Source organism: Pipistrellus kuhlii, unplaced genomic scaffold (assembly GCF_014108245.1).
Source record: "Pipistrellus kuhlii isolate mPipKuh1 unplaced genomic scaffold, mPipKuh1.p scaffold_m20_p_3, whole genome shotgun sequence".
Lineage (NCBI taxonomy): Eukaryota > Metazoa > Chordata > Mammalia > Chiroptera > Vespertilionidae > Pipistrellus > Pipistrellus kuhlii.
This window is the reverse complement of record NW_023425529.1, coordinates 34024432-34264711: the sequence shown is the minus strand read 5'-3', so window position 1 is coordinate 34264711 and position 240280 is coordinate 34024432. Positions and strand designations below refer to the sequence as shown.

Here is a 240280-nt window from a genome sequence, read left to right as displayed (position 1 = left end):
GGCCCTTTCCCCTCACCTCTATAGATAAATTTTGTGCACTGGGCCTCTAGTTTATAATAATAAAAGTATAATATGCTAATTAGACCAAATGTCCTTCTGGACAACTTCCCAGTGAAGCCAGGGCTGCGAGGGAAGCCAGGGTCCTGGGTGCCAGGAGGAAGCCAGTGCCGGCAGCCAGGGGAAGAAAGGCCTACTCTTGTACAAATTTCATGCATCGGGCCTCTAGTTTCAAAATAAAAAAGTATCATACAAAACACTGTCAGGGAGGCATTGTGTGGAGGATGTCTGGGTTTTGTTGGTGTTACTGACTTATGATATTGGGCTTAAATTAGGTTCACGAAATTAGTTATAACTATTCTTAGAATATATTAAATATACTTTGCCTTCAAGTTGGTTAGAATATATTGATTATCACAATCAGATCACATTACTGAGATTAGGAACTAAACTATTTGTGTAATAAAAAGAAATCTTCAATAGAATTGATATAACTTGTAGATCAATCTGAATTGGTACAGTGAATGTATTAACAATTTTTAGCTGAAAATATTTCTGTGTTCTGTAAAATGTGAATTCATTCTAGTGCATGTAAAGTTAAAGTTAAACCTCATACTGCATTGATTAGAATTTGTGTTTCTATAATTCATTTTATAAAGCCTCACTATTGCTAACTACATGTCAAATTTAGACTCACCTTCTAGTGAGCAAAGGAGAATGAGGTAAAAACAATTCATATTTATAGAACCCCTATTGTGATCAAACATGATGACAGGCACTACCATTTTCTTATTAAATCTATCTAATAACTGACTGAAAGTCAAGTATTATTATTCCCACTTGAAAGATGGGAACATTGATGAAAAGCAACTAAACAATTTTTCAAATGCTTCACAACTAGTGACTATTTCAGATCATAATTTAAACTCAGACCAGCATCTCTCATTGAGCCCTCACTCTACTCCACTGATTTAGCATGGTGTCTGACATTGATGCTAGCTTAGTAATTGCATTTGCCAAGAGAGGCAATAAATCTTTGACTGAACCTGGCCAGTGTGGCTCAGTTGGTTGAGCATCATCCCATGCACCAAGAGATCAGTCCCAAAAGGGTGCTTGTAGGAGACAGCCAATCTCTTCAATGTTTCTCTCCCCACTGTCTCTCTAAAATCAATAAAAACATATTAAAATATATTTGATCTTTCCTAGTCTAGAAAAGTATTCAGTATTTTATTGATCACTTTTCCCCTCTAGTCTTCCTATACTTATGCAGGAGTACTTGGAGAGATTAGGAATAATTTCTACTTTAATTTTTCTTGGGCACTTGTAATATCCTACTGTGTTATACATAAGTGTTCACTCAGTGTTTTGTTTGGCTTGTAAGCACAATCTTTTCCCACCACTTCCACAGAGAAAGGATCTATTTAAAAGATATTGGGTACGTCACAGAATCTTCTAGTGAGTCAGAGAAGCAAAGCAGCCAGAAGCAATGTCCAACCATATTGTAAAGGACTTTTCTAGCTAAAATGTCAGCACCATTGCTGCTTGGTTTCTATTACACTCAGAACTGTATGTTAGAACCTCCAATATCGGTTACTCTGGTTACTCTAACAAACCAGTCTGCATCACACCAGCCAGAATGTAAACTTTTCTGACTGTAATTGCATTTATGTAATGCACATTTCCACAGGCAAGTTTTGTGCAGGTGTGTTTGATTTGTAAAATCTAGAATTCAATGTCTTCATTTTACATAGCTAGAAGGCCAAGTCCACTGGAGGAAGCAGCTTTCAACAAGTGGCAAAAGTACACTTCTTCCTAGTCTTCACTGGAAATATTATAGTCATGTATTAGTGTGACAGTGCCTCGCAGAGGGAGAAATGCCCAGGAATTTCAAAGATAACAGAGCACTGACCCTGAATGGGCATGAATCCAGAATACCTAAAATGTCTTCATGCTCCATCGGTGAGAGCAGGCAGGGACTGTGGAGACCAGCAGGCAAATGGAGTTTTGGCTCAAGTTCCTTTTGAAGTGGACCCCTAGATCTATGATCCTAGAGTTATTCCCCAGGTTTCTGAATTCATAATTGGAATAGATAACTCAGCACTTGCTGAATAACATACTTGTTAGCAGCAAAGATCTGCGCTGACTCTCTGATATGGCACCAATTCCCACGGAATCGTCTGATCATCTTTCTTTTCATTATGGAAAGGGCAGCGATTTGATTTCAATGGACAGACACTAAAAATATGGATTTGTTTTCTCTGCCCACAATATTTTGGCCAGTATTATAATCTAAAGACATAGTAAATGTTTTATTCAACATCATAATATCCAATAACATTGATCTGACCAAAGAACTGCTCAGACAGCAAAATGATATCCATGAAGAAACACAAGTCTTACCACCTACGCTGTCAACAGAAGAAGACATGATAGGACTGTGCAATGATATATTAAAGACTAACTTAGGTTGCATATTTAATAACCAACTATGAGGAATTGATATGCTACTCCAAAAGATATACCAGTATAAGTTTATGGTGCTTTTGTCTCCCATATTCAGAATATATGAATCAGAGAACTAAGGGTGGAAAAGTGGTTGACCCTAAGCAAAAATATAAAATAAAATTGTTTTTTGCTTCTAATACCCTCAAGTCTGAACTTTATTAATTTAGAAGTCTTATATCTGAAGGATGCAACAAAAGGAAGAGAGACACTGTACTGGATAAAGTGAATGGTTCCAATTATCAATGAAAAAGAAAGCTTTTGTCACACAGTGGGGATCAGAGGAAGTGTGGAGCTCAGAGAGTTCTCCTGAGCACCTCTTTTATATTTCTTTGTTTTGTTAATCATCACACAATGTTATTTTTTTCCATGGATTTTAAGAGAGTGGAAGGGAGGTAGGAGGGAGAGAAGTAGAGAGGAAGGGGAAAAGGTAGAGAACCATCCACATGAGAGGGACACATAGATTAGTTGCCTCCTGCAAGGCTGAGGTCCACGCCCTTGATCAGGAATCAAACCTGTGATGCTTAGGTCCATAGGAAATGCTCTAACCACTGAGAATATCAGCCAGGGATGGGGCATCTTTTAATATTTCCTTTTACAGTGATAGAAAAATAGATGGCTACATCTTCCCTTGCAGTTAAGAACACTAATGATTTAGATCTTTCATAAGTAAAGGTTTGGGTAAACAAACAAAACAAACTTGCAACTAATTGAAGAACCTCATAATAAGTATTAGAAGAAGAAAATGAAGAATATCAAAATGGCTTCATGACTGGTTACAGAAATGAGGAGCATATTATCTATGCATATTTTCTTCCTTGCTTTGTTATATATATGTTTGCATATGTTATTTTCCTCTCCAATCTCTCAATTTTATGTAGGATCCGTTAGTGACTTTTTTATTTATTTATTTTTTAATTTTTTTTAATAAGTTTTTATTGTTCATATTATTACAAATGTTCCCTTTTTCCCCCCCACCAATGCTCTCCTCCACCAGGTTCCCACCCCACCCTCTGCCCTTTCCCCTCTCCCCTTGTCCTCATCCATAGGTGCACAGTTTATGTTCAGTCTCTTCCCACGCCCCCCTCTCCCCTTTCCCCCAAGAATCGTCAGTTCACTCCCCTTCCATACCTCTGATTCTATTATATTCAACAGTTAATATTGTTCATCAGATTTTTTTAATTTCCTTGGTTATTAGATTCACTTGTTGATAGTTACGTATTTGTTGTTCATAATTTTTATCTTTGTTTACTTTCTCTTCTGAAAGAACCCCCTTCAGCAATTCATATAATTCTGGTTTGGCGGTGATGAACTCCTTTAGCTTTTTTTTATTAGTGAAGCTCTTTATCTGGCCTTCAATTCTGAGTGATAGCTTTGCTGGGTAGATTATTTTTGGCTGTAGGTTCTCGCTATTCATCACCTTGAATATTTCTTGCCATTCCCTTCTGGCCTGCATGGTTTCTGTTGAGAAGTCAGCTGACAATCGTATAGATGCTCCTTTATAGGTTACTACCTTCTTTGCTCTTGCTTCTTTTAATATTCTCTCTTTGTCTTTTGCTCTTGGAATTTTAATAATGATGTGTCTCGGTGTGGTCCTCTTTGGATTCCTTTTGTTTGGAGTTCTGTGCGCTTCCTGGACTTGTAAGTCTAATTCTTTCACCAGGTGGGGGAAGTTTTCTGTCACTATTTCTTTCAGTATGTTTTCGATATCTTGCTCTCTCTCATCTTCTGGGACCCCCATAATTCTGATGTTGGTTCGCTTGAAGTTGTCCCAGAGGTTTCTTACATTATCTTCAATTTTCTGGATTCTCTTGCCTTCTAGCTTCTGTGGAGGAGTGTCTTCTGGCTCTTTATGTTCCAAATCTTTGACTTGATTCTTACGATCTTCCCTTCTGTTTTTAGGACTCTGTAAAATATTTTTTATTTCAGACAATGTATTCTTTATTTCTTGTTGATCCCTTATCATTTCTTGTTGACTCCTTATTAATTCTAGTTGATCTCTTTTCATATCCTCATAGGCCTTATCCATCTTTTCTAGGAAATTCTTGAAAAACCTTGTAAGTGTATATTTGAACTCTATATCCAGACGCTTTTTGTCCTCCATTTCTTTCGTTTGTGATCTATTTTGTTGTCGCATTTCGCAGTTACAGATGGGGCGGGGTTTCAGGGTGGAGCCTGCAGCTTTGGCTTCCGTCAGCCCCGCCCTATTCGGGTCCTTCAGTGCTCGCTGCCGGCACCTCTGAGAGAAAGGTGCCCTCGATTTTCGCCTGCTGCCAAACAGTCTATGCTCTCCCACAATGAGCCCGGTATTGGGGTTCAGTTCAATTGGAAGTGGAGTTGGAGGTGGCCTTCAGAGCAGTCTGGAGCCCCAGTCTCCTTCCCGTCAGGGCAATCCCACGGCACAGCCGACCGTCCCTTCTCTGCACGCACTGTGCTCTCCTCTGGGACCTCCTTTTGCCTCTCCCGGGGTTCTGCCTTACAGCCCGGCTCCCTATGGCTGAGCCTGGGTCCCCGGGGTCTGGCCTAGAACTGGGGTTCAGAGCAGTCGGGGGCCCAGCACAGTCGGAATTTTGTCTCCTTTCCGCTAGGGAACGCCCGCCAGGCACTCGGGCTCCCTCCTCTCCAGCTCCGTCCTCTCCGCGTGCCGCGTCTCCGTACCTTGGGCTTTTCCAGCTCCTCCGCGCCTCCTTCTGGTTTTCTCCTTGCTTCTCGCTGTAGAATTTCCAGTCAGTCAACCTTCCTGTAGTTCTGGGCAATGTCCGTTTTATATTTTAGTTGTATTTTATTGAAATTGTTGTGTGCGGCTGCGGCTAGTTGTTCACCTGGGCGCAGCCATCTTGGATCCTCCGTTAGTGACTTTTTTAAAAACCCTATTAATTCTTGGAAATGTGCATTTCCTTTGCTATAGGGCTCTGCTTAGATCACACGATGAAAGGCAATTATAAGAAATTCTTAAAAAGAGACAGAAAAACAATTATTCTCTAGCAGCAACCGCAAGCATTCTCGTGGACATCAATGGACAGCAGTATCAGGAGCTGTGGAAATGTACCCTGCTTGCATTAATCTATCCCACCACAGTTTCATAAATGCTGGTGGGAGGCATGAGACCCCTTGGTCAGAGAAAAAGAACTTTATTACTCATGGCATAGCAGACAGCATGTTCACAGCAGCTCCCCTTGAATAAATAAAGAGAAATATAGAGTTCTTAGGTGATATAACTTCATGATTAAATATTTAAGAGCTATCTAAATTATATTAAAATTTAATTACAATGTTTATAAAAATTCCAACAGCATGAACAAAGGCTGAGAACAATGAAGAGGGAAACTATAGGTGAGGAGAACTAAACCATCAAAGCATTCAGGAAGAGAGGAAACCTCGGTCTAAATGCATTAAAGAGGCATCAGAGCAAAGAAAAGCAGATCTCATGATTCAAAGTGCTTTTAGTTCTTCCATTCAAGTCTATTTATTCTAGCATAGTAAAAGTTTGAATTTGTATGCATTTTTAATTACCAAAAAATATTAATGAATACTTTCTTCTCTGATCAACAGAGTTTCTTCTGTTTAATCCTGATATTTTAAATGTAAGGAATTCAAAAGTAGCATGTTAAATGTTCTTTTTATTATATACTAGAGTCCCAGTGCACGAATTCGTGCACGAGTGGGTCCCTCCAGATACCCTGTGGGGATTAGGTCGAAACCTGCAGTCTAACACTGCCTGCAGCTCCTACATGCCACTCCTGCTCATCCCAGCCCCACTGCACCTGCTGTGGGCTTGTGCTAAATCAGTCCCCATCGGGAGAGGCTTGCTCAGCCACCTCAGTGCTTGCTGGCCATGAACCCTGCGTCTGACTCCTTCCCAATCTTGTGGGATCGGCCAAACTTGGCTCTCCAACATCCCTCAAGGGGTCCCAGATTGTGAGAGGTCACAGGCCAGGCAGAGGGACCCCCAACAGTGCACAATCAGGACCAGATAGGGACTGCAGGAAGTCTCCAGAGAGTGTCTGGCCCCATCTCGCCCAATCCCGATCAGGGCCAATTGGGGCCAGCTGGCCAGGGAGGGACACAGAAGCTTGGCTGGTGGGGAGGGACCATGGGAGGGCTCCAGGGTTGTCGATCAGCTGGACCAATCAGCTGGATCCCAGCAGCAAGCCAACCTCCCAGTCGGAGTGTCTAACCCCTGGTGGTCATAGCAAGTGGTTGAGCAGCCTTAGCATATCATTAACATATTACACTTTGGTTGAACACTTGACTGATCACTGGACAGCTGGACACTTAGTATATTGGGCTTTTATTATATAAGATGAATATGATATCACCAGACTAAAGTCATGTTTGGAAGCCTTTCTAATGGGCTGTGGGCTTTGTTACTCGGCATCCACTCCTGGTTTGGTTTCTGGTTACAGTGCTGCTGTTTTCCTTCAGGGAACTACCTCTTCTCCATTCTCATTCCATGTGTTTTGATGCACTGACTCTTCTCAGACCCAGCAGTGTGTCTCTGGGTGTGGGAGTGGGGTGTTGGGTTGGCTAACTAATCAGAGTATCACAGCTCCCCAATCCTGTGACTGAATTGAGATTCTGCATGGGTCCCAACCAGACCTACTGAAATGTAATGAGTTAGCTTTCACCAGTTTTCACCAAGAGAAGCAAGTTTTCTTCTCCAGTGTGACTGTTGGCATTCCTAATGAGAGACTAGAGCTGAATAGGAGTATGATAATGAAGACAACAGAGGGGAAGGGGTGAACAATGAACTCCTGGATCAAACCCTGCTTTTAAAATGTTATTTAAAATACTATTACTAAGATTTTTCAGTTTTTGATTTAATAAATTTTCTTTCTGTTTAAACCAACTGATCGAGTATTGTGTTACTGTAATAAAAAAGATTCACACAACTATTTAAAGGTGAATAGAGTGAATACATTTTTTAGAAAGAAAGTGGAAAGATTTTATATGTTAACTAGAGGCCATGAACCCAGGCCTGACTGCTACCCCAGACCCCCCTGCCCCTTTACCCCCATGCCTGTGTCTGCTCTGGGGCTGCCCGAGCTGGCACGGTGGCTCGGCCAGAATGATACCCCCCTACCCCCCTGCCTGTGTCCACTCCAGGGCTGCCCAAACCAGCGCAATGGCACAGCAGCTTGAACAAGCCACTCTGTCTCTGTCTCCATTTCCACTCCAGGCCTCACGTGCACACACAGCCTCCTCCTGACTGGTTGTGACTGTAACAGCATCCCAGCCTAATTTGCATATTTCCTATTTATATAGACAGACTAGGGGCCCATTTCAGGAAGATTCTTGCAAGTGGCCTCAGCAGCCTTGTGCTCCCATGGCTGCTGCCGCCACTGCCACCCACCCCACCCGCACTTTCCCTCTGGCATTTGCCTTGCTTTCTGCTTTTCCTCCCTCTTCCTTCTTAGCTGTCTTCAGTCTTCACTCCTCCCTCCCTCAGCATATTCAAATTAACTGCCATCTTTATTGGGTCAATTTGCATACTTGCTCTGATTGGCTGCGGGCTTGCGAAGGTATGGTCAATTAGCATTTTTCTCTTTTATTAGTGCAGATGTAATATACAAAATATTTATCTAATACCGACAACTTCAGTGGCAGCAGTGTTTAAAGGCTTTTAAATCTTATCCGCATTATACCCTATAGCTTTATTTTTTAAATAAATCTTTATTGTTCAGATTATTACAGTTGTTTCTCTTTTCTTCCCTGCCAATAGCAGTTCCCACCCCACCTTTACCCCACAATTGTCCTTGTCCATAGGTGTAATATTTTTGTCCAATCTCTTCCCACACCCCCCAGACCCACTTCCCCTCAAGAATTATCAGTCCACACCCTTTAAATGCCCCTGATTCTACTATATTCACCAGTTATTCTGTTCTTCAGATTTTTTATTCACTTGATTTTTAGATTCACTTGTTGATAGATATGTATTTGTTATCACTTTGTTGTTCATAATTTTCATCTTTACCTTTTTCTTCCTCTTCTTAGAGAATACCCTTCAGCATTTTATATAATACTGGTTTGGTGGTGATGAACTCCTTTAGCTTTTTCTTGTCTGTGAAGCTCTTTATCTGACCTTCAATTATGAATGATAACTTTGCTGGGTAGGGTAATCTTGGTTATAGATTCTTGCTATTTATCACTTTGTATATTTCTTTCCACTCCCTTCTTGCCTGCATAGTTTCTGTTGAGAAATCAGCTGACAGTCGTTTGGACATTCCCTTGTAGGTAACTAACTGTTTTTCTCTTTCTGCCTTTAAGATTATCTCTTTGTCTTTTGCATTTGGCATTTTAATTATGAAGTGTCTTGGTGTGATCATCTCTACATTCCTCTTGTTTGGGACTCTCTGTGCTTCATGGTCTTGTAAGTCTATTTCTTTCATTAAGTAGGAGAAGTTTTCTGTCATTATTTCTACAAATAGATTTTCAATATCTTACTCTCTATCTTGTTCTGGCACCTCCATTTTTTTGCATATTGGTATGCTTGAATTTGTCCCAGAGGCTCCTTACACTATCTTCATACTTTTGGATTCTTTTTTCTTTTTTTTTTCTGGTTGGGTGTTTTTTGCTTCTTTGTATTTCAAATAGTTGACATGATTCTTGGGATCCTCTAGTCTGCTATTGGATCTCTGTATATTATTCTTTATTTCAGTTAGTCTATGCTTAATTTCTGATTTTTTTTTTTCATATCCTTGAGGGTCTCACTAAATTTCTCAGAGGTTTCTAGAAGATTCTTGAGCAACCTTATAACTGTGGTTTTGAACTCTATATCCAGTATTTTGCTTTCATCCATTTTTTTCATTTGTGAATGTTTCTTTGTGTCCATATTTTGGCTGCTTCCCTATGTTTGTTTCTATGTACTGGGTAGCTGCTAAGTCTCCTTGGGAATGGCCTTGTGTGGTTGGTGTCCTATAGGGACTGATGTCCCCAGTCACCTGAGGTGGTGCACCCTTTAGTGGGCTGTTTGCACAGTCTTGTTGAAGTTACCCTTGCTTACTGTTGGTATCACTGGGAGGAATTGACCTCCAGGACAATTTACTGTGAGGACCAGCTGTGACTACAGTGGGAGAGCCACTATGCAGGAGACACCCTTATGGAGCAGGATTTGCTTCAGTGGGGCTTTGGTACTCACTGAATCTATCCCTTGAGTGTGTCACTTGTGGATGTGCAGAGTTGTAATTCTATATGATCTCACTCTGAATACTGGGTACACTGGCTCTTGTATCTCTAAGGAGGTGCAAGGTAAGCCACTGTCTGGGGCTGCCCAGCAAGAGCTACAGAGAGATCTGCAGATTCTTCCTCTTTGTATGGGGTTTGAAAGTGCCCAGAGGAGGCCCAGCTATGAAGCAAAGCAGCTGCTGATGCCAGGTAGTGGGTCTTCTTTTAGAATCTCTGGGACTCTCTGAGCCAGCTGCAGTTTGTTTTATGGGAAAGAACAGGCCATTCATATGCAAAAGCCACTGCTCACGGCTTGGGTGTGGTTATATATTATGTGAGGCAGGGTCTCTGGGAATCACCAGGGAGAAGCAAACAGCAATAGCTTCCCTGAAAGGGAGAAGTCCCTGATTCTTCACATCCAGTGCTCCTGCGCAGGAACAATGATCGCTGCAAGCTCCTCTAAGACTAAGCAGCCCTCACATTCCAGTCCCGATGCCAGACAGTCCAGTTTCTCCCTGTCTGTGTCTGGGTCCCCCAGAGTCTTGTCTGGAATTGGAGTTCAGAGCAGTTGGGAACTTGTACCTCCCGCTTTAAAAAGCAGCACATCCAAGTGCAGCACTTTCTGCGCCTCCACGTCTCTTACTGGTCTCAATGAGCTTTCTTCACCTTTCTAGTTATGGAAATAACACTCAGCTGCTTTTCCGCAGTTCTGGGTGGTAGTTTCTGCTGTTTAGTTGTGATTTTGATGTGGTTGTGAGAGGCAGAAAGTATAGGTGATTACCTATGCTTCCATCTTGGTTTCTCAAGATCCCTATAGCTTTTTTTGAGACAAACAGTCCTTTCGAGAGACACTTGCTTTTGTATGTAAATTCCCTTAACAATTAAAAACTCATTTGAAGAGCTCCATTTGAGGATGTGTAATAAATCATACTCAAGATAAATATGTATTTACACTTATTAATTCTGAACAAAGGCCTGACATATTTGTAAGAGGAAAACACAAAGTGGATGAGAGTTGACACAATTTACTGAGCTACCGAACCAATAACACGTCCTATATGATAAAAGGCTAATATGTAAATAGACCAAACAGCAGAACAAGTGAACAACCAGTTGCTATGATGTGCACTGACCACCAGGGGGCGTGCACAGAACATGGTGGGCATCAGAGCAGGCGACAGAGTGTGGAGCATGGTAGGCATTGGTCGCAGCAAGTGAGCAGGGATGCCAGACCAAGGCAGGGCACCAGTTGCTGTCATCAGGGCAAGCCTCTGTGATTACTGAAAATTATTTGCTCTCACATCTTGTGGTTCTACCTGGTGCTCACTGAAAGCACTGGAGCCACCACTGGCACCAGCTGCTGGAACCAGCCTCACTTGCACCCACTGCTGGTACCCAATGCTGGTCCCGATCGCTCAGTGCTGTCAGCAGGTGTGAGCAGGGCCGATGTCATCAGCATGTCAGAGGAGCAGCAAAGGGAGAGGGGCTGCTGCCTGACAGGGGACTGGAGGCCATGGCAGGAAGGGCTGGGTAGGGATGCAGAAAATGGTCTGAGACCTGTCCCTGTGCCCACTGCAGCCTCATGGTCTACAGTTTCTTTTAAGGTGCATGAATTCATGCACTGGGCCCCTAGGGTAGATATAAAACTCTTCTTCCCTTCCCAATTGCTGTCTTTTTATACTAGTAGTTCCCTGTCACTATCCACATGTCTGATCATTTTTTGTCCAGCATGGGGACCTCATCATCACTGTGGTTACCCACCTGAAACCTGGCTGCTCAGTTCCTAATCTTATTTCCTACTTATAATGATATACAATGAACATTTATCAAGATTTTAGTCTTCATTTGCAGTGAACTAGCTGCTCTCAAAGACTGAATGTTCCACTAGAAAAGACTTTAGAATAATAAATAACTTTATAATATGATGGCATGTAATTGAGTGAGGTGAAATGAAATATAAAGATACAGGGAACTCTAGAGTGGCCAAGAGAGGACTCTGGGAACTTCCACTTAAGTAAAGATGTCAATGGGGTGCCCATGTAATATCTAATGGGACAAAAAGAGGGTAGGGAAGCCTGGGGCTTGGTTAGAATGTCTATAAAGAGGATTCTCCAAAAAGTCAGGGGCCTCTGAGGGGATCTTGCTGAAGGTGGTAGCCTCTACCTTGACTTTCCCAAACAAGTCCAATCCCCCAGGTGATAAAAACTCTGTTTAGTCTTTAAAGACCCAATCTTGTAGAAGCATGTATTTTCTCAAGGATACTTACCTTTCTGATTGTATCTAGAGGTTAATTTTAGTGAATTAGTTCAAGCTGTTGCAAAAGCCTGAGAAGGCAGGCGAACAGGACTACCTTTAACTTCTAAAGTGAAAGTCCCTTAGCCCTCTCTTTCACAGAAACCTGTCAATCTGTTTATCTGTCCTTCAGGGTCTGCTGGTCAGCCTGGCACAAGAGTATTGTACCTGAGGCAGAGCTTGGCTATTATGCTGAAGACAGAGAAAGAAGCCTGCTTCTGGAGCAATGGAAAAGAGTGATGGAAAACGAATTTGGAGAAGTAGCCAGAAGCTCAATACACGTGGCCTTATATGTAGAAGCAATTTTGAATTTCATTCTAAAAGCCTTTGGAGAGTTTTGAACCAAAGGAGAAATAAAGTGGTTTACAATGAAAAAGGATTACTGTGGTTGAAGTGCAGAAAATACTAATAGGAGGAATAAGAATGATATGAATGGAAGCAAGAGGCAGTCTTTGGGATTGCCTTAGGCAAGGAGAGAAATGGTGGAGTCTTAGATCAGCATGAAAAAGTGGTGGCATTTGTCACCTGGGTCACACATTCCTGAGGTCACAAACAACCTTGTCATCAATCTTCTACTTAAGAATTCTGCTCTACAACAAAAAGTTCATATCATTTCAGCTGGCTTCATCAGTTTGTCCAATGATGATCTTTCTTTGGCTTTCTTTGTCTCCAGGCCATTAATAACTGTGCTCATTCCTGATCCATCACTCTTCTCCCCTCTGCTATCCACTTAGATTGTATGGTTTCTTATTATCCAGCTTAGATTGTATGGTTTCTTATTAGTTAACATTCCTACTAGCATCTCTAACACCCTGTGTTTTAGTTTTTCCATCTCACCAATATGTTAAAAAGGCAAACCTACATTACCCCATTATGTGCTTTTTCTCTTTATTTTTTGTACCACAACTTTGTACCACCACTCCACACACACAACAGAAAAACCTGGCTATCATTCTTAATATTTCTTCTCCTTTATCTCTGATACCCATTTACAGTAAGTCACCAAGTTTTTTCCATCTACTATCCTCAGTATCTTTACATTTGATTTACTTATCTATTCCTCTTCCTTTTTCTCCTCCTTCCCCTCTTATTTCTACTTCTCTGATTTCTCTCTCTGCCTCTCTCACGTTAATGAGGAAATTGATGCTAGAAGATTTAAGTGACTCATCCAAGACATATTAATTTCCAATCTAGCAATTTCTGGATGGAGATCATTAAATTCATATACTTGCAAGAAATATCTGTGAGATTGTATGTGTGCCCTTATATATTTTTCTCCCTGGAAACAGGTCCTTTCCTTTATTTGGACTCTCAAAAGAATCTGAAATGAAGGCAGATCTCTCTCTTTTTTTAAAAAAATATATATTTTATTGATATTTTACAGAGTGGAAGGGAGAGAGATAGAGAGCTAGAAACATCAATGATGAGAGAGAAACCAGCTGCCTCCTGCACACCCCACACTGGGATGTGCCTGCAATCAATGTACATGCCCTGACCTGAATCGAACCTGGGACCTTTCAGTCCGCAGATAGATGCTCTACCGCTGAGCCAAACCGGTTTCGGCAAAGGCAGATCTCTTTGAGAATAAGTATAGATGCAGAATCTGATGAGGACATAGAATCAATGGTCTTTTTTATTTTTAATTTTCATTAAGTGGTTAATTTTATGCATTTAGATATTTTAATTTGATTAACTATAAACAGTAAAGTATATACCTTCCTCTACCTTTAGTCCTGGCTAAATTGCAGCTGTAAAATAATTAAAAGCTTTCTCTCAGAGCATTTTATAATGAAGAAAGGAAAGTTTTTTTTCCTTTGATACTCAAAAAATAAATGAATACTGATTGTAAACACAAAACAACTCAGTAAATACAAAGAGGTAACAAAGAAATCCTACTTCTCTTTGGAAGTACCCACTCTTTATAGTTTAGTGTGTATCCTTTGAGACTTTTCTATGGATTTCCATCTATAAGCATATTTAATAATATTTATTTTTTTAAAAATACATAAATATAAGCATTCTATGTATGTTTTTCTCATGGCTCACTCCCCCCCCCAATAAAAATATTATCATACAATTCTGTGCAAGTTTGTATTCTATGTAACCACTTTATTTTAATAGTATGAATGCACTATAATTTAATTCTCCTCATTCTGATATAATAAATAAGTAAATTGTTTCCAGTGCTTGTATGGCAAATAGTATTGTGGTGCACATCTTATACATGTAACATTGTAAGATAAGTGCCTGTTTCTGTAGGATGAATTCCAAAAAGGGAAATTACTGGGTCAGTGGTTTTCCTTAAAATTGTATTCAGTACTGCTAAATTGCCCTTTGAAAGGCTATATAGATTACTCACCCACCAGCAGTGAGTTTCAGGGCCCATTTCCCCACATAGATGGTAATAATAGTTATTATGAATCCAATTCACTTTTATGTACAAAAGTATATTTTTCTGATTCCTAGTCAGTTTGAATGTCATTTACAGATCTATGGACCATTTCTACTTCTTTTGTGAAAATTTACCTCCATTCTGTCTATTAAAATAACTTTTTGTAGACATTCTTTATACAAATATTTTTTCTATCATTTTAATTTCAGATAATCTCTTTCAGTTTTTTGCTTGACTTTAATTTGTATTGTATCCTTTGATATAGGGAAGTTTTAATTTTTTGTATTTTTTTCTTTTTTCAATTATATTTATTGGGGTGACATTGGTTAATAAAATAATATAGCTTTCAAGTATATAATTCCATGATACATATATTGCATTATATGTTGTAGTGTTGCTTCTTGCTAAGAAACCTCTTTTATCCATCAAAGTTTAAGAAGTACACATATATTTTGATGTTTTAATGTTTTCTTTTAATAGTATTATAGATTTGTTTTACATATTTTTATTTATAATCTATTTAAAGCATTTTTAATAGACTGAGGCAAGAATTATTTTTTAACATCTTTGTTAAACTTTTAATAGCATTTATTAGATAAACTATCATTTTGCTATTGATTTGAATTGCCAATTTTGTCATAAACTATATTTCCATTAAACCAGAGCTTTTTAAAAATTTATTGATTCTTTTGACAGCATAGTGGTATTTTTTGTTTGTTATAATTAACAGAACCTTTCATATGTTTTAACATATATTATGGTATATATCAAATTTATAATACAAATGTTATAATATAATAATATAAATAATATAAATTTTATGAACAATTTTCAAAGATTAGGTTATTCATGCACATTTCTGTTTCTTTTAAAATTTAGAATCCCAAACCCTGATGGCATTTTACCATAACTGGATTGAATTTTTAGAATAATGTCAGCAATTGGGTTTTAATTTATTGGCAAAAGTAAAATATATCCAGGGAGTTGATATATTTGCCTTGTGATCCAATGTCATAGTTTTATTCTCTGACTATTACACAGTTTTTATCATATTTATTCTAAATCTGGGACAAGAAAATGCATAAGATGAACGTAAAACATCTTTTTATGACACAAAATATGAAGTTCTCAAAGACTGCTAGGCTTTTATCAAAAAAGACTCAGGAACTAAGTTAAATGGACACCCAGGACAAAGATGAGAAAAACTGATAACCAATTTTTCTGCAATGGCTTCTAACAATGGCACTAAAAATGTTCTTGTTAACTTGGGAAATTGCTAAGAAACTCAGTATTTGGAAAACTGGAAAAAAATCAATTACCATGCCTTTGCTATATAAACATTACTTTAAGATAAAGTATCTAAGTAATTAGGGAGGTATTTCTTTTGTAGAAGCATTCCAGATAACAACCAAAGTGTCGTTGCCAGTCTGCAATATCTAATTAATTAAGTGCATCACGATTTTAATAAATGGTTGCTGATATTATATAAGAACAAACAATCATTACGTATATCCTAGCCGAAGTCTACATCATCATTTATCAAGTATTCTAGTCCTGATTTAAAAGGAAACTGATTCTACAGTAGTCACCTCTGTCAGTGTTTTTACTTTCCATGGTTTTAGTTACCTGTGATCAGTCATGGTCTAAAAATATTACACGGAAAATTCTAGAAATTAGCGATTTGTAAGTTTAAATTGCAAACTATTCTGAGTAACATAATGAAATCTCTCTAGTCTTGCTCTGTCTCACGTAGGACATGACTCATCCCTTTGTCCAGAGTCTCTACACAGTGACACCACCCACCTGTTAGTTGCTTAGTAGCTGTTTGAGGTTATCAGATGACTGTCCAGGAATCACAGTGCTTGCATTCAAGTAGTCCCTATTTTACTTAATAATGACCCTAAAGCACAAGAGTGGTGATGCTCTTAATTCAGATATGCTAGATAGGAAGCCATAAAGTGCCTTCTATACACGTAAAGGTGAAAGTTCTTGGCTTAATAAGGAGAGAAAAAATATCATATGCTAAGGTTGCTAAGATACCTAGTAAGAACAAATGTTCTATTTGTGAAATTGTAAAGAAGAAAAAAGAAAGTAAAAGTAGTTTTGTTGCTGCACCTCAAACTGCAAAAATTATGGCCATTGTGCATGATTAATGCTTAGCCAAGATAGAAAAGACATTAGAGCTGTGCTTGGAAGACATGACATCATCATGGATCAATGAACTTCCTTCTGACTACATCACAATGTCCATGTCACTCAACTCACTTTTCTCATCATAGAGGCCTTGTATCACCTCACATTATCATAAAAAAAAGGGTGACTATTGTTCAAAAAGATATTTGAGAGAGATCACATTCACATAATTTTTTTATAGTATCAATATCTTATTATAATTATTCTTTTTTATTTCTATTGTTGTTAATCTCTTACTGTGCCTAATTTATAAATTAAACTTTATCATGGTTATGTGTATGTAGGAAAAAAGTAGTGCATATAGGGTTTGGTACTATCTGCAGTTTTAGAAATCCACTGGGGACTTGGAACATATCCCCCATGTGTAAGAAGAAAGAAAAGATGTGGTCAGCAAAACAAAGACTGACAAACTCCAGCTAATTCTTTAAAATACAGCACCTCTAAAAAATACACACAAAAAATATTGTGGGAAAACTAGAGAATATAACGTAACTAAAATGTATACATGTTTTGATTCCTGATCCAATAAACTAAAGAAAACACTAAAAGACAGTGGTTACATGTGAACTAATCATATATATTATGATATAAGGACATTATGTTTTAAATGATATAATGAAAATGCAGTTGTTTTCAACTACATTCTAGGAAATTACTTCATTGTTCAGCTCAATAATATAATTTTTAGCCACATTTATATAGCAATTAAGCCTACTTGTTGAATTTTTTATATTTTAGTAATTGCTTTGTGCATTTCCACAAAGTCTTTCCTAAAAATTCATTAATGTTTTATTGGATATAATGGCTTTTTTAGTTTCTTTTAAGACATTATTTTAATTCCAATGTGTTTTCATGTATTCTGCTCATTCTGGTTCCCCCCTTTCAGATGTTGGTTGTTTTGTTGACTGAATTCAGTGATTCTCTTATACCATTGTTGATTTTTTCTAAGTTTTTACAACTTTTTTTATTTCTTCACATTTATGAATAAGCGTGATATCTAAGGTAAGACCTGGCACGTAGATGAGAATTACAAGGAGTATAGCAGGAAAAGTGATGAAAGTGAGAGAAAAAAATCAGGACTAGCATGAAAATGCACATTATTTAGTATGGCTGAAATAAACTTGCTAAAGGAGTGTGATTATGATAGCATGGATCAGAGAGGTGTTTTTTTTAAATAAGAAACCAGGAAAGGTTGTATTCTACTATCAATAAAAAGTAATAATAGTGGCTTATCAAAAGTACTTTAAGCCCTAACTGGTTTGGCTTAGTGGATAGAGCATAGGCCTGCAGACTGAAAGGTCCCAGGTTCGATTCTGGTCAGCGGCATGTATCTTGGTTGCAGGCACATCCCCAGTAGGAGATGTGCAGGAGGCAGCTGATTGATGTTTCTCTCTCATCAAAGTTTCTAACTCTATCTATCTCCTTTCCTCTTTGTAAAAAATCAATAAAACATGTTTAAAAACAAACAAAATAAGTATTTTAAGTGATTTTCAAGAAATATGAAGTATTCATTTAAAAGATGAGCTTTGGTGATATAGGATTAGTTTGATAGTTGATTTCACAACTTACATACTTCATGTGTTAGATCAAGTTATATCACCATGCCTTCCTAAACGTCAGGGTCTTTCAAAAGTTGCAGCAAATAATACCCACCTCATGAGTTGTGTAAGAATTTAGTCTTGTGTCGTACTTACCACAGTAATAATAATAAATGCTCAAGCAATAATAGCTATCATATTTATTATTATGCTGGTAATCTTTTTGTCATCTTGAGTTGGAGTTGCTGTAGGTCATTATTAAAAGCCAAGCTATTGATATTTTAATTGGACTGAGAGTCTTAGTATATGCATAATATCCTATCCTTCCTTGTCTCCCTTGCAGTAAGCTTGGGGCCATATAATTATTAGCTCTAGCTACTGAAATCTGTGAAATGATATACTAGTATATGGTTCATACCATAAAGAACTTGTAGGTCATATGTTTCATATGGCATGGCCAAAATATAGAGGTGGGATTCCTGATTTGCACAGATATATGTTATAAAGAAAAAATAAAACTTTGTTAAGTCGCTGAGATTTGAGGGTTTGTTACTGCAGCCTATTTGATCTTACTAACACTCAAATATGACCACAATGATAGATGATAAAATGGAGAAATTAGGGAAATTATTTTAAAGAAATGGAATATAGCCCAAATGTCTTTAAGAGAAAGCTTGCTATTTGTTTATAAATGAAGAGGAAACATTTCTGAGACACTAAGAAGAATAAAACTTAGATCATAGTGAACATATTGAAAGGGCAGATTCCAAGGCACCACCATGGATCTCCTGACTCAGAATTTGTGTAAGTAACTATGCGAATCTTTTACAATTGACTCAGGTGATACTTAACCCATGCTGTGAAGTTTGATAACCCCTGATCTGGAAGAAGGCTTTAAGACATTATCCAAGTAGCTAAAACAGAAGACAGAAGAAATGATAATTATCATGTAAGATGTAAAAGTAAAGTGTTAGAGATCTGAGAATATATTTCTACTCAAGCTGAGAGTGTGTTTTTGTCTAGGTCAATACGAGGGACTGGAGAAGTTATGGATGAGGTTGCATTTAATATGAAACATAAAAGTATGATAACGTTTTAGCAGATGGAGTTAAGCAATTCAGATGAAGAAAATGGTACAAGGAAAAGAGGAAGTAATCAGAGAGCTAATATTTATAGAGGGCTTACAAGCTTAGACACAGGATTCCTAAATACAGATCTCCAGTTTTAACTTCTCAGGATCCTGTCATAACAAATGTTAGAATTTTTGGTTCTATGTATATACTCCCTTACTATAATATGTTAGAGATACATTTTGAAAATGGCAATTGTATGATTAGAAATGTAACATTTTCCTGTTAATATTGTAGGCTGACTTTTGTCATCAATTTAGAATGCTCTAATGGCAAGACTTAAATTTATTAGTTGCTTAGATTTTTTTCTCCCATAAATGGATGGATTACTAACTCTTCTTACCATGACAATTGAATTTTTCTTAGCCTTTTCACCAAATAATAGTTTTTAGGTCTCTCCTTAGATTCTGAGTCATAAAAGATCTCTAAGATGTGTTAATTAATGACTTCCAATGGAAACAAAGCAGGAGGTTGTGGGGGAGTGATTGATACTTGCATCCTGTGGTAGTTGAGTTCAATTATACCATTGAAATCTAGAACAATGCCCTGCTGTAATGACCAACTTCTCGTATTGTAGGTTGCTTACAGGCTGGGGAGGGGAAGGCCTTTATGCTTTTTGGTAGGTGAGAACTCAGCATTTTGAGTCAATTATTTGTGATGATACCTTGTCTTCTACAGCTTCCATTATGGTACTTACGCACTATTTCTCTAACCCCTGTTTAATGTGTTACTATAGAAACAAATGTTCATGTAAAAATGTCTCGTTTGATTTAAAAATTAAATTTGGCTCAATTTCCTCTTCAATTTCCCCTTTGTTAAGTCAATTGCATAGGGTCCTCTGGAGCAAGTGTCATAACATAGAATATAGTAGAAAATATATTTTTCCAAAGACCTATTCTCCATGTAAACCCTTTCCGGCCTTTCAAAATAGAGATAATGGCTTGTGCTATTTTCTAAAATTACTTGGTAGGAACTATATAAAAGTGTAGAGTAAATAAAACTTGTCAAGTCACCATCTTTCAATAAAAGCAAATCTTGGAATAAGGCTCATTATTTTCACCAAATTTTAGGCATGATTATGTGGTGGTACTAATGCCAACAATCAAAGTTGGAAATAAGAAATTGCATTTAATCTTGTAAGGAAGATATGAAGTGGGTTTTCTCTGGATTCAGCATCTTTGGGTCATTTGGCTACCATTTCAGAACACTGGACTTGTTATATCTCCTTTTTCTGCCAAGTAGCCTATATGGGTTATATTTTCTAGTCTAAATTTCAGACTTATTAACAATGAGTGACTTAGGAACTGGGGAGAAAGGGATTCTACTGAATTTTACTTTAATTTTAGAAATAGTCATAATATTCAACTTATTTTTCACTGAGTGTAAATTTTTGTGTGTAAGATAATGGAGTGGGTGGAACTATTCATTACTGTTGATGTTATACAACTAACAGAATCATCCTGCTAAGTGTTACTTCCCCATTTTATTTATTCATTCATTAAACACTTTTGAGTATCTATTCTATGCCAAGAGTACTATCAAAGGTGCTGAGAATAGATAGAGAAGTGATTAAGACATGATCCTTAATTTCCAGAATTTAATATAGTATAGTGAGTGCTAAATATTTTCTTGAGTATGTGAGGAGATTTTTAATGGTTGTTCATTTAAATTTGGTATTGTCAAATATATATATATATGCCTGTTTGGGGGAATTTTATCTGTTAAGAAGATATCATACATTCAACTGCTTATATAGAGAAAGGAAAGTCTTATTCTACAAAGCTCAGTCTCCCAAAACAAATTTATTTTTTCTAAAACCAAACTTACTCTGTCTCAAGTTTCTATTCCAGCCTGTAATGGAAACCTAATCTTGCAAATTTAGGCTAACCTCAATCACTGTATAAGACCCTAGAAATTAAATTAGCAATTAATTTCTATGGTCTTATATATCATCAGGAAAGCCTATGTCCATGATCCAAAAGATTGAATGTCTCTTAGTAATATTAAAACTAGGAATCCATTCATGTCTGATTCCTATTATTGTATCTCTGGCTTCTACTTCATTATTTATTTTTCTGTAATTTAAGTTCCTTGGACAGAAGCATGTTACATGATATTCCATGACAGTAATTAAGGTTTTGGATGTATTTCCCCCCAGTTTTTTAATTAAGGTATTACATGTGTACATATCTTCCCATGTAATATAACATGCAAGGCAGGAATGCTTTCAACTTATCAACACAGTAATGGTTCTGCTGAGTCAGAAGCTGTTACACCCAGTTAGACAGATGCTTCTTACCTGGCTTTTTGAGCCTATTTAGAACACACATATTTGTGGTACAAGGAGGGTTTACCATATACCCTAACACTGAGCAGCAGTTTGTCTTATAAAAAAGGAGAAGACTCAGTTACCATGCCAGCGGGGAAAATAATTCTGGTGAGGCTCTGCTGCTCTTCTACAGGATGGCTTATATGCTCTGAATCCATTGAATGGCACATTTTAGCCTAATTCTCCAAAAGAAACACATTTGCTACTGTATATTGGGGACACAAAGAATGGGTTCTGGTCCATCCATGTCCATTAAATGGAATAAAATGCAATAGAGACAGGATTTCCAGAGTGTGGTTTCTGTGAAATAAAGATTTAGGCCAAAAACTTAGTCAAGGAAATCAACCAGATGAGGTGTTGGCTGAAGAAAAAAGGAATGAGGAAATGGGATAATTAATGAGATGTGAAGGTCATAAATACCAACTATTGCCTTATAACCAGTTGAAGATTCAAAGAGGGATATACCCACATATTTTCCTTGCAGAGTCATGTATATAACACACACTACAAACTAATTTCTATTTTCTTTCCTTCTCCTCCCCTCTATATTTCCCCCTTCTCTATCTACATATTATTTTATTAGCTATTCCATACTTTAAAAATTATTGAAGCAGAATTATGCTTCAGGAAAAGAAAGGGGAATACTCTAGAAATCTTGAAATGGGATGTGGTAACTAATAAATCTTTGTGGAAGGAATGATTGAATATTTAATGTGCAAAGTATACATATGTCTTGTTATATGTAACCATACATGTAGATACATACATTTAGAAATTATAATAAGAGAAGAACCTCACTGGGTATTTCTTGGCTGCTCACTACCATTATCCTGTTCTACGTTTATATTATTCTCAGCTTTGTGAATTTAATTGGGAGATAAATGCAATATCTCCCTAGCATCAAGAAAATGGGCTCTTGCCCTGACCAGTTTGGCTCAGTGGATAAAGTGTCAGCCTGCGGACTAAAGGGTCCCAGGTTTGGTTCCAGTCAAGGGTATGTACCTTGGTTGTGGGTACATCCCCAGTAGGGGGTGTGCAGGAGACAGCTGATTGATGTTTCTCTCTCGTTGATGTTTCTATCCCTCTCCCTTCCTCTCTATAAAAAAAATCAATAAAATATATTTTTAGAAAAAAGAAAATGGGATCTTCCTTCTCTTGGCCTATGTCTCTAAGGAAAAGAAACTGGAATATTCTTTCTTTGCTAGTGCTAGCAGTGGTATCAATGTGTAAGTGGTGATGGCAATGGTGAAAATATGGCAGTGGATGTGGAAGAACTGTTGACAATGGTAGCAAGAAGCAGTTGGGCAGCCCTATCATGTTTCTTACAGGTCAATTTTCCAGGGACAAAAATCAAGTGGTTCTAGGGGCAGTATTGAATAGCTTATGTTATAGCAACAATACCAGGACAATATCTAATACTTGTTTATAGAAGTCATGATATACTCATTAGACTCTTTTAAAGGTGTGATTTATGGGCATTGTTTCTTTTTCTTTATTTCTTCTTTTTAAACCTTTATTGTTGAAGGTATTACATATCTCCCTCTCGCCCCCCCGACTTTTTTCTTTTTCTTTTATTGACCTCTCCTAGTTATGGGCATTGCTTCTAACTTCATTGCCTTTGAGACTGATTCTCTTGAGTTCTTAGAAATTTGGGGGAGCTATTCAATATCCAATTAATTAATTAATTTTCTGCTTCAGTCAACCAGAGTGTTAGTTGCTTGTAATTAAATAACTTAACCAATGAGACCTGTTGATGTAAAACCTTCCTCTGAGAGAGAAAGGTATGTGAATTCAGGGGGAGAGGTTTTGCCAATTCTTCTGATAACAAGGATTTTTTCATTCTTCCCTGATTACATTTCTTTTTTGATTATGAGCCTTGGAATTTCCATCCCACATGTAGATTAAACTTATAAAAACCTGTCTCCTATAACATTTAAAAAATCTTTCATTGGTATTCTAAGTTACTTCTTTACAATGAGATTGGCTTTCCCTATACCAATACAATTCTTCTTATATGTTATTTTGAAAGGTTTCTTATAAGGGGAGTACTTTCAATTTCTTTTTCTGTTCTAAATGGTTTACTAAATCTTATTTTTAATCACGATTTTGGGTCAGTGTGAGAAAGCAAAAAAGTAAAAGACAAAGTACAACTGGCAAAGGACATTTAATTAAATGCTTTGGGCTTGAAAATTCAGAGATGGCTAAATATAACACCAGTCAAATAAAGTTAAACTGCCACATATTTGTTACAGGAAGTATTAATGCCCAAGGTTAGAAAACGTTGAATACTTTATCGTTCTTGAAATTGACTTGGTTCTAAAATAAAATAATTTAGTAAAATATTTTTTTAAAAGCCCAAAGATTTTAGAGGCTCTATCTATGTACAAGAGAGAATAACAAAAAATGTTCAAGTTACTTATATTGATATAAGAATTTACAGAAATTTAAAGAAATTATGTCTACTAATACAGAAGTGGGCAAAAATAGGTTTACAGTTGTGCGTACAAAAACGGTATATTCTTGCATTATTATTTATTGAGTATTGTATTGTTTATTTGTATTACAACTGTAAACCTACGTTTAGTCATGCCTGCCTGTATATATAGTTTATGTTCTCTTTGTCCCAGAGAGATTAATAATAAAAGCTATATGTGTCTCTTTAGGAAAGGCACTTCTCCAAACAATATTTTATACATAATTTTGTAGTATTTATTGACCCCTTAAAAGCCTATCTATTAATTCTTTCTTAGAGTCTTTGGCTAGCATATTAAAAATCTTTGTTCTACTGTAAATAATCTACAAAAAAAAAATCCAACCAACTTTTCTGCCAATTTATTTCTAAATTTACATGATCGCATCATAAATTTAATCACTTCTTTAGAATTTAAAATTAATTTAGTCCAAGCAAATTAACCTTATTATGTGTAACTAGAGTCCCAATGCACGGATTTGTACCCCAGTGGGGTCCTTCTGCCTGGCCTTTGAGATTAGGCCAAAACCAGCTCTCTGACACCCCCTGAGAGGTTGCGGGTGGTTCTCCAATGATGCATCCCAGAATCGGGCTCCCTTCTCCCTGGTTCTAGGTGCACCACCTGAGAACTGCAGCAGCCAAGTCACCACAGTTTTGCAGCACCTGCATTGAGTGTATGCCCCCTGGTGGTCAGTGCACATCATAGCTACCAGTCAGATGGTCAGATGGTCACTTAATCAGGAGCTGCCATGACACACATTGGCCACCACAGACCTGACACCCACAAAGCATCACTTGGCTTCACCCAAGTGGGACACAGGCTCCACCACTATCCTGGAGCAACAGCCCACTAAGTCATAGCCAACATTGCTGAGACCTCATGGCGCAAAATGTGGCCCACTGCCCATGCCAGCTTGAAAATGGTCGCTGTGGGCACCAAGTAATGACATCACATATCAACTCCTGGCTTCCTCTCCCTAGCAACTAGCCTACTTACAGTTTCTTCATCCCAAGAACACGACTTGCTTTATAGCCAGGTGCAAACATTTTACACTTTAACTAAATGTCTGTGAAGCGTTTTCATATGCCTCATCTCATTTGACCCTCACAGAAGTCCTAGAGTAGGTAGATAGGAAACTCAGTGGAATCCTATTTTCTTTTCATTAGCTGGAAAATGGAGATTTAGAAAGCTTAGAAACTTGACCTGACTTAAAAGAAGTAAGAAATGGTAGGTCTTCAAAATGACTTCAGGTTTTCTCACTGCACAGAATATAGTCAAATACTGCTGCAGTTAAATATTTTACCCTGTGTTCTCTCTGTATGATCTACATTAATAATCTGCTTCATGTTGATTTTTACTGCTGTGTTTCTGACAATTACTTGAAAGAGAAGTTGGGGTGGAAAAAGTTTAGTTAAGCCAGAAAGCAGATCTAATTAAGCAAGTTTATCTACATATATTTAAATCTCTTGCTAGCACCAATCACATGTATGTGTTTCCATTTGTCATTGTTGATTGTGAATTTGGTTGACACTTCTATTATAGAGAAAGGGTGAATAGCAATATTAAAATATTTCTTCTAATTAATTTCCTTTGAATGTGCACAAATCTATGCACCAGGACACGAGTTTATAAAATATTTGAGTCTGAACAACAATAAAGTACTATATATCAAAAATGTATAGTATGCAGCTAAAGCAATGCTACAGGAAAATTGATAGCTTTAAATATTTTAATTAAATAATTCATTAATTAAATAATTAAATAATTAATAAAAATATTTTAATTAAATAATTCATAAAACAGCATAATAAAATATAAATTAAGAGAATATTAAATAGATAACATAACACACAAATCATGCAGTATCAGCAGGGCTAAATGACTAAGCAATAACAACCATGAAACCTCAGATGAGGAACAGATTAACTGTGAGGGAAGGGAAAATATTGTGCTACAGTGAGAAGAACCTAGACTTGGAGTTACTTAGTCATTTGACACTTACTCTAGATATTATAAACTAATAAGTTACTTCCTAAACATATTTTTTTAAACTGACAATGCCCATTTTAAATAATACCTATTTCATAAGAATTGGGTGAGAATTAAATGAAGAGTAGCAATTAACATGATTAATATAGTTCAAATGTGGCTTTTACTGCCTAAGTATTGCTCTGATATAATAAATTTTATTTAAGAGTTTGCAATGCTTAACATACATGCTCTAAAATACCCTTCAGAGGCCAATAATAGATATGTACAAAGTGAAACAAAGCATCTTTATAATGAAAATTTAGATCTTGAAAACAATCCCTTAAATGAAAATTATACTGCCTCCTAGTTAACTCTGCCAGTTTTCCCCACATTAAAAAAATATCCCATTTGTAATTCATGCATATCTATTTAAACTATACTTAAAGTGTTCAGTGTGATAAGTTTTTACACATGTATACAACTGTGAAACCATCACTACAATCAAGATTATAAACATACCATCACCTCCCAAATTTTCTTTGTGGCCCTTTGTAATGTCTTCTCACCTCATCCCGCCTACCAGTTCAGGTTTGTAGGCAACCAATTATTGGCTGTATTTCACTATGGATTAGTTTACATTATCTAACATTTTATATAAATGAAATGGAATACAGTATGTATTCCTTTTTGTCTGGCTTATTTCACAAAACATAATCACTCTGATATTCATCCATGTTGTTGCCTGTATCAATAGTTCATTTTTTATTTTTTACTGTGTGTGTGTGTGTGTGTGTGTGTGTGTCTGTGTGTGTATATGTCTGTTTTCATGAAAGACTAACAAACAAAGAAATTCCAGGGGTAATTTCTTAGCTATACTATGTATTGCACAAAAGAAAACATTCTGCCATTGAACAAAATTCCAAACAGACCAAATTTCCAAACAAACAAACAAACAAACCCCCCAAATCCAAAGTATTAAAGTAAAAACAACCTGAAAGAAACAATTTCTACCCTATGAGCAATTTGCAATTAAAACTTCAGAATCATAATAGTGACTCTATAAAATTTTTCAGTAATAAAACTTGTATTACAACAGGTATATATTGTACAATAAAAGTCCTATTGTTCCAGAAACTGTATTATAACCAAAACAGGATAATTATAGAAATAATTAGATGAGAATTGCATGTTCAATAGAACCATTGAAAATCATCCTTTTTGGACCGAATATAAGTTAAACAGGTACAGAAGAACTCTTGAGTAAGATCTGAAATGGGGACAGATGGAGCTGCTCATTCCCTTTTTTGTTGACTAGTATTCCATTGTATGGCTAAAACATAATTTGTTTATTCTCTCATCTTTTATTTCAAATTTTTGGCTATTACAAATAAATCGGTCATGAACATTTACATATACATCTTTGTATGGACATATGCTACATTTATCTTTGGAAAATACCTAGTAGTAGAATGGCTGAGTCATAGGGTTAATATATAGTTAATTTTTAAGAAACTACTAAACTCTTTGTCAAAATGATAATATCATTCCACATTCCTATCAGCAATATATGAGTTCCAGTGCTCCAGACCTTTGTCAACATTTGGTGTGGTCAATTTCTTTAATTTTAGCCAACCTAGTAAGTGAGTTGTTATATTTCATTGTGGTTTTAATTTATAATTTTCTGATGATAATAAATGATATTGAGCATTTTTTCACATACTTGCTATTTGTATATCTTCTTTGGGGAACTTGTTAGCTTTCTTATTGAGTTTTGAGTGTTCTTCATATACTCTGAATACAAGGCCTTGATCAGATGTATGTTTTACAAAATATTTCCTCAGGTGGTGCTTTGTCTTTTTATTTTCATCACAATATCTTTCAAAGAATAGAAAATTACCAAATCCAGCTGGTACTGCAGGTCCTGAAGATTGGGCTAGGAGGCTCAGGAAAAAAAAGAAAAGAAAAAAGAAAAGGACAGGAACAGCGGGGCTTCAGGAGAGCTGGAATGCTCGATGGCACTGCAGCAAGTTTATTAAAGGCGCAAACTCCTTTATACCCTGAAGCCGGGCATTCCTCCAAATGGCCTTCTCTCAGGGCATGATGGCTACGTGCCAGTTCCTTAAGACCTACGCAGGGAGATATCTGCCTGGGAAAGTTCATCCAGCTGTGCTCTGCTATGTTAATTCAAGGACATGTTTGCAGATTCCAATTTTGCATGCACAGCAGAACGAAGGACACTGTTGCTTGCCATGTTCCCAAGTGACCCGACTCCTGGGGGAGAGCAGGCAGGGCTACCTACCCTTGCTCCATCCCCCGATTCTCAGGTCGGCAGGGGACTCGGCTCCCAAGAGAAAATTTTACTTTTGATGAAATCCAATACATCAATTTGTTGTTTTATGCTTTTGGTGTCATATCTATGAAATATTTGCCTAACTCAAGATAAAAAAATCGCCTCCTAGTTTTATAATTTTAGGTTTTACATTGAGGTCTATGATGCATTTGGGATACACTTTTGTATATTGTATAAGGTACATATTAAAGTGCATTCTTTTTCCAAATGAATATCCAAGGAACTATTTCTAACTTTTACATTTCCACCAGCCCTTTATGAGAATGTCTTTCAGTCTCACAAACCCCTATTTACCAGGAAAAATAGTATCTTCGTCTATTGTTACATTTTCTTTTTAAAATTATAAGTGAGTTGAACAACACTTCATATATTTTAGAGCTACTTCCATTTCTTTTCTCTGTGTACTGTCTATTTCTGTCCTTTGCTCATTATCTGTTATTGGGTTGTTGGTCATTTTCCTTCTATTTTAGTAAATTAATTTAAATTTTTTTTTTTTAAAAAAAGATCAGAGTGTAACACATATACACTAAGTTTGTAAAAAAAAAAACACTTTAAGAACTAAAATGATTTGAAAGGAAGAATCAAACCTTTTCATTAGAAAACGATTGCTGAGTTAAATATGGGACTTCAAGAGTCAATCTCCTAATTCGCCAAGTTAATTTTCAATGGCATAACTGGCTAGACCAGCATTTGAAAAGTCCAGAGGCACAGCGAGGCCATGAATGTAGTTACTTTGACTTAAATAGACTAAACGTTTTACTTTTATTTACTTTCTGTATTTGCAAAACAAGATCAACTAATACAAAAACTTGGCTCCAGCCAACAAAATATGTGTGGGTCTTCAATAGCAGGATTTCTGACTGTGACTCTCCTTAACAGCCTTAGTGTTATTCAGCACAAGTATCACTTATGGAGATTTGGTCCCTCAGCATCAGCAGGCAGATTTTATGATGTAAACTTAAAAATAATCGTTGTGTGGGTAGCTCTTCATAGATAAATTTTAAATAAAAAGATCTTAATAAATGCTATGAATTATTCTTTTGTTAAAGCAGAAATGAAACCTCAATACTTTTAGAATAAGTAATTCAAGTCATTCCTTTGAAAGCAGTCACCACTCCAGTGACTGCAAAAACTTTTGCTCAACATCTAAAAACCTAACAAAAACAATTTATTTCTATAAACCATACAATAAGGGACTCACCTTAGAAACACAATAACTAAATGATCTGAACTTGAATAGAAAATATGCCATCTACTGTGATAAATCATGGTAAATTTAACAGCAATTATCATGGTTATGAGAAAAAAATGCTTTTGTAAATTACAAAGTTCTGCCTGAATCTCTTGGACAGTTAGAGAAAGGTCCTACAAAATGTTAGCATTTTTCCATTAAAATAACTATTCTCAAATAAAATGAAATGCGGGCTATCCCAGAAGAATGTCAATTTCACCAAGTTATTAAATAGATGTATATTTTGTGTGTGTGTCTATTTCCAACAAAACTTTTGTTCTTTTGCATGGTTACACATTCTAATTATCCAAGCAGGAAGAAGCCAGAGTAGACTCTGACCACATGCTAAATAGTTAACATGGATTTGCCCTGCTCTAGAAGGGATCTAAATCAAATTTGAAAATTAAGCATTCATTCACCACACATCATGGCCACAACATGCCAGAGGGGTTGTTCCTGTGTGAGCCCCTCAGCATGCAATTTCTTACTGGAGATCTACCCTGTTTCCCCACAAATAAGACAGTGTCTTATATTAATTTTTGCTCCCAAAGATGCGCTACATCTTATTTTCAGGGGATGTCTTATTTTTCCATGCGCTAGGTCTTATTTTCGGAGGATGTCTTATTTTTGGGGAAACACGGTATTTTCTGCACTGAAGACTTCTGGAATAGGATGGCTCAAGGAAGTGAAGCAGGCTGAGAGGTGAGCCAGGGGCAGTTAAGTATAAGAATCTGCAAGACAGATCTGGAATGATAACTGAAACATTTTAGAGGATTCTGTGATATTAGAAACTTCCTGAGAGAGAATTTAGCAATGTACAGTGGCAAGGAAACAAGGCAATAATACAACTTCTGTAGCTTCTGCTGTCAGGATCTTACTGGCCCCCTCTTAAAAGTGCCTTCTTCCTTGTTCTTAGTGTCCCCATCCTGGAGTTTTTCTCCCCTGCTCTTTCAAGTGCTTCTTTCCCATCCATTTCTTCAGCGGAACCCTTGTTTGTCCTCCTCTCCTCAGGGAAGTTACTCATCAGATTTTATTTTTATTCCTCTTTCCTTTTCCCTGGAATATTCAGCAAAATCTTTGGCTTCAACTACCAACTCTGAGCTATTCACTCCAATCTGGACAATCCTGTCCCCTCAGCATAGCCCCAAATGCCTGTTGGACATTCCACTTGTGGGCTCAGCTCTCTCCAGAACTCAATATATCAAAGCAGCTTTCAACAGTTGCTGGCCACACATCACCTGACTCATATCGGTCAATATGCTGGGCACAGGAGAGAACCGATGAAAAAGAGGCTGGTCCTGATGCTCTCGAAGCTCCAAGTCTAGCAGGGGAAATAGATATTAGGCAAGTTGTCACACAATACTTATTCTAATAATACATTTAAAGAAGGAATTCTTATCATTTGCAACAGCAGGGATTGCAACTGAAGAGCATTATGCTTAGTGAAATAAGCCAGTCAGTGAAAGAAAAATACCACATGATCTCACTCATCTATGGATAATAAAAAAACATTATAAACTGATGAACAAAAATAGATACAGAGGCAGAGAAACATCGTACAGACTGTCAACTACAGAGGAAAGGCTGGGGAGGGTTTGTTGTCGGGGGGAGGTAAGAGATCAACTGAAGGGCTTGTATGAATGCATATAAGCATAACCAATGGATGCAAGACACTGGGAAAGGGGTGTGGGCATGTTTCAGGGAGTAGGGGAGACTGGGGAAGGTCAATTGGAGAAAAAAAAAAGGAAACATGTACTACTATTTGTAAAAATTTAAACAATAAAAAAAATAAAGGTAAAAGCTGCTAATTTGGGGCATTTAGGAAGGCCCTTGCAGGAACAAAATATTTAAGACTTCATATCCTACTATAAAAATGTTTTATTTCCTATATTCTTTTGATAAGTTTCAGAATTTTTCAGGCCTGCTCTGTCTGACTTAGTCTTACAGATGGATTTCTTTTGGCAGCCTTGGAAAAGCAAATTCTCTGAATTAGCAGTTTCTACTTGGAAGAAATTTTAGATAAATTTGAAGGCTGAAAACATTCATCTAAAGTAAGAACTGTTCTGTGTTTAGTAACCACAAAAATATATCTTTAAAATTCTTACGTCAGGCCCCTTTTAAAAACACCTGGATTTCAAGATGTACAGCATTTATTCTACAAAAGTTCTTAATATTAACTGGTTATCACTAGATAATCATAGTCAACTGAATGTCTATACCTCTAGATGAAATGTAAACTGCCATTTTCCCTTAATAAATATAAGAACCTTAGAATTTAATCTCTATCTCTTCTCTGCACATAAAGTAACTTGTTCTGTTAGATTAGTTTTGTGACTGAGTTATAGTATATGTCATTTGAGCTTTATAAGTCATTTTAAATTATTACTTGACAGATTGATTGCTCTTCTTATAATGTAACTTTGGGTAGATACATGAGAAAACAGAGCTAGAGAATTTAAACCATCATCACAAAATTATTATTCTCAACGTGTTAACATTACTCTCATTTTAAATGCTGAGCACTCAATGAGTTACATTCATCATCATTAATTTTCACCAACTGTGTGTCATAGATGATAGCATCATTTTAATGATAAGAATATTGAACATCAGAGATATCTGAGAATATTCTGTCCAGGAAGTGGCATCTAACTTGGGACTTGAAGAATAAGTGTTAGTTAAGGAAAGAGGCACAGAGGAATATTCCTGGGAAAGAATGACATGAGTAATTTCAGCAGGAATTTGAGAAGACCAGATAAATGTTTTATAAAGTGCATTCTAGCTGCAGAATGGGAAGCACATCGGAGGAAAGCATGACTGGAAACAGGGAGACAGGTAGGAGAGTGTTGCATACCCCAAGTGAAACATATAAGTAAACTGAACTAAGGGTAGTGGCAGAGGGGAAGTGAAAGGTGAATAGATTTCAGAAATATTAGGAAATAGAATAGATTGTCAGAACTGTCTAATAAATCTCTAGTGCAGAGATCAGCAAACTGCAGCTCAAGAGCCACATGCGGTTCTTTGGCCCCTTGAGTTTTTAGCAAAGGCCAGCTTAGGAGTACCCTAATTAAGTTAATAACAATTTACCTACCTATATAGTTTAAGTTTAAAAAATTTGGCTCTTAAAGAAATTTCAATGGTTGTACTGTTGATATTTGGCTCTGTTGACTAATGAGTTTGCCAACCACTGCTCTAGCGTGTGAAGGAAATATTCTGTAATATGCACCAATCAATAGGGTAGTCACTAGCCATATGTGGCTATTGCGCATTTGACATGTAACTAATGCAATGGAGGAGCTTTGTTTTTAATTTTATTTAATATTAATGTAAACTTAAATAGCCACTTGTGGCTACTCTACTGGATAGAGTAGGTTTGGATAACTTTAGTTTACACTCCTTTTACATGTTTTCTCTCAAATTACGAAGTCTTTTAAGATAACTTCTCTCTATTCAAATTTACATCCTTCCTCTTTGGAGACTTTGGTCTTCTCACTACTGTACAAACATATGAAATACTTATATTTACCTCTATATTTGCTCATATTTCCATACCTATATTGTTCTGTCCTCTCCTTTTACTAATTGAAAATATTAAGTCCAATTTTCCCAGGGATGTTTAAATGATTATTCTTTCTCTTTAATATGCCTTTCCTTGAGCATTAGTCACATCGGTCTATACCACATGATCTCATGACAAGACATAGCTTATTTATTGCTCTATCTTAAACTGATTTTAAGCACATTAAACTGATGCTTAAAAACAGGAAGCATATTCTTCATATTTTCTATTTCTTCCTTCTATGTTTGCATTTAGATAGCAAAGCCATTCTTGAAGACAAATCCTTGCTTACTACTATGATCCTACTCATTACAATGTTTGGTACAAGACTTCTGATTCTTTATATAAAATTTTTCCCTCAAATAGAACCAATTAAAAGTAGTGGAAAAATTAGATCAGGTGTGTGTGTGTATTTTTAAAAAAAATGAGGAACATATAATTATTTTAGCCTTAATTAAATTGACTATTTTTTGTGGGTAGTCCCCAAAGATGACTGCTATCAATTCCTTCCCTTACAATATGTGTATGCTGCTCTATCCTTTTAAGTCAACTCAGCCACCATTCCTGCCCTGATTTAGGCTAGCCTTATACCTTGCTTTGACAAATGAAAACCAGTGGAAGTGACACTGAACTAGTTCCAGGTCTAGCTTTTCAGAGGCTTGGCAGCCTCCACTTTGGCTCTAGGAATGCCAGTCACCAAGATGTGAAGTTCTGGCTAGACAACTGAATGAAGAGAAAAGAGGAAAGCCACATGGACGAAGAGCATTGAGCTGCCAGACATGGTAAAGAAGACTTCTTGGATTTTCCAGGCCAGCCAGCCTCTAGCTGAATAAAAACCATGTTCATGATGCTAATTGACACTACATAAAGCTGAACTGCCTGTCCAAGACCTACCATAATTGCTCCCTCAAAGAATCATGAAAAGGAGTAAAATTATTGTTATTTGAATGATTAATTTTTGGACTGGCTTGTTACACACCAATAGATAACTGAAATACTATCATTAAACAAACAAAAAAGAAGATTTAGTTATAATAAGATAACTCACCTCAGCTTGATCACCTTCCTGATCCACCCCTTCCCCAATCCTCACAAGTTCATGGTGTATCTTTATTGAATATTTAGTGGTTGAGCCAAATGACTCTGTGATAGTGAAAAACTACTAACTATTACCTAAACCAGCCCAAGACTTTCAAAATATAATTAGAAATATATTCTTCTATATGCTTATATATATAAAATTCTGAAACTGAAAGCATTATGTATTCTAAATGGCCTGTTGGATATAAAATTTAATATCAAACAAAGAAAGTGCTTGAGAATAGGCTTACCTACACAACCACCCAAGAGCCCTTAGAAAAGTGTCACTTGATTAAAATATTGGCTTTAATGTTCCTGGACACTTATTCACAACATATCTTAATCTTGCTATTATTTGTAATAATTAAAAAGTGATATTATCCTGACTGCCTCAACCATTGGAAAGATGGTATTCAAATACAGGTAAATAAATAATTTATTTAGTCACAAAGGTAACTTCAAGCTATTTTATTGTCTGAAATTATTGAATTATGTGCTGACTTGATCCACTTTGGGTAAATCATCTCCAAATGGTGAGCAGGTCAGAAAGAAGGTAGGTGCTCAGAGAACATGTTTTGGACACTCATTCAAATGTCCTCTGTCAGCTGCAATTTTCCCCTAATGAAACAGCTAGTCTGTTCTTTGCTACCACATAAGTTTATTTTATGAGCTGTGCCTACATAGAGCAGGTTATGTGGCTAAATTGATATAACCATCCATGGAGGATAAGCAATGTTGCAGCTACCTATTTTCTTCAATTTCCTGAGGACATTTTGAAGGTGAGCATATGGCAATGCTGGTATTTCTGACTTATCTCGGGGCGGAAGTGTTAGGCCCAACTGAGTGAATTTTCCACTGATGTAGCTACCGCCTGAAGAACTGCTCAGCACAATTTGTTTGAGATTTCTGTGCGAGCTGACACAGTACCTGCACGATGAGGTAAATGAACTTTGTCCTTATAAGGATATATGCTCTTTCAGACAAGCTGATTCTTTTTGACCATGCTATTTCATAAATAAATGTTCTGAAAAAATAACAATGACAATTTAGTTTACAATCTGAGGTCTTCTCAAATCTTGTGAAATAATAAAATCTCAGAGATAAAAACTCAAGTGATTCATTCAGTATAATCTCTACCCAGTCATCCATCTGCTTGCCAGCAGGAGCTGTATCTCTCAGGTCTAGCACAGTATCTAAGCACACAGTAAATATTCAAAAATTTTTTACTGAATCACTGACTTGGTGAATAACAGCTGCTAATACATTTTAGTAAATAAAATTCATCTTCAATTTTTAACACATTCCAAATTCATTTATGTTATCTCAATACATTTTAATACATATGAATTTTTATTAAAAATTCTTTAAAATGAAAGCTTAAAGAAATAGACATGTCATGATGCATGGTGTTTATTAAGCTATTAAAAGTTACTTTTTTAAAAATTGCAATTCTTTATGTATTGTGCTAACTACATTTAACAGAGTTTGAATGTACTTTAAAAGTTTTGTCACTTAAAGCTTACTTCAACATGATGAACTTATGAGTGCTGCAAGGCTCAAGAATAATAAAATAATTTGGTAAAACTGAGCAAAAGATTTGAGCTGACACTTCATGAAAGAAGATCTACAGATATCAAATAAGCACATGAAAATATGCCTGCCATTAGTTATTAACCCACAGTGGGACCCATATGACAACATCATTAGTCATTAACCTACTTCTACCTATTAGATTGGCTAAAATTTATTTGCCTAGTTTCCCTTTTATTGAATTTATTGGGGTGACACTGGTTAACAAAATTACACAGATTTCAGGTGCACAATTGAACAGCACATCATCTGTACACTCTTTTGTGTGTTCACCACCCCAAGTCAAGTTTCTTTCATCACCATTTATCCTCCCTTTATCCTCCATTGGCTAAAATGTAAACGAGTAATATGATAAGTGTTGCTAAAACAACTGGAACTCATATAATGTTGTGGAAATGGAAAGTAGTACAACAATTTTGGTGCAATTTAGTAGTTTCTTAAAAAGTTAAATATTCATATTTCATATGACCCACCTATTCCACTCCTAAATATTTACCCAAAAGTAATGAAAGCATATGTCCACATAAAAAAAATCCACATTAATGTTCATAGCTGTTTTATTTGTAGTAGCCCAAACCTGGAAACAACTTAGTGTCCACCAATGCAGGAATGGATAAACAATTCATGGCACATCTATACGTACAACGGAACACTAGTAGGCAATAAAAAGAAATTAACTACTGATGAATGCAACAGCATGGAAGAATCTCAAAAGAATTTTGCTCAAGTTGCCCTCTCACTGCAATAAGACTTGTTTGAGAGGTCTTGTACCCATGGTGTGGGCAAGTGGGTTTTTAATATCCAAGTCCAGCCTAGTAGCAGGAATGCTCAGGCTCTTCTCTAGAAGGCAAATAATCAATTCCACTAATATACACATGGTAAATAAATACACAGCTAATGAAAATAAACGAATATTCTAGAAAAACTGATTGTACTGTACAAAAAGCTGTTCCTAAAGTGTTAACAAAAATTCTTATTGGCAGAGCGTCTCATGGTAAAATTGCTTAACATGTTATGAACCCAAAGCAGTCACAGTTTAGCGCAAATAATTAAAATGTAAAAGCTATCAAGACTACATTATAAAATTTCCAAAAGCCTCCTATTATTTAACTTAAAAAAGGGGGTGACAGTGGAAGAATATCATGTAAGGAAAAATATCCTGCAAGTAAATTACATCTAAAAAATTTGTACTTTAGGAAATTAATATTCATTCAAAACGCTAACAGCAAGATACCCATGAAAATACATGGTTTCAAAACAAGCCAGAGGAAAATCATTTGGGGGGGGGGGGGGAAATGAAAAAGGATCCTAAGTCAAATTTATAGAAATATCCCTTTATTAACTTTTGGTTGAGAATATGTTTGTATATTTTTAGAAAACAAGTCGGAGACCATCTGGATTCCTGTAACAGAGAGGAATAGACAGAAGTGCTCCAGCCATGAAGACAGAAAAGAAACAATTCAGAGACGGAAGATGCTGATGATGCCTCGCCATGCAGGAGACAGCAGCTGCGTGTTGCTGAAGGATGCCCAGGACCAAACCAGAGACGATCAGATCTACATCATCACCATTTGCCCACCAACCAGATCTGAAATAGCATGGCTGGCATGTACACATAAGGAACTCTTTGACAATAAAATTGGGACTCAAAAGAACTGTTGGCCCAGAAAGGAACTCACTACAGAGTGATTCATTTGCCTCTTAGCATAACCATTATGGCTTGTCTCAGTTTCGGTCCTTACAAGGGTATTTCCTGGATCATATGATCCCACACATCTAGAGGAAATAATGAACAACATAAACTGATGAACAAAAACAGATCCAGAGAAAGAGAAGCAGTGATCAGACTCTCAAACCTCAGAGGGGAAGTAAGGGAGGGTGGGGTAAGGGGAAGAGATCAACCAAAGGACTTCTGTGCATGCACATGGGCCTAGCCAGTGGCCATGGACAACAGGGGGGTGGGGGTATATGAGGGGAGGGGTTTGGGATGGGAATGGGGAGATGAAGATAATTATGTGATACCATAATAAATAAATAAAAATAAATAAGAATTTTGCTCAGAAGAAGCTACAAAAAATAGTATAGGTTGTAGGATTCTATATGCAATATACATATATTAAAAAATGCAAACTTATCTACAGTTATATAAAGAATATCAATGGTTGCCTGGAGGGATTTTCAGTGGTAAAGGGGAAACTGATTACAGAAGGAACAAGAGAAAACTTGTAGGCGGATGGGATGGGTTATTATTTTGAGTGAGATGGCTCCACAGAAGAATATAGGCATCAAAATGTATCAAATGGCACAATTGAATTATGGGCAGCTTATTATATATAATAGTACAAATTAATAAAGTGGAAAAACTTAAGAAGTAAAGGTCTTATGAGTTGAATACTATTTTAAAAGTTCTCAACTTTTATTTCTTCAGTAGGCTTCTATAAAATAAAAGTCCGGTTAGCTTAAGAAAATACAGTAGGTCAGGTCTCTTCTCCCAATGTAATTTTGGGCAAAGTAATAGAAATGTTCAGAATTTTAGGACATTTCCAAATAGTAATACACAAAACAGTTTTAATCTGTAATCGGGAAAGAGGAAGAGAGACAGAGAACTTCTGGACTTGACAAGTGGTGGGGCAGGAAGATCAGGAAAGGAAACCAGGAATAAAATCTGGAAGGACACTTGGCCAGGGGCTATGACAGAACTGCCCATCACCTCTGTTCCCCCACGTCTGCCAGTCTAGACTCGCTAAGGCAAGCAGCTCCAAGTGGGTTAACATGTCACAGATGGCAGGTCCTCACTGGGAAAAACTGTGCCTCCCGGAGTTAGTCCCACCAGCTGCACACTGCGTGGCAGGCGCCCTGAGGGCGGACAGGGTCCCCTCCCTCTGCTCTCCTGGTTTGCCTTAGGCTTACGGGGAGCCGCGTTCTCGGTTGCCCAGGCGGCGAGCACCTGGGACCCGCGGGAGGGCGCACCGGCCGAGGCTGGCGGAAAGGTGCAGGCGACACAGGTCCCCGAAATGGAGGTGCGCGCCAGTCCCTCCCAGCGCTTCCCCCGCTCCTGGGAACCCCCTGGCCGCCCCGGAACCCAGTTTCCCACCCGCAGCGCTCCCTCCGGCTCCTCCGCTCCCATCCGTCCGGTGCCATCCAGGTGTGGCCGCAGTGATGGTGGGTGACCTCGGGATTTCAGGACAGAACTTGCACGCCTTTGGAAAGGAGGGGGGCGCAGAAGAGCTCTCTGGCCGCAGAAGAATTGGCATCCTCCGAAGATAGGGGGGAAAGAATTCGGAAAAGAGGTGGTTCTTTCTCTTCGATTCCAAACACCCCTTTGCCCACCTCTCCAGAGTCCAGCCAGCTCCCACCGTGTCCCACATACGATTGCTCTGCCACTAGACCACCTCTCACGGAAGGTTGGCGATCGTCCTCACGTCCCACCGTCTCCCGCCCCCCAAGGGGCAGAGGACCCGATTCCCCTGCAGGGGGCGGCGGGGAGGGCCCCCCCGGACGCTCCGGGGGGCGGGCAGGGCCAGCGCGGGGTGGGGAGGGGCGACTTAGGAGAGACTTAGGGGCCCGCAGAGGCGCCCACACCTCCCGCTCCCAGCGCCGTCCACACCTGATTGACAGGAGGGAGCCGCGGCCCAGGAAGCGGCTGTGGGTGTGTGAGAGGCGGAGACAAACCCGAAACGGCAGGCGCGCGGCGGGCCGGGCCGGGCCGGCACTCCAGGACAGGCTGGGTCTGGGGCCACCGATCCCACCAGGTGCCCGCCCCGGGGCTCCGCGGAGCCCGAACAGGCTTCCGGGGCGCCCCCAGCGAACGGGGGGTTGCTGCCTGCAGGAAGGGGGGCAAGCACGCCGGCAGCCCCGGGCGTCCCCTTAGCCCGCAGCCGGGACTCACTCGCGGTTCCCTCGGGGCAGCGCGCGCGGAGATCCGCCAGCCTCCTCCCTCCGACTCCCAGCCGCTGTCTCCGCCTCCCGCCGCTCCTCCCTCCACCTCCAGCACCTTCTGCCTGGGGCTGAGCTCCGAGACCTCAGTCGGCTGGAGCTCTGGAAGTGGGCGCCGGACAAGTGCAGGGCGCACCCCTCCTCCCCCCAATCTCCCTCCCCAAGATGGACAGCCGCTACACCAGCACCGCGGGCATCGGGGACTTGAACCAGCTGAGCGCGGCCATCCCGGCCACGCGGGTGGAGGTGTCCGTCTCCTGCAGGTGAGCGCGCAGCCTCTCCTCTCCCCTCTCTCCCCCCCCCCCCCCCCGCCCTCCCTGTGCCTTTTGGGGAGCGCTTTGGCAAGCGCCCCGGACGCCCCAGGCTTGGGGCGGAGGAGAAGTTGTGCGATGCGTGGCCACCAGCCCAGTGGAGGGTCTGGAGTCACCCTCCCTCCCCCCCAGGTGGAGCGGGAACTAGAAGCGAGCGGTGGGCTGTGCGGGAACTGGGACTTCTTGTTTCCTTCCTTCCCGAGGAAATGCTGTAAAAGTTGGCTGGACTGTGACTCAGCGGTGAAAACTCTCGCCGCCGCCCACTTTCCCGGCCCTTTTTTACGTCCCAAACCCGAGCGAGCGGTGCGGTCGGGCGATGACGGGAACCCGAGGGGACAGCGGTGCCAAAAGCGCTCGTGACCGCTGCGCGCGGTGGCCCGGGACTCCCCCTGCGAGGCCGGCTGCGCTCAGGCCATGGACACGGCTGGCTCCAGCTTCTGCGGCTTCCTCCCCACCCACTTCCTGGAGCCCTGGGTTCGGCTCTCCCTGCCCCCTTCCCACCTCTTGCACGCACACTTAGCCGGGGCTCTGCGCCTGCCTCTTGCCTGATAGGTAGAGATTTCGGGCTCCAGCCCAGCGATGGCAGAAGAATCTGTGCCTTCCTTTCAAAAGCTGGGAAGTCACGATTTTCCTACCAGCACATAGACACATTGTGCTCAGAAACAATGGACGCCCTTGCCCAAGGTTCTGTCCATTTCAAATTCCCTGGCCTTATGTTCTTTGGGTCAGTTTCCCTGTAAGTAAAGCCAGCCCAGTGGCTCTCTCGCAGATGTTGAGAAATGGGCGGTCCAAGGCTAAACTGGTTTTAGCAAGAGGCGGGGGAGGGCTTGCGAATTATAATTCACTGCCCGGTTGGCACATTTGGATCTCTCTCCTTGGAAAACTCTCTTCTCGCTTGTCACCTTCCGTCCCAAGATTGTTTTCTCACGCCTTGAAATCCTCCCCTTCCTCTCCTTGGTAAAACTTGCCTTGAAGAAATCTAATAAACCTGGGGAATTTCCCATGTAAATAAGCCCTGGAGCGTAAAGTGCTGTTAACCTAGTGGGACTTGATTTTGCATTTTGCCAAGACAAAGTCTAAAGCCAAAGGAATGATTTTTTTTTTTGATTTTTTTTTTTGGCGGGGGAGGGGGGGCGGTTTGGGAAAGCGGTGGAAGAATTTCAAGGTTCTGTAAATTTTAAATTCCTTTGCCTTATGTTCTTTGGATCACTTTCCCTGCAAATAAAGGGCTGAGGTGTTGTGAATCAGCTGTCTCTGAAACTATGTATAATCCCTTGATTGCTTGATTCCTCTTACCAATGACCTTAAAACTGTGGAAACAATAATGCTGATAATGATAGCTAAGCACTAGCTTCTTGTCTTATGGTGTGGCCACAGTTTTAAGCGCTTCCACACATTTCTTGTGTCAACTGAACAGGTGAAACTTTATGGAAAACTCTTTTTAGATATCAATTTGTAGGCCTTTATTTTTCTCTCTGAAGTTGGTTTTAGATGCTAAAGGGAAGTTATTAATATGCAGAGATGATGCATAGTCAAAAGTCCTACATTCCCAGCATTTTCTAGAGTTTTATCCTGGGCTGAACATCCTATAAAATCTGAATGCCATGTGACCTGTACAAGGAATGGATATAAACATATTGTAAATTAAGTCTGAATTTCCCATAAGCTCTTTAGGGTGATTATACCTTTAAAACAATGATACCCCAATTGGTCTTTCTGCCAATAGGATCCATATGTAATCACTCTGGGTTATTATTATTGTGTGTGTTTTCCCCCCTGGATGCTTGTTTGTTGTGAGTGTGCTGGGAATCCTCAAGTCTATTAGCTTTAAGGCAGCTTGTTTCAGCTTGCTACCTCAGACCGTGGAAATGCCTTTGTTCCAGCCCTTTTTTTCAGATTTTAGTGTCTTTTTTTTATTATTTTTCAAATAGAAGAAGAAAAAAAAGTTATGAATGAGACCCAAGTACTAAAATTGTTAAGAATTGAATCTTGTAATCATAGACGGTTTGGGATAAGAAACCTAGTTACAGATTCTGGCATTATGACTTACGTTATTAACTTGGAGCAAGGTCTTACCTAATCTAAGCTTCCTCGTCTCTAAAATGAGGATAAATGATGGTATTTACCTTATGTAGCATGTTGTCAGGAGTTTAATAAGATGATGACTGAAAAGTGCTTATACAATATGACTAAAATGTTAAGTTGTTATTATGATACTGGCAATAGTATCTATTGAGTAAGCGTATTATATGATTCTCACCTGTGGAATTCTGTAAATAGTCCTCTTTTCAAGTTCAATTGGTTAAAGAAGACAAGGATAGAAACAGCCTTGGGATACCTGTCCCTTCTTTTTTTCTTTGTTCTTTGATGTGGGTAAAAAGTATATATCTTAGGATGCTTGTGGGGATGTCAAGGCACAGTTGTAGGCTCCTAGGCCTTACAATGTGTGAGCAGAGCAAAAAATTCCCTTACCTTTTTAATCAGAGCCCTCTGGTGACTTGCTGACACTTAAGCAACTCAATAAAATCCCTTTTGATACCCTCTTTTCACTGTCTCCAATCTAAGACTTTTAAAAACTTTATGATATTTTCATCTCCGTTTTGGGGGAGGTGAGAAAATCAACAATTGAAGCTTGAAGCTAAATAGAATTCCTGGAAATCATTTTGTGTGTTCACTGTCCAAGTATTTGAGTGTCTAGCATTACGCCATGCTCCATGAGATGTGCAAGAGAAGTTCTCTGAAAATGTAAAACCCAATCCAATGGTGAGGTTCACGCAGAGGGAGGGAGCAGGTCATTGTGGAAGGGAGTGTTTGGAACACACTACAATGAGGAGATGGAACTTGAGGGGAGACAAGACAGATGGGCATGGCTTGTTTTAGAGAAGGGAATGTATCCATGGTGGTTTTGTAGGACTACAAAATTGGTGTGTTAGGATGACAAGTGTACCTTTCTTGCTGGTTTTATGTAGAAATAAGCTCCCACACTTTTGACATTCTTTCTACCCATTATTTAGCTCTTGGATTCATTTTTCTTTATGATGTTAATGCATAGATTTTTATGTTAATTGAGTTACCTAATTAAAACGTCTGTAGCTGTAATGATACAACATTAGAAACAGAAAATAACACCTATAATATTCCCCAGGTGAATTAGAATGAGGTAAAGCCGAAGTGAAAAATAATATCTATCTATCTATCTATCTATCTATCTATCTATCTATCTATCTATCTGTCTATCTATCTATCTTCTATCTAAAAGCCCAAGCGACCAGTCAACCAAACGACTGGTCAACTGGTTGCTATGACGTGCACTGACCACCAGGGGAAGATGCTCAATGCAGGAGCTGTCCTGCTGAAGTTCAGTGTGCTCCCACAACGGGAGTACCACTCAGCCAGAAGCTGGCACTGGGGAGCGCAGCTGTGTGTTGCAAGCCTCTCCTGAGCAGCAGCAGCAGCAGCAGGCACAGTAGGACCCAGATGAGTGGGAGTGAGCTCTTCCCCAGCCACCTGCAGCTTCCGGCACTGATACATCCCTCAGGGGATGTTGGACTGTTAGTTTAGGCCTGATCCCCGCAGGGCCTACACCAGCAGTCTGATATCTCCCTAGGGGTCCTGGATTGTGAGAAGGCACAGGCCCGGCCAAAGGACTCCACCAGTGCACGAATTCGTGCACCAGGCCTCTAGTACAGTACTGTTTTCCCTGGGACTTTGTTCGGTTGCACATTTCTAACTCATCCTTTTGGTGATTTTTGGCATGTTCTCTGATTGAGAAGTTAGCAATTATAAAAGCATTGAGAGAATTCTGTATTTGTACGCTTTGTAGGTTAGCTATCCTATGTAAACCCTTTCTCAGCAATAATCCTAGAATGGTGATAAAATTAATTTTAAACATAAATGTCTAAGGAAGGCTATAAAATGGGACTTTATTGAGTACTTATTTTGTGCTAGGCATTTTAAAAAGTCCTTCTTGACCTGGCCATAACTCTTTTTGCTAATCTCACAGCACTCCTCTTATGTATTCTGACTGAACATATAGTCGGAACAAACATGTGTTAAAATGTGTTCCAGTCCTAGCCTGTTTGGCTCAGTGGATAGAGTGTAGACCTGTGGACCTAAGGATCCCATGTTTGATTCCAGGTAAGGGCACATACCACAGTTACAGGCTCCTGCCCGGCCAGCCTAGTAGGGGTGTGTGCAGGAAGCAATCAATTGATGTGTTTCTCTCACATTGATGTTTCCCTCTCTCTTCCACTCTCTCTAAAAATCAATATATATATATTATATATATTATATATATATATTATATATTATATATATATATATATATATATATATATATATATATATATATAATCTCCTTGGGTGAGGATTAAAAAGAAAAATGTGTTCCAGATAAATGTGGCTGCAAAACACAAGTAAGAGGTACAGTCCCAAACATGTGCTGTTATCCTGGTGGGCCAAATTCTTTTGCCTACTTGGCCATGTACATGCTGCTCTCTCAGCCCTGAATGTCCCTGCCTCTCTTCCCCTTCCTTTCTTGATTAGCTTGTGCTCTTTCAAGACTCAGGTCAAACATCATCTTCTCTTATGACTCCCAAGCTGGATTTTGCTGTTTTCCCAAAACAGCTGGTCTATAGCAATATCATAGTGTTGGAGGAAAAATTTCCCTCACCCTTTAAGGTTCTTCTGGCTGGTGTAGGTGGTTTTCAGAGCTTTTCCTAAGAAGCTGCTGTTTCTTAAAATTAACCATCCTAAAATAATCAATATCCCCAACCGGGTGTATCTTGGAGTGGCCAAGTTATCTCTACTGCAGTAGTTGCATCATTATTCTTAGTCTTCGTATTCTTCTTAAGGATGCGTGTTCTCTCTTTTATGTCCATGTTGTTGAGGTGAGAACATCCAAACCTGTAAAGAATTTTTATAAGAATTTATTTGAGCCAAAACAGAGGCGAGGCCTGGAAGCAAGATCTCAACGGAATGAGAAAAATGTCTCTCAGAGTGGCAGTCTGCAGTTTCTTTGATGCATTTGGAATTAAGGAAGGGACATAAGGAAGATTACATGGAAGTGGGAGAAAGCAAGGGGGACTGGATTACAAGATAGCTAAGACTCTGTGCTCTCTTGAGGGTGGTTATATGTCCTCGGGGTCTGAAAAAGGCATTTTAAAGGTGTGTGCGCGCAGAAACAATGGGCAAGATAAACCTTTTGGTAGAGAATTTATATTTATTCCTGGGGTGTGACTACACACCATGACCTACCCAGTTAGGAATTTATGATTGGATTACTCTGTAAGGTTACTTTCTATCACTGGACATGTCGGTTTTATGACAGAACCTGTTTTTCATCCATAATACATATATTCTGAGTTTAGCACAGCATATGTAGTCAATAAGTGCTGAATTCTGTAATCCTCTGGATGAGTCATCTGGCACGGGAAAGGCATTTTGCCTATTAAAATACAGACTCCAAGGCCCCCACACCAGATTTACTGAATCAAAAATCTCTGTGTTCACCATGTACTAGTTATTCACATTAAAATTTTTAATCAAACAGTTTGATGAGCAAATGACTGTAGTCACTTGATGTGGATTAGCAATACCTACCCTATGAAGATATGAGGATGATACTTTTCAGTGGTGTGTTGGTGCTGGTTTAAATGGGGTTGAGACAGGAATCTGTGTCAGCTGTTATATAAAGAAATTATTAAAAATTGAATATGTAAACCTAAAATTAAACATTTTAAAAGATAGTTAAGGCATATGCCAAAGTTCTCCCTTCTAATTATTTTACTATATGTTAGTAGTATCTGTACTCTTTACTATCATCTATGTTCAACCTTTTTCGTCTATGTGGTGAACATATGCAGCTGTATGTTATTGTCCACCTCTTCTCAATCCATGTTCAGTGACATCACATTGGTAGCTTGAAATTGGCCATAGTGGGAATATTTATACCATGGAAGCTGGCCAACACTGCCAATTAGGGCTTGACTATTGTTTTATTATTGTCTGCACTTAAGACATTCCATGGGAATCAATTAGCCCTATGAAATTTGCAGTTATACATGTTATAGATATATTAGTATTATTTGTAAATTGTGTGCTCAGCTACACATACTTTATATCGGTAAAATTTATAATAAATTATCTAAATACACATACATACACCCATTTAGCTTTTTTTTTTTTTTTTGAGAGTCTCTTGTTAAACACATACTTTCACATTGCTGTTTATAGGTCTTTTGTAAAAGATAAAGCATTGTGCAAAGGGAGAAAATTGCTGCTGTTAGACTGTCACTATTAGAAATGATAGTGTCAGATTCAGCACTGTTTCTGATCTTGCTTCTCTACTGAAATAAGTGGGCTATGTGATTTTTCTTTAATCTTTATTCTTGAAAGTATTACAGATGTCCCCTACTTTCTCCCTCTCCCCCGCCCCAAAGACCCTTCTCCTCCCTCACCCCTTCCCCTCCTCAGGCCTTCCCAGCACCAGTATCTGTCCCTGGGCTATGCAACTATGCATAGACATTCATGGGGTAATCTCTTCCTGCTTCCCCCCCTCTTCTCTCTGAAATGCATGGTTTTATAATCCATGAAAGGTTATGACAGCCTGCAAGTGCACTGTTCCCGGAAGTATAGTGCAACAGGAAGACTGAAATTTTGTGTGCTTTTTACTTCCTTCTCCTTTTCACATGGTCCTCTCCACATCTTCTTTATTCTCTTCTAGGACTTTGTTTGTTTCTCCACTCACTGGTGGCATATACCGTGCACATTTAGTTGTCACAGCTCCAGTTACACTGTGAGGAACTGACCACCTGGGAAAGCAAATTCACATTCCAAAGGAGAGAATCTGATGAGCCCTGTGGGAATCGGCCCATTCTGAAGCAGATGCCTCTACTGTTCTGCTTGTCTGTGGTGAATGAGAATCAGTGTTCAAATACAGTTGGGGGCTCCATCCCGAGCCACATTGGTTTACCTCTTAGACACACTTTACCCTTCTTTAGTCAAAGAGTTTGAAGTCAGTGTGCAAATAGGTTTCCAAATTATGTGAGCTGATCAATTCTGTTACAAGTAGTGCTTTCACTCATGTATTATTTAACCTTTAAAACAAATAGGAGAGGCAGAGGCTGCTACCATCCCCACTTTACAGATGAAGAAATGGAGGAACAGAGATTAAGTAACATTCCCAGGTCTCACAGCCAGTAGTAGTAGAGCTGATCCAGTTCAAACTCTTTGACTAAAGAAGGGTAGTGTGAGCTAGGGAAATTAGAATTCTGTTAGCCCATTAATGAGGCAAGTGAGTAGGCAAATTGAGGGTCAAGCTGTGAAGGTAGTTAACATCTGTTCTTAGGGCTCTGCAGGTCCTGAGGTCTTGTTAAAAAATGTAGTCACAGTGCTTTTTGGGGGGCATGTTGTGGTTTTTCTTTTGTAGCTCCCACGTTTTAGGAAAATTGGTTATAGTGATATTTCTGGGCAGTGGTTTTGAACTCTAAGTGTGGGAGTTGCCCAGGTGTATCTTAGGAGAGAAAAGTCTTACTTGTGTTATTTCACCAGTATTTTGGCCTACCTTGCATTTGTTAGCGTTTGGGGCTTGTGGGTGTTCAAAAAATGCCCTGAGATGTGGAGAATGGAGTCTAGAAGCAATTCACAAAGCAAGACCCCGCAGAATAGGGTGTTCACGGTTCTGCTGTCTTAGGTACGTTGTTTGTGGCCTGACAGGCAAAAGCCTGCATTCATTCCCTATTTGAGTTCATCCAAGGCAGGGAAGAAAACCAGTTCCTTTCCTAGGAGTTTTATTCATTTAGTAGCTTAGATTTATAATAGTAACACTCGCTTATTAGAGCCGGCTTTGTTTAGCCTTGAAGAGCATAGGTGTGGAACTAGACCAGCTCTCCTACTACTGGCTGTGACACCTAAGAAAGTTACTTAATTTCTGTTCCTCCACTTCCTCATCCGTAAAGTGGGGATGATAGCAGCCTCTACCTCTTCTATTTGTTTTAAAGGTTAAATAAGTTAATACATGAGTGAAAGCACTATTTGTCACACTAGGTAAGTACTCAGTAATTACAGATGGATATAAACACTAACCAAAAGCCACCCACAATTCCATCATACTATGAGCATTTAGTTCACTTTTCTCTTTTATAGCATCACATTGATCGTCTCTCTCATGTGTGTATATGCTCACATACATTGTATAATGAAATCATACTATATTCTATACAATTTATCTTCTCGTCTTTTCTGTTAATATTATATCATGTAGATGTTGCTGTCATTGGTTCTTGAAAATATAACCTTCCATGACTGTGTAATAGTCCATTATTTGGGTATACTATATTTACTTTCCAAGGTGTATTTCAAAAAGTTAACATTCCAAATGATGCTACAGATTACAGATGAGCACTGTTATTTACCAACACTTGACAACTATGATTTTCCCCATGCCCACCCCAGGATGGTTTTCTAGAGCTAAAGTAATTAATAAGTATCTTTTGAAAGAGATTGAATACCTTGTTTTGGTTATTTTCCCTCTATTCCTCTTTAAGCAGAGCCAAGTCTAAACTACTGGCTGCACCTTTCTAAATACTTTATTTCCTTGAGAAATTTACATGGAAAGATTGATGAGAATGTGGGGCAGCAGAGTGTAGCAGCAAGAAAATGGAATTAGGAGCCAGACAGCTGTCTTTTTTTTTTTTTTTTTAAATATATTTTATTGATTTTATACAGAGAGGAAGGGAGAGAGACAGAGAGTTAGAAACATCGATGAGAGAGAGTCATCGATCAGCTGCCTCCTGCACACCCCCCACTGGGGATATGCCCGCAACCAAGGTACATGCCCTTGACTGGAATCGAACCCGGGACCTTTCAGTCCCCAAGCCGATGCTCTATCTATTGAGCCAAACCGGTCCCGGCCAGACAGCTGTCTTTAAATCCCTTTTTTATTTCTTTTTGGAATATTATTTTGGGTAACTTATCTCAACTTCTGGAATCTCATTTCCTAATCAGTAATATGGAAATGATTAAAAAACACACACAAATTTATAAGATTTTTGGAGAAGTGAATGAAATCAAGTCTATAAAATGCCCCGCACCATGCCTATCACAAGAAAAGCACTTACTAATAGCTGTTATTCTTTTTTGGGGATATATTATTGTGTGGCACATAGCAATACAGAAGAGAGTTACCTGTAGTTTGGACAGAAACATGAACTGCATGTGAAGGACCATATGTCCTAGCCCAGGCAGAATATTATCCAAATGCAGAGGGCATGTAGAATCAAACAGTGGCCAGAGAGTATAGATTTAGAAATGCATGCACAGTTTCTACAGATTCCACCACATGGCTCTCCCACACCAACACACAGATATGTGGCCTCCATGGGATTTGATAGGTAGGAGGTAGTGCTTAACAACAAAGTTTGGAATGAAAGCACTTACTGGCTGATTTTTAGATTGCTCGTTCTGGCTGGACATGTGATAAAACAGTTATCGCAGGAGACGACAACACTGGCCAAAGGAGCAAGAATGTATTGCCGATAATAAAATAAATGTATGTAAAGGATGCCTTGCCGCAATGGTCAGTGTTTCCTGCCTGACACACAGTACCTTAATATTTTTAATTTTATGACAACCATCAAGGTTAATGCCTCTCCAGCCAGGGATGTTAGCTGTCAGTCACTCTTTTTCAAATTGTGAGGTATTTTGTCAAGTTTATTTTATAAAGAATAATACTCCAAACATCCTGAGGAAATTATGAGTTATCTTTTTGAAACACTGAAGAAAAAAAAATCATTGATGTTCGCTGAGGAATATTACTATTTATCAAACAGTAAAGCTACTCAACTATAAAAGCTGACCTGGCCAGCATGGCTCAGTGGTTTAGCATTGACCTATGAAACAGGAGGTCACAGTTCAATTTCACGTCAGTGCACAGGCTGGGTTGTGGACTCGATCCCCAGTGGGGGGCATGTAGGAAGCAACCTATCGATGATTCTCTCGCATCATATATCTCTCCCTTTTTTTCCTTTCCTCTCTGAAATCAATAAAAATATATTTTTAAAGAACTCTCTAAAAGCTGTACTATGTGGCCAAGAAACATGAAAGCTTTGGACATGTGCTATATATTTTATTTAAATTAATGCCAAAGTCTAAATCTATGAAGACTATGTGTAAAATACTTATATGCTCATACACTCATCCTTCCAACAATTCTGTAACTGAGGTGATGTTACAGCCTATTTTGCAGGTGAAAATTTGGGATTCAGAGGGAGTGTAAGTAATGTGGCCTAAGTCTCACATCTAAGAGGAGAAAGATGAGTTCCTAATCCATAAATAGTGCCTAGTTCTAAGATGCATGCTTCTGACAACTGGCCATCACTTCTACAAGTTTTTTATTTTAGGCTCATTTCTATCTGTGTCCATGTGTTGGTGATTGAAGAAAAATTACAAAGCTGGGAGACACAGTTATAATAGATGATATTAATACTATTACTAAGGGGAAATTCTTTTGTGTGTGTGTGTGTGTGTGTGTGTGTGTGTGTGTGTGTGTGTTGGGGGTGGGGGCAGGGGTAGGGAGTTCTGTCCCTAAATGCTAAGAGCTGTGAATAAAACAGTTCAGATGAATGGCATAAATGTTAACCATTTGATGTCTAACTTCCAAGTATTGATTCTATTCTTTTTTCTGCTCCTGAGTTACCTAATGAAGCTGTGGGAAATTAAGTAATGAGAAGACTGTTTCACTATAAATCAGCAGGCAGGATAAGATGAAAGCTAAATGCTAGAGAAAGGTAATGGACCAGGCAAATGGAAAATAGAGGAAAATTAATTGAATTGACTCTGACATTCATATTTGTCGTTAAGAGTTGAGAATTGGCCTCAAGTCCTATTATTTCAATCCACTGTTTTCTTAATAATGAGGAAGTCACCATTTAAACATGCTAGCTTGTTAATAATAAATTCCAAGGTTTCCTTTCAAATATGTTCAAATACATTCAGATGACAAACATGTTCTTCAGAATTCCATGTAAATAAAATAGTTACTTTGGTAGTGAAATATCACTGCAGTACTCTATGTGAATTGTGACATGAATTTGTAAAAGTCAGTATTTTCTACTTTGCTAATTAGCAGCTCTTTTGATCTCTCTATATGTAATAAATGACATTAATTTTATTAAAAATGATCCCAAATGTCAGAGAGTGTAATGGACCAGATATGATTATAATCAACCATAACTAGTTGAAACCCAACACATTTCTCAGCGTTACTTAGCACAGTAGTGCTTTTAAAATAATTTTGAGAAACTTGCTTCTCACTGCCCACAGGTCCTTGTTAGTGCATCATCTCAATGCATATAACTGTGAGCATTTTACAAACCTTTGTTTTTAAACCTAAATGTTTTCCTAAAGGGAGTATCACATTCTTTGTGGTTCTCTCAATTATTAAAAACTCAATCATTCTTCTTTGATGTCTTCAATAGATTTTTCTGTTTCCCAGCTATAAAGCAGACTTAGTGAAGTAAAAGCAAATGAGTGAGATTAAGTGATATCTGAGAACATACAGAATAATAACTTTATTTGCGAATCCATTAAATTACATATTTTATTTTTCCTTTTAAAAATCTTTATTGTTGAAAGTATTGCATATGTCCCTCTTTTTTTCTTCTTCTCTCATTGATCCTTTATAGCCTGCTAAGTTACCTATTTTAGACTCAGCTTACTGTCTGGCTTATCTTGATATCTCAACTTTCAAATTAATTGCAGAAGCAGCAATATTAGAAGTTAGATTGCAGTTGATTTTCATGCAATTGGTTTCATTCAGAGCCTCTTTGTAGGCATCGGGAAAAGGAGACATGTATTAAGTTGTTAGTGAATGTTTGTCTTAAGTGATAATTTTTTTTAATATATTTTATTGATTTTTTTTTTGCCCCCCTCCCTCCCTCCCACACATCCCCTCCCTCCCCAGAGTTTTGTGTCCATTGGTTGTACTTATATGCATGTATAAAAGTCCTTCGGTTGATCTATTATCTCGCCCAGATCTTCCTCCCCTCCCCCCTGTAATTTGACAGTCTACTTGTTGATATACTGTCTCTATATCTATCTTTTGGTTCATCAGTTTATAATGCTCTTTATTATCCACAAATGAGTGAGGTCATGTGGTGTTTCTCTTTCATTGATTGGCTTATTTCACTCAGCATGATGTTCTCCAATTCCATCCAGGTTGCTGCAAATGATGAGAATTCCTTCTTTTTTATGGCAGCATAGTATTCCATTGTGTAGATGTACCATCGTTTTTGGATCCAATCATCTGCTGACGGACGCTTAGGCTGTTTCCAAATTCTGGCTATTGTAGATTGTGCTGCTATGAACATAGGGGTGGATATATCCTTTCTGATTGGTGTTTCTAGTTTCTTGGGATATATTCCTAGAAGTGGGATTACTGGGTCAAATGGGAGTTCCATTTTCAGTTTTTTGAGGAAACTCCACACTGTTCTCCACAGTGGTTGCACCAGTCTGCATTCCCACCAGCAGTGCACGAGGGTTCCTTTTTCTCCGCAACCTCGCCAACACTTGTCATTTGTTGATTTGTTGATGTTGGCCATTCTGACAGGTTTAAGTGATAATTTAAATTAGTGCATTTAAAGACCATTTTTGGAGAGAAGTTTAAATATATTAGCTAAAAGATGATTGATATTTTTTAAACTCAAAAATTTGTCTCATAATTTACATTAAATGGTTTTAACTTCTTTGTTTCACTTAAATCATTTTGTCCTTTGAATGAGAGAGACATTTCAATTGGTTGTATCCCACACTTGCCCTGACCTGGGCAGGGGATCCAACTTGCAACCCTTGACCAGAAATCTAACTGTGACCCTTTGGTGCTGAGGCCAAGGCTCTAACCACTGAGAACACCGTCAGGGCTATATAAAATTTTATTTGAAGAAATGAGAAACAAATAATTTCAAATGCACACATAGTCTTCAAGCACAGCAAGGACAGTCTTAGGTCTGGACACTTAGGATTTTCTTATTACTGAAAATGTGCTTGTTTAATCTTGGATGAATAATATGCAAAAAGAGAATGAAGTAATAGAATTTGTATGTGTGCTATCATAAATAACATTTCTAAATAGGGAAATAAATGAACATATATGTAACTGAAGGAAGATTTTTGTCTTGGGGAAAGATGTTTTTAATAAATTACTTGGTGAGCTGAACTGATAAAGTGCAACAGGACATTATATTTCATTTGGGAATAATCAGATAAGAGCTATTTGGTGGCCTGGACTCCTTAAGAAGCAATAGGTATTTATTTGCTAATGTGCTTTCTCTCTGTATTTGTTTCACCGATTTTAACTTTGAGCCACACAAAGTTAAATTTTAGGAAAGCCGAAATTCAACTAAAAACAAACAAACAAACAAACAAACAAACAGCTGTGGAGAAAGGGAAGATAGAAGAGGAAAGAATGCTTTCTGTAGAAAAAGTGGGGGAGGGGAATCAGAACTTGTTTTCATGCGCACAAGTAAAATAGGAGCATGTTTATTTAAGTCAAGTCACTATCCATCTCACATCACTTCTTACATTTGTCTGGTTATGTTAATTTGTTGGATTGCTGAAATAATTTCCCAAGTGCCTGAAACACAGCTAAGCTACCTCAGTGCTCAGTTGATTATGTTTAACCTAAAATGTCGCCCTGCCTGATTACGTCAGATCTTTCCAGAGACTGACCTCAATAACCGTTTAACAATAAAATGAGGAAAAAAAAAAACACCCAAAATTATAAAAGCAGTTTGTTTCAATGAAGACAATGAATGGACGAATTAGTGCAACACAGGCTGCTGCTAATGATGTTTGATGAGCATTTCCAGCACGCATAGAATAGGCTGTAATTTCAAAAACGAAATGATTATGTGGTTGTGTCACTTTCATTTCAGGAGCATGGTCTACACCAGCCATTCTAAACGAGGATTATCGTCACCTCAGAATTGCATCAGAGATTTTTCATTCCACATGTGGGCACTCCTGCAATTCCACTTTGCTTCCCAGCCAGGGAATAAGGAAGCCCTCTCCATTTTCTCTACCCAAGCAGACTTTCAGCCGGTTAAGTCTCAATCCCTGGTCTCCCACTTTCACTTCTACCTTGTCTCTTCAACGGTAGTCAGCCTCTCTGCTTCTGACTGGGTCCAGGCCTGTCTGACTCTGGCAGAGACCATGGCACATGGTTATTGGACCTTTTAACCTCACACTTGTTCTGGGCAAACCTTCTTCCTGCCAGGAATCCTATATATTGGTCTATCTGTTCAAAAAAGACAAATACTGTCATACTCTCTCTATTTGTAATTTTTTTTTTTTTTAATTTCAGAGAGAAAGGGAGAGGGAGAGATAGAAACACCAATGATGAAAGAGAATCATTGATCGGCTTCCTCCTGCACACCCCCTTCTGAGGATTGAGCCACAACCCAGGGATGTGCCCTTGAACAGAATTGAACCTGGGTTCCTTCAGTCCACAGGTGGATGCTCTATCCACTGAGCCAAACCAGCTAGGGCCAAAAAGGGCAAATGCTGTCATGCTCTTTCTTTACAAATCCTTTTATTTCCTTTGTAATAAGTCTGCGAAAATCTCCCTAACCCTGACGTGGCTTTTCAAGCCTGGTTTCTTTCTTTCTCTCCATGTCATGCCACCCTCTCTCTCCCCACTGTTCTCTGGAAGCTGTGTCCTAAACACTAAGCATTTCCGTCCACCTGCATTTCCTGAGGGAACCATCATGCTCATGCCTTGGTTCTTGTGGGAATAATTTTACTTTACTTTGTTTTCTGCCTCGACAGACTCTACTGATAGTTCAGGCATCACTCTCACTATGATGACTTTCCTGATTCTTCAGATGGAATTGACTTCCTCCTTCTCTGTAATCTGTAATGAATTTATTATACACATTCCCTATTTTGCTGCACACATTTGTTTACAAATCTGTTCTGTTAACAGAATATAAATAATCTGCCGAAGCCAGTTTGGCTCAGTGGTAGAGCGTTGGTCTGCGGACTGAAAGGTCCCAGGTTCGATTCCGGTCAAGGGCATGTACCTTGGTTGTGGGCACATCCTCGGTAGGGGGTGTGCAAGAGGCAGCTGGTCGATGTTTCTCTCTCATTGACGTTTCTAGCTCTCTCTCTCTCTCTCTCTCTCTCTCTCTCTCTCTCTCTCTCTCTCTTTCTCCCTTTCTCTCTGTTAAAAATCAATAAAATATATTTAAAAAAAGAAAAAAAAAGAATATAAATAATCTAAGGCCAGAGCCCATGTGTGTGTATCACAGTCTTCAACACCACATCCTTTTTTTCTGTCACTTAGTAGCTTAGTGCTTGTTGAATAAACATTTGAAAGAGTATTAGACAATTATGAAATTATAAATTCCCATTGGGCAGGACCTGGCTCTTGTTCACCTGTTTCAGCTTTGTGCCTAATCCAATGTTTTGCATATAGGAAGTGCTAAATAATTATTAATTCAATATATATAGTTTAGAAAAGGAAAATCCATGCCAAAACCGATTTGGCTCAGTGGATAGAGTGTCGGCCTGCGGACTGAGGGTTCCATTCCGATCAAGGGCATGTACCTTGGTTGCGGGTACATCCCCAGTGGGGGGTGTGCAGGAGGCAGCTGAACGATATTTCTCTCTCATCGATGTTTTTGGCTCTTTATCCCTCTCTCTTCCTCTCTGTGAAAAATCAATAAAATATATTAAAAAATAAAAATAAAAAAGGAAAGTCCAGCATCTCAGAGAGTTGAACACAACCAAAGGCATCTATTACAGGAAAGAGTGTAATGTCAAATGGCTTGAAAAACACACACAAGTGTGTAAAGGCAGGATGAAGGTGACACGGCTAAACAATTTTATTATTACGTTTTATTTTTGGACCTAGGTGAGTATTTTTGAGTTGGGGACAAATTTCTGGTCTAATCGTTTGTAACCAGGATAGCAGACGCATGTTAGGAAACTGTTGTCAATCTCCCTATCTCAGCTGGTTGGTCATTTGTGGTTGCAAACAAATTTCCTTTTCAGATTGATTCCTTCTCTTTAAAATCTGTTGCTGATCCTGCAAAGCTCAGATGGCTCTTGCAGATATTTGAATTGTTCAGTGGTTAGTGATCTAAAGAAATTACAGAAGGTATTACTTAAGACATGGCGGACAAAACAAAACGAAACTCTGCCTACCTAGCCGTCATAGCCTTACCTTTTAAGGCATAATATTTATCCACCAATACTCAGGGTTAACCTGACTATTGGTGGATAAATCTTAAAGGGAGCTGATTCCAGACAACCCTGCATATAAAGATTTTCTTTACAGATTTTGAGCCTGGAGACTTAGGACTTTCCTCCCATATTGAAGCAATATATTGCTCAACAGCTAGTAGAGAAACAGAAAGCCTCATCATATGATCAACATATTTTGGGAGTGGTGCTGGGAAGAACATCTGAGATGTTGGGCTGAGTGGTCAGTCTTCATTTTTTTTTTTTTTTACTTTGGGGGAGATCCTTCACAGTCATCAGCTCTTGGTTTTTGGTCAGTGATTGTCACCTACAAATACCATGCATTGCCTCTGGGAGAGGAAATAAATCCTGACAGACTGCTAATAGGGCTGATGGTTTAAAATAGGTGCAAGCTCATTGCCCACCTTGCTGTTAGCAAGGGAGCTAAAAGTGGCTTTAGAGTAGGCAGGAGGAGGGACTGAAGAAAATAATGATGCACAGTCCCAAGAGTTGCAACATAATTAGTGTAATGGTGTAATGTATTAAGGAGCAGAGCACAGATTTAGAGATGGAAACATCTGGATTTAGACTGCAGCTCCGTATATTACCAACAATGAGCGTTCAGAGGAGAGTTAATCTCTCTATGCTTTGGTTTATAAAGGAAGATAGAGATTCCTTCTCATCTAGTTGCTATGGGGATTGTATGCTATGATATCATTATAACGTGTGCAGAAAGTTCCTATCACTTAGCAAGGAACTCTTATTTTTATACTAGCATCCAACAGAAATAGTTGAAAAATAACGGACCCACATCCTGAAGATTGTGAAGGCTCTCTAATAAAAATCTTACAATAATTGTTACAAAAGTGCTACATGCTCATTGTAAAAACACACAAAGAAACAAGCCAAACAATGTTGAAAAGGAGAAAGGAGGACATTCAAATCATCCCAAATTCAACCCAGTGATGGATCATACCAATTATTGTAGATATCACTCTGTGCATTTATGTAGGCATATATAAAAAGCATGTATCATTTCTACCCATTTATCCATTGGTATCATTTATATCCATTTTTTGATAACTGGAGAAGATGGACACAGGTTTTTCCAGATATTAATACTGGAACCTGGGTTCCTCTATGCAAGTCTGGTGCCCCCTGTTGGGAGGACAGGAACTGCAGTGCTCCTCTCTGAGCTAATGACCTCAGCTGCCATCCCAGGAAATCCCTCTTCCTCTCTGTTGCCTCCACAGAGCCCTCGCTGCTGTTGTTCAAATGCCAGTGTAGAGTGCTGTTGTTCAAATGCCAGTGTAGAGTGCCACTGGGAAATTGCAGTAATGCCTTTTTGCTACAGGGCCTACCTGCTGGACCTGCTGCCTGCTGCCCTGCAGCCCTGCTCATTGCCTCATGGTGATAAATCTCATTGATTTATCAGGGTTTTGTGGTTCTATTCTTGTTCAGTTCTTCCCATAAGGTCATTTATGTTCCTGCCTCTGGGCTCCATAAAACATCTTCATAGTTTCATCATAAATTTCCTTCTTTTATGTCACCAGAATATTGTGGCATCTGCCTATAGGTGCTGTTCCTGAAAGCCGAGAGCTGGGCTTGATTAAATTTGTAGAGCTTATTGCATGACTACTTCGAGTCCCAGACGGCAGTTTGGTCTGAGACTTGCTTTCGTGACAACATAGGATTGGGGAGTGAGATTATTGTAAGAGAGCTGCATAGCCCTCACATACTTCAGCAATGGAAGACAACAGAAAACTGCCAAGAAGTATGAACTGGCCCTAACCGGTTTGGCTAATGGATAGAGTGTCAGCCTACAGAATCAAAGGTTCCAGGTTTGATTCCGGTCAAGGGCATGTATCTTGGTTGGGGGCACATCCCCAGTAGGGCGTGTGCAGGAGGCAGCTGATTGATGTTTCTAACTCTCTCTCCCTCTTCCTCTCTGTAAAAAATCAATAAAATATATTTTAAAAAAAGAAGTATGAATTGACTAGGACAGTGGTCGGCAAACCATGGCTCTCGAGCCACATATGGCTCGCAAGCCATGGTTTGCCACTCAGTTGACTAATGAGTTTGCTGACCACTGGGCTAGGACAGTTAGTTACTGTTGATACCCCCCCCAGATGATTGAATCTTATATTCATCATTCCACCAATCACTTTACTGAGTTACCATACTAATTTTGAAAGACTTTATTAGTTAAAACTATTATTTTTTTCTAAGCACGAAGTTAAGTCTTCTGCAAGTAAAAATTTTATTTTTCTCTTTACAATGCTCTCATTTTTATTTTATATTTTATTTACCTTCTGAAGTGAAGCTGAAGGATGACGTTATTTGCAACTCATTTCATTTTGTTCTCAATAATATAGACAGTCAACATAACATATACAAAAATAAGAAGTAAAAAGTAAAAATTAAAAGTCAATGAAAACTTTATTACCAACATGCACTGTGACCATTTACTATTCGTGTGTCTTTGGTCACTTTCTTTAATCCCTCTGAATTTTATCACCTCATCAGCAGATGGATTCTGATAACAATTGCTACTAGCAAGGATTGCGTGGGGGTTCGTTCCATGGACTGATTTGTTTAAAGTGCTGAGCCCGGCACCTGGCACCTGGCTCAGCACATAAATAGGAGGTGCAGAATCTGTGACAGAGGCTCCCTTTGGGCATGGAGGGAGTAATCAGTTCTACCAGCCGGGGCACCGCAGTGGGGAGACAGGGAAAGAGGCTCACATGTCCCAGGAGGAATGAGGTTGGTGAGGAAATTTCAGAGTGATTCCTGTGAGTACAGGAATGTGAGGCAATGTTAGTATAAGGCCGTGGTTGGCAAACCGTGGCTCGTGAGTGTGGCTCTTCCACAAAATACCACATGTGGGTGCGCACATACAGTGCGATCGAAGGAGTACCCTAATTAAGTTAATAACAATGTACCTACCTATAAAGTTTAAGTTTAAAAAAATTGGCTCTCACAAGAAATTTTAATCCTTGTACTGTTGATATTTGGCTCTGTTGACTAATGAGTTTGCCAACCACTGGTTTAAGGGACTGCAAAAACTGTGGCATGTCTAGAGCAGAGTTTAGATGATATGGAATACGGATAGAAGTGCAACTGGAGATACAGCCAGGGTGAGAATATGGCAGGTATTTGGTACCGTATTAAAGAATTTGGAGTTTCTGAAGGTAACGGATTTTTATTCAAGGGAGCCATTTGGTCAGGTTTTACTGTAGAAAACTTTTCTCTTGGAGGCATCTTGGTGAGACCCAGGGAGGACCAGCTAAGAGCTCTAGGGTCTGGGAAGTAGTTGGGACTTGGAATCAGATGCATTAGGGGAGAGGGAGATGCATTAGGGGAGAGAGAGAGAGAGAGAGAGAGAGAGAGAGAGAGAGAGAGAGAGAGAGAGAGAGAGAGAGAGAGAGGGAGAGAGAAAGGGAGGATGACTCCGGGGTCTCCCTTGGAGGACAGGTGGGAAGGACAGTGTTGCTGTGTTAGTTTCCTGTGGTGGTTGTAATAAATGATTACAATTTTTTGGCTTAAAACAGCAGAACCTACTCTCTCGCTATGCTGGAAGCCAGGCGCCTGAAACCAAGGTGCTGATAGGGCTGTTCCCCCTCTGGAAGCTCTAGTGGAGAATTCATCCATTCGTTGCCTTTTACAGCTTCTGGTGGCTGCTGGCATACCTTGGCTTGTGGCCACATCACTTCATTCTTCAGGGCAGAGACCTGAAATCTTATTTTGCTCTGTTCACACTGTCTTCTCCTCTGTTTGTGTCAAAGCTCCCTCAGTCTTTTTAAAAGGATATATATTATTGCCTTTAGGGCCGACTCAGATAATCCCAGATAATCTAATTTCTCATGTCTGGATCTGTTATTTAGTCACATCTGCAAAGATTCCTCCTCTAAATAAGGTCATACTTAAAGGTTCGAGGGATTAGAACCTGATATGTGTGGGATGTGGGAACATTATTCTGCCTTCCGAAGTTGCCATTTTACTGAGATAGGAATAAAGGGGCTACAACGTGGAGGAAAAGATAGTAAGGTTAGATTTGTATGTGTGTGACAGGTTTTTAAGGAGACCCACATTCTATTCCAAGTCCCTTTTTATCCTGCCCAATTTTGTTAACATAAATGTGTTTCTCTTTCTCTTCTTCAGCTGAAATCAGGGGCTGGTTCAGTACCTTTTTTTTTTTAATTTAAAAATAATGAAACCAATGGGTTCTTCTATTTATTTTAGCTCAGGCAAACCAGAACTCTGACATGTCAGATTTTGCAAAATACCTGGGTTTCCTTTAAAGCAATTTTCAAGAATATCAATCATAGGTGAAGACCGCAGGAAAATCATAAATATTTTATTTATTAATTATTTTCTTCTCAAATTTTCTTGAGGATCTAAACCAAATTCAACCCATGCCAAGGTTGAAAACTTATTTTTATCACTGACCTTTTTAGCTCACTAGTACTAATTAAGAAGTACTTTAAATAACCTATTTCAGCAAAATCTGAGAATGTCTTAGTGTATTTTATCCTCAGGTTTTTTTTGTGGGGTAATATGTATCATTTCTGGTAAAATTCTATTTGCATGTTCAGGCAATAAGAGAAAGCTGTTGAACTGGATTTTTAGTTTATTTGTACAATATCACATCTGAAAGTCTATTATTTTCTTAAGAGCCAGATAACCCTGTTAAGTACTTTCCAATGACCCCATCCTTCAGAATTTCTTGGTATCTGAGATTGGTAGCTGACTTCGACTCTGCAGTAAGCTTCAGTTTCAAAATACTTCATTCCCCCCTTCTCCCCCACAAGGCTTGATTGTTTTGCCTGTACACAATCTGTTTCCTCTTGTCATACAAACTGTAGTTTCAGGAAAAATATTTTTTCCTTAAATTTGTATGCTAAATTTCCAGAGATAACGTTTATTTAATGAATAAGATCAAGAATGAATACATGAGGGGATTAAGTTTTGCATTCAAACCACTTTCAGATTTGATTATTTTCCTTTCAGTTGGTTAAAAAAAAGTTTTGATGTCATTGTTTTTATTAAAAAAACAAAACACACACATCCCTGAAAATCATTTTGTGTGTATGTGTATTTAAAAATGCATACCCCTCCCTGCCCCCCAAGAACTCCCAAATTCCAATCCATAAAACAATATAAAGCCCAACGAAAAGGGCCCAGGGCAGGTGGCTCGGTGACACGGGGCTTGTTTTCATTCCCAGTAAAGCAGCCACGCTCAGGGATTCTCAGTTAATGGGTTACTTATTAGGGCAAAGGCTCTCAGTGCCACCTTCCTAATCATACCCGTCACTATCTCATGTGTGAAAAGCTGATGCTTTTGCTTGGATTCTGAAGCCCATTCATTCATTCATTCAGTAGGTGCCTGTTGAGCCCTTGCTCATGTGCAAGCCTGTGCTATCAATAGGTTCCATGGTTGCCAAGTGAGACTTGGTCAACACCTTGTGGGTAGTCATTGTCCTGAGACCACCCTGAATACCATGTAAACAAAGCCCCCTAATCATGTCCTAAATTTTGATTTAACCCAGAATCATTTTGCTCATAGATACAGAACAATTTTCAGGGGAAATTGTATGGTGCAGAGGTGTGGTTCTCTGTTCACAAGGGGGACCATTTATGCTGGACAGTGTTTTGTAAAGTGATTTAAGTGTATTTTGATTCTATTTATAGGCTATGTTTTTGCTCCTGTGGAATATTAAATAGGACATTTTTGTGTTTGGCTCTATTTATAACCTATGTCTTTTTTTCTTATTAAAAGAATAAATAGAACTATTCCACCCAGGTGTAGCCATAGGCCCTTTACATGTTGTCTGAGTTTGCTTTCTGGAACTCACTTCATACCTGCAATTTGGGGACTTATTCCCTAAAACAAGTATATTGTAGGTTTTGTTGAATTAGCACTTTAAAAGGTCACAAGTAATAGGATTGCCTTTCATCTGAAATTATTCAGTTTAAGATTCATAATATATACCAAGTATATTTTCTTTTTTAAATTGCATCTGTTAGCATAGTGATATTTGCTTTCTGCTTAAAGCATTTTTAAAAACATCTATACTTAACCACATTATCAAAGAATGATATTTATTAGGCGATGTCATTTGCTAAGTAGGGAGGAGTTAACAGCAGGCCTGAAACTTTAGTTTAACTGACAAATCATGTTTACCTTAATAGACCATGTTGTTATGCTCATTTTATATAAGAATTAGATGTTTTAATTTTCTACCAATAAAGCCTCGTTATATATAAATATAGGAGAAAAGGATATTTGAGCTAGGTCCCTGTTTAAATTATTTTAATCATATAGACATACCCATAAAATGTTTGATCTTGGTTGGAATAAGAGTTAACTATTGTACCAATTTTTTTAAAGTTGTATCTGAATCAATTTGCATTTGTTTTTAAGTTATTGTTCCTTCTTCTCATAATAATCTGTTTTCTTATATACCATCCAGTATTGCTATTTAATTATTTCTGTGAGTTTGTCTTCCTAGTAAAATCTATGTTTCTTGAAATAAGGGACCTTGTCTTTAATATTAATTGTGTCTTCGAAAGTGCTTAGTTAGACCTTAGGCCTAGAGTGTTTGCTTGAAAATTACTTGCAGAATTGCACTGAAGTTTAAAGAGAACTACCAACTTCCAGGTAGAGGAAGACAACCTGAGATATCATTTTAAGAGGCAAACTGGCTGCTCAGTGTGGGTCTTGGAATGCCAGTTGAGAATGAAAATGGAACTGTCAAGACAACTATCATATTCATTGTTGGCCACTTAGCACAGTTCTGTGCTAATAACTATATGAGAAACTCTTTTAAAATTGAAAGGTGACTTGAGCATAAAATCAGAGCAGGAAGGGGATTGGATGAGCTAACTGACTGTTGTCCTCAGGGAGGATGGCGTGGTGCATCGGTCTCTGTCATAAGGACTGAGACCTCTGAGCATTGACAGGAAAGGTGGGACCTCAAGGAAGCCTTTCTCCTGGCTAGTCCTAGAGAGATGTTACTAAATTCTTGCTTATCTACTCCTATTTCAGGCTTCATATAAAACACGCCTTTTCCATTGACAGAGTATTTCTTCATGCAGGTTAGAGTTTAATTGATGGAGCCTTAGCTAGTTCAGTTGAACTTGTTGAAGCCCACAGTCCAGTCATTTTAATTGGAATTGGAGGGTAAGCGGTTATGAGAACAATCCAATTCACAGATCATAGTTTTCAAACTCATACACTGTAAATTTCTTCAGGTAAATCTTCTAACTTGTACACTGTATATATATTTTTCATAATTTCTTTTCAGGAATTTGTTCTCTTCTTTGTTTTGGCTGCATTTAGTTTTATAGCCTAGGAAGACACAGTCAGGATTTTTCACCTAGTGAAGTCTGACATCATGTTATAAAATTATAGGCATAAAGCTATAGGCATCCTAGCTCAAGCAGATGACACCCCACTGGAGGGAAGGAGTAATCTCCCTCTGTAAAAGCTGATAGAGAGAGAGAGTGTGTGTGTGTGTGTGTGTGTGTGTGTGTGTGTGTGTGTATGCATGTGTGCATGCACATGCAAGTGCTATTTTTTTAAAGTGCCTCATATGGAAAACAACAATATTTTTCTATTGAAAACAGGTTTGGCCACCCTTGTTCTTTCTCTTCATTCTGTAGGCAGCCTCTCTCTTCAGATCAATCCATGAACTAGAATGTATTTTATTTTACACTCTAGTAACTCAACCAATAGTTATATTTTGGAATCCTACTATATTTCTGACATTCACAGGAAAATAAGTTGTTTCTTCTGGATTTCTCCAGACTGTGTAGCATTTTGTAAAGAACAGGGCAATTGGATTCAGAAGGCATTGGCTGCATTGGATTATCCCATCCTGGGCTGTGTGCTCTTATTCATTCATTTACTCAGTCTCTGAGCCTCAGCATACTTTGTTTTCTGATGAAACGGTCTTTGCAGCAATACCTAACTCATTTTGCTTAGTGTGAATGTGCTTTGTTTCTAATAGAATTTGGGAAGGTAAAAATCTTATATTCCTTTTATAAATCCAACCTGGATGATATATTTTGACAATCACTGGCATTTTGCACTATATATATATATATATATATATATAATTTAAGAATACTTGTCTTTCCCAAACTTTTCAAATTGTATATGTTTGGGTAAGTAGTCTTTGGAAATTAAATATAGTCAGAGATCCTATTACATTCATATAACTAAAGAATAGATAAAATTTATCAACAGATAACAATGGGAAATTTAAATTGTACATTTCAGGGACTACGTTATGAAGAATTTTATTTCTCTTCATATAAAAGATTTAAGGCTTTTTGTTTCTTTGTTTTTGACTTTACCATTATGTTTTATGGATCATATGTCTGGTAGAAACAATTGACCAGTAAAGTCTCTGATTAAGACTATTTATTTTTTTGTTGCTAGAAAACCATTATTTTATATTTGTGATCAAAATCAAATTATTTTTTTTAAATAAGCATATAAGATGGGTTTTGAGTCCCGACTCTGCCCTGTTTTCCTCTGTCATCTCTCCTTGATATATATGAACTGTAAAAGAAAGCTGAATTACATTTTTTTAAGGATACTTAATTAGCAAAAACTGGAAACACAGGAAGGGCTGGAGAATTTCTCCATAAGTGGAGAACTACTTTTTGTAAATATATCACAGTAATTTCTCAATTGGAAATGTTTTAATTTACTGTTTACCAACCATTGCTGAGTCATGGTGTCTGCTTTTAGGGGACAGAAAGATTATTTTAATTTGATTTCTGACTAGTGATCTTTGAATCTGATTTAATTCCAAATATAGATATGGCTGATATTTTTTTCTAGGAATATAAATAACTAAAAGAATATAAAATTGATATGAAAACAAGGAAACCTTTCAAATACCAAGGACAGACAGATAAATGCACACAAGTAACAGACCTTGTGGAGGAATAAGACAGCTTCAACATGGGATTCTTATAAATATTAAGTATGGAAATATAATTTATGTATTATAAGTTATTACTAATTAATGAAGGTTGAGTATGGAGTACAAATTTAACTTTTATAACCTTCAAGTCATCATTTTGGATGGCCAAGTTTTTTAGACAAGGTTATAGCTTCAAAGGATGACTTTTTAGAAAAAATTAGTTTTAGATTAAAAAAAATAATTATCTGCCTTATTAATCAGAGCATTGTGAACTTAACTTTTTTATATTCTTTATTATAAGCATAGGGGAAAGGGCTAAATTACTAGTCATTGAATTTAAGAGGATATTTCAATACCAGAGAAATCCAGGCATCGACATTTTCTGATTACCCATTTTTATTGTTGTAAAAGTAGAAATATCTGTAAAGAATAGAATAAATACATTCTAGTAATGGCCTTGTCTACCTTTTTAATCATTTCCTCTCCTGAGAAGAATCTTCAAGCAAGTTCTGTGCATATGCATCTTAAATATCCAAACTATTGTATAATAGCAACATGAAGCTCATCAGGCTTGATGGCAGGCATGTCAGTATATGGTGCTTCACTTTTGCCTTCTAATGCCAGGGACTAATGTGATCACATGCTCTGAATCCCAAACACTTCTGCATTAGTAACAACTCACAGTTCAATTCAGGAAACATTTTTGAGTATCTGTGTACTCATTAATGAAGGAATAAAAGGAAATCTAAAAGTTAATTCTGTCAAAGGATTTTCATCTTAGACTGTGGCAAGTCTTGTTATCAGCTAAGTGCAGTGCAAGGCTGAACAAATAAACCCCCCTGGCTTCCCAAACTCCAGTGATGTCTTTTGAATAAATACAGGCAGATCTGTGGCGAGTTTTTATTTGGTTCTGTGTGTGTACTCTATATACATCTATAATATATTACATATAATATATACGCATTATATGTATATGTATATGTATATGTATATGTATATGTATATGTATATGTACATGTATATATTTATACTAGATGCCCGGTGCACGAAATTCGTACATGAGGTTATGTGTGTGTCCTTCAGCCCACCCTGAACCCAATCTGGGACCCCTCGAGGGATGTATGACTGCCTGTTTAGCCCCGATCCTAGACTGCTGGCTCCCAACCACTCACCTGCCTGCCTGCCTAATAGCCCCTAACCGCTTCTGCCTGCCAGCCTGAACAGTCTCTAACTACTCCTCTGACAGCCTGATAGATGCCTAACTGCTCCCCTACTGGCCGAATTGCCCCCGAATGCCCTCCCCTGCTGGTCTGGTCACCCCTAACTGTCCTCCCCTGCCTGCCTTGTTTCCTCTAACTGCTCTCCCCTGTAGGCCTGGTCCCCCCAACTGTCCTCCCCTTCTGGCATGATTCTCTCCAACTGCCCTCCCCTGCAGGCCTGGTTCCTCCCTCCTCAACTGTCGTTCTTGCAGGCCCGAGCCCGCTCAACTGCCATTCCCTGCTGGCCCAGTCACCCCTAATGGCCCTCCCCTGATGGCCTGGTTTCCCCTAACTGCTCTCCCTTGTAGGCCTGGTTTCTCCTAACTGCTCTCCTCTATAGGCCTAGTCCCTTCCAATTGTCCTCCCGTTCTAGCATGATTCCCCCCAACTGACCTCCCCTGCAAGCCTGGTTCCCCCCAACTGTCCTCCCCTTTTGGCATTATTCCCCCCAACTGCCCTCCCCTGCAGGCCTGGGTCCCCCCAAACTGTCCTTCCCTGCAGGCCTCTCCGGCCCCCCCCCCCCCCAAACTGTCCTTGCAAGCCTGGTCCCTCCCAACTGCTATTCCTTGCTGACTCAGTCACCCCTAACTTTTCCTTCCTTGCTGGCCTGGTATCCTTCAAACTGCTCTCCCCTGCATACCTGGGCCCCCCCCCCCCTCCCGCCCCCAAAACAAGTCCTCCCTTGCAGGCCTGGTCCCTCCCAAATGCCCTCCCCTGCAGGCCATCTTGTGGCAGCCATCTTGTGCCACATGGGGCAGCCATCTTTACCACATGGGCATGGCCATCTTGTGTGTTGAAGTGATGGTCAATTTGCATATTACTTTTTTATTAAATAGGATAAATATTTTGGCCTCATATTCACCTAACATTTTTTTTTTATTCAACAGAAATCTTCTTGACAGAGACACATTTTCTAAATCTGATCCAAGTAAGTATCTGTTTACTTGCTTTTGATAGTCTGTCTACTTATTTTACTTTTTGATTTTGCAAAAATTGTATGGAGCTCATCATTTTTGTTTAAATATTTGTTTTAAAGCCTGGAAAGAAAGAAGGGGAATGGACTCAAGCCCTGTGTGTTCATCTCCCTGGGCAGTACTCTACCTAAAGAGGGAGTTGCTCAGCTTTTTGAGAATAGGATGGAAGTGCAGATAACTCCAATGCAGGACAGTTCACCTTTGAATTGCAGTCTCATGCTATGGCCATATGGCAGAAATCATATTTGAAAATAATAATAATCGTATGGGCCATGACTTTAAGTGTTTTAGTCACAGAGTAATAGTCTTTTCTTTTTCTTTTTTTGTAAATGAAAGCATATATAAGGCATATATAACTACATGAAATATATAACATCTTGTATGATCTGAAATTTTTTTATTCCTAAATAGAGATTTTGAATATCAGAGATCATTTGTAAAATAAAATAAAAAATAGTTTGAATTAGAAAACAGCCAAATTAATGTATAAATCAGTTAGTACAAATTGTGGATTATTTAGAAGTTGATATCCAACAGCTCTCCATCTCTACAAAAGCATGAAAAAAAATGTGATTTAATTATAGGATAAAGGTTTTGTCAGATGTTATAAATTCTTAAGGTAGTCATTGGGAAATGGCATTATAATTTGAGGGTATTAAAATTTTCTGTAGCTCATTTGACAAGTAAGTGGGACTTATTTTTTAATCCCTTAATCTTTACCCCAAACTCTAATCTCCTATTTGAAACCTCTCTTTATGGTTGACAGGATTTCTTACCTGTTTACAAATATGGCTTACCTTGGAAATACACGTTGGATGGATGGTTCAGTTTCAGACCACCACAATAAAACGAGTATCTCTATAAAGTCACACAGATTTTTTTTTTGTATCCCAGTGCATATAAAAGGTTATGTTTACACTATGATGTAGTCTATTAAGTGTGCAATAGTATTATGTCTAAAAGTATACACATCTTAATTAAAAAATAATATATTAACAAATGTTAGCCATTATTTGAGCTTTCAGTGAGAAGTAATTTTTTGGCTGCTGGAAGGTCTTGCCTTGAAGTTGATGGCTACTGATTGATCAGGGTGGTGGTTGGTAAAGGTTGGGATGGATGTGGGAATTTCTTAACATAAGACAACAAAGAAGCTTGGCGCATCAGTTGACTCTTCATGAACAATTTCTCTGTAGCATGCAGTACTATTTGATAGCATTTACTCATACTAGGACTTCTTTAAAAATTAAAGTCAACCAAAACAGGTTTGGCTTAGCAGATAGAGCATCAGTCTGCGGACTGGAAGGTCCCAGGTTCGATTCCAGTCAAGGGCATGTACATTGGTTGTGGGGTGTGCAGGAGGCAGCTGGTCGATGTTTCTCTCTCATAGATGTTTCTAGCTCTCTATCCTTCTCTCATCCTCTCTGTGGAAAATCAATAAAATATATTTAAAAAAAATTGAAGTCAATCCTTTCAAGCCTTGATGCTGCTTTATGTACATGTTTATGTAATATTCTAAATCCTGTGTTGCTATTTCACCAGACTTCACTGTATCTTAAGTAGGGGTAAATTCCATTTCCAGAAACCACTTTCTTTGCTCATCCATGAGAAGCAACTCCTCATCTGTTAAAGTTTTATGATGCGATCACAGCAATCAGTCACATCTTCAGACTGCACTTCTGATGCCAGACCTCTGGCTATTTCCACCCCATCTGCAATCACTTCCTCTGCTGAGGTCACGGACTCCTCAGCATCATCCACTGGAGTCAGCTTCTTTCAAACTCCTGTTCATGTTGATATTTTGCTCTTGCCCCATGAATCAGAAAAGTTCTTAATGGCATCTAGATGGTGAATAATTCTCAGGAGTATTTCCATTTGTTTCACCCAGATGCAACAGAGGAATCACTATCTATGGCAGCTCTCGCCTATGAACTATATTTCTTAAATAATAAGACCTGAAAGTTGACATCACTCCTTGATCCGTGGCTGAAAATGACTGTTGTGTTAGCAGGCATGAAAACAAGAACCACTCATCTCATATCTCCAGCAGAGCTCTTGGATGACTACCTGGAGTGTGGATGAGCAGTAATATTTTGAAAGGAATCTTTTCTCGTCTGAGCAGTAGGTCTCAAGAATGGGTTTAAAATATTCAGTAAATCGTGTTGTAACCAGATGTGCTGTCATCTAGGTTTTGTTGTAGACTTAGCATAATTCCTAAGGGCCCTAGGATTTCCCAAATGGTAAATGAGCATTGGCTTTACTTTTAAATCACCTGCTGCTTTAGCCCCTAACGAGAGAACTAGTCTGTCTTTTGAAACCTTAAAGCCAGGCATTCCTTTTCTTTCCTGAAACCTCATGAATCAAGCTCGACTAGCTTCAGACTTTTCTTCTGCAGCTTCCTCATCGCCCTCAGCCCTCAGCGAACTGGAGTGATGAGGCTTTGGCTTAAGGGAACGATGTGGCTGATTTGATCTGACCAAACCACTTCAACTTTCTCCAACTCAGCAATAAGGATGTTTTGCTTTTTTCTCATTTGTGTGTTCACTGGAATAGCACTTTTAATTTTCTTCAATAACTTTTCCTTTTGCATTTACAACTTGGCTAACTGCACAAGAGGCTTAGAGCCTGTCTTGGCTTTTGACAGATCTTCCTCACTCAGCTTAATCATTTTTAGCTTTTGATTAAAGTGAGAGTCATACAACTTTTTCTTTCACTTGAATATTGAGGAGCCATTGCATGGTTACCAATTGGCCTAACTTCACTGTAGTTGTGTCTCAGGAAAGAGGGAGGCCCAAGGAAAGGAAGAAAGGCTGGGAAGGACTGGTAGGCGGAACAGTCAGAACCAACATTTATTAATTAAGTTTGCCTTCTTACATTGGCACCCCAGAACAATTATAATAGTAACAATTATAATAGTATCATCAAAGATCACAGATCACTAAAATCAAATTAACAATAATGAAAATATTTGCAATATTGAGAGAATTACCTAAATGTGACATAGAGGCACTAAGTGAGCAAATGCTGTTGAAGAAATGGTACCAATTGACTCACAGGGTTGTCATAAACCTTTTATTGTAAAAAATAAATATGCAATATCCACAAAGCACAATAAAATAGGTATGACACTATTGAGGATGGGAGTAGCAAAAAATTAAATAGTGTATAATTTGTTCAAGGTTGTCTTTCCTGTGATGGCTTTGAGTACAATAGGTATTTAGGAAAAACTTCTGATTTATGTCTAGTAGTATACTGAAATGTTTTAAATTGTTAAACCATAGTTTCAAAAGTTATCTACATCTTTAGCCAATATAGAGACATTAGTAAATTGCAATTATATTTTTATGTGCCAAGCTCTATATATAATTAAGTTCTAGAGATCTGATATAGTTTTTTCTTTTTTCTTTTTCTTTTTTTTAAATCAGCCATTTAATGATTTATTAGCAATTTTCTGGAAAGAGGAGGGCTGGGAATTAGGAATTAATTTTAGTGTTGTTTTTGGACAGTTGAAACATAAATTATGCATGCATACCTGATTTTTATAAATGACATATATATTTTTTTCATCTTTTGTAGTTTGTGTCTTATATACACAAGGAGTTGGAAACAAAGAATGGAGAGAGGTAAGAATTAAACATTTTTTAAGAGTCTCATGCTCTACCGACTGAGCTAGCCGGGCAGAATTAAACATTTTTTAAAATCACTGTGTTGGAAGACAGGTTATAAGTTACATTTGAGGGTTATACTTTTCTGTTTTTAGTTGTTTTAAATCTTTTTAAACCCAAAGATTGAATTTCTACTTCAGTTTGTGAAAGTAACTGTTGTGTTTTATTTTTAATAATCCTGAATATTTGGCTCATTTATGACTTTCCTGTGTAATATTCTAGTCTTGAAACTTGTATTTTTCTCAGTCTAAAGTAAATTTAATGTTTTACAATACTTATGTTAACTGGTCTCACTTTTATAGGTCAACTGCTGAATTTCTAAAATATCATTTTAAGGGGGGGGGGGTTTAAATGTGCGAGGGTGATATCAACTATCATCTGTTTATTGCCATTTAGTAACTTATTATTTGAAAATAAAGTAGAAACTCAGTTTCCTAATACAAATATACTTTGTTTAGTAGAGCAAAAGCAAGGAAGCAGCATTTCTGTTTTAGTCCATTTGCTTTCTAATGTATGTCTAGGTTCCGATGAAAGCATGGATGCTGGAGGGGAGGGGAGCATGTTCAAATGAAAGGCCTTTCCGTCTGCTTGTAGCTGCTGGTTACCCCAGGAATTTAGTGCGTTGTTTTAATGAGGTTACAGTTTCTGGTGAGATTTCCCTGGTGAGATCCATGCTATTTGTTGCCACAGATTGCTTTGCGGCCAGCCATTTTACCCATGTGTCTCAATCGTGAGAGAGAGGGCAAGCGTAGATCGTTATAATCTATCCTGTTTCCCCGAAAATAAGACAGTGTCTTATATTAATTTTTTCCCCCAAAGTTGCGCTAGGTCTTATTGTCAGGGGATGTCTTATCTTTCCATGCGCTAGGTCTTATTTTTGGAGGATGTCTTATTTTCGGGGAAACACGGTATCCTTGAAAATGAGAGAACAAACCAATTAAAATAAAGTGTCTCTACTGATAATGGGTAGGTGGGATACTGAGCACCAGTTTCTCTTATCTAATTGCTTCTGGTTGTTCAATATTTATGCCAAACTCTGCATATACAAGTGTCAGCTCACCAGGCTTGCTTCTTCTTCCCTCCAAATGTAGCTGATAACATCACCAGCCAAAATATCCAGCTGCAATTTTAGCAGCCATCCTTGACTTCCTTCCTACACCTTCACATTTAATTGGTTATTGAGTGTTATGAATTCTTTTTTATAAAAAAAAAAAAATCTCAGATAAGCCGTCTTCTTTATTTAGACCCATGTTACCTTGGGTTTTCTTACGAGTCTATGTCCCTCTCTTTTTAAAAAAATATATTTTATTGATTTTTTACAGAGAGGAAGGGAGAGAGATAGAGAGCTAGAAACGTCGATGAGAGAGAAACATCGACCAGCTGCCTCTTGCACCCCCCCCCCTGGGGATGTGCCCGCAACCAATGTACATGCCCTTGACTGGAATAGAACCCGGGACCTTTCAGTCCGCAGACCAATGTTCTACCACTGAGCCAAACCGGTTTCGGCTGTCCCTTTCTCTTGTTGCTCTAGTTATTCCTTTGATTATTTTCCTGAGGGATATGCTTTTCTTTTGTGATTTGCTCTGCAGTTCATTTTCTCAAAGGTCTGGGACCATGTGGTGGAACTGCTGACTGACCATAGGTCAGCTTAGATAGGGCTGAGCATTTACCAGGAGTGCTTAGAAAATAGCTTTACTTGAGGGGCCAATAAAGGAGCTGAGATAAGACCCATAGGTTCAGGAATGGGCATCTGGACCAAAGCACATACTTAATGATCTGATGCTTAAACAATGAGATACAGATTTCTAACTTGATTTACAAAGTCTTTTGTGATAATAATGACCGATGTTGTAAGCGCTTTAGATATATTGACTAATTTAATTTGCACAACAGCCCTGAGGGGTAGATATTATTTTCATCCTTATTTTACCCCCAAGGAAACGGAAGCACAGGAAGCTTAGTGATTTGACAAGGATTACCCAGTGCTAAAAGACAGAGAAGAGATTTCCACCCAGGCCATCTGGCTTCAGTGCCTCTGCTATTCAACCACCTTGCTTTCCAGAACCCTTTTCTTATCCCAACCTTTATATTTTGGTTTTATAATGGAAGCACATTCTATAAATTGATCTTTGGAGCTTTATACTTACTCTGTTAGGTTTGACTCTGAAGGAAAGACAATAGGAGAGGAAGGCCTACTATTTAAGGGAAAATGGTTTACTTACAAACAATAGCCTGGTGACTGGTTTGGGGGGAGGTGGAAGAGAGTCTATGGGGGATACATGGTGATGGGACAAAATAAATAAATAAAAGTAAAAACAGGAAACGATATTTTACCTGTTTGTTTTTTCTCTTTGAAGGAATAGAAAGTACTAGTAAGAGGCAATAATACTTAAATGGGGTTATAAAAACAAAATAGAAATTGAGACGGTGACCAGAAATTGGACACAGAATCATATAGAGTGATGGAAGGCAGATGGACAATATGGGGAATACCAGTCAAGAGGCAATTTCAATAGGCAGAATTGCTAAAGAATTAAAATGTTAAGAACTAGAAAATGACCTGCAAGAATGGAAAGGAAATGCCAGGTGCAAGAGACAAGCATTTCGCAGCTACAATCTCTGGCATTTAGCAGGTAATTGAACATGTTCAATAAGGAAAGAGATGGAAAAGTGAAATACGCTATGTATATAATTCAATTATCCCAAACCGCTTGAGGAAGAGAGTTTCCTTATTTTGAGCGCCAGCGTAATAGAACGATTAAGGGAGTGCACCTGTCCTCTCAGTGTCTCTGTTCCCCTCTGTAATGTGGGGAACAAGATAATGATTCTAGCTCGTGTGGTTACTCCGAGGAAGAAATGTGAACCACTCATAATGACTACGTGTCTGGCATATAGTAAGCACTAGATGATTTCGGATCATTGGAACTCTAAGAGTTCAAAAAATTTTCATAAGCATAATAAAACCAGTAAGTGGCAGGTAAGTAAATTCTTGCATTATAAATTCCTTAAAATTCATTGCACAAGTTGATGGGAAAATGACCTAAGGGATTTACTTGGCCTCAAACCTAATATAAAGCTGTGATGTTATACAGCTGCTAAAAAGCTAATGCAATCTGAGGATTCATTGATGGATGTGCAGTCCTTACATCAAGGAAGATAATGCTATTATGTGGAGCTATACGAAATTGTCATTTTTGTAGGTCAAAAATGGTTGTGTTGGCAATTTCGTGTCATTGAATCAAACACGATTGTATTTTGCTTTGGCGGGAGCAGATCTAGAGTGTTCTTTTTCAGCCATTCAAATGCCAAATGTGTATTTAAGAAGGAGGGGTACCATCTTGAAGAAAGGTGTGGAAGCTATGTTATATCAATGAATGAATGTTTAACCTGAAAAATACAAAGACTCTGAATAGAATAGTCATAATAATTACCCTCAAATTTTTATTTTCATTTAGAAATGGGGCTATACTTACTTGACATTGAAACAAACAAACAAAAAGGCAAAGAAAAAATTTGGCCCAAAGGATGGAAGGACAAAGAGGCTTTATGTAGTCCACGGTGAAGAAGACATTTGTAACATTGAGAGTATCCCACAGTAGAATGGGTTTTTAGAATGGTACCCTGGGATTCTGGTGGTTGTCTTGCATTCAGACAGGTGGTAGACTGATTCACCAAGTAAGAAGTTGCACTTGATTAGCTCTAATTTCCTCCCAAGTCTATGACTTTATGGTGGGTACACATCAGCCCACCCAAGTATCTTTTAAGTATTGTATTGTACATTATTTTAGAATATAATAGCAAAAACCAGTACAATAAAGTGTGTGTGTAGGGAAGTGGGTTGGGGGGGACTTTCCTCCACCCTTCTGACTTCTTCTGATTGGTCTAATAATCAAATAGAGAGGAGGCAGATTAACAAAAGAAAACGTTCAAATTTAATTACAGATGTACATATGGGAACACCACATGCATGGGAGAGTTACAGACCCAACATACCAGGGGTTCAGCTACACAAAGGTAAAATGAGATATATGTGGCATTCTGAGCTAAGGATGAGGTAAAGCAACTTAGGGCTTCAGAGGTGAGGAAGGTCATTGCAGGATGATAAGAAACACACCTGGTCAATAATTAAAAGTTTGCCCTAACTGGTTAGGCTCATTGGGTTGAGTATCTGCCTGTGGACTGAAGGGTCCCTGGTTCAATTTCAGTCAAGGGTATGTAACTTGGTTGCAGGCACATCCCCAGTAGGGGTTGTGCAGGAGGTGGCTGATGAATGTTTTTCTCTCATCGATGTTTCTAGCTCTCCATCCCTCTACCTTCTTCTCTGTAAAAAAAATCAGTAAAATATATTAAAATAAAAAGTTTGCCCTGTCCTATAGACAGGTCATAAAAAGTTATTACTGGTGGTAATTCTTTTTATGAATAGGGGCCCTTATTTAAATTCTTTAAGGGAGAGGTTTCTCTTGAGTCCACAAGGTCTCGATTTCTTTCAGCTTAAGATAATTCATATGCCCAAGTGTGGAGGACTGGTTTGAACAGCCTTGATAATTATTCTCAGGATATTTGGAATTAGACAAGTAAAATGATATTATAGAGGCTTGATTAATAATTTTAAATATACCTGCTCATTTATCAATTTAACCTATATTTACTGGGTGGCTCTCAGCTGTAGTGATGTGTAAAATTTTAAAATAGACAATATTTCTACCTCAAGGAGCATGCAATATTGTTGGAGAATTTTATCAGGAACATCAGTATGTTTATGCAATTAAATTACTGACTTAGGTGTCAGCGCTATATCAATAATAGAGATGTGTTTGTATTTGAATTTAAATGTATTCTTGAAAAATATGTTGTAACTAGCCACATGATTTTATGTTCTGGGATGAATTACTTTTAGATATTAAAAAGGAATGAAAAATAAAAAGGAACCTAACATACGTTGAAACAAATACGCCAAATAAAGTGATAGAAATATTATTTTAATTTATTCTATAGCTGAAATCTCCAATTTTAAAATTATCTCTGACACTATTAGAATTATCCACATATCATCAGGAAATTCTACTTAATGATTGTGAATTATCAAAAGCTCTCAAAGTAATGGATCTTTTAAAACAAAAATTATATTTTAGTTCATAGTGATTTTGAAGCTAGAAATAATACTTAAGTGCCATAAATTATGAAAATAGGAAAACCTCTTAGTGGCAAGTGGAAATAGCAAAGTAACATCCCTAAGGATGCACACTTTACTTCGAGAGCTTCTGAAAATGTTGCAATTAACTCCTTTGCATTAAATTTTAGTTATCCATTAGTAAACTATTTTGCAAATTACTTTTAAACATGCAAAACTATGGAGTCGGTTCCAGATTTCCTAAGTTAGTATGTGATGAAAGAAAGAAAGCCGAAGTAAGTTTGTAACCCACAGTGATTGTAGTTTGAAGGCAAATCTACTGCCATGTGCTGATGGTCATAGACCACATGTGTCAAACACAAGGCCCGCGGGCCAAATCCGTCCCGCCAGGCCTTGCAATGTGGCCCGCACCGCGCTGTCATCACTGCACTTCGCTGCGTTTCCATCACAATGACAGTTTATGACTGTTCAGTAAACCATTCGGCCCGCGATTTAGGCTGGATTTTAGATTTTGGCCCCTTCTCTGATTGAGTTCGACACCCCTACCATAGACACTGTCTCTGCTGCATTCCATTGACAGTGAGCTATTGTCACACTCACTCATCTCCATACTGAATAGTCTCTCTATGATATATAAACACCATCTCCCGAAAGGATGAGACCATTCTTCATAGCTCAGTTTAAACGTTACTTTACCTATTGGTCTTTTCTTACCTTTACAACTAGAATTTCCTCCTTGCACCTTTGAAATTCCATAACTTCTGTATCTTCCTTCAGGTCCTTGTCACCTTCTACTGTATATCATTCAACAAACAACATTTTCTTTTACATCTTACCTTCGCTTCTTAACTCAGTGCTCCCGAAAGGTCAAGCTCCGTGCTCCTGCATTTGGGATAGGGCTTTAATCTTAGAAGATGCTCAGTTACTATTTGTTGAAAGGATAAATTTGACGATAGCCTCAAACATGGGCACACACTGCTCATGCTTTCAGAATTTATGAGTTGGAAGAATCCCTTCAGAACCATTTTGGTACAAAGGTCACAGTTTTCATGTGAGGACATTTATGTGGGATGCTAATTAGTTTTGAGAACCAAATGCTTGTGCTGTTTTTTATCCTTTTATTCAGAGAGGGAGAAGGAGAGAGAGAGAGAGAGAGAGAGAGAGAGAGAGAGAGAGAGAGAGAGAGAGAGAGAGAGAGAGAGAGAGAGAGAGAGAGAGAAAGAGAGATAAAAACATTGATGATGAGAAAGTATCATTGATCGGCTGTCTCCTGTACAGCCCTACTGGGGATGGAGCCCTCAACCTGGGCATGCGCCCTGACCAGGAATTGAACCTTGACCTACTGGTTCATAGGTCAATGCTTAACCACTGAGCTCTGCCAGCTGGGCTGTGTTGCTTTTTATCAAAACTTTAACAGCATATTTTGGAATTTGAATTATTGCATCTGTTGAAAACATTCTATTTACTTCTTAGAACTTAGGAATATTCATTTTCTCCTTTTTGTTCTATGGAACCATGATAGTGAAATATCTCAAGTTATTGACATAGAAAAGAGGAAGTGCCCCATAGTCTTTGGGCAGCACTGTGCCAAAGTACTGCGGGTCCTGTTGCAGAACAAGTGAATATTTTTGCTTGGTTAGGTTTTCTTGTCTCTTTTTTAAAACAACATTTAAACCATACTGTGCTGCTGAGCATGTGTTTGCTCTGTATGGATCATATTACATCAGACACTTGAAGAGTTCTCACTGTAGGTAGCATGACTTCTCCACTGTGACTGATTGATGGGGTTGTAGCAGAAGACATTTGATGTTTCCTTGCAAGCACAGTTGGGCAGCATGTGGTTGAAAAAACTTTGTAAAACTAATATATCTTATGGCATGCATAGTCAGTCTTAAGGTGTTACTGTTTTTGCAAAATACATTGTGTGTCCTTAAGGAAATTATTATGCACACTCATTTATATTTCCATGTCAGCCATGTTAGTCTTGGACAAAGTGCTGTAGATTAGTCTTGAAATTTTCATTTTATTTTAGATTTTCCCCCAATTTTATTAAGATATAATTGACAAATTTGTAATAATCACTGAATATTGAATAGCACAAATTAGAGATAAGTTGAGGCTTTGGTTGATTTTATATTTATTCCAGAATGGGTTTACTTTTGTATCTGGCGAGACACTAAGTTAGGACAAATTATAGGAATGATTAATTGGGAGAATTTCTGAGAAATTTATGAAATGTAGTTTTGAATATTTTAAATATATTATTGCCTACTTTTTAATAATTGTCAGTCAACAACCTTTATTGTGTATGTGTGAAGAATTGCTTTTAAATGCTCACCAATAACAGGGTTGGTGTGATATTTGGAAAGTTTGTTTTCAATAGAATTTAAATATCCATCTAAATAAAATAATCTAATTTAAAATAATTGAGCAATCTAATTTAACTTAAAACAATTAAAATAATAATCTGCCCAATTTATTTAAAATATTTTGAATCACATAAATGATAAGCTAACAGATCTGTGATAAAATTAACTTATAATCACCGGTAAGAACCTAATGGATAAATTGAGTCCATTTTCTCCCCCTCACCCTTTTTATTAATGTTAAAACATGTCACTAATCACAGGATTAACAGCAAGCAAAGTCCTGGTAAAAGCAGTACCTTAAAATATTTTAAAAGTATATTTAATGTTAAAATGTTTTAAATAAGGTTTTAACATTAAATAATCTAATTTAAAAAATTGATGAAGTTTAGTCCTTTCTATATTTTATGTATAACAATTACAGTGACATTAAGGTATCTTTTTTTGATGGTTAATAATTCAGGTTCATTCCTAAAAATAGAAGATCCTAAAAAGTGAAAATAATCCCGTATGTGAGATGTTCTGTCTTAACCAAGAACGTTAGAAGGAAGTCACTTCTCATTCTCTCTCCCTCACTCCCTTCCTCCCTTCCTCCCTCCCTCCCTCCTTCTTTCCCTCCCTCCCTGTGTGTGTGTGTATGTACATATACATCTACTTCTATTAGCGACATTGGTCTATAATAGGGGTGTCGAACTCAATCAGAGAAGGGGCCAAAATCTAAAATCCAGCCTAAATCGCGGGCCGAATGGTTTACTGAACAGTCATAAACTGTCATTGTGATGGAAACGCAGCGGAGTGCAGTGATGACAGCGCGGTGCGGGCCACATTGCAAGGCCTGGCGGGACGGATTTGGCCCGCGGGCCTTGTGTTTGACACATGTGGTCTATAATAATGTAAGATCTGGATAAAGCCTTCAGATTTTATACTTGTCTTCTTCCTTTTTTAAAATTTTATTTATTGATTAAGGTATACATATATGTCCTTATCTCCCCCATTGCCCCCCACTCTCCCACTCATGCCCTCACCCCCCTGGTGTCTGTGTCCATTGGTTATGCTTATATGCATGCGCACAAGTCTTTTGGTTGATCTCTCCCCTTTACCCCTGCTTTCCCACTGAGGTTTGAGGGTCTGATCGATGCTTCTCTGTCTCTGGATCTGTTTTTGTTCATCAGTTTATGTTGGTCATTATATTCTACAAATGAGTGAGATCATGTGATATTTATCTTTCTCCAACTGACTTATTTGCTTAGCATAATGCTCTCCAGTTCCAGCCATACTGTTGTAAATGGTAGGAGTTCCTTCCTTTTCATAGCAGAGTAATATTCCATTGTGTAGATGTACCTTAGGTTTTTAATCCACTTATCTTGCTGAAGGGCACTTATGCTGTTTCCAAATCTTAGCTATGATGAACTGTGCTGCTATGAGTACAGGGATGCATATATCCTTTCTAATTGGTGTTTCTACAATAGTTTCTTGGGATATATTCCTAGAAGTGGGACCACTGGGTCAAATGGGAGTTCCATTTTTAGTTTTTTAAGGAAATTCCATACTGTTCTCCATAGTGGCTACACCAGTCTGCATCTTTGCCAGCATTTGCCATTTGTTGATTTGTTGGTGATAGCCATTCTGACAGGTGTGAGATGGTATCTCATTGTCATTTTGATTTGCATCTCTTGGATGATTGTGATTTTGAGCATGTTTTCATATATCTCTTGGCCTTCTGTATGTCCTCTTTCAAAAAATATCTATTTAGGGCCATTGGCCAATTTTTTGATTTGGTGATTTATCTTCCTTTTGTTAAGTTGTATGGAGTTCCCTGTGAATGTTGGAGATTAACTCTTATTGGAGATAACATTGGCCAATATGTTCTTCCATGCAGTGGGCTTTCTTATTGTTTTATTGATGGTTTATTTTGCTGTGCAGAAGCTTTTTATTTTTATGTAGTCTCATTCATTTATTCTCTTTAGTTTCCATTGCCCTAGGAGCTGTATTGGTGAAGATACTGTATTGCTTCGGCATATGCTGAGATTTTGCTGCCTGTGGATTCCTTTAAGATTTTTCTGGTTTCCCGTCTTATGTTTAAGTCCTTTATTTATTTTGAGTTTATTTTTGTGTATGGTGTAAGTTGGTTGTCTAGTTTCATTTTTTTGCAAATATCTGTCCAATTTTCTCAACACCATTTATTGAAGAGACTGTCTTGACTCCATTGTATTTCTCTTGCCTCCTTTGTCAAATATTAATTGAGCATAGTGGTTTGGGTCAATTTCTGGGTTCTCTATTCTATTCCATTGTTCTATATGTGTTCTTGTGCCAGTACAAGGCTGTTTTGAGAACAGTGTCTTTGTAATACAGCTTGATGTCTAGTATTGAGATCCCTTCTACTTTGTTCTTCTTTCTCAGGATCGCTACAGCTATTTGGGGTCATTTGTTTATTTATTTATTTATTTATTTATTTATTTATTCATTTATTTATTTTTATTCCAGATGAATTTTTGGAGAATTCATTCTAGGTCTGTAAAATAATGCTGTTGATATTTTAATGGTGAGTGCATTGAATCTATAGATTGCTTTGGGTAGGATAGGCATTTTAAGGATGTTGATTCTACCAATCCATGAACACGGTATGTTCTTCCATCTGTTTATGTCTTCCTCTATCTCTTTTTTCTGTATCCTGTAGTTTTCCCAGCAATGTCTTTTGCCTCCTTAGTTAAGTTTACTCCTAGATATCTTAATTTTTTTGGTGTACTGGTAAATGGAATTGTTTTTTAATCTCTCTTTCCGTAAATTCACTATTGGTGTATTAAAATGCCATAGATTTCTTGGCATTAATTTTGTATCCTGCTACCTTGCCAAATTCATTTATTAAGTCTAATAATTTTTTGATGGAGTATTTAGGGTTTTGTATGTACAGTATCATATCATTTGTGAATAATGACAACTTTATGTCTTCTTTTCCAGTTTTGATACCTTTTATTTCTTTTTCTTGTCTAATTGCTATAGCTAGCACTTCCAGTACTATGTCAAACAGGAGTGGTAAAAGTGGATATTCCTATCTTGTTCTTCTTAGGGGAAATGGTTTTAATTTTTGTTCATTGAGTATGATGTTGGCTGTAGGTTTGTCATATAAGCCTTTTATGATGATGAGGTATGAACCCTCTAATCCCACTTTGCTGAGGGTTTTTATCAAGAAAGGGTGTTGGATTTTTATCAAATGCTTTTTTTGAATCAATTGATATGACTGATTTTTATGTCTTAATTTGTTTATGTGATGTATAAATTGGTACTTGGGATAAATGCTACTTGGTCATGGTGTATGATCTTAATGCTGGATCCGATTTGCTAGAATTTTGTTGAGGATTTTGGCATTCATGTTCATGAGGGATTTTGACCTGTAATGCTCCTTCTTTGTGTTGTCTTTGGTTTTGGAATTAGGGTAATGCTGGCTTCATAGAATGAGCTTGGGAGTGTTCCTTCCTCTTGAATTCTTATAATTGAATTTAAGATTATTAATTTTTATTCCTCCCCCGCCCCCCCCCCCCCCCAAAAAAAAGTTTGAATAATGAGTTACATGACAAAACTTTATCTCTTTTTCTTAGAAGAAAAGGTCCATGGATTCTCTGGTAATCCCAGTGTTAACATTCAATAGGAATTGTATAAGAATGTAAATCTTCAGTTTTGAGTTTGTGTTCATACACTTGTACCTGTGCTTCCACTTGGTATCTTCTAAGCAGGTTAAATATGGATAGACTTAAACTGAGGTTCTTTTTATTGAATTTATCTTAATAGTATGTCAGCACTACTCAGTTTATCTAATACTCGAGTCTAATCTCTGACAACTGTCCTCTCTATCATCACTATTAAGATTTAATTGTAATATAACAACTGAATTAAAGATGTGTGCTGGTCCAGGTGACATTTTAACTTCATCATTTTTACTTTAGTTGAAAAATGAATATGATACTGGGTGGTTGTTCTGGGCTTTCACAATATATTAAACATTTCTGAACATTTTTCTCAAAACAAGAGTTCATCTGCTTAGTGCCATAAATAGATGAATGTTCTTTCCAGTACTGCTCCTCTGAAACAGACTAACAATTAGTTCATTTACAAATCAGGAATATTTCCATTTCATCATTTTCTGCAAGATTTGTTCTTAAATTGGAAAAGTACGTATTTATCCGATTAGCTCAAGCATAAAACAAAGGAAAACTTTCAAAGTCTTGATTGTGAATTGTTTTTTATTTTATACTCAAAGTTTTAGAAGAAACAATGTTTTGTGTTCTGTCAAAAGTAACAGTTTACATACTTTTGTTTTCAAATGACTGAAAACTTTCACTTTTGGTGAGCAAAAGAACATCTAACAATTTTTTTGAATTGTGTGAGATGATGAAACTTAATACTGTACAATTATGTAAAAGTGCTTGACTGTCCACATATTTGGATAAGGTCGTTGTGCCAAAGATTATTATAATCAGGTTTGTAGGTACTTCTGACAATCCAGTATTATTGATATTCAGAAAAGGCTTTTGAGGATATAAGTTACAATTCTTTCAAATATAGCTGTTTTTAGATGTGTGCCATAATAAATATTATTGATAATTGTCTTTCTTCAAAATTCTAATCCCCCTTGGAACTGCATAGCATTGTATATAACTACATTTTTCTAGCAATTAGAAAAGTTTTATTTAGTAATATAAGGCATTAGCTAAGACAAATTTTATTTCAAGTCATAAAGATTAATCACTTGGTGGGTAGCTAATATAATTACAGCCTCTGGGAAGGAACCAACATATTTCCCATGAGCTGAACTAATCATAATGTATGAGGAACAGAAGTAGTACTTAAAAGGTTTATGTTTCCGATTTTAAAAGTAAAACATATTAATTTTAAGACATTAGGAAAACCCAGAAATACATAATAAAAATAATTAGAAGGTAATATCTATATTTTAGTATACCTTCTCTTTTTTATCTGTAAACATAGCTTACATAATAATAGACAAATATGATAATTGGCCATACTTTTGTGATGCCCACAGCCAATCAGGAGTGAGTATGCAAATTAACCCAAGAAATATGTCAATTTATTTGCATAAGCAGCCGCCACGCTGCCTGGGTTGCTCTGGGCCTCTGAGCAGCATAGGAAGGTGTAAAGGTGGCTCCGGCCAGAGTGAAAGTGGTGCTGACATCCAGGGAAAGGAAGGTCAATTCTGGCACGAATCTTCATGCATCGGGCTTCTAGTAAACATATTTTAATAAAAAATTAATATACAATACATTGATATTTTTTCTCTGAACAATAAGTTGCATATTTTCTTTAGTTAATCATTTGTTCAATATTGTATAGTGTAAGTCAAATATATGTACGTCTTGTGTCTTCATGGAGCTCAATTGTTTGGTGAGGGAAATATAAAACAAGCAAACAAATAAAACTGCAATTCCAAAGTATAAGTTTTATGGAAGAAAAAATGCCAGGTTCCATAAGAGGAATAAGTTTAGAGGTAGGGACCAACTTTAAAGTGGGTGTCATATAGAGGCAGAATGCTGACATCTAAACAGAGGCTTAAAGGATGAAAAAAAAGTCAGCAATGCAAGAGTGGGGTTAAGAGAATCCTAGGAAGAAGAAAGAGCAGGTGCAGAGGCCATAAGATGGAAAGGATTTGGTGTGCAAGGGGACCTAAAGGAAGACCAGCTGGCTGGGGCAAAGAGAAAGAGGGGATACTGGCCAATGATGAAGGTCAAGAGGTAGATGGATCTAGGCTCTGTAGACAAAAGAAAATATTTATTTTAAGTACCATAATATACCAATAAAGACTTTCAGAGTGATGAAATTACATTTCTGTGTTTTCATTTTTTTAGAAGATTACTCTGGATGTTATATGGATGAGTTTGAGAGAGAACAAGAATAAAGAGAGATGTGAGTAAGGAGGCCCTTGAAGTGATCATGGGAAAGATGCAAGCTTGAGTTAATCTAATGACAGGAGCTATGAAGAGAATTGCTTGAAGATGTGTTTTAGAGTTGGAATTGACCATTTCTGAGATAGTGATGAGGAGGCGTTGAGGAGGATGACTCCCATTTATTTGTGGTGTCATTTATTGACAAAGGGTAGATTTGGTAAGAACCAGAATTGGAGTGGTGGTTGTGGTTTAAAATATACATTAAAATTTAGTTGATAATTCTGAAGGGCCTGTACGACAGCTGAATGTGTAAGTTGAGAAGACAGTTGTATGCATAATCCTATATTCATTGAGTCTGGGCTAATGATACACATTTGGAAGTTATCATCACATAGATGGGATTTAAAGTCAGTGGAACAGATAAAATAACTTAATTGCCGATACAGGTTTGGCTAAGTGGATAGAGCGTCCATCAGCCTGCAGACTGAAAGGTCCCAGGTTTGATTCTGGTCAAGAGCATGTACCTTGGTTGCAGGTACACCCTCAGTAGGTAGCTGATTGATATTTCTCTCTCATCGATGTTTCTAACTCTCTCTTTCCTTTCCTCTCTGTAAGAAATCAATAAAATATGTATTTTTTTTAAGTAACCTAATTGAAGAGAAAAGAAAGAGAGATGAAGAAGTCTAAGAACTGTGCTTTGACAAGGAGAGATTGCACTGAGAATCTAAGAGGGGGAAAACAGGGTAGTGTATGTCAAAAAGCCAGAAAAGCTGGCTTCAGAAAGGAAGGAGTGAACAGCTGTGTCAAATGCTGCTTGGCAGTCTAGTGGGAGGAGTTTCCAAAAGTGACCCCTGGATCTAGCCATATGAAGGTTATTTATTGGTGATATCATCAAAAGCAATTTCAGGGCTATGTGAGAAAGGCATATGGTAATAGATGTTAATAATTTATAGGAGATTAGCTAAAAATTTAATTGCTACATATTAATCTTCACTTGAGATAGGAGAACACCCATATTGCTGACAAGCTAATGTTCCCTAAGAAACAGGCTTGTGGAATTGTAATGGTTCCGTGGTCCTTGGGAATCGCTGGCTTGCAATTCAATGGGGTTTACCCTTGGGAACTGTAATCTTCTTACCAGTGGGTGTGGGTATGGGTTGAAATTCACAAGAAGGATTTGGGCACTGGGGAATATGAATGCTGGCTGAGTGTCTCTTTGAGACTATTGTGTACTAGTATTTGCCCATTTGATGCTCTGGAATCCATTTTGCTCTCAGACAGTAGGAAGGCTGGGAGGGCTCAGGCTCTCTTCTGGTTCAGAGTCACAGCCTTGACCTTTGCACTGCCTGCCTGGGGCTGTTAGGTACACGTTCGTTCTTGTTCTCATTCCCTGAAAGTGGGAACCATGAATAAGCTCATTGTGGAAGCTTTTCAGGTAGCCTGTTCTCCTTAGACCTAGAGAGAATGTAGACTTAATAGCCACAGTGACTTAGGCTGGGACCCTCTGCTTGAATTATGTAATCTTTAAAGTGGGACAAGTATTACTCACTATTCAGGGTTATGACAAAAATTTAAAGTAATATGTGAAAAGTGCTTAGAACCAATAAGTACTCAATCAACAGTGGCTGTCATCATTGTTATTGTTCAGAGTAAATCCTCAGTATTTTGGAAATGTTGAATTAGTTACCTTGCTTATGGTTTGTCTATATGATATTTGCCCATGATTTAAAACATTGTCCAGTGCATAAGTCTCTGCAAACTAGTTCTTATTTGGATAATTAGCAATAGCCAGAGCAAATCCTTTGTCCTTGGTATTTTGTACCATCATTTCATTATCAAAATTTATGTAAGCTCATGACCTTCACTTTTTAGTGGATTAGCACTGTTCTTTTATTCCTATTAAAAGGATAGTTTTTCTTTGAACTTGAATAAAAGTTGATTCTCTGATAAGACAGCATGCATAATGCTGTTCAGAACCAGAGGTTCAAATTCCCTCATTAGAATTCCATGACAATAGGAGGGTAAGAATGTGAGCCTTATACAAAAAAGAGATAGAAAATTCATATTTCTGCTTGATCTTAGGATGCTGAACCTGGTGGCCTTCCTTCACATTGAAAGGAAAGGAAGACTAGATGTAGAGTTTTATTTCTTGCTTTCACTTCCCCTAAGTTGGAGAAACTTATTTTTTTCCTGAATAAAAATGCAATGTACTAGTTTAAAATGTGTAAAAAGCATAGATTCTGTGTTGGCTGTCTAGGGTACCATAAGAATAAAAACAAAACAAAGCCAAGTGATTGAAGTGTATAATAGAGTATAAAATATTTTCACTCCAAAACATGGCTAATCACTGTATTATGTAGAACTGTTGCCAGCCAGTGGTCCACAGACCACTAGAGTTCTCTGGGCTCTATCCTGGCTCTATCCTCACCCCCTCTCTCACACCTACATCCTGTTGGCTCTACCTCCAATATAAGAATCCAATCACTTCTCTCCCCCCATTACTGCTCATCAGCCTGGTCTGAGCCCCATCATCTCTGTGAGGTCCGAAGTCTGGCGACCGCTGGTGTAGGGGACTGCTTGGTTATGAATACTTTGATTCCTCCGACTATAAGAATATGTGTTGCTTGGATGAGTTATGCACTTGGTTAGGAAAAATATATCTGATGAATTCAAAATTAAGATAGAAATAACTTTCTTTGATTAGAAAGGGATTTGGTGTTCAGATAGGGAACAAAGGGGAAAAAGTATTACAGCCTTTGATATGAATTTTCAGAAGCTGCTTTTCTAGTAATTTGAATGAACTCAGTGCTCATTTTCTGATTTCCATAAATAAGAGGGAATGATTTAATCTCTGAAAACTTTTTGAAGGGATTTATTTTATCAAATCACTTGGACATTTGTTGTTTATGTTTTTAAGGAATTATATTAATACTAAGTATTAGTATAAAAGTAATGCAAAGTTTGATTTAATCTCTCTCTCCCTCAACAGTTTGGAAGGACTGAAGTAATTGATAATACACTCAATCCGGATTTTGTAAGAAAATTTATTCTGGACTACTTTTTTGAAGAAAGAGAGAATCTTCGTTTTGACTTGTAAGTTCTAATATTTGCATTTAAAAGAATTAATACTTAAAGGCAACTTTATTAACCTAAAGCTGGGTTCTATGATTGCACTGAATACTAGCTTATATTGCAAGGAAACCAGATTAATTTTATTTAGCATGTAAACTGAGCATTGCTATCATGCTGCTTTGCATTTTACAGGTTTTTGGTTATATGTTTGTTGAAATAGTAAGTGAACAATTTAACCATGCAGAATGCTGCACAGTATATATGGACATTCTTTCACACTGTTCCTATGCCTTAATCTTGCAAGTTCTGCCTATACTTCACAGTGATCTCATCTATTCCATGGGGAATGTCTTTCAGATCTTTAAGTTTTTCTTAGCTGCCTCTTTAGATAGTATATGCATGCCTGCCTAATTATAGTTTCTTTTTTATCATGTCATGGACTCATATTCCCAAGGCCTGGGATGCTTGATAATTTTGGTATTTTCACTATTCTTGTGATTTTTGATATTCTAGCAGCCATATTAAAATACTACTGTTAACATCAACTCCCTGGGAACCTGGGGTCAGTCTGCTTATAAGATATTATTATTGAGTTTTTGTTCCACAGAGATAAACTGTGGTGATTATTGAATTTCCTGGATTTTCTTAAGGAAATCTATTGAGAAGGAAAAATATGCCATATTATAATGTATGCTTAAAATATTGAAATAATTAAAGAGAGTTCGTGAATATCACAAGTATTTGAAAAGATTAGTCTGATTTTAAACTAGAGGCCCGATGCATGAAATTCATGCACTGGGGATGAGGGATGTCCCTCAGCCACGCCTGCACCTTCTCCTATCTGAGACCCTCCAGGGGATGTATGACTGCTGGTTTAGGCCCAATCCCACAGGAATGGGGCCTAAACTGAGAGTCGGATATCCCTCTCACAATCTGGGACTGTTGGTTCCTAACCACTCACCTGACTGCCTGCCTAGTTGCCCCTAACCGCTTCTGTCTGCCAGCCAGATCACACCCTAATCACTCCCCTGCCAGCCTGATTGACACCTAACTGGTTCCCTACTATCCTGATCACCCCCACCTGCCTCCCCTGCCAACCCAATCATCCCCAACTGTCCTCCCCTGCCAGCCCTATTGCCCCCAACTGCCCTCCCCTGCTGGCCCAATTGCCTCCATCTGCCTTCCCCTGCTGGCCTGGTCTCCTCCAACTGCCCTTCCTTGTTGATCGGTTGACCCCCAACTGCCCTCCCCTGCAGGCTTCATTGCCCACAACTGTCCTCCCCTACCAGCCATCTTGTGACATCGTGGGGGCGGCCATCTTGTGGCAGCCATCTTGTAACTGTGTGGGGGTGGCCATCTAGTGATTATGTAGGCTGGCCATTTTATGACAATGTGGGGGTGAACATCTTGTGGTGGCCATCTTGTGATGACATGGGGCCAGCCATCTTGTGATGACGTGAAGGTGCAAGGGCCACATAGGCAAATCTTTTCTTAAAGTTTTATTTGAAAAAGTTATAGTTTGCCTCCCTATGTAATAAAAAGGTCTCTACTATTAGTAGTGTTTCTCATTTTCCTCTAAAATATGTCCAGTAAAATAACCTGCAGTGCTTGTTTCAAAACACAGTTTTTTATATCAGCCCCTTTCCTTCAAGACTTTTAGGAGTTCTAAGTATTCATTATATTTATCAAATAAAAAATTTTATGCTCCATTTGGTTTTTATTTCCTTGTAAGTCCCTTTAGAAGTAACATAAATGAGGCTTGTGAGAAAAAAATAATAAATCACATAGTGGAATGTCATGATTTCCTGACCATGTTTATAATGGAGATTGCATATAGTGTTATTGTTTAAAAACATAAATCAGATTGAATGCAGTTTGATTTTCCCATTGTTCAGAGTGTTAACGAAAAATAAAAACACCCATTGGAACCTGTAAATAATTTTTGTGAGTTTATTTGAGCCAAACTGTCTAGATATGCCAGGAAGCAGAACCTCAATAAATTGAGATAATGCTCCGAAGAATGGCAGGTTACATTTCTATTTATACATTCCAATTAAAGGAGGGACGTAGGTGGGTTACATGAAATTCATTGGTGACGGATTAAGGAGGTGGGATAAAGCAAAGTGGTGGGAAACCCCTGGGATTGGATAAAAAGTAAAATGATGGGTATATACTTAGGTGGGTACAGGAACAATTAACATGGTAATAAAGGAATTTGAGGCATCTGTCCTGGTGCCCACCACATTTGGTTGTGCCTCAGGGGCTCCAGAAAAAGGGAAGTTACAAATTACCCAGACATCTCACAGATATGTTATCTTAGAGCAAAATAAGGCAAATGGTCTCAGGAAAGATCTAAGTTGATCTTTGTCAGGGAAAATATCAGCCTAGGAATGACTGCCAACTATAACCTGTTTGTAGTTAAATATTTAATTTTAAAACCATCCTTTGTGGTTATTTTAGGTCTCTGAGTTTGCAAGACTGCCACACAGGCCTCCCTTGAGCTTGTCAGGTTAGCATGTGGCTCCTTTCGACCACAAGAGCTTTCAGATTACTTTTTAAAATCCACCTTCCTTTTTTCTTACATCAGCATGGTACCTTCTTAATTTTTCCCTCTATTTTAGACTAAACTTTATCTGAAAGCCAGCCACTATTTTATGATTCTTTGTTTTCTCTCTTTATTTCCCTTTCTCTTTCTGCTTTCTCACTTATCTGTATTATTTTCTCTCATTTAGAAGTTATACATATTTATTATTAACTTTAAATGATATAGACATTGAAAAAGTGAAAGCTTCTTATTACCGCAATACCAAAAACTTGTTTTAACTTTTCCAATAACTGTCCCAACTCTGTCATTTCCAGTTTTCCCTATTGGTTAAGGGCTCCCTTATTTAATAATCTAAACTCATGACTTTTTTTTTTTTTTTAAATCAGAACCATCTCACTTTGTGAATCATTATGCGCTCTTCACTTTAAAACCTTCATCTCAAACTTAATTTACAATCTCTCTTCTCCATTGGAGCTATTCTCTCAGCTACTAGTAGGAAAGAAGGGAGGTGGAAGAGCAGAAAGAGAGGGGAGTGGGATGTAAAGATGTGGCTCTCTTACCTCCTGAAAAATCTAGACAGTAGAGGGTACCAGCCTCCAGGGACCTGTGTTATGTCCTGCTTGTCTTTCTCATCCTGAGGAGGGACTAAATAGACCATTGTTCCTCAGCTCTCAGCAGGCATTTCCCGGGCATGAACTAACATTCAGTTCAGCTGCAGGGTGGACCTGCAGGAGGTTCAGTCTATAACTGGCCAGGGAACCATATGCTGTCCTCCCCTTCTCAGGAGCAGCCCAGATTTTGGAGCTTCCCTTCCCTTGGCTTTGGGCAGTGAAAGGACCGCCTCCTGTCCTCCCAAGAGACAGGGAATAGGCTGTTACTCTGTGAGCCAGCTTTGTGGAGAAGAGTCTGACTCACCCATTGGCAGCTCTGAGCTAAGCATGGGGATACTTAGCTTCTTTTGTTTTCAGCTTTGGACCTTAGTAGGAATTTTAGAATACAGGAATTATTCCAGTTGACATCTGCTACAGTGTAATAGAAAACCACCCTTAGGATCCATCGAAACCAGGTACTACCAATCAGGTACTCTTAGTAATAGGATTTCAGTAGCTAGATGAAGTTGTTTACAAAATTCCCCTTAGGAAATTTAGGCACAGCGGGGTGCACAGTCCTACTGAGCTTCCTGTTTTGCAATGTATTCTCTCTTAGGCAGAGTATGGCATTCATAATTGTGTGCCCCCCCCCCCCCCACACACACACACTCACACTCACAAATACTCTGTAACTATTAGGATTATTAGGATGTAGTGTTTATGCTCTGGCTTGTGAGGGTGAGGACCCAGTTAGCCTTGATATTTTTAGAAATGTTAGAAGGAAAATTTCATTGGTAGAAAAATCACTGTCATTTTGAATACATTATAATACAACATATTTGAAGCCTTTAGAGATATGCTATAAACTACCCATTTTGGGGATAATAGCATTTAAAAAGCTTACTGAAGACAATGGAAGAGGGTTGTATTTGAAGGTAAATCTTTCTAATGAAAACCTAAACCCTTTTCACTTTGCTTCCTGTAACAGAACGTACCATGTAGTGTCTCCCCAGTCCATACTAAAGCCTTTACAGAAACCAGTTTCAAGGACTGAGTCTTGGGAAGGAGCCAGTACAGTTATGTTTCACCTTTGGTGTTACTACAGTTCCTAATTTCAGTCTTAGCCTTAAAAGAAAAGAAAGTCTTGAATAAGAACAATTTCTTGAGTAAGAAGTATTTTTTTTTGTGTGTGCTAACATCGGCCTTCAGTAGAGTAGATGCTGATGTCAATTTCTAGGTTGCCGCTCTTGAGGGTGCCCAGAACACCCTTTTGGGAGGAGAATAATGTGTAATTCTTCTGAGGCTGGTCTTTGCATCATGTAATTCTAAAGCCAATCTGTGGTAAACAGTCTTGACTAGGGGTTAAGTGCGCCTCTGTCCAGCATCAGTGCGCTCAGTGAGCTCTGATTCTTGGCCTTCATTGATTGAGATGCTTTGTTTCTTTGTGAAAACATTCTTGCTTTGTGAGAGGGAAGACTTTAATTAACCTTAAAAAAAGGCAGTTAATTTTTTGTAGGAAGCTATGCATAAGGGATGTGCAAAGAATATGATTTGGAAGAAAGACTGGAGCGAGTAGAAATATTTTCCTATTTCTAAAAGAAATAGGGAGAAGGAGAGGGAGAGGGAATTAGAATTTCGCAAATTCTGGTTGTTTCAACTGTCAGTGATTTTACCATTTCTACAAATTCTTTAAAAAGAAGGGCCAAAGTGGTAGTGAATGATGTCTTCCTAGTATCTCTTCAAGAAATCATTTATTTCAGTTACCAGCTAGTCTAAAACAGGATATATAGTAATTCTATAGAAACACGTTTTCTTACTATAAATACATGTTTTCTCCAAGTTCTGTGATTGGGGGAAAATAATGTCTTCTTACTTTTGCCAACTTTCCCAGTTAACAACAGCATTTAAGATATTAAATAAGAATTAAAATACATGCAAATGACAGCCTGTGCCATAGCTGGTTTGGCTCAGTGGATAGAGCATCGGACCGTGGAGTGAAGGGTCCTGGGTTTGATTCCTGTCAAGGGCACATGCCCTGGTTTCAGGCTTGATCCTTAGTAGTGGGTGTGCAGGAGGCAGCCAGTCAATGATTCTCTCTCATCTTGATGTTTCTCTCTCTCTCTCCCTCTCCGAATCAATAAAAATATATTTAAATAAATAAAACAAAAAACAAACAAATAAAAACCTCAACAAACAAATGGCAGCCTGTTACCAGCCTCTCTGTTTCTTTTTTAATTATCCATAGAAGAGGAATTGTAGTTTTTGGGGAATATTGAATAGTATTAGAACACTAATTGCTTCCCAGGAAAGAGAAGTTTTGAATTTGTCTTTTCAAGCTGCAGAATTGATGACTGAAATATTAGGACTCCTACTGAGGTTGTAGAAGTAAAAATTTTTCTCCCCACTGATATAATTTTGAATGCTTTCCATGTTATTTATATTTTTTTAAAAATGCTGATATTTATCTCTAGTTGTGTGTTATGGAAATAATTTGAGTTTCCTATTTTAATCTTTTAGGTACGATGTTGATTCAAAGAGCCCCAACTTGTCCAAACATGTAAGTTCATATTTTATGTTTCTTCTGATGATTTAATAACATAAGGCATAATAACATATGCATAGATATTTATGTTGATTTATTAATATTAAACTTACATACCTATAACCTTCCTGTAAGAATTGTCATAGAAAATAAATGACATTTTAAAGAACCCTAGAATAACATTTAGAAGAGCGTTTTACAGAAAGATACGTCAGTAAAATGGATTGGTCTCATTTACTTATTTTTCTTTAAAGAAATGATGTCAGTTTCCTGTACTGTTTGGAGTTGGATGAGTTTAGAGTGATGAAATAGTGAGTCTGTGTCTTTTTCGGAAGCTTCACTTCTGAGAGAATGGAAAGTACGTAGGTGGGCGCAGGCAGAGTGATTTACTGTCCCACTGTCCTTGTAGTTCATTTGTTCAACAATGTTTTCTAAGTACATTCTCCTGCTGTCTCCCAGGCCAGTTTCTGAGGGCACAATATGAGCAACACAGACATAGAGTCTGTCCTCAAGTCACTTACAATCTCTGTTTTCCTGATCTTTCCATTCTTCTGTTGTTAAGAACTGCTCTGCTCACCTGGGGAATTTACAAGTTCAGGGAGCAGGTAAAGAGGCAGAGATGAGAAGGGAAGGAGGAGAATGGGGCTGTCTGGTTAGTCATTGCTGACCCAGATCAGCTTGTTTATTGACTTGTGGGATTGGGATTAGGCCAGACATAACAGGAAGGGCTGAAGTGGGGGGTGGAAAGAGCATCCTGAAAGGGACTTACGAAGTGCCACGTGACATCTGAGTACAGAGAAAGAATTGTCAGCTGCACCAGGCCTGAGAGGCCAGCAGGACCACTGTCCATGCCCAGTGGCTCAGGAGGGTCTGTTTTTCCACTTTTCCATTGCTGTGGGCTGTTACCTAGGCCCGGATGTATATGAGGTATGATTACATGTGTTCTCTGATATATATGATTTCCAGTGCAGTCTGGAGAGGAGGAATTTTTTTTTTTTTAGAGAATTGAGGTGACATAAGGGGTGACCCCAAGCTCAGAAACTGATTTGGGGAAACTGGGAGCCTGGTTATGGTGGTAAAAATAATAATTTACTGCTCCTTTCTTTAATGGAAGGAATATTTTATTTTTTTTGTTATGAAGCATAGAACGGATGCATTTGAAGGAAGATTCAAAGAACCGTCTGTTTTAGTGACTTTTCCACAGATTGAAAAAAGCGCTGTAATAAGTTCATCCCTTTCCATAAGTAAAATTCAGTGAATTTGCCATGTCACCTTCCTTCTCCTCATGATAAGATTGATAGCATGTAGCTGGACATTTATGTAAAATATCCATAGCTTTGTATAGGAAGTTTTCTAAATTTCATTGGAAGGATCAGAAAAGGAGCCATGCTTTTTAGGCAAGATTACTTAGTTGCTAGGAAAGAAAATGCATTCACTTAGCTCACATGCAGGTGGTTTATTAAAGGGATTTAGGAACATTTCATGTGATGTGTAACTTGCTTTTATGGAAATAAACTGCAGTAGAAACAGGAACAATGGATTGGGACTGAGACAGCTATTCATTCATATTCTCTCTCTCTCTCTCTCTCTCTCTCTCTCTCTCTCTCTCTCTCTCTCTCTCACTCTCACTCTCTCTCTCTCTCCTTTCTCTTCTCCCTTTTGATCCCTTTCAGGCCACATATTCTTTGCACTGATTTTTCTCCAAGCTTCTGTTTCTCTCTGAAGGTCACATTTCTCTGTTTATCATTGTGTATACAGGGAAAATGACCTCCTTAACTCTGAGTGGATATAGACTTCCAAGGGCCTACTCTCCTGATGTAATTTCTGCATTTTTTGTTCAAACTAATCTTCAGAGGGAATGATAGCTGAGCAGTGAAGGATACTCCCATGGGGATGGATAGTTTGAGTGTGAGTGTGAAGGTGGTAACCCTCATTGAGGTGCCTTTAGTCACTGTTGGGAACCCAGAGGCAGTCCATCCACTCAGTGAAACGGCGGGAGAGTCAGGGCAATTGAAGAGGAGGAATGTGCACTCGGGGTGCTGACACCCATGAGCAAAGGCCACCTTGGCTGAGCCTCGCTCACTGGGGGCCTAGCGCACTCCTGTCAGGCAGCGGGTGACAGGACGAGCTTTTCCGAGTTAATGAGAGAAAACAGTGATTCTCCTGCTGCCGGTGAAGGTGGATAGCAGAATGGAAGAAATTCAGGGAGTGAGAGAGGTTCCCTATCTGGGGGTTCCAAACCCTCCGTTGTTTTCTTTCACCACTGATTATAGATATAAAGGGTGCCCCGTCCCCCCCAAATGTATACACATTTTGAATACCTACTAATTCCAATGGGTTTAAGTATGAAAAGAAAGAAACAACAATGGAGCTGTCATCTGTCATCCTAAACCAGCAGCTGGACATCCCCTGAGGGGTCATGGATTCGAGAGGGTGCAGGCCGGGCTGAGGGCCCCCCTCCCCATGCATGGATTTCATGCACCAGACCTCTAGTTGTAAGTAATGCTGCAGTGAACATAGAGGTGTATATATCTTTTCAAATTACTGTTTTTGAATTTCTTTAGATAAATACCCAGAAGTAGAATTGCTGGGTTATATGGTAATGGTAATTCTGTTTTTTTAATTTTTTGGGAAACCTTCATACTGTTTTCTATAGTGGATATACCAGTTTACAGTCCCACTAACAGTGCATGAGAGTTCTCTTTTTTCTACATCGTCACCAACCCTTGTTTTTTATTGCTTTATTGATAATAGCCATTTTGACAAGTATGAGGTGATATCTTGTGATTTTTATTCTCATTTCTCTAATGATTAGTGATCTTGAGTATTTGAAAATGTCTGTTGGTCATCTGTATGTCCTTTTGGGAGAAATGTCTATCCAGGTCCTCTGCCCAATTTTTAATTTGATTATTAGGGATTTTTTTTTGGTGTTAACTTATATGAATCACTTATCTATAATAATAATAATAATAATAATAATAATAATATGCTAATTAGACTAGACAGCCAAATGACCTGGATGTCTTTCCACATGACTTTCAGGATGAAACCGGGGCTGTGAGGACCGAGGAAGCCACAGTGGCTGTGAGGGCTGAGCCCCTTGTATAAATTTTGTGCATTGGGGCTCTAGTATATTTTGAATTTTAACTCATTGTATGTGTCATTGGGGAGTGTGTTCTCCCATTCAGTAAGTTGTTTTTGTTTTGTTGATGGTGAATTATGTCTTATAGAAGTCATGAACATACATATCTTTTCAAATATATATGTTTTGTAAAATAGCTTTTTTATTTGCATAAGAAAAGTTTCATGTCTTTCTCACAGTAAACATTCCTGACTGCTTTATCCACATGATATCTCCTTATTATGTTCTCATTAGCATCCTTCTTTATAGAACAGAAGGATTTCTAGCAGATCTTTTTCATTCTCCAACTTTATTGCATTCTGGTTTTCATTTCTGCTTAAACTATCTGACATAGGTTACATCCAAACCTAGTGGCCTCTATTCTTTATTTGAAATACTCTTTTGCCTTCCATGAAAATATCTCTTGTGCTTTTCCTAAAACTCTGTGCTTACTCATTATCTATCATGCTTTAGTTTCTCCTTATTCTCCTATGTTTTACTATTAGTGTTTCTTATGACTTTATTTTAAATTTGTATCTCATCTTCCTATTCAAACTCTTCTTGTGAGATCACAATCATTTCCATGATGTATCCCAATGACTCCCAAGTGTCTATCCCCCTGTAACCTCAGCAAAGCCAAGTTCCAACTGCCTGTTACATATTTCCCATTAGGTATTTATAGAAGATTAGAACCCATACATATATAATGTATATTCTTTTCCATCCCAGTTTTGCTCCTCTGCCTGTATTACTTATCCATCCTGAGAATCATTGTCAATATACGATAGTAATACTTGGTGGATTATGTAGTAGAATTCTCAAGTACTGTTGTTTAACATTTCCCTCCCCTTGTGTTTCAGGGTATGTTTTCCTTAACCTTTTTCATTTAGAAAATAAAGCTGTTAGGTCGCAACTTGTATGCATCATCAAGCAAATGAACAAATAAGGAGTTGTATGCATACAACTCCTTATTTGTTCATTTGCTTGTTGGTTTGTTTGTTTATTCATTTAGTCATTGATAGTAGTGGGTATGGTTGCTATTGACCCATACCGTTTCCCTGGCCTTTATTATGACAAATATATTTCAAATTTCTGAAGTGATTCATTTAAAAATCATACATCTAGCTCTTGAACAACCAAGAATAAAAATAAATAATCAATACATGCAATATTGGCTTATTGAACACCATAACATAGTGTTCTAGGGATCTTTCAAAAGGAACTGAGAACCAAATTGTGTTTGACTGAAAACACATTAAATCCACCTCTGTCTGCCCTAGCTGATTTGGCTCAGTGGATAGAGTGTCGGCCTGTGGACTGAAGGGTCCTGGGTTTGATTCTGGGCAAGGGCACATGACTAGGTTGTGGGCTTGATCCCCGATAGGGAATGTGCATACGGCAGTCAATCAATGATTCTCTCTCATCATTAATGTTTCTTTCTCTCTCTCCTCTTCCTTCCTCTCTGAAGTCAATAAAAAAAATGTAAAAAATAAATAAATCCACCTCTATCAAAGTCAGGGATTCTGGAAAAATTATGTCTGGGCCATTCCACCCATCGCTGAAGTGCCGCCTTTAGAGAATCGTGGTAGTCCCACCCAGAGGAGATTTTGGAAATCTCTGACAGCCCTGAGTCAATTACAGAAAGTCATCTTTTTGGAAGTCATGTTTTCTTGTTCTTGTTGAGTTTCCATTTCTTTATGAATCTTATTTCATTTCCTTGCCCGAATGGAAACTGAGCACTAACTCTTAACCTCTTCCTTCCCCTGTATTTCAGGGTCAGTTTTCCTTAACCTGTTTTTGTCTCACACAGTGAGGCATCAGATTCTATTCATTCTTACAAAAACTTGTTTCTCTTCTGTCTTCTATACCTTCTTGCTGTTGCTGCCTTAGTTCAGAATCTCATCACCTTTGTCCTGAAATATTACATAGCCTCCTGTAGATAATTTATCTTATATTTCAATGTTTTCTGTACAGTATTCTCAGTTATTTTTCTTAAATGTATTTAGTAAGCCATACAAATTAGTTGATAGGTGTCTGAGTCTGAGTTTATACATGGATGAATCATGTCAAAAGAGGAAAGAAATGTGTTTTTGGGTTGCTACAAGAATATTTTAGAAATTAACATAAAAAATCCTTCCTTATTTGAACACATCTGAGTACAGATTTTTAGGTATAAGGGCGTAGAACTCATTCAACTCAAATGACTCAGAAAGCATTTGGAAGATCAGAGGAACCAATAAACAAGCTAAGTCTATTTCCTGAGAATTCAGTTCTTTAAAAGTGTGGCTGTCTACCGGCCAATTTTGCAAAGTGAAATAAAAAGTGAAACCTTTTAGGAAATACTCCTAACTGCCTGGGCCTGCATGTGGAGTACAGGCACTTAGCTTTTACAGAAGGAATTTGATAGCAAGAGAGACTCCTTAACAATAATACAATAGTTTTCTTTTTCTTTCTCATTTCTGATAATTTTGAAAGAAACATCTCTCAGAATGATTTATGTGGTTTCTAGAACTTAAAGATCTTGGGTCAAATTCTGAAATTTGGGGTACTACTAGGTAAAATGGAAATATAGAGCTGTACCTCAGATTTCTGACATTGTAAATGAACACTTGGTAAGTTGATAAAGGATCAGTATAAATGTAATTAATGCTATTGATAATGCAGAAGTTTTTAGTAGAGAAACATTATGATCCAGGCTGACTTGTAAAATCAGGGACATATTCTTTTAGAGGATTTATCCATTTTAAGATTCTCTGAGGAAATTATTCACTAAAATAGTATCCCACCCCCCCCAAAGTGTTATATACTGTGAATAAAATCTGACATTTTGTTCAGCAGCTTTGTTCTCTAAGTTGCTGTTGAACCCACTCATCTTAATGTCATTAGCAGAACTACATGGCATACTTTCATTTGCATAATTGCATCAGCCAAATTATTAATGAAAAGTTTAATAACAGGCCCATAATTGGTGTATCTAAGATTCTGCTTGGTGTTCTGAATTAGATGACAGTGCACTAAATTTTCAGACCCATAAGGCAATCCAAAATGTATGTATATTTTTGGTTGACCTCTGAAGGTACCCACTAAAATTTTTGTTTTAAATGTGTTTATGGCTCACTGGATGATTTTGGCCACAAAACAACAAACTCAGTTGAGGTGGGTATGCTCTTTATTATATTTTGTTATCTATACAATCTTCACATGTAGATCAGTTATATTTGAAAATTTTATTTGAAAGTTAATTGCTTGGGTCATGAACTGCATTTTCTCATAGGAAGAGATTTATAAGTGGAGCAAGATTCTTTCATTAGAATAAAGTAACACTTAAATCATAAATCACTGCACTGAATTCCAATGTATAATCATACTATCAGGCAAACAACCATATATCCTAGACAGCATTCTAGGGTTGAGGAATATAGCAATCAATAAGACAAACATGTCCATGTTCTAAAATAGCTTACATTTTTGGAACTGGATAGGTGGATTGGGCAGATTTATTCAATAAAAATAAATGTAAATTAATGGTTAATATAATTTCCTTTTCATAGCATTTATATTAATAAGATAGTGATACTGAGAGAAAGTGACTGATGAAACCCATTAACTAGATGCTTAGGTTTCTCTCAACCAGGCAGCAAGGATTCTGTACCAGTTCTCACCCGCGGTACATATTAAAGAGAAGGAGGAAACTCTTGAAAATCGAGGGGAAAAGCATTCTAGGCAGAAGGAACAGGAGTGCGAAGACCTTGATTCAGGAAAAAGTTTGGAATATTGGTGTGTCTGAAAGATAGCTACCATCTTGGGAGTATTGTGAATGATGAAGAGTATCTAATAAAAGAGTTTGGAAAGGTACACAGGATTCCGATGATGTGGAAATGTGTAGGCCAAATGGTTAAAAACCAAGTTTAGTGGTGGTTGTTTTTTTCATGGATTTCACTGGAGGAGGATGTCATCTAATGTATACATTTAAATCATGACTGGAAGGTGAAGAGGAGAATGGGGGAAGTAAGCAAGACTGGAGTGAAGGAGACTATTGATGGAGGTCTGAGAGGATGTGATTGCTGATTGGCCCACAAGCTGGACCCAGGCAGTCAGAGGCTCCCTCCCCCCTCCCCTGCCCTTAAAATGTTTGTTTACCCATAGCTGGAACCATTTCAAGAACACATTCTTGAGAGAGTAATGTGTTGTTAAACTGTTTAGACTGAATACATGACTGAACCCCATTAAGGCCTCTATATAAACTTGAGATTTTGGAGGGTGGAGGTAGCAATCAACTTGTTTTTCTGCTCCCCAAGACAAGTCTGGTGTGTAATATATTTTGTTGTTGTGTTTTCTAATGAATTAGATACCGTGTTTCCCCAAAAATAAGACATCCTCCGAAAATAAGACCTAGTGCATGGAAACATAAGACATACCCTGAAAATAAGACCTAGCGCAACTTTGGGGAAAAAAAAAATTAATATAAGACACTGTCTTATTTTCAGGGAAACAGGGTAGCATGTGTAGAGATAAGAGAAGTGTTATACCCAGATTTCATGATCCCCAAGGACCACCAGGGAGCTGAGTCCAATGCAATTGTAGAAAGCCTGAATTCCATGCTAGCATGGGCTCTGTCCCACCCATGAGGACAGCGTGGAGGAAGAGAGAGAGAGGCCGAACTTCAACAGGTCAAGTGATTTTATAGGGATGGTGATGTCACTGCTTTGGTTGACCCTGATTAGTTGGGTGATGGCTAGGGTCCAGTTACAAAATGGAGGATAGCTCTGCCCTGCTCTACCTTGCCCCACAGTACAAAATGGAGTCAGGAGTTAGCCTCGTCCCGCCCTGCCCTCTCATAAGAATGACTACTAGATTAATGGTGAGAGCTTCTGGATAAATGGTGTTTCAGTTTTGTGGTTTTTTTTTTTGTTTGTTTTTTTTGTTTTGTTTTGTTTTGTTTTGTTTTTTTTTGCAGTGTAGTCCATTGGGAAGGAAGTGATTAAGATGATGGAAGTGAGCATAGTGAAATCAGTTGTTAGGGCAGATTTATATTGTTTGAGATTCCAATAGAATCCAATTGGAGATACTGATAAGGCCCTGTCTGGGGACTAGAGATATAGTCTTGGGACCCATCAGCCTATAAAATTGAACTCAATAAAGTTATCGAATAAAATTATAAATGGAGAAGAGGGGAGGATAAAGCCTTGGGGGAATGTCAGCACTTAGAACTTTGGTGGAAGATTACAAAATTATCATCTTAAGAGGCGGGGGAGGAATGTCACTTTCCAGTTCAAACTCTCCAATTTCTTTCCTCTAAACCTACGATGGAATTCATGGTCTATCATGGGCCCTCAGTTCCCTCCTCTCCTTTCATTCTCTTTTTTGCTCATTCTCCACTAGACCCACTGTCTCTCCTGCATTTCCTTGAACACCCCAAGTATATTCTTATCTCTGGGCATTTGTTCTTGCTTTTTCTCCTACCTTGAATGCTTTTATCCCCACTATTCACCTGGTTCTCTCCCTCACATTGTTCAGATTTCTATTAAATTGTTACTGAGAGCATTGTCTGACTGCCTCGTATCCTCTGATGACTTTTCAATAGTAACTTTCTTTTTCTATGTAGCATGCTGTTTGGTCTTTATTAGATGATGAGAGCTAGCCTTATAAGCTGTATTCAAGCTAAAGAATTGATAACTGATATTCTATTAGGGGATTGTGTTTCCATTTGCATTTTCAGTAGGGTCTTGTAGATCTCTCTTAGACTTTGAGACAGAGATAAGGCCTTATAGTAACGGCTAAATGTGACATGTTTTTTCTACTAAAATATTGAATCCAATTATTTCATATTAAGGTTGTATTATTCCCCAGACAATATATACATGTGCTAACAACCATTTAAGATGGCAGGAGTTATTATTAAAGTAAAGAATCATCTTTTTTGATTATTATAAATTATTGCCATAATATAACAAAGTCACATCTTGATCTTTTATAGTTGATCTGATTAGTATGAATTAATTAAATACAAAGTAAGTCAGCAATATTAGCAAGGAGTGCCAGAAATAAAATAGTAGTAGATAATGTCAACAATAAAATTTAAAAGGCAGTGCAAACTTTCCTCAACAATATTTTTTTTCTTACTTATTTAAAATATTGTAAAAGCAAGACATTTTGTAGAACGTATCCTCTCTTGCTCTTACTGGTATAGTATGACTGTGTTTAGAATCAGTATAATGAACACAAGGCAGAAGGAATTAATGGAAGCAAATCATGACTCTAATAAAGAAATTGATTAACTCCTGGTGGGGTCCATAGGCCTGACCGGCAATCGGCTGATTGGGGCCTGGCCAGTCAGGGCTGGGCCAGAGAGGAGGTGACTGTCACTGTGCCAGGCACAGAGGAACGGATGCCTGATGCTGACTCTGCCATCATTGGTGCCCTGCCACCACGCTGTTTCCTCTCTTCCCCCTCTCCTTCCCTCACTGCCATGCTGTCACCACATTGGATAGGTGGCAGGCCCATGTGAGCCTGCCAGTCGGGGGGGGGGGAGGGGGGGAGGGGGGGAGGAGAGGAGAGGTTAAAGGAGATTGGCCACCAGCCCCAGGAGGGAGCTGGCCCTTGGCCCCCCTGGGAAAGGGACCGCCTCTGCTGCCACCCACCTCTGGTTCCCTGTCCCAGCCCAGGGCTAGAGGAGGGAAGGCGGGAAGTTGGCCAGCTGGGGAAGGTTGGAGTGCACTGACCACCAGGGGGCAGTTCCTACATTGAGCGTCTGGCTCCTGGTGGTCAGTACATGTCATAGCAACTGGTCATTCCTGTCATTTAGGTTTTATATAGAGAGATACTAGTTAACATATAAGATAAGTGTATAAGACACATTCAGATTTTAATATTTATTTATTTATATTTTTATTAATTTCAGAGAGGAAGGGAGAGGGAGAGAAATATAAAAACATCGATGATGAAAGAAAAAGTCATTGATCGGCTGCCTCCTGCAATGGGGGATCTGGCAGCAACCCATGGATGTGCCCTGATTAGGAATTGAACCATGACCTCTTGGTCGATGCTCAACCACTGAGCCATGCCACCCAGGCCAGGTTTTATATTGATACTCACTCAAAATAAACATTTATTTTGACCATTGGTGTAAAGTAGTTTTAGAAAAGAAGTATATCATTTTATTCAGATAATTGTAGTTTATCTCCAGTACTGGCATCTAGTAGTAAGTGATGCATTTTGAGTATATAGTAATATTCTTTTAACTCCAGGAAATAGGGAGTAGAAGGGAGGAATATATTTCTTAGACACTAAGCATGTTTCAAGCCTCTGTTCTAAGTGCTTTGCATATATTATCTTATTTAGTCCTCCCAACAATATAATATGTAGGTATTATTTATTATGTCTATTTTATAGAGTAGGATACTGAGGCATAGAGACATTAGTAAATGGTCAGCCAGAATATAAATACAGGTAATACAGTATAGAGCCTCACAGTTCTCACTGTCAAAGAGTGCTATACTGCTTTGCTATGTGAAAAAATAAATGTATGTAAAAGATCTTTTTTAAAAGAACATATAAGAGTCATTTAAACTGCTAACTAGTAAGTGAGCAAAGAGACCAACAAACAACACCAGTCTGCAGATGGATTGGAGAAAGCTGCAATATGCTCATTAGTTTGGGGAGACCCAGGCCTGCAGGGGAGAGCAATTGTGGAGGACCAGGCCTGCAGAAGAGGGCAGTTTGGGGGGACCAGGCCTGCAGTGGAGGGTAGTTTGAGGGGACCAGGCCTGCAGGGGAGGATAGTTGAGAGGGACCAGGCCTGCAGAGGAGGGCAGTTGGGTGTACCAGGATTGTAGGGGAGGGTAGTTAGGGGTGTTCAGGCCAGCAGGGAGGGCATTTAGGGGTAACCGGGCCAGGAGGGAAGGGCAGTTGGGGCGGTGGCCAGGCCTGCAGGGGAGGACAGTTAGGGCAACTAGACTGGTAGGGGAGGGCAGTTAGGGGTTACCAGGCTACCAGGGAAGGGCAGTTAGGGGCAATCGGGCTGGCCAGGGAGCTCTTAAGTGTCGATCAGGCTGGAGTGGTTAGGGGGTGATCAGGCTGGCAGGCAGAAGTGGTTAGGGCCAATCAGGCAGAGGCAGGTAAACAGTTGGGAGCCAGCAGTCCCGGGTTGTGAGAGGGATGTCCAACCACCAGTTTAGGCTCAATCCCTGTGGGTTGGACATCCATCAAGGGGTCCTAGATTGGAGAGGGTGCAGGCTGGGCTGAGGGATACACCCTGCCCCCTATGCATGCATGGGCCTCTAGTGTTAATAATAAAACTAGATTATATTGGTATTGGAGTAATCCAAACAATCCCTCTGAATTGCTAATATTTCTAACTACCCATGCATGCAAAACTCATATTGTTATCATGCTTTGCATTGTTGTGCTCTAGGCCTCTTGTCTCCTCCACTTCTCACAGCCAGGTCTTTCAGTTTAACCAGCATATTGGATTCAGGGTTACATTTGGATGCTTTTTACAGAGTGACAGAATGCATCCTATATGTAATAACAATATGGTTTATGTACATTTAAGCTAATTTTCAAAACTAAGTTCTATCTGTGTATTATTTAGATTATAAAGTACAAATTAACTAACATTTATTGATCTCATGGTCAGTTTGGGAAAAGCACAAGAGTGAATGGGATTGAATACATTGAAATATTTCTCAACTGACAGCCACCATTGACTACATTTGGTCTATGGGTGTGAGCTGGGGAAAGGTACCTAGATTTATTACTGGAAATACTAATATGTCTTTAGTATAATGACTCATAAACTGGAAAAAAAACTAATAAAGCAGTTCATGTTACATACCTAGATTTTATTTTTATATTTATCTAACTACAGGCTAAGAATATCCATTATAGGATACTGACTATATTACTAATATTGCATAGGAAATGTGAGCCATTGAGATGACCAAAGAATGGATTCAGTGTTGACAAATATTATATTCTGATCTTTGCATTTTGAGTAGTAAATATGTTTCTTGATAGGGAATACACTAGCAGCGACAGGTATACAACAACTACAGAAATGCCATAAATATTTAGGGACCAAGTGTGCAATAATTGTGGAGATAATGCATGTAGGTGCATACCATATCTTTTTTGTGGCACATTTTATTCATGTTATTATTTTAATTTCCTTTTTGTTTTCAGCAATGGTATATTTCTCTGTTCATTGTTTGTTAGTAGTATGTGTCTCCCCTGATATTGATAATATGCTCAAGATTTCTATTTTGTTTTCTTTGATAACTATGGCACAGAATAACTTTTACTCAGACATGTTAGTCCATTGGCCAGATCCCTTTAATATGTAGCATGTGCAGCTTCCCATCAATATCAGTATCTCTGGAAAAGAATTCTGGAATCCCTCATCTGTGATTTTTGTTGCTCACTCAGAAGAGCAATGATAGATTCCACATCTTTAGTATTTAGCCCTAACTATATGCAGTGAGCCTTAGAAAAATTTAGGCTTGCTTAAAAAAACCCAGAAACATATTTTTGAAGTCTGTTTTGAAAATGGAAAAGTCATATGATTACTTAGAATATTTAATTTAAATATGTGACAGCTTTACCTTAAGTACTTTTTACCTATTTGAAAGCAAAATTTTAGATGATTTGCAACTTTATGAAGGTCTTGTCATTCTGTCAGCCATCAAGTTCCAGGTGCAGATTACCTTCTGTCTCTCCCTCTTCACACTGTACCCCGCCCCACAGTGTGCAGGTACACTCTACACCAAACCCTGTCACTTCTCTATTCACAGTTCTCTACTATTTCCTACAACTTCAGTTTGGTCCTGAACACTTTGCTTCTTATTAACTACTGGCGCCTTCTGATTGACCTGGCTTCCCGAGTTTTCCTCCCTCCTCAGTCCATTCTGCAAGCTGGTACCTAAATGATCTTCAGAATGCTTCTGGTTTTCCTAAGGCAAACTTTTTATTTTTCCTTGCTTGGCCACGGGACCCTTACTCTTCATCTTCATTTCTGCCTTTTAATTTGGACCCAGTCTTTCCTCATTATGGCTGTGCTTGTAACTCTGATCTGTTCTCTAGGACTGGAGTGTCCAGTTTTCCTCTCTCCCTGATCTTGTTCCTATCTGGCTCTCAAATCTTCCTTCCTTTGGGAAAATGGCCTCCTGACTATCGCAGTCTACAGTGGTCTTTTTTCCTCTCATGGGTCTTAGAGCACCCTTCCTTCACTTCCATACTTTTATTTACATGGTTTTTACTTTTGTGGCTTGTTAGGCATTTAAAATTTTTATTCTGTAGAACCTAAAACAACATCTTTTCCCCTCTTTTTCTAGGGCCTTGTCTGGACCCATTCACTGCACAAATGTAGGGAGAGCCTCCACTTTTTCCTTTAGGGCAGATTGCAATTATATACAGGCTAAACTAGAAAGTGGCTCTGACTAAACCATCTTCATATAACTTTTTAAATATATATACATATATATATATACATACATATATATATATATATATATATATATATACACATATATATATATATATATATATATATATAATTGATTTTTTTACAGAGAGGAAGGGAGAGGGATAGAGAGTTAGAAACATCCATCAGCTGCTTCCTGCACACTCCCCACTGGGGATGTGCCTGCAACCAAGGTACATGCCCGTGACCGGAATCAAATCTGGGACCCTTGAGTCTGCAGGCTGACGCTCTATCCACTGAGCCAAACCAGTTAGGGCACCATCTCCATATTTCTTTGCCCCTAATATCTGGATGATGTTGGAGCCCTTATTTTATTGGCATGTGAAGTTGCATTGCATTTTGATATTTAAATTCTTAGGCAGCATATCAATGTAGAATATGAGTTAGCTCTGACTTTGCTACTTAGAGACTGCTTAAAACATGGATAAGTCAGCCTTCTAGATAATTAGTTTCTATTTATGTGAAATGAAGTATTTTTTAAATATATCTTATTGATTTTTTTACAGAGAGGAAGGGAGAGGGAGAGTTAGAAACATTGAAGAGAGAGAAACATCAATCAGCTGCCTCCTGCACACCCCCCTACTGGGGATGTGCCCGCAACCAAGGTACATGCCCTTGACCGGAATAGAACCTGGTACCCTTGAGTACACAGGCTGACGCTCTATCCACTGAGCCAACTCGATTAGGGCTGAAATGAATTATTATGTGTTCAGTGCTATGCAAAAACTTCTTAAGATAATAAGAGGTCTATGAATTCTAACTTCTTTTACTAACTTGATTTTTTTTTAGAAAATTACTATAAAATACTGGTTTTGGAAACATTTGGCTGTGAACTATCTTTTTAACATTCTTTTCAGGTGTAACTAAGCTTATGATTTAAATATATTTTGTTCACTTTACTAATAACAGATCTTGCATTTTGAAAATTAAAATCATCTAGTGAACTCTATAGTGTTTTGTACTTAACTCACTTTCAGGCACTTAAGTATATACTAATATCAACTCACCCAATAACTCACTGAACCCTCAAAACAAGTTTGTGAGGGGGGCTAATACATGTTAGAGATGAGGACACTGGTGAGAAGTAACATGCACAGTCATGGTGGTGAAAGTGGTACGGAAGACACATGGCAGTGTGGCTCTGGAACCCGGTTGTAGCCAGGACACCACTTGACCGCTCTGCAGATGGCGCTGGTATTGTTAACTGCCACTGCTCTGTGCTTTCCCAGAGCAGATTCAGAGACATCCAAAGACAAGCCAAGTGTGACTTCAAATCCTGGAATTTCCCCCCCCCATCATTTCAATTTTAATGTAAAAAAGAAAATAACGCAACATCTCAACACACAATAACAAGCCTGTTCTGGACTAAACGGACAAAATGCTGTATAAACTTAGGGGAGAGTCACATTGCTCAAAATAATGCATATTGAGCTTATTTTATTTAAACATAAGAAGCTAGTTAGAAAAGTCGGCATTTTAGTAATGAAGACAATGCAAGTGTAATGTACAAAATATAGAGTGTAAAGACAGTCTGTGAATTCATAAACTTTATTCTTTTATCTATTTTAGGACTTTTTGGGACAAGTGTTTTGTACTTTGGGGGAGATTGTTGGCTCGCAGGGAAGTCGCCTGGAAAAGCCCATAGTGTGAGTATTTTTAAATTCAGACAATGACATATTAACTCTCATTTTTATTTTTGCAACTTCGAATTGTTAAATACATGCTTGTAAACAAAAAAGAGGGTTTTAAAATCTTATTTAAGTTTTACTTCAAAAAAAATAATTGTGACATGTTTATAAAGGATAATTTATATTTCAGCTGTCCTATACCATGCTATAAAATGTTCACAAAATGAAATGAGCACATTTAAACAAGGAAATATGTTGTTTTCCTTGTGGTTGTCCTGTTGTCTTAGATTTCATACTTTTTCTTTCTTTTTTTTTTTTTTTAATATATTTTTATTGATTATTTTACAGAGAGGAAGGGAGAGGGATAGAGAGCTAGAAACGTTGATGAGAGAGAAACATCGACCAGCTGCTTCTTGCACACCCCCTACCGGGGATGTGCCCACAACCAATGTAGTACATGCCCTTGACCGGAATTGAACTCGGGACCTTTTAGTCTGCAGGCCGATGCTCTCCCACTGAGCCAAACCGGTTTTGGCTCATACTTTTTCTTATTTAGAGAGTATTTTATTAGTTTCAGTAATCAAACACATGTAGATTAAAACCTTACATATTTAATGCAATGGGAAAATTTGTTGAATGTTTCTAGACCAGTATGGCTGTTAATTTCTGTACAATGCCAATCCAATACAGTACAAATGGGATAGTTTTTTAAAGTTGACATCACAGCTTCCAAAAATTAAAAAAATACATATTGTTTATATAAAAAGACCAATAGCAGTATGGTTTGCATCTCTAGCAGCAAGAGCTTTTCCAAGTTCTGCAGTCATCTGAACAAAATTATAGAAATATCCAGCACACTCCATTAAAAAAAAAAAAAAAAAAAAAGATAATAAGCCCCGGAAAACAGCAAAGTTCTGTAACTGTTGTGATACTCGGCACCATTTTTTTTTTTTTATTAGCTCCTTTATCATCATCTGGAAAGAAAACATTCTAGAATAACATCATTAAAACCAGCTCTGATAAAGCATGGTCACTATTATATATCAAAAAGCAGGTACAATATATTTTATATTCACAGAGGCATGATACAGTACTGTCCTCCATCTATAATGCTAGTGAAACAATTGAAAAGGCAGTCTTGATTCTGTTTTCCCAGCAGAGGGCCTCAAGAGAGAAATGACAACTTTTTCAAAGAGATTTTACTCCGCTGGGCCAGAACGTTATGTAGCACCACCTTTTATACCATATGTTTAATAAATGCATTTTTGGTGATTGAGGTTTTAATAACTTTTATTACAAAACTAGTGGCCCGGTGCATGAAATTCATGCATGTTCAAAGAAAATTAATTAGAGAAAATATTTTAATATTGCTATTTGCCCTTTGTCTATAATAGAAGTGTCACTGATGAAAGAAAATTAGTAAAATGTATATGAAAATCTCCCTCCTATTAGAGTCTGGGGCATGCCGTGGAACCCAGAGTCAAGTCCCTGCCTACCTGGCGCCATGCCTCAAAGTCCTGTGACACCCAGACCCAGCGGGCCCCGCCCCCATCAAGCCCTTCCGGGTGAAAGGCACAGCCTCAGGTCCCCTGGCCCCAGCACCAGAGCAAGGGGTGCAGCACAAGGGCACGAGGGTGCAAGGGCATGATGACCATTTTCATATTAGCTCTTTATTATATAGGGTTGGTTTGGAAAGAAAGAGGTTGGTTTAAATGTTAGAGAAGATGGCTGCTGTGGGTTACATCTTCTACCTTCACCTACTGGAATCATGCTTCACTTTTTTATTTTTATTACTTGAATGGTATAATCCTATTTTCTGCAGTTCCAAAAATGCAGAAAACAAACTCCTGACATTTTTTCCTATTCTTTCTCCCCCCGTCCTCTTTCTTTTCCTCTTGCTAATCTCAATTATTTGGATGCACCTGTTTGTAAAAAAATCAAAAGATCTAGGAAGAAGACTAAGGCATGTGCAGAAGTAAATACAAGGTCTAAAGGTCTGGGGAATTTTGGAATCTATATCTTCACCAGTCTTTTAAGAATCTTAACCTTACAAAATAAATGTCAAAACTCCACATATCTATTCACCTTTGCCATCAAACACTATGGGCAAGGCGTAATTTTTATATTCCCAGCATAAAATTTAATATTGAATGTGTTCAGTGCTATGCAAGAACTTCTTAAGACAATAAGAGGTCTATGAATTCTAACTTCTTTTATTTAACTTGATTTTCTTAGAAAATTACTATACAATATTGGTTTGGAAATATTTGGCTGTGAACTATCTTTTTAACATTCTTTTCAAGTGTAACTAAGCTTATGATTTAAATATATTTTGTTCACTTTACTAGATAAGCAGTACGTTATTTGTAAAGCAACTATACATAAATATTTTATTAAGTGCATATGAATATTTTTAAATGAATATAATTATTGCATTTTTTTAGTCCAGTGACTCAGGTCCATTGAAATTCCTGGAAGATCACAAAATCTACCTTTATTTATTTTTCTGGAAAAAAATCAATAATATACACAATAACTTAAAGTTATCTTTTAACATTCTTTGAGAGAAAACAAAAGCAGTTAAAATATAATTTTTATTTCAGAGCAAGATAGCAGAGATTTTTATGGAACTTTCACTTATATTTTCAAATTAATTTTATTATAAATTTTTATCTGAATTTTTCTCCATAAAAGGGAATCATAACTTTATTTCAGAAAGCTCTTAAATTACATAGCATTCCCCCCCATGAAAACCATTGTTATATTAGCCATGAAACATGTTGAAAAGTTTATATTATATTGATTGTAGCATATGGTAAACAGAATATAGAGTTGATAAAAGTGGGTTTAACATTGGGAGTATGTGAACATGGAGTAAATAAAGATATTGTAATAATCATAACCTACGGGTTTTTTTCCATCCACATATTGTGCAAGATGTGGTCCTTGTTCAGCTAATTCAACAATTCCCACTAGATAAGACTAAGAAAAACAAATTCATGCTACTTAGATGCCTAGAGTAGTGATTGGCAGAATATGCAAATCTAGGGAGTATTTGCTGGCATTTGAGTCACGATTATCTTACATAATTAGAAGAGATGAGATGTCCTTTAGATTTTCCCTAGCTCCTGCTGAGGATGGGGTAGCATAAACGAGGTAGAGCCTTAGAACCCTGTTCAGATAAAAATGGTGGTATTGTAACTGCATACTTCATGCCATCTGAGGGTATTTTGTAATTTAGGAAAATGTTGGTATTATATCTATCTTATTGAAAAGGGCCTAATTAATTCAATTTTTAAAACTATGTGCAACTAATCTTTTATTCAGCCATTGACCTCATTGAGCGGTCTTCTCAGGCAAATAGATATGATGAAAGGGTTTAAAGGTGGGCTTAATGTTTGAGCAATGGGATATTTTAAAATTTTTCTTAGAGAGTATAGCTAGGCAAATATTAGCACTAAATGGGTAACAAAAAGTAGGGCTTGAGAGTGGGAAAGAGATTGGCTACAAAAGAAAGAGCAAAGAACAAAACTATAAGAATTGCAGAATGGTGACCTGCTGTTTTAGGAAATTACATTAATTGCTTGAGATAAAGAGAATGTGAGAGAAGGAATTCAAATGGAAGATTAATCAAAAATAGGACAGTAAAATGTAATGCTGTTAGCTTCCTAATGAAAGGATATCTTGGATTTATGAATTAAAGCATGGAGGAATATAGTCACCTGCTTTCATCTGAGCAATTACTCCAATCCAGAGGATTGGGGGGAAGGGGAGTTTTTTGTTGTCATTCACCCTTTTGCTTGAGAAAATATTGGCTTTTATTAAACACAAGAGGTCCGGTGCACAAAATTTGTGTGGGAGGGGTGGGGGAAGGTTTTCCATCAGTTCAGCCACACCCTCGCCAATCTGGGACCCCTTGATGGGTTGTCTGATTCCCTGTTCAGGCCCGATCCTCCCAAATCACAATCCAGGACTGCTAGCTCCCAACTGCTTGCCTGCCTGCCTGCCTGCCTGCCTGATTGCCCCTAACCTCTTCTGCCTGCCAGCCTGATCACCTCCTAACCACTTCCCTGCCAGCCTGATTGATGCCTAACTACTCCCCTGCCAGCCTGATTGCCCCTATCTGCCCTCCCCTGAAGGTCTGGTCACCCCTAACTGCTATCCCCTGAAGGTCTGGTTGCCCCCAACTTCTCTCCCCTGTAGGCCTGGGTCCCCCTCAACTGCCCTTCCCTCCAGGCCCAGTCAACCCCAACTTCCCTCCTCTGTCAGCCTGGTCACCCCTGACTGCACTCCCCTGCAGGCTTGGTCACCCCCAACTGCCCTCCCTTGCAGGCCTGGCCTTTCCCAACTGCCCTCCCCTGCTGGCCTGATTGCCCACAACTACCCTCCCTTGCAGGCCTGGTCCCTCCCAATTGCCCTCATCTACTGGCCATCTTGTGGTGGCCATCTTGTGTCCACATTGGGACAGCCAGCTTTGACCACATAGGGGGAAGCCATCTTGTGTGTTGGAGTGGTGTTAATTTACATATTACTCTTTTATTAGATAGCGTTCTAGCTATAAAACAAGCATATGTCTAGAGGAAGGGGAACATGTGGGTTGAACTAAACTGAGCATGCTTGCTATCTTGGGTTCTTGCAAGTTCAAGTGCTTTAAAAGAAGATATAATTTCTATTCAAATAGGATTTGACCCCCTTACTTCAATGTTACTGAAAAGCAATCAAAAGCATTCATATGTTTTGTTTTAAAACACATAGTTGGGGTGAGGAAGAGAGTGAAATGCTGTTTGCATGGACATTTTCTCTTTCCATAAGGTCAGAGTAGCTCTTCAGAGCAGCTGGTCCACACCATGGATACTTGCAGATTCCATCTTCATCCCTGCTTCCCCTGCTCAGGGACATCCTTTCCCCCATGCTTGATTTTTTTTTAATCAATCTAATGGGCAGCTTGTGGGGAGAGATGGACAGGGTGGGAGATATGGAATATTTCAGTAGAAGGAGGAATAGCTTTGGAAGAAAGGAGAGAGCCAGTGAGAAAACTGAAAATAATACAAGGTCAGGAAAGTGTTTTCTTCTCTGATAAGAAGCATTAGGACAAACACAGTTTCTAAAGACTATGTGATTTACCACATAATGTATAAAAATAGTGGAATCAATAAAAGCATGACAGAAATAATGAAGTTCATATTAAGGAAATGATATGTATTTAACATGTAGCTCTTACATCTCTACTTCATAGTCCCTTTTGTTTCCCCCTGTTCGTGTCTTCCCTTGAGAACCTATCCTGGCCAGGACTTAGCCATGGAAAGGTAACATTGTAGGGTTGCCATAAACATCCTATTGTTTTTCGTGGTCGGTTCCTCATGGCTGAAGATAGAAATAGAGTTCATACACTCTCCTGCTGCAGCCGGACTTTCGTCAGTCTTGTTAAGAGTTAGGGAGTTGTTCCCTGTGGATGAGTATAGGCTTCCGAATGGCAGCACCAGACACCTCCTGAGGCAGAAAATCCACCCTCAGTTACCAAAATGGACTCATCTTGAAGTCTTTCTGTGTCCCGGATTCTGTTGTTTTTTTTAAATAGAATCATCAAAGTGATCTAGTGCTTATTTACTAATTTGTTTTCGATTAAAGATTTATTCTCCAATTAGTTTCCCATTTGTATTCTAAATTATTCATAATATTCCCTTGTTTTTTCCCCTTTAAATGGCCCAATTTAAATTATGTTCTGTTAAGGTATTCAGAATAATTTCTTCTAGCTTCCTAATTGCAATTGTGTTATAATATCTCTTCAGAAGTAGACTTCTTAAAATGATAACTAGAAAATTTGAAGAGGCAAAGCCAGCGTAGTCAAGCTTTAAGTTATTTATTATTAATCAAGTCTTTGAGAACTAAGTTATGTTTATTACAAAGGAAAAAATAATGTCTTGTATATAGCCATATGCCCTATTAAATAATTTAAATTCATCTTTTTATTTTCTGTTTTTCAGTTATTGTCACTTTAAAATATTTTTCTCAGTTTTTATGACAATATAAGTTATTTTTTAATATCTTGTAGAAAGTCAGGTGAACTATTTTGAAATTGATGTTTAGCTATTTTTAATTTACCTTTTAATACCAGCTCAGGATTTTTACAATTTCCAAGTCTGTTCTCTTGGATTCAAGTTTTGAGCAAACACATTTCACACATCTTATTTCCATCCTACACTTTGGTCTTTTCCCCTCCCCTTCCGAAAATGAGTCTTGTGCTACTTAATTTGTCTGCAGCATTTACTGTGTCTTCCTATGACTCATCAGCTCTTTTCTTTAGATCGTCCCGTTATGATTTGGCATTATACCCACTCGGCAGTGGCAGTGTGTCTGTTCATGCTTTGAGATTGTATCTAATTTTCTGCATGATGCTGTCAGTCATACATCTTCTATCTTTAGAGATCTCAGTGGTAGATTCCGAAAGTCTTCCAGAATGCTCTAGGATCAGTACCAGTTTAAGCAAGATTGCCATTTTCTACTCTGGGAGGCAAGCATTTATTATATTCATCAAATAACAGTTCCTGTGACTCTAATCCAGGCTTGACTGGCTGGTTCTGTATGAAAGCATGGGACAAGGAGACAGGGACTGGTGTGATGAGAAAGACTATTCTTGCTCTGGGGAGGAGCTGGAACTTCAAGAGTACCTGAACGAGCAGAGATTTTGGCATAGGGAGCCGATGGTATTTGTTCTTTGTAGGCTGGCTATGCAGCATTTGATCTTGGCGATTAATAGAGGGTAGAAATAAAGAAAGGCATCCAAGAGGGATTAGTAAGTGTCCTGATAGGTGTTGACGAGGACAGGGATAGGGCCTTGGGGGGTAATTGGAAGACCAGCTTGAAGTGGTCTAATGGACATAGAATCCCAGTTCTGATATTGGACTTGAATAAAGTCCTGTGGGTGCTGAAGTTCAATGAGAGAATTAGTGGGAGGGGAAAGAAAAACAGAAAGGAAGCTTGGGAATAAGGCAGAAGATATGCCATTAAAGTACCAGAAGAGGGCTTGAGGGCAACTTGAGCCTGAGCCTTATAGGTCTGACTCAAATGTGGACTTATTCCAAGAGCTATGCTGTGGCCCTCGTGCTTGTAGAGATCAATAGTCAGTGTGAGAAGGAGGAGGAGGAGGAGGAAGGACAGGAGAATGGTTAGTCTTGAAGGTGAGAAACATACAAATTTATAATGAAGCAGTACATGTCTTTATTGTGCAATCTTTGTATGTGAACATACTGTGAACTTTGGGGGAATATTTGATCTTCAAAGTCTTCTTTATTAACTTCCCTGAAAATTAGACTGCTACTGTTATTCTCTGGTTTGATTTACTGGGCAGAGAATATTGGGCTGGGAGTGAGATAAGGTTTTTAGTCCTATTGGGTATTTTTCCCATTGAGCTGTAGGGGTTCTTTATATATAGTAATTTATATCAGATATCCTGAATATTTATCAAGCATATACATCCTCCCATTGCTTTTCCACTGTATATGTGTTCTATGAGGTACAAATGTTTTAAAGTTTAATTTCCCATTCATCTGTTTTTCTGTGCTTTTGATGTCATATTCAAGAAATCAGTCAAGACCAATGTCATGAATTTTCTCACTGTATTTTCTTTTAAAAGTTTATAGTTTCAGGTCTTACTTTTAAGTTGATTTTTATATATGGTATAAGATAAAGGTCCACTTTTATTCTTTTTATGTAGATACTGGTGGGAGGGTGGTGGCGGTCCATCAGCTCAGCCTGTGCCCTTTCACAGTCTGGGAGCCCTTGGGGAATGTCCAACTGATTACTTATGCCAGCTCCCTGGGATAGTGGGCCTAAGCCATGAGTTGGACATCCTTAGTGCTGCAGTGGAGGCAGGAGAAGCTCCTGCCACTGCCACTGCCCTTGCCAGCCATGAGCCTGGCTTCTGGCTGAGCAGTCCTGCCCTGAGGGAGTCCACTGACCACCAGGGGGCAGCTCCTGCATTGAGAGTCTGCCCTCTGGGGGTCAGTGCACATCACAGCGACCAGTGGTTCCTCTATTTGGTCAATTTGCATATTACCTTTTTATTATATATGTTGTAGTTTCCTCACTCCAGTTGTTGAAGTGATGGTATTTTCCTCATTGAATGTTATTGGAATTTTTGTTCATTTGACCATATATTAGTATGTGAGGGTTTATTCCTATTTAGTTTCATAGGTCTAGTTGTCTGTCTTTATGCCAGCACCCACACTGTTTTAATTACTGTAGCTCCTTTGTAATATGTTTTGAAATCAGGAAGTATGAGTCCTCCAACTTTGTTCTTTTTCAAAATTGTTTTGCCAATTTGGGGTCCCTTGAGATTTCATAGAATTTCATGATGACTTTTTCTATGTAGTTCTACAAAAAATGCCACTGGGCTTTTAATAGGTATTATCTTGAATCTGTAGATTGCTTTGGGTAGTACATATTTAATAATATGAAGTCTTTTAATCTATAGACACAGGGTATCTTTTCATATATTTGTGTCTTCAATGCTTTATAGTTTTCAGTGTACAAATCTTTCACTTAGGTTTGTTCCTAATTATTATATTATTGTTATGCTATTGTCAATGGAATTGTCTTCTTAATTTCTTTTTTGGATTATTCATTATTGGTAATTCAAAATTATTGAATCCTGTAATTTTGCTGAATTTGTTTACTAGTTGTAACATTTTTTTAATGTGGTAACTTTAGGGCTTTCTACATATAAAATTATGCCTTATACTAACCAATAATTTTATGTCTCCCTTTACAGTTTAGATTCCTTTTATTTCTTTTTCTTCCCTAGTAATTCTGGCTAGAACTTCCAGTATGGTGTTGAATAGCAGTGGCAAAAGTGGGCATCTTGCCTTGTTAATGTAGGGGTGTCGAACTCAATCAGAGAAGGGGCCAAAATCTAAAATCCAGCCTAAATCGCGGGCCGAATGGTTTACTGAACAGTCATAAACTGTCATTGTGATGGAAACGCAGCAGAGTGCAGTGATGACAGCGCGGTGCGGGCCACATTGCAAGGCCTGGCGGGTCGGATTTGGCCCGTGGGCCTTGTGTTTGACACATGTGCCTTAGAGGGAAAGCTTTCAGTCTTCATCATTGAGTATGTGATTAGCTGTGGGCTTTTTTATATAGGGCTATTATATTAAGGTAATTTCATTCTTCCTACTTTGTTGGATTTTTTTCTCATGAAAGGATACTGAATCTTGTCAAATGTGTTTTCTGTACCAATTGAGTTGATTATATGGCTTTGTCCTTCATTCTGTTAATATGGTATATTACATAGATTTTAATATGTTGAGTCATCCTTGCATTTTAGGAATAAGTCCATTTGGTCGTGGTATACAATCCTTTAATGTTATGTTGATTTCAGTTTGCTAGTCTTATGTTTAGGATTTTTGCATCAATATTCATTAGGGGTATTGACCTATCGATTTATTTTTTTCTTGTGGTGACTTTGTCTTTGGTATCAGGGTATTGCTGGCCTCATAGAATAACTTGGAAATGTCCTCCCCCCTCTTCAAAGTATTGGAAACTTTTAGGAAAATTGATGTTAATTTTTCTATGATTGTTTAAGATAATTTTACAGTAAAAACAATTGGTTCTGGGCTTTTTGTTGTTGTTGTTGAGAGTATTTGATTACTGGTTTAATCTCCTTTACTAGTTATTGGTCTATTCAGATTTTTTTGTTTTTTCATGATTTTGTTTTGGTAGATTGTGTGTTTCTAGGAATTTATTCATTTCTTTTAAGTTATCCAGTTTGTTGGCCTACATTTGTTCATAATATTCTCTTATAATATTTGTATAGTTGTGGCATTGATTGTAATATCCCCTCTTTCACTTTTGATTTTATGTATTTGAATGTTACCCTTTTTTTCTTCTTAGTCTACCTAAAGGTTTGAAAATTTTGGTGATGTTTTAAAAAAACAGCATGGTTTCATTGATTTTTGTACTGTTTTTCTATTCTCTATTCTCTTTGTCTCTGCTTTGCTCTTTATTATTTCCTTCCTTCCACTACCTTTACATTTAGTTTGTTCTTAAATTTTGTCTTTTGAGGTATAAACCTAAGTTGTTGATTTGTAGTTGAAAATATAGGAATTTGCAACTATAAACTTCCCTCTTGGCATTTCTTTCACTGCCAGTATGTTTGGTATGTTGCGTTTTCATTTTCATTTGTTTAAAAATAAATTTTTTGTGACTTTTTCTTTGATTCATTGCTTTAGAATGTATGTTTAATTTCTGTATATTGGTGCATTTTCTATTTTTTCTATCACCATTTATTTCTAATTTTATTTTACCTTGATTGGGAAATATATTTTGTATAAAGCTTTTAAATTTGTTGACTTGTATTGTGGAACATTCCCCAGGAGGAATGTGTTCTTGAGAAGAGTTGTTGGTTGAGTGAGCTGTATATGTCAATTAGGTTCAATTAGTTTATAGTGTTGTTCAAGTTCTCCATTTTCTAACTGGTATTATTTCCAGTGTTCTATCCATTGTTTAAAGTGAAATATTGAAGTTTTCTGCTATTATAGGGTTGGTGTTGTATTAGTTTTTTTTTTTTTTTTAAACACACTCCTGGGTTTTTGTTTAATGCCATTTTGTTTATAAATTTTTTTACATGCAAAATACAAAGGTAATAGAATACTTCAAGTATTATTTTTATTTTTATGCAGTGCTAAGTATTCTCTCTTTACTAACAGTTCTTTTTTTAAATAATGAGTTTTTAAAAATGTTTTAAAAATTGACATTTGTCATTAGTGTCTAACCAAAATTTCTTAACCAATAAATGTGATATATTTTAGTAAATATTCTGTGACATAATATTTGATTAATTTTAGTAAGTGTTCCATAAGTTAAAGCAAATTTGAAGTATGGGTAAAAATCACTGAGATGAAAACATTCCTTGAGTGGTTGGTAGGCTGACTATTCCAGGTAAAGTCAGGGAGGAATGAAACATTTGTTATGGATTCAGGGAATGAAAAGTGGTGGGAAAGATGAAACTAGAGGCTCAAGAGTGACTGAATTTTATGAAGGTGATTATGTCTTAATATTAAGTTTAAAATTACCTAGGATCTGTATAGAGCCACTGGAAGATAGAAGGCTTCATGATTAGCTATAATGACCAGATCTATCTGGCATCATGGAGAGGATAAATTAAAGGAGTACCAGCCTGAGACCAGTTAGGAACAAGAAAACTCGAGTAACCCAAGCAAAAGTGTGAATGTATGAACTAAGGGAGTGGTAGCATTAATAAGAAGTAGTATGAGTTATAGAAAAATTTTACAATTAGGAAAAAAATCAACAGTAACAATCGACAAAAAAGCAAAACAAGCCACATCAAACAAAAATAAGGCACCCAATCTCTCAAAAGGCTTTTTATTCTTCCTTCGCTTAATTTTGGAAAGAATTATTCATCCTATCTAATAAAGAGGGAATATGCTAATTGACCATCACACCCTTACAAAATGCTGGCACCCACAGCCAATAAGGAGGGAATATGCTAATTGACTGCCAAACCCTTAAAGATGGTGGTGCCCATAGCCACAAGATGGCAGTGCCCAACCCTCTTGGCCCCCCAGCTGCCCAGGGCCGGCCCAAGGCTCAGGTAAGCCTTGAATGTCAGCTGCCCAGCTACCTAGGGCCGGCCTGAGAGACAACCAAGCGCCTGGACAAGCAGGCTGCGTGGAGAGACCATGCTGGTAGAGGGATTAGTGAGGGACAACCAAACAAACAAGCAGGCTGTGTGGGGTGACCATGCCGGTGGGGGACTGTGAATGGTGACCAGACTGGCAGGGGGTCAGTTTGGGGTAATCAGATAAGCAGGGGGACTGTTGGGGGCAACCTGGCTGGCAGTGGAGGCAGTTAGGGATGATCAGGCAGGCAGGGGGTGGGCAGTTAGGGGCGATGAGGTAGACAGGCAGGTGAGCGATTAGGAGCCAGCGATCCAAGATTGTGAGAGGGATCCTGGATTGGAGTGGGTGCAGGCTTGGCTGAGGGGGAACTACCCGCCCACACACACACCCTATGCCCGAATTTCATGCACCAGACCTCTAGTCTCTAATACTTCTCTTGAGATAAACCTTTAACTCTTTTGGGCTTGAGTTCTATTATTTTTTAAAATATATTTTATTGATTTTTTTTTTTTTTTTTTTTTTTTTTTTACAGAGAGGAAGAGAGAAGGATAGGGAGTTAGAAATATCAATAAGAGAAAATCATCAATCAGCTGCTTCTTGCACACTCCCTACTGGGGATGTGACCACAACCAAGGTACATGCCCTGGACCAGAATTGAACCTGGGACCCTTCAGTCCGCAGGTTGACGCTCTATCCACTGAGTCAAACAGGTTTTGGCTGTATTATTTTTTATATATGTCACAAAATATCACAGTAAAAACGAGTGTGGGAAACTTTTCAAAATTGATTTTTTGAGGATAACTTTCTACTTTGATATAATTTCAATTGTACAGAAAATTTACTAGAGTTGTATCAGAAACTTCTGATGATCTTTACCTAGAATGTTTACTTTGAACAGATATTAACTTTGTTTTATGGTCTTTATCATTTTCTCCCCCACCTCCATCCCTCATCTCTTCCTCTAATATATTAGGTTTTGTTGTTTTTTCTGAACCATCTCAGAGTAAGTTGGAGTTATAGTTTCCCATTTCCTCTAAATGCCCATGTGTGTATTTCATATAAGGATGCTCTCTTACATAGCCAATGTACAATACAATGATCAAAACCAGGAAACTTTACAATGATACAGTCATATTATCTAATCCACACTCCGTATTCAAATTTCAACAGTGATTCCATTAATGTCCTAAAGCTATTTCCCCCCAATCTAAAGTTTAATCAAGAGTAACACATTGAATTTAGTTGTCCTGATTTTAGTCTCTTTTAACCTGGAATGCTTCTTTAGCCTGTCATTGTCTTTTCTTGCTTTACAATGTTTTAAATATAAACTTTATATTTTAGAATTGCTTTAGATTCACAGAAAAGTTACAAAGATAGTGCAGAGAGTTCCTGTATATTCCTCATCCAGTTTCCACTAACATTAACATCTTATATTACTCTGGTACATTTTTCACAACGAGGAAACAAACGTTGATACAATAGAATTAACTGAGCTCCAGACTTTATTTACATTTCACTTGTATTTCCACGAATGTCCTTTTTCTGTTTCAGAATTCAGCTCAGGATATCTCACTGCATTTAGTCATCCTGTCTCCCAGTAGCTTCTGTTTTTTGACAGTTTCTCAGACTTTCCTTGTTTTTGATGACCTTGCCAGTTTTAAGAAGTATTAGTTTCTGAGAATGTCCCCCAGTTTGGGATTGTCAGGTGTTTTTCCCCATGGTTAGATTGGGGTTATGGGTTTGGAGGGGAAGGACACAAAGGTGAAGTGCCTTCTTATTGCATCGTGTTGGGGTACATGACATAAACATGACTTAGCACTGGTGGTAGTAGCCTGGATCACTGGCCAAGATAGTTTGCCAGGTTAAAATTGCTCCACATGATGGCATACTTTTTGTTTCGTAGTACAATAAGTTCTTTTTGTATATGTTTTGGAGCTATAATTATAGATGCATACAGTATTGATATCATATCTCCTAATTAATTGAATCTTTCATTATGACACAGTAATTATTTCTAGAAATATTTCAACTGTCTGTCACTTACTTGAGCCAAATTAAACAGATACAGAATTGAATCATATCTGAGCATTTATTCCAATAATTCCGGCAGTATGATGAGAGCAGTTGGTCACCCTGGAAATTCTACTCTGACCTCCGCAACCCCACCACCACCACCACCACTTGCCAATTGGCTGATGGCATACAAAGGAGGGAAAAGTTAGCTACGTGCATCTGGGAGCTGCAAATGTAACATGGAAAACGGGAGGGGAGAGTCTGTGGTCCGGCCTTCAGGAGCTCAAAGTTTGGTAACAAGGCAGCTAATCTTGTGTGATGTTACAGATAGCTCAGCCCAACCACTGGACCAGAGAATAGTCCCCATTCCTGAGAAAAACTCCTGGTCAGGGTCTGGGCACAGCAACCAAATCAAAGCGTGTCCTCAACTTGGTTTATTCTCAAAATATATTTCTTTCCTGAGTAATTGACTATGGAGGCATCTTATCTTTTTACAACCTCGTTTCCTTCTCCAGTTTCCCAGGGTCTGTCAGAAAACCTCTTATCTATAGTTAGTAAGGTGACTAATTATTGAACAACGGTGCTCTTTTCTTATTACATACCTTTCCCCACTATCATTTCCAGTATTCTATGTCCATATTTGATTCTGTAGTCGGTTGTTTCTGGAGATTCTAACACATGGTACATTTTTCCTTTGGTGTTTTGTAAATATATATTTAATGCTGAATGTGAGATTATTTTGAAATGTAGTTTTAAGTCAAACTCTTTCAGAGAGGTTTTGCATTTACCAGGCACTTGTGATCACTTACATTTACTGAATTTTTTATTAGAAGCTTTTATGACCATCTAGGTTGTAGAAATTAAGGCAGCAAGCCTGGCTAAGGTCTGAATTACTAAGAGACATATTTTTCTCTTTTATTGATCACCAGGTTTTCAGGCAGGGATTTATTTTGTACAAAGGGGTTGTTTATATCCAATAAATGCTACAGTCAATCAGTCACTATAGTCATTGTGAGCGAAGCTTTATACTGTGAGCTGGCCATATATTGAATTTCTCACCTTGTGAGTCTTCCCTTCCCGCCCCCTCCTGTTTTTTTTGTTTTTTTTTTTGGGGGGGGGTAGAGGGGTGTCTTTTATCTTTATGCCCTAAGCAGCCATTAAAAACAAGCCCAAGATCAAACGCACCAGGGTTCGTCTTTGCTTGTTTCTACTTCTGATTGGTTCTTACTTTCTTGCCTGGTTATCAAAACCATTAGAAAATTTTTTGCAAATTGTAATCAGCATTTCAAAGTATTTCCAGTTGGTTGTTCAGTTAAGGTGTTTAATTTGCCATAATGCCAAAAATATATATAAATTTTGTGATTTCCACGCAGAAAAGAAGAAAAAGAAGGTACAGTTGGATTAGAAAAATTAACTGAAAAATGCTGATTGTAATATTGTAAGAACAAATGTACAATACAAGGATAAATTAATCGATCTCTTAGTCATAAAGACCTGGAGAAAAGGGAAGATCCTGACATTTACAGTTTCCCTAATGGAGAGTAAAGCGATAGAGGAAACGGGATTCTGTGATAGGCAGGTTCCTGCACAAGCTGGCATTTTTAGCTCAAGACAGAGTGCTACTCTCCAGAAGGAATTTTAGAACAGAAAGATAGAAAGGGTGGAGCAGTTTTAGAGGGAGTACAATTTCATTGATCTATTCACAATTGAGAACATTTTAACTTTCCATTCTTCTACTTTGTCCCCAGTCAAGATACTAACACTCCAATCCCTGTGTACGTGGAAATTAAGGGGCATGTATTTGTTGCCTACATGCTGGTACAAATAAAACTGTCAGGGGTGGATACTGTCTTTGAGAACAAAAATATCCATTGGGCTTTAATTTCACATATTTAGTTCCCAGGACAAACAGAAGAGTTGAACTATGATTTGTGAGAAAAGAAAAGCATGAAATATACTGTTGGGAACAAACATTGCCCTTTGGAAAATTCTCCCTGACTTTCTCTTAGTGTCAGCCAGAAGCTATGTGAACATAAATATACCAGAGACATGTAAAACGAAAATTGAATGGCAGTTGTCATTTGTTTAATTTTGCTTATGTTACGCATTTTTCTTATATGTATGACCAATTGCTCTGTATGGATGTTTAACTCTCTTGATTTACAAAAGGTTTCTCATGAGTTTTGCTCTTATACAGCTTATAATCAACTTGAGAAAGCAAAGGAAAAGCATATATGATTGGCCGAAACCGGTTTGGCTCAGTGGATAGAGTGTCGGCTTGCGGACTGAAAGGTCCCAGGTTCAATTCTGGTCAAGGGCATGTACCTTGGTTATGGGCACATCCACAGTAGGGGGTGTGCAAGAGGCAGCTGATCGATGATTCTGTCTCATTGATGTTTCTAACTCTCTATCCTTCTCTCTTCCTCTCTGTAAAAAAATCAATAAAATGTATATTTTTAAAAAAAGAATATATGATTGTAACAATTTAGGAATGATTGAATGCTTAAGATATAAGTGCAATGGGAGTGCAGAGAAGGCTGAGCTTTGTGTGAAATTGACTGGGATAAGGTTTTATAGAAGAAATGGAATTTCTTTTGGATATATGGGAAGTTTGAGACAGTGTAGGGAGTAAACACTACGGTATATCAGGGTGTGGGAATAGCAGAAAGACATAAGTGCAAATAAATAACCATGTTGATGAAAGGAGAAAGAAATATGAAAACCAAGATAAGGATAAGTTTTAATTACATAATAGAAATATTAGTAACCACAGGAGACAGTGTTGTTATAGATTTATATCATATGTCATATTATATCATATCATATTATATTATACTAAATACTAGAGTCCTGGTGCACGAAAATTAGTACTCTGGGGAGAGGAGTCCCTCAGCCCGGCCTGCACACTCTTGCAGTCCGGGGCCCCTCAGGGGTTGTCCTTCTGCTGCCTTAGGCTTACTCCTTGTGGAATTGGACCTAAGCTGGCAGCTGTAAATCCTTCTGGCAGCCTGAGAACCCTTGGGGGATGTCTGACTGACAGCTTAGGCCAGCCTATCAGTTAGACATCCTTAGCACTGCCAATGAGGTGAGAGAAGCTCCCGCCATCACTGGTGTGTTCGCAGCCATCAGATTTGTAGCTGAACAGAGCTCCCCCTAGGTAGTTTTTATGCAGAGAGCTATTAATTTTATGCATTGAGCATCTGCCCCCTGGTGGTCAGTGTGTGTCATAACAACCAGTCGTTCCTGGTTGTTCCGCTGTTGGCGTAAATTTGCCTATTACCCTTTTATTATCTATAAGGTGCTAGATAATATGAAGCTACTGAAGATTCTTGTGCAGAAAACTGACATGTTTATCAAAATTTAGCTTCATCAGGATGTGAGTATTATGTGCAGAAAACTGACATGTTTATCAAAATTTAGCTTCATCAGGATGTGAGTATTATGTAGGATAAACTCAATGCTGGAACCGGGAATATATTTTGTTAGGAATGAGCCTACCTATTAGTAATATTCTCTTTATTTGGTCATACAAATATTAAGTTTAAAATATTGTAAATATAAAATATTAATGCATATAAATACATTTTTGCTGTTTTAGAGGAATTCCAGGGAAGAAATGTGGCACTATCATACTTACAGCAGAGGAATTAAACTGTTGCAGGGTAAGTAAATTCCTTTGGTTTAAATTGTGGTACCAACACTAACTTTAAATAAAATTTCTGAAAATCTACATAAATTATTAACTTGAGTAATTGTAGCAATAATTGAAAATATTGTTAAATTAATTCATAACTCATTAAATATCACTTTAGACACTTAGTACTTTAACCAGAGAAACTCTATTCTGTAGTCCCAAAAGAATAATTGGTTAGTTTAATGATCTTTTTTTGGAATAGAACATTTCCAAATAAAACCCAATGTCATTATCATTTGGGAGGGGCATTACTATAAGGAATTGTCAGGTGTACCAATCAGTTCAGTTCTTACAAAAATTTTGAAGATTTATGTGTGACTTTGAAGGAATATTTCTAGTCGTTTGACCTTGTCCCTTTTGTGTGACATACCTGTGTTTCCCTATTTCTAATTGAATTAATTCAGAATATATACAGTCCCATCTTTCGTTAGCTTGGTAAGTCCACATTTAAAGGGAGGACCAACTACCACTCCAACTAGGAACAAGTGCATAGTCAGTATTTTTAGAAAGCTGCTATTTTTAGTCGTGATTTGCTGATACAGCCATTGACTCATGTTCAGTGATTTCATTGTTAAGATGAGCTGAGAGCATGACACTCCGCACTGGAAGTAAGGATGGCTCTGAATCAGAAGCCAGTGCTGTCTGTGCAGAGTGGCCCAGTGGGTCCCTGGGAATTGTTATTTGTTGGGGGGAAAGAAATTATGTTTCTGTACTCTTAATTTACAATGTTTGCTTCATGATTTTATGAACAGAAGCTCCCAAAAGTACCAAAACGTAATACTTTGATATTGGCTGTAGTTTTTACACAGATAACTATTAATTAGTATCAGAATTTTTTACTCTAATCCCCAGAGGTTGTGTGCGTGTGTTTTAAGATAACCACTATGGCTTTATATACATAAGTACGTCTATAAAAGCAATATGGTCAGAAAAACCTCACATTTCTTGCCTGCAACTGCTAGAAACTGAGCATGTCAATTAACTATGCACCTTTGGGACTCTGGGGGTTGGGATAGTAAAGTAACAGAAGGAAAGTATAAGAGGCTTGTGGAGATCATTAAACGAGAATATTAGAATTTAAGCAGTTAGAAATGCTTTCAGATGGAGTCTTCCTATTCTTTCCCCTTGTTCTTTGTCTTTATTCCCTGGGCAGGTCACAGCCACCCCGGTTTCAGTCCTCTCATGTGTAAAATGCTAGAAAGTATTCACAGTATAATAATGCTGTAAAAGGCCATCTGACTGATCCCGGTTTGGTTTTGCCAGTAATTTGTACTTTGGCATATTAAGTCACTTGATTGCTCTGAGTTTCACTTTTCCTATTTGCAAGGGGTGCTGGGGGCACTGAGGAGGGAGCCAAACATTTGAACAGGTAACAAGAGTGTTTTTTAAAATTTTTCTCATCTCTGAAAATTGACTACTATATCATTAAATCTGAAAATATAATATATATGGAAGCATTTTATGTATACTAAAATACCTTACAAACATATTGCAGTTATGTAGATACAGAAATAATACCCAACCTATTTTTAAGTTAAACTGGCACAATGATTTCTTTTAATGATATCATCTAATCATGTGTTATACTTCTTGTCTCTGAATTTCTTTATGTGTACGATGATAATGACTTGTATAAATGACGGAGGAAAGAGAAAAAGAAGTTCCAGGTCAATAAGATATTTGTTCTTTACAGTGACATTAACATGCTATTTTGTCAAAATCTGATATTGAGGTGATTTTGTATAAATATGCCAGTGAACACATTATTATTCATCTATTTCAAAAGAAAATCAAGATACCGAGGCATATATTACATATGGCCAGGCTGCATCTTTTATTTCTTCCTCTTTCAATTCTATGGTTTTGCTTGGAAAACAGGAAAATCTTCTAAAGCTTCCATGTAAATGAAGTGAATCTGTTATTTAGCAATCTAGAGCATTTTTATCACTTTCTATCAAGTTTTTTAAGAACATCTGAAATTATTTTTCAATAAGTAAACACATATTTCTCATACTTAGAAATTATAGATCTGATATTTTAAAAATATAATTTAAAATATTGATCTAGCCTGGCAGGTGTGGCTCAGGGGTTGAGCATTGACCTAGGAACTGGGTGATCACAGTTCATTCCCAGTCAGGGCACATGCCTGGGTTGTGGGCTCAATCCCCAGTGTGGTACATGCAGGAGGCAGCTGATCAATGATTCTCTCTTACCATTGATGTTTCTATCTGTCTCTCCCTCTCTCTTCCTTTCTGAAATCAATAAAAATGTTTTTTAAAAAGTTTAAAATATTGATCTAATTTCATCTTACATATATTCTGTGTTCTGATTGTTAGCTATGGCCTTATTGGTAATCAACATCATTATTAATATGTATAAATCTTGAAATATCATTTCATTACTCTGCTCATAGAATAGAAAGAACAAATATATTCAAAGAAATGTTTATAGTTACTTCAGAAGAGACCAATGCCTTTAACATTCACCTTATAGGGTACTTTAAAAATATTTAGAATTTTGAATGAAATATTTTAGTTCACATTTCACACTGTATGAATTGACTTTTTTAAAAAAACACACATCATCTGTCATTAACTTGAGAATAAGCTTAGGAATCAGGACACCTGAATTTGACTCTTATCTCTTTCATAGATAAGTGAGGTTATGTCCTTGGAGCTTTAATTTCTTTATTTGGAAAATTCTGATATTCTTAATTTTTTTAGTTTTTCAATTAAGTTTATATTCAATATTATTCTATATTAGTTTTGGACTTATAGCAAAGTGGTTAAATGCTGATATTCTTTTTTTATAATATTTTTTTCATATATTTTTATTGATTTCAGAGAGGAAGGAAGAGGGAGAGAAAAACATCAATGCTGAGAATCATTGATCAGCTGCCTCTTGCATGATCCCTCCTGGGGATCAGGCCAGCAATCTGAGCATGTGCCTTTGACTGGAATCAAACCCAGGACCCTTCAGTCCACAGGCCAACACTTTATCTACTGAACCAAACCAGCTAGGGCAAAATGCTGATATTCTTAACACCTCCCCCAGATGGCTCTTCTGCAGGGAAAACAAAAGCATCATTTGAGTGATCTGTAAACCATAGCTTACAAGTAACTTGAAATTATCCACAAAAAAATAATTTTTATTCTGATTGAATGATTCAACAATATTGTACAAACGTGCTAGTCTCAGAAATGGAAGCTTGGAATACAATGGGGAGAGAAACACACAACAAACAACCTTGGGCCTTGACTTTAATGAACACAGCTTGTGTGAAATGCAGATGACTGTGCAGGTATTGTAAATATGTCATAATGTTTATTAAGTGATCAATTATATTATGAGAAAGACAAAGGAAAATCTAACTTATTAGAGGGAGGATGTCATGTGGGCCTCTATGAACCAATGACATGTAAGTTAAGCCCCGAGGAATTGTTTGCCATCTGCATAGTTAGAATTCCTGAAGTGCGCACAGCTTGCATAAGATCCTAAGGAGGGAAAGGAGTGTGTCTGGTGTTTGGTGACAAGGGCTTAGGAGTGGGGAATGTTTGAGGTAAAACTTTGCCAGATGAAGGTGAAAAAGGCAACTCAGAGCCCATTTGGTGTTCAGCTTCATTCATTCATTCAGTTAGTTAATCCTTACCTGAGGATACTTTTTCCATTGATTTTTAGAGAGAGGGGAAGGGAGGAGGAGACACGGAGAGAGAAATATCGATGTGAAAGAAACATAGATTAGTTGCCTCCTGCATGATCCCCAACCATGACCGGTGATGAAGCCTGCAACCTAGGTACATGCTCTTGATTCCAAGACCCTTTTGTTGGCAGGCTGATGCTCTATCCACTGAGCCAAACTGGTTAGGGCTGGTGTTCAGCTTTATAGACCATTTTAAGAGTCTGTTTATCTGAAATACAGGAGAAAGCTGGGAGGCATTTTTGTTACGTACAGAATTATTTCTTTCACGTTTTAAGAACATGTCTGCTAAATGGAGAATGGATTGGATAGATCCAAGAGAGGAAGAGGGAGAGAGGAATCAATGCCACACTGTACGAGTCCAGGTGAGAGAGGAGGTGGGCTTGGACTAGAGTGGTGCCAAGGTAGCTGAGGCGAAAATTTGAGGAAAGTCTTAGACTCAGAATGTTACAACTTGGTGAAGAGACGTGTAAAGGGTAAGGAAAAGGGAGAAATTGAGAACTTCTTAAATCACTTGGGTGAATGATGAACCACTAACTGAGCTGGGAAAATTATAAGAGAAGCAAGTTAGATTTGAACTTGTTAGAAATGCCTGTGAAATACTCAAGTAGATTTATTCAATAAAAAGTTTGTTGTACTGGTGTGGAGTATTGAAGAAAAGTTTGAAAATTCTCTAAGCATAAGAGATTAAAACACACACACACACACACACACACACACACACACAATACCTTTACAATGATGCCTGTATATTTCTGAAAATAAGTAAATGCTTGGAGTTTTTCCTTATAAATTAGATACCTTTTGTGCTTGTTACAGATGAAATCCCTGATATGTTATTAACCTGAATAATAGCAAAATATATTTTTTTCTAAATTAATATAATTTGATACATTGAAAGGAATCTTTCTTTTGGATTGGTTATTCATTTAGTAAGCCTTAAGGAATATAATTTGAAAAATTACAGCTTGGTATTATTATACATTCACCAATGATGATGTGAAAATTTATTTTTTAACCATACTTGATCTCTTGGAAGCTTAATTCACAAGCAGTTTGAGATATACACATTTTATTGATCTATTAATGCATTTCAAGTATATCAGAATGTATTTTGGGAGTTTGTGTTTTGATTCAGGTGCTTTGGGAAAATATCTGCAAAGGGCTATTTATTTTTCTGTGGCAAGAACAATGTCCTCGTCCTATGTTATTAGAAAACTACTCTCACCCAAGGGCTTGTAATATACAGGAAGATGAAAGGGCATTCAAAACAAATAACTCAAAACAAAACAAAACCCCAGTCCTTTCTTCTCAATTTGACTTTATAGTTTGATCATCCAGAAGATTCTCTCACTACTTCCTTAATGGATGGTATATCAATTTTTAAACTTTAAACCTTAGATTTGAAAAGTGATCATGGTGGAGGAGGTTGAGTTATTAATGATGTTCCCATTGTTCTTGCCTGTGTTTCCCTTGTAATTTTCTTTGAAATATATATTTTAACTACACCTGCTTAGAAGCATAATGCCTGCTTTAATGTGAGTATTCCTCTGGTAGAAGATATCACCTCTATTCTAAACAACAAAGTAAAATGACACTCTATCGACACTTTGGAAAATGAGAAATCTAGACCTATAAACTTCTCTGAGTATTGCTTGGGAAATGTTTGTTAAGTAAGTATATCAGTGAATGAATGAAAAACAGAGAGTATGGTTTCTCTGGTATAGTGTTCCGGAATTACCGAAAGGAAATAATGAGAATTTAGGTAGATGCTTTATCAGTATTGCTGGACTCTGCAAATAAATGGTGAATAAGAAAGTGCCTTTTTAGTCATTGTTAACATTTTCATCAAATAGGATTTGAAATTATAACCTTTTGATTTAATCTGAATTACTTTGACCCTCTACCTCTTTCTAAAATTGTTAGCATTTCCTTTCAGTTAAAAAAAGAAAACAAACCAAAACAGTAATTTTATTCTTAAAATAGCTACATATTTTCTACTTCATTAAAAAACTTACACTACCTAATTGAATAATGGTTTATTACACCCCAGTTTGTTTTACTTTAAGCTAAATCATGTAGATTATGAATGCTTGATAAAAATGATTGGCTTGGCCTAGTGATTAAAATGCTACATGTTTAATTTAAATTACAAATGAAAATGATGGTGCTTTGTTTTTCTTGAAGTCCAATGCAATGTAAATTATTTTAAAATGTAGTTATTGAGATATTTTGGAGCACTCTGCATAATTAAGAAAAAAAAACTTTTCCCCTTTCCAGATAGTAAACTATGTGGTTAGCGTCTGGATCTATCTTGTTCCTCATCTAATCATCTAATACATCTTAACATCCAATACATGATACTCAGGAATTTAAAACATGCTTATGTTCTAAAAATGTATACTTGAATAACAGAGATATGAATGAAGATTTATATTATGATATTGGATACCTAGAGGTACCTAGCATAATGTCACTTTTCAGAGGAAAATTGTTATAGATTTTAAAGTTGTAGTTTTGTGACTAGAACAAACACAAAGTCAAGTTTTTAGTCTCATGGTCTTTTAAAACAATTATATGTTGTCTAGGATTCTCACACACTTGGCCATTTGCATGAAAATTTCAAATTTTTTTTCTTCTCAAGTCTTATTTATGATCTGGAGTTTCTGGTTATTTGTAATCCAGATTTGGAGCTATTATATTTATTCTGTTTTCAGGATGCTGTTCTGATGCAATTTTGTGCTAACAAGTTGGACAAGAAGGACTTCTTTGGAAAATCAGATCCTTTTCTTGTGTTTTATCGAAGTAATGAAGATGGCAGGTAGATTTATATTTTATGCATTTTAACACTAAAATAAGGTTGCTATTTGTATTATTTATTTCAGAGAAGCTCATTAAATTGATAAACAGAGTACAATATTTTTATTTTAAAAATTGATGTGATTTTCCATCTCAATAACCGTATCACTTTCTAAACATTTCATATGTTCTGTTTGATATTTAAAATGAATGATTTTCAGCTTCATGGAAACATTTCCTCTTTACTTTTTTATAAAGTTATAATGTTGTTTTAATAGTATGGAAGAATTATATTTTTCTAGACAGAGGATATGACTTGTTATGAACTTTATTTTCTTAGAGAATGAAATTGACTTTATGGGTTTTTTTTTTTTTTTTTTATACTACAGGGTTGTTGTTTTTTAATAATATCTAACATTCAGTAAAACTTTCTTTTTCATTCCAGTAATTTGAATATTTTTGCAGTCATTATAGATTGGTTTCTATTTGGTTTGAAAATGTATCCACTGGTTATAGAGTGTAATACATATGATTCTACCACTAAATACATTTTGTTGTTTTCTTTGATTCATATTGTAATGTCAGTATTTGTGGGAAAGTTCAGCAGTTAAAATTATGGGCTAACTTTTGTTGCTGTGGTTTAAATCATGAGTTAATAGCTCTGGGACCATAGGCAAGTTTTTTTAAGCTATGTGAAACTCAGTTTTCTCATCTGTAAATGGACTAATAATCAAATCTACCTCATAGGGTTATTGGGAGTATTACATGGGTTACTATGCAAAAAGAATTTAGAAGCTTGCCTATAACATATGAATAAGTTAAATGTTTGCTGCTGTTGTTATTTTCTAGTAAGGTGTTTTTATATTGTTTTTCTTAATTATGCATAGAAAAACATTAGCTAAAGAGAAAACATAATTTGAGAAAAATTAAGGGACTGGAATGAAAAAAACAACAACAACACAATACCTGTCAATAGTGCTAAACTTATAAATATAATCCTATATAATAAAAGCCTAATATGCTAAGTGTCCAGTACTCCAGTTTGTCCCTTCAACCAATCAAAGCATAATATGCTAATTACAAAGGCCACTCAACCACTCGCTATGATGTGCACTGACTACCAGGAGGAAGACACTTTGACCAGTTGGTTAGCTTGCTTCTGGGGTCTGACTGATCAGAAGTGAGCAAGATGGGCCGGACATGCCCTGGAGCCCTCTGACAGTCCCTCCCCAGCTAGCCAACTCCCCAGCCCCTATCATGCACTAGTGGGTCCCTCAGCTTGGCCTGTACTCTTTCGTAATCCAGGCTGAGGCAGTCCCCCAAGTGCGCAAATTTTGTGCACTGGGCCTCTAGTTATATAATGTCAATGCTATGTAATAAATATACAAAATGTTACATAAAAATTCAAAGTTTGTTATTTAAAATGAATACATTGACCAGTAGGAAATGATGCTTTTCTTACTGTGGGATTTTTTTGGATCAGATACTGGGCACTTTTGGGCTATCATGGCATCATATTATTAAATTTTGCATACTTCTTTTCTGTTTTGGTGTTTAGGATGTCAGAGTAACATTTGCATTTGAACACTGTTTTTATCTATGTGAAAAATATTGGACAATAAAGGAAATAATTATATTTGCCAGTCATTTTGAAGATAGAGAAAAATTAAAGAATGAACTCAAAAATTTTTTAATCACAATGTTCTTTTGTTTCCTCTTGTCTAATTACTTGTTTCTTGAATTTTCTATTTTTATTCTTCTAGTTTTCTTTATTGATAAAGATTAGTTATACATTTTAATCTATCACACATTTAATGCTACTGATGTGAGTTGCATGGCAGGAATTTATTATGCTTGTCTGAGTGATAACTTAGTTATTAAACAAAATCTCAATATTAAAGAATTAAAGTGCATAGAACTAATAAAAATATCTCAAATTATTTAAAAAACAACTATTACTAAAATTTGATGAATCTCATTTCAGAATATTTCCTACATATATAGGTGTCCAAAAAATGTATACATATACTTTGAATAACTATAAAGGCAAAGCTTATTAAAATGCATTTAATTTTCAAAATTGAGCTATCAGCTATTAAAGTGTATATACATGTTTTGGGACACCCTATATTTACACACATAAAACTAGTTCACCAGATAGATCCAAGTATATGTAATGAGACATATTTATTAGTATATTAATATATATGTTTTGTTTTAAATGAGTAAATATGCATTTCTCACTTTTTATTTATAAGCTTCTAATATACACACACACACACACACACAAACACATATATACATATATAGATATGTAAAGGAGAGGGAAAGAGAGACAGAAAGATTAATGATGAGAGAAAATCATTAGTTGTTGCCTCCTGAATGCCCACAACTAGAGATAGAATTGGCAACCCAGGCATGTGCCCCAGATAGATATGGAATCTGGGACCCTTCAGTCCAAAGGCCAACACTATCCACTGAGCCAAACCGGCTGTCTCTATTTTTGACTGTAAAGATTTTAGTCTTATTTTTAGGATTTATTTGACTATGGAGCTATTTCAAAAATTGCCTGTTGCCTAACGTGTTTATGGCTCATTTTATATAATAGGAAAGAATAAAACTAATTTCAACCAGAAACATTAATATAAATCTTAATAATATGTGATTATAAATTTTTCTTTTCTGCTTTTACATTAAATTTGGTAACTTGACCTGTATTTATATTCAATAATTAGATAATAATTTCCATTGGGAATAGCTACTTTTTATTTTATTTTTATAAATGGCATCATTTAAAATACTTTAATACAGATTATTTAATATATTTTTTCTTATAATGCCATTTATAATATAACCATACACTTTATATTTATAAAACAACTAGTGACCCGGTGCACAAATTTGTGCACACTGAAAGAAAATTAATTAGAAGAAATATTTTAATGTCGCTATTCGCCCTTTCTCTATAATAGAAGTGTCAACCAAATTCATGATCGACAATGACAGGTAGAAATATGTATGCAAATAGCAACAGTGAGAGCTTTACATATACAGATAAATTTGCATAATTAGACCTGCTTTCTGATTTAGCTAAACCTTCTCCAACCCAGTGAAGCACCCCAACTTCTCTCTCAGGTAATTATCAGCAACACAGCAATAAATATAAACACAAAGCAGATTATTATTGTAGATAATACAGGGAGAACAAAGGGTAAGATATTTTACTGTAGCAGTGTTTGACTATATTCTGTGCAGTGAGAAAACCTGAGGTTATTTTCAAGTTCCACCATTTCCTATTTCTTTTCACTTGGGTTAAGTTTCTAAGCTTCCTAAATCTCTGTTTTCTGGCTAATGAAAAGAAAATAGGATTCCACTGAGTCTCCTGTCTACCTACTCCACGACTTCTCTGAGGACCAAATGAAATGAGGCACTTGAAAACACTTCATAGACATTTGTTTACCAGTGTTAAATGTCTCCACCTGGCTATAAAGCAAGTCGTGTTCCTGGGATGAAGAAACTGTAAGGTGACTAGTCTCTAGGGAGGGAAAGCCAGGGATTGCTATATGACGTCATTACCTTGACAGTTGGACACTTAGCACATTAGCCTTAGATATATATAGATACTCCTGAATGTGAGAAAGAGTTACATCAGACTCCTGTCAGAATTTTCATTAGTGACACTAGCACTGGAATTTCTGGTGAGATTTTGCTGTCTGTATCACATCTCATGTATTACAACCGAAAATGATTAATCAAAGAGAGAAGACTATGTGGCTCATGCATACCTCACTAAGATGAGGACACACTATCTTAAAAGAAGTTTCAAATGTCAAAGTATTTATTATGGCTGGTGATATTAGGGCTATAACAGAAGTTTTGATTTAATCTTAAGAGGCCAAAAAGAAGTCAGTAGATTTTTGAGCATTTGGGTGTGAAAATAGTCAGTTGTTATCTATCTATCTATCTATCTATCTATCTATCTATCCATCCATCCATCTATTATCTATCTATTATATCTATCTATCTATCCATCCATCCATCTATTATCTATCTATTATATCTATCTATCTATCTATCATCTATCATCTCTCTATCTATTTATCTATCTAATCTGTCACCATACCAAAGACTTAATACATAGTAGAATGTGATACAATAGAAGAAGAGCAGGCAAGGCCCCTTTGTAGATCTTTAAGAATGTATTGTATTAAGATGAAAGGCAGGTACCTTTTTCTAAAACAAAACAATATATGTAATTTTTGTCCCTAAGAATGTTTCTTAACCATTTTGTGTACTTTTATTTTTCTCATTTGAGTCCCCCCCCCCCCCTTTTTTTTTTATTTGTCTGTTTTTTGCCTATCTCTCTCTGGTCCTATTTTCTTTTCTTCTTTGTACTTTAGATATCTTGGCATCTTTCTGAGTCTTCTCTTTAATAGCTTTATCCCCAGTGGTTCCTAAATTGCTTAAGTGAGTCATTTCTTAGAGCATTGACCATAGAGCTCTTTCAATTTAGTAAGAAGCATGAGTTTCTTTAGATTGGTGAGGATACTATCAGGAAAGTGATGGCATTATACCATAATTCTCATCATGAATACTTGAACTCTTGATATTATATTTCTATTTGATGTTTTAATATAAACAAACCTTCTTTCCTGAAAGGAAGAAGATAGACTCAAAGGCTTTACAAAATATATTATTTTCTTGTGAGGGCTAAGGGCACATGTTCTTATGTTCATGACTGTTAGAGAGAATCCTGTCATTAGAATACTTCATGAATAAAGGATCGGTGAGCACTGAGTTTATGTATTATCCTAACTAAGAATATTTTAAACATTTTATAGTTCATGAACTGCTGCATAATTCATATCAGGCAAGAACATTTACAGGACTCTATTAATGTCTAAAAATTGCATAGTTTGGTGGAAACAACACGGAAAACTGAGTTTAAGGCTCCATGGATTCTCCTTCTTATTGTATATTCTTGAGTTATCTTCCATCAAGGAATTCTTCAGAAATATAGAAGTTTTCAGTCTAGATAAAGAAGGAACCACTTATGGAGTGATCTTCCTAAAATTCATGTTAATTTAATTTAATTTTATTAAAATATATTTATATTGACTTCAGAGAAGAGGGGAGAGGGAGAGAGAGATAGAAACATCAATGATGAGAGGGGATCAATGATAGGCTGCCTCCTGCACACCCTCTACTGGTGATATAGCCCGCAACCTGGGCTTGTGCCCTGATCAGGAATCAATCAGGTTCATAGGTTAAAGGGTGTGCAGGAGGCAGACAATCAATGATAATTCTCTCATCATTGATGTTTCTGTCTCTCTCCCTCTCCCTTCCTCTCATAATAAATCCCTGCAATGTACCTCTCAAACACTGAGCCAGGCAGGCCAGGCTGATGATGTTAATTTTAAATAGGCCCTTGGGCTCTGTAAAAAAGTCCTACTCTTTTTCCTCAAACCATCAACTTTTCCTCTCTCCCAGACACTTGGGCACTCTGCCCTCTTCCTTCTTTGCTGATAATCATGCTTCTTATATCATAAGAAAATGGGAGCAACTGGAGATCTTCCTCATGATCGCATCATAGCATCTACCCTGTGCTGTGATGCTGTGGCTTCCTGAAAGTCCCTGAAGAAGGACTGTCAGTGCTTCCAAGGGCAAGTCCTCCACCGATGCCCTGGATCCACATGCATCGCCTAAAGCACATTGCTCCAGCCTTTCTCCCCTTTCCCTCACGCTTCACAGATTGGTTCCTCTCTTCTTGGTAGTTTCTTTTAGCTCAAAACGTACTGTGGTTGCCTTCTACTTGAAAAAAAAAAAAAATTAAAAAGCAGCAAACCAACCAACAAACAAGCAAAACTAAAAAAAAACATTTCACTTGCCTAATCTTTCCCCCAATTTCTCTTTAAAGCTGAACGCCTCAAAAATGTTTATAGACTCTGCCTCAGTTCCTCTTCTCTTTCTCAAACCCATTCCAATCAGATTTTTCTCCTCAATATTCCAGCAAAACAGCTTTTCTTGATAACTGTCATATTTTCAGTGACCTGTGGATATTGTTCCCTGTATTAATATGTCATCACAATATTTAGAGATTGTTTACAAAGCAGCTTTAGAAGAATATCATTTGTAGTAGACTTAATTCAAAATCTTATTGCTTTATATTATAGTGAGTTAATTTTTAAAGTTTTAAAACCACAAACCCCTTCTTATTAAATGATATAGTAGCAAAAAATGGAATGGCAACATTTATTCTGCATCAAAAGAGAGAGAAGAATGACTACTAAAATGATATGTAATTGAATCACAGAAATAACTGAAAATTCTTTTTTTTACAGTTTTACAATTTGTCATAAGACAGAAGTTGTCAAAAATACTCTAAATCCTGTATGGCAAGCATTCAAGATCTCAGTCCGAGCATTATGTAATGGCGATTATGACAGGTAAAGAAATGACAACTTTTCTGAGAGCTTTGATTATTTACTCTAATTTTGTATTCAATAATCCTAAGTCGATTAAAAAATATTAAAGTAGCTTCTTTACTGATGTAACTGTGTATGCACAAAAGAATGAATAATTTATTTATGTTTTGGTGAAGAGGGGTAATTTGGTAAGTTAAAATTGGTTGAACTGACTGTAATTCCAAGAAGAAAAATGAGGAAAGCCCTAAAAAGATATTGAATATTAGTTTAAGTTTTAACATATTACTATTCAAAAGTCATTCAACAATTTTCACTGCCTCAAGGCTTTCATTTGGTATTGTCTTCCTAGACTGGCGTAAGTGAATATATGAGATACTAGAGTGCCGGTGCATGAAATTTGTGCATGAAGAGGTTGTGTCCCTCAGCCCAGCCTGCACCCTCTTCAATTTGGGACCCCTCAAAGGACATCCCTCTCACAATCCAGGACTGCTGGCTTCCAACTGCTTGCCTTCCTGCCTTCCTGATTGCCCCTAACCGCTTCTGCCTGCCATTCTGATCACCCCTAACCACTCCCCTGCCAGCCTAATCAATGCCTAACTGCTCCCCTGCCAGCCTGATTGTCCCTAACTGCCCTCCGCTTCAGACCTGGGTCCTTCCCAGCTGCCCTTCCCTGCTGACCATCTTGTGGTGGACATCTTGTGTCCATCTTGTGTATTGGAGTGATGGTCAATTTGCATATCACTCTTTTATTAAATAGGATAATACTATGACTAGATATATTATCAACCCTAAAAAGCTCCAGAAACTTTTATTTGCAGCACTGTTCTCATAGTTGCTGAACCTATAGATCTGGTAGGTGGGTGTGATGACTCTGAAGATCTTTCCACAATATACCTAAACATTTCTTAATATCATAGATTTATTTTTAAATAACATTGATTGGAAGGTTATAACCCTATTCACTACAAAAGAAAAGCAAATAAATAGAAAGTAAAAGCTCAGTCTCTTGATTTTATTTATCTCCTTACTTGTATATTAGGAAATTGGGAATTTATTCTGTTAACTAATATTATAAAAGAAACTATTGATTACCAATATGTCATCACTTTTATTTTAAAATGTATCATGACATTTGACTTATTTTATTAATTTAATTGGATTATAATTTAATTAACTGGTTATCCTTTTTCTAAAAGAGTGCTTCTCATACCTTTTCATAGAAATTCAGATTCTCATAGAAATCTATGAACCTCATAGAAATCCAGATTCTCAGGCCCTAACCCAGGTTTACTGACCCAGGAACTCTGGGGATGAGGTCCGACAATGTTTTTACAAACCCTTCCTGGGAACCTAGTCTATGTTCTGATGAGAAGTCCTATTCTGACAGTGTTTTCAAAAGTAGAGGTGCAGCTGAATGCCTCCCTGTTGAAGAAGGAGCTCTGTCACACTTGACATCTCTCCCATATACTTTCCCTGCTTCCTTTACAGAGTCAATGCAGATTTTAGAAACCTCAGCTAAGATATAAATTGAATTTAGCAATAAAATTATCAAAGACAAATTCAAATTACTGTGTAAAGTCTCCAGGCATACTCTAAAAACTACAGTTCATTTATTTTATTTTTGATGTATATTTTATATTGTTGATAGTATTACAGATGTCTCCCATTTACTCCCCTTAACTCCCTGTCCTCCAAGTCCCTATTCCCCCCAGGTCTTCACTATCCTATGGCCCATATCCATGGGCTGTGCCTAACCTATCTAATAAAAGAGAAACATGCAAATTGACCGTACCTCCTCTATGTCCACAAGCCATACCTACCAGCCAATCAGGAGTGAGTATGCAAATTAACCCAACAAATATGGCAGCTATGGAGCTGGAGCAAGAAGGAGGCTTGGGTTGTCCCCAGCAATGGAGGAAGCCAAGCTTCCCACCCACCCTGGCCTGCCCTAGTCTCTGCTCAAGGCTACAAAGTTTCAATTATGAAAGATAAATAAATCCCATATACCAGGGCCCCGCTTGGGTTGTTGGGGGGTGTGGCTGGCCTGCAAACCACCACAGGCTTCTCACCCAGGCCACTCCATGCCCTAAGGGAACCCCCACCTGTGCATCAGGCCTCTATCCTATCTAATAAAAGAGTAATATGCAAATTGGCCATCACTCCAACCCACAAAATGGGTGCCCCCATATGGCCAAAGATGGCTGCCCCCATGTGGACATAAGATGGCTGGCAGGGGAGGGCAGTTAGGGGCAATCAGACTGGCAGTGGAGCAATTAGGCATCAATCAGGCTGGCAGGGGAGTTGTTAGGGGGTGATCAGGCTGGCAGAGAGAAGCAGTTAGGGGCAATCAGGCAGACATGCAAGTTAGCAGTTGGGAGCCAGCAGCCCTGGATTGTGAGAAGGATGTCTGACTGCCAGTTTAGGCCCTATTTTACCAGGATCAGTCCTAAACTGACAGTCGGACATCCCTCAAGGGGTCCCAGATTGGAGAGGGTGCAGGCTGGGCTGAGGACATACACACCCCTGTGCATGAATTTTGTGCATCGGGCCTCTAGTAAGGACATAAGTTCTTTGGTTTATATATCATTTTGATCTTACTAAGTAACTTTATGTGTATGTTTTTCTCATGGACAGAACAATCAAAGTAGAGGTATATGACTGGGAACGAGATGGGAGGTAAGACATTGTCTCTTTTTTTATTCTTGCTCCTGACACTTAATATGCTTTAATAAATAAGTATATTGAAATGATTATGTTTTTGCATTTAATTTTGTCCTCTTTTTCCAAATATTACTGATGTGTTTATATGTGATTTTAAGAATGAGTGTATTTTCTTTAATGTGGAGATTAAAATAGTGGTCTTTCTCATTTCCAGTAATGTAGTAAATTTGGATCAGATGATTTCTCAGGGTGTCCAACTTACAGATATCATTTTATTTTTGTATCTCACAATCTCTCTGAAGATTCCTATAATCATTATATCCCATATCACTCCTGAGAACACACCTGAGTCTTCACCCCTTTCCCTCCAAAACAGACATACCTCTCACAACAAACAACAAAGTGAAATGCAAGCATTAGATCTGATAATTGCCAGTAAAAATACTTGTTCAGAGTTCCGCAATTATGGACTCCCTCTGTATATCACAGCAGACGTTAAAGACTAAAAAAGAGGGAATAGAGGGGAGAAAATGGCAAGAATGTACTACTTTTTTCCTTTCTTCTTAAATATTGTCTCACTGTTACTATTGTTTTACATGGGGTTGATTTTGAGGTGTTTTTTAGATGATGTTAAAGCCAAGGTAGGCAGAAATGCTCAAATCTTGCATTGGCCTAGATAATGGTCTCTCCAGGTGGTTCCAGGAAGTGAACATAGGTTGGCCAAGGAGAATGACAAATTGGAAAACAAAGGGCATTTGATTTTACTTGGCTACATGCCCTAAAATCCAGCCCTGAGGTGACTGGTAAATGGAGCTAAAGCATGAGGTTAAAGCTCAAGATCTAAGGGCTTTCTCTCCACATTGTATGCAAGCCAGCACCCAAGCTCTCATGGTCTGGATACCTGAACCCTCCTATTAAATATAGGAACAGACTGGATAAAAAAAGATTGGCCTGTCCTGAGAGGACACCTCCCCTCACCTTTCTGCTGCTTGGGTGGGAAAATGCCTAATTGGAGCACCTCATGCAAGCATGTAAGTGCCATTTACACATACACTCACACATATGGTGCATTAGGCTGTGAGTAAGCAAAACAGAGTTTAACCCAATTGTTATTTTCTCCTTTCTAAGGCGTGATAAGGGAGGATGGAGAGAGAGGTAGAGATTATACTCCACATGGTAGCAATTACCAAACAGTTTATATAAGACTCAGTGATTTCAGGCTTTAAATTATAACCCAAACATGATTGTGCTAAAGTGGCCTAACATTTTTTGACATTTATACTTAGAGATGATCAATGCTGTATCACTGGTCTTTGCATTTCTGTCAGAATACTTATTTAATTATTTGTTAGTTTCTTTACACAAATTCTACTTGCATTCTGAAGAAACCTCACAAGATAACCTAATGTTTTTCTCTAGGGACTGATGCCTGATTGCTTCACTAAAACTTATTCACTGAGAAAATGAGTTTTGCTCCTCAGAATAAATAGGAAAAGAAACAATGCCAATCTGAGTAACATGCCAATCTGAGTAAAGTAGGCATTCTGCCTTTTATCACATATCCAGATGATATAAATATAGGGTACGTCCTATAAAGTTTTATAATAGATTATATACATTTTAATTGAGAATGGGCAAAAGCTGTGGCCTTTTCCTAGTATTTTTGGGGAAATTTTAATTTAATAACTTATAAACTAGGGGTATCAATTCAGATTTATTGTTATCCATGACAATTCAATCCAAATTCGCAAATTGTAGATATTTTATTGCCTTGCTTTGAAGGGTGAGTTTTATTACTCTCCTGTTGTCTTTAGCCTGTCTGAGCCACAACATTTTAAAATAGCTTTGAAAATTAGAATTACCTTGAAATTCAGTTATCTTTTGTTTTGCTATTAGAATTTTGAGCATTTCTATACAGGATATGACTTATTGACTGTTTCTAATATGCTAGATTTCTTTAAGCATTTTTTATTTTATTTCCCATTTAATTTTCATAATAAGAGATAAATACTATAAAGGGTGGGATAAAAGTAGGTTTACAATAATTAATAAATAATAATATAAATATAAACTCTGTTTCACTTACAAACAACTGTAAAGCTACTTTTGCCCCTCCCACCTTATATCAATACCATTTTATAGGTGAAGAAAACAAGGCAAAGAAGCAATAGGCCAAAATCACATAGCTAGTAAATGGTGGAGCCAAGATCTGAACTCTCCAGTATGCTTCCAGTGGTGTACTCATAATTAATATACTATATATTTCTATAACATTATAGTTAAAAATTCTGGCACTTAAATAAAAGCCTTCAACCTAAACATTGGTCTTACCCTATGATTCTTTGGTAATTGATAATGTGGTAATTAAAGGAATCCAAGGGCTATTTAAGAAAGGTTAGATTATGAGAATGACAACTAAAATGAGATCAAGAGCAAGTGAGAGATAGGGAAAAAAATAGAGAAAGAGGTCATTTATGAAATGTACTTAAAAGAATATGTTTATATTGGGAAAAAGTTTTTCAACAAAAATGATTTACTTTTCGAGACATGGATTTAGAAACAAGTTAAATATTTAGATTTATGTTGTAAACTCATGTTGTCATTATACAATCAACTCTTTGGGGAAAGATTGGCATTGGTGGATATAGTGTTGATTAATTTTTAAATTTCACTTCTACATACCTCCCATAACAGCACATTCAAAAGAAATCTGGGGAGTTAAAGACTTATTGGTATCAATGGAAGTGAAATTAGGATGGAGAGGTTGTTAAGGATACTTTAAACATTTCTTGGAAATGAATTATGATTAGTAGAATATTTAGAGAAAGGTTTTGTGTTTTACAAGTGTTAATAGCTTCTCGATGTTGGGGTAAAATTATCTTTTTTTAATCCAAAATATAGCTTTACATTTTGTATGAAAAATTTCAGTCCATAATATAATTCATGTGCATTAAAGTAGCATTTTTCAAAGTTAGTAAAATTATTAGTTTGTGGGTGAACTAGAAAAGGAAAAATTAAAATCATGATTAAATCTTGAAAACTTTTAACTAAATAATATGTATGAAATTAAAAAACATATTAGTCTGCAATAAAAATTATGTATAAAACCTAAAATCCATATATTAGTTTTATAATGCAGTAATAATAGTCATAGTCACTGTATAGATTGTTATACAAGCTGATATTCTGGCTTGTGGTTCTGTGTGATTTAATAGCACAGGGCTATTATTCCTTTTCCATTTATTATTGTTTATCTGACATAATTTCCCAAGTTCTTCTCTTAAGTCAGAGTGAATATATGATAACCATTATATTTCATAATGAATATAATTATCAGCAGATTGTTTCCTATTCTTTATGTTTTTTCCCTGTCACTTTTAATATTTGTCAAAAATCCTGTGCACATATCACTCTTTTTAGAAAAGATTATTTGTTCAGTGGATTTTTTTTAACAGTATAGATCAGCATTTTCCAATATAAATGTAAGGTGTGTCACATAAGTAATTTCAAATTTTCTCGTGGCAATATTAAAAAGTAAAAGTACAACAGTGAAATTAATGTAATGATATATTTTATTTAATCCTATATGTTTAAAATATTGTTTTAATGTAGGATCAATATAAAAATTATTGATACATTTTACATTTAAAAATATTTTATTTTATTGATTTGAGAGAGAGAGGAAGGGAAAAGAATAGAGAGATAGGAACATTGATTGGCCGCTTCCTACACGCCCCTCATTAGGAATCTAGCCAGCAACCTGGGCATGTGCCCTGATCTGGAATCGAACAGGTGACCTCTTGGTTCAGGGGTTGATACTCAATCACTGAGCCACACCAGCAGGGCAAGAAATGTTTACACTTTTTATACTAAGTTTTGAAATCTGCTATGTATTTTAATGCTTATAGCACATCCCAATTCAGAGTAACTGCATTTTAAGTAACCAACCTAAATCAACATATGGTTGGTGGCTACCATGTTGGACAACATCATGTAGACTTTAATACAGTCTACATCCTCAGTAATTACATATCAGATGAAATGTTTTCCCAGCATATAACAGAAGTTTAGAATTGTCCCTTTATAAAACATGGAAAAACTGTTCAAATGTCTACATTTTTTTGTATTAATGTAACCATAAGAAACCAAGAAATAATGTGGTCTTTCATCTAGAGAGAATATTTTATTCAAAGATTCAAGTGGAAAATGCTTGGCAGTGTTACTTGCTTACAATCACATTTCCTTTTACTAGCTAGGTACTTCAGGTGATGATATTCACAGACTTTCAGAAGTGATGTGATCTTGAGTCATAATTCTGATGGTGTGTTTGACTCAATTCATCGACTTCAAATTATTTCTAAAGCAAACGTGTTGTGTATCTATGAGGCCTACTAAAATGTGGTAATGATGTTAAGCAAATAGCCAGTTGAGGTGAAGTTAGGTTCCTTGCCTTGAGTTCCTCTAGAATTGAAGAAATGTAGTCATTTTTATTATTTCAACAGTTAACAATGGCTTAGAGTGCAGAGGCATTACTTGACCCTGATATGAATAACCAGTGTAAATGTACTTAATTTTCCACAAGTTAAACCACTTTGCTTAAATCATCCCCATTGTCCCCACAATTTCTTCAAGGAATGTGCAAAATGAATATTCAAATCTCATTTTAACAATTGACAACCTGAAGTGCTGAGAAACTGACTAGTCTTGGTTACAAAGCAATCAGTGGAGGTATCCTTAAAAAGCTTTCCTTGATTGAAGTTGCTTCAGCTGGCTTTGTGTAGTTTCAATTAAAATTCAGGGAGCATTAGTGGAACAACTCTGCATTAAAACCATGTGACTTTAATGTGGGACTGATTGTAAATGGGCCACCAAGTGGAGCACTGTCTCCCAGGAAATGATGAATTGAAGGAAGGGTTCAGCCAGTGAACTGCTTCTGATGTCTATTATCACTTTGTATTTTATCGAATCTAGTCATTTTAAAGAATGATACTTATTATAAGGGCAAACCTCATTTATCTGTGAAATGTGTATGGATGCTATCAGCTTTTAGTTACATTTGAAGATAACATTTGATAAATGCATTTGATGTTTTGTTCCTGTGATTATGCATCATCATAATATGAAATAAGTGATTACTTTTAAGTTGTCTAAGACATGATAACTCATTCAGGAAAGGCATGTGCAAACCTTTTATATTTTAAAATTTATTATAAATGTCTTCACTTATTCTAATTAACCGTTTCCTAACAATATCCCTCTATTTGCTTGCAGTTAACTCTGTGTCCTAAAAGCATATTCAGTAGACAAAATTTGGCTGCTTTCCTTGTTCCACTACCTATCACTTCTTTGATACTTAAAAAACGTTAATAAATGGAATTTAATAATGTATATGTTACTTACTGACATACTATTTTTTCTTCCACCTATTAAATTTTTAAGTAATGTTTTTGTTAATCCTCACCCAAGTATATTTTTTCATTGATTTTTAGGGAGAGAGGAAAAAACAGAGAGAAACATCAATATGAGAGGAACACATCGATTGGTTGTCTCCTGCACAAGTTCTGGTCAGGGCCTGGGTGGGGGAGGAGCCTGCAACCTAGGTATGTGCCCTTGACTGAAAATGAACCTGGCCTTTGGTCCACAGGCTGACACTCTAGCCACTGAGCCAAACTGGCTAGGGCTTAAGTAATATATTTTTTTTTATCACTTTTGTAAAAAATTGCTATTGAGCATTTATTATGTACTAAAGTGTTTGCCAAGTGATATGACTTAATGAAAAACTCCAATCTTCATATAATAATATTTTTAATTTTTCTTAATATGTTTTGTTATATTCTTCCACTCAACTGGAGTGGTTTTGGATTCTATCAGATCTATATTTCAAGGGGTTAAAAAGCTTGTTCTAATTTTCAAGACAAAGAAAATTGTATAAACACTGACCCTTTACTAAAAGATATTTGCAGGATATGTTTGGGGATGTCTCAGGATTGGCATGTATTTTTCTAGCATCAAAACTTGCTTAGGTAACCTTGACACTTTGAAAGCTATTCTGTGTTCATTTTTGCCCATTGGTTTTCTATACAGGCCCAATTGAATGCTGTCAATTGTCAGAAAGCTTTCCTTATGTATCTAAATTCAGTTAATGGTAAGTGTTGTGCTTACCATTTAGGAATGTTTATTAGCTTGTCTAACACATTATAACTTAGGTTGAAATGATTTGTTTCTGCTTTATCTCTCATATGAAACTGTAAACTGCTGAGGTTAAGGACCGTGTTTTGTTTTGTTATTTCTCACTGAGCAGATTGCAGGGCTTTTAACGTAGTAGCTTCTTGCTGTGTTATTTCAATGCTATAGAAGAGAGTATTTGAAATAACTGTCATCTCTCTAATGAACACTCAATCCTCCATCAGTGCTTTTAGATCTCCTCCTTTCCACCCTTTACTTGAAACTATGAAATTATCTTGAATAATAGGAGAGCTTTAATTTCTCTAGTGAAATTTCAGGCAATGAGTAATTAATTCAGCTGTCATTTTTGTCTTTTTTTTTCAACCATTTGCAGACATCTTAGATTTTATATTAAGATCATATATCTGTCATACGGATTACATTTTATGCTTTATTCCATATTTAAATACTGATGGCTTTTACCAACTCCACAGTGGAACTATCTAATTCAAGTCAACAAATAGTATACATTTTGATTTCTGACCACCTTACTATTTATTTGATTCCATTAGAATGTCATCAGTCAAATTGGAATGTAAATTAAATTCTAATTTTGCTATAATATTACAGTCCTCAGTGATGGAAAGGACCTTTACAGTTAGCTTTTTATTTTATAAGAAGAAGGCTGAGTCTAATTATTTCCAATTTGGAATTAACCATCAATTTCAGCACTAAATCTGCCTTTCCTCTTACAAATTTTATTTCACTCTGAGAATATCAGGGGTGATATTCAAAATTTTTAGCAACCATCAAAGTAGATGAGAGGTAGGGTACTGGAAGCCCTTTTCTTTGCCAAGGTAACCTTTTAATTGCTCTGTTGTGGGGTGGCCTGGAGAATCCAGGAAAATGTCCTTGGAGTAGTAGGAGAGCACACAGAGATTCTGAACAGAGGCTACACATCAATGTGAGAATAGACAGATGTTTCTAAATTTTAAATATATATATATATATATATATATATATATATATATATATATATATATATTCTTATTGATTTTAGAGATGAAGGGACAGGGCGAGAGAGAAACATCAATAATGAGAGAAAATCATTGATTGGCTGCCTCTTACACACCGAACAGTGACCTGGTTCATTTAGATCCTTTTCTGGGGATTTCTTCTATTCTTTCATTTGTGGCTTGTTTCTTTGTCTCCTCATTTTGACTGCCTCTCTGTGTGTGTTTCTGTGTATTAGGTAAACCAGCTATGTCTTCCAGTCTGGATATGGTGGCCGTATGTAGTAGGTGTCTCCTGGGACTTGATGGTGCAGTCTCTCTGATCACCTGCACTAGGTGCTCTAGGAATGTCTGTTGTGTGGGTTTTGTGAGTTCTCCTGTTATAGTTGAATTTTGACTGCTGTTAGCCTATCCGTGGGTGGTGGTAACTCTCAGGCTGGCTATGAGGATTGACTCAGACCACAGTATATGAGGTGGTGTGTGGGAGCTGAATCTATGAAGCTGAATTCGCCCAGCATGATCTGGTGCCTGCTGAGATCTTCCTTTGAGTGGGCTGTTTGTGGAGATAATTGGGTCATGCTCTGATGTGGTATGAAGTCATCCACTGGGTTTGTTGTTCCAGGCCTCTTGGGAGGGATTCCAGTGCAGGTGGATGTCAGGCACTGCCTGTAAAGAGCCCTGGTTAACTGTTTCAGGCTATAAAGTGATTCACAGTTTGTGGTTGCCTCTGCTGGGTCTGGGTACACATGGGAGGGGCTAAGCTGCATACCAAGTCTAGCTTTTACCAGCCCCAAGCCCAGGGACAGGCTAACAAAAGGCCCACGACAGCCTGATATCGACCTCTGTCTGCTGACTGCCTGTTATCCCAGTCACAGAAAGAGGCTCTGATGGTACTCTATTAGGGGGAGGTGGCTTCTTAGTGAGTCACTGGTTAAGCACCAGTGGTATTCACCAGGTTGATACTGATTCAAACTCGGCACCAGTTCTGGGTTCATCAAAAGTGTCAGGATATACCAACACCAGCCCCACCTGCCAGGGGCTTGTATACCTTTGTGGTAGTGTGGGGTCTCAGGGAATTTTCAGGGTGAGGACAGAAGAGTTCACCAGACTAACAAAGACCAAGATATAGCCATGTGGAAGGAGGGCTCTGCATAGGACTGCTGGTGCCATTGTGCAAGGGAAAAGTGGTCCTTGACTTAGAACTATGCAACTCAGCCTTTGCCACCTCCTGAGTCTGGCACCACCACAGAGGTAAAGTGTCGTTGTTATCATGTCATATCACACTAGCAGCATGAGTTGCCACTGTTGATGTTAACCTTGATCATTTGACTGAAGTAGTGGCTGCCAGGTTTCTCTGCTATAAAGCTACTCTTTTACCCCCTTTCTAAGCTATACTCCCTGGAAAGAAGTCACTGTGCACAGGCTAAACTAAGGAGTGGGAGTTAGACTCCGCTTTAAGGGCAGGATCTACACTAATAAAAAAGAAAGATGCAAATTGACCGCACCTTCATGACACCCAATCAGGAGCGAGTATGCAAATTAACCCAACAAATATGGTGGGTTAATTTGAATACACAGATGCCGAACGGCCAGTGTGGGGGGTACTTGTGTTGTCACCATGGCAACGACTCAGGCATACAGCACTGCCCCAGCCGCTGTGGACCTCTGGGTAGCATGGGAAGGCAGAAAGGTGGCTCCAGGCCAAGCAAAGGCAGAATGGCGGCTCCACCTGGAGCAAAGGTGGTGCTGGCAGCCAGGAGAAGGAAGGCCCATTTTTACACAAATCTTTGTGCACCAGGCCTCTAGTATCTACATAAATTATGTGGCATTCTTCTGGTAAAGACAATTGTATACTCTACCCCTGCCCCAGGTAATGCATTTGCCAAATTCCCACCTACCATATTGCTATTGTCAGATATTTTAATTGTACATATATTTTAAATCTCACCAGCCAATTTTATAGCCAATATGGATATATTATTATTACCAAATATAAATTTAGAAAATCTCTTCAACCTTCTTTTGCCACTGCCTAACCTCTTATCACCCATCTAATGACTGGGGGAGGCACCAGGGGCTCAGAGAGACATCTTACCTAGATCTCTCCTTCCCATGCTTTGCCTCTCTTCAGCAGCTGGACTGCCTTTGGAGGTGAATTGGCAACTGAGTCAAAGAGAGTCCAGTGTCAACTAAACAACCCTCTAGGAAATGACATCAAGATTTGTTCACCCAAGTTTGCAGTTACTTGCAACTTTATAAATAATTCACTTGGGTAACATTTTACCGAGAACTGCACAATCACCTCAAACGTCTGAAAATCTAATTTTGAAAAAAGTCCTAATAGGAAAAAGCCATCATATCTTTATATTATCCTCCAGTCTGTGACAGTGCTTCAGTCTTTCCTTTTCTTTCAGGGCTTCCACACTTTTGAAGAGTATTGGCCAGTTACTTTGGCTAATGCCTTTCAATTTTTGTTTGCCTTATTTTTCCTATGATTAGATTTGATTAGGCATTATTGGTGAGGATACCAGAGAGGTGATGTGTCCTCATCAGTGTTTCATATCCAGGGGTAGTTGATGACAGTATATGGTTTGAAAATGTCACCCAATGCTATTCCATTGTTTAGACTAGTGAGGAGATAAAAGAGGAAATGTACCAATGAAGAGACAAGTGTTGGATTGGGCCACAGGGGTTGGAAGTAGGAGATAATGAACTCTTCTCCCTGTGTCTGGCTTATCCTGCACACTTCCAAGCTACCACCAGGCAGAACAGGATAGATTCCTCTGTCAAGTCATTCATGGCTCCTGAGCTCCCTTCCTAACTCTGAAATTCACTGTGACAGGCCTAAGCTTTTGTCTAAACTTGATTTTCTGCTTCAGTAGCCTGGGGGTAGTGATAGTGGAAAGAAGAACACTAAATGAGTAAAAAGCATTCCAAATAACTTGATTCCTCTCTGACCTTATCTATGTGCTCAAAACAAGCATTAAAAGACATTGTTGGTTGAAAACCAACATACAACTTGCATTATGGTTGAAGTGGAAAGTTTATATTGAAGGTACTCATTATGTCTGGGAATAACAGGATATTACTGTAGAATCACTCTTCTCACAGGAGCCTTTTAATTTTACACATGATGGGAAATTATAATCAGATCAATCAGTTAAAGGCACAACATTAATCTTTTCCTTAATCATTGACTTTGATGCATATTTTAATTTTATTCAGGAGGCAAATAAGGCTTGTGCTTGTGTGTAAATAAAAATGAAAGGATTGTGAGTATAAAGACTTTTGCTTGTGCTCCCCTGTTGAATACAGTGATTTTCTGGTTTCCTAATCTGAAATAAATTATAAGTCAGTGGTATAAGAGAGCACAATACCATAATTCAAGGTGCCATGTTTTGCCTACAAAGCATAAATATTTAAACATTTGCATTACTATTTCTGAATAGTGGATTAAGTATCTGTGACATATTGACTCATGTTCTTTTGGGTATGATTGAAATATTACATTCAATCCTTACACCCCTTGGGGGATGGGAACACACAAATCCCCGTGTTCTATGAAACTTTAAAAAGAAAATTTTATTTCAATGTCTTGCTTCCTTTAACTGGTGCCAGCTTTGTGATATGATATGGCAGCCATGTAACAGGTGAGAATATAAGATTTCAGTTCTGTTCATGAGAGGAACAGTACAAAAGTGCATCTCAGTCTCCCTACTTTCTCTAAAAGTTGTTTATAAATTGAAATTTAGAAAATCAGAAACAGAACTGGAAACCTAAAATGCTGCTTTTTTGTGTGTTTTATTTTTAAAGGGAAGGTTGTTTATGCAATGCATTCTATGTGTCCCAAAAAATATATACACACACTTAAAAAAAATATATATATGATAGATAGATAGATAGATAGATGGATAGATAGATTTCAGAGAGGAAGGGAGAGGGAGAGAGAGAGAGAAACATCAATGAGCGAGAATCATTAATTGGTTGCCTCCTGCACGCCCCCTACTGGAGAACAAGTCCACAACTCAGGCATGTGCCCTTGACTGGAATAGAACTCAGGACCCTTCAGTCCATAGGCTGATGCTCTAATCTATTGATCCAAACCAGCTAGAGTTATACTATCATTTTGAACAATTATAAAGGCAGTATTTATTAAAATACATTTCATTTTTAAAATTGAGCTATTAGCTGGTAAAATATATATACATTTTTTGGGACACCCTATATTTATCTATAAAGAGTCTATATACCAAAACGGGTTTGGCTCAGTGGATAGAGTGTTGGCCTGCGGACTGAAAGGTCCCAGGTTTGATTCCAGTCAAGGGTATGTACCTTGGTTGTGGGCACATTCCCAGTAGGGGGTGTGCCAGAGGCAACTGATCAATGTTTCTCTCTCATCGATGTTTCTAACTCTCTATCCCTCTCCCTTCCTCCCTGTAAAAAATCTATAAAATATATATTTTTTAAAAAAAGAATCTATAGTCCTATCTATTAAAGAGGGAATATGCTAATTGATCCTCACGCAGTTGCAAACATGGCAGCACCCACAGCCAATAAGGAGGGAATATGCTAATTGAGAAACCCACCCTCAATTATGGTGGCACCCTCAGCCAATAAGGAGGGGCTATGTTAATTGACTGCCCCGCCTCCAAAGATTGCAGAGCCCACAGCCACAAGATGGCGGCACCCCCCCTTAGTCCCACCAGAGCGGCAGGCACGTGGCAAGGCCAGGCCCGTCACCAGGCGGGTCTGGCATCTCTGTGTGCCTGTCTCCAGAGTCCCCCAGTCCCCTCAGCCCCCCAGCCACCCAGGGCCTGCCTGAGGTGCAGGCAAGCCTCAAATAGTGACTGCCCAGCCACCCAGGATGGCAGCTGCCCAGCTGCCCAAGGATGGCTCAAGGTGCACGCAAGTCTCAGATGTTGGCTGCCCACTCGCCCGGGGCTGGTCTGAGGCACAGGCAAGTCTTGGATGGTGGCTGCCCAGCCTTCCAGGGCTGCCCAAGGCTCAGGTAACCAGGGCTAGCCAAGGCTTACGCTGCTGGCAGTGGCAGCAGCAGAGATGTGATTGGGCGTTGCCTTCCCCTGATCTCTGGGTCTCCTCCCAACCCTGAGGGTTGCCCGACCGTGATAGGGGGCAGGCCGGGCTGAGGGATCCCCCACTTCAGTGCATGAATTTTCATGCACCAGACCTCTAGTATATATATAAATACAGTGGTGCCTCACACTACGAACTTAATTCGTTCCAGGAGCAAGTTTGTTATGCGAAAAGTTCGTTATGTGAAACGTGTTTTCCCATAACAATACATGTTAAAAAAAATAATTCGTTCTGTAGCATAAAATATGCTAAGATGACATAAAAAGATAAATTTTTTGTTATTTTTATTTAGATACATCTAAAAACATATTTTTTTTAAAAAAAAACACATTTTTTTAATTTTAAGACAGACTAAGTAGAGTCTACCGAATCTTGCACATCTTCATCCATTTTCTGCTTTTTGGCCGATGGTTTCATGAAAAACCTGTCCAAAGTCGTTTGTTTTTCTCTTTTCTCCAACATCTGCCGGAAATAACGGACAAGAGTATCGGAGTAAAGATCGTTGATCCTGTTTGCTTCAGCTGAATCCGGATAGTGGGCATTGGTAAACTCCTGAACTGCTTTCCATTTGACCAGGATGTTCTTGATGTCAGCAGTTGGGATTGGTTGATTGTTTGATTGTTGCTCCTCGTTATCAGATGACGCTTCCCTTTGAGCATTGTCCTGTTTCATTTCAACAGAAATCACCTTCCTGCTTTTTTTAGAAGCCATGATATAAAAAAAATATTGAGTTTAACTTAAAAGGACGACTGCCGTGATACGTGCGTGATTTAATTCGTAATGAAGAACGATTGACGCGATACGTGCTTAAGTTAAGCGCAGTGACTAACGACTGCCTGCAGTGCCTGCGCGGAAGGATGCAATACATCGGCAGCGATCGTGGAAGCTCGGGCAAAGCGGTCGTGGAAGCTCGGGCAAAGCGGTCGTGGAAGCTCGGGCGACTTCGTTGTGTGAAACGAAGTTCGTTGTATGAATCATGAAATGAAGTTCGTTGTGTGCAGCGTTCGCTGTGCGAGGCGTTCTTTATGCGAGGCACCACTGTATCATACAGATAGTATAAATGTCCGTTTTTATATTAAGCTAAATATGATTCATATTAGTGCTTCTTTTCTATTAACACATCTAGCTTCCTTCCCTTGCTTATCTGTAAACTCTCCATCAGTGAGAAATCTGTTCCAACTACCTGCCAGATTTGCTGGCTTTTTCTGCAAATCTGCTTTCTATCAATAGGTTATGGGCAATTGTGCTATTCCAGTGTACATTAATAGAATTGTTCAGAATTCTATTGTTAACATGTATCCTATCCACATTGTCCTTTGGGACACAACTTTACCAACCAAAGAACAGCACTTTTGCCTTCAGTCTTATAGACTCCAATTTTCAAAGTCACTTAGGTCAGTACCTTTTCTCTCCACCCTCTTCAGTGAGATTCAGTCATACATTTGCAGTATTATTGGATTATATCGGTTCTAATCTTTTTTTATCATGTTTTATTCTGGCTGTCAGATTTATTAATACCTTCTGGCTCTGGTATGTTTAAATAATTCCTTTAATTTAAATACATCTTTCTCAGTCTGACTACTGATAGTGTTAACTGGGAATAGAAGAAATCTCCCAACGAATATGTTCCTTTAAAAAAGTTTATCTAATTTTACAGTCTCTGGGGGATTTATAATTTTTGAAAAATTAACATTAGGTCCAATATGTTCACAAGCCACAACACTTTCCACACAGCGTTAAGAGCAAGGTGCAGGATGGTGAGCCATGTCCACCTGGGTTCAGGCAGAGCTGCATGGGAGAGGACCCACCACATGCTGGCTCTTTCTGCAAATCTGCTTTCTGTCAATTTACCTATGGGCAAAAATAGTGCACATTTAGGTTTAATCCAGGCAGTGCTTCAGGCCAGGGGAGGGGTGCTTCCGCCAGGGATTTAAGACTTTCAAAAGGCTTGAAATTGACATTTTACTTTAGAATTCTTTGCCTTTACTGATATCACTTCCACAAACATTGTGCTTAAAACTGTTTGCATGTGTTAGGGTGGAGGGTGTTCAGAAATGCAAAAGTTAGCTTTCTTCAAGAAGTGTCAAGTTTGCCAGGGAGATACAAAACTTACTCTCAAACTACTACAACACAAGTTAGAATTTGGAATAGATGAAGCCTAAAATGTGTGGCTAACAGCTTACTCCTTGGATTCAGACAGAGTTGGAGTTTGGGTTGTAACTCCAACGCTTAGGAGTTGTTTTAGAGAAGATACTTAACTTCTCCAAGACCTAGTTTCTTCATCTGTACCATCAGGGTAACAACCTCTATGTATTATTACACGTAGTTGTGCTCATGATGTATTTATGTAAATGAATTAACACAGTTTTGAACACATAGTAATCACTCAATAAGGGTTAGCCTTATTATATGTAGTTTCAGTTATCTGTCTGCTCTATTAGAGACTACATTTTATATTGAAATATCATTAGTAAAATTGTGAAATGGAGAAAGTTCAGGGTGTCTGGGAATGTGGCCAGTCCCATTTTGTCCAGAGTCTGGGATGAGTGTGGAGAAGTCCTGAAATATGAGATAAATCTGGAAGGGTCAATTAAGTAGAAGATTTAAAGATTTTTTTTGAGAGAAAAATTGAGTAATCAGATGTAAATCAGATCAGGGAGTAAACTCTATCTGTAAATGTAGTCAGAGAGGCTTATAATACAGAAAAATTATTTTAGTTTCAGTTAAGTTAATAGGAAATAGCAAGACAATATTATTGAATCACAAAGAAATTGTGATTTATTATGAAAATCTTTTTGTCATATTTCTCTGTATAGTGAAAGTTGTTTCAATGTTATACCATAGAAAATCATAAACATATAATATTATAGCAAATTTAATTTTCTCCCTTTAATCTTAATAAAATCTAGGAATAATTGATGATAGGGAAAAAGATAATTATAAGTCAGTGAAAACTGCATTTAATACTTTTTTAAAGTACTAATCTATAATTTAATATACAGTTTTTTAAGTAGGACAGGTAACAAAGAAAACTATAGAAATGTCCAATATTTTGAGAAATCTATAATAAAATTGACGTAAGCATCTCTCCACTTATCCACCCAAATTCTCTGATTTATCCTGGAGACAAGGCACCTTACTTCAAAGATTAACTATTTTATTGTGCTTCTTACTGCTTTGTGTTCATGAACTTTGAACATATTCTCACCTCTTGATCATTCATTTTTAATTTCACAGAAATGTCTCAGAGGCTGAAAAGCAATTTGTGACTCACTTAATTCATTTTCTCCTCTATAACACAAGAATAGCATTGCATTTGTTTGATATGCAAATTCATTTTTTAAAAATTCAAAATAGCCATCTTGAACAAGATTCAGGATGGGGGTGGCACTTTTTTTTACTCATTTTTTAATTTATTTATGTCCTCTTGTTCTTAAAAGGATCCAATGCAGTTTATAATAAGATATAATAAGCACATTATATGAATCACATAGTAAAACCTGGTGAACTAAAGAATGTGAGGAAATTGGAGCCAGGGGGAAATATTGATGAACTATTGGAAAAGTCTGCAGGGGACAGTCGGAGAGTTGTACACCCAGGCTGAGTTGAACGCCCTGGGACACAGAAACTGACATGCAATGCAGTCCATCTTCCTTTCCCAAGAACTGCCTATGATTATGGAAAGATTTACAAACCTTGTGGCTGAAACAGTCTAGTCCTGGAGGCTCCCTCTCTTTACAACCCCAGCCCCTATTGCCTGTAATCTGGTCTTGGGGTGCCTGGAGGCACCTCCCACTGTGACTCTCCACCCCCCCATCACCCCCAGCTCACATGTTTTATAATCTATAATGATTCTACCTTGCCTACTTTCCCATGCTTATAATTCCTATTTTTTCACATCATCTTTGTCCTTCTGCCCAATATAAGCAGCTGGTTTATGGGAGAGGCAAAGCAGATTTTTGTGGATGGCCAGCTGCTCTCCCATGCTGCTGGCAGTATTGGAAGAAATACTCTTCTATGATTTAATCCTGTCCTGCTTAGTTGGTTGAAGTACTGATAGGCATCCCAGACCCCTCGGTTGGCCAGTTACAACTGGACTGACTTTATCTAGATGGATATATTACTTGGGACCTGATTAATTAAGTTTACTTGAGAACAGTAAATATTGCTTGTCTCTACCAAGTTTTTGATCAGTGTTAAGTGGCAGGAATTTAATGTTAACAATAAGAGTTGAATTTAAACAACTAACCAAGTGGGATTAGAATTTATAAAATCAGAAAATTTCCATAAGGGCTTAAATGATTCAGGCATTATTTTTAAGGCCTCTAGAATAGATTCTACCACCCGTGTGGTGAGCTCTGGTTATATTAGGCTTGTCCATACTTATCAATATCAAAGTGTTGTGGTGAAGTCTTATAAATAGAGCCTTTATCTCAGTGATTATTACAATACTTAAGGTATCAGAAACATGAGTAACAATGGAGGAGGATAGATTCTAAACAGAATCTCCATTATTCAAGTTGTTGAGATCTGCAGAGAAATATGTCACATGTATTAATATTAACTTGCACTTCTGAAGGTCAAGGAGAATTATTTATAAGAAATATATTGCACTGCCCTAGCTGGCTTCTCTCAGTGGGTAGAGTGTTGGCCTGCAGACTGAGGGTCCCAGTTACAATTCCAATCAAGGGCACATGCTCGGGTTGCAGGCTCAATCCCCAGCCTAGGGCATGCAGGAGGCAGCTGATCAAAGATTCTCTCTCATCATTGATGTTTCTATCTCTATCTCCCTCTCCCTACCTCTCTGAAATCAATAAAAATACATTTTAAAAAAATGTGTAGCACTAAAGTACTATTTTATAATTTATAATTGTATCTTGAAAGAGTGAGAGTCCAGGAGTCTGGTCTCATAAATGCAAATGTATTTATCACAATCTTCAATTAACTTTTTCTTTCACCATTTTCATGTGTATAGATCTGTTTCTGAAAATAAAATCTTGAAGAGGTTAAGGGGATACTGGGATAGAGGAGTGTCATGTATAGAATACTGTGGTATTAATAAATGTAAGAGATCTTTGAGGTAGAACTGGAGGGTAGATATCTAAGTTAGCTATATTTTAATTTTTAAAAAAATATGTTTTTATTGGTTTCAGAGAGAGGAAGAGGGAGAGAGCAATAGAAACAGTGTTGACCATTAATGATGACAGAGTCATGGATTAGCTGCCTCCTGCACGCCCCCTACTGGAGATGAGCCGGCAACCTGGGCATGTGCTCTCACCAGGAATAGAACCATGACCAGGGTTTCATAGGTCAGCACTCAACCATTGAGCCACACTGGCTGGGAAATAATTCTTTTTAGAAAAACACTTCATATTGCAGAAATTCTAATCAAATGAAATGACAGCCAGTGTTTTTCTTCTGCATTCCATCTTTTAGAAATTGTATTTTGCTTGGCTAGACACAACTTATTGTAACTTGCCATTGGTCATCAGGTCTGTGGAAGGTATATAGATTTTAGTGGCTCAGCTAAGCATTAAAACCGGGTCTGGGGTTGGGGAAATGTCCATTTTTATGATAATGAACAGATTTCATTTGCAAAGCAAATAGACTAATCTTAATTTTTATGATAAGAATAGCAGCAAGATCCCTTATGTTTGTTATAGGACTTTAGCTCCTACAATCTTCATCTTCTTCCTCTGAGGCACTGCATTTTACCATGTACTGGATACCAACATTTCACCCTCGTTTCTTAGCAGTGTGTGTTCAACCTAGTGTTGGCCATTAAATTAGCGAAGAGTAGTGGAATGCAGTTCCCTCTAAACTGATGAATGGGTAGCATGTCTTAAAGTGCATAGGTTGGTCTCAGTAATGCTGATACGCATTTTATAGTTAGTGCTAACACATGTTTATTCAACCTTACCCCTCCCACTGAAACTGGGAAGGCATCTGTAGAAGGCCTGCTTTCTCAGTGGCTATTTCTTTAAAAAGGTGAAGAAACTCAGAATAATCATGTTGGTATTCATGGTATACTTTTAAATGTATGGAAAATAAGGCTTGGTGACTATTATCCATCTTAACAAGGGATAACCTTTTAAAAAGAGTGTCCTGTTATATCCTGATCATAGGAAAGTTTGGTGATTTTTTACATTTGTGATTATTGACATGGGTAATAATACATTTTTTTAGTGTCAAACTTTCATCCAAATACATAATTATTTCGATACACAGGAGTTGAAATGTTTTTGAAATATGAGTTGTTAAGCTAATATTCCTGATTAAAATATTAATATTGGTGGGATAAATTAAATATTAGTTGAATGCTAACAAAATGTAATTTTTGAGTACGCAAAATTTGGGGTTAAAGAACAATGAAATTACGTATCAGTCTTTCAAAGTATAAGCTAAGCTATGTTTATAACAATATCAAGCCTTTTCTTCATGATTAAACTATATTTTTCTTAATAAGCTTTAAACATAATTGACAGATATATGAAAACTAAATACTAAATGTCTTTTCTCTCCTAATTTTAGTCATGATTTCATTGGAGAGTTTACAACAAGCTACAGGGAACTTTCTAGAGGGCAGTCACAATTCAATGTGTATGAGGTAAGAGGGATTTTATTTTATTACTTCCTCGGAAATAAACACATTTATGCTTTGAAAGTATAGACTTTGCAAAAGATAGTTGTCAAAGGTTAACTTAGTAAACACACACACACACACACACACACACACACACACACACCTGAGTGGCCAGATTATTATGATCTCTGAACACACGCACGAGCACACACACACACACACACACACACACACACAGACACACACACACACACTAAAGGTCTGGTGCTTGAATTTGTGCATGGGTGGGGTCCGGCCAGCCTGGCTAGTGGGAGGGGACATGGTCAGATTGCCAGCCTGCCTGCTGGTCGGACTCCTAGTGGAGGGGGCAATTTGCATATTAGCCTTTTATTATATAGAATATACACTGAGTGGCCATATTATTATGTGTTCAGAGATCATAATAATCTGTCCACTTGGAGTATATATAAAAATCTTTAAAATTATTGACAGACTTGTTTCTGAAATTAAGTGATATTATTTCTCTTCAAGTGACATGTTCTTTTAAACCTATTTTGAGACATTTAAAGTTTTTGCCTATGTAACTTTTTGTTATTTTAAAAAATTTCAATAGGATGCAAGTTTATTTATTTTTGTTAAGCTTCACCCTTCATGTTTTACCTTCCCACCAACCTCCTCCTTAAAGTTCTCTTAAATAAAGAGTAAAATATGCATTTTAGTTGTGTCAGCATGGTGTTATAAATGAACTGTGCTTGGTTTAGTGTGCTTGTACACATTTACTGTGGTTTAGATGAAGACTTAACGGAATGGCAAGGCATGATTCAATCATTAAAGAAATTTAAATTATCAAAGCAAACACACTAGTGATTTCTGCCCTAACTGCCAGGTCTATGTTGAGCATATGCTATGTTTTAGTACTGTTAATCCTTGACCTATGTTATCTATACATTCTCTATATTTTAAATTTAACATACATGGATAGCACATGAGAATATCTCAGTATTTAATCAATAATGGTAACTATTTCCCTGCCAGATTGATGCTAAAATTGACCTCTTTTAAGTTAAGAGTGGAGAAATCATCTTCTTCTCCCACCTTCTTACTTGCCTAAAGCAGTTGTATTCCATGCATTTATTCAGGCATTAACTTACAAATGAAATATTTATTATATGGCTTCTATATTCTCACTCTGCATCAGGCCCTGGGGACACAAAGATGAATAAAAATGTCAGTGTCTGATGGGTGAGACAAACACAGGAAATATATTTAGTGTATTTTGAAAACTGCTATATATCAGGTCTAGTAATAATTAATGTCGTTTTTAAACATTCGTTTAAAATCTTGCTTGGCGTTGACTTGTATTGACATAACCTTCAAACACATGGTATCTACAGAACGTGTGAAGTGCAATTAACAAGTTTTGCTTGAAAAAGTTTGTGTTTGGTTTGGTTTTTGTTGCAAAACTAGGGCTAAGAAGATGGCGGATGAAGAGCATATTCGCCACTGCATGCTTTATGAGTTCCAATTAGGAAGAAAAGCAAGTGAGGCTGCAAAAAACATCTGTAGTGCTCTTAGTCAAGATGCAGTTAGTGCCAGAAAATGCCAGCGTTGGTTTGAGAAATTTCGTGAGGGAAATCTTTCGTTAGATGACAAGAGTGGTCGAGGCCGTGTGTCCAATTTTGATCAAGAAGCTCTTCAAGCTCTTTTGGTGCAAAATCCTCAAATTACCCAACAAGAGCTTGCGACAACTTTAAATTGTTCACAAAAAACAATTTCCAATCAATTGCGTGCACTTGGCAAAGTCCAAAAGTTTGGAAAATGGGTTCCTCATGAGTTGACCGACAACAACCGTAATCAGAGAGCCACAATTTGCAGTTCGCTCCTCTCTCGTCAAAACTGTTTGCTGTTTTTAGAGCAAATTGTTACCGGAGATGAAAAATGGGTGCTGTATGTTAATTTGAAAAGGCGGCCTCAATGATTGGACAAAAATGAGGCTCTGCAGCCCACGCCAAAACCTGACTTGCATGCGAAAAAAGTGATGTTGTGTGTTTGGTGGAATTTTAAAGGAATTCTTCATTATGAACTTTTACCATCTAACCAAACCATTACAAGTGCAGTGTATAGTGCCCAATTGGAAAGGTGAGCCAAAGCTTTAAGAGAAAAAGAACCCGCGCTGATTAATCGGAAGGGCGTAATTCTTCACCACGATCATGCACGACCGCATACTGCAAGAATCACTGCTGAAAAACTGCGCCAGTTGGAATGGGAAGTTCTCCCTCAACCTGCATATTCTCCTGATATTGCCCCTTCCGATTACCATTTGTTTCGTTCTTTGCAAAACTTTCTTCTTGGAAAAAAATTTAATAATGAAGAATGTCTCAAAAATGCATTAACCGAATTTTTTGCATCAAAATCACAAGAATTTTACAACAGAGGGATTAAAATGCTTCCTGAGCGTTGGGCACAAGTAGTAGAAAACAATGGCAACTATATTGTTGATTAAATTTTGTTGTATTGTTTAAATAAATTCGATTTAAAATATTACAAAACGACATTAATTATTACTAAACCTAATATAATAGTATATACTTAGTGGACTATGAGATATTTGGGTTGGGGGCAAACTCAAACCAAGAAAGTTTCATAGGCAAGGGCAAAGATGGAGTAATGGATCAATTTTTATATCTAAGTCTTTCAAGGAAGGAATAGTAAGGCTCTAAACAGACAATGAAAGTAATATAAGACAGGCTGTACTTATATAGAAGCTTGTTTTCTCTATCTACCCTCAAAGCTGAGGAGGAATGCATGTGTACCAGTGCTCCTGGTACTTTGGACTCACCACATAACCCTCCACAGACCAACCACTCTGCCTGCATTGGTGCACTCCTTCTGTGTCCCAGCAGTGTGAAACTCTGCGTTGGTCATCACCTGCCCTTCCAGCAGATTCGTGGTTGGCCAGTAATTAAGGATTAGAGCTTCCTCGGGTCTTCCCTGGCCATGCAGAGACCTGCACATACACTTGACCATCTACATCTCCAGCAATATGCCTGAGCTTTTAAAAAACCTAGGTTAGTTTGGCAGGTAAAGCTTGTCTGATTCGTGGGATGATAGCATTCCCTCTAGAATTGGAGTCACACTGGATTGGAGCTCATTTTGAGGCTATTGCTAGGTCTACAGTGGGGTCCTCAGTTGGTGTGCTTATGACCAGGGGCTCGATTGGTCCCTAGGTGGAAGAGACTGGCTCTAGTGCCGTGCTCAGTAGGGTGGTACAAGGTCTTCAGTCAGCTAACCTGTTACTAGGTGCACAAGTAAGTGTGGCTTCTGACAGGTGCCTGAGAGGGCTCCCCCTTAGTGGGCTGGGCCTGGACCATACCCATGAGGGCCTGCAACTAAGCCCTGTGGCTGTTTCAAGTTCCCTAGGCAAGACTAAGATTCATATATCTGGCTCTGGAGACACAGATGAGTATGTGTCCTGGGTGGGCTGGACCCAAATATAAGGATATTTCAGGTGCACATGAGTGTTTTATGGTGGGTCAATGACAGCAAGATTGCTTACAACTGTGGCTGGTGGGTCTGGAAGTGAGTGTTGGCTCTTTAAGGATCTAGGGGTTGCAGTTAGGATCATTACCCTGGACTGTGGGTGGACTGCAGCTGTGAGGGGTCCGGACCTAAGTAAAGGGCCCTTTTAGGATCTCCAGGAGTGCAGATAGCCATGTGTCCTGCTGGCTCCCTGTGCCAGCAATCCGTCAGACTTTTTCAGTCTTTATGATTTTGCTCTCTGTTTCAGCCAATCTGGGCCAATTCCTTTTTCCTCTTTCTAGAATTTTGCATTTGTCTATTCCCTTTCATTGGAGCCCTAAGTTTAAATGAATAAATTCTAGTCCAAATAATACTTCTAAATTCTTTCATTTTTATTTCCCTATCAAAATGTGTCTTTTACATTTTGGATTGGGACATGCTGCAAGATCCTTTCTTAAGGCACTTATCCTGTTAGATTGATTTATCCTATTAGACTAACAGGCTTTCCTCATCTTTATGTTCTCTCTATCCTCCAGTGTCTGACACTGTAGGATGCAGTAATATTCTCATGGCACAAACAGCCCAAAATTCAGTCTTCTTTTCACAAAGTATACCTTTACCAATTATTGTGCAACCTGGGAATCTGGTTGAAATTATTACCAGCATAAAGCAATATAGTTCATAGAGCCCTTATATATCCACATATTTGGGCGATTTGCTGTGATAGTGTATTTAACCTATTGAAAAATTATGTCTTTTGACTATACTTTTCTGTCACAACTTATATATCTTTTTTCTACAAAGCACTTATTATTATTTAGAACCTTCAGTATTAAAGATCTTTCTCATATCAAGAGATGCAGATGGGTAAGAGTAATCAAAGCATAAAGTAATTGAGAACATTAATAAAATAAAGCTTTTTAAGATGAATAACCCTAGTAACTATGGCGGAGGAATTTTGTCTAAACAACTGTGCAGGAGTCATAATAAAAGCATTGATAACTGAAGAAATGCATAAGAAGTAAAGGCAGCAGGTTGACCTACACATTTTAAAATAGTTTTAGTATTAACCTAACCCATTGTGATTGTTTTATCTTTTCAAGGTGGTGAATCCCAAAAAGAAAGTAAAAAAGAAAAAATACATTAATTCGGGAACAGTAAGTCAAGTATTACGTTATTCTTTAAGGATTCAAACAAATGAATAAAAATGTATATGTGTAACAGTTTTCATCAGAATCGAAGCAACTCCATACTGAGCTGTTTCACTTAGAATGTTAATAGGAAGGTACATAGTATAATAGACAAATAAACTTGCTGTAGGGATGTTTCTAATGGAGAACATCTCATGGGAGACAGTGAGCCAGCTCTCTGCAGGCTGCTCTAGGTCAAGGGGGTCATAGTGCCTGGAAGGGAAGCTGGAGTTTTGTTAAGAATCCTTCATTCATTGGCACCAAACTAGAGAGAACCAAGCAGACATGAGAAAGTTTAAGTGGTAGTGAGAAATACTATAGTCCTTATAGGCTACCCTTAATTATTATGATACATTTTATAGCACAAGAAAGTACTTGTGTTTTGTTTGTTTTTTAAAATATATATGTTTTATTGATTTTTACAGAGAGGAAGAAAGAGGGATAGAGAGTTAGAAACATCGATAAGAGAGAAACATCTACCAGCTGCCTCCTGCACACCCCCAACTGGGATGTGCCCGCAACCAATGTACGTGCTCCTGACTGGAATCGAACCTGGGACCTTTCAGTCCACAGACCGACACTCTATCCACTGAGCAAACCGGTTTCAGTGAAAGTACTTGTTGATAGTCCATTAACATTTACAACTGTAGGAATGCTTGACTAAATCAGTGCAGAAGGTGCAAAAATGAAAGTATCCTAAAATTGTGCAAAATCTAAATCATCCTGTTTCGATAAAAAAATACACTGAAGCCAAAACCGGTTTGGCTCAGTGGATAGAGCATCGGTCTGCGGACTGAAAGGTCCCAGATTTGATTCCGGTCAAGGGCATGTACATTGGTTGCGGGCACATCCCTGGCGTGGGATGTGCAGGAGGCAGCTGGTCGATGTTTCTCTCTCATCGACATTTCTAGCTCTCTATCCCTCTTCCTTCTCTCTGTGGAAAATCAATAAAATATATATTTAAAAAAAAATACACTGAAGATTTTACCCTAAGATTACTTCTCTTTGGGAGAAGCAACTTCCACATTCTCTCCAAGTTTCCTTTTAAATATTTCTATAAAGCAAGACATCTAAAATATTAGATGGCCTCATTACAGAACCATTGCAGAGATACGCTTTTCCTCTGACACGACGAAGCTTATTCATTTTGATTTTTTAGTTTTAACCATTTTTCAGCTCCCTTTCATCTTTTCTTTCATCTAAAATGAGAAGTAAGAGAGTGTCCTTGAAAATAATTCTTATGCTGTTCTTTAAAGGAAGTAAACTGGTCATAGAAATTAGTTTAAAATTTTTGGCCCCTTTCCTTCTGATAGTTTTAAATGTAAGAACAATCCTGAAGATTTTAATAAAGAATATCTTTGATTTTCAAAATGCTAGAAAATATGATTTTCTCCCCAATAGTTAGGAGAGATAAAGTCCATTTGTGGTTGCAATTAGTACTAGCTGGTCACCCTACCTGTTTTTTCTCTTTCTTTAATTACTTCTTTATTTGCTTTTTTTTTTTTCTTCAGGTAACCTTACTCTCTTTCTTGGTAGAAACAGAAGTTTCATTCCTTGACTATATTAAAGGAGGGTAAGTCATTCTCTAAAATTGTTTTATTGTTTAAGCATCCCTTTAAATGTGTGTAGCAAGTGCTAACACAAGGTAATAGACAACTGAAATAATCACTTTTATTATGTTTTAATGGCAAATGAAGTGCACTTTTGTATCAGACCTATGAGATAAATTTGTATACCAAGAACTATTACTCTTAGAAAAAATTGTAACTTTTCTTTGAGCAAGAGAAAAAACTATTGTGTTAGTAATAGCTGTAAAGGTAATATTGTGCTTTCACAGAATGTTCTCATTTGTCTAACACCTGGGACTTTTTAGGTTCACTTTTTATTATTTTTAAAATTGAAGAAACATTTTAGCTGAAGGCTTATTGCAAATGTTTATTCTAGCTCCAGATTAGTAAAAAGTGTATCTTGTCATGAAATCATAATGCAGATATAGATGGTGAATAGTCATTTAGTTGCTCCCTAAACTTCTAGGAATATATATTAGAAAAAAAATTGATTGTTGTAATAATTCTCAAAATTTGCCAGAGTCCAGACAGAACCTGTCTAGGTAATGTATTATGGATTTTGCTTCTATTTTTTTTTTTTTTAATCTAACCAAGCATCCCAGAGATTACAAACAATCATTTATTACCATATGGTCTAAAATATTCACACTTTCTAATTTATTGGCTGTTATCTTGTATTTACAATACATAAAAATGGTAAGAAGACAAATTTGAATTTTTCATAATTTCATGGCAAATAAGAGCAGAGACAAAATTCATGTAAACATCTTCTTAATTATCATTCAGCAAGTGGTTTTATTTATTTATTTATTTATTTATTTATTAACAATAATAATAATCATAGACCCTGGCCAGTATACTTAGTGGATAGAGTATCCACCTACACACCTAAGGAGCTGCAGGCTCCATTTCGGGTCAAGGGCATGTACTTGGGTTGCAGGTTAAATCACAGCCTCTGCTCTCTCTCTTTCCCTTTCCCTCCTTACCTCCCTTCTACTTTCTCAAAAAAAACAATGGAAAAAAATATCCTCAGGTGAGGATTAAGGAAAAAAAAAAAAAGACACCTGTATAAATAAATTTCTTAGTAGCTGTAGCAAAAAAAGAAAGATGATAAGACAATGGATATCTCAGCATAGTCTTTTTAAAATAAAAATAAAAAGAAGTGTTTGCTCCACCTGGCTATTTTCCTGTTGAAATAATAATTTGAAGTTTTAAAATGTTAAAAAATTATTTTGCTTTACTTTGTAGGCATGTTAAGTGTGTATAATAAATGTCCAATATGTTTTGTCAGCAGGGGAAATCTAGTAACATTTTAATGTGCTCAGAATCTCTTACAATAAATAAATCATTTTTATTGATTGTTCACATTCTCCTACTGTACCTAGTTCAATGACAATCTTGACTATATCACACTGTGATATTTTTCTGCTGCTTCCAACCTCCACTTTCATTTTATTTTTTGGCTTACACACATCCTATTTTTAGCACTGCCTGTGCTAGGAGAAATGCTTGTGACCTTTTTCAAGCAGAAATCAGTATATAAACGGAGCCCCGACCTATGAGGTACACTTTATTTCAATCCTAACTTCCCATGAGTTGGTAAGATTCCATTTTTGATTTACAAATGAGACCTGGGGAAATGGAATGTGAATTTCACTGCATAATTAATCTAACTAGACTTATATTAACTTTTATATCATAACCATATTATCTAAAAACTAGAGGCCTGGTGCACAAAATTCATGTAAGAGTAGGTCTTTGCAGCCACAGTGGCTGCCTAGGCTCTCCCTCGCAGCCCAGGATGGCTGCCTCAATCCTGCGGCTGCAGCCCCAGCTTTGCCTGGAAGGTCGTCCGGTCTAATTAGCATATTATACTTTTATTATTATAGATGACAAAAAATATTATTTGCATAGAATACATTTTTACATGAAGATGTACATAATACATATTTTTTTGACAAAAAATAGGTATAATTTTGATTCATTCACACCAGATAGCTATTGTTGACTGTTGTCATTTTTTTAATCTGACAATCTAAGGCACATGTGTCAAACACAAGGCCCGAGGGCCAAATCCGTCCCGCCAGGCCTTGCAATGTGGCCCGCACCACGCTGTCATCACTGCACTCCGCTGCTTTTCTATCACAATGACAGTTTATGACTGTTCAGTAAACCATTCGGCCCACAATTTAGGCTGGATTTTAGATTTTGGCCCCTTCTCTGATTGAGTTCGACACCCCTAATCTAAGGGGAAAGAGGTCAGTGCCCCTGACTAAATAGTCAGCTATTGCATGTTTTAAACATCCTTGTGGTACCCCAGTATGCCTACTGCTGTACACCGATTGAAAATTGCTGCTCTAAGTGGACAAATGTACTGCAGTGGTAGGAAATCACATTAAAAGCAAAGACATTTACACAGAACTTTTGAATAATAGCAAAATGGAGTATAATGAGCTATGCTTGTTTTACTTTAGAATTATAATAATTGACCATTAATTTTGTATAGTTCCAAAAATGGATGTTGAATCTCATCTGAACAACATGAAATCAGAATTTCTAGTCTCTTGCAAATAAAAAAAATCTAATACTGTTAAACACCTCAGTAATGTTTAGTATTCATCATAGTAATTTTTCAAAAAAACACACAATACTTTGCTTTTATTAGTGTTTTATTTTTAGGTTTTGGGAAAGAAATATTATGTTTCCCAAATTTTAAACATAAATATCTACATTCATGTTTCACATTACAACATTAAATATGAAATGGTACAAAGAAATATTAGGTAAAATGAAAATAACTTAATATGATGCTAAATCCCTGTAGAAATAATTACTGCTAGAAATTTATTCTCAAACACACATTGTTTTTATATCAGTGTGATCATACTGTGCACAATATTTTAGAATGTATATTTTGTTCATTAAACATAATACATATAGCCGAAACCGATTTGGCTCAGTGGTAGAGCAGTGATCTGCGGACTGAAAGGTCCCGGGTTCAATTCCGGTCAAGGGCATGTACCTTGGTTGTGGGCACATCCCCGGTAGGGGGTGTGCAAGAGGCAGCTGGTTGATGTTACTCTCTCATTGACGTTTCTAGTTCTCTATCTCTCTCCCTTCCTCTCTGTAAAAAATCAATAAAATCTATGAAAAAAAAAACCAAAAACATAATATATATATATATATTTTTTTTTTTCCATGTCAGTACTTATATGCCTACCTATGGATGCACATAATTTAGTTTAAAAATATCTTGTGCTACATATTTTAATTGCAGCTACTTTATTTTTCCATTATAACCAAGGCTTCGATATAAAAACAAACCCTGGTGCATACGTTTTATGCACTTCATTAAGCACATCTACAAGGTTACTTTCTAGAAATAGTGTTGTTGGATGAAAATGGTATGTGTATTTCATAGTTTGTTAGATATTTCTAAATGGTGTTCCTGAAAGGGCAATCATAATTTATACTTATAACATTTGCATATGAAAGTACCGTATCTGTATCCTTACAGAAAAGTGCCACTCCTTTTTCATTTTTGCTAATCTAATAGCTAAATATTATAAATCGTCAGTTTTTGTCTGTGAAACCTCTGCTTATTAATTGTGATGTCCTTTGTCAAGGCCGATTTTTAACTAGCGGTCTCTCTGGAAACACATTTCAGAACTCTTTCTTAAAAATTGTTTTGCTTTTTTTCTGCTGTTTCTTCTCTCAGTCCCACCAAAAAAAAAAAGGTTGAGTGTTTTCAACTGAGAACAGAAGGCAGAAAGCTGACTGGCAACTACATCCCTAGTGCTGTCAACACTTCAGCTAAACTTCCCCAATAATTACATTTTAGTCTTTGGTATCTACTCCTCTTCAGCACACATCTAAAAAGACTCTTCTTAATTTAGACATCTGACCTTGTTTCTTTTTGCTTTGTGATTGCATTGAAGAAGAACAATAAAATAAGCTAACACATTGGACTACAATCAAGCAAGCAACCCAAAATAGTATTTTGAAGATTTGTTTTTCAACATTAGCTTTTTTGAAGAAATGCTCCACCATTATATCCAAATATAATATTGCAGAAGCTATTGGAACTAAGTATTGAATTCAGTTTTATTATAATATATCATAGAATTTACTCACTTTTAACTTAAAATACCCAATTATCAGCATTTGTTACTGGCATTTGTGGATTGTTTTGTTGTTAATTTGAGTTAGCATCATTGTTGTTAATTGTCATGGCATCAATTCAGGGACTTACTCACCATGGCCTTTGTCATCTAGGAGAAACTGTTGTTAAGTTATGCTTATTTGTGCTGAGTCTTAATTGGCAAGTAAAGCTAAAGGTCTTCAATAAAGGTGAAAAATCATCATGCAAAATATGAAGAACTATAATTAAATTGGTAGTCTGGCTAGCTCTAGGCCACTTAAAAAAGTTAGTTGAGCTTTTCCTGTATAATATTTTTTTATCTACTTGAATTTTATAAGCTATTTCTCTTACATGGTTTGTGTGGGAAAATGAAAACAAAGGAGGCAAAACTCTTTTTTAAAAATAGTTTAAAAAAAGCAAAGACATTATTACACAAAACTTCTGAATAATAGCAAAATGGAATATAATAAGCTATACTTGTTTTACTTTGGAATTAAGTAAATTTTCTTCCTCTGAAGAACACTGATATGGAATATGTGGGACTAGTAGATTGTGATCAAAATGAAATTCTTGACTTGCACTTTAAAATGTCACCTCTCTTTTTGTTTCATCTCACACAAATATAATAAAATATTAAGTTATAAAAATGTTGTTTCCTCATGAATCTAAGTAGAAATTTTGCAGAGTTAAGAATGAACACATTTAAATACTAAACAAAACTGTTTTCATAGTCCTTTAATAACTTCCCTTTCAAATGAAAATTTTTACAGGCCTCATTTTTACCATTGCATATTCCAGGATTCCATTATTTTTGTCATTATCTAAGTAGGCATTTACATGAAAATATAACCTTGATTGTGAAATTATTTGTTAGCTTGTTACTGCTCATTCACTGTCTGAGTTCCTAAAACATTGTTTGGCTGCAGTCTACAGGTTTATGAATTCAGGTACATGGTGAATAGAGGAAGCATGAGACAGATGCATTCGAAATCAGACAAGATCCTATTTTTATGTAAATACTTTGTGAAATAAAAATCTGAATTTTGCAACTTTTTTATTTAAGCAGTACCATGATTTTCCTGCAGCATAAGAAACATTTTATGACTTGAAGTAGTAAAGAGGTTTATTTTCTACATAGAAGAAGAATATCCACAAAGGAGATCTTACTGTAGAATAATAAAACCTGTGTGCCTCTTCTGGGTTGTTGACCTTAGGGTCATTATTTTTAATCACACTCTGTACAATTATTGCAGTGTGTTTTTTTTCCCTTATTAAGATATAATTTTATGAACATAGGGGTGCATGTATTATTTCTCATTGGTGTTTTGGGTTTCTTAGGATATATTCGGAGAAGTGGGATCAATGGGGGGAGAAAACAAAGGATATCTGTAATACTTTTAGCAATAAAGATAATTTTTAAAAAGAGAAATAATTTTAAATATTAAAAATCTGATATACTTGGCAACTCAAGATGTTTATTCAGTAATTAATTTATGGAATTCAATAATCCGGTTACTATTAGTTGTTGTTGTTATTGGTAATCCTTATCCAAGGATGTTTTTTCCATTGGTTTTTTTAGAGAGAGTGCAAGGGAGGGGAGAAACAGGAAAAGAGAAATATCAATGTGAGAGAGACAACATCAATTGGTTGCCTCTCACAACTAAGGTACGGTACGTGCCCTTGTCTGAGATCCTTGGTTCATTCTATCCACTGAACAAACTGGCCAGGGCAATTGATAAGGGTCATGTCAGATTCATACAAAATTACAGAAATGTTTTGAAATAGATGACCTCCTTTAAGGGTAACACCATCAATTATCATTGGTAAAATGGCTTTATTGATTTCTACAAATTTATAAAATACATTTTTCCATATTCCAAATAGTTCACACTCTAATCTGAAGGCAGAATAATAAATTTCAGTTTGGTTTTATCTGCTCTTCTATCCTCTATGTGTCTTATCTCTTCATGAAACTCTTACCACTAACATGACCAAGAACAAATGTTTGTAAAGCTTTCTACATCTACTAGCATCTGACTGACAGATGGGGGTGGGGGAAACAAATTCTGATGCACCCTGAGTCTGTCTACACTCCCAGGATTTCACATCAACACAAACCCTAGTGTGCTTTTATCAGACAATTGAGTGTATTAGAAACTTGCAGGTCTACAAATGGTCTATTTCCTTCCTCTGAAGAACACCCCACCTCTCAACCAACTGGTTCTGATGTCCTACCACTTATATCCAGTGTTAATTTCCCTGGGTTTTATTTTAATTGTTTCTTTGTATGATGTGTCTCTCAAAGAGACTGGCAGTTTTTAAATATTTTATAGAGCTGAACACACAGTAGCTACTGACTAAACATAATTTAATTAGCAAGCCATTTTAAGCTGGACTTTTGACTCTTTCCCCCAAACCTCTTACCATAATGAAACATAAATAAATAGGGCTTTAAAACAAAGAGTGTGACAACTCAATGATCTGGATAGTAAACCGCCATGTGTGTCTCTCTCAGAATTGATCATCTTGTGACCTTTCTGTTTGCATGCCTCATACCACAATTACCAAGCAAAACAGAAGAACCAGGCTTTCAGGGAGAAGAAAAAAACGCTTTTGTGTTGCCTCTGCCAGAAATGTTCTCAATTTAACTCTGTGTCTGGGTCTGCAATGACCTGGAGAGAGGCAGGTCAAGATTAGAAGCATCAGGTGCTTATTCTGCTCACATGTTAGAAAGGGAAACATGGGAGAAGGTAATAGGGAAATGCTTAGTGGGCAAGTTCTGGGCAAAAATCAAAATAAGAGGTAAATGTTTGGCAAGAGGTCAAGTTTATTGTACAGAGGTGGTTGCTGATAACCGAGTTAGTGCATAGCAGGGGCTAAGCAGCTGGGCTCTGGCATTAACTGAGTAGTTCAAATCCTAGATCTGTCTCTGGTCAGCATAACCTGTTTCCATTTCTCTGAACTGGGAATAAAAATTAAAATTGCCTGTTTATAGAGAAGCTGTGTGTATTAAATGACATATCTATCATTTTTCTGAATAATTAGAATTTCTTTAAAATTTCAATATATCTTACCTCATTTGATCATCATGATATCCTTGGTGGTAGTTGTCCTATTATCTGAGACATGGAGAGGAAAAAAAGATATATTCAAATTTACAAAGTCTTTTTTTTTTTTCTTCTTGTATTCAATTATCTTCGTAGGGATGCCAGTTCATTCTTTGGATTCTATCAATAGTTGATCTCAAGCCAACTCGTGACCCTGAATTTAAAATTTGTCTGACATTATTAATAAAAGGTTTATTAATAATTGGGTAAGAGGAGGAGGAAGAGCTACCTACTGTTGTAAACTATAATAATTTTAAAGACTAAAGTGGGCTTCTTGATACTGTTTATTTTAAATGTGAGTTGAATATCAGTGAGTTCTGTTATCCACAAGCTCCATAAGGATTCTTTTTTCCTTAAAAATACTTGAAGCCAGTGCAATGATGCTGTTAAATGTTTGCCTTCGTTTTTTAAAATTGGTGGCAGCATATTGGTTATGTTGCCTAAGGGAGCATATCTTGCCAGAACATGAAGCACTATAAGGCTTTTGGGTTTTTTTTCAAATCCATTTTCTTATTTGAAAACTGAATATATAATACATGTCCAGGATTTTTTATCGTGCTTCTTGTGGCGGCACCCAAGTGTTTTGCTTTCATCAAATCAGTGGAGAGCTAAACTCTGCAGCGCTGAATGGGGATAAATCTAATGAAAATAAAGCCATTCTGCCTCCTATAAGTACAGTCACATAGAACATTACCATACATAAACTTAACTCCTCTAACCTAAGATTTAGAAGAGAAACTTTCATATATATTAAGACTCATCAACATTGTTTTGGTTAATTCTTGACTCTAATTTTTTAACATGTCAAATGCATGCTTTAGAAATCTAGGAATGTCTAGTTATTTCTTGGGGGATTGCCAGTTTGTTTATTTTCAAATGATGTTTTCAGAACTATCTGTTTCAAAGTCAGAGGACACTGATGTAGTGTCATCATCATAACCATGGCTGGTTTAGCCAAATATCGATAATCTATTTTGTATCTTCAGTCTAGAGAAAGCACAAAGATTTGTTAATTTGTGAAAACTAGATTTAGTGAAGACCAAGATTATTAACATAAATATTTGAAGAATCACATCACTTGTCTCCAGTTTTATTCTTCCTTTTGACATGTCACTGATCCCTGAGAAATCCAGAAAGCTTGGAGCGATACAGAGGAAAATAAGGTCGGATTAAAGGTTACAGTGGCTTAATGTGGAGGGGTTTGGTTTGAGGAAGGACCCAGAGAAGTTCTACTAGTAACAGGTTAGATTCCTTGTGGTTCCGTTTGAGGCGGGGCATGTTAGGGCCTTCGGGGCTGGTGAGAGGAAAGGAATTCTGGTCTGGGAGGGTCAGGTGCTGAGGAGTAACCTGCAGCTCTCAGGCAGTTCCAGAAATGTAGTAAGCACGGAATCCTCCAGTTTTCAAAGAAGTGGGCAAAAGTCAAGTTCTGCAAACCTAGCATCAATAATATGATAATTATAACTACTTACTGAGTGTTTGCTAAAGGACAGATGCTTTTCTCATCTTCACAACAATCCAAGAAAGGATTTTTTTATTTGTTTTTCTCTATTCAAGATCATATTGCATTTCCCCCTTATTATTGTTACATATCACAGAAATGGCCATGCAGAATCCTATGCTAACATAGTCTGGCCCCTGTAGCTGCCTCTCCTGATAGTTCCTGGTAGAGTAGTTGCCTTTTACACTAGTGCCCCATAGTGCCAGCCTGTAGCTGCCTGATAGTGACAGCCTCTCATGGTAGTATCTGCCTCTAATAGTGTCTTCCTCTCAAGATATTGCCCAGCTGGGAAGCTGCCTCTGGCAATAGTAGCGGCCTGTCTCGATAGTGTCCAGCCCCTCCCTGTAGCTGCAAGTCATGAGATTTAGGGGATTCTAAGGAAATCTGTGCTTTAATTTTTTTTATTTTTTATTGAATTTATTGAGGTGACATTGGTTAATAACATTATATAGGTTTAAGATACACAATTCTAGAACACATCATCTGTATTTTGTATTGTGTTCACCACCCCAAGTTCCATCACCATTTATCCCCCATTTATCCTCTCCTGCCACCCCATGACCCCTTTCCCTCTGGCAATGACCATACTGTTGTCTATGAGGTTTTGTGGGGTGTGTGTGTGTGTGTGTGTGTGTGTGTGTGTGTGTGTTTGCATAGTCTCTTTACCTTTTTCACCCAGTCCCCCTCCTCTTCCCCTCTGACAGCTGTGATTCTGTTTCTATTGTGATAATTTATTCTGTTCGTTAAACTCCACATATAAGCAAAATCCCATGGCTCCTATCCCTTTCTCACTGGCCCACTCCACACAGCACAATGCTCGCCAGGCCTGTCCAAGTCTCTGCAAAAGGCTAGAGTTCCTTCCCCTCCATGGTCAAAAAGCTTTCCATTGTGTAAATGTACCATACTTGTTTTATCCACTCATCTACTGATGGGCACTTGGGCTGCTTCCAAATCTTGGCTATTGTAAATAATGCTGCAATAAACATAGGAGTGTGTATATTCTTTCGAGTTAGTGTTTCAGGCTTCTTCAGATATATTCTCAGAAGTGGGATTGCTGGGTTATCATAAGGCAGTTACATTTTTATTTTTTTGATGATACCCAGTGGCAACACCAACCTGCACTCCCACCAACAAAGCTTGAGGGTTCCCTTTTTTCCACATTCTCACCAATACTTGTTTGTTGAAGTATACCCATTCTAACAGGTGTGAAGTGATATCTCATTGTGGTTTTAATTTGCATCCCTCTGATGATTAGTGACTTTGAGCATCTTTTCATATATATGGCCATTTGGAAAAGTGTCTATTCAAGTGCTTTGTCCATTTAGTAATGGGATTGTGTGTGTGTGTGTGTGTTTCTTTTTGGTGTTGTGTTTTAAAAGTTGTTTATAAAGTTTTGAATATTAACTTTTTATCAGATGTATTGATTAATATATTCTCCCATTCAGTGGATTGTCTTCATTTTGATGGTGGTTTCCTTGGCTGTACATAAGCTTTTTAGTTTGATGTATTTCCATTTGATTATTTTTTCTTCTATTTGCATTGCCTGAAGATTTATCAGGGAAAAAAAATATGGCTATGAGAAATGTCCAAGATATTATTGCCTGTGTTTTCTTCTAACATTTTTATGGTTTCGAGTTTAACATTTAAGTCTTTAACCCATTTTGAATTTATTCTTGTGTGCTGTGTAAGAAGATGGTCTAGTTTCATTTTTTTTACATGTATCTTACCTAATACCACTTATTGAATAGAATGTCTTTATTGCATTTTATGTTCTTGCCTCTTTGTTAAATATTAATTGACCATAAAGGTGTAGGTTTATTTCTGGGCTCTCTGTTCTGTTCCATTGATCTGTATGTCTGTTTTTATGCCAGTACAGGCTGTTTTGAGTACAGCAGCTTTGTAGTATCGATATAACTTGATATCAAATAGTATTATTCCTCCAACTTTGTTATTTCTCAAGATTTCTTTGGCTATGTAGGGTCTTTTTTGGTGCCATATAAATTTTTGGGACATCTGTTATTGTTCTGTGGAATATGCCATTGGTATCTTGATAGGAATTGCATTGAATCTAGAGAATGCTTTGGTCAATATGAACATTTTAATGATGTTAATTCTTCCTAACCATGAACATGGTATATACTCCCACTTATTTGTATCTTCTTCAATTTCTTTCCTCAGTGTCTTATAATTTTCCCAGTATAGGACTTTTACATCTTGGTTAAATTTATTAAAAGGTATTTTTTGATGCAATTATGAATGGGATTGTTTTCTTAGTTCACCTTTCTGATAATTCATTGTTGGTGTATAGAACTGCAGCTGACTTCTGGGTATTTTGTATCCTGGTATTTGACTAAATTCATTTGTCAGTTCTAGTAGTTCCTTGGTGAAATTTTTAGAGTTCTCTATATACAGTATAATGTCATCTACAAATAATGACAGTTTTACTTCTTCCTTTTCAATTTGGATGCCTTTTATTTCTTCTTCCTGTCTGATTATTGTGGGTAGGACTTCCAGTACTATGTTGAATAAAAACAAACATTCCTGTCTTGTTCCTGATCTTAAGGAAAATGCTTTTAGTTTTTGCCCATTGAGTATGATGTTGGCTGTGGATTTGTCATATATGGCCTTTATAACATTGAGGTATGTCCCCTCTATTCCTACTTTTCTATGAGTTTTTATGATAAATAATCCAAAAGAGGTTTTATTCTTAACTTTCTACAAATGAGGTGCAAAGAGGTTGAATAGCTTTCCCAAGATCACATTGCAAGTAGTGAAAGTATTTATATTTGAATTTGCATCTCAAAGCCTGCCCTCATTCTAGCAGATCTCAGTTGTCAAGGGTAATGAATCCTCTAAAGTTTATGGGCATGGGAAGCGGGGATTGTGAAGATGCAGCAAAACTTAGAATTTGGCTGCTGTTTGTGTTGCCAATTAGGTAGTTGAACTACTTTTACGAAAGAAGAAAAAGGTAAGACAGAAAAAGATTCAAGATTTAGCCCACAGTGAGCTGGGGTCATGCGGGATTAGGCTAATGATAATGTCAAAGGCAAGTGAGCACATGTAGGGCAGGTTCTAGAACTGAAATAGGAACCTGATTGTATAGCCAGTAAATCAAAGCAGAAGCCTAGTCTTGGTGCCAGCATGGCAATCATGAGAGGGAAATTAAGAATGGGTGGGCATCTCACCTGCATTTTTGGGTTCTAGAATCCAACAGCTTGTGGATCAGAATCTGCATTTGTCAAGATTCATTTAAAGAAGGATGGAGGAAAGTTTATCATGTTAATAATTTCAACTGAACAGAATTTGAAATTGGGGGAAAACATAATGCAATTCTTCTGTACACCCCTAGCACAGATGTTAATTCTCAATAATTAATGTATAAAGACAGTTGTAGGAAAGTTATTTTAGATGGTATTATTCTGTGTGTGCATGTGTGTGGGAGTGCATACATATGTTCAGTTTTCTTCGATTTGCATACCTAAACTTGTTTTCTATGGATCTTTGCTTTCCTAGTTAAATTTTTCATCTTGACATCTGATTTATCTGTCAGTCACAGCTTTTGGAAAGGTGGCAGAGTAAAATAAGGACTTTTTCCAAGTATGTATTTTAGCAGTAGTAGGATGTATGAATTGGTAAGTCTCATAAGATGTTACTACTAACTGATGGAATTTGGCAGGCATGCCTTGTCTTATACTCTAGAATAGAATATAACATAAATGTAGAATATAGTAAAAGAAAATGACAGCTAAAGTGACACTTCTTGAACAGAACATTTTGAGACTTACATATGATAGTTTTATGAATAATCTGTCAATCATTGCCTGTAAATTCAGATTTCTTACTTTGACACATGATTCAAGAAATACTGAAGAATGAAAAAGGGTAATAAGATTAATAATGAAGATGTTTTGTCTGGCTTACTTTTATGACACAAATAATTTATCAAATCCTTGAAGAAATCTGCCTTATAGTCTAAAGTATGGTTTTGCTAGCAGCTTAAAAAAAACCTTTTATTAATTTTTTTTCAAAATACACTTGGTATATAGTAAGTATATATTATTATATTAATGTCAAATTCTTAGAAATCATGGGAATGAACAAATTTTAAATGCACAGTTGATATTTAGGTTATGTTATTAACTATGAATTGTTGTAAACTCTTGTGCTGTATTTGTCATTTTTTTTTAATAGTAAGAAGCTGGAATTATAAACTCTATGAGTGTTTGGTTTGCTACTGTTTTATCTTTATCACGTAAATACAGGGCTTGACCATCAGAAAATGCTCAATAAATAATTGATGAATTATAGTTTTTTAAATGAAAAATCCAAATGGTGTAATAACAGGCTAAGGGACTGTCACAACCATGAAACATTTTGTGTAATGAACTATCATATTTCCCCCCTGATTTGCATACTGCTGATTCAAAACCGTAATATAGTAAGATTCTTTCTAACATGCAGAATGAAGCAAAGAACCAATCAAATTTTGAATTCAATCAGCCACCAGGCGTGCATTCCAATATGTGGAAAGCATTGTGCAAACACTGTTATAAAAGAGAATTGAGCCCTGGCCCTTATGCAAAGTGGTTAGAGCATTGGGTCACACACCAAAAAAAATCACAGGTTGCATTTCAGTCCAAGGCACTTATCTGGGTTACAGGTCATCCCGCATCCATCTGGGCCCCTCAGGTGGCAACCCATCAATGTGTCTCTCTCACATTGATGTTTCTCTCTCTGTCTCTCTCTCCCTCTGCCCCTTCTTATCCCTCCCTTCCTCTCTCTGTAAAATGCAATGAAAAAATATCCTCTGAGAGCTTTCAAACTTGACTAATGTCAGTAACTAGATTGTTGGAATTCAAACCCAGTTTTTTTCAGACTCAAAAGCTATATATATATATACCCTTTCTAATACACCATACTCCCTGTAGTACAGTCAGTTCAATCCCTTTCAGTAGAATGACAAAGTAATCACCACTAGTGACAGTTATTTCAAGTTCCTTAAAAAGATTTATTATCTCAAAATGTATCCAAGTACGTCCCCTATATTCTTCTTCTGAAAAATTTAAAACTCATTTTGGTTTATACTGGTTAGTGTATGTTCCACATTAACCTATATTCTTAGCCTAAAAACCTAATTTCTAATCTAAGAAGAAATTACCAGATAGCTATAAAGAGAATCTTTATTAGTTTTTTTATTAAATGTAAAGCATAAAAGATATATTCTTTAGGAAAAAATGATTGAGTTTTTTTCATTAACTTAATAGTAGTTAGTGCTCTTTAGGCTTAATTTTTAGACAGAAGGAAATATTACTATAGTTTGTGCTAAGAGAACTAAAAGGGACCTATGCTGAAATACCTAACATCATCATCATCATCACCACCAGTAACACTACCACCATTTAAACACATTCAGACTTGAAGTGGTAAATCAATTATGCAGTGTCAAAGTAATTTGTTAATAAAAATAGTCAAAGTAGTTATGTTTTCAAATGATTTACTTTTTCAATTTAAAATTATTTTTTAAATTAGATATGATATAGATTATCCCAGTAATCATATCATTGTCACATAATTGTGTTTTTATGCTTTACTTGGGGAAAAAGAATCTAAATTACTTATAGAAAGACTCAGAGGTATATCTTTCTATCAGAAAAAAAAAAGGAACAATATAATCCTCCAAAATTATTTTGGGCTAATTATCAATTGCTGAAAGTATATGCAATCAATTTGCATACACACACACACACACACACACACACACACACACACCAGAAGACAGTAATCACTGAGAGATGGATCTGTGTTTGAAATATTTCAGTTCTTTAGGAAAGCAGGAGAAAATCATATGTTTTATGATTGTTGGAAATAATGAGATCAAGAAATGATATTACCAGAATCCTAAATATTATTTTAGCCATGTCACACTTTTAAGGGCATAATAAGTTAACATAGATTTTAGAGTAGTTTTGAAAGCAAATTAAAAATGAATGCTGACACTTGAGAGTGGCAAATAATTATTTGCAGTTTGACTTCATTTTTATTGCGGACATCTTATGTTTTATTGTAGTATAGTGTAGAATTGTAAAAGTATTTTGCCAAGTTCTTACCATTGAAAACTGCCTATCTGATGCTATACAATGTGTACTATAACATAGTTTCCAGTAATATTTACAAAAATTAATTATGTTAAAAATATGATAACACAAATGGTTATCAAACTTGTGAAATTATTTCATTATTAATGATTTTTATTTACTTATATTCTAGAACACAAATCAATTTCACGGTGGCTATTGATTTTACAGCATCAAATGGTGAGTATTATGACTACCCCTAATAAAAATGATAAGCAACTAAGTGAAATTATAAATATTCATTTTCATGATGTTTTGATATTTTATTTCTATATTTTCATATTTTTGAAGTGTTTCATATAAAATTCAGATATTGAGATAAATTTTCCTTTTTCTTTTTAACATTATGAATTAGTTCAGGTATGGAAAGATCTATAAGAAATACAACAAAAGTATGTAATACTCCCATTCAAATTTATTCAGTATCAAAATATAGTCATTTTTGTTTTGCATATTTTTAAAAAGAAAATTCTAGATTTACTTAAGCCCATTATGTACCCCACCCCATTCTTTTATCCTCCCCTTTTTCCATACATAGTTACAATCCTATAATTTGTTTAATTATAGTCCTAATTTTTAAAGTATTTCTATGTGTACTAATTTATATAGATGTAATTCAAATTCAAGTACATATACCTTATTAGATGTGCTTTACTTTTACTTGAATATTTTTAAGAATTATTCATGTTAACACATTTATATTTAATTAATTCAGACAAAGTGTCATCTAATAATTCATGTGCAGATACTTATAATTTGCATATCAAATATTTAAAAAAAGAAAAGTAGTGGACTTTTAATTTTATTTTGAAGTAATTTTATTTCAAATAGGAAAGTCATCTGATATCAATTATATATAATTAGAACATGAATCTCATTATTTAACTTTTATCAGAAGTTGTCATCAGTTTATATTTATCTAGGAGTTTTTTCCAAATTATTTATTGTGCTTATTATGTTCCTCACATTATATTTTCTTTACCTCACATTTCTTTCACAGTGACTCACATGTCACAAAATAATAGAATTTTTAGGTAAGAAAGCACCTTGGAAATCACTTATTTCAATTGTCCTCTTATACAATGGGGGAAAATTATCCAGACTATCTTTTTAGTAATAAATACATCTTGGCTTATTAATTCTTGAGTTAAAAATAAGACTAGGAAACCAAACTATAATTCAGGAACCTTACACTGCATGTTAAACTTATTCTCTAGCATTATGACTTCAAGTTAATGATTTTTACTCATGTGTTTTATTCAGTAAAATATGGAACATAGAAGTAAAACTTACAGCACCACTGGTTTAAAATACTAGCTTTTATTCACTGATGAACATTAGCGAGAAGAGCAAGAATCTATTCAATAGAAAGACACAGCCTTTTGAAGCTGACTTTAAAAATAGATAATCTGAACAGACCCTTAATAAGAAATTTAATTTTGTAATAAAAGTTTAACACTACCCACAGAGTTTATCTGGACCAAGGTCCAGTTAGCTTCACCGGTGAATCCTACCACATAGTTAAAGGAAAGTTAATAAAAATTCTTCACAAAGTCTTCCAAAAAATAGAAGAGGAGGGAACACTTCCCAACTCATTCCATGTGGTCAGTATTACCTTGATACCCAAACCAGACAAAGATATCACAAGAAAAGAAAAACTAAAGATCAATATATTTTATGGAAAATGGATATAAAAATTCTCAATAAAATGTTACCAATTTGAGTTCAGCAATACATAGAATTATACACTCTGACCAACTAAGATTTTTCACAGGAATGCACTACATTGTCTTAATATTAAAAAATCAAATAAGGTAGTTAGAAAATTATTTAAAAACCACATAGTTATCTCAATTGATGCAGAAAAACCATTTGACAAGGTCCAATATACTTTCATACATGTTTCATGATAAAACACTTTAACAAACTAGGAATAGAAGTTGCCTTAATAAAGAAGGGAGTAAATGAAAAACTCATAGGTAACATACTTAATAGTGAAAAGCTGGCTTCTTTCCCCCTAAGATAAGGAACAATTCTATTTATAATAGTATCAAAAAGAATCCAATACTTAGGAGTAAATTTAACAAATTGAGTACAAAACTTATACCCTAAAAACTATTCAGAAAAAAAAAATTGTTGAAAGATTAAAGGTCTTAATAAGTGGAAAAAGCATGCCATTTATTGATTGGAAAATTCGACACTGTTAAGATGGTAATATTTCTCGAATTGATCTCCAGTTTCAATTTAATCTCTATTAAAATTTGAGGAAATGAGAAACTGACCCAATTGAAAGGAGACTTGAAGGAGGAAAAAATGATTCACAATTCTCAGTTGGCCATAATCTACAAATCAGTTAATAAGTATTAGTGAGCATATAGAGAAATTGGAATCCTCATACTCTGTGTGTGATAATGTAAAATGGTGCTGCCACTTTGGAAAATACTTTGACGGTTTCTCAAGTTATTACAGTTACCATATGACAAATTTCACTGCTGGATATAAACACAAGAGAGATGAAACCATGCCTCCATACAAAATCTTATACACAAATATTTTTAGCAACATAGCCAAAATGTGAAAATAACCCAAATGTCCATGAGCTCATAAATTGATAGAAAAATGTGATATGTTGATATAAATACTATTCAGCACTAACAGGAATGAAATATGAAGTAAACATGCTACAACATAGATAAACCTTGAAATGACTATGGAGTGAAAGAAGCTAGTCACAAAAGACCACCTCAATGTAACTCAACTTACATGAAATGTCCAGAATTCCCAAATTAATAGAGACAGAAAGTAGATTAGTTGTTGTTTAGGGTTGGGATGAATGGACTGACAAGGAAATGATAGTAAATAGCTACAGAATTTCTTCTTCTTTTTTAATTAAAAAAAAAAATACAAGCAAAAATTTGTTTAGAAAGTCACAATGGTAAAAGAAGTGAGCCTTACAAGAAGTAAGTATGCTGGGTTGCGTGGGCTCAGAAAACAAGTCCTGAGGTGATGAAAATGTTCTAAAATTGATTGTAGTGATATCTGTGAATATACTTAAAATCATTGAGTTGCATAGTTTAAAAGGGTGAATTGTAAGTTGTATTAGTTATATCTTAACAAAGCTTTTTAAAAAGAGCCTTTAAAAAATAATCATATTTTACAAAGTCATGGTGTATCTCTAAAGCATAACTAGTATCAGTTTGATAATATTCAGGCTCTAAAATATTACAATACCCCTAAGTAAGAGTTATAGCTAAGAGTAGGAACTATGGAACCCGATTGCTTAGGTTCATATTCTAGTTTTACCAAATATTATTGTGTGATTTAGGGCAAGTTATTTAATCTGAAAATTATGTAATTCAAAAAGTAGATATAATAAAAGAACCCATACATCATTAAAAAGGAAGAAGAGAGATATGAAGTAAGGAGTTCAATACATGTTAGATTCCATGCTATTATAATTACTATTATTAATTGGGCTCCAATGTTATCAACCTACTACAAATTCATTCTTCATAGACATTGTTGCAGATACAGAGGTGGTACAAACATGGCCTCAGATTCAGGAATTGACACTCAGTTTGGCAAATAGCTATATTTTGTGGTGCAGAACACAAGAGCCCTAAGAGTAAGAGAGGACAGTAAGTGCTGGTAGAAACAAGGAGGACATAGTAAGCTGGAGGAGAAGATAGCGAATTTCAGCAAGGGTGGTAACTTGAGAGGACATGTTCAGAAGAAAGATACCATTAGTGGTCCAGTGGAAAGACTAGTTTGGATGAAGTTGCTGGAAAGAGTTAAGCAACATCTTTGAATGGGTTGGAACAAGCCCAGTTGTGCATGAGACTAAGTTGTTTAGACGTGCTGGGTATATTAGTGGTATTTTTATTTTAGGTTGTGGTTTTCTAAGTGAAATTGTATTAGTTGCCATATTGCAACCATTGGGTAACAATTCTTATATTTGAGAGTATGGCTAAATAACCACTTATTCAAGGAATAGCATTGCTTATCTGTGTCTCCAGTGGGCTTTTGACTAAGTGGCAAAATTCCTACTTTAAAAGAAAATTGTCAAAGAAAAACCTTTCCAGACAAATTAAACAGGCTAGGGAGACTCTATTCAGAACTATTGCAATTGGGATCAGAGCTATTACAGTAGAAGAAAAATATTGACTAAACTCCTCCAAAACAAAAGAAGGGACGGAATTTAAGTGCTGTGGTGAACTAGTAGGCAAGTACTGGGGGACATTTAGAGAAGAGGTGGTTTGTGTGATTTTGCCATCTCTATTTGCTAATTAATATTTCTTGAAGTTAAGCTCCTACTGTTCCATAGAGACTATAGGTGATGGTATCTTTCTTTTTTTTTTAAATTAAAAAAAATCACTATTTTATTATTAATTAAAATGTTTTATTGTTTAAAGTATTACATATGTCTGCTTTTCCCTCTGTTGACCTCTCCCTGGCTGCTTCCACCACCATCTCCCAAAGCATTTGCCCTCACCCTCTTATTGTCTGTCACCGTTGGTTCTGCGTATGTGCATACATATTAGTCCTTTGGTTGATCTCTTACCCTGCCCCCCCCACCCGACACACACACACACACACACACACACACACACACACGCACACACTGTCTTTTTCTCTGAGGTTTGATGGTCTGTTCGATGCTTCTATGTCTCTGGATCTGTTTTTGTTCATCAGTTTATATTGTTCATTATATTCTACAAATGAGTGAGATCAAGTGATATTTCTTTCTTTCTCATGATGACATTTAAAGGGCTGGCTCCCAGGTCCTTGAGAAAGACATTCCTGGATCGTAGGAAATTTAGACTTCAGAGGGTAGAGAATTTACAATTGCAGGTTATCTAACGTAAGTGCTCTGAGTAAAGGGAGCTGAGGCCTATAGTCAGGAGAAAACTATCTAAAGTTTAGTCAAACTGAGGGGAATATTAAGACCATCTTGGTCAGAAGACACTTTTCCCTCAGAAATGACGTCATGTGGAACTAGCCCTTGAATCCTTGTAACCCTTTGGAACTAGAATTGCATTTACACAGTGAATTATTTTTAGACCAGAAATGCTGTTGATATAATTATATGCATTATAAACCGAGGGAAGATCTATCCTTGATTTTGTGTCTCTCTGGATCTCAAGTGCTTATTATTATTATTTTTCTTTAGCAGAAAAGAACTATGCCTCAAGGCTTTCCTTCTTCAGGCAATGTCTTAAAGTAGAATTGGGTTTTATGTGTTATTAAGAGATTCCATTTAACTTTTTCATTTTCACTTAGGAAACTTAATGGACTTTCAGGCTTCCTAGTGCTGGTAATTAGGGCGTTTCAATGTGAATCTCAATGTGTTTAAGTGGCAGCACATATATTAAGTTCTTTCACATTCATCTCTATTTGCAGGCAGCATCCCACATAGGATAAGATATTGGAAATTCAGGGCCTTGTGATGACCCCGCATTAATAACAGAAGCATTTAAACCTCACATTTCCAGGGTGCTTTATTGTTTTTAATCACTTCCACACGCATAATCTTATTTTGTCCTTCCAGTAAACACTGTGGTAGGATGTATTGCAGGCATTTAAAAAATATTGTCCTGCAAATGGCAAGACTCAACAGTAGGCCTTCTGCCTCCTACTCTAATGTCAAGTTAGAAACTCTGAATCATTTTTCAGATCTAGATATTTCAATTAGCTTGAATCTGAAAACCACTATGCTCTTCTTTTTAAAAATGATAAATTGGCCGAAACCGGTTTGATCAGTGGATAAAGCATCGGCCTCGGGACTGAAGGGTTCCAGGTTCGCTTCCGGTCAAAGGCATGTATTATGTTTGCGAGCACATCCTTGGTGGGGGAAATGCAGAAGGCAGCTGGTTGATGTTTCTCTCTCATTGATGTTTATAACTCTATCCCTCTCTCTTTCCCTCTGTAAAAAATCAATAAAATATGTAGGAAAAAAATGATAAATTGGAACGCTTCTGAAATATTCAATTTATTTTTGTGATACAACTTTAGGAAAACCTCATAATTATTCAAGCCTATTAATTCAGTTGGGTCTTTGATTATAAGCCTAAGGATTCCCTTTAACAGGAATCCTTATGCCTCTAATTTTTTTTTCCTTAAAAAACTAAATATTATGATAAAATAAAATTAACAAAAGTTCTTTTATACTACTCTGGAACTGAATTTCAATAACAACCTTTGACATTGACAATAAAGAATAATTTCTGGGGAAAAAAATCTTCATATACTTTGGCATATCTTTGGGAAATTGTCTACATTTGTGATTGAATTTACTGTAATAAATATTTCTGTTTTAATAACCATTCTCCCTCCCCCCACCAACACAATAACAACAACAACTACATTTGACACACCATGGGTATAGGCAGAAAAAACACAATTTTTGAATATTTTATTCTGAAATAGATATCAATAGAAATGTCCAAAAGATTGTATCTTTAGCCTGATCACTCATGTTTGAAATATTTTTTTGTCATCAGGCAACCCTGCCCAGCCCACTTCTCTCCACTACATGAATCCTTACCAACTGAACGCCTATGGGATGGCACTGAAAGCCGTGGGAGAAATCGTTCAAGATTATGACAGTGATAAAATGTTCCCAGCCCTAGGTTTTGGTGCAAAACTGCCTCCAGATGGAAGGATATCTCATGAGTTTGCTTTGGTAAGAATATGTCACAAGGATTGCACATTTTGGAGAAAAAAAAAAAAAAAAACCAACAACATTGGATCTTTAAATATTGGTTCACTGTTTCTGCTTTTGTCAGTCATGTAGAAGGCTTTTGTGAGAACAGACTGCTTCATTTGCTCAATGATTGGCTTAGGAATGTAGTATTAATGGAAACAAAGACAGTTAAATAGATTAGCAATAAATATCTACCTAAACTGTATCTGATTTATAAATAAGGGTTCTATTATGGTTTTCTATGGCTGCATAACAAATCCCCCTAGAAGTTTTAGGTGTAAACCAACACCATTCTGTTTTGTTCAATGACTTGTAACATTTGGGACCTCTCCTGGGATGGCTTGATTGGCTAGAGAGAGCTAGAATTGTTCAGACAGAACCATGTTCTTGATTCTGGCTGTCAGTTGGATTCCTCTGTTCTTCTTCATGTCCTGTCTCCTGGGGCTGGCATGCTCCCTAAGATGGCTTCTTTGCTTGTGTCTGACACCTGAGCTGGGATGGCTGAGATAGCTGGGTTGCTTGGACATCTTTCCCTCTTTCTGCATACAACCTCTCCCTGTGGTCATCATGGGCTTCCTCATTTTGGGGTCTCCAGGTAGTCAAATTTCTTACATGACAGCTGGTTTCCCCAGAGTGAATACTCCAAAAGGCAGGAACAGAGACTACAGAGCTCCTTGTACCACAGCCTTTCTAGCCTTGGAAGTCCTGGAAAGCTCCTTGAGCCACATTCTCTTGGTCAAACAAGTCCCTAAGGCCAGCCCAGTTTCAAGGTAGGAGGAGTAACTTTCACCTCTCAATGGCAGGCAGATCAAAGAATGTGCAGCTATATTTAATCTATCTAAAATGCATCAGATTTATGAATCTTCTAAATAGCTTCTTTTAAAATGGCATTTCAAATTTAAAGAACTAGTCATGGCTGGAATTAATTTTTTCAAATGTGAAGCAGTACTTATGGCTATAATTAATTAAGATTTAAGTATACCGGAGTAGATATGAATGGAATAAAAACATTTCTCTAGTTAATGTTTAATTTGCATAGATCCACTTTCATTTGTGTGACTGCAGTTAAGCAATGTGTTGCAGTCTACATTCAAAATAGACTCCCCATAGATAATGCTGATAGGCCCAGCCAGCCTTACTCTTACATGCACTTTTTGATAAATAATGGGGAAATCAGTATATGATGGTGAGCTATTATTTTGGGGGGAAAATTAGATTTTCCTAATAGAGGTACCTCCCTACCCTACACTACATGTTATAACTGGTAGATAATCTCTCCAGACACCCGTATTTCTGTAGGTCTTTGTTTATTGTTTTTATTATTATAAAAGCAATGTTTGCTCATTATAGGATTTTTTTAAGTTCTATAAGCAAAGTAGGCAAAAATAAACACATATACTATCTTTACTAAGTAATTACTGAGTATCGATCTAAGTCCTTTATACTTATTTTCTTATTCAGTCTTCATAAAACTTCTGTGTGGTAGATATATCATACCTCGCACATTACTCTACTGTAAAGTACAGCTCATATTGAATACGGTAGGAAGACCGAATCCAAGAGTTATATCACTCAGCTCAGAGGCTCAAGGCTTAACTAGGGTTTTTACAGACGGTACTTGAACCCAGATCATCCTATTTTAGAGTCCATTGTCTTAACCACTACTAAGCCACATTTTATAAAATACCTGTAATACTACTGCTCAGAAATGTGTTTGATTAACACCATTATTATAACATAAAATACTGTTTTCATAACAGTATTTTAATATTATTACTGCTGTACTTATTTTTGCTTTTCTATTCTATCATCCACACAATTTCATAAAAAAGGTTGCTATAGGGTTTAATTCTTTCTTCCATGAAATAGGCCAAATGCCACACCCCCAATGTCATATAAAAATCAGTATCTGTTGGGATTTTGCTTCTTGAGAATTAACATTTCCCAGAATCTTATAAGACCATGAAAATCACTCATGTGATCCTAAGTCTTAAATGCCTCAGGAAAAAGGTCAGGAGCTATTTTAAGCCTAAGAGAAGAAATAATTATGTTAAACTAAATGAGGTGTATTACTTTCCTTCCATGAGTGTCCTCTCACTCTGTGTATGATTTTCTTCCTTTCTCTCTCTCTCTCTAATCCCCTACTCTTCTGGTTTTTGTTTGTTTTTTATCTCTACATTTATTCTTTGTATCCAAACCTATGCCAATAACTACAGCTAAGGAAGGCTTTTTTTCATATTTGCATTTTGAACTGTTCTTTCAATTCAATTCAAATACTTATAGGATAGAGTCATACCATTTTAATTTTATAAAAAAAATAATCTCCCAAACAACTATGAAAACAATGAGATGCTGCTGCTGCTGATAATACTTCAGTTTTAATATTACTTAATTGTTATATCACTTCAATTTTTTTCAAAGCACTTCGTTTACTTAGAAAAGTAAGCCAGACAAAGGCTAAATAAGTCTTTAGTGATGTAGAATTTGTCTTGATTTGTAGGAAAATATTCTGAATTAACCTCATCATAAATAACTGCAATATACACTGAGTGGACAGATTATTATGATCTCTGAACACATAATAATCTGGCCACTCACTTTATATCCTATATAATAAAAGGCTAATATGCAAATTGTCCATGTCCCCTCACCCTGGCCAGGCTGGCCAGATGTCACCCATGCACAAATTCATGCACCAGGCCTCTAAGATACACACACACACACACACACACACACACACACACACAAACACTGAGTGGCCAGATTATTATGCATTCAGAGATCATAATAATCTGGCCACTCAATGTATATTCTATAAGTGCCCAAAATAGCAAATACAAAAACTTCAGTCCCATATCAGTATGGCACTTCATGTACCACCTAATGTTCACAAACCCTCAGGTTTCCCTGGTAAGAATTGTGATGTGTAGTCACAACCATTAATCTTTTCATCCACAGCAAGTTCATGTAATCTTTCAAATGGCAAGGGAGGCCTTTTAAAAAAATTAAATACTCCCTATTGGTGAGTTTGGGATTGTCTCAGAAGCTGAAATTGAGTTTTGCTGAATCAAAAAGATCTCAGGTAAACCCAGGCTTTCCATGTGAAATATGTGTAAGAATGGAGGTAGTCCCACATGAGAAGGGGATGGGAAAAGAAAGAGAAAAAGTCCTAGCATCACCTGTGAAGCACTTTGGGTTGTGAAAATGATGAGTCATTGCACCAATATCTTTGTGATTCCTGGTGACTCCTAATGGAGTTGTAACTGAAAATATAATAGGGTGGGCCTTCAAAGGTCATAGTTCTCATAGTTAATCGTGTGGCCAGTGATCCTTACAAGAGGTGTTTTGCATTGATCCACAGAGAAATGCTACACCTGTCCAAGCACTTTCTCCTACTAAATATCTAAAAGAATTTGAATGCTTTTCGCTTATTTTGGCATTTGTAGGTATCTATGCAATTTAATATCTATGTGTATGCCTTTTCTTTAAACTAGACATAACAGTTTAACCACCAAGGGCCTTTACCCCTGTGTGCCTTAAATAGCAGCTCCATAGATGTTTGTTTATTGAAATAAAAAGGCAAATTCTCTCAGCTTTTCCCCACAGTCAGCAGTCTCTGGGCAGCAACCGTGAACATTTCAAAGAATAGAGCATGGGCTCTGAGAGCATTTTGCAGTGTGCTAGCCCTGCTGGAGAATATTATAGGCTGTAGGTAACAATAGACACAGGCTTCTTGCCCAGAACTGAATATAACTCCCCAATTACAATCCTGAGAGGAGCCAAGTGGAGGGAAAGTGGGTGAGAGCTGGACCCCCTCCCCCACTGACTTCTGCTCAGTAGGATTATTGCTCATTTTGAATTCTCTTCTGTATATTTCTATGTGTTCCAGTTGACATTCATTATTTTATAAATGGAAAAGTTGTTAATTAAGAAGGGAATATAAAATAGAGCATCCTTTGCCATCTTCATTACTGTAAGATGAAAATGAATTCTCTTATTTAAAAAAAAAAAATGTCCTGTGATTTTTTGTGTGTGTGCCAGATCCTCATACAATCTTGTTTTAGTTTGTTTTAACAAGCAAAAACTAATTTCCAACATAATTTTTTTTAAAAATGAGTTTTTTAAAAAGACTTAAAAATCATTTTATAACTCATTACAATGTTGTCTTTAAGAAGAAAATCTTTCCACTAAGAAAATTAAATGGTGAGGAAAATGGTGACCTTGTAATTTCAATTCCAGAGTAATAGAGAAAATAAATATTTTTTATAGAAATATAAACTCACCTCAAATGTTAAAAAAGACAAAAAGCTAGGATTATCCTTGTTTGTAAACCTCAGTATTATTCTTCAGGGAAGATATATTATACATTTTAATGCCCAAAATGAATATGAGCTTTAATTTTTATTGCTTTATATGTTATCAAGGGAAAGGAACCCTGTAAAATTTTTATCTAACGGAAGGTTAAATAGGTCAGCTCAGATTAACATCAAAACCACCCCTAACTGCTTTGTGCTAAATAATTGAACTTTTACATCTTAATTTTAATCAACTGCTGTAACCAATTTTATAATATAAAGGGGTCTTCATGAGTTTGATGCTTCTAAAATTTACTTGAAGTTTAGTTAAAGTTTGAAGGGAAAAAAAAACAAAATTAAAAGGAAAACGTGTAGAAATTCTTATCTCGTAAAATGGCAAAATTGAAGTGGTTGATAATATCTGGCTTAGTTTCCTAAGGTCCCCAGTCTTTCAATATACTTAGGATTTTATAAGGTGATGGCATAGTGTGGTGAAGAGATTGGATTCTGGAATTAGACTGCGTGGGTTCCAATTATTGGCTATTTCATTTGTGTTATGTGGCTTTTGGTCACAGTATTTAACTTCTTGGTGTCTTAGTCTATTTGTAAAGTGGAAAACATGACGCTAGTTTACTTTTTTAGGGTGGTTATAAAAACTATACAAGGTATGTAAATATTTTCACATAAAGATCAGTACAGCAGTCTATATACTGAGCTTTGTTACACATTAGCAGTTCCTTGTGATTGTTCAAACACATACATGCTAAAATTATTGCTGTTTAAATATTGTTACTGTTTAGTGTTTTAAAATATATCCACAACTTTTATTTACAACTCCTCCCCCCTTCCAGAGATGGAGCCTGATTCCCCTTCCTTTGAACATGGACTATACTTAGTGTTTCATTTCTAGCAAACAAATTGAAGTAGAAGTAATAGTGTGCAATGTCTGAGACTAGCTTATGAAGACATTGGGACCTCCTTCTTGCCCTTTCTCTTGGATTGCTCATTCTGGGAACGCTAGCTGCCATTGTGAGAACACTCAAGTAACCCCGTAGAAGGTCCTTGTTGGTCTCCTGCCAGTAGCTGTATAAGTGAGCCTTCTTGGAAGCAGATCCTCCAGTTCCGGTCAGCCATTCAGATGCCCGGGTCTACATCTTGACTGTGAACTCATGAGAGATTTTTAGTGAGAACCTCCTGGCTAAGCTTCTCCTGGACTCCTGACACCCCCAAAATGTGTGTGATAATAAATGCTTATTGTTTTGCCACTAACTTTTGGGATAATTTGCTACTTAGAAATAGGTAACTAATACACTGCCGTACGTGTGTTATCTGTGGAATCTGGACGAGGAGCATTAAACCTAATAAGAACAGCATGTAAGGTTTGAAAAGGCGAGACCGGGTCTCCAGGGTTGAATTGCCCTTCTGGGTGCTGTCTCTCAGAACCCCTCCTGGGTGGCAGCTCCATTTCCCTCGCACAGCATGGATGCATTTCTTTGTATTCTTTTCCTTTCCCTTGTCTTGGTATTTCTGACACCAAATTACATTCCCGCTGACCCCTTCTCCAGTTGGAGTTGTCAAGTCTGGCCTGAAGATGTGCATGTAGCACATGTTTTACCTTTTTCTTTCTGTAAGGGAAAACTATATAGATAGCATTTTTTTTTTCTGATTTTAATACATAACTGCATGAAATTTGAAAATATAGTCTTGTTTAAAGAGTAAAATAAAAGCCCCTGATGATGTAACCACTCAGAGTTAATTTGTTTCCAGGATTTTTATGTATCCATCTCCATATGTACACAGGCTTGTGTAAAATTAAGACTATTAATTATAGAATGTAATACTCAGCTTCTTAAGATTACTTAAAATCCTCCCCTGCCATTGTTTTTAAATGTATCTATTTTTAACTATTGTGCACATTATATTATCATACCACAATTTAAAAAATACATTGTAATCTATTACTGACCACTTAATTTTAGCAATAATAAATATATAAATGAATATTCTTCCAAAAATTCTTTATGAGTACCAGTGCCTTGTTATCCCGCCCTTATTTTTCAATTGACCTTTATTGACACTATTAATGTTTTACTGTTTCTTTCACTTTGATGTTCTGCAGAATGGGAACCCTCAAAACCCCTATTGTGATGGCATTGAGGGCGTCATGGAGGCTTATTATAGGAGTCTGAAATCTGTGCAACTGTATGGGCCAACCAACTTTGCTCCTGTAATTAATCACGTAGCAAGGTAAGTTAGAAGCACACAAGCTATTTATCCTATTGTACTGGATCACAGTGAAATCATTACGTTATTGTTAGAATGCCCTCACAGATGAAATGTTCTTCTTCTAATTTACCTCCAAGAAATTGAGGTAAATTTTGATATAGAGTGGAAAGTCACCAATGAGTTATCATGGTACTTTCTTTGCTAAAAAGTCACATCAAAATCTCAAGTGAAGCAACATACACTGAGTTATGTTAGGACCTGTATTTTTTCAACCAAGGAAAATTTCTTTTTTTTGAAAAGGCCTTCATGAGAGCAATAACAATATTAATCACGATCTCATCTGTGTAAATTATTCAGATCGAATATCGCATTCTATAGCGGACAGAAGTAATAAAAAACAGAATTCCATGAAGATGACTTCCTTGCAGTGATGTATAGGGCACATTATTTTTCACCCTTCTGGAATTAATATACTAAATTCCCCGAGATCTACCTGTATATTATACATAGTATTGAGGTCAGACTATAATTACTATGATTCCAAGTACATGTTCTGAAAAAATAAATTAATGTAAAAATCCATATACATTTCTTTATCATTTTTTCATGAGTGTCTAAAATAACTTAGATATCACTTTTGAAATGCTTGTAAGTTTGGCTTGGCCCAGTGCAAATCTTATGAAACCTTGCCAATTTTCAGATTGTCAAACAAGTATGGCTTTTGTATTCTTTCAACATTTGAAAAAAAAAAATGACTGCTTTCGGATCAGTTTATCAGTGTGCGAGGGCAACATGAGCTTCAGTTCTCTCTTTGAAGGTTCTGGTACTTTACCATGTTCCTTTTGCACATGATCAGCAACTTAAAAGTGTTCTAGTTTCCAATATCTGGGACATAGAGAAGATGCTAAAATAACCTTGTATCCAGGGTTGACCCCAGGGGCCGCTACTGTGAAACTCCATCTCAGTTTGACAGTGATACATCGATGCTGAGTCTCTGAGTGTGACCCTTTAACTCAGGTTTTCTGAACATTTTTATCCATAGCCTGTACTAAGGTATGAGTTCTACATCTCAACATACAACATAAAAAAAGATTATGGAATAATACTTATCTTATATTTTTATATTTTCTTTTTATTTCCATGGCATCTTTTTTCGTTCCTATTACTTTTTTATGATGCAGGTCTTGACCCACAAAACTGATTTCAAAATCCACTAATGGGTCATTACCTGTAATTTGAAAAACACAGCTTAGCTTATTGAATTAGCTTGTATAAGCAGTGTTATCAGTACACTATTTTCCTACTGTTTTTTATGGCTGCCAGGTAAAGCAGAATCAAAATAATATTAATACAAGATAAATTATAGTTGACTCTCCCTTTCTGTCACAAACTGCCCTTTAGACAGTGTGTTATATACAAAGATTAGAGAAAAATGATAAAACTTATTTTGTCTGAGCTCATGCTAGTGACAGATGTTCTAATCGGTGCTTATCAATTAATTTTACATTTTTTTGTCTGGTTATATCTCTACTACAAAAGTTAAGCTTTTAAATGTAAAGTTTCTAGGTGCCATTTAAAACTACAGGCTTCCACCCTGTTATCATTTTTTATGTTTGGTCCTGCACTTTTAAAATTCTCAAACATAGGTGTAATTGCCAACTAACAGTTTTGGCCTCTTTAAAAATAATTTGTTATTTCCCTGGCCCATGTGGGTCAGTTGGTTGGCTTTCATCGTATGGCCAGAAATTGCTGGTTCAATTCCCGGTCAGGGCAGGTGCCCAGGCTGCAGGTTCCATCCCTGTTGGGGGCATGCAGGAGGCAGCAGACTGCTGTTTTGTTTTGCTTTTTCTCTCTCTCCCTTTCCTTTTCTCTTTCTCTAAAAATTAATACAAATACTTTTTAAAGAAAGAAAATAATCTATGATCTAATAGTTCAGTGTTATAATTTTTAATGAGAAAAAAAAAACAAGAAGCACAAAGATAAGGCTTTTGGGGAATGATCTCATAATAAAATTAGAAGTCTCATGTATCTTTAGCTTGTTATGATTCTGAGTCAGTTTCTTATCTTTTTTTTTTGCTCTCTCTATTCCTGAGAACTAGTAATGAGCTAAAAGAATGTCCCACAAATCTGAGCCAACCATTTATGAGTCTAAAAAACAAACCCAGAAACTTACTTGACAAAGACTCCAAAGAAATGTGTTCGGATTCCAAAATCCTGACAAAGTGAACCTTTCCCTCAGATTTGTCATATAATATTAAAATATAAATTAAAGATATCCTATACTTGAAAAAAGATAGCAGCCTTTCAATAATAAGAGTTTTGCCCTAGCTGGTTTGGCTCAATGGTTAGAGCGTGGGCCTGTGGACTGACAAGTCCTAGGTTCCATTCTGGTCAAGGGCACATGCCAAGGTTGTGGGCTGAAACAGCCTCTTTTCTATTTTACACATTTCTATAGCACTTAAATTGTTTTTTCATAAACATAGAATACTTTTAGTATAAAATAGGATTTTGTTTGAAATTTAGATTAACTTGCCAAGTGCCACAATATGAGAATGTGTAGAACATAAAAACAATGAATACTTTAAAATAACTAACTTATGATGCTTATGGTAATAAATATAAAATTGGATTGAATAGTTCTTATATAGAATTTATTTTTATAGCAGTATATCTAAGCAGAAGTGAGAACATGGTAAACTTGTGTATCTTTCTATAGTATTAATTTTTCTCAAAGTTAAGAAGTGTAATACAAATCATATTTATTATAAAGTACTAGTAAAATGCAAAATTTCTATGAATTTTAAGATAAAACAACAAACTTAAGAGAAATTCCTAGTTTACTGTCTGCTTCAGGATCTAACCCTAACATTCTTGGCAATATCAAATATTCTCCTATTATTTTTGGTATACTTTCTAATGATTAAAAAGAAAACCAAAATATAATTAGATTAAACTCACCAATCCAAAGACAGAGTTAGTGAGTGGTTAAAAAAAACAAGACCCATCTATATCCTATATAATAAAAGGCTAATATGCAAATCAACCGAGCAGTGGAAGGAACAGCCGCTATGATGCACACTGACCACCAGGGGGCAAACACTCAACACAGGAGCTGCCCCCTAGTGGTCAGTGCGCTCCCACAGGGGGAGCACTGCTCAACCAGAAGCCAGGCTCACAGCTGGCAAATGCAGCAGTGGTAGCAGGAGCCTCTTCTGCCTCAGTGGCAGCACTAAGGATGTCTGCCTGATGGCCCATTTTCCCTAACCCATTAGTCAGACATCCCCTGAGGGTTCCCAAACTGCAAGAGGGCACAGACCTGGCTGAGGGACCCTCCCAAGGGCAGGAATTTCATGCATCAGGCCTCCAGTCCTATATAATAAAAGGCTAATATGCAAATTTCTGCTCAACCTGGAATTTGACTGGGAGTTCAACAAGGGGCAGGGCTGACCAGCCAACCACCTGAGGCCCCTATCCCAGGCCAGCCCCACCTCCAGTCAGCTCCCTCCACCCCAATCAGGGATTGGGCCGGCAAACCAACTGCCCACAGCCCCTCCTCCCAGCCAGCCTGGCCTGATCACCCCCAATCAGGGCAGGCTGGCCAGACCCCACCCATGCATGCATTTGTGCACTGGGCCTCTAGTATACATATAATAAGATATTATTCCACCTTTAAAATGAAAGAAATCCTACTATTTGTGACAACACAGATGGGCCTGGAAAACATTATGGTATATGAAATAAGACAGTCATAGAATAAATACTGCATGATTCCTCTTAGATGAGTCATCTAAAATAGTCAAATGCATAGAAATAGACATAGAATGATAGTAACCAGGGGTTGGAAAAAGATTATGTGGAGTAGGTGTTAAATGGGAATAAAGGACTATTATGTACAAGATGAGTAAATTCTGTAGCTCTACTGTACAGCATAGTGCCTATCTATAATAATAAAATCATAATATGCTAAATTAGACAAGATATCCTTCAAGACTAAGCTGGGGCTTGGAGGGAAGCCTGGGTCCCGGGTGCCTGCTGGTGGCTGGAGGGAAGCCTGGGTCCCAGGTGCCAGAGGGAAGCCAGTGCCTGCAGCCAGGGGAAGGAAGGCCTACTCTTACATGAATTTCATGCATCGGGCCTCTAGTGTTAATAAGTACTATGCACTTAAAATTTTAAGAGGCTAGATTTTATTTTAAATGGTTTTAACACATATACAAAAAGGGGAACAGAAACTTTCAGAGGTGAGGGACATATTTATTCCCATGATTGTTTTGATGGTTACAAGTGTACATATATGTTCAAATTCATCAGATTAATTACAGTACTTATTGCAATTTTCTGTATACCAATTATACCTCAAGCTGGGGGAGCTGTGGGGAGGAGGCATACTAACAACTGAGAATTTCTCCGTGGTTAACCAGAAGCATTGAAAGAGTATAAAAAGTAAACACACACACGGAAAAGGCAGACCATAACACCACTTAAAGTGGTTTTTACAAGATTGCATAATACCCAACTTTTCATATTGTTTTTGAACCTGGTAGAAACTTGTTATTTTAAGAGCATCACGGGGAAAGCAAAGTGTAAAAGCCTTACTGTTGTACTCATAGAAGCTTTTCTCACTACTATTTATAGCCTTCCATCAATCACATAAAATATAAAATCCTATGTTTCTGAAGCATAGTCAGTAAGAAATACTTTTTGAAAAATAATGGGTATGCCCTGGCCGGTTTTGCTCAGTGGATGGAGCATTGGCCTGTGGATGAAGGCTCCTGGGTTCAATTTCCTTTGAGGGCACATGCCTGGGTTGCAGGCTCCATCCCCAGTAGGGGCATGCAGAAGGCAACCAGGCAATAATTCTCTCTCATCATTGATATTTCTATCTCTCCCTCTCCCTTCCTCTCTGAAATTAATAAAAATATATTGAAAAATAAATAAACAATGGGTATTTAAAAACTTAAAAATAAATTCCTGAGGGAGATTATCAACTTTGCTTATTAAGAAAAAAAAAAAAAAACAAAGTTAAGGTAAAATAGAAGAGGCTCATATCTGCTTTGGATTGTTTTCCATTCATTGTGTTGCCATCAAATTAATACAAATTTTTGTTATCCAAGATCAATGTTCAGTATCATGGCAGTATTTTTGACCAGTTCAACACTATCTTTATAGGAGGTGAACAGGCCAGTTACTGTAATCTCTTCATTAATCTGTAAAATTGTTTAATCAATAGCATGAGCAACTATTCGTTTCTCTAGTCTATGGCAAAGTGGTAACTATTTTTCTTGTTTTATATGGTAGTTAATTCTGCTCTCCAAGAAAGAAATTTTATCCTGAAATGTTATGCTACTGATCTGTCCCTGACCTATTCAAACTTGCTTCCTTATTATCCTTTAGGCTGTGAAGGTATTTCATTGGTAATCAATGGAAGTTTTTTAAAACCCAGTCTTTCTATGATCCACTCAATGATTTTTCCAAGAATCAACCCAAGTCTTCTTGTTTACTGTCTCCTAAGCTTAGGCTTTTATATATATAGATTGTATTCACCATGCAGGTCACGTCTCCTTCCATCACCATTTATCCCCTTTACCCTCTTCTACTTCCTCCCACCCACTTTCCCTCTGGTAATCACCATACTGTTGCCTGTTGATGAGTTTATTTTTTTGTTTATTCCCTTCACTGACAGCTGTCAACCTGTTCCCTATAGCTATGAGTCTTTCTATTTTGTTAGTTCATTTTGTCCGTTAAATTCCACATATGAGTGAAAGCATATCATACTTGTCTTTCTCTGACTAGTTTATATCACGTAGCAAAATATTCTCCAGGTCCATACATGCTGTCCCAAAATGTAAGATTTTCTTCTTTTTAATAGCCTTTTATGCCTAATTTTTGTCTTTTTGTCCCAGCTTTCATTAATTTGACATGTGTTAAGAACTTGAACTATGGATGTTTTAAAAAGCTTTTCTTCTATTGCATTTTTTTTTTTAATTCAGGTGAATTCACATAGTATAAAAGTAGCCATTTTAAAGTGTACAGAATAATGGTATTAAACACATTATTGGTATTCTGCAACCATCAACTTTGTCCAGTTCCAAAACAAAAGGCATTTATGATTATTGCTAACTTATAGAACTATACTGTATATTGAATACCATACATGTGGTTTCAATATCCTATATAATAAAAGGCTGATATGCAAATTGAATGAGGGAATGACCTGTTGCTATGACATGTACTGACCACCAGGAGCCAGATGCTCAACTCAGGAGCTGCCCTCTGGTGGTCAGTGCACTCCCACAGGGGGGAGCACCACTCAGCCAGAAGCTGAGCTCATGGCTGTTGAGCGCAGAGGCAGTGGCAGAAGCCTCTCCCACCTCCGTGGCAGTGCAAAGGATGTCTGACTAACAGCTTAGGCCCACTCCCTAAGCCACATGTGTCAAACACAAGGCCCGCGGGCCAAATACGTCCCGCCAGGCCTTGCAATGTGGCCCGCACCGCGCTGTCATCACTGCACTCCGCTGCGTTTCCATCACAATGACAGTTTATGACTGTTCAGTAAACCATTCGGCCCGCGATTTAGGCTGGATTTTAGATTTTGGCCCCTTCTCTGATTGAGTTCGACACCCCTACCCTAAGCTGTCAATTGGACATCCCCTGAGGGGTCCTGGACTGTGAGAGGGTGCAAGCCAGGCTGAGGGGACCCCCCCCCCCCCCGCCCAAGTGTACAAATTTAATGTACCGGGCTCTAGTTAACAATACAAAGGTGTATCTTAATTTTAAGACTAGTAAGATAAAGTTCAGGTTAAGTAATTTACTGAAGATCATATATGCAATATGTTGCTTACCCACAATGTCTGTTTACAAAAGTTATATCCATTCCACTATGCTAAGCATACCCTCATTCATCTTACCTTTCGTTAGTGAATACATTTCTAAGGCAGCCGGGCATTTCTGAGTGCCAGCGTGCAGCATGTTGCTATTATTCTAGTGTGCTATTTTAGGAAAATGTATATTTGAGAGTTTGCATGTTATAAAGCTCCTAACATATATTTTAATACTCCCTTAAGATTAAAACATTTGTTGACTGTTTCAAGTTGTATTTAGTAACCATCACATAAAGAGGAACTGTTTTATTCTCTGTGGTGATTTTTACCTTCTTCTTGCCTTTCAGATATGCTTCTTCTGTAAAGGATGGCTCCCAGTATTTTGTGCTCCTGATTGTGACAGACGGTGTTATCTCAGATATGGCTCAAACGAAGGAGTCCATAGTTAACGTAAGTAGAAGTCATTCAATCTTGAGCTGGGTACATGACAGCATGGTGCTACTCAGGTAGAGACTAGAGTCTAGTTGACTTCACAGTGAAATGAAATGTCCATGCCTTTGGAACCAATTGCATTTTAACTTGACCCAGAAAACTCAGACACATTTGTACCATCAATCCATAAGGACTAAGCTAAGAGTGTGGATAACATGAGCTGTACAAAATTATTACAAAAGAAAAATTTTTAAAGGTAATAGCACTACCTTCATGTTCATGAGTGTGTTTATCTCTATTAGTTTGATGTACTTGTACACGATTTTAAAATTTGCAGAAAATAGTTCTTAATATTCACATTTCAGTTATGGGAGAACTTTGCTAATTTCTATTTCTATAGAACTGGATGGGAACTGGATTGATTCAAAACCATGTTTCTTATTATCGTTCCTAATTGTGTTATAATTAATGATTTTTATTGTCTTTTTTATTAGGCTATCATCTATAAAATCTACATTTACTAGATTATCTATGTATATAAAAGCCTAAGCGACCATTTTGAGCGGCCGATCCAACTACTGGTGGACCGGTTGCTATGACACACCCTGACCACCAAGGAGGCAGATGCTCAATCCAGGAGCTGCCTCCTGGTGGTGGTCAGTGCGCCCCACAGTCAACCTACCACTGGTGGCCAACCTCCCACAGTCCCTAACCACAGCCGGCTGGCTGGCCCTGATGGGCCTCAATCAGGACTGGGCAAGATACCCTGATCAGCCCCAATCGCTGGCCAGGCCAAGGAACCCCTCCCATGCACAAATTTGTGCACCCCACCTCTAGTAATTAATAAAACTATTTCTGCTATTATTCTCCTTTCATATTCAGGTTTAGCAATGTTTGGCACACAGTAGACATTTAGTAAAAATGAGTTGCATGGATGTTTAGCATACCTCATAATTATTTATAGTATGGAAAAAATACAATTAGCTATCTGTTGTGAGAAAATAGGTTTACATAGGGGCAAAAATCAAATACTTTATATACATGTGCTTAGAAAAACTAAATATGAAAATAAAGAGGAGGAGTAAAAGTTCACATATTTATTTGTTTATTTTTAAATCTTGATTATCCTAATTTTCTGGTCAGTGGCATTAGTGTGCACTTTAAAATATGGACTTACTAATTTAAATTTAAATTAACAGTCATGATGCACTAAGGAACAATTATTTCTAATTCAATGGCCTTCATAGATGAAGATGTGATTGCTATAGTATTGCATCTGTCTGTTGCTAGATCTTACATTTTTACCATTAAATTATTTAATGTGATAATGTCATTTAAGTGATACATATAATGAGGAAACCTGCCACAGCATATTCAGTATCCCTCACAGTCTCATGGATATTAATATATAATTTAATCTTACTTATAATACCTTTCTATAAATGAGGTAAAATAGAATACTACTGTTTCATAAATATGGTACCCCTTTTTCCTTTAGTAACTAAAAGATGTTTTAGAAGAGAGAAAACATGAAAAAAGAGAGATCAAGGATACCCAACATGGTCGTATGTAGATTTTGGCTGATAGTAGCAAGTAAAGCTAAAGATCAATACTTTTTATTTTTTATATTATCCAAAACTGGTCATTCCTGAGGAATGTCCCACTGAATCAGCATATGTAGAGTTGGTATAAGCATGGAATTAAATATATTATAGTTGTTTTAAGTATCTTCTAAACTACTTCAATGAACATCTGTGAAAAATATAAACTAAAACAAGATATTAATTATTTATTAAATCTTAATTCTTTTCTTAAGAACTTAATTTCTTAATTGTGAACTAACTGTCTATTCTTTTCAAAGGCTTCAAAACTTCCAATGTCAATAATTATAGTTGGTGTCGGACCAGCAGAATTTGATGGTAAGTAACACAATTTCAATAGTATTCCTTGGGAGTTTATTTAATCTGAGTCATCATGCTCTTAAGTTTCTATCACTTTTTAAAAAATTTTTGAATGTGAGTTTGCACATAGATTTGCATATAATATCCATGTACACTAGACATAAATATAAATATCTCACCATGAAGTCTGTTTAGGTGAGTGAATTAAAATATTGTCTTCTGAGTAGAGCATTATCTTTCTAGTATAGATTCATGCAACATGTATTTTTCATTTTAGTAGAGATGGTTTGTAAAGATAATATTTTTTAAAGACTTACAGAGTGATAAATTGAGTTTTTGTTCCCAAGGCAAATTACTCTCTGGGTTTCCTAAAATCCTTTAGGAATAAAAACTAAATTAATAAACCACTAGGTTGTGAATAGAAATGTTAACAGCACAGTATGCTACTTGAATGGATTTTCAGACCCTGGCTTGTTGATAGACCTTAATAAGTTCTGTCATATGAAAGAACAGAATGAAAATGGAACTGACCATCTAATGTAAAAGGAGACTTTATAATAATATAATTATGCTAAATTGACTTATTGGGAGTTCTGTTTGGGTTTAGGCCTTATTAAGTGACAGGTGTTTGTGTAACTCGTGTTCTGGGCAAACTTCTTTAAGGATAGTCTGTTACTATTTATCTGGTAAACTCCTTCAAGAGAACTTATACTGGACAGCACCTGTATGACTTCGTAACATTTACCTGATTCGAGTGTTTTAAATTAACAATAACACTTTCTTTAGCTTGGCATTTTGGAAATGAAAATAATTTTAGAGTATTTGGAATAACCTCTGGTATGTTACAAGGTAATTTAGGCACACTGGATTAATTCTCCATTAACCACTAGTGCCTTCTCTGTAATAGTATGGATCTGTGCATCTCAGGTAAAGAACCACAGGGAAAGTTTTATTGATGACTCCAAAAATTCCTTTCTTTGATTCTATGTTTGGCTAGTCATTCTTTTCATCATTATGATCTTCCATTTCCTAAAGCAAAAGTCATATAGTCTGATGGCTGCTGCTGCTTCTGCTAATATTTTCTGTCTCTGGGTATTTGCATCTGTTTGAATCCTATTTCAGGCATCAATGTGACACATTTTTCTGGAGTCAGGACAGCTAAGACACATCTTTCTTCTTAATGCTTTGTACACTTGATTGTTTGCATTAATAAACTGAGATCCACAAACTTCACCCATTGCTAGGTTACAATAATCCATGCTTTTTCTTCAGTCACGAATTTGCTTTTGCCTCTCAGGAATACATCTCTGGTAGGATACATCTCAGGTCTCTCAGACTTCCATGGAAGTCCACCGCTAGATGTATGAACTCAGGGATGGTAAACACTCGTCACCTGTTCATCAACATCCCCCACACACAAGGTTTGAATACAAAGCCACTGACTCTTTCTGGTCATTTATTTCTACTTACTACACAAGACAGCTATTTATTTTCTTCTTTTCTTTAGTTCCCAGTGAATTATTTATTAGGGTTTGAGGTGTGATAATTCATCATTTTCCTCTCTGACTTCCTGAAGTAATTGAAAAAAAGATATGCAGGAAACACTCAGAGACTAGAATATAAGCTTTATTACTAGCGATGCTAAATTGGAAAATTTGGGTTAACCTGTGCACAGAGGCAGACTTCTCCTTCCCTTTCCCCTTCTTCCCCCCAAGATTAAATGACCTCATCCTCATCTCCAGGCCTACTCCATACAGGGGCTAAGTCTTGCCAAGTAAGCCTGACGCAGAGAGGAACTGCCTTCACTCTGAGGATTCTACAGAAAAGAGAGGTTCAAGGGCAGTTTCTTCTAATGTCAGTAATCCTATGAATCTTTCCTCTTCCCATGTGGAAAAGTGAGTGAAGATTGTAGACAAAGAGGGAAGTTGTCTTCCCAGTAGAATTCTATCTTGGTCATTAGAGAGGAACTTTCCTCTGGGGAACATTTGAACAGGGAATTAGGGTCCTGCTTTCACCACGATGGAGGTATACACAGGATGGAAAGTGTTCCAGGCCTCGTAGTACTACAAAGTAGGCTATTCCACCAGGAGACCATGGATGCTTCTCTAAAGGATTTTTTCCCCCTCTTGTGGCTAAGAAGAAAAGGAAAGAACACTCATGTTTAAGATAGAAAATCTCCTACTTAGATTCAAATTGCTGCCGTCTTTAAAAAAAAAAAAAAAACAACAAAAAACAAAAACAAAGAGAAACATCAGTGATGAGAGATAATCACTGATCAGCTGTCTCCTGCATGCTCCCTACAGGGGATTGATTCTGAAACCCAGGCATGTGCCCTGACAGGGAATCGAATCTGGTTCATGGGTCAATGCTCAACCACTGAGCCACACTGACGAGGCAGATTGCAGATGTTTTTTTCAGAAGAGCTTTTCTCCGGGCTCCTCCAAGTCTACCATAGAGTAACTTTATATGCCACATATATACTCGGGCATAGGAAAAAAATGAAATAAAACTTGCAAATTTTATCAGGTAACCACCTAAATTCAACATCTACACATTTTTAACCAGCAGGGCATTCATTGTTTGCATGGGCAAGAAAGGTAATATTTTGCCATCCACTCTTTGAAGGTTGAGAAAATAATAAACAAATTAGTGAGTATTCAAATTTCTTATTTTTTTATTTTATTTTATTTTTTGGTATTTTAATTAGAACAGTTTACAATGGTCTGTAAAATTCCCCCCAGTGACTTTTCATTCCTTTATAAAGCACCTTCATTAAGAAGAAATATTTTTCAAGGTGGGATTTCTTTATCTTTAAAATGCAAAAAGTCAAATTAAAGCAGCATCTGGCTGCCTGCTTTGATCACTAGGAGAAGGGGGCAACTAAAAGGGGCTATGACTTCATCCCATCTCCCATGGCTAGAAAGTAGTGCCGGTCTGTCTCACATTATTTTTCCAAGGACAAGTCCTGGCGGGGACCTGGGGCTTACATCAGGCTCCTGAGGACCCGATGGTCTGGAAACCTGAAGGGAGAACATTACCCTCTTACCACCTGCCCCCATTTCTTTTCTCTTTGCTAGCAAAAGTGTCGTCTTGCTACATACAGACTTTTAACCCAAAAGATATGCTAGAAAGTAAGGGATCCTTTATAGGATCTCATTCTGTTACATTATTGCCTGAATCACTGTCATTTTCTTTAATTAGTAAATTAGATAATAAGGGAGGTGTTTTGCTGGCATGTCATCATCAATATACATTTATGTCTCAAAGTAATATGAAAAGTTTGAAAACGAACCTAGACCAAAAAGAGGAACTAACTCTTGAAAATATTTGAGTATAATGAATTATTTTATTACTATTCCTAATGAGTAGGAGAGAAAAAAAATAGGTCCTTTATAAAATATGTTAATTACCTTATTATTAGTCATATATACATTTTACTAAATCAAGACATATAGTGTATATTTAAGCAAACTGAGTGATGGCTCTTCCATCAGTTATGTGTACTAGCAATGCTTTATCCCAAACACTGATTCATGAACATGTATAGAAAAAGTAAACCATAAAACAATGTTTTTAACCCAAATGCATTATCCATGCACTAAAAAAAAAATAACAAAAGCCTGACTGGTGGCTCAGTGGTTGAGTGTTGACCTATGAACCAGGAGTCACAGTTTGATTCCCAGTTAAAGTTCATGCCCAAGTTGCAGGCATGGTTTCAGGTAGAGGGTCATGCAGGAGTCAACTGATCAATGATTATTTGATGTTTCTATCTCTTTCTCACCTTTCCTCTCTGAAATCAATAAAATATATATTTTTTAAATATTTTAAAATATTTTTTTAATCTTTAAAAAATGGTGAGAATTGTATTCTGATTGAACAATGTTTTGGAGGTTTAGGAAGCAAACATTATAATTGCAGTGGCTCTCTGGAGTGTAGTGAATGTCCTATGTATACAAAATGAATTATCAGCAATAAAATTATACTTTAAGCACAAATTAGCATTCCTCATGTAATTAATTATTTAGAGAATTCTCCCTGAAAACCTAATAAACTCTGGAAAATGTTCTTAATTGCAGCATAACATTACTGTATCAGCAGATGAACCATTATATGATAGCATCCCCAAATATCCTCTGATCTATGTGCTGTTGAAATTCTCTTAATCAACAAAAAATCATGCCTCAGAAAAATCAAACTTTATCCAATCAGTGAATGGGCAGAGCAAATGTCTCTTTATTGTTCAGTCTATGTTTAAAGTGGGATTGGGCAATATGGATATATAACTTTGTTATAGTTATGATAAGAATGAAGTTCAGCCCAGCCTATGTGGCTTAGTGGTAGAGCATTGTCCTGTGAATCACATGGTCACGGCACATGCCCAGGCTGTGGGTTCCATTCCCAGTAGGGGGCGTGCAGGAGGCAGCCAGTCAATGATTTTCTCTCATCATTGATGCTTCTCTCTCTCTGTCCCCTTTCCTCCCTGAAATCAATAAAAAATATATGTTTTGAAAAAGAATAAAGTTCAAATTGTTATTGGAAATTTTATGATGACTAGCACCAAGCTTCTTAATTTAGAAAGAAAAACTAAAATGGAATGGTTTAGTGTCACTTGCTCAAACAGTCCTGTAAGCACATGACCCTGATTTGAGAACCTCTGGGTTGGAGAGATACACCTACAGACTGCGCTTTGTTGCATTGCCTCGTCTCATCTTTCAGAGGGTCACCCGAGGGGCTGGCCCGTTACCTTCATTTGTGAAATTTACCCTCAATCAAGTTCTGTTGGAGAAATAATTGAGAAGATGCAGGGGATCAACAGCTTTTTGACTTGGCATGGGATGTTTTGCTACTTCATACACCTTGATTTCTGTATTGCCTACGTTGTTTTAGTATATGGCTAAAATAGTTCTTTTTTATTTTCAAGCAATGGTTGAGCTGGATGGAGATGATGTAAGAGTTTCCTCCAGAGGAAAATATGCTGAAAGGGACATTGTGCAGGTAAGAGATTTAATGAAAATAATTTATTTTGCTCATAGTGAACAGCTCTTATGAAATAACAACTATAAATTGAAATGATGAGTCTTGGGTTCTGTTTAATTGAATGGGGGGAGTCTCTGTGAGATGCCTGTTAAGTATTAGGGCCTAGGAAAAAAACACCCATGCTTTCCCCTGGACTTTAGGTTCACAATGCATAAATAAATTATCAGTAAGTTACTTTTATTACTATTTTATTATTCCCTATTTTATCATTACCAGAAAATAGTGTTTTAGTAAAATTAGAATCTAGAAACATAATAAACTTTTTAATAATGTTTATCTATTCATTATTTAGTCTTCAACAAAGACTGAATATATATTTATATGTATAAACATAAATATAAAGCTGATATATATTTAGAGTAGATAAATTTAGTATAAATGAACCAAAAACATAGATATTTTCATGCTTTCCTTGTAGATTGATTAGAAAAAGTAGAAAATGCATCTTAAAATTGTGTATAAGTATATGTTATATGAAAACTATATGTAACCATAAATGAATAACATGATATAAAATATAACATAAAATATGATTCACAATTTTGTTAAAATTTTAAAAGAATACTTAACTAAAGCCTACCATTCAAGGAATGGCTTGAAAGGAAAAAAATTAGTAACCAATATAATTAAAATTTATTGTTGAAAACAAAGAGTTAATTCAACTAAAGTTCTATATACATTACAGCCTCCATATTTTTAATTTTAAAGAGCATTGTTCTTTGTCAGCAAAATTAAATTTTCAATGAGAAACATTTTTATAACCTTTTTTAAGATAATTAAATATGACATATTTTTTAACCTAACGTTCTTAGTAGAGTAAAAATCACACGTGCCCGAACACACACATGAATGATGAGGTTAAAAGCAGCTAAGAAAGGGAACATGGTAATGTGGTCATCTATTTAAGGATCCCATGGTGTTTTGTTTTCATAATTAGACACATGATTATTCACCTGAACCTCAATAGCATAATTATAGGTTTAAGTAATTACACCTTATCTGAAAGCTTTCCATAATATCTGGCTCACAGTTTCAAAAAATTAAATTACTAAAGTGAAGTATGAATTTGAAGTCCTTTAGAATGTGTTATGTTGCGGGTATAATGCATTTTTACAAAGTTAGCAGAGGTGATCCCATTAGTGCAACTCTCTCATACTATTATCTAAATCAGGCGTCCTCAAACTTTTTAAAGTGGGGGCCAGATCACGGTCCCTCAGAGAGCTGGAGGGCCGGACTATATGAACTACTAATTCCTACTGTAACACCTCGGCTGCACTCACTGCCCAAAAAACCTGGCGGGCCGGATCAGACTCCTCTGCGGGCCGCATGTGGCCCGCGGGCCGTAGTTTGAAGACGCCTGAAAATGATGCGTATGAGCCGAAACTGGTTTGGCTCAGTGGATAGAGCATCAGCCTGTGGACTGGGAGGTCCCAGGTTCGATTCCAGTCAAGGGCATATACCGTATTTTCCAGCGTATAAGACGACCCTCTAATTTTACAGTTAAAACATAGGTTTAGGCCTATATTCGCTGTATAAGACTACCCCCCACTTCAAAGAAAAGACTTACTTTGCCATCAAGATCTGCAGGTAATTTTTGTGCAATTTTGGTCTTTTGCCCCCGATTTTTGGTTGACTTTTTTTCGTTTCAAAAGTCGTCTTATACGCTGGAAAATACTACCTTGGTTGCGGGCACATCCCCAGTAGGGGGTGTGCAAAAGGCAGCTGATCGATGATTCTCATCGATGTTTCTAACCCTCTGTCCCTCTCTCTTCCTCTCTGTAAAAAAATCAATAAAGTATATACTTTTTAAATGATGCTTATGAGAAACTTGATATTTCTTAAGATTGTTCATATTGTTAAGGTTTTCTTTAAAAGGGCTAATATCTTATGTTGGTGACAACCAGCAGTTCTTATTATAAATAATAGAGGCCCAGTGCATGACATTCATGCACTGGGGGTGAGGGCAGTCCCGCAGTCTTGCCTGCACCCTCTCACAGCCCAGGACCCCTTGGTGGACATCCCCCGAGGGGTCCTTAGCACTGCTGGGGAGGCGGGATAGGCTCTTGTCACCACCGGTGTGCTTGCCAGCCATGAGCTTGACTTCTGGCTGAGCAGTGCTCCCCCTGTGGGAGCACACTGACCACCAGGGGGCAGCTCCTGCATTGAGTGTCTGCCCCCTGGTGGTCAGTGCATGTCATAGTGACCAATTGGTCCACCATTTAGTTGATTTGCATATTAGGGTTTTATTATATAGGATAAAACAAAAATTCCCTTGAAAGTATTTAGTCTCTCAATGGATATCCTATATTCCACAGAATATTGCTATAGGACTCAAATCTATGAAATTATATCTATGGCACTTTGACCTTGAATAAGTCAATAAATCTCTTTAAGCTTTTGTTTCATTACCTCTGAATTCTTTCATCTTTGCCTTATGATGTTGTGATTCTCAAAGGAAGTAAAAGTCATGAATTACTTTACTTATTAGTATAAGCTATATATATATATTATATATATACACACACACACAAATATATGCATATAATTATGTTTCCTCTGTTTGACACTCAGAATCCTTAAGAACCAGTCCACTACCATAAAATGATATTGAAATCTCCAAAGGTTTTGAAGGGACCTGGGGAAATAGCTAAACACTCAAGAGATTTTACCCTATAAAGTTGAACTGAAAGAGTTGTGATGTATTACAGATTCTGAACATGAAATTAAAATGTTCCCAATTAGTAGCCTCATGAGTGATGGTGAGATCTTGGCTTACATGCCTATAGTTCAGGAGATTTGATGTGCCTTTTCTAATTTCATGAGGAAGTTCCTAGATGGTGATTGCTCTTTTAAAAATAGTAAGTAAGGTAAAAACTTATATATCTTAAATCTTATTGTATTTAAAAAGAATTAGCATCTTCTCTCTCACCTTGAATAAGATTTTCAAAACATTCCAACTGTTTTACAGCCTCTACCATCCACTAAAACACTTTTAGATGATTTATATTTAAGAGTAGAAATTTCCTTGAGCCTTGTTCAGTTAGCTCAGTGGTTAGATCTCAGCCCTCAGACCAAAGAGTCTGGGGCTTAGTTACCAGTCAAGGGCTCTACTTTGGTTGCAGGTTTGATCCTGCTTTGTCAGGGCACAAGCAGTAGACAACCAATGGATGTTTCTCTCTCTCTCTCTCTCTCTCTCTCTCTCTCTCTCTCTCTCTCTCTCTCTCTCTCTCTCTTCTTTCTCTCCTCTCCCCTTTCACTCTCTCTAAAAAACAAATCAATGAAAAGCATATCCATGGGTAAGGATAAGTAAGTAAGTAAGTGAATAAATAAATAAATAAATAGAAAGACGTTTCCTTGAATAATTGGGGATATAGGAGTTGCAAGTGCACACCAAGAATAACAATGCTAGTCCTCCCATCGTCAGAAAATATAGAAGCCATCATAATTCTATAAATTCTGCTGGCTAAAATACTATCAGAAAATAGGGTCTATTTAGGCTCTTTTACCTTTTCACTACTTTCAATTTTTTTACATGTGGAGGCTAATTAAGTTAATGCACAGCAAACAAAAGCCCACATTTCTTAAATGGACAAAACCCTAAGGCTGCAAATAATAGTAGGCAGCTAAATTTCAGTAGCTAATTAGGGGTAATAGGGTTTTCATTATATTGTCAAATCTTAAATGACACCCAATTTCATTCTGTTTAATCATTTATTAAGTCCTTCATGTGGTAGGCAGGATAAGAGCTATAGCATTACTTCACTCAGTCCTTCATTGACTGTGAGATAGGTACTTTGATTACCATGTTTTTAAAAAGAAGAAATGAAGTTTAATTCCTCTTGTTTGTAGTCACAAAGCCAGTAAGAACTGAAGTCATGATTTAATCTTAAGATCTTTAATTCTAAAGTTTTTAACAAATATTCTGTATAACTTTGATTCTAAATCCTAAACATAGCACTTAAGAGTCTCCATGCCCTGACTCCAATCTTCCTCTTTAGCTAAACACACACACACACACACACACACACACACACACACACACACACACTTTGTTTAAATAAATAGGACTATTATCTATCTTTGTATCACACATTTCTATTGTTTTTTCTCTTATTTTTTATTGTCACTTTATTGGAATAATCTTCCTCCTCATTATTCGAATAATCTTCCTCCTCATTGGGCCAACTAAAATTCTATATTTTGAAATTTCCCAGTATACTGCCTTTTGTATTGGCCTGTTTCCACACCCTCAAATTCCCCTTTTTCCCCACACTTTATTCACCTATCACTTTATATCTTCATAAAAATACTGGACAGTTTTTGCTTTTTAATAATTTATTAATTAGGAAACTGAAGCCCAAAATAGGGTGTTAAACAACCTATTAAAAAGTTGTTTTGATCATAAATTGGTAAATCCAAATTTTCAACAAAGTTCTGATTCCAAAACCTGTGTTCTCTTTGTAATCACTAAATCTGAAGTTTATTATGACCTATCTTTCTTTCTTTCTTTATTTATTTATTTATTTTTTATTTGTGTGTGTGTGTGTGTGTGTGTGTGTGTGTGTGTGTGTGTGTGTGTGTTTAGCTAAAGAGGAAGATTGGAGTCAGGGCATGGAGACTCTTAAATGCTATGTTTAGGATTTAGAATCAAAGTTATACAGAATATTTATTAAAACTTTAGAATTAAACATCTTAAGATTAAATCGTGACTCCATTTCTTACTGGCTTTGTGACTAAGAACAAGAGGAATTACTATCAGGGTTAATGTAAAAGAGTAAGATTAATTGGGGGTTAAATAATGATGGATATTTATAGCTATCTGATGTTGGGTACATTCATTAAACTGTCTTAAGTTTCAGTTCCCTCTTCTATAAATTCAAAATATGGATAACATGCTTATAAAAATTAAATATTGTGAAATTTCTTAGCAGAAGGCTTCCCACTGGCCAGTTATTAATATCGGTATTAATAAATGCATTAATATCAGTATCGGGTTTTGGTTATTAGTATGTTGGCATAATCCAGTCAAAAGGCATTTTAGCTCACTATTTCATAGTGGCTGGATCTTGACATATGATACTGGTCAGCCTTATGTGTGCTTATATTCATTGTCTCAGTATTGAATCTCGTATGACTATGGTATAAACAATAATTAGGATAAGATCCTCTGGTTGCTATTCTAAAACTTAAATGAGTTATTTTCTTAAATCAATTCTATGTATTCGTTTGCTTGCTTGGGCTATGGATTAGCCATTGTGTATAAAGCAATGTCATTTCTCTTGGTTGCCTACAGATGCTCGTCACCCTATCATTTCCTTGAAAATTATATTTAAATCATATTTTCCATTAAATGGAGAATAATGACCTTGAAGATTTAGACTTGAAAATCACTAATGGAGCTCTGCACAGTAGGAACAATCTAGTAAAATTGAGCAGAACAGCAACTAAAAGCCCATTTGCCCAAACTAATTTAAACTTGTTTTCACAAATAGTCAAAGCCGGCCATTAGAGCAGCTGTGTGGAACATTTTCCTTAGAGTGGGTGGATGCTAAGAGAAAGATGTAGAGCATAAAGGACATAGTATTCTTCTACAGAACAGAATGCGTTTATTGGTATTCTTCATATGCATGTAATAAATTAGTGCAAGTGAACATTGATTTACTCCAAGCGTTTTAAGGGTCCAGGTTAATTTGTGATAATAGTCAATGATCTCCATGCCCAAATGTGGGGACATGATTCTGAAGAGGAGGTCCCCAAGTATGGTGATCAGAAATTAGTGATTAAAAGATGATAAACAGAGTGGTCTGAGATGGTAAGTGGAAAGTTGTGCCTGTAGAAGGGTTTGAGCAATAGTTTAAGAAAGAGGGCATATATTTTTCATGAAAACTGTAAAATTGAACATTAGTACCAAGTAGAGGAAATGAAGAGTGACTTGTCATTTTTCATTTCTCAGCAGAGTACTTCCTGACATGACTAAGTTGATGAATGTCTCTTTGGAAAAGGTTTAGATAATCTAGGTTTATGAGTAGAAAGTTCTCAACATGTTTTTTCTATGCCCAACACACATGCACCCAACTTGGTATTACATTGATTTTCAATCCGGCACAGTCCCTTAATACTCAAGGGCATATCTGTGTTGCCACCTAACAAGCATGTTAAATGTGACATGTATATTTTTATCTGTTGTTTACAAAGTATTTTAGGTAAGTATAACTGTATACATTGTGAGAACAATGATCATGGTTCTTAGTTTTGATATTCCAGAATATTGTAACACTCTTAAGAATACATTTTAATTTAATAAAAAAGTGACACATCTTACAGAAATTGCTGGAAAGGTGTTTGGGGGGCTGTGCATTTTTCAAATTATATATTAAAAAAAAGTTTATTTAGAAAGTTACAGAGGTAGTAAAAGTAAGCCAGCTGGACTGCATAGGCCCAGGAAAGTTATAAAAGCAAAGGAAGGGCCCCTGGAGCTTAGGAGAGAAAAAGTCAAAGGTAATGCATAGGGTACTGGGGGAGAAGAGCAGGGGAAGAAGAAGAGGAAGGGGAGGGGGAGGCCTAAGTATATTCCAGAGACAGAGAGTGCAAATGGGGTCCTTCATCTTGAGGGTTTTTAACAGATGTTTTAAAATTACAAAAAGGCCAGGAATTACTATTTTAGATTATAATACTGTATTGTACTTAAATCTGAAAGAGATCAAATTGATAAGAATGTCCCCTGTTTTGAATAAGAATGTAAATATAAAACTTTTAAGAGGATAGTTTTATGTTTATATTGAACATGTAATTAAATATAAATTGATGAATAACAATGGAAATATTGATAATAACTATTATATATAGTACGTATTATGAGTTAAGTATGGTTTTAAGCACTTTACATGGTAATTTACTTATGTTACAACCTAATAAATAGGTATTACTATCTTCGTTTTATAAAAGAAGAAACTGAGGCAAAGAGTGAAAAATAACTTGTCCAAGTTCATGCAGCCAATAAGTAGAAGAACCAGCCTCTGAACCTAGGAAATCTAATTCCAGGCTTTGTGAGTGAAAAGGTAATATGAATAAAAGGAAAAGAGGTGAAAAGGTGAATGAGTGTAATACCCCTGGTGTAGAAGAAAGGTAAAGAATTAAATAAAAATACAAGGCAGGCCAGATTTCCTCTCCCTTAAGGCAGTATCACCTATTTACCAGAGGTGTCAGCATTTCCCTAAAATGTTGGTATTAGCTACATATTTTTGGGGGGAAATGAACCCTTTAAGAAACAGCTTAAAAGATAATTAGATGTACACTAAACCATACTAACGTTACTAAATGTTAATTTTTAAAATACTTACCTTTTAAAATGAGGACGAAATAAATTGTAACTACAATTAGACATATTTTTTCATTAATCCTTAACTATGTCGATTTCTATTGTCTCAATTGTCTAATCATAGTTTCTGAGAGAAAATAGACCTTAACTTTGATTTTTTTAAATTAAAAATGCCAAGTCTTGTCCATAAGTTAGGTAATACAACTTTACAATAGTTCACATCCTCTACTTCTCAGCTGAAAATTATATTCTATTATAATAGTTTTTTTCTTACCCTTACTTAGCTACTTTCAGGGTAAGAATAAGATTTGTCACCTTTCTAGCACACTTTTCTAAAAAGTTGTGTTTTCTTCCTCAGACGTAGAGGGTAAAATTATTGTCCTATAGGTAAGCTTCTGCCTACTTTTGCCCCATGCTATATTTCAAGTTCCCACTAATACGGACTGTGAATTTCATATTCATGACCCTATGACTTGATGTTCTAGTTATACTGAAAAATACACGAGTTTAGGAGTCTTTAATGATATACTTTTTTTTTTTTTTTTAACCCTGCGTTGGGTAGTAGTTTTGCTTTGAAATCTAAATTAGACATGGATTAACTCTATTTGACAGGAAAGTGAGCCCTGAGGAGGTTCAGTGCTCCATCCTATTGGGAGTTAGGCTAGGTAGAGAACTCAAAACTGCAAAACACATGTAGCAATATGATGGACGTATCAGGACAAAGAGACGAGTTATTGGGGGGCAGGGGACATAGGATTATGTTTTATTGTTGATGCTGTTAATCCTCACTTGAGAATATTTCTTCCATTGATTTATAGAGAGTGAAAGGGAGGGAGGGAAGAGAGAGAGAGAGAGAGAGAGAGAAACATTGATGGGAGAGAGAGAGGCATCAATTGGTTGTTACCCACACAGCCCCAACCAGAATTGAACCAGAAATTCAGACACATGTCCTTGACCAGGAATCAAATCCATGGCCCTTTGGCTACGTGGACTGATGCTCTCACCTCTGAGCCAAACCAACCAGGGCTTCATCCCTTTTTAGGTAAAGTTTATATTGGCAAGTTATGGTTCCTGTTATAGTTGTTGAGAATAAACCAAATATCTTTACCGTGCATAGTAATTATTGTCCACCTCACCACAACTCTAATCATTTCTGACACTCCTACAACCAAATATTGACCTGTGCTGATTTTTGTGTCTCAGTCTGAACTAACTTTCTTTCACCTCTGTCTTCTAGTTCGTGCCTTTCCGGGATTATATTGACAGAAGTGGCAACCACATACTGAGCATGGCTAGGCTGGCTAAGGATGTCCTCGCTGAGATCCCCGAGCAGTTCCTCTCTTACATGAGGGCCCGAGGAATCAAGCCATCGCCGGCGCCTCCCCCGTACACCCCACCTACACATGTGTTACAGACTCAGATATGACTGCGCTCCGAAACGTTCGCATCAGCTGCACGTCATCGTTAGAACTGCTGAGTCAGGCTCGGTCCTGGTGCTCTGTACCGAACCAGGGAATAACGGAACCTTTCCTCCGCTGGGTTTCAGCAGTCCTTGGTGAATAGGCTTTCTGGGATCCAAAATTATTCTCCTCCTAAACCAAAACTGTAAATATGGTTGTTGCATGAGCAACAGAAACATTGTTTGAATGCTTGAGGCAAAATATGGATGTCTTCTTTGAATCTTTACTTTTTGTTTTTTGTTTTTGTTTCGGACAGGAACAGCTAATTTCCAATGTGTTGTTGGGAAAAAGCACAAACTATGTTTTTAACTCAAATATTGTCCTCGACTGCTGTGTGTATAGGGAAGCAGTCTCTCTGTGTCAATGTTTACATGTTCCTACTTTTTAAATTTCAATACTTTTATAACTGTTCTTAAGATCAAGAGTTTTGAATATTGAATCCTTTGTCTTCTAAATTGCAATAGCTATAATTACAAGAGCAATATCTCTTTGAATGACTGTCTGGACAAATACAGTTGCCAACAAAGGAAAGGAAAGATACTTGCATATTTCTCCCGTGAGTGCATTGTCTTATGCACCTGCTCAGGCATCAGTTCCTCTGCATTGGCCAAGGATGGGAGTTTCAGCTTAACAGGTGTGTATCCTGTAAGAACATGCATTTTCCATGGAGTTTGGGTTCCCAATTTAGACTGCAGTCCGTTTATGTTTTGTGCTGCTAAGTAGACATGTTTTAAAAAGTCAAAACGTTGTGAACTGTAAATGGCACAGAAAATACTGTGTATTTGTGTAAAAAGTGGCATCTTTATATTATAATGCTATTTAGAAAGATTAAAACCCCAAATATTTAACTGTGAACCATGTAGCAGAAGTTTTAAAACTTTTTATTCCACTATATCTTGTCTAGATATTTTAACTCAAAGGGATACTGTCTCTCTTACTGGTTCCTATCACCTTTCCACATTGCCACACAGGGTGCACAAGCTGGAAGTTTTTTTGTGAAATTCCCAGTGAAATATACACAACCACGTGACTTAGTGCACAACTCATTTGTGAAATAACCTTCTCCTATATACAAATCTGCTTGTCCACAATTAATTGTAAAGAGTTTTTGCACGTACAGTTTTTACAAGAATTACAGTTTTGTGATGTTGTGTCCAAATTAAAGCATTTCTTTAGAACAAATGGCCTTAAATTCTCACAGGATTCCTGGAAATGATTGTGAATTGCCTTCAAATAATAGAAAAGTGTATTTATTTATTTTTTTCTTTTGTGTCAACAATGTAACTGCTTTATAATATTTTTCCTTAATTATATATTTACTACTTGATTTATTTTTATGGTATGTTGTTCTCTTTGTCCCAAGTTGACTTAGGGTGATTTTTATAAGCATGAAACTATTTTACTGAAAAGAAAAATGTATACATCCACATATCTAACAGCATCAACATTATATAATTATGTAATATTAAAGTGTCCATTTTTAAGTATGTATTAAAATATTTAAAAGGATGACTATTTGCTCTGTATACTTTATTCATAATGACATGGAATCTGATGACTTCCTTAATTGAGCTTAAATATTTATGCCAGTATAGTTTACTAACCTACATATTTTTTATTTACGTTCATCAGTAACAAAAATAAATGAAATCAATATTCTTTTTTTCTTTCTTTCTTGTCAAACATCAGTGATTTTTCTTTGAATTGATAAGTGAAAGTGAAAGATGTGCCCTTTTTATCTAAATAAGTGTGCCCAAACCTAGTGGGGGTAAATGGCTAAGAATGGAGAAATCTCATTCTTAGCCATAAAATGGCTATTCTTTGTATGGCTGTTAATTACCAGAAACCTAGGTGATGTTAGTTTTGTGGGTAAGATTAGAAAATACCTCGCCTTGTCTTGTCATTGCCTAAAACCGTGGTTGACAAACTGCGGCTCTCAAGCCGCATGTGGCTCTTTGGCCCCTTGAGTGTGGCTCTTCCGCAAAATACTACAACCTGGGTGAGCCTATTTTGAAGAAGTGGCGTTAGAAGAAGTTTAAGTTTAAAAAAAATTGGCTCTCAAAAGAAATTTCAATCGTGTACTGTTGATATTTGGCTCTGTTGATTAATGAGTTTGCCGACCACTGGCCTAAAAGATGAAACCAAGAGTGAAGGGGCTGAGAGATTTATCCAAGACTATATAACGAGAGCAGAGTTTGTTACCATTGAGTAAATATTGGTTGTGACTCAATGTTGTGAAAGTTGCCAGTAGGGGCTGTGCAATGAAAAATGCCATGGATTACTTGCTGCTGCTGTGTACCTCTCTCCACCTTCCCACCAAATATTCCTTCGTTTCCTGTGCTAGTATCTGAAAGTAACATACAAACCGGCAACAATAAAAAATATATTTTTAAATGAAAAAAACACACACAAACAGCAAACACTTTCCTTCCACACAATATAGAGAGGTGCTGAGGTGAAAGACCTGGAACTTTTAAAAATTAATAAGACATTTTATAAACATACTGATGTAAAAGTTTACGCCAACTTGTTTTTTGAAATAGCTTTTTGTCATTAGATCTTTTCTTAAGCTCTCCCTTCCCTTTGGTAAGGGAAGATTTGAATGAAAAACTGCTAGAAAGGGCTTCTTTTGAAGATGGGAAAGGGAAATTGAGAGTAACAGCAGTATGAGCCTGGGCTAAGTTCACTCTTTTCATAGATGGTCATCCTAACAATGTTCAGAACTCAGATTCAGCCTCACACCCATCAAGTAGAAGTGTTTTTCCAATGGAGAGTAGGGTAAATACCTATATTAAAATTATTTTTTAGCCGAAACCGGTTTGGCTCAGTGGATAGAGTGTCAGTCTGTGGACTCGGGGGTCCCAGTTTCAATTTCGGTCAAGGGCATGTACATTGGTTATGGGCACATCCCCGGTGGGAGATGTGCAGGAGGCAACTGGTCGATGTTTTTCTCTCATTGACGTTTCTAGCTCTCTATCCCTCTTCCTTCCTCTGTGGAAAATCAATAAAATATATTAAAAATAATAATAATAAAATTATTTTTTAATTAATGTGACTCCCAGCAATTCTTTCATACAGTAAAATGTCTTACTGTATGAAAAATATTTGTATGTAATTTCAGAAAAAATGCTAACATAATAAACAGAAGTCTCCAAACAGTGTTCTAATACATATCACAGAACTCTGCACAGTTTTAAAGGAAACATCTTCAGAAGGATTGTTGCTTATTTCACACTTTATTAAACCACCCCTGATCCCATCACTTGCCTTGTTCTTGCTTCCTGTCTTGGAGATGCTCTGACTACCAAAATCTGAGAGACATGGCCACTGAGGTCTTACCATGGAAAGAGCAAAACCACACTGTTCTAAAGATTTGCTCATTTAGATTCAAGCAATAGTGGCCATGACCTCATGATTTTCTCATCACAAAGTTATTCACTAATTTAATTTCCATGAAACAGGCTGCTGAGCATTCCTAATGTATTTAGATAAGCTGATTTCATAGAGATAGGATTTGCTATTAGTCAAAGCGGTCGATATCATTGACCTTACAATTATGAAGAAGGTTGAGGGAAGGAATATGCTCAGGGCTGGCTTAAAAATAGCTCCTCTTCCAGAGATCTTCATCTTACAAAATAGCTTACGGGAATTATAACACCAGTTCAGTTATTTTGACAGAGAACAAGTTTGGTAACTTAACATTTCCACAAAAATAATTTTGACAAACACTACATAACACACTTTTTATTTAGTTATCAATTTTATTTTTAAAACATTAAAAAATCCTTAGCCGGTGTTGCTCAGTGGATAGAGTGTCTTCCTGTGGACTGTAGGTTCCCAGGTTCAATTCCTATCAAGGGCACATGCCCAGGTTGTGGGCTCTATCCTCAGTGCAGGGCGTGCAGGAGGCAGCAGGTCAATGATTCTGTCATCACTGATGTTTCTCCCTCTCCCTTCCTCTCTAAAATTAATAAAAACATTTTAAAAATACTTAAGAATATAAAAATCGGAATGTACTAAAAATTAGTCCATCATTTCAACCATAGCAAAAGGCATATTCCATAATTTAGAGGTGAGAAAATTGGACATGCACTTTAGAAAATAACTCTGCACCAGAAGGTTCTTTAAAAAGTCAGGAGCCAAGCCCTGGTTGGGTGTCAACCTGTGCACCTAGGGGTTGCCTGCAGGGCACACACGTGGGTTGCAAGGCTCCATCCCCAGTAGGGGCTGTGTAAGAGGCAGTTGAGTTATGTTTGGCTCAACAATGTTTCTCTCTCCTTCTTTCTGAAAAATCAACAAACATTTTTTTTAAAAGTGGGGAGCCCTGATAAAACAGAAACGATCACTAAAAACCTCTTTGAATTAATCAAGAATAAACTTTCAAATTCCTAAATGTTACATGGAGCTCCCAAAACACATTGATGGATTAGGTCATCATATGACAGTCTGGAGAGATGAAGAATTATAGATGCTTTTAATTTTTTATTTATTTTCTGAGGCCATAGAGTAGTTTTAAGTTAATGGTTTGAAATCTACATCCAAAGGATTATATATGTGCTGGGCATTTTTTTTAAAATATATTTTTTATTGATTTTGTACAGAGTGGAAGGGAGAGAGATAGAGTTAGAAACATCGATGAGAGAGAGTCATCGATCAGCTGCCTCTTGCACACCCCCTACTGGGGATCTGCCCGCAACCAAGGTACATGCCCTTGACCGGAATAGAACCCAGGACTTTTCAGTCCCCAAGCCGACTCTCTATCCATTGAGCCAAACCGGTTTCGGCTGTGCTGGGCATTTTTATCTAGGCTGGTTATAAAACTTCTAGAAGCTTCACCAGTAGGAAGGAGCATAACTCACTTCATATGCCATACAATGGAGTCAAAAAGACCTGAGCTTTCATCTTGACCAACTGATTTGGGAAAAATATCACTTATATACCTAAACCTAATTTTCATCATCCATTTATTGGGGTGATAATTCTAAAGCTCTTTACAGCACTATCCTGTGGTTCTCTCAATAAAATTTATTTTAATTGGGGCACACTCAGAAGCTTGATGGGAGGAGATTACTTAATGAACTTAATAACTGAGTTATTCAAGGGCCTTCTGGGAGATTGGTCAGCTAGTGAAAACCTTAGCTTCTTATTAAAAAGGCAGGTCATTAACTTAGTCATTACTCCAAACCAGTCACATACTCTCACCACTTTCTTGACCTGAGAACCAGGAGGGTAGAGGGGAAATGGGAGAACAACCCAGGTCCCATTGTTCTGTGAATGTCTGAGTTTCTTTAAGTGCTCTCATGCCTGTGTGTGTTCCAGTTCTTATCCTCCTGTCATTTACTACTTGTTTGTTGTCTGTATTAGCAGGTCATCCATTGAGTTATTGAAAGTGAATTGAAGGAAAGAAATCATTAAGAATGTTACATTAGTAACTTAATATTTTAAGATAAGCCTAAATTTCAATGTATCCAGACTGAGAGACATCAGTGAAATCTTAAAACATCCGCATACAATATTCTCCCATATTTATTTTTCGCTCCTGTAAATCAGAACTGGGAAGAGCATGAATAGAGATTAGCAGCATCTTTTTCTCCACCTGCTCTCAGGCTAATTAGCAGTGAAGTGGTCAAAAGGCAGGCAGGCAGCAGGGGAGGAGAGATTAATGAAGCTTTGAGGCATCTGATAGCTATAGGTCCTGACTCAGGAGAGTCACAAATGACAGGATCTTACGCTTGAAATGTTCTTTGACCAAGTATACCACATAAAAATAAAAATAAACAAAATAAAACACTCCTTTAAAACAGGGTGGTGCAGCACATTCTTCCTTAAAAATGAAAGCAATAAGAATTTACATTTTAAGTACTGGAAGAGTGTACTGTATTCTCACCTTTGAATTGAATCTGTGCATTGTGTATTTCCCAGTGGGTGCGCGCTTGTGTGTGTGTGTGCGTGTTGGAGGTGATTACATGCCTTCACTCATGCATGTACCTGCATAGATGTGCAGTCAACAGTCAATGTGGGGTCAGTAAACAAGGACAGAAGAAATGATAATGCTTACAAGCATTTACTGTCTTTCCTAGTGCTGGTTATCCATCTGGGGGAAGTATTCAGGCCTGCACAGAGTGTAGATAAGAGCACAGACGGTTAGAACTTTGCAACTGCATTTGTAATAGGACGAGTTGACTTACAAATTCTACTATGCTAATATTTACGGTTTTTAATGTATTCTTGCTTCTGCTTAGCAACAGGGGAGAAGGATTTGATTAATATGAATTTGGCTGTGGAGAAGAAATGTGGAGACATGTCGTTATTACATATTTGTGTTTTAGTTCAGAATCCACCCACCAGTTGGTGACTAAACTCCATTTTACTTTCTAAGAAGGAATACATAAATATTCAAAATCTTGCCTACATCTGATCATCCATTTCCTGTAATTATTTTCTAAACTGTAGTAATGACTTCGGTTTAGCATTTAAGCATTTACAAAGCACTGTCTCACATGAAACCTCTGTCCACACCTCTCAAAATTCTGCTCATCCACTTAGACTCAACTCAAATGCTGCTTTCAGCAAAGCTTTCCTGCACTCCCTGAATTACTACCATAGGAATCAATGTCTCTTTTTCTCCAGCTTGTATGATAGAAGGTCAGAATAGCCATTCTGATATTTCTCCCTTGGCGTAGACCACATTTGCAGTGGGGAGGTCTTACTTATTTTCCCTTTATAAATTGCCTAAAGACCAATAATATGATAATTTTTGTGGGAAGAGGTTGTAAGGAGACTGAAGTGTCAAAAAAAGAAATCGACTAACAGGTATCTGATTTTAGAGGAATAGTAGAGTCAAGGCTCAAAATTCATTTATCCATTCATTCAAATATTTATTGAGTTTTATGCTACTGTAATGGTGAAATATAGCACAGGAAAAACTAAGGCCTTACATAGGTACAATATCACCTGACATCAGAGAATATGGATGAGAATTCATTTGCATTTTCTTCCATCTTAGTTTATAACCAAACATGGAACATTTCAAGATCTGCTCTCTGTTCATCTGTCTAGCCCTTATAATTTTATCTCTCCCAGATTTGATACATGCTTCAGCCACACTGAACTAGCTGTATCTCAAGGGGTCATGGTATCTTTCATTTGTAAGTTCATTCACATTTACCACTCTCTGTCAATTCCTTGAGGGTGTTTCCCTGAGCCTCTCCCAAAGGGCCCACTGCTCAGACTCCTCCTCATAATTTGGTTTGGGCAGAAAATTTCTCATTTACAGGCCTGTTTTCCTCACCACAGTGAGCCGCCTGAGGTCAGAACCTACATCTCTGTGTTCATTTTCCATAGCCAACACAGGGCCTGATACACATTCAGTACTCAATAAATGCTCATTAAACTAAATTAAAGTCCAGTGAGTTGACATTACAGAAATAGTAGAGAATCTTGAGCATACCATATGACTTAAAAGAAAAATTTAATTTCACCCACTCTACTACCTTTTATAGAAAAAAACATGAAGCTCAACAGTGCTTTCACACTGTCCTGATCCCTTTTTAATGGAATCATGTTTTATAAATAGCTTCATGGACCATGTTGTTTTTCTATCTTAAAATGGAAATCATTCCTTGAATCTCAATGTACAGCAGCAAGCCAATAGAAGGATACTATTTTGCAGACAAGTTTTCATATAGATTAAAAACAATAGCTCTGAAAACCTTGGGCTGTTCTCAGCAGTTGATGTTTCCTCACCCTTTGGTTCAAATAAACTTCAAAACGAAGCCTTGAGCCTCCCAGCCACCAGTCAAACCCGGTTTCTTGGAATTGCATCTGCTCTGTTCTAGACCTAAGCTTCCCCTCTCCCCACCCCACCCATTTCCAGGGCAGCAACATCAAAGACCAACCAAACATTTCACATTTCAGTGTCTTCAGTAAATTTTTGTTTGTTCTTCGTCTGATAATGTCATTGCTTTGGTTACTGCTTCCTTAATATTTTAATACACTCTCAAGAAACCATCTTCCTTTAACATTGCAATGTTCTCATGCCCATTTAAGGACTGAATTTTCAATAACCCATATTCCATCAAATACTGAAAAAAATGTGTAAATATGGTATATACCGTATTTTTCGGACCATAAGACGCTCCGGACCATAAGACCCACAGTTTTTAGAGAAGGGAAATGAAGAAAAAAAGATTCTGAAACAAATAGTGTCCTAAAATATTTTATGTGCATTAAAACCCAACATCACAGTCTTAAACACATGTAATCAACCCTGTAAAGTAAACAGCAGCATTTAGAACCATTTTAGAGCCGGGCAAGCACACAGAGACCACACAGAGCTGGGCAAGTAAAAAAACTTTTTTTTTTTTTAAAGTATATGTGTAGGCTATATTTGGACCATAAGACGCAGGGACTTTTTCCCCCCACTTCTGGGGGGAAAAAAGTGCGTCTTATGGTCCGAAAAATACGGTAGATATAATTTATGTAATTTCAAAGGGGAAAATGATTAGTAATAAAGTTACAAGGAAACATAATTCTGTATCAATATGCAAAAATTTTTTAAAGTTAGAATTCTTCAACTGAAGAATGGCTTGACCTAGAGATACAAATCTCCTCCTACTGGGCCTATTTAGCAATAGAGCTGGATCACCTCCTAGAGAAAGTTTTTAGCAATACATTTTTATAAGCTGATCTTAAAGCTTTAAGCCACCGATGTTGCTTTGTTAATATTTCCCTCAACTCATGCTTCTTCTAAAAATGCTTATCTTTACTAATAAAAGGCCTGTGGTCATGACACCCTAACACCATCACAAACCAATGAGCAGCAGCTTTTACGGTGGGTGAGGCCAGGCACAAGCTACTAGTGGCAGAGAGCTATGAGTGGTAGAGGGCTGGCTCTTGCTATGAGCAGCGATGGGCAGGGCAGCCAACTGAGGCAAGTGGAAACAAGCTAGTTGTGCATGATTTCATGTGCACTGGGCCTCTAGTATATGCATAAAATAGCCATTTTTTGCATTTATTTTAAATATACACTATATATAAATTTACATATAAGAATATCATATTTATAAGCTTAACAGTGAGTCAAAAGTAGGTTTACAGTTGTCCATATGGAAAATAATGCAATAATCGAATACATAAAAATCTAGAAAGATTCAGAGAAAAGAAAATAGAAGATATACCAGGTAAATATTGAACAGAAGGGCTGAAGTTGCTGCATGAATACTGGATACAGGCTTGAAGCCAAAACACAACTCATGAGATAAAGTTAGTCATTGTAACATAACAGAAGGTACCTTTCACTAAAGTGATAGGATGGTTCTCAATACTTGTACACATAATAGAGCAGTGTGGATGTTTATTTGAAACCAAGATGTGTTTCAGTGGTATGCAGATTTTTTAGCTAAGGGCAATTTTAGCATCAGGCTCAAGTGAAAATTCTGCCTCTCCTTTTAACTACCTAAAAAAAATGAATTAGAGACCTTGCCTATAACACATTATTCTATGTAATAAAAGGCTAATATGCAAATCAACCAAACAGCAGAACAACCGATCGCTATGACATGCACTGACCACCAGGGGGCAGACGCTCTATGCAGACTGTCCCCTGGTGGTCAGTGTGTTCCCACAGGGGGAGCGCTGCTCAGCCAGAAGCGGGGCTCATGGCTCGTCAGTGCAGCAGCAGTGGTGGGAGCCTCTCCTGCCTCCACAACAGCACTTAGGAGTGGGAGCAGGCCTAAGCTCTCAGTCAGACATCCCTGGAGGGCTCCCAGACTGCGAAAGGCGCAGTGCAGTCCTGGCTGAGGGAACCCCCACTCTGAGTGCATGAATTTCGTGTCCCTTGTCTCTAGTACAATAATAAATTGTGCTTCACATACTCACCTATGTTTACCTCACTCTGTATATATAATATTGCATACAAAGTACAATAAAGAAAATAAGCTGAGTGATATAATTAAAAGTGTTTGGGTGCTTATTTTAGACTGAAATCTAAAAGCAAAGACTCATCTCCAATTTATAGGAGAAAAGAACATTTCACGAAGAGAAAACAGCTAGCAAAAAGGCTCCGAGGAGGAAACTATTTGTCATGGAAGAAAACCAGATTAAAGAGCCACTCTGGTGACAGCCTAGTGAGCAAAGGCAGGGGCAGAACAGAATGAAGTGGGGAAGGAGGGCAGGGTCACTAATTCCCCACGGGTCTCAGATTTATCAAACACACTGAGATGTATGGGCAATTCCATGACACACTCATCGTAACGCCTCTTTGATCCTTCACCAAACCATATCTCCTAAGTTCAACTTCATTCACAGGTACTGCTCTCTCTCTGCAGGTGATGTGGTTTCCTACTGCAGCCAATTAATGGAATTGTCATATGCCAAAGCTGCTCTCTGTCCTACTGCAGAGTGGGTGGAAATGCACCTTTTCCCTATTGTGATGTGTTTTATTAAATCGTGGTACATTCAAAACCTGCTTTTTGGTGGGTCCCTCTGTATAAGTCAAATTATCTTACTGAAAAAATTTCATTCAACAAATACCTACTTAGTGCCTCAAACAGGGTAGGGCTAACATAGGTTTATAGTTGTGGATACACAAAACAGAGTTTATTCTTTTATATTATTATTTATTAATTATTGTATTATTTTCCATAAGAACAACTACAAACCCACTTTTTTCCTACCATGTATGTATATGAAAAAAACCACTGGGCATGAATCAAATATGGGAGTGGAAGAAGCAACAAATCCCCAGCAATATTCACCAGGTTGGAGTCAGAAGCATGGGTCCCATGCTAACATTGTTACTTGATAAATCTAATTATTTATGGCTTTTTAGTTTTTCAGAATGAATTTCCTCAAGAGGATGCCACTTTAGTGGTTCAAGTCTCCCATTCACCAGATTACCTCAGATTTGTTGAGCCCAGTGGTAGACCTTGCCTAGGTTTCATGTATACTCTTACTTTATTCTATTTATTAAAGGTCTCAAACATTGATTTTGCCAGAAAATACACAAAAAACATGACAATATTCTAAAACTTATTATAGTTATGGCTGCAAAACTCTTGTTTCCTAAAATCAATTAATTTTAATTATTTATAAGTAGTGAATTTTATGGTATGTAAACTATACTTCAACAACACTGTTTTTTAAAGTCTAGAAAAATAATATTGTCTGTTCTGATCTATAGAAGCCAACATTTTTTTAAAAATTGTATTTATTTATTGTTTTAGAGAGAGAAAGGAGAGAAGGAGAGGTAGATGTGAGAGAGAAACATTAATCAGTTGCCTCTTGGGTATGTCCCCTGACCCAGAATCCAGCCACCATCATTTGGTGTATGGGACACTGCTCTAACCAATTAAGCCACCCTGGCCAGGGCTAATAAATTTCTGAAAATCGTAGCAGCTCACCCAAACTCCCTCTCAAACCACCACTTTTCAATGGGACAATTGTTGCATGAGTTTATTACCTCTGCAAAAGGAAGCATTGGCATGGGTTTTTAGGCAGGTCCCTGGCAAAGAGAGCCACGTGCTGACCTATGTTCAGAGGCAGAAGAAATTAGGGAACAAGGTGAATTCATAAGGAGGTTGACAAACATTTATTAAATTGAAAAATATAGTAAATAGCAAGTGTATCAAGATAAAAAGTTGGCTGGATTATTGCATGGTCCACAGGAACACCTCTGATGGTTGTTTTTCCTATATTGGAATAATAGTTACTCCCTGAAATTTCACAGTTCTCTGTAATTCTTATCATTGGTTGCATAAACAACTTAGACATATCCCTATATCTATAATATATTAATAAAAGAGAAACATGGCAATTGATTGTACCTCCACTAGGCCCACCAGCCAATCAGGAACAACTATGCAAATTAACCCAACCAAGATGGCTGCAGCCACAAAGCAAACAGGAGGCTTGGGTTTCCTCAACAATGTAGGAAGCCAAGCTTCCCACCCACTCTGGCCTGCCCCATGCCACAAGATAGTCAGAATGGGAGGGCAGTTGGGAGGGACCAGTCCTGCAAAGGAGAGCAGTTAGAGGTGATCAAGCCTGCAGGGGAGGGCAGTTATGGGTGACTAGGCCAGCAGAGGAGGGAAGTTGGGGACAACAAGGCCTGCAGAAAAGGGCAGTTGGGGGGGGCAGTGGGGGGGAGGAATCGAGGCCTGCAGGGAAGGGAAGTTAGGGGCAATCAGGATGTCAGGGGAGCAGTTAGTCATTAACCAGGCTGGCAAGGGAGTGGTTAGGGGGTTGACAGGCAGAAGTGATTAGGGGCAATCAGGAAGACAGGCAGGCAAGCAGTTGTGATCCAGCAGTCCTGGATTGTGAGTGGGATGTCCAACTGCCCATTTAGGCCCAATCCTACCAATCCCACCGGGATCAGGCCTAAACGGGCTATCGGGCATCCCTTGAAGGGTCCCAGATTGGAGAGGATGCAGGCTGGGCTGAGAGACACACCCCCATGCACAAATTTTGTGCACCAGGCTTCTAGTTTTTAAATAAAAAGTAATGAAATAAATAAAAATAAACTAATAAAATAAAAAATGATACAAGATTTACATTTTTTCCATATATTTCCCTATCCTAATTCACTTTCAGCTGGTTTTTCCTATTACACTTGTTTGAAAATGTATTCATAAAATTTAAAATTTTATGATTTACTTGAGTAAATGCATCAAATTATTAGAAAACATTGTATGCATATGCATATGACCCATAAGGAAGGCCATTAGCATGATTTTGATCTTTGTTTACTTTGATCTATGTGTTCTTTGGTTAGAAAGAAGGGTTATGAACCATTTTTTTCTAAAGTGTCCTTGGTTGGGGAAGATAAGTTCTTGTGATTCATAAGCTAGCTGCAAACTGCCCAAAATCATTTAAGTTCCTCCATGATTATTTAAAAAAAATTCATTATCTCTCAGCTAAATATTACATGAAACTAAGACTATGCTGCTTTGGGTGTTTGTGTTGCAAGATAGTTAAAGAGAAAATAATTGTGTCTGAAGTGTCCCACACTGGAAAATTACATTTGAATGGCCAACTAAAACCCCAATACACCATTAGTAATTTTTTTTCTCAGTATCTGAGATTGACAATAAGACCACAGGCATTTTCTGGGGATTAAAATCTAAGAGCAGTTTTTGGATAGCTCAGCTTTCAAACGTTTACTTCAGTTGCTTATTATACCCTAGGATGTAGTCCAAAGACTGTTGTTCATATCTATACTAATAAAAAGGTAACATACTAATTAGACTGGATAGACTGAATGTCTTCCAGATGTCATTCCGGACGTCCTTCCTGGCAAAGTCAGGGGCAGGGCTGGCCTGCAAACTGCCTTCAGCCCCTCACCCAGGTCAGCCCTGCTCCCCAGTGGGGACCCCCCACCCCAATTGGGGGCATGACCAGCCTGCAAACCCCTGGCAGCCCCTTGCCCAGGCCAGCCCCACCCCCAGAAGGGACCCCCTGTCCAATCATACTTTTAAGTTAGTAGATTTCTCACTTAAAAATTTTTATTCTTCTCACTCGCCCTTTCTTCATCTACAATAACTAAGTTTTATTGTTAAGACATAGCCTTTGTCCTCCTTCTTCCCCCCCATTGCTATTATGTACATTCTGGTTCATCCTCATTCACGGACATTTTTTTCATTGATTTTGAGAGAGAGTGAAAGGGAGTGGGAGAGACAGGGAGAGAGAAACATCCATTGGTTGCCTCCTGTACGTGCTTCTACCAGGGCCAGGGATTGAGTCTGCAACCTAGGTTCAAGGGTTTTATACTTCTCCCCTTATAGGTTTTAAGAATAAATTTATATTAGATATAGAATATAGAATAGATTTCAAGGTCCCCCTTTTACATTGCTGTGGCTTTTCCCAGAGTTTATGAGAACATCTGGTGGTTTTATCTTGACAAATTCCAAGACTGCTGAATTCTTTGTTCAGTGGGTGAAATAAATTCCCTTCCCTACCCCTCACGCCTGCCCTTGCAGGTATTTTTCTATCTTTCTTGCCTAACATTCTCCTTCAAGTGATAACATCTAAATGCTTTTTGGGGTTTTGTTATTTATCCTCTAGACTTTATCTGTCCTTGGATTTAGCTGGCACAAATGGCATTAGTTGGGTCTTTGTTTTATATTTTCCAAGTCAGGGTGATCTTTGTTTACTTTGATCTATGTGTTCTTTGGTTAGAAAGAAAGGTTATGAACCATTTTTTTCTAAAGTGTCCTTGGTTGGGGAAGATAAGTTCTTGTGATTCATAAGCTAGCTGCAAACTGCCCAATTGATTTGGCCTTGTTTAATTTTCTTGCCTCAGTTTCCTCATTACACTTGCCCAGGAATTTTCCTAGCTTCTTATTATCCTGCTACATAACCACTAAACTGTATATCTGAAACTAATATAAAATAACATAAAATGTACAGTGTGATTGGAAAATAATTTTTAAAAAAACTTCCTTCCTCTTGGCTCTGCCCTATTCTTACTAAGTTATTGAAAACTTTTGACTTAATTTTAAACCTAACATTCAAGTTGTTGAATCCTTGAATGAACTAGAAGTGGTTAAGTAATCATGTGTTAAAACAATACTTCATTTAACTATGTATTGAAAGACTAAGGCAGGTAGTGTATTCTGAAATATCAGTAAATACAAAGTCAATTCAGTTTTATCTGTGGTTCCATACCTGACAGATACAAAATTTTAAGGCATTCCCCCAAAATATCTTTAATATCATATTTTATGAATAATTGGGAATCTATTCATAAAAATACTATCACCAAATTCATCCTTATTTTGCGGGGGGGGGGGTGTTTAATGGCCTTAGTCACCGCCACTTTTTCATATACCTCAGATATCAGGTTTATGCACTGGAAGTCCACATTGTGTATTTGCCATGACCTAGCACTGTTCTGAATTGCTATCTACCCAAGAATCATCAATGACTTAATAAGAGAGGCAAGTGCATATGCTGAAACTGACTGTCGGATAAAGCCCTGTTGCAACTTTGGAGTTAGAAGAATGTTGGTTCTTGCTTTTGACAAAACAAGGAAATAAATACTAGCTCTGTAAACAGTAATACACATGTTCAATCCAGAAATTCAGATATCATTTTTAAGCCCTTTTTTCAACTTCTTCCATGTCTTGTCACTCAGTCTCTCCTATCTATCTACTCTACACCTTAAATCCACCAGCTCTCTCATTTTCCACTGCCACCACTCTGTATGAATTTACCATTAACTCCAACTTGAAGAAGGACAACTGCTGTCTAACTTAGTTCCCTTCTTTCTCTGTCAATCACTGCCAGCCTCTCTGTGTACTATAGCCTGGGATTTTCATCAGTCTGATGACACTGTTCTCCTAGTAAATCTATCCTGGGTTTCTACTACCCTTAGAAAAAAGTATAATTTGTCATCATAGCCTTGGATTCCAATTTACGTGTCTAGCATCATGTCTTATCCCCTCTCCCCTTTCCTTAATTTTTTTTTTTCAAACACACATACACACACACTTATACCATTCAACCTTTCAATCCATTAAATATGAAATGTTTTTGTCTCTTCCTTTTCCTGTCTACTCTTTTTTAGTTATTATTTGCTCTTGGACAAACTCCCTGGTCCCACATACCCTGTTAGGTGCTCCTGAACTACCTTGTTACATCTATAATAATCTGCATAATATGCAACTCGACCAAATGGTCAAACAGGGGAGCTGAGATAAAGCTGGGACTGGGAGGGCCAAGATAGCCAGGGCTGTGAAGGCCTACTGTTGCACAAATTTCATCCATCTGGCCTCTAATTGTACTATAATATATTTTCTCCTTCCTTCCTTCCTTCCTTCTTTCCTTCCTTCCTTCCTTCCTTCCTTCCTTCCTTCCTGCCTGCCTGCCTGCCTCCTTTCTTTCTTTATCACTGAGTTACAGAGCCCAGGCAGGACCTGATACTGGCTAGGTACTCAATAAGTCCATATCTTAAACAAATGGTTCAGAATCCATATAGGATGGATGCCTGGGGATAATGAAGCATATACTGTCCTGAATTTAATAGAGCAATTATATTGACATCCTCAAGAGTCACAGGGCACAGATAATTTCATCTTCACATCCAGAGGATTTTATCATAAATTACTATGGAGATAGTGATCAACAAGAGCTTCTAAATACAAAAAGCAAAAAACAAGAGCCTCTATTAATGTTTGACATTCATCACCCAAAAAGAATTCTGCTTTAAACATTTTTAGTTTAAAATTCAGTTTGCTGTGAGATTTTTCCTCATACTAGTATATTATGCAGGCTCCTCTGTGGAAGGTTTTCAAATATAATGATCTACATAAGTAATGTCATGATCACAGAAGTCAACAATGCATGACATTCCGGAATGACTTCAGAAGGTCCTGCTTCATCTCAATATGACAAAGTTACATTTTTAAAAATGACATTTTCAACTTAAAGAAATAAAGATGATCCAACAAAGATGAACAAAAAGCCCCTTTGAAGGGACTGGTAAAGGGTAATTTCAATGCTCTCCTCTACACCACCCAGAACTCTGCCCCAGGTGTGATTTTACTCAGCAAAGACTTACTGAATTGAAGGTGCTAGTATATTCAAAAGTGAATACTTTCCCTCAGAAACCAGTGTCATAAAATATTCCTTGCTTCTGGCTAAACACATTTACATACTAAGTATATTTTCTCAGACAATTCTACTTAATACTCCTAGAAAGATATTAACAGAATTTTACATCTATAGGCTTGCCTGTATGGCATTGTATAATCTAGCCTAAAAATACAGATCATATAAAATCACAACAATGTAGATATTAGTGTGAACAGCTTTATATATGTTCTGTTTGCTCTATTACCGGTACTCCCTGTGGGGAAAGCCAAATAGGTTATAGAGCAATTCCTCTTTAACTTTACTGGATGGGTTGTTTCTTGCCCTCCTAACTTCTATACCTTTTATTTCAATGGTTACCATTTATTTACTTAACAAATATTTAATAAGAATCCACTATTTTCCTGAAGTTGCACAAGATAATGGTGATCCAACAGTGAACAGAAAAATAGAAACATGTTTCTGCTCTCTTGGAACTTCCTTCTTAGTGAGAATGACAGAGAACCATAATTAACATCATTACTGCTTGGGTAATAGATTGTAATAAATAAATAAATAAATAAATAAATAAATAAATAAATAAACTAGATATTCAGGGTGGGAGGAGAGTAAATATAGCTAAATTTAAGTGATTTTAGTAAATTTAAGCAAATATGCCTTATCATCTTTTATTTTGTAGCTATAGATTTTTTAAAAAATAGCTTTTTATTGATTTCATAGAGGAAGGGAGAGGAAGGGAGAGATAGAAACAAAGATGAGAGAGAATCATTAATCAGCTGCCTCCTGAATGCCCCCAACCAAGGATAGAAACTGTAACCTTGCAAGTGTTCCTACCCTAATCAAACTGTAACCTCCTGATTCATAGATTCACACTCAACCACTGAGCAACACTGGCCATGCTCAGAGCTACAGATTTTTAATATTGAAGGGGCTTATCCTTTTTATTTTTATTTTTTATTTTTTGGTCAGTGTTAAAGAGAACATTATATCTGCATTAACATTTTAACAAGATTTCCACACAGATTCTTTTTCTTTTAAGTGATTAAAATCCATCAAAATGTTTATAAGTCATCCATTTCCCCGAGTATGAGAAGATTTATGAACATAAAGAGAAACAGTCCTTTTCAAACCAGCACCGATATCTCATAAAATCGATGATGGGGTATTCAGTAGTGAGACATTTTCCCCCTTCTCCCAGGCCAGTATCTGTGCCAAAGCAAGCCTCGGGTAATTGCTCTAAAAGCACTCTTATCTTACTAAGCCTCTTTGGTGAATAAAAATAGGACACATTTAACCAGGTGAATAAGAGAAAAATTTAAACTTCTAGGTTTTGATATTTTTACAGGTGGGAGGAGGTAGGTATTGAGAGGGAACAAAATGATTCTCAACAAACCAGTATTTTCTTTTATTTCTTTATTGATGAAGTTATTACATGTGTATCCTCATCCCCCCAACAAGCCAGTCTTTTGTGGCTAAACAAATGCTATTTTCCTTTGCTGTTGCAAAAGGAGATTGAATCCATCTTTAACTCACAACTGACTCTGGGAATTACCGAACGTTCAGCAGCCCCCTGAGATACCCATGTAGCTACTTAGAATCCTCTGATTCCACGAGCTGTGAATAGTCTTGCACCCTTCCTCTGGGATGTCCTTCTTGTTGAATCTGAAAATATGCTGCCTGGGAAGGGGCAGGGATATGAGAAAAGGTATGTTAAGCTTCCCCAGTAGAACTCAGTTCTTTATATATATAATTGATTTTTTTAAAATTTTTATTTATTTATTTATTTATTTATTTATTTTACAGAGAGGAAGAGAGAGGGATATAGAGTTAGAAACATCGATGAGAGAGAATCACCGACCAGCTGTCTCTACTGGGGATGTGCCCGCAACCAAGGTACATGCCCTTGACCGGAATCGAACCAAGGACCTTTCAGTCCACAAGCCTCTATCCACTGAGCCAAACCAGTTTCAGCAGAACTCAGTTCTTTCATTCACTCATTCATGCATACATTCATGCAGCATGTATTTTCTGACATACATGTCCATGTAAGTAAATAAGTGTCAATATAAGAAAACTTATAGCTTCCTTGAAGTAATAGAGCCCAGACTAAGTTCAAAATGGACAGGCGCACAGGCTTCTCTTTCCTTGCAGAATTGCTCTCTCTCTCTTGCTGTCACTGCCATGCTGACCTTAGGATTTCCTTACAGACTAAATTCCAGGCACTGTGAGAGCATTAGAGCACAAAGAGAAAAAAATATGTGGTCCTTACCCTCAAGGAGGCACACAATAATATTAGGAAAGCATGATACGTCTTATAAACGGGTATTCACAGGAGAATTAATGGAGCACAGACTATGTTTTCATTCGGGGGGTTAATTAAGCTTCTTAGAAATGGAAGGACAATGACACTACTTTTAAAAATGTGCAGAAAAGAGTTAAGCAAATGAGGAAGGTAACAGGAGGGAAAAGACACAGGCATCCCAGATAAAATGATTAAGGGTACAAAGGCATAAAGCATGAAACAGCACAGCATTCAGAGAAATACAGTTGCTTAGGTATAGACAGAATAAAGAATAAGAATATAGAAGTAAGTTAAGTGAGGTGGGTCAGAGAAAATTTATGAAAGATCTTACATCTTTGATTGTGGTGTTTTGATTTTGTCATAAGGCTTTATGAGAAGACTACAAAGATTTTGAGCCAGGGAGTAAAAGGTTCAGATGTATATTTTAGATATTTATATTTGGTAACTGTGGAGATAGCGGATTCAACGGGGATGAGCCTCGAGGCAGGGAGATTCCTGAGGTCATTGCAATCATCCAGACAAGAAATGATGAGCACCTGAGGCATGATAAGAGTAATGATTGTTAGAAGGGAGAGAATAGAAGCGTTTTGAAAGCAATCAGGAAGAAATTTGTAAATGATTGACTTTTAAGGTGAGTGAGGAAGAACATCAAGTCCATCCCAAGTTTTGATGGGGGAACTGAGCATATGCTGATGCTTGGTATAGGGGCAGAGAGTAAAGGAGGTGGAGCAGAATTTCATTGTCAAGTTTAAAAACCCATGGTATTTCCTTGTGGAGATGTCCAGTGGCCATTCATATCAAACATCTGAGAAGACAGCTCTGGTCTAGTTCTGGACCAATATGTAAGGGTTTTCAGTGCTACCGTTAGCCTCCTACGCTGTTGAAAAAGGTTATAAAATGCACAATGTAACCACAACTGTAGTATCATCTCAGCATTATTGTGCAGTATTTCTTGACCTACTTAATCTAAATACAACGAATTAAGTTAAATTAAAAAGACAATATATTGCCCTAAGCAGTTTGGCTCAGTGGATAGAGCATTGGCCTGCGGACAAAGGGTCCCAGGTTCGATTCTGGTTAAAGGCACATGCAGAGGGCAGCCAATCAATGATTCTCTCTTGTCATTGATGTTTCTACCTCTCTCGCCTTCCCCCTTCCTCTCTGAAATCAATAAAAATGTGTTTTAAAGAGATAATATGTAAATAACTTATGAACCTAAATGTGAATATCTTTAAAACTTTTACATGGGACCACACTTTAATGCCATTATATCACATTATAAAAGAGGCTGCCGAAATCGGTTTGGCTCAGTGGATAGAGCATCGGCCTGCAGACTGAAAGGGCCCAGGTTCGATTCCAGTCAAGGGCATGTACCTTGGTTGTGGGCACATCCCTAGTAGGGGGTGTGCAAGAGGCAGCTGATCGATGATTCTCTCTCATCGATGTTTCTAACTCTCTATCCCTCTGTCTTTCTCTCTGTAAAAAATCAATAAAATATATATATAAATAAATAAATATATAAAAAATAAAAGAGGCTGTGCTATAAGGTAAGATAGATCAAATGCAAAAGTTACCATCCTTCCTTCCTTATAATTTTATCATCATGAGGTGGGAAGGGACCACTGTTTTACAATGACCTATCCTCTCTCTCAAAACACAAACGGCCTTGTGTTTTGCCAAAGAGTTTAGATTTTCACCAGGTGATAGGACACCATTGAATGATTTTACAAGGACAATAACATTATCATACTTGACATAAAGTTCATACTAATAGCACTGGGAATAATGAGAAAAAATAAGAAAGATTGTGATCAGGAGAGAAAGCTGGGAAGTCATTTCAATAATCCAGATAAAAGTTTGGATCAGATACTCACAATAGAAGAACAAGTAAAAATTCTAGGAACTAGTATTAATAATAGTATTAGTGGTAGAAACAGCTAGTAGTTATTGAATTCTCTTCATATACCAGTTATTTTTCTAATCCATATATGTGTTATTTTACTTAATTCTTATAACCATCCTATGGTATTATTGTTTTTCTCATTTTATATAAGGTACCAAGAGATTAAATAGTACACCCAAAATTACACAGCCAGTGAGTTGTGGTGCAAAGATTCAAAATTAGACACTGTGAATTTACAGTCCTTGCCCTTGACTATTATGCCTCAAAGGAATCCTTGACAAAAATAATGGAGATCTGTGGACCTATCTGATGGCATGGGGCTTGTGCAGTTATTATGAGTCATCATGTAAAAATTAAAATTTCATCAAAATCATTCAATTAGAGTGTCAATAATGTCCAGGAGGAAAAAAAAGAGGTAAAATGGTTAGCTGTCTACATTTTTGAAAATTACTGGATTTCTATCACCATATATCAAGTGTCAATGGCACTTGACTAGAAGTCAGGAAACAATTTAATTTCTGTCCTCACCTAGCTGAGTGACCAGGAAGACTATCACTGAGTCTTGGACTCCCTATATACAAGGTGAAAAAAAATTGGACTACATTATTTTTCAAGGTCTCCTTCAGCTCTAAAATTTTGTAGTTCTCAATGTCAGCCAAGAGGGTGCTACAAAGCAGCTACTGGTTTGGCTCAAGGAGCAGACATTTTGAATACAGCTATTATCTCATACAAAGCCGTGGCAGTAGTAACATGCTTGGCAAATGTCGCTTGTACTGAACACTCAGGTGAATGCATATGTCCTTGCCAAAAACTAATTGCCTTACTCTGTGGTTACCTTCATATCAGCTTGTTGAATTATTTTGCCTAGGCTGCAGTTATTAATGAAAAAATAAAATTTTAAAATCAGGGTCTATCTCTACAAAAACATGCTCCATTGATGTAACTTATGAGCAGTACCAAGGCCAAAGAGACTTGTCAGCCGGAATAAGGATCTAAGTAAAATATCTGGACATTAAGCATTGGGCAACAGTAGAAGAACTCAATGTGTTTGTCTGCTCCCCTTTGGAGTCTTTTCATTCTCCTTCTTAAATTTGAGCACAATAAAATAGTCCAGATAGATTTACAGTAAATAGTACATTGCTGCCTCCTATCACCAATTCCTCAAGTGTCACTCCTTGGGGGTAATCACTATTTGCAGTTTATTTCATATTGTTTCACAAAACCTACTCAAATATTTATGCCATTCTTTTCCCATACATACACATATTTGATGATATTATACTTGTTTTTCTGAATCTTGTCTTTATTATTGAATGTATTGGACATATTATCTATACACAGAAATAAACACTATTCATTTATGACTGCTACCCTGTTTTCCCGAATATAAGACAGTGTCTTATATTAATTTTTCTCCCAAAGTTGTGCTAGGTCTTATTTTCAGGTGATGTCTTATCTTTCCATGCGCTAGGTCTTATTTTCGAAGGATGTCTTATTTTCGGGGAAACATGGTATTAGGCCATAAATTATTTGCCTATACCATATTTTTTTAGCTGTTTGGCTGTACCATAATGTAATAAATTATCTCCTATTAATTGGTATTTAGATTTATCTCAGATTTTTATTATTACCAATAATGTTTCAGTAAACTTAATTCACCCATTTATGTTTGCATATCTAGGATAAATTCTTAGATGTGAAATTGTGGAGCTATTGTTCATTTGAAGAGTTCTTTATATCTGAAGAGAAGTTGTACTTTATCTATATATGTGCAATTAATTTTCCTAGATTAATATTTTTAAAAATATAATTTATTGATTTTTTACAGAGAGGAAGGGAGAGAGATAGAGAATTAGAAACAATGAGAGAGAAAC

The 240280-nt window shown here is 37.1% G+C and overlaps 1 protein-coding gene across 7 annotated transcripts; it reads left to right on the top strand.

The window, feature by feature from the left end:
* Positions 1-39755: 39755 nt before the first annotated feature.
* Positions 39756-219269, top strand: CPNE8 (copine 8). 7 transcript variants are annotated; one of them, XM_036455438.2, is made up of 20 exons: positions 39757-39988; positions 67361-67401; positions 71021-71067; positions 87493-87596; positions 93228-93267; positions 108423-108499; positions 125732-125795; positions 132242-132345; positions 138665-138769; positions 141383-141424; positions 160213-160288; positions 164887-164940; positions 166485-166546; positions 181555-181601; positions 187922-188103; positions 194539-194666; positions 201811-201913; positions 203757-203814; positions 208718-208791; positions 217389-219269. In XM_036455438.2, exons 1-20 carry the CDS (start codon positions 39891-39893, stop codon positions 217575-217577), a joined length of 1695 nt encoding a protein of 564 aa, XP_036311331.1. In that variant the 5' UTR covers positions 39757-39890; the 3' UTR covers positions 217578-219269. The 7 variants fall into 7 exon arrangements, with proteins under 7 accessions (XP_036311337.1, XP_036311331.1, XP_036311335.1 ...); XM_036455440.2 differs by lacking the exons at positions 39757-39988; positions 67361-67401 and adding an exon at positions 69183-69565; XM_036455442.2 differs by lacking the exons at positions 71021-71067; positions 108423-108499 and having other exon boundaries at positions 39893-39988.
* Positions 219270-240280: the final 21011 nt, after the last annotated feature.

What these genes read in the sequence shown, in the direction of transcription:
- CPNE8 (XM_036455438.2), top strand. Translation starts at nt 39,891, where the DNA reads ATGGACAGCCGCTACACCAGCACCGCGGGCATCGGGGACTTGAACCAG. An exon ending in CGCCTGGAAAAGCCCATAGT is followed by an intron (nt 108,500 to 125,731) that starts GTGAGTATTTTT and finishes TTGCTGTTTTAG; the next exon opens with AGGAATTCCAGGGAAGAAAT. An exon ending in TGATTTTACAGCATCAAATG is followed by an intron (nt 181,602 to 187,921) that starts GTGAGTATTATG and finishes TTTTGTCATCAG; the next exon opens with GCAACCCTGCCCAGCCCACT.